Below are 288358 nucleotides of genomic sequence, written 5' to 3' on the forward strand. Positions count from 1 at the left end.
AAGATCTCAATAACATACCTGTAACGAACAAGTTAGTTATGGGTCATTTGAGATTTTTGTTTTTTGTTTTGTGTGTTAGATGGTTAAGGAGTTGTTTTTGTAGGGTGAGATATTTGAAATAATTTGAGGTAAATTTATTTGATTTAAAGATAGTTTGGTATATAAAATAGTGTAAAGTAAGAATTGGAAATTGTTTACCTTTGTTTTATAGAATAATGATTTATGGTAGGAGTGTGAGATAAAAAGGGAATGGGAATAGTTATTTTGTAGTTGAGTTTGTCAAGGTTTAATATAAGGAATAAGATTGTTGCTTGATAAGGAATTAGGGGAAAAAAACAATGTAAGAATCATGGTTTCTTATGAAAAATAATATTATTCTTTTCCAAAAATTATGGTTAGATAGCAAAATGATGTCTTAGAAAGGAGTGGGGGTTGGCAGAGGGAACGTAAATAATTTGTGTTGAGTTAGGAAAATTTTTTTTTAAAAAAAATAATTAAAGTTTTTTTTTGAAAATAGTTTGATTTTGAAGTAAGATTTCTTTCTTACATAATTTTGTTTTGAATTAAAAGAAAAAATTTTTTTGTTTTTAAAATCATTTTTGTAATAAAAATTCCTGTTTTAAATATTTGTCTTATTAGTATAAGTGCTTGTAAAAATATTATTTTCATTCCGGAGTTTATAATAGCAAATAGGTATACAGAGTTCTTGGAGGTTCTTAAATATGCTAATAACAAATAGGTAAGCTTTAAATTATTATAAGTGTTATATTAAAATGGGGCAGTAAATTCGGGATGGTTAAAAAAAAGGGGGGGGGGAAGGGGATTAGGAGGTAGGGGAATATTTGTAATAAGAGATATATAGTCTTTATGTCTGAAGGTATGTAGATTTGGGCACCCATATGTTGCGTACCACAGTAATTAGTAACGATATGGAACCCTTAGCCAGTGAATGGAGACTGATGTCCCGTGAGCAAGATGAACGTCATCCTAGAACTCGAAGCGTGGATACTCGTGTATTGCCGGCGCCCCGATGGGAGACAAAATTACAGTGGTTGTGGAGTGGAGGGACACGTCATAAGGGATTGCCCGCAAGTCAATGTGCCCCGGAGGAGGGACCCCATGGTGGGAGGTGAGGAATCAGCCACCGTGCAATCAACGACCATGCAGGGAACATTCATTCCTTCCCAGAGGAGGCCAGAGCCGACGGGGGTAATGGCCCAACAGAGATGACTCATGGTTTTGGAGGGGCCGGGACGGCAAGCGATCACACATGAGGAGTATTTGGACCTGGGAGTGAATACCCAGGAACTCAATGATTTATTTCAGACCTAGGGAAGATCTCTACTACCCTTGGCCCCAACTTTGGAGTAGGGAAGGGGGGAGATGTCATATTTAGTGCTTTATCGTTTTTTTTTATTGTATACTTTTTTTTATATAATCTTTATTATCTTTTGATTACGCGGAATAATATGGCTTTGTAACATCGGCGTGTTTTTTTTTGGCTTTGAATTGCAAGACTCAGGATGAGTCCTATTATTTTATTTTAGAAAATTCTTTTGTTATTTATTTAATTATTTAATTATAAGGTATAAAAAGGCCGAGTTTTAGGCAAAATATGTTAATTTCTTTTATTTTTCAAATTTTTAAAAAGTTTATTTTACCTTTGCGTCTTTTAAATAAACTTAGAAAAAAGAAAAAATCTTAATTTTTTTCTCTTGGGAAATCAAGTACTGTGAGAAACTTATAGGTCTATTTTAGTCAACGGATTTTATTCCCCGGTTCGGCACAACGTCAATAATAATTATTTTATTTATTATTGTTCAATCACATTATTATAATCAGTGCAGGAGAGTATATCCACATCCATTGCAAAACAAAAATATTATCCAAAAATAAGAAATAATACAGATGCAACTACGGTTGCAGCAATTGTAATCACTTATCTTGTAGTACAATATTCACAGAGCTACTTATCATTACAATGTAGGTAGAATCTTTCCCCATAATATTTAACGACTCCAAGATAAATGAAAACTTTACTTGTAAAACAAAAATGAGCAAGGATATCATCAATGTTTTAGAACCGGAATTCAGGAGGTCAATTCTTTACGATTTGAAAGATGGGCATACATGTGCATTTCTAACAGATGCATCTAATAAGGGAAATAATAAAATATTTCTTTTGATCCTTCGCTATTTTAACAAAATTAGTTTTCCCCTCAAATAGTGAAAAATCCAAAGACATAGCTAACCATATAATGGTAAATATAGCAGATTCGGGATTATCAATAAATTACATGTCAACTTTCTGATCTGATAATGCCTCAGTAAATTTGGAAAAAACTAGAGTGTATTTACAGAATTGAGTCAGCACAATGTTGGTTGCGATATGTTCCTAATACCCGCCATCTATAGAATTTTAAAATTTTATAAACTTTTAAATATTTCTTAAATAAAAATTATAAAAGCTGTCCTAACATTTTGAAAACTTTTTTCAGTAATGAATAGCAGAGGTATATTTAGGAATAATTTCACATGTAGGAAATCTACTACATAATGTTAATGTGCAGTTGCAATCAGAAGAATCTTAACAAAGATTCACAAAATTATGCTGCAGATGTGTTAATCTTTACAGTTAAAAATTGACAATAAATTTTATGGCGTCATTGCTAAAACTATTAAAATGTTCAAATATTTTAAAAATGCCGATAGACATTGATGTCTTGTTTGAAGATATTGTAATGCTCTCTTTTATTGATTTTCAATGTAAAAAATATATTTATTTTATGCGAATGTATAAATAAAAAAATATGGAAAATTAAATATTATGTTAAATATATTTTATTTGAGATTTAAATAATGGGACTAAACGTTTACCGTCATTATTGAGATATATATAAAATTCCTGGCATGATATATTATAAATTTATTTAACCATTAGATTGGCCTATAATGTTGTTAAAGCAATCCTTTTTCTAGACAGTCCTCATCAGGCTAAAAATGCGCTCGGATGAGGCATTAGAATGAGGTAAAGAAGACATACTCTCAATTTTTTTCCAAGCATGGGGAATTATTGTTATTACAAAAAAATTCTACCCGTTTCTCCTCTGCTTATAGGCAATCTAACTTTAAGTATTCTGGCGAATCATAAAAAATAGAGAAAATTACAATCTCCTCAAACAAGACATCAATGTCTTTAGGTATTTTTAATATATTTATTAAATTACAAAAACCATCAATTGACGGTTTCTGTTCCAAGGTCATAATATTTATACATTTGTAAATATAGTTATTAAAATCAAACTTTGATCGTAAATATTCTAAAATTGTCTTAATAAAAATATCTGCTTCATTTAAAAATGTATTAATTAGAGTATTATTTGAACATTTAATATTTTTAGCAATAGCGTCATAAAATTTATTATCAATTTTTAACTGTAGAGATGAACAGAGCTGTAGCATGATTTTGTGAATCTTAGAATATTCTGATTGCAACTGAATATTAACTGCATGAAGTAGATTTCCTACATGTGAAACTAATCTCAAATATGCTTCTGCCATTTCATACTTGAAAAAAATTTTCAAAATTTTAGGACAGCTTTTAAAATCTTTATTTAAAAAGTATTTTTTTTAATGGTTTGTAAAATTTTAAAATTCTATCGATGGCAGGTATTAACGATAAGCACCGGATAGGTACATATCGTAACAACTCACACCATTCCAAGTCAGACCACTCCACCAACTCTTTTAATTCAATAACTCTTTTAGTTGGTGAATTAAACTTCTTATCATAATAATTTCGACATCCACAGATAGTACATTCATTATTTTCTTGCAAGAATCATGTAGTAAATGGCATATACAGTCAATTGGTATTAATTCATTATTGTGCTGCCTCAATTCGGTAAATACACTTTGGTTTTTGCCAAAATTTACAGAGGCATTATCAGCGCAGAAAGCTGACATGCAATTCATCGTTAACCCTGAATCAGCTAAATTTACATTATGTGCTTAGCTACATCGTTGGAAAAAATTAACAGTTTTATTGAAATGTTCTTATTCTTGTTGAAATAGCGAAAGATCAAGGGAAATGTTTTAATATTTCCCTTATTAGATGCATCTGTCAGAATTGCATATGGATACCTATCTTTCAAATCGTGTAGAATTCATGTACTAAAACACTTGTGATAGCTTTGCTCATTTTTGTTCTACCACAAGTAAGGTTTGCACTTATATTGGAGTCGTTAAATATGATGGAAAAAAGATTCGACCCACATTGTGATGATATAGCTCTGTGAATGTTGAACTACACGATAGATGTATACGATTTCCGCAATTGTAGTTGCATCTGTATTATTTATTATTTTGGAGAATATTTTTGTATTGCAATCGATGTTGATATACTCCCCTGTACTGATGAATGAAATGATATTGATATATTATTGGATAAAAATAAAACAGGATAGAAAGAAATTTACAAACTAGACATGTTTTTCGAATAAATATTTAAAATCTATTTTAAAAATAAAAAAATAATCAATTACTGTCTCTCAAAATTATTATTTATATATTAAAAAACGTTAAAAACTTTTTAAAAAAATTGCCGGAGAAATTACAAAATTGCGGTAGATTTTTGCGGGAGATTTCCAATTGCGGTAGTTTTGCAGGAGAGATATCTGCGTGTAAACTACTCCCGCTGATGGGGTAGACATGGCAACCCTGATTCTTGAATTATTTACACAAGCAAGGATGCCATATTAGAAATAAAACATTTGTAACTATAAAATAAGGACCAGAGTGATATGATGAAAGCAATTGATATTTTATATGTTACTGTCGCACCACCTCTAGTTGGTATATTATATCTAAATTAATAGTAGTTCGTAATAATATCAAAAATATACTCGTATTAAAAATTTAACTCAAAATTGTTTTTCAAAGAGGAAAGAAAAAAGATAGCTTTCCTAAAAACACGTAAAAAAAAGAGAAGAAAAGATATCTAATAAGATTATATCCATTGTGGGATGAATAATATAATATTTTTAAAAATAGATGGCGTTAAAGAAATGTATGCAAATTGTTACTTATAATTATTATCAAAAGCATTTATTAGTAAAATTTATTAAAATATTAACTGTTATATTCTATAGCTGTCAAATACTTCTGTAAAATGTTTATAATCAATTTTATATAATAGAGGATTATCAACTATATGTCTACTTACTTTTTACAAAAAAATCTCTTATACTTATCTGGACCTTAAAATTATTTTTAGGAAGAGCCATCGTAGTTAAATTTAAAAATGAATAATATAATTGATTAATGATTTTGAACTCGGCTAATTACAATATTAAATTTGTTACTGATATAGTGAATTATGTATTAATCTATTCTAATTTAATAAATAAGCACTCATTTAATAAAAATTCAGATAGACTTATTAATTTTTAAATAATAATATATAATCTATATATAATACTTAATAGATTTATAAAAGAAATAGTTCAGGGGGCTATCAAAAATTTGTTTTTAGTAGGTATTGAGAAGATTTATTTTTCGCTTCAGGGGGCTATTCAAATTTTTAGGGGGCTACTGCCCCTATGTGCCCCCCCCCCACAAGTGATGCTACTGACACCATATCCATATCCATATCCATATTATATTTTTATTTAAATTCTGATATCTCATGATTTAGGATCCTTGTGCCATTTTTTATTAGCACTATTTGTGGAATTTTTGATTCCGCCACATTTGTAAATCCTCTGCTATACTCCCTCCGGTCGAAGGCCGGATTCAGGCATAGCCCTAGTACTAATAAATTGACAATGTATTAATTAAAAGTGTTCATACATTGGAGTCAGCTTTAGTGCCATTTCCTAGCTTGCACGTAGACTAATTCTTTATCGAAGGAGAAATGGAAAAGAAGGAAAAGATCAAGAAAAAAGGAAATTATAAGGAAAAGAGAAGGGGGGAAAGGAATAATCAAAGAAAAGGCGAAAGGAAAAGAAAGACAGGAAAAGTAAAACGTGAAAAAAATGGAATGGTAAAGAAAAAGAAAGAAATAAGAGGTAAGAAAAGGGGAAACAAGGAAAAAGAAGGGTAGAAAAAGAATAGGAAAAGAAAAAGAAGAAAAGAAAAGAAAAGAAAAGAAAAAGAAAAGGGGGGAAACGATAAAAAGTAGAAATAGAAAATAGGAAGGCATAGGAAAATAAAAAGATAAAAGAAAAGCGAAGGAAATAAAAAAAGCGTATAAAAGGAAATTGGGAAGAAAGAGAAAAGAAGGTAAATAAAAGGAAAAATTTTTTTAAATAAAATGATAGTAGAAGGAAAGGAAAAGAGAAAGGAATAGGGAAAGGAAAGTGGAAAAAAATGGGAAAGGAAATTGGAAAGAAAGGGTAAAGAAAAGAGAAAGGATAATAAAAGGGAAAGGAAAATAAATTATTTCATTTTTGTTAAACATGCCGCCCACTCACGCTCACAACAAAAAATAATCTTTCCTTATCACATCTGAGATTCAATTTTATTTGACCGACGCCCACTCATGTAAAACAAAATCTTTATCAGGCTCAAAGATTTCACCGATTTTTAAAAATAATGTAATTCTGCCTTAGTTATTTTCATAATTTTACATGAAATACAATCGTCTTGTGCATCTTTATAGCAATGAAGAAATTCTATTTTTTATTAATGCCCAATAGCTTTTAAGCAAGAAGTTAGTCCTTTGTGCGTACAAATATCTGCAGCCTGCCAAAAATTAGTGGATGATTCTTGTTATTTTAAATTAACCCTCACATATCTTTTTTTTACACAGTTTAGTGGGCTTGAGAAGAATCAAGCTTAGTTCTCTTGTTTTCGACAACACAAAAGGCGAAGTATTTAAAGAATGATGAATGACTAATCAAGTTATTTATAAATTAATAAATTTATTTAAAAGTTGAAAAATAATATATTTTTATTATTTTAGTATTCATTATTTCTCTATTAAACGATTATTGGCTGTTGAAAAAATCGTTCACTGAAAACTAAATTGGCTAGTAGTATTGTTAAAAAACTCGATTCGGGTCGATTTTAAAAAACGGCCCGATTAAGATTATGACCAAAATAACATTATGTGAAATTAAAGATTTTGCACATAGTTGGCAGAAATGCTTATATATCTATTTGCTGAATCTCGATGCTAACATAATATCCTTCTAGCTATAATCTTAATCTGGCCGTTTTGCAAAATCAACCCAAATCGGACTTTTTAACAACACTATTGGCTAGGGTTTAGAAAATTATAAATTTTTGGAAAAGCAAATAAAAGATTCAAAATTGACAAAATTCGATAACTTTAATAAAAATTATGAAATATTCTTTTTCTATAAAAAAAAATGTTTTAATTTGTGGAAATTTATAATATTTCTTCAATTTTTAGTTTAATGGGAAAAAATCATGTAATAATATCAAGGAAAGATGTGAGTTTAAAGATATTATTTTAATATTTCGTCATTTATGTAAATCACGCCTGGATTTTTGAGAACCCAGTCACCCCCAAATACCGCTCGAAATTCATAATATATTCACACTCACGGCTGACTGTCCTACTTCATGGGGATCTTAAAAGCTCCGGCCTACTTTAACACACAACATATATAAAGGCTATCATAAATAAAGATTACTTTTTAAATATTATATTTTTAATTAATAAATTAGAAATACTTATAAAATTATCATGCACTTAATATTAAAATGGTTTAGATAATAGATGTATAATTAAAAAATGTTAATTATTAATAAGGTAGCAACTTTTTAAATATTTTTACATAAAATAATTAATAACCGTGTTATAACAACGATAACAACAGCATCCAAAAAATTTTTAAAATTAATTTTTTAATATTTTTCTGTAATAAACGTTACTTATTAAATCGTGGGTTCGTGGTGATATTTTTATAATATTTTTGCAACTTTTCGTTTTCCGCCTCTTATATCTTTTAAATTTATTCCTACAAAGTAATTAGCAAATTAAACATATATATATATAAAGATTAAACAAATTTTATATAAATATTTATAAATTTATTATTTTATTATTTTAACATTTTTGTAATTTTTTTTAATTAATATTATTTACTTAGTTTCATAACATTTCTATTGAATTTTTCTAAATATATATTTTAGTTTTGTATTTTTAGAATATGTTAATTTTTATGATATAAAAATTTTTATCTTAATTTAATTCAATTAATTTTTAAAGATGTCTGAAAATGGTGGAGGCTCTCATAAGAAAGGAATCAAGCTAAATTTTGCAGAAAGCTTTATTCTTAGTGGTGCTGCAGCTATAATATCAAAAACTGCTGCTGCCCCAATTGAAAGAGTAAAATTGTTGATTCAAAATCAAGATGAGATGATTAAAGTATAATATAACTCTTTTTATGTTTTTAACAAATTAAATACATAAATATTTTTGCAATGAGTAATCTAGCAAAACTATTTTCCTAAATAATAAATTAGTTATTAGGCTTGTTTCATTTATATTTAAAAAAAGATGGTATAAGCCCTAGTAAAGAAACAAAGTAAATATACACTTATTACAATTCATTTTTACCCATTTTATTTGTTTTTTTCTCAAAAATGTATTTTTATTTTTTTGATAGGCTGGTAGATTATCAGAGCCATACAAGGGTGTTATTGATTGTAGTTTGAAAACTTTCAGAAATGAAGGAATTTTACCATTCTGGAGAGGAAATTTAGCAAATGTCATCAGATATTTTCCCACTCAAGCACTTAATTTTGCTTTTAAGGTAGTCATCTAATTTATTTATATAAACAAAATGTATTATTTAGTTATTTTATATAAATTCTATGCTAAACCTCAATCAACAATAATTATAATTTTTATAATTTGACTCATATTGGATTTTCACTATCAAATCAATTAAAAATCTCACCTCACCCCTTTCAATTTAAATAAAATTTATGATCATGATATAAATGTTGTAATTTTATCAAAAATTAAATTTTTGCTCATTTGCAATTTATATACAGAGGAGAACTAGCTATAAGACCAAGCATATGCACTTCACAGGGATAACAAGGCTTTTGTCCCCATTAAATATTTTACAAAATAGATAACATATAAGAGATGAGCAGGCCTAGCCTTAAACCCCAGACTGGGCTGTATATTAATTTTTTATAATTTACCCAGACTAGGTCTAAAAAATACCTGGTTGGATTATTATTTTATTAACCAAATATAATTACCATTATTAGCTATAAAAATAAATAAATTTAAAAAAATTTTGGGCTGGGCCTGAAAATTTTTTAAAAAAAAAATCTGACCTGGGTTACGTTTGAAAATAAAACCTGAACAATTTAGAATATATTAATATATATCTTCAGGATTATCATTTATATAGTGCTATTTTAATGGTTTTCATTTAGCTTTTATTGATTTACATTTTTATACATTAATATATAGTTTAAAAAAATAGAATTTGATTAGAAAAAATTGATAGATTTTAGATAATATCCATGTAATAAAATATATTTGAGTTAATAAAGTTTCAGATAAACAAAACTTATTCTACATAGGATCAGACCAAAATGAACACTTATCATTCATGAAAATTTAAATGGTGGAAATTTAATGACAAATCAATAAAGATTTGGTCAACTCTTCTCTTTTTAAATATTTGGATAAAATTTTAATCTCCAAACATTTATATTTTTGTATAGGGTTCAAAGTAGAAAAAATGATATTTATCATCATCTATCTTCATTCAATTAATCATGTCTTAAAAACTATATTGTGAAAAATTTAATAACAAAATATCTATAAAGATTATACCTTTTTTCTGACCATTTTAATGCCAATATTGGACTTAAGAAAATATATTGGATTGGCTGACATTTTTTAAAAATTTAACCAATATTGATACATATTTTATTTTTATATTGCGCACAAATTGAACGTTGCAATGCAGCGTTTCAAAACATAAAAAAACGTAAACACAGCCATGTTTAAATTGATGCGTTAAGTTTTATTATTTCAATAATAAGCATTTAAATTTAAAACAAATAATCACTACAAGAACTTTCTTACCTAGCAGGGAAAATAAATCTTATTCAATAGAATCAAAAATTCTTAGAGACAAATTTATAAATTATTAAATATTTATTATTGTATAAAATTTATTTTTGGAAATATTTTATATTAAATTATGTTTACATATTTAATTTTTATAGACATTATGATATTAAATGATATAAATAAATTGAATATTAAGAAAATTTTTGATATATCCATTAATCTCTAAAATGATATAAATTAATTGAATATTAAGAAAAATTTATTTGATATATCCCTTAATTTCTTGCATGTTAATTTGAACATGATTCTAGATGTAACCCATTGAGCTATTTTAAAGCTTGGGGAATGAACCTTAAACTTAAAATAATATTAATTGTATTCTCTTTGATACATTTAAAATTTTCATAGAATTTAAGAATAATTTAATTATTTTAGTGTAAAAACTATATCTAAATGAGATATCTGTTGCTTCTATAAATAGTTTTTCAATATCAACCATAGTAATTAAATGATATAACTAAATTAATTGAATTTTAAGTAAAATTTATTTGATAGATAATTTCTATTGCATGTTAATTTGGACACTATTCTAGATGTAGCCCATTGAGCTATTTTAAAGCTTGGGGAATGAACCACAAACTTAAAATTATATTAATTGTATTCTCTTTGATTAGAATTTAAGAATAATTTAATTATTTTATAGTGTAAAAATTATATATAAATGAGATCTATCTGTTGCTTCTATAAATAGTTTTTCAATATTAACCATAGTAATTAAGTGATATAACTAAATTAATTGAAAGTAAAATTTATTTGATATATCCCTTAATTTCTATTGCATGTTAATTTGGACACTATTCAAGATGTAGCCCATTGAGCTATTTTAAAGCTTGAGGAATGAACCTCAAACTTAAAATAATATTAATTCTATTCTTTTATGATACAATTGAAATTTTCATATAATTTAAGACATATAATTTAAATATTTTATAGTGTGAAAACTATACCTAAATAAGATTTATCTGTTGCTTCTATAAATAGATTCTCAATATCAACCATAGTAATTAAATGATATAACTAAATTAATTGAATATTAAGAAAAATTATATTGATATATCTCTAATTTCTATTAAATGTTAATTTGAACACTAATATAATTTGAATGATAAGAAAAATTAAATTGAAATATGAAAATAGAGACAAATATAATATATAAAAATTTTATTAAAAGAATCTAATGTCAATATAAAAATTATATATAATATATTTTTATAATAAATAAATAATTTATATAATGCTATTAAATATGTCAATGCAGATTCATTTGTAAGTGTTGGTAAGGTACCATTTGTCTTCAGATAGTGTAGAAATTTTAAAACCTCAGTTTTAAACAGCATTTAGTTGTCTAGACTCTACAAGACTATTCATAAAAAGTCTAAATAAAATATAAATATAAAAATTAGCTTTACTGCATCCCAGATGGCTTTTCTTCCAAAATTTATTAACCTATTAGCATTTAGTACTTTAGGTTTCATATGAAAATTAACATTTCAAATATTTTAAAATTACCTTTTTGAGAATAAAGAAACAAAATACACTTATAATTTTTTATGAATAGTAAAATATTTTGTGGGATTTATTCAAATATATATGGTAAATAAAATCAATATAAATTCTGGATCAGTATTGTATAGGCTTTGTAGTAATATCAGAACCTACTCTTTATTTTCTAAGTAGTTATTATCAACTTATCAATAATATAAATAATAAGTAGGATTTCCTATTTTCTCCTTATTCAGCTTATCCTTGAAGTTTGTCAATTCCAATGCTAATCTAATTATATTATTATATTTAACATTCTTTTATATTTATACCTGGAAACAATAACTGATAAATGTTCCATAACAATGAAACTTTTTTTATGGTAGTCCAGGATTTCTCCAAATCTTTTGCTTATTTCATCGTTCCATATCTTAAAAATATTACAGGGTTTCCCATCCAAAAAAGGAAAAGTCTCAATCAAAAAAGGAAAAGTCCCAATCAAAAAAGGAAAAGGTTCTATCAAAAAAGTAAAAGTGTCAAACAAAAAAGGAAAAAGTTCAATCAAAAAGGGAAAAGGTCTGATCAAAAAAGGAAAATTGTCAATCAAAAAAGGAAAAGTCCCAAAGGTTAAGGAAAAAGTCCAATCAAAAAAGGAAAAGTGTCAAACAAAAAAGGAAAAGGTTCAATCAAAAAAGGAAAAGGTTCAATCAAAAAAGGAAAAGTGTCAAATAAAAAAGGAAAAGGTCCAATCAAAAAAGGAAAAGTGTCAATCGAATAAGGAAAATTCCCAAAAAAAAAGGAAAAGGGTCAATCAAAAAAGGGAAATTCCCATTCAAAAAAGGAAAATCGTAATTTTTTTAAAAAAATATATAAACTTTTCAATTTTTCTTAATTTATTTATTTTTATCATTCCTTCTTATTTTATTTCTAACTTTTTGCGATTTCTTTATTTTATTTGTATCTTTTTTCACTATATCTTTTCTCAATTTTTTTTCTTCTCATTTTTGATAATTCTTTTAAGTATTTAATTTTCACTAAATTTTTGGCAGACAACTTTTTTATTATAATTTTTTGCATATGAAATTATTTAATTACAATTATGATATATATTTAATATAGTACGAAACAAAAATTTATATTAATCATTAATAATTTCTCCCCTTCTACATTTTAGGATATATGTCTCCATATTTCTAAAATAATTTTTTGCATTTTCTTCAGATATTCTTCTTTCTCCATGTTCTATATAACGAATTAATTTTTCCTCGTTACTAGGATTTTTATTTCTGACAAAATCCTTCCATTGAAAAAACGTATTCTCAATAGGATTAAGATACGGACTGTAGGGTGGTAAATATTTCAATGTATGCCCTTTTCTTTCAATCGATTCCCTAATTGAATGATTGTGATGAAATGGAACATTATCCATCACAAAAATCATATTAATCATGTTAGATTCTTCAAAATGATTTAATATTTCATTTATAAAGTTGCTAAAATATATAGCATTGCAAGGGCCATCAAGAACTTCGAATCGAAATATTCCTGCAATTGTGAGAGCCGCAATGATAGTGTAATTTATTGTCTTTATTACTTGAACATTTTTAATTGCGTTTTTATTTATTTGGGAATATCCATATAATCGCCTCATTGATATTGAAAACCCGCTCTCATCAATAAATATAAATTTTTCCTTCATATATGCTGCATCTACAAACCAATTCCCATATTCTTTGCGAATCTCTATATTTGCTCCCCCCTCCCCCCCCACCTTCAGACCAAGTCATACCCATCCAGACCAAGAATCAAGACTTTCAGTCAAACCACAAAAATGAGAAGAAAAAAAATTGAGAAATGATACAAATAAAATAAAGAGATCGCAAAAAGTTAGAAATAAAATAAGAAGGAATGACAAAAATAAATAAATTTAAGAAAAATTGAAAAGTTTATATATTTTTTTAAAAGAATTAGGATTTTCCTTTTTTGAATAGGAATTTTCCTTTTTTGATTGACCCTTTTCCTTTTCTTTTGGGAATTTTCCTTTTTCTAATGACACTTTACCTTTTTTGATTGGGCCTTTTCCTTTTTTGTTTGACACTTTTCCTTTTTTGATTGAACCTTTTCCTTTTTTGTTTGACACTTTTCCTTTTTTGATTGGACTTTTTCCTTAACCTTTGGGACTTTTCCTTTTTTGATTGACAATTTTCCTTTTTTGATTGAACTTTTTCCTTTTTTGTTTGACACTTTTTCTTTATTGATTGAACCTTTTCCTTTTTTGATAGGGACTTTTCCTTTTTTGATTGGGACTTTTCCTTTTTTGATTGGGACTTTTCCTTTTTTGATTGGGACTTTTCTTTTTTGATTGGGACTTTTCCTTTTTTGATTGGGACTTTTCCTTTTTTGATTGGAACTTTTCCTTTTTTGGATGGGAAACCCTGTATTACATCATTTAATAATTATTATTCTTACAATTTAGAAGAATTTTCACTTCAAAATTTAAAAAGTTTTGAAAAACGCAAGCAAGTTTGTCTTTTAAAAAATAATTTAAAATGAAAAATAGAAATGTTCTCAATTTGAACGAATGCATTTAAAATGCATTGTTTGAGTTTTGAAACGCTGTGTTAAAACGTTCAATTTGTGCGCATTAGACCTATTATATTTTTATTTTTATTCTTATTTTTTATTTATTCACTTTTTAATTTTCTAATTTTGCTTTCTCCTAATCTTCATGACTATAAAAAGTGTGAAGGAAGGTACACTTATAAAATAAAAATGTTTTTTTACATCTTTTAATGATAAAAGAAATAAAGTAAATTATTAAAATCATATAAGGAAAGATTTCTCAAAATTTTTGTGTATTTTTATTTGGTTTATTTCATTGTTTTTATTAAGGAAAAACTTAGTAAATAAAAATCGAATTTAACTTATTAGCCTTGAAAATATTGTTTTTTTTAAAAATCTTTTCAATATAATATAATATAATAACTGGTGCAATCTTTCTGCAAAATAGTTTGTTAATATTTTTTAGAGAATTAGAGTTGGCATAATTTTTTTTCCTATATTTCAAATAATTATTATGTTTTTTGTTCAAATTTAAACAAATTGTACCCTCATCTTGCTTATTTTATTTTTTATGTAAGTCTGGAGATTTTGTTCATAGATGGCAGAAAGGTTTTGACCTCTATTTGCCAAATCTCGAGGTTTATATAATAGCATTTTGGCTTAAGTAAAGTAAAAAATATAAGCTTTGATCATTTACAATGTTTTTCTAGTGAATGTGGCAATTTCTATCGCAAAATGGAATTTAATAAAGATAAGATATTTTTTTATAATAGTTTGTATATAAAATTTTAATCTTTATTTTACAATAGTCATAATATTAATCATATTTGTATGATATATCGCTCCATGACATCACATTAGTTATAATCACTCGATTTTTTAATTTTAATACCACAAACAATACAAAGATTTGTAAATTTATATTTTTATTTATAAAATAAAAATTTAAATAAAATTAAAAAAACAATGACTATCGATTTTTTTTTGATTTAACAGTTAAATATGAAGATAATATTCATTCTTTTAATATTTTATTTTTACCTGAAATAAAAAAGCGGGTCATTCCATATCAAATCAATCACTTTACAACCCGACCATCTCACATTTTGCTGAAATTTGGTATATAAGTTAATGAAGTGTTGTAATTGAAGAATCCAAAATATTAGCCCCTTAACTCTACTAGAACCGGAGATATAGGGTCTCAAAGTAGCTCTGCGAGATCATTTTTCGAAAAAAATGATTTTTTAAAATTGGGATAACTTTAATATTAAATGTAGTATGTTTATCTATCATGTCTCATTTTATTGCCCTAAGTAAACTCTTCCACATATTTTAAATGGAATTAATTTTTAATTTATAAATTTTTTTAAATTGCGGTCAAAAATTGTAATTAATTTTTTCAAATGTTAGTATAAATTTTTTTTTCCAATTTTCAGATATTTTGTAAAGAGTATCAAGAACTGTTCATATAAAATTTTTGTCGTAAAAAAAGAATTAAGTAGAAAAAATTCCAAAAATATAAAAACCGCTAGATGGCGTTAATAATTTTAAATAGCTTAAAATTTAATTTTTGAAAATATAAGTCAATCTACTTTTTATTAATATCCTATAAATAATATTTGTTGAATAAAATCGCATTTTAGCACAAAATAAAATTTCCGCTAGATAGCGCAAGTATTCTAAAATAGATAAATATGATTTAAATTATCGATTTTTCGATTTATTTCCCAAATAAATTTATGACAGTTGTCTATTTTTACAAGAATTTTATCCATTTTTAAAATTAATTAATACTATTTAAATTTGAATATCATGATTTGTAAAAATCCTTTTAATATAAAAAAGCATTTATCAAAGAAGGGACTCCGTAAGAAGGTATGTCCATGGATGTCTGAATTTTCTAATATCAACATTGGCGATTATATCTATGTTGCGTGCTGCTTAACTTTATATTAATATAAAAAGGAGGATATTCCAATTTATGAGGAATACAACATCCCTTCAACTTCAAATGAATTTTTAAATACCACTATAGAAACAGAAATAGATGATAACCCACAACTCTCTTCATCTCTCTTCAAATCCTTAAATTCAACATTATTAGATATTGGACAATTTCCAATTAAAAAAAAGAGATTAAAAGTAAAGAGATATCCTAAGCTAAATCTTGCAAGAATTTCAAAGGGAATAGGCGAAATTCTTCAACCAGCTATGGAAATAAATAATATTAACGATTTGATAATTCAAAATATGAAAAATAGTTACCCTTTCTTATCTAAAAATACTATAAGTAATTTTACTATGAATTAAATTAATAAATATATAATAAATAAAAATATCTACTGACATTTCACAAAAATGAGGTTTTATATATTTTAGAATACTTGCGCTATCTAGCGGAAATTTTATTTTATGCTGAAATGCGATTTTATTCAACAAATATTATAATATGATATAAATAAAAAGAAGATTGACTTATATTCTCAAAAATTAAATTTTAAACTAAAGTTATTAACGCCATCTAGCGGTTTTTTATTTTTTGAATTTTTTCTACTTAAATCTTTTTTTACCACTGAAAATTTTTATTTGAACGTTTTTGATACTCTTTACAAAATATCTAAAAACTGGAAAAAAAATTTATACTAACATTTAAAAAATTTATAAATTAAAAATTAATTCCATTTAAAATATGCCGAAGAGTTTACTTAGGGCTATAAAATGAGCCATGATAGATAAATATGCTACATTTAATATTAAAGTTATCCCAATTTTAAAAAATCATTTTTTTCGAAAAATGACATCGCCGAGCTACTTTGAGACCCTATATCTCCGGTTCTAGTAGAGTTAAGGGGCTTATATTTTGGATCCGTCAATTATAACACTTCATTAACTTATATACCAAATTTCAGCAAAATCTGAGATGGTCGGGTTGTAAAGTGATTGATTTGATATGGAATGACCCAGCACTTAAAATTTTTTTTTTAATATTTTCCAATGTAGAATTTTAAGAGCTATAAAATATGTACAATTTTTAACTCTTTAAAAAAAGATGAAATCGCGCATTAGGCGATTTCGACTTTGAAGACATATTTTTGGATCTGATAGAGCTAGCTTTCTAAAATTTTGATTTTACTAAATTATGCTTTTTGGTCATTGAAGAGATGGTCGTCCAAAAATCTCGATATTTTGTTCGATATGACATAGAATGAGCCAAATAAGCAATTTAAAGATTTTACAGCTTTGCAAAACTCGTAATTTTTTGCACTTTAGGTTGTATCTCAGGAACCATGTGTATATGAATATTAAATACACAATTGCTTAATATTTTCAAAGACTATTATAAACTTCATTTGCATATTCTATTAATATTCATTAAATATATAATAAACAAATATTTTATAATAAATTTTTAAATGATATAATAAATGAATTTATTTTATTGTTTGAAACCCTTGGTGATTGTTATTTTCACCTACATGATGTATAATCTTTTAAATGATATCAAATTCGTTTAGAAAGCTGTGTCCCAAATCGATTTTTTTATAAATATAAAAAAGGAGTTTAATAATGTCTACAAAATAGTTTATAAAAAAGAAGTTTAGTAATGTCTACAAAAAAGTTTATAAAAATTGAAGCAAGTATTATTTCCAAAAAAATCGTATTTAATTCTTAATTAAATAAAATGGCCGAAAATTGGAAAAATAAAGAGTAGGGGAGACCAGGGCTAGTCGGCGCAAGGGGCTTGTCGGTTCAAAGGATTTTATTTTAAAACCAGTAACGATTAAGAATAAAATTTTGTTATAAAGTAGAATTCTATAATATCCATATTTGGGGATGAAAATGATTTATAATATTTAGCTATTTAAATTTTTATCTTTTATGACATGTTTTTGACGTGAAAATTACAATATTTTCACTTAATATTATTAGGTTGTATTTAAAAATTAAAAGTTTAAACATGATAAGATGGACATTATATGAAAGTTAAATATATATTTTAATATTTAGGAAAGTTTCAGATTGATATCTAATTTTTAAATATATGTTAAGATCATATTAGTAATATTACCACCATTGAGGTTAGTTGAATCATTGCTTGTCGGGGCAATCAATCAATTAATTTTTATAATACAATGGTATGTAAATATATCCGCAAAATTCAAAACAGAAAATTTTTTACTAAAGAGGACTATGAAGAAGCCATAAAACTGTATGGAAATGGTATTTCATCAAGAAAAGTTTCATCTCAGGTTAAAATATAATATTTTGTAAATGTAATATATAAAATGATAATTAATATATAAATTTATTAATGTAATTTTTCATAATACATATCAATTTAATATTATATCAGACCTAAATAAATATCTTGCTAACTAAAATCTTCATTTATATATGAATTGTGATAATATAATATATATTATCATAGATATATTATATATATTGTATATATAAATTCCTGATAATATGATTGAGTATTTAAAATGAATTATATCTAGCAAACAAATATTTTTATATAACTATTATAATTAATATGATTCAAATTATCACATTTTATTAAATATGAACATTTCACTATACAAATTTTAGCCTGTTAATAAGGTCAATGATTTAAAATGAATTATATCTAGCAAACAAATATTTTTATATATCTATTATTATTAACATATAATATGATTCAAATTATCACATTTTATTAAATATGAACATTTTACTATACAAATTTTAGCCTGTTAATAAGGTCAATGATTTAAAATGAATTATATCTAGCAAACAAATATTTATATATATATATATCTATTATAAATGACAATATAATATGATTCAAATATATTTTATTCGATATGATAATTTTAGTTATCAGGATATGATTTTGGCCTCAAATGAAGTTATATTTAAATATATTTTGAATAAATTTATTATTTATTTTATTAGGTATACCTACAACAAATTTTTTGAGATATTATAAAAAATATAAAATGGCTGGCTGCCCAAGATAGGCCAAGATAATAAACAAAAAATTTTTGATGATGATGAAGAAAATAAAATTTTTGAATATCTTATTTCATGTAGTAAAACGTTTTATGGTTTATCTGTTAAAAAGGTATTTAAAAAAATTTAATATTATATTTATATATTATTAGATAAAGATTCAAGCATATTATCATGCTATTAAAAAATACCCAAATCATGGACAATTAATAAAATGGCCAGTGAAGAATGGTTTTCTTCATTTATGAGAAGAAATCCAAGATTATCTCTAAGGCCTGAGGCCACTAGTCTAGCTCGAGCTGCTGGTTTTAATCAAGAAACTGTTCAATATTTTTTTAATCTATATAAAGGAATACTGGATCAACATGAATTAAGACCTATGTCAATTTATAATATGGACGAAACTGGCCTGACAAATGTGCAAAACCCATCAAAAATTGTTGCGCAGAAGGGTCAGAAACAAGTTGGAGCCATCACTTCTGCAGAGCGAGGCACTTTATTAATAATGGCGCTGGCTGTTAACGCTTTAGGGAATTATATTCCCCCCCCCCCATGTTTATTTTTCCACGTAAAAAATTTTATAATCATATTATAAGAGACGGTCCTCAAGGATGTATTGGTGTATCCAACGGATCTGGATGGATGCAAGAAGATGAATTTCTTTTTTTATATCACATTGTTTATAATACCAGATGTAGCCAGAAATTTAAAATTTTGCTAATTTTGGATAATCACATATCCCATCAATCATATCAGCTATTCAATATTGTATAGATAATGGTATTATACTTTTATCTCTTCCTCCACATTGTACTCATAAATTACAACCCTTAGACAGAACAGTATATGGGCCTTTAAAAAAATTATATAATAATGGGATAGATTCGTGGATGCGAAATCACCGTGGGATCTCTTTTTCCCTTTATGATATTCCCTCTATTATAAAGGATATTTTACCTTTGGCAGCCTCCTCTAAAAATATTCAAAAAGATCCTTTATAATAGAGGGAATATCATAAAGGGAGAAAGAGATCCCACGGTGATTTCGCATCCACGAATCTATCACATTATTATATAATTTTTTTAAAGGCCCATATACTGTTCTGTCTAAGGGTTGTAATTTATGAGTACGATGTGGAGGAAGAGATAAAAGTATAATACCATTATCTATACAATATTGAATAGCTAGATATGATTGATGGGATATGTGATTATCCAAAATTAGCAAAATTTTAAATTTCTGACTACATCTCGTATTATAAACAATGTGATATAAAAAAGTAAGAAATTCATCTTCTTGCATCCATCCAGATCCGTTGGATGCACCAATCCCTGAGGACCGTCTCTTATAATATGATTATAAAATTTTTTACGTGGAAAAATAAACATGGGGGGAATATAATTCCCTAAAGCGTTAACAGCCAGCGCCATTGTTAATAAAGTGCCTCGCTCTGCAGAAGTGATGGCTCCAACTTGTTTCTGACCATTCTGTGCAACAATTTTTGATGGGTTTTGCACAGTTGTCAAGCCAGTTTCGTCCATAATATAAATTGACATAGGTCTTAATTCATGTTGATCCAGTATTCCTTTATATAGATTAAAAAAATATTGAACAGTTTCTTGATTAAAACCAACAGCTCGAGCTATACTAGTGGCCTCAGGCGATCTTAGAGATAATCTTGGATTTCTTCTCATAAATGATGAAAACCATTCTTCACTGGCCATTTTATTAATTGTCCATGATTTGGGTATTTTTTTGTTTAATTGAATAGCATGATAATATGCTTGAATCTTTATCTAATAATATATAAATATAATATTAAATTTTTTAAAATACCTTTTAACAGATAAACCATAAAACATTTTACTACATGAAATAAGATATTCAACAATTTTATTTTCTTCATCATCATCAAAAATTTTTTGTTTATTATCTTGGGCATAGTGCCAGCCATTTTATATTTTTTATAATATCTCAAAAAATTTGTTGTAGGTATACCTAATAAAATAAATAATAAATTTATTCAAAATATATTTAATTCTATATTTAAATATAACATCATTTGATCTTATTATCAGGCCAAAATCATATCCTGATAACTAAAATGTTCATATCCAATAAAATGTATTTGAATCATATTATATTGTCAATTATAATAGATATATATATAAATATTTGTTTGCTAGATATAATTCATTTTAAATCATTGACCTTATTAACAGGCTAAAATTTGTATAGTAAAATGTTCATATTTAATAAAATGTGATAATTAGAATTATATTATATGTTAATTATAATAGATATATAAAAATATTTGTTTGCTAGATATAATTCATTTTTTTTAAATCATTGACCTTATTAACAGGCTAAAATTTGTATAGTAAATTGTTCATATTTAATAAAATGTGATAATTTGAATCCTATTATATGTTAATTATAATAGATATATAAAAATATTTGTTTGCTAGATATAATTCATTTTAAATCATTGACCTTATTAACAGGCTAAAATTTGTATAGTGAAATGTTCATATTTAATAAAATGTGATAATTTGAATCATATTAATTATATCTCTTCTTTTCTCTTCTTAAAAATATTTGTTTGCTAGATATAATTCATTTTAAATACTCAATCATATTATCAGGAATTTATATATAGAATATATATAATATATCTATTATAATATATATTATATTATCACAATTCGTATATAAATGAAGATTTTAGTTAGCAAGATATTTATTTAGGTCTGATATAATATTAAATTGATTATGAAAAATTACATTAATAAATTTATATATTAATTATCATTTTATATATTACATTTACAAAATATTATATTTTAACCTGAGATGAAACTTTTCTTGATGAGATACCATTTCCATACAGTTTTATGGCTTCTTCATAGTCCTCTTTAGTAAAAATTTTTCTGTTTTGAATTTTGCGGATATATTTACGTACCATTGTATTATAAAAATTAATTGATTGATTGCCCCGACAAGCAACGATTTAACTAACCTCAATGGTAGTAATATTACTAATATGATCTTAACATATATTTAAGCATTAGATATCAATCTGAATCTTTCCCAAATATTAAAATAGATATTTAACTTACATATAATGTCTATTTTGTCATGTTTAAACCTTTAATTTTTAAATACAACCTAATAATATTAAGTGAAAATATTGTAATTTTCACGTCAAAAACATGTCATAAAAGATAAAAATTTAAATAGCTAAATATTATAAATCATTTTCATCCCCAAATATCGATATTATAGAATTCTACTTTATAATAAATTTCAATTCTTAATCGTTACTGGTTTTAAAATAAAATCCTTTGAACCGACAAGCCCCTTGCACCGACTAGCTTTTGTCTCTCCCCTATTATATGTAAACAGGATTATAAAAATTTTCATAATTCTGAAGATTGGTTTCAATGTAAAGTTTGTAAAGGTTGGGCGCATGGGTCATGTGCTGATTGTTATTTTATTTGTTATAATTGTAAATAAAACATTATATAAATAAAAGCATCATAGTTATATATTAAAATGTGAAAAAAATTTTTTTTTGCCTTATAAGAAGCCTAATAAACTACTTAATTCTACTAGCCCCATCGATCATCCGACTAGCCACGGGTTCGGGGCTACTATTTTTAGAGAAGAAATTATTAAATATTTAAAAAATATAACAGTATATATTTATAGTTAGATGTTTAAGGTATCGATTGGTATTTTGTAAGATCTTATACGATCATTATTTTCAGAGCTATGATGATTTTGACAAAAATTGCGCCGACTAGCCCTGGTCTCCCCTACATAGTTTTATCTAAAATCTAATCTTGTATTGATACGTTATTAACAATTATGTAGTTTTTAAGATATGTTTAGTTAAATGGAGACAGGTTTAGTTAAATAAAGACAGATAATAGTAATAAAATGCCATTTTTGACACTTTAAACCCTAATATCTACAAAAAAATAAATGTTAGAAGGCTAAATATTTGGGTATTTTTTAGTTGAATTCATTTTTCATTGCTTGCCAAATTTAAAAAAGTGGGTGAATCAAGGCTGATTTGTCATGGAGAATACCATTCACGAATATTCATCAAATAAAGATAATAAGCAATCTACTAATGACTAGTATTTTTTAAAATATGGATATTAGAATTGACATATTTCTAGCTGTTATCATGGATTTATTATAAATGAATGTATTTGTTATCTATTATACTAAACTAAGGATCAAGTTAAAAATATGTTCAAGAGCAGTCCTAATGAAGGTTATCCCATCAAATTTTCCAAGAACATCATGTCTGGAGGCGTTGCTGGCTCACTTTCTTTATTATTTGTCTACTCTTTGGATTATTGCAGAACAAGGTTTCATTATTTTTATTAATATTGAAAAACATAATGAAATTAAAAATTTATAATTTATCCTATTTATTTGTGAGATAATTTATTATCATTATTATATGAATTTAGTTTTAAATTTATCCTTACTCAGTTTCAAAAAACTATTATTTTTACTATCACGAATAAAATTCTTTTTTTTTAAACAGCAAACGGTGTTCCTTTTATTTTCAGAATATTTTCATGTGAATTTTTTAACACTAATTTTTTTGATGTTCATTCAGTTAAAGATAAATTTTTCATCTAAAATTATTCTAAAATTTTTTACTTAGCTGCTTCCTTCAGGTATCTTTGACACGCCATTTCTGACGAATGTTAACTCCCATTTAATTTTAAATAATTTAAATTAAAGCTTTGTGTCATTCCATATCAAATCAATCACTTTACAACCCGACCATCTCAGATTTTGCTGAAATTTGGTATATAAGTTAATGAAGTGTTGTAATAGACGAATATAAAATATTAGCCCCTTATACTAGAACCGGAGATATAGGATCCAAAGTAGCTTTGCGAAATCATTTTTCGAAAAAAATGATTTTTTAAAATCGGAATAACTTTATGTAATATATTTATCAATCATGGCTCATTTTATAGCCCTAAGTAAACTCTTCCACATATTTTAAATGGAATTAATTTTTAATTTATAAAATTTTTAATTAATTTTTTTAAATGTTAGTATAATTTTTTTTTTACAATTTTCAGATATTTTGTAAAGAGTATCAAGAACTGTTCCTATAAAAATTTTCAGAATAATAAAAAAGAATTAATTAGAAAAAATTCATAAAATAAAAAACCGCTAGATGGCGTTAATAATTAGCTTAAAATTTAATTTTTAAAAATATAAGTCAATCTATCTTTTATTTATATCCTATAATATAATATTTGTTGAATAAAATCGCATTTTGGCACAAAAATAAGATTTCCGCTAGATAGCGAAATTAGAGGTGGGCGCGGGCCTAATTTTTCATTCACGGCCCGCCCGCTCACGGTGGCAATAAAAAATATCACGCCCATTCAAGCTTATTACTAAAAAAATTTCGACCCGACCCGTCCGCTCACGACAAGCAATATTTTGATTCACGCCCGTCACGCCCGAAAACTTATGGTGTTTTTAAATTTTTTAAAACTATTGCTATAATTTTACACTTTTTTGAATTCATTCTATTTATTTCTCTAATTTCATAATCCATAATAATAACAAAAAATAAATATAATCTATAAATCGAAATTTATTTAGAAAAAGAAGAATGTCAATTTTTTTTATTTCAATTGTTACGCCTTTTCTCCAATAAGAGATTGGTTACAGAATATAACCTTTCACTAGAAGCTGAACTTGTCGGGGCTGACAAAATTACTCGCTAATTTTCTCAAAAAAGGAAATGAATATTCCTGCTTCCAAAACTTCAAAATATTGTCTTGATATTTATCTTATATGAATCTTTTAAGTTCATCCTCATAGCTTCCATCGTAATGTTGATACTTCATCAGAATCATCTATAAATTCTTTATAATATACGGTCTTTTATGAGTGTAGTTGAATTAGGAAAGTGATAGTTGGTATTGATCATTTAGAATATACGGTTTTTTATGAGTTTAAGATAAGTTAGGAAAGTTATAAATGATAGTTGGCATTGATTTATGCATATCATCTAATTTTATATCATTTAGCATTTTTAAGATTGTTTTATAGTTTTCTTCTTTTATTAAAAACTTATGTCTTTTGAAATTCTGATCTAGAATTAAGTCTACCTTGCTGCATAATAAACTTTTAAAAGAAATCTTGTTCTGTATTTTAAGGTTTTGATTATTATTGTATCATGCACAGAAGGTTTTAAGATTTTATTAATTTTTGTTTCCATAGACATGCTCTCAGATTATCTGAGCATTCTTATAAATATTGGTAAAAATTTATCTAACTCGCTTATGATGCTGATATCAATTTGGCTAATCTATTTAATTCTTACTTGCTAAACAAGTACACCTGTATTTCAGAATATGATTTTAAGAAACTCTGTATCATGATATATACAGAGTTCCATCTCTATTCTCGCTATTACATCTTGTTTAAGGGTGTGGCTTAGTTTGCTATTAGCTGTAGATTGTTCGAAATATTTTAATATTTTTTTACACCATTTATATTTAAGGCTATTTCAGTTAAACAATTGTCAAAAATATAATGCATAATATTATTTAGTATATGACATATACATGCTAGCATTTCGTCATCTTTGAATGCACTTATAAGATTTGCTCCGTTATCACACAACTATACATTTATTTAAGTAATTTTCTGCTTCTGTATATTCTCCTAAAATTGAATTGACTACACTTATAATTTTGACGTTCTTTTCATCCATTGCCTTTGTGGCCAAAACAAATGTTTTTAATTAAAATTCTTAATGATAATATATCCTATAATGGTTAAAAAACTTAGATTTTTATAGTCATCCGTCCAAATATCAGTGATTATCGACAAGTAATTATAGGGTAAATTATTTAAAAAAAATAAACAATTAAAATAAAATAACAATATGTTTTTTTATTTTTGCACAACCCTCAAAAAATAAATGACAATCAAATATATAATATATAACAAAACAGATTTAAAAAAAAATACATACGGTAATTTTTTTGCATTTACAATTTTTATATAATTTAATTTTTTTTATAAAATACATACGGTAATTTTTTTGCATTTACAATTTTTATATAACTTAATTTTTTTTATAAAATAGAGTTTAATATTTTTTTCAAATGTTTAATATATACGACAAATTTTATCTAGTAATACAAATTCATTTACATTAAATCCTGATCCTGTTTTATCTAATTCAAATTCAATATCTAATATTACAAATAATTTCCATATTATCAATTCTTCCTCTGTAAGTGGTGATTTTATTACTGATCCAACATCGGCTATTCCAAGAAGAAAATATACTAACTGGAAAAAGGAAAAAATTACTCGATAAATTTTTTTTGGAGTGTTAAAAAACAAATATAGGTCGATCAATCCCCGACCAAATACTCGAAACGAAATAATTAATAATGTAACATCAATTCTTAATGAATTTACTATTCCTTTTGATTTTTCAAATTATTATAATAAAATGCATCAATTTTTGGAGATTGGTTATCGAGGACAACCAATGAATTAAGGTAAATTTATAAAAATATAATTTATATTGAAATATATTTTAAAGGAATTTAGAAAAAGGTATATATATAAAGAAAAAACGAAAATTAAAATATCCAATTTTTAATGTATTTTTTAAATCTGTTTTGTTATATATTATATATTTGATTGTCATTTATTTTTTGAGTGTTGTGCAAAAATAAAAAAACATACTGTTATTTTATTTTAATTGTTTGTTTTTTTTAAAATAATTTACCCTATATTATTGATCATGCTTTTAATCTTAAATTTTATTTCATGGTATATTTTTGGACCTATAGTATTCATGAAAGTTTTCCGATTCACAACTTTTTTATTTTGTTATCCATATGTAACACCAACATTTATCTCTTGGCCTAGCTTGTAAAATTCTTCACTTTCTGTTGCATTTAAAGATTGAAGATCTTTACAAATAAAATATAACTGACTTTTCTGTAAAAAGTTTAAGCAAAATTTAGCATAAAATCTCGCGATAAAAAATACCTAAACATAAAAAGAAAATAGAACTAACGAAATACCGGATGTTGTTTATAAAATGCGGAAGATTTTTACTTTTCATAAATTATTCTTTTTTAAAAAAGAACTAAATTAAATAAGAAAATATATAATATAATTATAAAATTGCAAATTTATATTTATAAAACAATTTTAAAAATTAAAATTTCCGTGATTCACGGGAAATTTATGTTCACGCCCGAAGAAAATTTTGGGAAGGCCCGTCACGCCGAGTCACGCTTGGAATTTAAAATTTATTCACACTCACGCCGGTAATTTCACGGCCCGTGTCCACCTCTAAGCGCAAGTATTCTAAAATAGATAAATATGATTTAAATAATTATCGATTTTTCGATTTATTTTCCAAACAAATTTTTCGAATCCAGTTGTCTATTTTTACAAGAATTTTATCTATTTTTAAAATTAATTAATACTATTTAAATTTGAATATCATGATTTGTAAAAATCCTTTTAATATAAAAAAGCATTTATCAAAGAAGGGACTCTGTAAGGTATGTCCATGTATGTCTGAATTTTCTAATATCATCATTGGAGATTGCGTTTGCCGCATACATCAAAATGTTAAATTATTACTAATAGTGAACAATTTAGCAACCTTAACAAAAAATTAGATTTTGAGATAAAGACTTATAGGGTCATTCCATGTCAAATCAATCACTTTTCGGCCGACCCCTTTCGATTTCGATGAAAAATCGTAGGCTGGTTATATATGTTCCCATTAGATTATAAACAAAATTTTAGCGCATTAGCAACTATATTAGCGGAGATAATCGGGGTTAAAGGTCCAAAAAACGTCTTTTTTTGCTTTTTACTGATGTCAAATAATTAGTTTTTAATTTAAAACTAAATATGATCAAATATTGAATATAATATCAATAGCTAAGTTAATAATTGATGATTATGGCGAAAACATCAAAATTAATTTTTGATAAAATATGGGTCATCTTATGGTCAGTTGAAAACTTGAAATTAATATTTCGAAATGTATATGATCTCCGATTTTTAATTTTTTTAAGAAATATTATCCGTTTACTATTTTTTTAATAATTTCTTCAACAATTAGCATGGCTGGATATTTATTTTAAAAAATATTGCGATTTTTATACTTTAAAAAAAATAGATGGCGCTATATATAATAGTTTTAATATGTTAAAATTCATTTTTTTTATTGATTAAAAATAATTTAATGTATATATATCATACTAAATCGATTACAATGTCCATTATATATTTTTATTTGTAATTCAGATCATAAATTTTTAAAATCTTCACAAATTTAGCCTAATTAAGATAGTTTATAAATTAATTAAATCTTACTTCATCTAAAGGAATACAAAGCCTGGCTAGCTTGTGAGATTTCTTCGGGAGATAATATATATGTTTGACTGGTAGGAGTAGAAGGATTGACCAGCGAGAGTATATGAGATTTAGGCAACACTAAAATATCATCTTTCAGAGGAAATTTAAATGAGGCTGAAGGTCCACAAGGGTGTAAAAATTGGATTTTTACTTCTATATCATTTTTATCGATTATATATCCTAACCACCACTTATCATCATATACACATGTTATATATCCATTAATATTTTAAAAATTAATTTTCTCATTTAAATACGAAACTTGTTTTATATTATATTTTTTGGAATTAGAATATATTTTGGTTTTTAGTCTATTTTGATCAATGGGAATAATCCCGTGATTTTTTTGGGTCCCATGTATAAGCAGTGCATTAAATCTTTTACGAAGGGCTAATTCCTCTTCGATATATTCTTGATTGGATACATATACAAATTGAATTCCATTAATATTTTCTTTAGCATAATTATATAATTCTAATGGGGTTAGGATTTGATTTTTATTTGGCCTTTGAAGACTAGCTCTGGCAACTAATCTTTTGACAGTTCCTCCGATACCGTCACATGCATTTTTGTGGTGAGCAGTGGCAAAGAAATGCCATTCGGCAGGAATATTAAAATCGTATTTATGAAGACATATGTTCAGAAAAATTTTGCGATTCTTGTATTGAGACGCGGCTTCATCTGAAAAATATTTTTTTTTTTCTGGTTTAGAATTAAATTTGGATAAAATAACAAAATTTATATTTTTTAATTCTTCTCCAGATTTATAATATGCTACAAATGGATGTATAGTGGCCTGCACGTTGTTTCAATGAAATCCCTGAACTTCATCTTGTAAAATGAAGGAATAATTCTCAGAATAATCTAGAATTGTTAAAAATTCCCCATCTATTAAATTTTTCTACATTTGTCATCAATTTCACATTCTGATGAATGGCGCAGACACAAACAGTGTGTGTGCCACTAGCTCCAACTAAAATACAGTTTTTTGGTCTAAGTTCGGCAAATTTAGAGAATCCAATTGATATATTTGGGTATTCTTCCTTAAACATCTTGAATATTTATTTAAGCTTATTTAATATAAATCTTTGGACTGATTCTTTCTCGCCTTTAACAGATACACAATCTTTTATTCCAGGCATGAGTCGGCTTATTTCATCAGAACTATAATTTTGTTTATTTTTATTACTTAAAAAATTTTTCAAAATCTTTGAAATTTGCTTTATCTCTGGTTATTTTAATAATTTAAGATAATGACAATTTCATAACATTCTTGATCTTGATGGGTATGACTTAGTCAGGGGGGAAGTATGCCTGATAATTAATGTGATTTTCGATTTTTCCCTTAATAATTTTCCTGCACTCCTTTAATCCTGCTTTTTTGCTCGTATGCTAGTCGGATTTTTTTATTTTTAATTTACATTGAAATATTAAAAAAATTATTAAAATTTTTTTATCCTGCGAATATCTCAGGGGAATAAGGTTTACAAAGTTATATAATCCAATTTTATGATATATTATACATTAAAATATTTTTAATCAATAAAAAAATGAATTTTAACATATTAAAACTATTATAAATAGCGCCATCTATTTTTTTAAAAGTATAAAAATCGCAATATTTTTTTAAATAAATATCCAGCCATGCTAATTGTTGAAGAAATTATTAAAAAAATAGTAAACGGATAATATTTCTTAAAAAAATTAAAAATCGGAGATCATATACATTTCGAAATATTAATTTCAAGTTTTCAACTGACCATAAGATGACCCATATTTTATCAAAAATTAATTTTGATGTTTTCGCCATAATCATCAATTATTAACTTAGCTATTGATATTATATTCAATATTTGATCATATTTAGTTTTAAATTAAAAACTAATTATTTGACATCAGTAAAAAGCAAAAAAAGACGTTTTTTGGACCTTTAACCCCGATTATCTCCGCTAATATAGTTGCTAATGCGCTAAAATTTTGTTTATAATCTAATGGGAACATATATAACCAGTCTACAACTTTTTATCGAAATTGAAAGGGGTCGGCCGAAAATCTTGATTTTTTTGCTCATTTGACATGGAATAACCCTATAAGGACATAATTCCAAAAATGATTTACAATCCTCCACTGCCAGCCTCTTATTTTGGTGAATGTCATGAATATCCTAGGGACCAAGCATTAAGGGCTAAATTAGAAAATTTATTAATTGCACATGATATATACAGCATAACGTTCAAGCAATGGATAACTGTAGATAGAACCAGTCTACCCTAACACAAACTGCTGACGAATTTCTTAATTACTTATTTGAAAATATTTATTTTGATTCGCCATTTTTTTATTACTGAACAGCAAAATAGATTCCATCAGAATCTTTAAAAAGAGCTAGATCATTATTTGGTTATCTGCGATTTTTCTGAAAATTATTCTATCATACTTCAAGATGAAGTACAGAGTTACCATTGGGCCACTTTCCAGGTCACCTTACATCCCTTTGTAATATATTACAAAGTTAATAATTCATAGAATCATTTAAGTTATGTTGCCATATCCGAGTCGCTGGAACATACATGCTTATTTCATTTATTTCAAAAAAAATTAATAAACTTTCTAAAAAATTACTTTTTATCAGAGCCTAAATACATTTATTATTATTCCAATGGGTCCGCGGCCTAATATAAAAACAGGAAAAATTTCATAAACTGTTATCATCAGGTAGACTTCGCTATCTCAGCAGAATGGCATTTCTTTGCTACTGCGCATGGGAAAAGTGCCTGCGATGGAATAAGAGGAACTGTGAAACGCTTGGCTGCACGGGCCAGTTTACAACGACCTTATAAAAATCAAATAAAATCTTGCTATTTTTTCAAATTCGCTGAGGAAAATATAAAAAATATTAATTTTTCTTATACATCCCATGAAGAATACCAAGAGGAGAAAGAATTTTTAAAAGATCGGTTTTCAAAAGCTCTTTCCATTCCTGGAACTCAAAAAATTCATTCCGTTTATCCTGTTAGCTTATCACAAATAATTACGAAAAAATATTCCAGTGCTATTAAAACCACACCACAAAATATTCAAAATCGAATAGGCGAGGTATCAACCAATGATATAAAAGGGTATGTTACATGCTTTTATGATAATGAATGGTGGGTGGCTTATATACTAGCCAATTAATTCTTTCATGAGGAGGTAAAGGTTATATTTTTACACCCTAATGGATCATCTAATTCCTTTTATTATCCATCGATACCCGATATTCTTATTTCTCCGAAAAGTGATATTCTAACTGTTATCAATATTTTGACCACTACAGGAAGAACTTATAATCTAACTTGTGAAGAATTCGAAATGGCTGTAAAAAAATTAAATTTACGGAAATCAATATAACCAAGCTTCTATACTATAAGTAATTTTACTATGAATTAATTTAATAAATATTATAGAATAAATAAAAATATCTACTGACATATTTCACAAAAATGAGGTTTTCATGTATTTTAGAATACTTGCGTTATCTAGCGGAAATTTTATTTTTGTGCTAAAATGCGATTTTATTCAACAAATATTATATTATAGGATATAAATAAAAGGTAGATTGGCTTATATTTTCAAAAATAAAATTTTAAGCTATTTAAAATTATTAACGCCATCTAGCGGTTTTTGGATTTTTTTACTTATTTCTTTTTTTACCACTCTGAAAATTTTTATATGAACTGTTCTTGATACTCTTTACAAAATATCTGAAAATTGGAAAAAAAAAATTTATACTAACATTTAAAAAAATTAATTACAAATTTTTGACCGCAATTCAAAAAAAAAATTAATTTCATTTAAAATATGTGGAAGAGTTTACTTAGGGCTATAAAATGAGCCATGATAGATAAATATACTGCATTTAATATTACAGTTATCCCGATTTTAAAAAATCATATTTTTCGAAAAAAGACCTCGCAGAGCTACTTTGATATTTTGGATTCGTCAATTACAATACTTCATTAACTTATATACCAAATTTCAGCAAAGTCTGAGATGGTCAGGTTGTAAAGTGATTGATTTGATATGGAATGACCCCTTTGCATTGGACCCACTTTTTCAGGCGTGACCTAATCTATAAAATAGTTTAAATCTTATTTTTTTTACTAGACTGTTGAAAAATAGATATTGTAACAAATCGTAAAAATTACAGCCGTCGATGGATTATAAACAATTTTATGGTTATAATTTTCATAAAAACATTACTAAAACAAAATAATTTAACATTCTTAAGTCCAGTCCGATAGTAATTTTTAAATTAAGAATCGAATCCGAGATCAGTTTGCAAGGTTCTAGTTATTTTATTATGTTATGTACATCCGATATTTAAATTAGAATGGCCTTGGAACAAGACTTTTTTTAAACGAAAATATAGGAAATAAATTTATATTCATATCTAGAATTATAAAGACCTCAGGACAAACTTTTAATTCAGAAATTTCATTTTTTCACGATGGCAATTTGGGATAGGTAAAAAAATGAGAAAGCCATATTTCAGCTCATTAATTCACCTGGTTTTCGAAATATAGGACCTATATTCCTTTAACCGTGTTTTTAAGCAATAAAGAGAGTTTTTTTTTATATATTTGCCTTTTATAGACATCTTTTATAAATATTTATATAAGATGTGAAGACCTTGACGGCGCTTCCAAAATATGCATTTATCATAAATTGAAAATTTTATTTTCATAAAATAGATGGCTCTATTACGAAACATCAAATTATAGCTAAAATTTTGTTTTCAATTTACCAATAACAGGATATTTTTATAATAAAATATTTTGAATTTCTGGTTCATTCCATGTCAAATCCATTAAAAAGGTCCAATTTCGGTCGACCCATTAAAAATTTTTTAAAAATTGCTATAATTATATAGAGAAATCCGTTTATTTTAGTACGCTAGCACTCCTGGTACCTGATATACAGGACCACAAAGGTGCGATAAGTACCTGTAAAATTTTAAAATTGTTTATATCTCAAATATTTTTAAAGCATGAATTCTATTAAAATGAATTTAAATTAAGGAGGATATATCATCGTATAGATTTTGCTTAAAATTATTTTGTGGTTCAAGATGAAATGCCAAGATTTTACTGTAATAAAGTGCAAGTCATCATTCATCCTTTTGTGATTAATTACAAGGCACTTAATAATTTAAATCATTTAAGTTATGTAAAAATATCGGAATTTCGCATTCATGATAAAATTGCCATTCATATATTCCAAATAGTCCTCTACCTAAAAAATAAATATAACGTTGCCCAAAAAAATTCAATCTATTTTTCAGATAGAATAGCATCACAATATAATAATTGCAAAAATTTAATCAAAATTTTTCGGAATTAAAGCTGAGTGGCACTTCTTGGCTACATCTCATGACTATTGCGATGGAGTTGTAGACACAGTTAACTGTGTGACCAGGGCTAGTTTACAAAGACCTGTTTCTTAACAAATAACTTGTAATAGAGAGTTTTTGCCTATTCTAAGTAAAATATTGAAAGCATAAAATTTATTAATATATATTATAATTTTTTATTGAGGAATAATAGATTTCTCATTATGTAAGACGAATATGAGGAGTAAATAAAGCGCATTAATACCAGGAATCTAAAAATTTTATATTTTTATCCAATTTCTCAGAAAATTATCAAAATTTTATTTAAATTCAACAAAATCTAAAATATTAAATATAGCATTTCACTCGAATATTAAAAAATAAATGGATATATAACATGCATCTAGACAATCAATGGTTATCATTAATAAAAATAAATAATAAAAAATTGTACAAAAGATATTTATTATTGTAATGTCTAAGGGGCATTTGCCCCCACTGCCCAAAGTAATTGATACATTTAATAGAAATTCAAAAAGTTTAAATATCCTCATTGGCAAATAGCAACAAAACTAGCGCCCTCTATATATACAAATAAAAATTTCAATTTTTTGGAAATATTTGGGAAGAACTGATAACGTCGCCACGGTTTTCACAGTATAATAAAAGGTCGAAAACCAACTCCCTTTATTGCCTAAAAACAAGGGGAAAGCAATATAACTAAACCGTGAGTTAAAAACTAATTGGTGCCTAATTTTTTTTTCTCACGAAAGACCTTTATGGATTTTTTTAATCTACAATTAGATTAAATTTAACTATAAATAGTTTTTGAGATATAAGCTTAAAATACTATACATTTATATGGGGTCATTCCATATAAAATCATTCACTTTACTATGCCACCATCATAGATTTTGCTAAAATTGTTATTTAAATTAATGAAGTGTTGTAATTGACTAATCCAAAATATTAGCAGGGTCTTAAAGTGGCTCTGCTTGGCCATTTTTCGAAAAAGTGATTTTTTAAAATTTGGATAACTTTAATATTAGATGCACTATATATATCTATCATGGCTCATTTTAATAAGTAAACTCTTTCACATATTTTGAATAAAACTAATTTTTAATTTATAAATTAAATTGTGGTCAAAAATTTGTAATTAATTTTTTAAAATGTTAGCATAAATTTTTTCCCCAAATTTCAATATTTTGTAAAGAGTAATAAGAACTGTAAAAGTTAAGTATAAAAAATGCTTACAATAAGAATACCTCTAGATGGCGTTTATAATTTTAAATAACTTTAAACTTAATTTTTGAAAATATAAGTCAATCTACTTTTTTTTATATTCCATAATATAATATTTGTTGAATAAAATCGCATTTTGACTTAAAAATAAAATTTCCGCTAAACTTATTTCGAGTATTTCTGTCAAAAAATATTCAATGATTCCAAATGTCATCAAGTGGCAAAATGCAAGTTCATTTAAAAAAATATTTTATTTTATATGAAATGACAAATAACAATTTCGTTTATTATTTAAACATAAGTAAATATTACACTTTTGACACATAATTCTTGAATATGCATCTACGCAATACTTGCACCTTTGTTTAATTGTTACGGGCTTTGGGAAATGACCTACTTGGTCATATCTTATATCCGATATGGGGACAATATTTATGGCTTTTCTTCTCTTTACAACTATACTGGAAGGTCTTCCAGTCTTCTTGTTATTAACTTTTCCTGCTAGCATCAGCCCTTTTGCTATTTGAGATTTAAATACCAATAATGTCATAAATTTGATATTATTTGCTTTCATTTGGCGTCTATAAATGAGCCATGCATTTATTACACAAGAATCCAATAAATGGAAAACCATTCGCATATAATATCTTTTCCATTTAATATCTGTTCTATATAACTCCACCAGCATATCGTGAAGATCTACTCCATCCATTCCCTCATTATAGTTTTTAATTATAGCGGGAATTTCTACATTTATAAAGGCTTTGTCTGATACAGACCATTGTTTAATTTTGGTCGTAGGTAAAACACCTATAAAATTAAATTAGATATTGTAAACAGCTTTATTGTCCTGCCATTTGCAGATAATAATACCGTATTTTTCATTTTTATAATCTACAGCGCCTCTTCCTTCCCTTTTTAAACCCTTATCATTTTTAAGTGCGCATCCTCATAATCGATTAGACCTTACCGTTCCAGACACCAAATATCCCTTTTTTTAAGAATCATAAATAATTGGTATGAGGAGAAAAAATTATATATATATAATTTATGGTTTTTATTTGATGGTATTATTTCAGACAGGCGAAGTACGATATCACCACTGATACCTAAATATGATTTTAAAGTATTAGTAGACTTTGCCTGGTATATTTCAAAATCATACATAAATCCAGAAGAGCCACATAGGGCAAACACTCCTATCCCCCATTTATGGGGTTCGATTTAATGTATTGCCTTAATTTAGAGCTCCCCTTGAAAGGAATTATGAATTCGTCTACAGCTAACTTCTCTTCGAGTTTATTTTTTTTGAAATTTTTTCTTAGTTGGCATATGAAGGGTTGAATTTTGAATAATTTATTGTATCCTTCATCTTCCCTATTTACCATATCTTTGTTATTATTAATATGGAAAAATTTCCGGATCAAAAGGAAACGATTTCGGGACATAGTTTCCGCTACTTGTGGAATAGATGTTTCAACAGACCAATATTGTCTTATAGAAGACATCTTAACTAAGCTAGTATATGAATGTATCTTAATAAATCTTTCAATTTATCGCTATCTGTATTTATAGATTTACCACAACATTGGAATGAATAAATATTTGTTTCCGATACGAAATTAGTAATTATCTAGTGGTCCAAAAATTTACGAAAATATGTTAGAGGAGTTGAATCATGTTCAGGAATTTCCAAAATCGGGATAAATTCTGTATTAATTTGTCCGATGTCTTTCTTAGACCAAATCGGGTTATCTTTTATTTTAGTTATAGTTGTATATTTTACTATATCCTCCAATTGAAGACCTAGTTCATTCGTAATAGAAGATGATGTCGGCAAATCATCTCCCAGCAAAGGATAATAATTATCTTCGTTTGAGCTCTCTATATCAGCCTCAGATATATCACCCTCGTGGATAAGTGTAGTCATATCTAAATGCATATTGATATAAAAAGCATCTCATAATACATGTTATTTATAAAAAAATATTTATTAAAACCTCTTTATATCCAAGAAAACCCACTTATAGATATTAGATAATTAATACAGATAATAATTACGAAAATTTAATTACCCCCCCCCCCCCCCCCATCCAGTTTTCATAACCCTAAAACTAAATTTCCTAAATAATTTGCCTAAAATTTCCATTTATTGATAAATTAATATTTTGGTGCATAAGAAATGACCATTGATGCCAAATGGCATTATGCTCAATTTCCAGCACCTAAAATGATTAAAAAGATGATAATTTTTAAATAGAAATATTAATATACAAATATATATATTAATAATAAAATTATTACTTATATTTTTAGCAAGATTTGATAACCAGAAATATGAGTTAAAAATTTGGCACTAAAATGATACGAAAAAATTAATTTTTCTAACTATAATATGATATAATAACATATGATACAAAGCGAGTTAGTGATAAAATACGAAACAGCAAATATTAAAAATTAAAAATATGATTACAAAAGTTATCAGTGGCCATTTTTAATGCATAAAAAATATTGAAAAATTATGATTCCAAATGTTATCCATGGGCGCGAAAGGGTTAATTATGATTTAAATTTCATTAATTGGTAATATGTGATTTTTTTGAAAATTCCTCTTTCATATTTCAAAATGAAGTACAGAGTTACCACTAGACCAATTCCCAGATCACCCTACATCCCTTTATATTATATATTACAAAGTTAATAATATCATATAAGTTATGTAGCCAAATCCGAGTTGCTGAAACATAATACCTGTTGATTTCATTAAATCATATAAATTATGTAAACAAATCTGAGTTGCTGAAACATAATGCCTGCTTATTTCATTTAATTCAAATAAAAATTAATAACTTTCTAAAAATTACTTTTTATCAGAGCCTAAATATATTTAACCGATGGGTCTGTGACTCAATATAAAAACAGGAGAAATTTCATAAATTTCTGTTATCATCAGGTAGACTTCACTATCTCAACAGAATGACATTTCCTGCCCATTGGAAAAGTGCTTGTGATGGAATAAGGATAACTGTGAAACGCTTGGCTGCCCGGGCCAGTTTACAATGACTTTATGAAAATCAAATAAAATCTTGTTGCGATTTCTTCAAATTCGTGAGGGAAATATTAAAAATATTCATTTTTCTTATGTGTACATCCCACGAAGAGTACCAAGAGGAGAAAGAATTTTTAATGGATCGGTTTCAAATGCTCTTTCCATTCCTGGAACTCAAAAAATTATGCAGTTTATTCTGTTTGCTTATCACAAATAATACAAAAAAATATGCTGTTCAAACCACACCACAAAATATTCAAAGTCTAATAGACGTGATGTCACCCAATGATATAAAAGGGTATGTAACATGCTTTTATGATAATAAATGGTGGGTGGCCTATATTCTAGCGATTATTAGTGTTGATGAGGTAAGTGTAAAATTTTTATACACCGTAATGAACCTTCTATTTCCTTTTATTATCCTTCAATACCTGATATTCTTATTCTTACAAAAAATGATATTCTAACTAGGGATGTACCGATATTTTTTTATCGGATCGGGTCGATATTTCACCCATTTTAAAATAGCGGTTATCGGCCAATATTATAAAATTTTTTGATCCGATACGATAAAAAATGGCGTTTTTAACAAAAATAGAATGTTATAAAATTTGTAAAAAAAGTTATATCTGAAATCATTTATTTTTATAAATAAAATCGAAATTCATTTTTATGTTTATTTTTTTAATAATAATAATTAATTAATAGACATTCTGCCAAATTGTTATTTTTTTTGCATTCTGTTTATAAAAGTGTGCGATAATCTCTTCAAAATCTGTTTTTAAAGCTGGCGATATTTACAGTCACCATCGCCACAGGCTGACCTCTGATATTCGATATATTAATGTTAAATATTATATTTATTTCAAATTTCATAATATATTTGTTTATTACTTATTATGTATATAGATTAATGTTATTACTTATTATATAAAAGTAATTTAACAATAAAAATATTTTATAAACTTTTAGAATTGCAATTGAATTGAATATAAACTATAACTGAGTATTATAATATATTTAATGATATAAGTTATGGTTAGTATTGTTAAACGGCTCATTTTGAGCCGATTTTTTAAAACGGCTAACTCAATATTTTAGCCAGAAAAATATTGCCTAAGTCTCGAGATTTCGATAATATATGCCTAAACCTTTGTTCCTTCTATGAGCAAAATCTTGAGGCCTGCGTAATATTTTTCTGGACGAAATATTGAGTTAGCCGTTTTTAAAAATCGGCTCAAAACGAGCCATTTAACAACACTAGTTATGGTATAGTTAGATTATAGATGTTATACTAATAAAAAGTATATTAATAATTAAAACCATTGGTATCTTTGTAGAATACAAAATTAGATATGATATCGGATCTGTAATCGGCCGTTATCAATTTAATATCGGATCGGCCTCCAAAAAGTGGTATTGATACACCCCTAATTCTAACTGTCGTCAACCATTTGACCACTACAGAAAGAACTTATTATTTAACTCATGAAAAATCCGAAATGGCCATAAACAAATTAAGGAAATCAATATAATTAAGCTCTATACTATAAGTAATTTTACAATGAATTAATTCGGTATTATCTAATAAATAAAAACAGCTACTGACATATTTTAGCAAAATAAAAAAATCCATTAAGTGTATATAATGTCTAAATAGTGAGCCCGATTTGGGTTAATTTTTTAAACTACCTGATTAAGATTTAACGAAAATAATATTAATGTAAGCATCGAGATAAGGCAAATGGATGTCCAAGCATTTCTGCTACTTATGAGCAAAATTTTTTTACATAATGTTATTTTGGAAATAATTAAAATGGACCTGAATCTGACCTTAACGGCAGATATGATTATTATAGGACGCTATAATGGAAAATAAACATATTTTAAAATTTTATATACAAATTATTATAAAAGAATATCTTTATCGTATTCCATTTTGCACTTATTACTAGAATTTCCCGAGGCCATAATTTGTAGGTATATCTTGTCGCCGGATTGTGGGGTAAAATAAAAATGTGATGGTCCATGGGGATGCAAAAAAGAAATATATATCCTCAGTAATTTCATTTTTTAGTACTGGCTAACCACCAAAGATCGTCATAAATACATGTGATCAGTCTTTTATTTAGGACCACATTCTGGACCAACAATTTTTCTAAACATCTGATAATGACGATTTTATTGGTTACCCACAGTAAAAAGAGTGAAATTTAGAGATAAATATTTCTTTTTTACATCTATCCCGGTGACCATCACATCCTTCTTTTACCCCACATGTGACATTATAGGGTAACGATAATAGATCCACAACAGCCACAAGATATACCTACAAATTATGACCTCAGGAAACTTATTAATAATCGCAAAGTGGAATGCTATAAAGATAAGAGATTTTTTTATAATAGTTTGTATATATAAAATATTAAAATATGTTTATTTTTCAATATAACATTATAATAATCATATATGGGCTACCTGCTTACATATCGCCCCAGAACATTATATTGATTATACTCAATGAATTTTTTATTAGTGATTTTTAAATAACCCCATCTATATAACATTGTTATTTATAATGATAGAAATATAAATAAAATTAAAAACACAAAATAAACATTCCTAGCGAATATCAGCACCCAAAATAATCCCTCTTAACTAAATATTTTATCTTTACCGGAAATAAGATAACAGTTGGAAAATTTTAAGGGTTATGAAATGATATAATTTGTAACTATCATAATAATTTTTTTAAAAAACAACATTTAATGAAATCACTCTCCCATTTCGAAGACGTATATCTTTTGAAGTTGAGCTAGGGCTATAAAATTTTGATTTTATTAAAATTTACAACTAAATAACAAATATAACAAGTTTCATTCGTTTTTGTGATGGTCGTACGAGACACTGGTTAATTTATAATGGAATGACCTTTTACAAAATTATTTATATAAACTATAACATTGAACTGACCAAATTAAATATTTCACATGGGCCTAATTCAGTCAGTTTTTTAACTTACAAAAAATATTATATAATTGTGCCCCTGTATTGCAAAGCTCGGCCTGAGTTAAATTGTTAATATTTTTTGCATAAGTTGCCCACTCGTTATTGAAATGTTTGTCCGACTTATCCAGGCCCGATAAATTTTTTATTAATTTCCTGGCATAGTCAGTTAAAATTTTAAGAAAAATTATGCCCGGATTGGTATAATATCTTTAGATGTCAATATTGTATCATATCATAATTAACTTATTTCTTGTGAATTTTAAGGATGTACCGATATGGCTATCGGATCGGGCCGATATTTAACCCTTTTAAAATATCGGTTATCGGCCGATATTATAAAAATTTTCTTATCCGATCCGATAAAATGGTGTCTTAATTTTTAAGAAATGGTATATTATAAAATTGAGATGTTATAAAAATTTTTTTAAAAGTTACATCAAAAAAACTATTTATTTTTATAAATAAGATCCATTTGAAATATTAATTTAAATAATATATTTGTTACTTATTTTGTAAATAGATAAATTTTATTAGAAATAAGTGATTTATCAATAAATTACAATATATATTAATTCACGAATATAAACAAACTGTTCATTCAAATATAAATAAATGATTTATGTTGTTAAATTATAGATGTAATACTGTTAAAAAGTATATGAGATGAGTATATGAATTAAAAATTAAAACGATTAGTATGTTTACTGTATACAAACTCAGATCCGTAATCGGCCAATAGCAATTATCGGATCGGGCTCCAAAAAGTGGTATCGTATGAGTGAATTTACTATTATTTATTTTTAAATATTATGAACAAAAATTCAAAAAAAATAAATCAAATGCCCGAGTTGGCTCATTAAAATTTTACAAAAAATAAAAGATTTGCGAGACCTGACTCGATTTTTTTTATGTATAAATTATCCGGCCTTTTATTTTTTCTATAAAATTTTACTATCCGGCCCGATAGACTTTTACCCAGTAAGGTTCCAATTTTAAATTCAATTGATTACTATTGATCGGGAAACTGCTAAAATTAATATTTAATTAAATTTAAAATATAAAATCAACTTTAATTTTATTGTGGATAAATAGTTCAGTTTAAAGTTTATAATAAAACGTATTTTTTTACAATTATAAGAGATTAATATATTAACGAATAGTATTTTTTCCTCAACAAACGCCATTAATAACGGCGATATTTTTCAGCATTACTAATTATCATTATCCATACATTTTTGTAGGGCTGTGCCGGTCTATATATTTTTTCACCGATCCGATCCGTATTGTTTCAAAACCGATCGGATACCTATACAATATTTTTATTGATTTTTCACAACCCCCCCCTATGAACCAAAGTAATTAAGAAATCAATATTTTATATGCAAAAAATCGAATTATGCATTTAATTATTTTTTTTTCATTTCTACAATAATTAAAAAAAGTTTACGGATTTGGTAGTATTAAATGAATTTTTTTATTGTTCCTCCCTGTGAAATTAGAATTCCGCAGAAAACGTATTTTTCAAAATTATCTTTGTCTTTCATAATATATTTCCATAATTCAGATACCATATTTAAAAAAGTTCTTTTATTTAAAGTATAAATTCTTTATTTGAACGTGGGTTATAGACCTGCCCAAAGGTGAGCTTACGTGAATTAAGACCCATCCTTCATATAATTATGCCGATTTTTTTATCAAGGATACCAACAAACCTTGTAACCCAGATATGAGGTTATATAAAGGTGGAACTATATCCTAGCCATATATTTGTTTAGTAATGAGTATAGCAAAGAAAGAAGTACAATATATGAATAAAAAAGAAAGGCCCTTCTTCCAAAAAACTTATAATTTTGATAATTATTTTAATTTAATAAATTTAGTTAGAAATTTGTAATTATTAAATTATAAATAATAAAATTGGCGTTATTATTTAAAAAGATTTAAAATAAATAAAACTTTGGGTGTTTCTATTTTTATAAAAAAATAAATAAAATTTAAGGGGTGTTGTGCATTTGCATTGTTTAAAAAATTATTTAGAAAATATTAATATATATAAAATAACAAAAAAAGAAAAGTAAAAGGATCGGATCGGTTTTTTACAGGTATCGGCCCGTTCCGATATTATTGGGAAACGTTAATTATCGGTGCCGATCCGATATTTAATATCGGCACAGCTCTATTTTTTTGAAACCACACAATAGTCCTTTCACGACATACATTTTTATCGGAATTTTTATATTTGATACAGGTTGGCAAATGACGCCAAAGTTGCCGGCAAAGGTGGTGGTGACCGTCAATTCAACGGGATAATAGACGTGTACCGCAAAACAATAATGACAGATGGGGTGGCTGGTTTATACCGCGGTTTCGTGATATCTTGTGCAGGTATTGATCTTTTATATGTTATTTCTCCTTTTGTATTTCTCTATTGGTTTGGTTAACGCTATGAACTCAAGTTGGAGTTAGTGACCATTCAGATATGTACGGACTGGACAGCCACCCTTTAATAAAAAACCAATCCAACCAACTATTTTGTTATTTTAAATATAATTTCGTTTTTCCTTAATTTAATTTTTGTTTTGTGATTTTATTAAATAAATTAGTATGTTAAATATTAAATCAAATATGAATAATAGGGGTAATACCATGACAAATATAGGCCAGTGATTCGGATGACCATCTCAAAAATGAATAAAATGGCTTGTTAGTTATTTATGTTGTAATTGTTGATAAAAAATTTAAAGCGCTAGCTCAACAGATCCAAAGATATACGCCTTAAAATCGAAAATCAGGCATGCGTGATTTCATTATATCTTGTTTTTTTTAAATTATATATCATATTATAGCCCTTTAGATTTTACATTGGAAAATATTAAAAAAATTAAAAAATTTCATGTGTTTCTTTATTTCCGGAAAAATAAAATATTAGCATTTTTGAGAAGGGTTTTTGGGGTGCTAATATTAATGCTTATAACTTAATCAAAAAAATTCATAGCTAATTTTGATTTTTTTAAATCTAATTTTAATAAAATGTATTATAGATGTCATTATATTTAAAAATCATTATAATAAAGTATGTTTTATAAAAATATGTATTGTATTGGTATTAAAATAAAAAATCCATTGAGTATAAGGGTCATTCCAGATTTTGTTAAAATTTGGTATTTAAGTTAGTAAAGTATTGTTAGTGACGAATCCAAAATATTAGACTCTTAACTCTATTAGAACCTGAGATATAGGGCTTCAAAGTGGCTCAGCTTGGTCATTTTTTGAAAAAAATGAATTTTTAAAATTGGGATAACTTTTATACTAGATGCACTATGTATATCTATTATGGCTCATTTTATAGCCCTAAGTAAACTCTTGAACGTATGTTAAATAAAATTAATTTTTAGTTTATATATTTTTCTTAAATTGCGGTTAAAAATTTGTGATTAATTTTTTAAAATGTTAGACTAAAAATTTTTTTCCAAATTTCAGATATTTTGTAAAGATTACCAAGAACTGTTCATATAAAAAATTTCAGAGTGGGCCCAAAAATATTAATTAGAAAAAATCTCAGTTTTGAAAAATCCGCTAGATGGAGTCGGTAATTTAAAATATCAATTTTAACAATATAAGTCAAATTTTTTTTATTCCATAATAAAATATATATCGAATAATTAATAATAGTAAGCTTAAAATAATTTTAATTAAATTATCGATTTTTCGAAAAAATTTTTCCAATAATTTATCGTCTGTTATTTTTCCTAAAATTTATAATTTTTAAAATTAATTAATTTATTAATATTTTATTAAAATGTTTTGTACAAATCCATTAAATCTGCCAAATCATTATTCCAAAAAAGGACTTCGTAAAGTCAGTATTTGGATGACAATGTATTATAAAATTAACAAGGAGATTATATTTGTCCTAAATGTCGCAAATCTTTATATAAAAAGAAGAAAGATGTTTCAATTTTAGAGGATAGTAACATAGCTACAACCTCAAATAATTTCCTAAACTCCATCCATATAGAAAATAATTATCCAAATAATAACGATAATGCGCAAATCCCTACAATTTTTTTAGAATCTTTAAATTCTACTTTAGATCAAATGGGGCATTCACCAATAAAAAAAAGAGACTAAGAGAGAAAGGATATCCCAAGAATAAACTTGGCAGAATTTCAACCGCGATTGCCAAAATTCTTCAACCCAAAACGAATACAAATGGTAGCGAAGATTTAATAACTCATATGAAAAATAATTATCCATTATTGTCGAAAACACAAAAATATCTTTTATTAACGACATTACCCTAAAATTGGAGCATTCAAAAAATTAAAAAACAATTTAACGCTTCGTTTTATATGATCCGTAATTCAAAATTTATTCTTGGTCAAAAGGGGATTCTTTCAACTCCCAATCCGAGAGCAGGTAAAACCATAAATCAGGGCGCAGTTGACACTGTAAAAAGTTTCTATTTAAATGACGAATATAGTAGATTATTACCCGGAAAAAAAGATTGCGTTTCTATAATTGAAAATGATGAAAGGATTAACGTTCAAAAAAGGTTAATTCTTAATAATTTAAAAGAAATCTATATAAATTTCAAAACTATCTACCCTTCTCTTAAAATCGGATTTTCAAAATTCGCCTCATTGGGCCCTAAAAATTGCATAATGCCAGGTTCAAGTGTCACTCACTCGGTTTGTGTCTGCCTAATCCATCAGAATGTTAAGTTGCTAATAATAGGTAGCAATTTAGCAACTTTAAAAAAAATAGGGATTTTGAGATAAAGACTTACAAAGACATAATTCCAAAAATGATTTGTAATCCTCCCCTACCAGCCTGTTATTTTGGCGAATGTCATGAATGTCCGGGGTACCAAGAATTAAGGGCTAAATTAGAAAATTTATTAATTGCACATGATATATACAGGATAACGTTCAAGCAATGGATATCTGTAGATAGAACCAGCCGAGAAACCCTAACGCAAACAGCTGACGAATTTCTTAATTACTTATTTGGAAAAATATTTATTTTGATTCGCCATGCTTTTATTACTGAACAACAAAACAGATTCCATCAGAATCTTAAAAATAATTTAGAGCATAATCATTATTTGATTATCTGTGATTTTTCTGAAAATTACTCATTTATACTTCAAGATGAAGTCCAAAGTTATCACTGGGCCACTTCCCAGGTTACTCTACATCCATTTGGTATATATTATAAAGTAAATAATGTATTAAATCATATAAGTTATGTGGCCATATCTGAATCGCTGGAACATAACACTTGTTTATTTTATTTATTCCAAAAAAAATTGATAAATTTACTAAAAAATTACTTTTTATCCGATCCAAAATACATTTTTTATTATTCCGATGGGTCCGCGGCTCAATATAAAAATAGGAAAAATTTTATAAATTTGTGTTATCATCAAGTAGACTTCGCCATCCCAGCAGAATGGCATTTTTTTTCTACTGCCCATGGGAAAAATGTTTGCGATGGAATAGGGGGAACCGTTAAACGCTTGGCTGCGCGGGCCAGTTTACAACGTCCTTATGATAATCAAATAAAATCTCCCTATGAATTCTTTAAATTTGCTGAGGAAAATATAAAAAATATTTATTTTTCCTATACAACCCATAAAGAATACCAAGATGAGCAAGAATTTTTAGCGGAACGATTTGCAAGAGCTCTTTCAATTCCTGGTACTCAAAAAATTCATGCAGTCTATCCTGTTAATTTATCACAAATAAATACAAAAAAATATTCCAGTGCTATTGAAGCCAAATTAGAAAAAATACAAAATATAATAAGCGAAATATCAACTAAAGATATTAAAGGGTATGTTACATGTTTATATGATAATGAATGGTGGGTAGCAATTCAAGATATTATTAGCGATGCTGAAATAAAGGTAATTTTTTTACATCCAAAAGGACCTTCTCAATCCTTTTATTATCCATCAATACCAGATATTCTAATTATTCCGATATATGATATTCTCACAATTGTCAACCCCTTGACAGCCACCGGAAGAACATACACTTTAACTAATGATGAATCTAACTTGGCAATATATAAATTAAATTTAAAGAAATTTAATTAAATTATTTTAAGCTTACTATTATTAATTATTCGATATATATTTTATTAAGGAATAAAAAAATTTTGACTTATATTGTTAAAATTCATATTTTAAATTACCGACGCCATCTAGCGGATTTTTCAAAAATGTGATTTTCTCTAATTAATATTTTTGGGCCCACTCTGAAATTTTTTATATGAACAGTTCTTGGTAATCTTTACAAAATATCTGAAATTTGGAAAAAAAATTTTAGTCTAACATTTTAAAAAATTAATCACAAATTTTTAACCGCAATTTAAAAAAAATATATAAACTAAAAATTAATTTTATTTAACATACGTTCAAGAGTTTACTTAGGGCTATAAAATGAGCCATAATAGATATACATAGTGCATCTAGTATAAAAGTTATCCCAATTTTAAAAATTCATTTTTTTCAAAAAATGACTAAGCTGAGCCACTTTGAAGCCTTATATCTCCGGTTCTAATAGAGTTAAGAGTCTAATATTTTGGATTCGTCACTTACAATACTTTACTAACTTAAATACCAAATTTTAACAAAATCTGAGATGGTCGGGTTGTAAAGTGATTGATTTGACATGGAATGACCCATAACCAATATAATATCCTGGGGCACGGATATGATTTTAATAAGACGCTATATTATAAAAACAAACTTATAAATAACATAACTTTTGTTTTAATCTTATTCTATTTGCGTTTAATAGGATTTGAGGCAATAATTTGTAGGTGTGCTCTGTCACTGTTATGGGATATACTATTTTTATTATTGATGGGAAGCATATCTTTTCCTCGATTGTGGGGTAAAAGATGGATGACGATGGTCCATGGGGATGTAAAAAAGAAATATATATCCTCAATAATTTCATTCCTTTTTAGTACTGTGACTAACCATCAAAAATCGTCATAAACACATGTTACGAATCCTTCAATATCGACAATACGCAAATTATATACATTTGAGATAATATTAATTTTAAAGTCTTCTGAATATGAATATATATTTGATTTAAGTTTGCTTAAACTAAAAGGAAATACAGCGTGTATTTCCTGAGTTCCTGGAATAGGGGGCGAGCTAAATTAAATCTTTTTCAAGAACTTTAATCTCTTCTAAATTGCAGAGTTGTTAAAAGATACTTTTTAAATGGATCTAGATACAGATGCATCGTCAAAAAATTTATCTAGATACAGATACAGCTTATAAAAGGTTATCTTGATATAGATACAATTTAAAATGTATCTAGGTGATACATTTTTTATTATAGGGTCATTAAATGACAAATCAACCACGATTCGGCCGACCCCTTCGATTTTTTTAAAATTTGATAAGCAAAGAAAGGTCAATGTAACTAAGAAATAGCCAAAATTTTAGCCTCCTAACATTTATATTTTTGAAGATATTAGGGTTCAAAGTGGCAAAAATGACGTATTTTTACCATTATCTGCCTTCATTCAATTAAGCATATCTTAAAAACTACATAATTGTAAATAACAAATTTAATATCAAAATTACGTACAAAGATTCTACTTTTTGATAAAAAATTTTTTTATTTTTTTTTCCAATTTCCGGTCATTTTATTTAATATATAAGGACTAAAAACGATTTTTTGGAAATAATACGACCTTCAATTTTTTTAAAAAATTTAGTAGAAATTATTAAACTCTTCCTTTATATTTATAAAAAAAAATTGGTCTGGGACGCGGCCATCTTCATTCTCAAAATCGATAAAAATGTTTAGAAAAGTGTATAAATATTTTCCCGAAAGGGGGCGTCTTTGTATAAAATTAAATATTAATAAGTTTTTAATGTATAATTAAAAGGATTATTCATCTTGTAAGTGAAAATAACAATAAATGTGGCTTTCATTCAATTATAGAAATTGTCTATCGATAAAAGAAATTCAATTTATTACTTTATTATAAAATTTTTTGCCCACATATACTTAATGAATATTAATAAAATATATTTAACCAAGTTTATAGTTCTTGATATGAATCAGAATCTTGTTCATTTCATAGACGCCAAAAATAATATCAAAATTTTCTCTACTCAATTTTTTAAAATAATTTGATATTTTTAAAATATTACAAATATTAATTTATTATTTATGAAAATATATACAAAATAAAAGTATTATCATAAAATAACCCAAAACAGTATAAATAAATATTGGATCGGATTTTCTAAAATCGGCATAGCCTTACTAAATTAGAATAACAATAAATGTTTCAATCAATAAAATAAATAAAAATTTTAAAATTGATTAACCCTTTCGCGCCCAGCGAGATCATTTGTCATTAAAATTTTTAATCAATTAATTTTTATATTTAAAGAAACTAATGGTTGGTACTTAGAGATATTAATTTATAAAACATTATTTATTATTTCATATTTTATCATTAACCTATCAAAATCATTATTTTATTATATCTAAGTACAAGTATTTTTTGTTCATGGGAAATATTTCTGCACGAAAGGGTTTTAATCATTCAATAACACATGCTCACTATATTAATTCATTTTTTAATAAATTTCTTGGTATTTTGATTTCTATCAACACCTAACCCCAAGCCTGGAAAAACTATAGACGAATATACAGTTAAAATTGTACAAGAATTTTATTGCATGGACGAAATAAGCAGAATCATGCCAGGCAAGAAAGATTGCGTTTCGATTTTGACCAAAGACGGAAAAAAGAATACCATACCATACATAAGAGATTAATTTTAGATAATTTGAAAAAAATTTATATATTTTTTAAAGAAATGAGGCCTGATGTTAAAATTGGTTTTTCGAAATTCGCAAGCATTCGCCCAAAAATTGTATACTCGTTGAAGGTAGTGGTACACATGTATGTGATTGCAGCTACCACCAAAATTTAAATTAATGATCATTGGATCAAATTTAACCAATGATATGTTGCCCTTTAAAACATACAAACATATTTTACACTTAATAATTTGTAATTCACCTCAACCATCCAGTTATATGGGCAAATGTGCTAATTGTTTAGGGTTAACACATTTACGAGATCAAATAGAAATATTATTACGTTCTAAGGACATCGAATTTATAACATACAAACAATGGCTATCCTTAGATAGAACCACTCTTGAAACAATAACCAAACCAGTAGGTGAATTTATCAATGCTTTTTTAAAAAAAATGGAATCTTTATCATTTTTTTATTTCAACGCAACAATCGTTGTATCAAAACAATCTAAAATTGAACTTAGACGAAGACCAATATTTAATTTTGTGATTTTTAAGAAAACTATAGCTTTATACTTTAGGATGAAGTACAAAATTATCATTGGAATAGGGCTCAATCCACTGTTCACCCTTTTGTTATATATTATAAAGATAATTTTGCCAATATTTGTTGCCTAAATTATGTAATGATATCCGAATCTTTGCAACACAATACAATAGCAGTACATAATTTTAAAAAAATATTGCTAAATTTTATAATTAATAAATATTTTTATTTTCCGGTGGATCCGCTGCACAGTATAAAAATCGTAAAAATTTTATTAATATTAGCAATCATGAGAGGGATTTCGGGGTACAGGCGAAATGACATTTTTCTGCTACAGCACACGGGAAAAGTGTTTGTGATGGGATTGGTGGCACTGTTAAAAGATTAACCGCTAGAGCTAGTTTACAAGGCCTTACTCAAAGTACACATCATATGAATTGTACGAGTTAGCTAAAGAAAATATTAATGTCATATATTTTGAATAGATGACCAAAATAAATTATGATTACGAAGATCTATTACTCAGGGAAAGATTTTCAAAAACTAGATCTATACCTGGAACACACAAAATACACACCTTGATTCCAACAGATCTACATAATTTAATAAAATGTATTCCAATTCAATAGAAAGTACTAGAATAGTTATCATATAATGATGAAAGTATAATTATTGAAGAAATATCAGGATACCTAACGTATCCTTATGATTCTAATTGGTGGTTAGCTTTGTTTTAGTGAAAAATCAAAAGCAGGAAGAAATATATATAAAGTTTCTACACCCATCCGGACCTTCTAATTCCTTTACATTTCCAAGTATAGACGACACTCTTTGCTTGCCCAAATGTCATATCTTAACATTAGTTTCACTGTTAAATGCTACTGGCCGTAGTTATACTATATATTGTCGTCACAAGAAAGTAAATGCGCTACCGAAAAATTAGAATCTTTTGAAAGTGAGTTTAAATTTAAATTATATCAATTTTTTTAATATTTAAGGCACCATATATGAAATGCACAAGATTTTGATTCATATATTCAAGAGAAACTTAATTGAACATATTTTATTAATATTTATTAAATATATATTATATGGGCAAAAATATTTATAATAAATTATAAATAAAGTAATAAATTGAATTTCTTTTATCGATAATTTCTATAATTGAATGAAAGCCCCATTTATTGTTATTTTCACTTACAAGATGAATAATCCTTTTAATTATATCAAATAGTTCAAGAAAAACCATTAAAAACTTATTAATATATAATTTTATACAAAGACGCCTCCTTTCGGGAAAATATTTATACACTTTTCTAAACATTTTTATCGATTTTGAGAAGAAGATGGCCGCGTCCCAGACCAATTTTTTTTTATAAATATAAAGGAAGAGTTTAATAATGTCTACTAAATTTTTTAAAAAAATTGAAGGTCGTATTATTTCCAAAAAATCGTTTTTAGTCCTTATATATTAAATAAAATGACCGGAAATTGAAAAAATTTTTTTTTTTTATCTAAAAGTAGAATCTTTGTACGTAATTTTGATATTAAATATGTTATTTACAATTATGTAGTTTTTAAGATATGCTTAATTAAATGAAGGCAGATAATGATAAAAATACGTCATTTTTGCCACTTTGAACCCTAATATCTTCAAAAATATAAATGTTAGGAGGCTAAAATTTTGGCTATTTCTTAGTTACATTGGCCTTTCTTTGCTTACCAAATTTTAAAAAAATCGAAGGGGGTCGGCCGAAAATCTTATTTTTTTTGCTCATTTGACGTGGAATGACCCTATACTCTTATATAAGGTTTGAATAAACCTAAATTAGGATTCTATTGTGAAAATTCGTGAAATGATCTAAAAAATTTATTGACTCGATATAACATTTATCAAAATATAACTAAAATAATGATTTTTAGATATTAATATAATATATGATTAATATAAATAATTATTAGATTTCAGTAGCAAAATATTTTCAATGAAAAATTAGCAAATGAATATTAATTTGATAAATTTTAAATTATGATTATTGATATTTAATAGTTATTTCTCGTTTATCTGTAAAGACATTTTTAGCTATACTAAAAAGTCTTTCAACAGGGGCGCTGGAAGGAATTGTGATGTTATATTTAATGAATAACATTTTTATATCGTTTAAAAAAATACTAAAATCTCGGCATTCATTTTTGAAAAAACTATTTAAAATTTGTTGATTATCAAAATTTAAATCATTAACAAATTTCCTGCTGTGGGATACTGAAAAAAATCGGATATTAAATTATTGGTTTTTTTTCACAAGTTAATTTGTACTCATTTGAAGACTTTGATAATTCCTCAACTAATCTTTGTATTAATTGTTTTTTTAAATTAAATTTTTATCCATTTGTAACCATGTCTAATCTAGTTTAAAAAATGAAGCATAGTCAAAATATTTTCATCTTCAAAAATTGTGCCAATAAACCTAGAATTATTAAATATTGATTAATTTATTATTAATTTACCTATCTTCAAATCCCTTTAAGTAAGACATTTAAGAGTGGTAAACAAAATTTCAGGTTCATTTGTTTAAAATTTTTCAATTTAATGATGAGCTGGGAAATAGTTGCACACTTATAGGCTGTGAACATATATTTATCTCCCTGCAGGATATCAAGTGAGCTTGCTACTGGCTTCATTATGAACTAAAAATTAACATTTCTTAAAAACTGCTCAAATAATTTGTTTGTAATTAAATTATTATACAAATTTAAATGTTAGCTATACCGGCGATAGGCACTCCAACAATCTACTGTTGTGCATATTAACGAGGGTTCTATTAGACTTTTAATGATTTCTTTCTTTTCATTCTCCCATCTTTGGGAGATTCTAGCAACCACTGTCTGTCGGCAAATTATATTTTTTTGTGGAGCTAATGTTTTGATAATTTTTATATATGAAGGATTTTCAACAATTGAAAATGGCTGAATGCTATCTATAATAAAATCAGTTATTAAATCATCTAAAGTGGTTTGGGTTAAAGTCTGAGGTCTCTTGGAAAAAAAATCCAATGGACGATGAGCCTACTCCAATATTTTCTTTAATAGATTTTTTCTCCTTCACCTTTTTTATTTGGATTAAGAGTGTTTGATGTTTTCTCTTTAAATTTAAAATTGTAAACATTTATTTAGTATCTATACCCTTAAAACTTTTATAATGTTGTAAGTTGAGGTAATGCTAAGCGAAATTTGCATATTTTTTGGTAGACATGGCAAACATTTTACTAACAGAGATTTGTTTTCTTTATTTCGAGATATTATTTTAAAATATGGTCTATAAATTGGCCATGGAAGAATGTTGTAATTTTCGTCATCAATGTTAATCTTAAAAATTAATTTAATAGAATAAAATTAAATAAAATAAAATACCAATTCCATTGCAATTAAAAATGGCAAATTCCTTGAGATGGATTGTAATATCAGAATTTGCTTGTTATTGATAACTCGGACATAAATATTTAATTAATATTTATATATTCTTTTTTATATATTTTACATATATATATATATATTATAATTTTTTAATATATATATTTATATTAAGTTATATGCTCATATGAAATTTTTACATTTAAGTATTTTTATTTATAATATAAAAAAGCATTAAATAAAAGTATATCAAAATGTATCTTAAAAAGTATCTAGATACAGATACCTCTAAAATAATATCTAGATACAGATACTTTAATCAAAAATCTATCTAGATACAGATACGAAATTTTTATATCTAGACACTTGTATCCAGATACTTTAACAACTCTGATAAATTGTATTGATTGTTGGATGTAAAATTTACTGATGACATGTTTTGTTTTGCAAACTGATAAAACAACTGTTTTAAAAGGTGTCCAAAATTGGTGGGCTGAAGGTTTTAACTCTTTATTAATGTTCCTCCAAGGCAGTTGCATGGACCAGATGTAGCTGAAAAATGCCATTCAGCTGCTACACCAAAATCTGATTTATAAAAAATTCATGTTTTTATATTGCACAGCTGATCCCTCAGAGCAGTAATATATTTTCTTGACTTTTTGCTGAATAGATTGGTTAAAAATTTTAATATATTAGTCTGGTATACTTTTTGTAAATTTTTTGAAATAGACTTATAGCCCTCTCTAAAGAATGGATCACTGCATTGGGAAAAAATGATTAGATTTATTGATAAAAAATATTTTACAATTTTGCAGTGCTAATTTTAAAAAAAATTTAAAAGTTAATAAAGAAATATTTCATTGATTGATAATTAAATTTCATAGACAGAAAAGAATAAAATTATAACTAAGTTGATCAAATCTTTAATTTTTTAAATCAAATTGTTTGGTGAAATATATTTATTTTAAAAAATCTAGGATCAGAGCTAAATAAAATAGGTTTAATGCAGGGCTCAGATTCCAAAATAGTCTTTTGGCTGGATTAAACAAATAAATACCCATAATACATTAATATATTCCAAAATTCTTTTATTGATCGATCTTTCATATAGGATCACGTCTGAACCGGTCTTGTACTAAAAAAGAGAACCACCACATACTTCTTTTACCATAAGTAGTATCAAAATAACGATAGATAGCGACAGGATATATCTAGAAATTTTTGCCCAGAAATTTCTATTAATAACTGCAAAATGGAATAGATAAGAGATATTTTTTATATTAGTTTGTAGATAAAATTTTAATATGTTTGTCATATTTGCAAGGGCTGTCATTTTACATATCGCCCCAAATGGATTTTTTAATTTTAATACCAAAATTCATATTTTTGTTAAATATATTGTATTATATTGATTTTTAGATATAATGCCATCTATATTATATATTTTATTTATAAAAATAATATAAATAGGTGATAAACATTTTTAAAGAATATCACCCCCAAAAAATCCTTTCTCAATAATGCTGATTTTTTATTTTTACTAATAAGAAAACACTGGAATTTGTTAATTTTTTTCGATATTTTTCAATGTAAAATTTTAAGGGCTATAAAATGATATAATTTGTAACACTATCTTAAGTATTTTTAAAAAACAAGATTTAATGAAATCACGCATTGCGCGATTTTCTACCTTAAAGGCCGGCTCTAAAATTTTGATCTTAAGTATTTTTAAAAAACAAGATTTAGTGAAATCACGCATTGCGCGATTTTCTACCTTAAAGGCCGTCTCTAAAATTTTGATTTAATTAAAATATACAACATAGAAACTATCATGCCAAGTTTCGTTCATTTTAGAGATGGTCATCCATAAATCTCGTGTTTTGATCGATTTGATACAAATCAACCACGATTAGGTCAATCCCCTTTGATTTATTTAAAATTTGGTAAGCAATGAAAGATCATTGTAACTATGAAATATCTCCAAATTTAGTTTCCAAACATTTATATCTTTTGAGATATTATGGTTCTAAGTGTCAAAAACTATGTATTTTTGCAATTATACGCCTTCATTCAACTAAACATATCTTAAAAACTACAATTATAACAAAATTATCAAAATTGCCTACAAAGATTAGACTTTCATATAAAACAATTTTTTTCAATTTCTGGCCATTTTATTTAATATAAGAATTAAAAACCATTTTTTTAAATAATACCACCTTCAATTTATATAAAAAATTTAGTAGACATTATTTAACTCCTTTTTTATATATAGTGCTGTAAACATTTCCAAAAAATCGAACGCGTTCACTTTAAATAAAAAAGAACACGTTCACGTTCGTTCATTCTATGATAAATTTAATCTAATATAAATAAATGTCTTTTATTTTTAACACAATATATTAGACATGTAATATAGTTTTATTTTGATAATATAATTATAAATACAACTAGTAGATAGCCCGTCAAAAATGGCGGGAAATGAGAATTTTCACCTTACTTTTATGATAGTTGCTACCTTTTATTTGTAAATAATATCCAATTTTTATTCATTTTACTCTCTTCTTTTCAGGCCAGGTTCAATCCATTAAAACTAAGTGTAAATGCTATGGTTTGAGTCAATATATATTTAAAGCTCTTACTTGATAATATCAATATTATTTGTTAAATATTACTGACCTATGCCTAAATTTAATATTTAAAAAAAAATTCCTAAGCAAGGTAAGGCCACAATAATTTTGAAAAAATTCTTCCAAGCTTAATGAAAGATCATAATAATTTTAGTAGTTGAGAACTGAAATAAAATATTTATAAAATCCGATTTTCATGGGCCTGGTTTTTTGATCATGCCGGCTCAGGCCTGCAAAAAAATTTGTTTTAATCAACCTTATCCATATCTCTAACCTTTAATCCTACTTCTTATCCTTATTTTAGCTATTACATATTTTAACTTATAATATATTTCTGATTATTAAAAAATTTACATTACTTCAGTTGAATTATTGTAATTTTACCAAGAATCAACATATACATACAAAAACAAAACACAATTATGATTTATGAAGCACAAGGAAAAAATATCTTAGTATTATAAAAATCGTCATTTATTTGGAAAACGCATTCTCCATGTGTCACATTTATGTTACATTCATACCACTAGTTAGAGCCCTGCATATTTGATCTTTTCAGCCATGCCTGGTCCCAAATATTAATAAAATATAAATTAAAGGCACTTTTCAATAAATTCTAATTTTTGATACAGCAGACGAAAACATCATTTATACCCGAGCATAGTTTCAGGTCCAATTGCAGGGTACTTCCACTGTTATCAGTATGATAAATTATTGAATATAATTATTACCCCAACCTCATATTTTTTGTGAAATCAAGTTGATTAGAATCATCACCTTAAACTAATTTAAAAATTATTAAATTTAGCATTAAACATATAATTATTACTTTTTTACAAAAGGTATTTTTGTCTACCGGGGCCTCTATTTTGGTCTCTATGACTCACTCAAGCCCATCCTGCTAGGCCCTAACGCCAATCTGGCTTCCTCCTTCCTTTTGGGATATGGAGTAACTGTTGCCTCGGGTCTAGTTTCCTATCCTATTGATACCATCCGCCGACGCATGATGATGACCAGTGGGCAGGCTGTCAAATACCGTGGAAGCGTAGATGCGGCTTCCCAGATTATCAAGAAGGAAGGGGCCATGTCCCTCATGAAAGGTGCTGGAGCTAACATATTGAGAGGTATTGCTGGGGCAGGGGTGCTCTCTGGGTTCGATAGTATCAAAGAATACTACATAGACATTAGGTACCCAAGTCCAGAAGGGTCGAAAGTTATCAAAGCTGTCGAAAAGGCCGCTGAGAAGGTTGAAAAAGCTGCCGGGAAATTTGAAAAGGAAGTTGAAAAAATTGCCGTGAAGGTGGAAAAGAAATCGAAGTAAAATGCTAGCTTTAGCTATTTAGTCTTCATATTTTTGAATGTTTTTTCTTAATCATAATATAATTTATTATAACAGTTATCGCGTTTTCATATACTATATTTGTGACATTATATTTAATTTCTATGAAAAATAATTTAAAAAACCAACTTTTTTTAATCATAATATTATTTTACAATACAATAACTTTAACGGGTTGTTACGTTATATATAGTTAATTGTTAAAGAGCTTTTAAATTAATGTCTTATCTTTAAAAACTAACTCTAAATATTATATTAATTATTGTTTAATCTACAATTTTTTCTATATAACTATTTAGTTAGAAGTAACGTTTTGATAAAAATGATATAAAATATATTTCTGTACTCGCATGTCACGTTGTTGAATATGTTATACTACTTTTGTTTGATTTATAATAAAATTGCAAATATTTTTAATTGTTCTGATGATGCTTTACAGTTAATTATTTTAAATGTTATGTCTTTATTCAGTTAATTTTATTAAATATTATAGGAATTTGAAATCAGAACCTGGGGAACCTGGTAATCTAAGAATCAGAATATCCTATTATATTTAAAAAAAAATGGTACAAAAACCCCTTATAAATTTTTCAGGAATCGGAATTGGGTCTAATAAGAGTACAACTAATTTTTAGTTGTTTAAATTGTTTCGCCTTTATTATTAACTAATGATGTATAGATATTTTTATCGGATCTGACCAATATTTTACTTAAATTATCCGATCCTGTAAAATGGCGTTTTAATTTTAAAAAAATTTATTTCAAATTTCATAATATATTTGTTTTTCTCTTTTTAATTTGCTTAGCTAATGGCCCAGATTTGTTTTGTGTATTTAACAAACGTTGACATTTAGATATAGCAACCTTATACACTTTCCTATAATTCTCATTGTCTAAAAGTATTTTATTGGCATCTTGTGTTGCCACTAAGTTATGTGTGACAGGAACATCTTCGATGCCTGGGAAGGTAGTCGAAGTCATTTATATTATAATTGGTTAGCCCAGAGGATGACATTATATCTTCTTTTGAAATGTATTCAATATCTGAATCATTATCTTCCTTTATTTAGATTTATAAATACATATTTTTAAAAGTAACTAGTTACTTTTGGTAGTTACATTGTCAAAAATATAACAAGTTACAATTTTTAAAATATAACTAGTTACAGTTATTTTTTAGCAAAAATGTAACTAGTTATAGGTAATTTACCCTAACAACACTAATATATATATATATATATATAGTTTATTTATATTATAAAAAGGATATCACAAATTTAATACTACCAATTTTATTTCTTTGGGCTCTATTTTTTTAAAGATTTTATTCACCCTCAATGATTTCTTTTCCTTTTTGAAACATGGATCAAGGATCAAGGCATTGAGGTTCAGGATCCGGTGTGAACCGTAATGAACCGTTATAAATATCTGAACCGAACCGATATAATTATTTTTTGAAGGAGTAAAAAGAACCTTTATAAAAAAAGTTAAACCGGTTAAAGCCAGTTCAATATTTATATTTTAGACAGAGTTGTGGAGCGCCGCTACATTTTTCAAAAAACACCTTTTTTAAAATTGGGGAGGAAGAGCAGGAGCTAGCTCCCTTTAGGGCTGGAATGGAGGAGCGCCGCTCCACCGCTCCTTTAAATTTAATGTATAAATTTAATTATTTATTAAATATTAATAATATTTATTAATTAAAATTCAATAAAAATGAAATTTTATTTAATTTAAATTTATCCATTATTAAATGTTTGGCCAAGTTTTATATTGGTTTTTCATCTAATCATTTTAATAATAAACATCAAATTTTCCTTTTTATATTGAAAAATTTTTGGAAAATCTTGTAAGTCATATTATATTCATTTTTATAGGTATATAATAAAAAATAGTTTTAGATATTATGGATTTAGAGATCATAGATGATCGAATTTGCATTCCATCATACAAAAAATATTTTAAACTTCTAAAAGATGTTGATCCAAATCATCAAACAAATTTAAGGGCAAAATGTCTTTTGTGTTTAAATAAAACTATTTAATTTTCATAAGTGAGCAGCTTCAATCTAAAAAAGCTTCTAAAAGTAAAAAATCTTTCTTTTAAATACAAATTAATTTGGAAGATTTTTTTGGATTCCATGAAATTGATCATCAGGAAGATAATATATTGGACAAATATTTTTTAAAATTACTATTTTTGATAAATTCCCTGAATTAAAAAATATCTTTATAAAATACAATACCCTGCTTCCCTCTAGTGCTCCTGTGGAGTGCCTATTTAGTATTGCAAAACAGGTCTTAGGGGAGAGGCGTAGATGTTTGTTAGATTCTAATTTAGAAAATTTATTACTTTTAAAATAAATATTTTGATAGATCATTTAATATAAATAAAGCTTTTTGATAAAAAAATATGATTTTGTTTCCTTTACCTTCAAAATAAAAATCAAAGGAGCGGTTATGGAGTGGCACTCCATTACTTGGAGCGGGACCTAGCTCCTTTAAAAAATGTAGTAGCGGGAGCGGGAGTTAGCTACTTTTAAAAAGGAGCGTTAACAACTCTGATTTTAGAAATGGAAATAATTTGAATATCCAGAATTATATAACTTACTCTTATAGTACTGGCGGTTCCCACAACACAAGTTTCTGTAGAAAGGGCCTTTTCGGGGCTATGTGTTATCCTCACAACGAACAAAAAGGAATCCATTTATATTAGAAAATATATTATTTATACTTTCAAATAATATATTTAAAAATGAGTTATTTTCAATCTTATATAATTTTTTTATATATAATTCATAGATGCTTATAATAATAATAAATTAACGATGATGTTCCTTCAATAAAAAAAAATTTTCTAACCGTAATGAACCTTTATAATTAGCTGAACCGAACCTTTATATACTTTTTCTTAAGAACCGTAACCAAAACGTATCCATTATAATTTTTTACATACTGGTTCGGATCCCTGTTGAGGTTACATTAACATTTATGACCATTAAATTTGATAAATTATCTACTCTTTAATATGACTCGATTATCTACCATGATCGAAATTGGTAAGTAGAAAAATTCTCCTAGAAGATAATTGTCGGAAATTAATTCCTCGGAATAAAGTTTTAAGAAAATAATCTGGAAAAATTCTCTTAATACTCCAGAATAGTATAAAAAGATCCCTAGATATCTTTTTGATATCAAAAATAACCCCGCCGCCAAAAAATGGAAATATTTTTTCATTGAAAAGATTCTATTTAAGTTACAAATATTTTCTAATTTAAAAAATTGATGAATATTTTATAATATGATTACAGTGAAGATGAAATATTAAGATAGTTTATAAATTCTTTTATTTTTTAGTTGTGAATTATATTAAAAAATGGTTTCAATTTAGAAAATAATATACAAAACAATATCAAAAATTATATTTAAAAAAATTTATATTGAAAATAATAAAAATAACTAAAAAAGGTACTATGCTTAGAAAATTGGACCGGCGCTTACAAAGGTAGAATCATTTGGTCGCATGTAATCTGTCTCCTTTTTTTCCTATGGTTTTAATAAAATTAAGGTCCTAATTTCCGAACATGCCTAGGTGTTGACATGAACACATGTCAGCATATCTGTTTTTTAAAGTTCTGTCCTTTTATAAAAATATATAAATAGCATAATTTATTAAAAATATTAAAATAGTGTAAATTATGTTAATAATTTCAAGATTAATATAAAAAAAATATATAAGAGGGGGTGGCAAAAAAGTTTGTTATTGAAATTCGATAAAATTAAGAGTTGTCTGAACATGGCAATTTGAGTTGATTGTAACATTTTAAAAGTGGATTCATGATCTCCATTAATTTAAAATTTTTTTAAACTTAGAATCTTAAAAAATGTGAGCCTATGATCCCATTGTTAGAAATAATTATTGGAATAAAGTGAAATTCAGTAAAGTCGTGGTACTTTATTTTTGACCTTTCAACTATAATAATCGGATCGATATTTGGGTTGTAGGAAAATTATGAGACGCAAGTGAAATCCCAAATAAGGTCTTTTACTCGAAACCAACTGACAAGGATAAGTGTACGGGTTACAGGAGGTTTTGGTAATTGGTCATCCCTAATTTGTTTGAGATTATTAGCGACTTAACCATCCTTTAGAATATAAACAGGGTAGGACGGCTATTAGGATCGGAGTTTTTACGTACCCTTCACATATGTAGACATAAACCGCCTAGTTTATATTATTTGGTCGCCCTCCTTCTCATTGGATAGCAATAGACCAAGATTGGCATCATTTGAGGATAAGAGTGTCTTCAAAGAATGGATTAGTCTTCACCAATTTCATAATTAGCCAGAAGAGGGTTAAGAAAGTCTCTTTTTACCGAGGATTGTGGAAGAGATAAATAGATACATTTTTCTGGCATAATTTACAAGTAGTTTTAAATAGAATCACTACCACTTATAAGCTTACTTATAACTTCGCAATGAATAAAAAGAAAGGACGGCTGACAAAGAAAATAAATTAAGAGGGAAAAGCCCCAAACCACCTTGATTAATGTGAAAGGGGAAGGGGGGGGGGGTAAGAATGGTTTGTCTTTAATTTTTTGAAGGGGTGTAAAAGGTAGGCACCCATAGGGAGATATGGTAAAGCCAAAATGAACGATATCTGTAGATTAAAGATAGAAATAACCGATAAAAAAAATCAAATTTTTTAATATATATTTATTTTATTCATTCACACTTAACATTTTAGTACGATTTGAAGTTATACACTCGTGGCCAAAGTTAAGAATACGGTTAGTAACAACTAGTTGCTTATCACCACAAATATTTATAAATTTTTACAATATATGACATATAAGAAATAGAAAGAATAAGAGGAATTATTAACTTAAAAATTTTATGGTTTAAGCAGAATTAGGGGTGGTAAATATTATTTTTTCACATATTTTAATAAGACTCATTAATATCTACTTAAATATATCATTGACCTGCAGGCCCGGCGTGGCCACCGGGTCTAAAAATTTTTTTAAAAAATACCCACGGGCCTAATATTTTAAATAGCCATTAACAATTAAAATTAAAAATAGTACATATGGTATCTCTGCAGGTTTCTGAAATATATTAATAAATTTTATTAAAGTAAATAACAAATGGTTAAATTTTTATTTCAAAATAGATGTTTCACAAATGGTACGTGTAGTGACACCAAATTTTATTATAATTTTAACTATTTTTTATATTTTGTACCGCAGTATATATAGGCAATAGTCGAAAAATTGTTTATAAATTTTTGATAATAATTTATTATACCGATAAAAGCTTGTAATTCTTTAACGTTTCTAGGTAACGGTGTGTCTAAAATTGCATTGACATTCTTATTTGTTGTCGTAATTCCCTCTTCGCTAATCAAATTTTTCTTATGACTCTCAATTGATTCCCCCGTAATTATTATATCGTCCAAATATACCGCTACTCTAGGTAATCCCTTTAATAATGAATCCATTGCTTGTTAAAAAATCGCTGGCGCTGAGGCTACCCCAAACGGAAGTCGTGTGAAACGATACAATCCACTAGGCGTGTTGATTGCTAACAGTTTTTTTGCCTCCTCATCTAGCTCTATTTGAAAATACGCTTCGGATAAATCTTATACTGTATATTTACACCCATTACCTAGGTGGCTAATAATTCATTAATTCTGGGTAAAGGATATTTATCTATCAAAATATTTGTATTAACCGTTTATCTGAAATCACCGCAAATTCGTAAAGATCCATCTTTCTTCAATACGGGCACAATCGGAGAAGCGATATTCGAGTATTTTAGTCTTTCTAAAACTCCCATATATTACAGTCGTTGTAATTCCGTTTCGAGTTTTGCCTTCCACGCAAATGGTATCGGTCTACTTTTCATACATTGAAACTGAGGGTTGGATTTTACCGCTAAACTGGCCTTAAACCCTATTATTAAACCTAATTTTTTAGTAAATAATAAGGAAAATTTATGTACAATATTATTCTCCCAAACCTCATTAACTATATCACATTGATTTATTTTTATTAATTTTAATTTGTTTATTAGGTTTCTACCTATCAAATTAATCCCATTGTTTACAATAATAAATTCATGATATATAACTTTATTCATATAATTAACGGGTAATATACATTTACCTTTACTATTGATCATTACATTATTATAAGATTTTAAAATAATATCCGTTTTTGTTGCTGGTATTTTTAAATGGTAAACGTCTTCTATATTCAAAATGGAGACTGCCGATCCTGTGTCAATTAAAAATTTAATAAAAATTTTATCTATCAATAATTTCACCTCAAATTTTTCTCGAGACTCCTCTGGAAAGTCCCAATCCTCAAAACTTTCTCGCTCATTTTCTGGAACATCTATCGTTCGAATATATTCTTTCTTCCCACAATTCCTTCTGCATACTTTTTGTAAATGTCCTTTTATCCCACAATTATGGCAGATGGCATTCAAATTAGGGCACTTAGGTTTTATGTGATCTCCTAATTCACAACATTAGCAAATAATTTTTGATACTGGTTTGTACTTGTCATACTGCTCCCTTGTTACTGTTTTTGAGATTTTATTTATCTCCTTCCCTGCATATAATTTTTCATACGACATCATTTCTGTAGTCTCCATTGCGGTCGCGATTTGTATTGCACTATCCCATGTCAAGTCCTGCGTGTTAATTAATTTCATTAATATTTTTCCATTATTATTCCTGACACTAATTTGTCCCGCAATACTGTATTATACATATCTTCAAATTCACACGTCTTTGCCTTTATCTTTAATTTTTTAATATACTATACGATGGTTTCATCTTTTTCTTTTTCCATTTTAAAAAATAATTTCTTTCTAACATGAAATTCGTCTTCTTCATATAATAATTTTTTAAAAGTTTAATTATGTCATCATATGATATTTCCTCTAATGTCTTTGGCAAACACAAATTAAATAATTTAGAATAAACCTTTAATCCAATATTCGCTAATAAAAATGATTTTTTGTCTTCTATTTTTGCGATTTTAAATATGAATTCCATCTTTGATAAATAAACTTCCATATTGCACTCCTTTATATTATATTTCTCCATTTGAAACGACTGCACCATTGTAGTGATACCAAATTTTATTATAATTTTAACTATTTTTTATATTTTGTACCGCAGTATATATATATCTTTTACAAAACAAACAATTAATCGTCGTACACAATTAATAATATATATATTTAAAATTCATCATATATTTAATTGCCTTTGAGGCTAATTGTTTCTATTACAGTACGTATACCGTTAATGGCTTTAAAAATGTGACAACTAGGGTTTTATTCCAAACCTGGATTCGGATTGGTGATTACTTTTTTCCGAACAGTAACTTGACCTATAAATATTTAGGTTTATATACTCGCACTCAATTTCCATCACCACACCCCATTTTAACCAATAAAATTTTGAGGCCGTATTGAGCGTTTTATTATTTATTATAGTAATGCAAAAAGGACTTCCATAGGAAATACTGAATGCTAACGATTTAATATAGTAGCAAAAGGTTTGATGGAATTGAATGTAAAAATATTCGGATGGAGGATGGTTATGGAAGAGAAGGGCTTTAGAATAAATAGAAAAGACGAAGGTAATGTTTGGAGGTGAATGTTTAGAAAAGATCGAAGAGACAGGCACCTGGATATGTGGGAAAGGTGTTCCTAAAAACTTTAATAAGTTCCTGCTATCGTAAATAGGTTCACGATAGGTGAAAGGAAGCATGAAGAAGGTAAGTGCAGCATTTGTTTGTTTAAAGTGTAAGAAAGTGGTACAAGATGATGGTAATAACACTATTTTTATATTAGAAATGAAACAAAAAAAGTGAGGCAATTTTGCTAATTAGGTGAATACACCTAGGGCAGATGGAGGCGTTGACTTGCCATTGGTAGCAAGACATTGTTGAAAATGAGAGATGTTTTCAATTTTAGCGAATAAAAATAACTAAGTTTGAAGGGAAAGGTTTATGAAGCTGTGAGAAATTACATGATGTAAGAGTCAGCGATAAATGGGCAATTAAAACGACTCACAAAGCCAAATTAGAAAGAATGGTTAGATGGATATGTGGGATATCTTTGATAGAGAAACAAGCAAAGAATTGAGAGAAAGGAATAGGAAAGAAGTAATAGGCGATGTCGTGAGAAGAAATAGACCGAAATGGTTTGAATGTTGAGTGGAAGGTAAAAATCAATTGGTTAAATAAATGCCGTTGGTTATAAGTGCAGGGAACAAAACAAAGGCTATCAAAGATAAGTTAGATGAAAGTGGTAAATATCTAAGCCCAGAACAGCGAAAAATGGAGAAAGGGATTAGAGGGGAAAATACCTTACCCAGATAAAGCCACTAAATGATGAAGAAGATTGAATTTTTTAAAGTAAAAGTAAACAATATTAGGTATATCCTAACTTGATTTTTTGTTTTTACTTTTCCATTATGATATAACTATTATCGTTTTACAAATTTTTACCAGAAAAATGTTTAGATGTAATAAAAATAGTAGATATTGAAACTTTTTTTATTCTCATTTTTAGAAACGAAACTTCATTCCATTCAATTGATAGTTTTGGCAGTTGAATAGTAATTTCTATTTATACCAAACCTGGATTATGCGTGCCTGGACCGAACTCCATTTAAAAAATTCTGAATCTGGAAACTTACCGAACCCGTCAAAAATTTAGGGTCGAGAACTTGTGTTGTAGACAAGGCCACCGCCCCCCCCCCCCCCCCCCAAATTTTTTTAATTTAATTGAAATTTATTATGTATTATAGATATTTTTATATAATTTTATAATATATTTTTCAAAATTTAGAAACAAATATCGTCGGCTTGTGACTTTTTCACAATTTGAACGTTTGATGATTTTGATTCAAATAATCAAAAAAAACTAAAAAGATTTTGACCAACTAGATTTATTGGAAAACAACAGTCAGTGAGACTTTTCATCGAATTATGAAGTTATTTTTTTCAGTGCTAGAATCCTACATATCAAGCAAAGGAAAGAATTCTTCAGATGCTGAAAATCTTTTGCAGGCTATTACGAAGTCACATTAATCAATTCATTGCGTTTATTTTTTATTGATTTAGCAAAATGCTACAAAATATTAATTTGGATTTAAGGGAGGTTATGAATAGGGCAGAAGATATTGTTGAGATATTAACAAATATCAGATAATGTGGATGATAAATTTTATGAAATATACGAGAAAGTAAAGAAGATCGCTAATATGTTTGGGATGAAATTTTTAAACCTAAGTAGTTTTCTAAACAGTCCAATCGCTTATAGATGCATATATAATTGAGGATTTTTCAAAAATACATATTTTTATTCCACTTATTGATACATTTTTATTTCAATTGGAGGAAAGATTTATTAATCACAATTTTATTTTAAAAACTTTTATTTTCTTTTACCGGTTGAGTCTGAATTGCTGATTACACTTGAAATGCAGGATCGTATAAGCTACTTTGTGATGTCGAATTTTGGTATAAAAATCAGCACCGGTAAAAACGGTTTAAATGGATTAGCCCTATTAAATATTTATAAGATTATTCTTGATAAAAATTTGATTCTAGATGAATTAGCAAATCTCAGAGAAAGGTAGACCTCTCTTTATAAATTCAAATCATAAAATTGCAATATGATTATAATATGTTCTTAGTAATAAAATTTTTATATGTATAATGAATTAGTCATAATATTTATATATTTTTTATATTATACTATTTTTAATAAAAGTATTGCATTTGCAATAAGAATTATTTATATTTTGATAATATACTTAATTATAATTGTAAAATTATAATTTTTAAAATACCGTTTTAGAATTACTTATATTTTATTGTGATTACATTTTATTAAAATATAGTTATTTAGAATAAATTTTTAATATAATAATCTGTATAAAATTCGAAAATTTTGGTATTTTATTGTATATTATCATTAAAATAAATACAAATAAAGGGATGTTATTCATACCAAAGTATGAGTGATCATTAAAAATGAGAGGTTTGTGGGGGGGGGGGCGAATATTTGTTCTTTCTACACCGAATGGATTTAATTAATTTAAATTTGACTAAATATTGATAAAATTTTCAGAATAATGCTTTCAATCGCTTATTAATCATAGATTTGGAAAAAATTTTGTTATTAATTTTTTTTACATTTATACTGGCTATTATAGTAGAAACTAATAAAGCATAAAATATTGGCAAATTTTAAAAAGGGAGGTTTGGGGGCGGGATCCCCAAAATTTTTTAACCCCCCCCCCCCCCCCCCCCTACCATGGATAAATTCTGGCTACGCCACTGTCGAGAACCTTGATATAAATGCCTTCCACCAAAAATTTCATTCATGCCTTAACTAAAATCGCCTTAGTAATGAATAATGGAATTTTTATTATTATCATAGTGTCACTTATATATTCTCATTATAAAAGAAAAGGATAGTGCAAATGTTACCATTGCTAATTTGTTTTAACTTTTCTTGCTAAAAGGACGAGCGGAATGCAAAATGCTATATTTAGTAAAAATATAATTTATTGTATACATTTTTTTTTGCATAAAATATTATTGTAGTTTATAAATTCTGCAAAAAAGGTGTCTATAAATTTCAAGAAATAGGACATTTTTGAAATAAATTTTTATTACAAATACCGTCAATATCAATAATATGACAACGATTTTTATGATTGCTTACATAAATGATAAGGCTTTAAATATAATTTAACGTTGGTGGATTTTTAAATTATTAATATTCAACTGATAAAAATATATTCTTTAGTTTTGTTTTGAAATTTATATAATGAAGTGTATGGTATATAAGTTTACTATGCGATTTGATATCAATTTACAATGATGGATTAGATCAATTTTTAAAAACTATTATTACATTTAATATAAATAATTAAAAGATATAGGCAAAAAAATGAACATTGAAAATTCGAAAATAAAGCCATCGAACTTATAAATTTTTTTGGCCCCTTATGAGCTAGATGAGTGGTAAAGGAGGGTATTAAAAATTATTTACTAAAAACAGGAAATAATTTAATGTGGAGTAATGAAGTTAAACATTTATATGAACTCGCATCAAAATATCTGAGAATCGTAGTAGTATCAATCAAATCTTTTCGCGTCACTAATAAAAGATTAACATTTATCGAGAATGAGTATTTTTACATGCCATATCCCAATTCGGACAATTTTTGTCGCAATAATTGATTTTCTTTTCGCAATTTCGCCAAATCATCTCCCTCATTTTCGTGATCGATCATTTCAGTAATGTATCGGGAAAATATTTTATCTCGCAAATTTATAAAAAGTAATATAGATATATGAAAGTAAAATAATAATTTTTTTATCCACCTTATCTAATATATCACAAAATAAAATATAAATATGAAACTAATTTAAACCATTTTGCAATCAAGACATAAATATTATAAAGAATCCAATATATCTAAAGTCCGTCTTAAGCCTAAGGAAATTTAATAAAGTTCTTTAAAAATTTTTTCGTAAATTCTCATAATTTTTTATCCTAAATTAAATATCCGGCCACTGCCGGATGAAGTCAAATTGAGCTGGGTCAATGAGATTGAGTCCGGGTTAAATCGAAGCAAATGATATATTGCTTGGGTATAAATTATAAAAAACGTGATATTTGATATAAGCACAAAATCTAAGAAGCTTATGAGCCAATACATGACATTTCAAGAGTCGGCAGTAATTTATGTAGCTCATCGAGTTGGCTTAATTCCGAGTATTTCCACTAAAGACTCGAGTCGTGGCTAAGTTGGCAAGACTTAGGCGTTTAACACTACTTGAACTTTTAACTCTAACATTAAAAATTTTTAAACCTTTATCACATATGTAAATGTTACCTTTTTACATAAAAATCAAAGACCGCTGCCCAGGCCCGTAATCTAACCAAAGATGGTATAATTTTAAAATAATTTATCTGATACCTGCAGAATCGACCAAACTTCGGTACACGGGCAAAGTGTTTTTAATTTTCTTAAATATACATTTAAAAACCAAATATTTTAACTCGTTATTAGCTATTAAAATTACAAATAATATAATATATTTTAAAAAAATATGGCTAGGCCTAAAAATATAAAACCCGGGCCAGGCCGAACCAAAAATTTTTTTAAAAAAGAATTCAAGCTGAGCCGTGTATAGGTATCTCTGCAGGTCTCTAATATATATTAATCTAAAAAATCAAATACGTTAAATATTTATTTACACATTATATTTTCAATTTTCCATTATTACAATTTGTAAAATAAAGTCGAATTATTTAGAATAACAAAATTTTAAAAATTCTGGGCCGGGCCGAAAAATGATAAAAACAAAAATCCGGACATGGTCAAAAAATTTCTTAAAAAATAGCGGGCCGAATTCTTCTTCTCCGTTTTATGGCGATTTCCAGGTTTACCCAGGTAGGTCAGCTTTCTCTCTGATTTTTCTTTTCCATTTTTGACAGTCCTGAGCATCAATATTTGTAAGATAAATGCTTCTCATATCCGCCGCTATCGCATTTGTCCACTCATCTTGGGCCTTCCTCTAGGTCTTGATCCTCTTACTTCCATCAAGGTGGATTTTTTTACCCAGTCATCTTTTGTCATACGTTCTACATGACCAAACCATCTTAGTCTATTTGGTCGCATTACCACTCCAATCATTTCCAAGCCCAATCCTGCTCGCAATTCCTTGCTAGTTCATCTCTCTCTCAGATATACCCCACACATCCATCTAATCATCCCCATCTCTGTTCTATCTAATTTGGCTTCGTGAGCCGCTTTCATTCCCGATATTTCACTGCCATAAACTAAACAACTCCTCGTACAGCTTATGTAAACTTTCCCCTTTAACTTCAGAGATCCTTTTTTATTTGTTAGAATAGACGAACTCTCTGAACTTCTTCCATACTATGCTTGTCTGACCCTTGCAACAACGGTAGAATCCACACCACCATCTGCATTTAGCATATCACCCAAATAACAAAACTTATCCACTTTCCCTAGGGGTAACCTATTGCCAATATCCAGACCACCAATTTCTACGTTATCACTATTATGTACCCCTTTTATGCACGTTCTACAAATAAAGGTCATTCTTGCTAACATCAAATTTCTTTTTTTCCCGTTACATCTATTATATACCCATTTCTGGCATCTGGTGCATTGGATTGAATTTTTAGCAACTCCTCTCGCCGGATTTCTCCATTTAGATTTTCTCCACCAATCATCACCTTTGTCTTTGCTGCATTCATTTACAAGCTCTTTGCTTCCATAGCCATCTTCCATTTACAAATTTTACGCAATTCATTCTTACTGTTTGCCATTAATACAAGATCATCTGCATATAATAGCTCCCAGGGACTCTAGCCACCACATCCATTACTAAGATAAATAATAATGGACTCAGCACGGATCCTTGATGAAGTCCTACCTTTATTTCAAAGCTTTCACTATCTCCATCATCCGTTCGTACTACAGTTTGTGCTCCTACATACATTGCCATAACCAACCATTCCTCCATACCTGATTATCTCAAGGCCCATCTAGTAACCTCGTGCGGCACCCTGACAAATGCTTTCTCCAAATCAACAAACGCATAATATAGCTTCTTTACCTTCGCAAGATATTTCGCCTGTATTTGTCTCACCACAAAAATTGTATCTGTCGTGCCTTTCCCCGATGTAAAACCAAACTGCATTTCATCAATTTTAGTGTTTCCTTATCCGCTTCTCTAACACCCTCTCAAATACCTTCATTGCATATTTCAAGAGTTTAGTAGCTCTATGGAATATATGCCGAGATAATATTATATAGCTTTCTACCAAAAATCATCTTAATAACCATTATCTGGTTATTAGCCTCAATTTCTCCGCAACCAATACCCCAACTCCAGCCTTACCATCATTACTTCCTTGCCAGAAGAATTTATACTTTTCATTAGTCTTGCCAATCGTTCTTGCGCTATTACTTCTACCTGGTCTCCTGTATGCAGACACATCTATATGTCTTCTATGCAATACATCTGCCACTTCTCCCATGATACTCCCAATGTGACCCTTACTCTATCCCCCCATAAACTAGTTTCTCCACTTATTATCAAGTCGTTTATGGCAGTCATGTTTTATTTTCACAAATCGTGGTTCTATCAGATTTCCCACCCTTCTTTTTGTCGTAGGTGGATTATGAAGCCCACGGGGAACCATGGGCTCTACCCCACTAATGTTTTGTTGTATTAGGAGATTTCGTAGTAAGGTTTTTACAATCGGATAGCTTTCCTGACATCAACCCTATTAGTGACTTTTTCACCGTCGAGGAGAGGGCGATCCTATTCTAGACCCAAATCACCAGGCTTAAAAATTATTGAAAATCCGGGCCGGGTTTAAAATACTCATTTACAAGATGAGTTAATGATAGTCACTACCTTAAGGTTATTACATTTATTTTGTTTATTTCAAATTTATTTAAATAAATTTGAAAAATCGTGATTTTTGGAAAGCCTCTATGGCCTAGTTGGCAAGAGCGTCTCTTACCAATTCGATGGTTATGGGTTCGAATCCCAGCAATGATCATGTTTTTTCTTAATCTAACGGTGGTTCCGTCTTGGGGGGGGGGATGATATTCGGAGGCCGGGCTCGATCACGTGATTCCTTTATAATATATGTTAAATAATAAGGGACTTATTACATTTTAATAAATTTTGGTCGGTGTTTAGTAAATACGGTTGGTATTTAGAATATTGTTATACGTTGACTTGGTAGAAACCATTAACCTATAAGATGGACCTGCCATTTTATTTCATTTCTATTAAATTAATTATTTGGTAAAAAAAAACAAGGGGTTTTATTTTTTAAGGAACAATTTTATATTGAAAATTGTGTTTATTATTCACGTTTTAAATTGACTTTTTGATGTTAAAATAAAGATATACAATTTAATTAAATTAAACTTGGAATCATGATCGAACACTTTATGAGAAGGTTTTAGCCAAACTTAAGTAACTCCGAAGTCAACCTGAGGTTACTTTTTTGCATACCTTAAGTGGTCCTAGAACCGTCCTGAGGTGGATCGAGTTAATCAACTAAAAAGTAACAACTCCTCCTGATGTCAGAGTTAGTCTTTTTAAATATCTATAAATAGACTCGATTCGCATCTTTCACTCTCATTTAGAGGCGACAAGATATTTCCAGGGAAAAACAAATATTATTTTTTGCTCTATTTTAATTTTTTCTATTACTATATAATCCTTATGGAAAATAAAATTTACCATTCAATATTTCATTACAAATTTTTCAATATCACAATTATTTTAAATATAATCTCCCAATATTTTGCTGGAAATCTTCATTATTGCAAACATTTTATAATTCGTTTATTTTGTTAAAAATTGAGTTAAATTTTTTTAATACTATTTTAATATTTTTATAAGAAAATTAATTACTGCAATTTTAATTTCCTTCAAAATGATTCAGCATGTTTTCCCTCATTTTTACATCCCTAATTTATCATTCTTATAAAAATAAAAAAAGATTTTTATTTTTATAAAATATAATTTTTATAAAGCGAAATACTTTATTATTTTTAAAAAATCAAATTGGGAATGTTTTTATAAGATATCATCCGATCATATTTTTCTTGAAAATAATTAATATCGGTGCTGATCAGATTTTAATATACTGGACAGCTCTAATTTAAATCTATTCAATAATTATAAGATTCATCGAAAATAAAATATCAATAAATCAGCTTATGTTTGCAAGAGAGCGATAAAAAAGAATCCGTAAATTTAAAAAAAACTTTTGATATCGTGAACATTTGTTAAAACGGTAACATCGTCCTCAGCCAGTCTATAAAGCACAAAGGGTTCTAATTTTAACATGAATTCATTAGGATTTTCCTTGGTCGTAACATCATTGCTAGTATCTTTATCTGAAATATTGCATAAAATATAGAAGGATTTTTTATCGCAACTATTTTAATCCTTAAATTGTATAAGCAGCAGTTTAAAAAAAGTCATGTAAGAAATAAGTTGTAAATGAAACTAAATCATGTTATGTTACTATTGAATATGTACCGTGCAAACAATTCATATCCAAAATTTGGTTATATAGGACAAAAGATAATTTGAATATGAATCAAATCAGGGTTAGGAAATCAATTAAATGATTATAAATACCATCAGATAATTTTGTTCCTATCAACTTTAATTGAATAGGTTCTCTTTCGACATTGATAAAAAGAGAAAAGGGAGAAGGCGTCTTGTAAGAATTTTTTTTCTCATTGTTTAGGTTGCCGGTGGATAGAAGTTCTGCAATAAGAGTAAGTGTTTGACTAGAAATCAGTTGAAAATCTTGATTTAATTTGACGTGTGGATTGATTTGTAAGAGACTCGGTCCTATGAGTAATTGAAGGATTGGTCGAGACAACGATGGGTTATAACAAGCTCGGAGTTTCAAAAAGACTCTCTTATGCTTATCATTGGATTTAGAGTTATCGAAACTAGATTGCAGTTGTGTGTAATCGGGGTCTGTGTCTGTTTTGGTGGATACTTCACCATTCAATGAAACATAAACAGTTTAATTAATAATAATATATCGTTTTGCATAATTAACGATTTTATTTTATCGATTTCCAATTTTTTAAAAAAATGACAGAGTTTGGCTATATTTATAATATTATAAAGAATCTTTAATTTAATGTTCTTAGACGTGGTTATTATTGAATAGGCTAAAGAATATAACTAGACTTAAAACAAGTGATTTATAACATTGATAAATGGAACATATACGATTAAGAGTAAAATTAAACCAATCATACCATCAAAATTGTCAGAAATTTTATCGTGAAGCTTAGCTCGATGAGTCCACATTTTGAAATCAAAACAAGTTTCACCCGTCCCCGTTGAATTGTTCAAATTCTTCCAAATATCTATGTCGATTAGGCTTCTATTAAGGGTAAAAAACGCGAAGTGTTTTACGTTAGAATATGGGATGGGATTAGTTGAGGTTATCGATTCCTATTTATTTATAAATATGCTAATTAGAGCATTGCAAAATCGATGTTATTTGACTCAAGTCCGGTATGATTCTAGATGGTAGTTAGCTTCTCTCTCAGTGACACATTGTACATGATCATTATCTTTGTTCTTTTCTTTTTTGCTTCATTTAACACCTTAGTCAGCATACTTATATTATCTCTCGTACATTATAGAACCCGTTAAATAGCTTCAGGATACTATTTCATAAAACTTTTTCCACGCATATCTCACTCTTATCACTACTGCCAAGTTATTAACTCCATCTGTGTCCAACAAAGTTTGAAACCTGAACTAAAAAAGGTTCTGGTTACGGTACTGAATGTATTTTAAAAAGAGGCTCTGGTTCCTAAAATTTTGAAATGTAGCTTCTGAGTTCTGGTTTTTATTTGACATGGTTCCCAGGGTTCCATGTTAAGGTTCAAGTTCCGAATTCTGTTAAAGCAATTAAAAAAATTTAAAACTAAAATTAACCCTCTTGAATGAATGAAACAAAATTTTAAACAATATCCATATAAAATATTTGCACTATTGTTAGAATCGGATCGACTGAAGTAACCTGATTTTAGGATGACCATTTTTAAAATGGAGGAATCTTGGCAAGAAGGATAAATATCAAAAATTTTATGCTTTAGTTCAAATATATCCTTAGTTATGGATCTTCAAAGATAAGAGCCTTTTCCTCTTTTAACGAATCTTAAATTACTCAAAAAACTTTAGTCTAAAATAGCAAATTATATATCATTGAGTAGCCCTCAAAATTCTCCTTAAGAAAATTGAAAATTATTTTAATAATAACTTCAGTGTCGTTATATTTCCGATAAAACAAAAATATTATTTTGAAAAGGGTCTAATTTGAAACGATGAAACTCACCAAATATGTATGTTTATTACCAATATATTTAAATGTTAAAGTAAAAATTTTAATAGAGAAAATAAGAATTTAAATTATATTTAGATTTTTATAATTTAAGAATAAAAAAAATCAATTATAAAAGGCGTTTAAAACGATGAAACTCATCAAATATGTTCATTATTAATATATTTAAATATTTTAGTAAAAACATTAATGGAAAATGAGAATTAAAATTTTAGGAAAAAAAAAATTAATTATCGATGGTGTTATCGTTAATAATTATAATATTTTTTTTCTTAGGGTACATAAAATTGTTTTTTTTTAAAAACTTCTGGTATATATGTTAGCGTTAATGTGTTTTTTCCTTAACGTGTTATTTTTTTTTAACTTTGAATAATTTTTTGAGCGCGTTTATAAAAATTTAAAATCTAAATTTACTGGAAATGTATTCCAACATGTTTGGAATACCTACCCTATGAATTTCAGACAATTTTGCCATGATCTTTTAAACTTAATCTAATTTATATTAGTTTTTCCATAGATTTCTTATATAAATGATAAATGAGTAAGATTAACGGCAAAATTGTCTACAATTCGTAAGATAGATATTCAAAACATGATTGGAATACATTTTCGATTAAATCAGATTTTTAAATTTAAAAAAAACGCGCTCAAAAAATGATTTGAAGTTGAAAAATAACACATTGCCCCTAACACACATAATAATTTTAGAGAAATATCAATAGGTATTTATAAAATAAGATGCATATTTTTATTTAAAATATATATTATAATTATCTTTAAAGATAGGCCCTCTATAGTGATCATTTAATCCTAAAATTAAAAAAAAAAAATTAAATTTAAATACTTATTTTCTCCATTAATATTTTTACCAAAATAATTAAATATATTGGTAATAAACACATTTCATGAGTTTCATCGTTTAAAATGGGGCAATTAAAATATTTTTTTGTTTTATCGGAAATACAACGACACTGAAGATATTTTAAAATAATTTTTCATTTTCTTAAGGAGAATTTCAAGCGCCACAAAGTGATATATAATTTGTTACTTTAGACCAAAAATATTTTGAGATTCGCTAAAAGAAAATGCTCTCATCAAACTTTGAAGACACATAACTCGGGATATATTTGAGTTAGAGCATTAAAATTTTGATTTGTATAAAATATACAATCTAACCTTTATACTAAGTTTCATGCATTTTTTAAATAGTCGTTAGAATATGTGGGTGATTTGTCATGGAATTAAATATTGGTTCTGGTTTCTCTTAATCTCAAAAGAGTGTTACTGGTTCTGGTTCCTAGAATTGCACATGTTCCGAAGGTTTCAGTTCAGGTTCCAAACTCTGAACCCAAGTATTATGTAGTACATTCAAAAATGAACTAAAAATAGCATATAAATTTTTAAAACCATAAATAATTAATGAAAAATAATATTTAATTGAAAACTTAGAAAGTTTAGTTACGTTAGCATTCAAAATATATAATACTAACAGAATTTATAAACTTTTCAAGAAATATCTAAGGCAGTATTTCCAATATCCTACTACAATTGTGAACACTCACATCATAACAAATTTTCTACAGAATGTGAATTAAGTGAGTTTATTGCAACGCATTTCTTATTTTTTACTCCCCAATCATAGCCATGGATTTTCATGGATGTAACTTGAGGTTTTTCATTTCCATGTTCGTCTTCCAATATAAGAGTTCCCATGATAGTAGTCATTCCTCCCACCTCTCTGATAACGAGGCAGTGGCGGCCTGAATAAAGGCCCCATGGGACATTTCTAAAATAAACCTCCCTTTGTTGGACTACGGCCCGCTTTTACCCGGCCTGCGGCCGGGAATTATATGATTTTATTTGAAGTCTACTCCACTATGTTAATATTTAAATTATTTTCTTATCTTTTTAATATCTGTTATGATCCATTTAAAAGAATTCTTAACTTTTTAAAATCTATTATGATCCATTTAAAATAATTACTCGTTCTTTGTGAATACATTATTCTTCGAGTTAATTTATAAATTTTTGTGTTCGTAATTATTATTTCATTCATTTAATAGCCGTCAAGCGATGATTAGAAAAAAATAAGTTAACAAAATATTTATAAGAATTAAATAGAAGCTCTGGTATATTTTTATAATATTAAAATAAAAAACGAAATATAATATTATAAAAATATATTTAATTGTTAATGCTAGGTGTGCTGATAGTGTCCAATAATAGTTTATCGTTGAGCAGGACTTGAAACCGATAGCATTTAACTAAATCTTGCATTTGCCGCAAAAGGTTTGGCCTTAAAAAATTGGAGCATAGGGGTGATAAAATAGGAATACTTTTTCTTTTATATTTCTATACCTTAATATCGAAAAATATGAATATTGGTAATAGTATTAAAAATTTACTTCTGATTTGATTTTTAACATATTTGCATTTTGTAGTCCAATATATAAAAATCATATATTCCCAAATTAGGAAAAGTAGCAGATTTAAAAATATGGTTATCACTGTATGTATGTCCTACATATATCAGTCATAGATTTCAATATATTAAAATTTCTAAATGATATAAAATGAATTCTATAAGAAACTATTAAATGTTTAATTCTAAATCGGTTTTGAACACTTGGAAAGAAAGGAATTTGCTGATGTTGTGCCTAAGGTTAAATTTCCTTTAAAGTTGGCTTAACAATTTTCACATTAATGGTAAACATTAGCTCAAATAATCAAGAATCTCACTTAATTAATCACTTTCTACTGACATCATTAATAAGGATTCAAGTTCCGCCCAATATTTGTTTGCAGTCTATTTTTAATTTGCTGAAAGTTTGTGCACAACTCACTTGTGAAAAAGATAAATCGTATACTATATAAAAGTCAGTATATGCTGTATGATAATATCTCATATAGACATATCAAACATTGCTTATATTTGGTTAAAGGTTCTTCCATCATTGTAACTTTCTTTCATAGAATATTGAATATATTCTTCATTTTCACTTTCAGGTTCTGATGTGTAATCACTATATAAATCAAATCTTTGTACTCTTCTTCAAGTATAGGTAGATTGCTATAAATTCCAAAAAATGAAATTAGTTCCCCTCGCAGCTTATCACGATCCACCTTAGCTAACGAGGAGATTCTTTTCAAAGTTTCTTTAGTTATACCTTCCCTATTAATTTCATCAAAACTTCTAGGATGGAAATATTGAGCATCAGTTATTAGATGTTCATTTTTCGAAAATCATGTAAAACAAGTTACTATCTGATCAATGATCACGAAATACTTCAATTCATTAAATTAAAGGGAGTCATTTTAACGCTCATCTGAACATTCCTCAAAATATATATTATTTTTATGACTAATTACGGTATTTCAGTTCATGGATATGTCATCGGGTATAATCAAATCGGCCAATAGATAATAACATATTTGTATCTATATATAATGAGATTATAGAATTAAATTTTTTTTTAGAATCATACCATTTTCCAGGCAGTTAAAAAGTCTAAGTTTCTTGTTTATAAATAAATTGATAGAGGCTCAATTATTTGAAATTCAAGAATATTTGTGCCGTTAGCTATTAAGTATATATTTTTTTCTTCTTTATATTTAATGATCTATGTTAAATAAAATGTAGATGTTATGTTTGAATGAAACTATCATTAATAATATTTTATAAAAAGATTAATGGATAAATAATGCAATAGAGTTCTCAATCTCCCTACTCTAGCCCAGGAAAATCCTTAAACATTTAAATTGGGTTATGTATATGAATTTAACAAATACGGTTCATTTTAGTTAAGGGAGGGGGGTTATAAATTTTCTTAATACTTAGTCACATGCAAAAATAATCCAACCAACCTGTATTTTAAATCAGTAACAGAGAAAATAAGTTTGTTTTCCGGGATAGACTGGGTAATTTTTATTTTTAACTTATGATAAATGTTTTGCAAAATTAAAAATATTTTATTTCTTTGGCAAAATTAAAATAAATATAGAAACAACTTCACTTTTTATATTAAAAAATCTATTTATCTCGTAAATAGTAATAATGTGATTTGTTGTAACACATTTCTAAATGTGATTATATAGTTAAATAACTTTCCATAATTACTGTAAAAAATATTTTGATATATTTTTTATAAAATTTTTTTTAATAATAAAAGTTTTTAAACTTTAATAAAGACTAACGTCAAAGTTATGAATCGAATATAGTTTTTTTATGCTTAGGACACAAGTTTAAGTAGTAAAATGAGAATTTTAAAAAAAATTTCTTAAAAAGAATTCTAAGATATTAATTTTTTTTAAATTTAAAGTATTATTCCAATATTCCAAAGATTGAAAATCAGGATATGAAATTAAAATAATTTCTTAATAAACATGAATGAAAATTCATTTAGGGTTTTCACTTTATTCTTATTTGTTTAGATAGACACCAAAATAAAAATATTTATTATTTATTTATTCTATGTAAATAAAATATTATACTATACATGTCATTATAAATTCAATCATTTAAAGGAATGCATCGATTTACATCTTCAATGAATTTTGTGAAATTTATATGTAAAATAACTGCTCAAATACTCGTAACAATAGCAATAACCTCTATTTGGTTAATTGGTTAAGGAGAATTCGATCCGTATTGATTTTTAATAACTCCGAAAAAATTTTCGATCGAATTTAATTGTAGCGAATAGGTTGGTAAAAATATAATATTTGGATAATTTTCACTAATTATCTTCGCTCGATGAATAGGAGCATTATCCATTATAAGCAATGAATTCGATTGTAAAATTGTATATAATTTAACGAGGTATGTTTTGAATTTTATGGCAGTGAAAGCCCCATCTATAATTGTGAATTTTTTCAATCCACTTATTCCTATTGTGCATAGGACTGATATATATTTTTCCTTTGGAGGGAGGTAACTTAACAGATGGCCTTTTTGCCAAGAGTGCCTACCCATAGTGCGAAATTATATGGGTATTAAACCCTGTCTCGTCCAGAAAGAATACATTTTCAAAAGAAATATTTTTCATCTTGTCACAAAATTCTTTTCGAATTTGAATTACATCTGGAGTGTTCCTCCTATCGGGTTCTCTTCAAACCCTTTTCCGGCTCCAACTCAATAATTTAATACATTTAGTTATAGCTGACTCGCTCACTCTTATATGCGACGGTAAATGTTCTATTATGTTTTAATGGAATAGCATTTATTATTACCAAACAATTCAGCTATATTCGATTGAGTTCTGTGTTGTCTTTCTTCTTCCGACTTCGTTATTTTATTATATAAACAGATAAAAAGTCGTCGTAATATTCAGGGAAAGTTTCCCGCTTAAAACGATAAACTGAACCAATGGATAAATTTAGATCCTGGGCAATTGTCTTTGCATTAGACTAATCATCAATTGGTTTGCTCAGCCATATTTTAGCCAATTCCATTTTTTTCCCTCAAACAAATAGGATCAAAATTTGGTTGCTTTTAAATATTCAAATATTGACATCGGTTTGTAATGTCAGTTAGACATCTAAGGGATTGCTGGGATAGGTGAATAACTTTGGTAACTATTTGTTATTTCGGATCGCTTAGGTTTTTAGTTTATTTACTCGATAATCGGAAGAAGTGGTTAATATTGAACTCGCTTGATCGCTCAAAAATTGTGCAATATCGGAATTTTATTTGCACGCACTAATTATTGACATAAATTTCCGACCCCCGAGAGAATATGAAATTTCATTCGATGTATCTAAAATTATGTATATAAAGTTAGTAAATAATTGAATACTATATTAGTAAACCTAAAACTGGAGATAGATTCAAAATACTAGCGATAGTAAAATTTGACATTTAAAAAAAATAGATATATAGTTTTTAATCGGAAGAAAATATTATAATTTAAAAAAAAATTATTATTTATAATTAAAATTGTCGCAAATTTAAAAATTATTAAAAGTTTTTAAAACTAATAATGTTTTTTGTCCTGAATGGTGTTTTTTTATATATTATTTTGGTATATATTTGTTATAACGAAAAAAATATTTTTTTTTGTGGTTAAAATCTAAATATAGAGTTTGTAAATTCATTATATTTTATTTTTATCATGCGCAATAATCTGGTTGAACATCGGCACATTCGTTTGACTTTAGATTGTAAGAGTCAGGATGAGTCATATTATTTTTATTTTAGAGAATTGTTTTTTTTTATTTATTGAATTATAAGCTATAATAAGGCCGTTTTTAGGCAGAATTTGTTACTTTTTTTACTTTTGTTGTTTTATTTGAATTTATAAAATTATTATTGACTGTATGGGATATGCACAACGGCAATACTCAACAAGTTTTTACAATAATTACGGAAAGTTATTTTACTATATAAGAATGTTTTTTCACATTATGGAAATATGTTACAACAAATTATATAATTACTGATTACTATGTATAAATATACATTATTTAATATAAAAATAATTATTTTTACGGGGTTTGGTTTTGTTTGTGATTATTTTCATTTCGGTCCATTCCCATTAAATATTTATATATATATATATATATAATAAAATATATTTTCTATATATAAATAATAAATATTGCGTGTATATATTTATATTATTATTAATTGACGCTATTTATTTTAAGACAATGTCCAGAGTTGTTAAACACTATTTTTAAAAGTAGTGCGCTACCGCTACTGCTATTTGTCAAAAAAGTAGCGCGCTACCACCATCGCTACCCATCAAAAAAGGTAGCTATTAGCTACTATTTTTTAAAAAGCTACTTTTTATAAAAAAAATTTAGAAACAAATTTGTTTCATTTTTTGCTTATAATGTAATTGTATAGTAAATAATATATAAAAATCAACATTTATAAATATTTAAATATAGTTAGTTTTGATTATAAAATAAAATTATGTAATAAAAATAAATATTTAAGGCAATAATCATTTTTTTTATTTATTTTGTTGCATTTTAATAATAAAATCATTTCAATATTATCATCCCCAAGTCTAGAGCGACGATCAGAAAATATTAGTTTAGCCTTACTAAATAATCTCTCAACACTAGCACTTGAGGGCAAGGCAATATTTAATTTTATATACATATTTTTAATATAAGAAAGATTATCAAAAATACTCATTTGAGTTAAAAAACGCGTCGAGGAGATTTTCTATTATATTATCTTTAGTGGAAGTCATTTTTGTGGTTGTAACTAGGCCATTTTGTTTAGTATGAGACTATTCAACTTTACCATAAGCCTATTACGTTGATCTTTAGCATCATCGGAATTGATATATGGTTAGTTTAGTTTAAAATTGGGATGAATCATTACAACTAATACATTAATCATCATTGTATAAGTTGGGGAATCTAAAAGTTACAAAAATAGTGAATTTGAAAAATATCTTAATCATAAATTTTATAAATATTTTCAGATTTTAATTTTAAGTTAGAATAAATTAATTTTATTACCTTCTCACAATGCCTTTTAACAGAGTCTACTAGGGGCTGGCAGAAGATTAGATTATTCAATTTCTGTAATTTTGTAATTAGGATACTTAAAGTGGGAACATAATACCCCATCTCCATATTATCCTCACCTTCCAAAATTTCAAGGGAAAGAGCAACATATTGCATAACCTAAAAAATAAAAATGATATGAAATTGAATCATTGTTAATTAGAATTATCTATATACTTTTTTATAAAAGTATGCTATATATTCATCGTTAATATATTGAATTCCATCATGATCACAGAGAAAATTCATCTCTAATCTTAAAATGCTAGTTACATATAGTGGGGTTAGGAGTTATCATACCTGTCTAATTTTTTTTTAAAATATGTTTGAGCCTTTAGAAGATTTGTTCTACATATTTCATATAGTTTGACATTTATAAAAAAGTGGATCTTGATACCCTTTTGAAATCTCCATTTCTTAGGGCTCCTTCAGCATCCACAGTTGCTATCAAATTTAGATTAAGGCATGAGCATCTCTGATGGCTAGGCATTAGAGCATTTTTCATTACTTTAAAGTTATCTGCTATCTTATTCCTTAGTGTCTGGAGACATAAAATTGTTGTACCAAAGGATAGAGTTTTAATCATCATGGTAAATGTTGGATTATCAATCAAGGACATTGACTGCACTGTATCATTTATATTATTGGCATGAGCATTATTAATATTTGGTTTGAATTGAATTGGTCTTTGGATGTAGAGTAGCCTAGACGAAAATTATTTAGATGTTTTTCTATTTCCTTAAAACTGTTGGACGAACATTTTTATAAAATAAATACTATTAAATTTAAAAATGACAATTACCTTTAGGTGTTTTTTGAGGTTATAGCTACTGGATTGATTCGAGGATATATTTTTTTTTACATTTTAAACAAATAAATTTGAAGCCAGTTTTGGTTTTTATATTAATATAAAAATATTTGTCAAATTTTGGAAATTTGTATTTTTGTTATTAAAAACATTTTCTTCCCGGATATCTTCCATTTCATCAATATCATCGTCTGACTCACTTTCAACGATTTGGATATCCATTTGCGATAACATTTTAAATAATTTACACGTGATTTAGGTTTATAATACAAATTCAAAATTAGAAATTGAAAAAATATTTCAATTTCAAAATTAAATAATAAATCATAAAAATTATAATTAATTATGATATTATATTAAATTTTGTTTATAGTTATATTTTTAAAAATTCAAAAAAATGAGCGCGCTAAAAAAATTAATAATTTTAAAAAAAGTAGCGTGCTATTAGCTATATTTTAACAACTCTGACAATGTCTTCCTATTTAATTTCATTGGATCCACATTTTAAGAACTAATAAAAATAGCGAAATGGTTTTATTTTAAATAATTCAGGGCTAAGCATTTAAATTTAATTTTTTTAAAATTATTTATAGTGCGAATATTTAATAAAGGTTTAAATTTATAATATTTAAAAATTATTATATATAAAAATATAATTAGAATTTGTATCAATTTTTTTAAAAAAATATCTTTTTTCTTTTCTAAGGCCCCCAAATTTTTAAAATCTCGAGGCCCCGTAGGACTTTTTCCCACGAGGCACTTAATATTCTGAAGGTCTCAAGACAGATTCTTGATACAACTTCGCTCGCCTCAAAACCTTTAGCTCTCTGATCAGCGGCGGACTGGCCATAAAACCAAGTGAGCATTTTATCCATGATGCCATGTAGATTAAGGTTCATAGAAGAAAAAAGAGGACGATAAGAAAAATATATTAATTTTTTTTTTCCATTTCTAATTATATATATACATTTAATTTTTTAGAATTTAAAATATCCAGGCGCGTACGCAGCGGGGGGGGGGGTGCTCAAAAATAGATTAAAAAATAAACCAATCATAAAAACAACGAATCCCTTTATTAATATTTTAGAAAATTACCTAAAAAATGAAATAATATTGTTGAAGTGAAAAAAGAAATTATGAAAAACCAAAATATAAAAATTTATATAAATAATAATTTAAGTTCATCGAATTTAAAACAATATATAAATAACTTTTAATTAAATAAATCTTTCGCTTATTTAATTACAATGAATTTTCTTTCTAATTTTTAATATTAATATTTAGTAACATTTTTTAATATTTAAGTATCTTGTATTTAAGATACATTTTTTGACCAACTCTGTAAATCATTGGCGTACGCAGCGAGGAAATGCAGATGCTGGATATATTTTTCAAAAATATTATTGTTTATATTAATTTATATTTGTTAATATTTATTCGTATCTCATATTAAATATATATTTAATTACATTTATTATCACATTCATAAGTTATTTTATCAATTAATTTCGATTTCAAGTTTTCAAGTTTTCAGGCGTGATATTTACTTATTATTTTCAAATTTTTAACGGCCTAATATTTATCCTATTTTCAAATTTATAATCAAATAATAATTATTTCTGAAACTTCTTGTCCAACAGGGAAAAAGAAATTGCAACCTTGTCCAACGAGATAGAATTCTGCCATCAAGCAGTAACAGCTTTTAAGGAGTTAGAAGAGCCAATTATTTGCTATTACTGAAATATCACAATGGCCTGAAAAAAATATTTCCTCAGAAGCAAGAAAATTATTGGATTTAATGCTTATTCCAAATTTTATTTCTCATTAGAATGTATTAATTAATTATACAACTATTTTAAGTATTACTTTTCAAAAACATGACATTGACTTGATTAAGAAGATAAGAATAGCGGAGAGCATTTTATCAGAACTCAAGGAAATTAGGGCTAATGTTGATGAAGAATTTCCTATTTTATTGTTGAGTCAAAAGCAGAGCTATACGTGTTTAATACTTGTCTCCCTCGACTTGTAGCAAGGCAAGCTCATCGATAAAACATTAATATAGGATCAGTAGAAGAGTATATCTTAAATACAGATACATTTATAACCCAAATAAATGAATTTTTAATTCTTCATGCAGCACTTACTAATCTGCAAATATTACTTCCACAAAAGCCTTCCCAACCTTTTATAAATGGTGATAGAAAAAAAAATAGTTAGATTTTTATCATGAAGATGTTAAAGTATCTTATGATGCCTTACTAGCTGAACAATTATGTTTATAAGATTAACTATGGTTGATAAAGTCCCAAAAAATGCTTTGGATGCTCTGCATTATTTCAAACACATTTTAAACTATATTCCCAATGTATTAAAAGGGTTTATATATATATTAGCAACTCTTCCCATTAGTAAACTAATGAGAGAACATTCTCTTTTTTAAGAAAAATAACAGAGCCCTGCAGAAGTACCATTTGCAGGGCACTCAGGCCCGGCAGGCTTTTTTTTAAAAAAAATTTTCAGGCCCGGCCCGGACTTTTTAAAAATAAATTATTTATTTTTTATAAAGCCTGTCCTGAGTGTTTTTTTTAAATAATTCAGGCCAGGGTGTTTTTTTAAAAAAATTCAGGCCCAGGCCCTGGTATATTTAAAAAAGTTAAAATAGGGTCACGCCCCAAGGCCGGGCCTGCAGGTCTCTGAAAAACATATCAAGAAGTACAACTTCTGAAAGTAGATTGAAAGGTTTGGATCTTTTGAATATTCATAGGCATTTGACGACAAGCAAGGATGAGATAATTGAAAAATTAGCTCAATCCCAACGAAGATTGGATTTTCATTGTAAATATATAACATAGAAAATACAATTATTCCTAAGAAAATTTTTGTGTATTAATTTATATTTCCAACATTTAAATTTTTTATATTTTATATATAAATTTTAAAGGCTCAAAATTCAAATTTCTATTTTGGGTAATTTAAGTTTATAGTGGTTATATTCACTTTATATTTTATAATACCCATTTATTTTATAGTTTTTCATATACCGCCAGTTATAGCCGTTTAATATTTTTTAATTCACATTATTTTATAGTTTTTATATGCCAGTTTATACATATAATTTTTTTATAATTCACATTAATTTAAAATTGTGTATTAGAAATAGTTATTAGTCATAATAAATTTATGCTTGATATTTTTAAAAAACAATAATATTTCTTAAAAAATTTTATTACCCCCCCCCCCCCCCCCCCCCCCCCCAGACCAAATTCCTGCGTACGCGCCTGAAAATATCAATATATTTTTTGAGGATTATCATTTAGATATTGCTTAATTTGGATTTTGCATTTAAATAAAATTTGATTAATTTAAATTTTATAATTCATCATAGATAGAATTCAATTGGCGATAAAATAAAAAATGCAAAGAATCAACAGATTCCAACAATATCCATGCAATAATAAATATACGAGATAAATAAACGTAAAATTTGTAGAAGAAATGGGATGAAATAATTGAGACATTTCTCTTTGAGAATGGTTAAATACCCATTTTAAAAATACACTCTAATTAGAGGTCTGCATTGGGCTGGTTTTTCGTCAGCCCGCCTATACTTGGAATAGATATAGTTGGGTTTTTTAAAATATTTTTAACATTGAGCGGGTTGAAAAATTTTTTAAAGTAATGGGCGAATTTTTTCGGAGAAATGAGCAGAACAGATTTCAATTTATTAAATAAATAAAGAGCCAAAACAGCCATTAAAATAATTTTTAAACATTAGGCGGGCGGGTTAAACAAAATTTATAGATAAGTAAAAGGTTGGTGGGTTAAATAAGTTTCAAAACAATGAGTGAGGCGGATTTTTGGAAAACTCGCCCATTGAAGATCTCTAATTTCAATAATGATAAATCAAAATTTAATCACTAATATAATCATTTAAATTTAAGTCATTTAAATTTAATTTATATAATTTTTTTTATTAAAAAAAATATATATAAAATATTTAAAAGAGAACAAATATTTAATTTAAAAAATAAAAACGTAGAAAAAAAATTAAAAAGGAGAATGTTAAGTGAATGATTCGGACCAATAATTTTTAAAAATTAAATAATTGAACCGAATTATCGGTGTTCGCAAAGTTTTGTTTAAGTTTATAAAAAGAGATATATGTTTTGAAATGGCAATGGGGTCTATGCAAGTAAAATCTCAGATCAAGGGCCTGATACAAAGGTGACTAGTTTTGCCGTCAGGGCGCTTTTATCTATGTAGAATGTGGGTCCAAGAATGCATGGGAGATTTGCCTTATTGAGAAATCTAGCAATAAGGGTGTCTATTTTGTTAGGTGGATTAATTTTTGATATGAATTTACGATGGAGCTTATGGCGTAAAAACAGTCTTTGACCTGATTACATTTGATGCAAGTGTTTAAAAATGGTATTCCCAGGCGCAAACTAATTGCATATGAAAGGGTCATCATATATTAGTTGATAATTAAAGATACTGGGCAAGATTCAAGCTATTAATGACCGTAGTTGTTAAATTAAGCAAGGAGGGATTTGTATTGGTGAACATCGTTCAAGTTGAGGTAAGCGAAAGAACGGAGTACCAATCCTTGATCCCAGTCTTTTTGCTTTGATGAATATGGTTGAGGTGTATTTGGAAAAGCTTTGATGTTCCAATAATATGGGCTCGTCCATCAAACAATCATTATCAATTTAAATGATGTGTTTTACGGATTTTGTAGAAGATATGAAAGAAACAAGGACAATTAACAGGGATTTCAATTCTAAGCCTCCCTTTGCAAGGAAGAGTTGCTTGATACCAGGAGTTAGAATCGAATTTAATATTTAATAACTCTTGCATCATTCTTAAAATGTTATTCTTTTAAAAGAGTTTAAAACATCTGATGTTTTAAAACAATATTGAATTTTATAAAAGAGCATTTTTGAGGATAAAATAGGCCTGATGGATGGATAAATTATTTAAAATTATGAGAAAAAATAGACTAAGATGGTTTGGGCATAAGATGATGATTGGGACTGGGTGAAATGATCACCTTGATAGAAATAGGAGTATCAAGATCTCGAGGAAAGGCTAAGATGGGTGGATAAAGGTGATAGAGGCGGATATGAGAAAAATGAATCTTACAAATATTGATGCTCAAGATCATCAAAAATGGAAAAGAAACAGAGCTAGGGGTAAACTTCGAAATCACCATTAAATGGAGAAGAAGTTTGAGGAATAATGATAATTTAAAAATTTGAAAACTCCTTCTGAACCTCAATCGATGACTTTTTAATTTTGATAAAATTTAGCAGATTGAGCTGACATCATTAGAAAATATCGTATCCAAAATTTTAACCTCGAGGTACTAATAGTTTCCAAGATATCAATGGTCAAGGACCTTTTTCGAAAAATACAATTATTAAAAATTGAGGTAGGCTAAAAAATAATGATGCTAAAAATAAAAATTGTATGCCATTTTGTAAGTCTAATAAAGGCCTTTTATTAAATATTAAGGATTTTTATAAAATAATAAACTTATGGTTTTTATTTTAAGTTATAGATTTTGAACCTGAAACTCCAGGTGTTTCACTTTCCGAATTTCTTTGAATTTAATATTTTTTTATTCACTTATATTATATCTATAAGTAAAAAAATTTAAAGTTGGGACTTTTTCTGATGGGTAGCGATAGCGGTAGCGCTCTACTTTATTTGACTTTTAAAAGTAGGGTTTAACTATGATTTCGTCCTATAATTTGAAATTATATATAGTTTTACCTAGTGTTGTTAATTGCTTGATTGTGTAAAACCCAGACCAGGGGTTTGGGTCTAAAAAATCGACCAAACCAGCTCTGAGCACGAACCCCGAACACCGACCCGGATCGTGTTGTTGTGTTGTGAAGATTTAATAAACATATTGATAATTAAAATATTTTTATATTGTAATAATAATAATCACTCATAGAGAGCGGGTCTAGTTCTTGGGGGGTCAGGAATATTTTTATCAACACAAAATCTCGATATGGGTATTAAATAAAATCTAATTTAAATATCTTTAGATTGAAAGTATTCATTTTTTGTCTTGATGGGTATGACTTCGTCTGGGGATGGATGGAGTGGCGGGGGGGGGGGGTTGTAATTTTTTTTATTGTTATAATAATAATCACTCATAGAGGGCGGGTCTAGTCTTGGGGGGTCAGGAATATTTTTATCAACACAAAATATCGATATGGGTATCAAATAAAATCTAATTTAAATATATTTAGATTGTAGATATTCATTTTTTGTCTTGATGGGTATGACTTGGTCTGGAGGGTGGATGGAGAGAGGGGGTGGTGTAAAATATAATTGTTTTTGATATGGGTATCAAATAATAATCACTCATAGAGGGCGGGTCTAGGTCTTGGGGGGTCAGGAATATTTTCATCAACACAAAATATCGATATGGGTATCAAATAAATTTTAATTTAAATATCTTTAGATTGAAAGTATTCATTTTTTGTCTTGATGGGTATTCCTTGGTCTGGGGGGATGGATGGAAAGAGGGGGAGGTGTAAAATATAATTTTTTTGACATGGGTATCAAATAAAAGGTAATTAAAATATTTTTTTATTTAATAATAATAATCACTCATAGAGGGCGGGTCTAGGTCTAGTGGGGTCAGGAATATTTTTATCAACACAAAATATCGATATGGCTATCAAATAAAATCTAATTTAAATATCATTAGATTGAAAGTATTCATTTTTTGTCTTGATGGGTATGACTAGGTCTGGAGGTGAAATATATAATTTGAAGTAGTGTTCTTAATTTAGCGCGTTATTCCATATATATTTTTTTTAGTATCGATAGCTTTAGCGTGTTACTTTTTTTTATAAAAAGAGAGATAGCGGTAGCTCGTTACTAAATAAATATAAAAAATAATTGTAATAATTAATCCTAAAATCATAATCTTTTTATTTTATTCTATTTTAAATTTACATTTATAAATTAACATTGTAAATATATTTTTCAAAAAAATAAAATTTTTTAAATGTGGACAGTAGAGATTGATAATGAAAATAATTTTGGTAAAGATCATATCGATAGTAATATCCCTTGAAAATAATGATGATATGGAGTTTTCTTTTTCTAAATTCACAAAATATTTTAATCTCGATAAAAATAATTAACACAGGGTATAAATTTTTCTGTAAGATGTGACGGAGGTTTTATCATCAAATAAGACTAGTAGCTTCAACTTGAGAACCATCTATAATAGTTTTGAGTTAGATGAGTTTATGTGAAAGTAGATTTTCTGGCCCAGTCTAAACATGCTATATTTCAACTGGCCATAAGATAGTGCGCTACATTTTAAAAAAATAGCGGTAAAGCGCGCTATTTTTAAAAGTAGCTTTTAACAACACTATAAAATGATTCTTTTTTCTTATCTCTCTCTTTCTCCTTCCATTTTAAAATATTTCATTTTAAATTTTCAATAATGTTAATGTCATGAGTAATTTATTTATATTTTCTTTCATCTAATATAATGTTCATTATATTGGAAGATATCTGTTATTTTTTAAGGAAAGGATTAATGATAAAAATACTATAAACAAAAATTTTTTTCAATTTTCTCTTGGGAAAAATATATTTCGTAGACTTTTTTCCTATAAAAATTATTATAAAAGGAAATAAAAAAGTTAAGATTATACTTTCAATCTAAAGATATTTAAATTAGCTTTTATTTGATACCCATATTGATATTTTGTGTTGATAAAAATATGAGCCCCCAAGACCTAGACCTGCCTTCTATGAGTGATTATTATTATTACAATAAAAAAATATTTTAAATACCTTTTATTTGATACCCATATCAAAAAAAATTATTTCACCCCCTCCCCCATCCACCCCCCAGACAAAGTCATACCCATCAAGACCAAGAATAAAGATTTTCAGTCAAAAGATATTAAAATTAGCTATTATTTGATACCCATATCGATATTTTATTTTGATAAAAATATTCCTGACCCCCCAGACCTAGACTCGCCCATGGGGAAAGATTGACTTCTAGTTGAATAAATCTTTTGATTAGCTATCGATCGATACCCTATATTAGACATATCTTATTTCATAAGGCCAAAAAAAACAACATTGAAAATTAATAAATAACAATAAAATTATAATGAAATGAAACGATTCCTCTTTATTACGATTAAAACGTGATAATACCGTATTATCATTCCTTAACTTAAAACCCTAATTTTTTAGTCATACCTTTAAAACCCGTGATGATTAAAAATTACGACATATATATATATTGGGAATAACTAAGTTATTATCAACTTCTATTCTAACTCAAAAATTTTGAATGTTGAGTGGAGTGGAGCACTCCAATTCTAGACCGACAATATATAAAATCTTCAATTTACACTTTTTATAAAAAAATAATTATATAATAAACTTAACTTCAATATAAAAAAACTTTTTATATTTAAAATTATTATTTTCTTAAAAAAAATTATCTAAGTAAATAACTTAAAAATAATTATTAATAAACAACTTCAAAAATATTAAAAAAACGCATCATAAGACTTTGCCATTTTTCATCACAAATTATAAATTTACAAAATAATTTCTTTCTATTATTTATACATGCATGACGTTTAATCTTTATTTTTTGTCCTTTAATTACAATATGAATTAAAATAAAATTTTACTTTTTTATTTTACCCCTTATATTGTATATATTTAAAAAAAAAATACTATTACTCGTTTCACTTCACTGTAATCGGAAATTATGTGGGGGATTTGTTTATAAAAAAAAATATACATAGTTAAAAAAAAGTAAAAAATAGATTCTGGCCGTGCCGGTAAATTTTTTTTAAAAAAAATTAGGGTTCGGGCCGGATAATATTTTAATCAAAAGACCCCAAATTTAAACAATTTAAATGGTAAGAAAATGAGATTAAAAGCTTTATTAATTTAGAATGTGTAATGAGATTTATTTTTTCTTACTTTTCATTTATCCAAGCCCCAGGTGTACCCTGGGTCGGCCTGAGCACATAAAAGAGTCGTAAATTTTACGACCAAGCAAATTAACAACACTAGTTTTACTGAATGTTTTCAGTGAATAAAGAGCTTATAACAAATATGCAATATTTGAATTCGAGGCATTTTGATGAAATAAGTATGAAGATATTTCTGCAAAGCCCAAGAAATTTTCATAATTGATAAGTGTATCTAGTCTCAAAATATGAAATGAATTGCCTAACAAAAATGAAATAATACAAGATAACGTGAACTATAATTCCAATATGCCTGATTTTGTATGTGTAATAGGCAAAATCACTTAAGTATTGTAAATGACTAAAAAGTCTATGTTAATATAATTTCATCAAAATCAAATTTTTAAAATATAAAAAACCGTCCTTAACAAATGATAGGGCTATTATTATTTGCAAACTTTAAATATATATTTAGCATGTTTTTTATATCTTAATAATTTGTTTTGTCAGAAATACATTTCAGCGCGCGCGTAGAATACCTCCATATAAATTTTCAGACAATTATATAAAATATTAAGCATAATGACTAAATCAATTGATTATGCGAATTGATTGTAACATAAGGGCAATATATAATAATTTCATATGTGCAATTAACCCTTGGCTAATAAGGTGGAAAAAATTCCAAAAGTATCTTCGCGATCATGGGAGGTTTTTACAAAACCCCAAATAAAAAGTGTTATATCTTGATATAAGATTAATTTATATTTTCAAATTTTATCCAATAATATTATTTTCTCTTACAAATTAAAAGGTATTCTAAGACCAGTAAATCAAAATTTTTATTCTTATCACAAATAAAACAGTAAAATTAATCTTAGCCAAAAATATTGATTCGTATGGTTTGACCATAAATTATCAATAATCAGTGTGATATTTCATAAAAGTATTTATCATAAATATACCAAATTTTATAGGAAATATTTAGACAAAATTATTAAGCTATAAAAAAATAGGATTTAAAATAATAAATAATTATTGTTATTTTAGAATAGAAGAACATATAAAATCCTAACTAGTTAAAGATGGGTTGATATAGTTTTATATATGGAATATATATTCGTTTATATGTGCAATTCTTAAAATAATGATACACTTGTCATAGTAGACTTTTATTAGTATTAAAAATACACTAGTTTGGACATGTTTTAATACAAAAATAAAAAAATGTAAGAAGAACAAGTCATTAGTGTTGTAGTTGTGAATTTTTATTTTAAATATATATATATAATTTTATATATATTAAATGTCAATCCATTTGGATTTTTTAGATTATGATTTGTTTTGGGGAGTTTTGAAGAAGGAATTGGATTATGTAATTTTTACCAGATGATATTGATTTTTATTGTTTTATATAATTCTGATTGTAATATTAATACCATCAATGGGAAATAAAGTTTATTTTTGTTATATAGATTCGTTTGTGTATTTTATAATGCTGTGTATTTGATATGTAAAATAAAGAATTATGATAATAAAGCTCATCTTTTAACAATTAAAAGGGATCTGATCGAAGGCTGGATAAAAGGGGCCGAAGATAATTATAAATATGACAAAGGACAGCATATTTTGGATTTAGAAGAGCCTATTTATCAAATTCATCTGAAACAGTTATTTCATCTGAAGCGGATACATGATTAGATTTAATATGACTGCCAATTTTTTTTATTGGAATATATATATAAATTATTTATTATACAACAATTTATGCAATATTTTTCAAAAAAATGGATTTGGCTGAAGTTATGAGAATCGCGAATATTATTATATTACAACTTAGAAAACTCGAGATTTATGTGATTGTTGAGATGGAAGCAAAATCCTATAATTTTGAGATTCATAAGCCTAAACCTTCACTGTTAAACAAATCGTTCCAATATTAACGGGGACTCAATTAAGGATTACTATAAAATAACCGTTTTTCCACTTTTGGATTTAATTTTGAGTTAAATCAATGAACGATTTGTGATTTATCAAATGGCTCTATCCAATTTACAAATAAATCTTATAACTCCCTTTGATCTGAGGATATAACAAATGTTGATATTGAAAAATTAAATATTTAGCTAAATTTTAGTCATAGGAAATAAATGTATCTGAAGGCCAATTAATTTCAGAATTTAAAGAGTATAAATAAAAGATTCATTTTTGTAGATAATACTCCATTACTTTAAAATATATTTTATAAATTCTCTAAATTATTAAAATCATTGTATATTTTGACAATGATACCAATTAGTAACAAGCACAAATGAGAGGACCTTTTCTTCAATACAGAGAATAAAAACCTATATCAAAAGTATGACATCAAATTGATTGAATATACTAGTATTATTCATCGAGATCTAATCTCCAACACAGAATAAATTATTAAAAAATTGGCGAATCGCAAAGAAAATATAATTTTTATTTATGTATGATATTTTGACTAACTTTTTAAATCCTTATAAAATGATTAATTTTATATTTCATTGTGATTTATATACCGGTTTATATTGCAAATATTTTTTATCCGTATTATATATTTCGTTCTTAAAATTTAAAATTTTTTAATATATTTTATTATTTACTCGATCATAATTTTGAAATGATTAGTTCTAATTAATTTTATATGATGATTAATTTTAATAAATTTTATAGGTTATTAGCTCTAATTTTGAATGCTCCAAAATAAATCACTTAAATATAAAAAAATTATCCCCTCCCCCCTTCCCCGTAGAAAATTCCTGGCTACGCGTCTGTTTCAGAGATATCTCTCTCTATTATTATAGATGTTAAGGTCATCTAAAAAAATGTGCATAAAAATGGAAAAAATTTGCACTTTCTTAACTTTTTGCAAATATTATAGTAGCTTCCTAAATGGAAAATAACCTATATTGTCATAATATATCATATTATAAATATTTTATAACATTTTTATCATGGAAAAAATTGCATGAGGATATTAGAATGTTGCCAATTGGAATCTTCTTCTTAATAATTCACATAAATATTTATTGTTGATAAAAAAATTTTAAACAGTAAACACTAGTAATAATATATTATAACATCACATACCTTTGATTTATATGTAAAATATTGAAATTTGGCAAGTAAAATAACTAATTCTTAAACTTGCATTTTGATATAATAAGATAATAATCTTGACAGGTTAATGATAAAATATGAAATTATGATAAATATTTTTTGTAAATTAACGAGTCCAAAAACATCAATGTATTTTTAAATATAAAAATAAATTGATTTAAAAATTATATTGTCAAAAGTAATAGCTGGGCGCGAAAGGGTTAAAGGATATTAATTAAAATAAAATATATCCATCCTTTTTTCTAAATTCGTAATTTATCTTAAATTAAAAGGTGCAAAAATTAATGTAAATAAAAAAATAAACAAATTATTGAGACTTTAGTATTTTGCGATTGATCCAATGTGAGTTCGTTTAATGGGTCTGTTCCAGTCTCGATGTACTTACTTACGTTATCAATTAGACTACTATGTATGTCGAAGGTTTCAAAGATTTGGGATGATTGACGTTGATCTACTTCAGCATAATATTTTTTTTCAAGTATTATATTAAAATTCTTGAAAAAGAAAATATATAATATTTCGATACCTTTTTTGATTGTTACCCAAACTTCTTATTTTCTAACAACTTGTTATTCATTGCGTAACCATCTTTAACGATCGTTCATAACCTAATGACCGTATTAACTCTTATTAAATCAAGAACTTTTCATTTATCTTATCCTGGAACCATCTAATAAGATTTTTATAAATAAAAAAGGTTACATTATAATTTAAAAGGTATAGATGCGTAATCGGCTTAGCCTAGCCAATTTTTTGTGGCTAGGCTAGTATAAACCTGACAATTTATTTTGGCTGGGGCCAAGCCAGAGTCGATTTTTATTGTTACATTTTTTACGCTAGGTAAGGTAATAGTAAATGAGTGATAATTAATTAATAGAATTTCTTTCAATATTTATTTTTATAATAAAGGTAATTAATTAATATGAGAAAATATTTCCTTTGAAAGATAGGAATTATAATAATTGTCATTTTAAAACTTTTCCAGGTGAATAAAAAGATATTTTTATTTATAAAAAAAATTTTCTTATAAAATTTTATTGATAATTGTTTTTCAAAATTTTCATCTGATAGATAGAACATTTGGCAGTTAATACGGCATTAGCTATACTAAAAACGCGTTCTACAGAGGCAGATGAGGGGATTGCAACAACTATTTTAACGTGGGGAATTTATTAAAACATTTATTGTTTTGTCCTTGCTTCAAAAAATTGAGATATGTTATCCTCCTCCAATCCATCCTTAACTCAAACAAGTATATCTCGAAATTAACAGTTCTTGCATTATTATTTCTAGTTTCAATGCATTTTTCATCAATAACGCTCTAAATTTATTTTTTATAGGTTATTTCTGAGGAAGTTTTATCTATGGCCACTGAAACTTGAATATTGGATGTATAATTGCAGAAAGAACATATTGATCTTCATATACATGTTCAAATCTTTAAAAAAAATAAAATATATGTAATTAATTTGATAGTAATATGTTTAATATTTTTATTAATCCCTTTAATAATGCGTCTATCATTAGTTGACCATAATTTATGCCGCTAATTTTTTTTAATTTAAAATAACTATCGTTATTGTTAGGGTCAAATAACCTAAATACATTTTTTCTTCAAATTTAATGATTTTACATAGTTATATTATATAAAATAAAATAATTAATATATTAAAATAAAATGTAGTTTTAAATTGGAATTTGAAGATTTTGAAACTGATATAATACTTTTGGGCACATTTTACAATTGGTAAGTATTGAATAGGATGTTACTGTAAAATATTCATATTTGGGCCATGGTAATGTTAATTCATCTGATTTTGAAATGAAAAAATAATTTCATGCTTATGCAAATCTATTAAATTAAAATATAAACAATAATATTCAAATTAATTGACTATAATAATGGTGAGTTAAAAAAAATTGAAAGAAGGAAAAACAGTTGATTATAAAATATAAGACATTTTTCTTAAAAAATTTGGATTAATATTAAATTTTTCAAATAAATAAAAAGGTGTTTAAAAATTGAACGAATCTTAAATTCGAACGCGTTCGTCTTAAAAAAGGAACGCGTTCACCATTTTTTTCAAAAAAAACGAACTTCGTTCACAAACGCGTTCGTTTACAACACTATTGATTCTTATATAATATAACACTAAAATGACTATGAATTTAATATGCCAATATGATAATATAATAATACAATGCTGATATGATAAGATATATCCAAAAATGCAAAAATATGATAAATATAAGACAAAAAGTTAAAAAATTACAATAATGATAAAAATTTTAACCAAAATAAATTTTAGTAGAGAATAATTTCAAGTTCATAATTCAAAGATAAATAAATATTTATTATTTAATCACTTATGTCCTCCAATATGATCCATGACGAGGTAATGAAAAGCTAAATAGCAGAGGACTGATTAAGCGAAAGGATGATAATTTATAACATATATTCTCTATTAAACCTAAATCTTTCACCTCAAATTCATGCTAATTCTAAACATTGGAACAAGATTTTCAAAGAGGGGAAAGTTGTAGGCGAATAAATATAAATTATTTAAAGATTTAAATTGATTCATAAATTGAAATATGATATATAAAGTAAATAAAATGTAAAATTATAAATTGAAATATTCATAAAATGGAAAAATATGAACCCGATTATAATAACAATAAATATCAAATTGTTATGAAATATACTACACAAAACAAACAAAATAAAATGATATAGATATGACAGCCAGATGATGATAATATTAACAAGCGCTTATTAATATTCAAATATACGATAAAGATTTCAGTGAAACTAAGACAGGCACAACTAATAGGACTCAAAACTCGATCATTTCAAAAAGTAATATGACAAGGCAGGAGCGAACTGGCCATAAGACGGTGGGTATTTTGCCCACGAGGCCGAGAGAAAATGTCGATTTTTAAGAACGATCAGGGGAAAATATCAAAAATGATAAAATTATTTTTATTATGTTCACATTTCTCTTATCATTTATTTATTTTTAATGATATCTCTATTATTTGAATATCACATTCCTTGAGAATTATCATGTCGTTATGCTTAAAATATCACGCTTGGCGCTATACATCATTATCACGTGAGTTTCTTTGTTATTTTTTTCAAATAAAGTGAAAACAATTCCGCTTGAGTAGAGTGAAAGCTAAATTTTGATTAATTTGTTATATTATATTTTTATACATTGATTTATTGTAGAAATATAATATAGCAAACATTTGTGATTGTATTTCTTGTTCTTAATCAATTAAAATTAAATAAAACCCAGGTATAATAATTTTAATAAAATAAATTTTTGATCAATTTGATTTTCTAATGTTTCTTTTTAATATTAATTAATTGAGTGTTAATTTATGTTATTTTATTACTAACTAAGCTCAATGTATTAAAATATTAAATGAAAAAATCGACAAATTTATAAATGTCCACATAATAAAATAAATATTCTAGATAATAAAGTTTTAAGGCAAACAAAACTTACAGAGGATCAAATGCTACTAAAACACGTAGCCACTTTGAAAATAAAAATTTGAATCATGGGAATTTCCTGGAAATGATTTTTATTATATCAAAAAATGATCAAATACTCAGAGATCATTTAGAGAAAGCTATTTTAAAGAGCAAATGTAGAATAGAAAAACTTAAACTCTCTAACAAATCAAAATCGAAGGAAAGAGGCTCATAACCTTGTTGTCAAAAACAACTGTTAACAAAGTTATTGATGTTGTTTTTGATCAAATCAGGAATTTAATAAAAAAGGAGATTGGTAACAAATGGTTTAGTTTGCAAATACATGATATTCAAGACATTAGCGTTTATGATCAATCAACTTACGATATATATATATATATATATATAATATCAAAATAACAGAAAGGCTTTTAGCACTTACAAAAGTTACAAACTCTTCTGGAAAAAGATTTTTGATATCATGAGTGAATGCTTTTAAAAATATGGAATTCAAATGGGAAATATATCATTTGATGGTGCTGCAAATATGCGGGTGAATTTGTTGGGTTGCAAGCTCTTATTAGACAAGAGACTCCAGGTAGTTTGTAAATTTGGGGTTAGTCACATATTAAATCTCTGCACATGTGATTCATGCGATAATATCGAAGGCAGAAATTTATTTTGATTATTGAACAGACTAGCTACTTTCTTTGGTGAATCATATAAAAGAATAGATGCTTGGGTGAAACAGAATAATTCATCTGGCCAAAATAAGTTGAGAAGGCTGAAAAAATAGGTGAAACAAAATGGTGGACACGTGATAAAGCCCTTAGATGGATATATGGTAAAGAGAGTTCCTTATAACGATAAGTGTGCTTCAATTTATAATAGATAATAAATCATTTGAGGTAAAACCTTATCAGAAGCTTAGTCTTTGATCGCTAATTTATTTAAATTTAAAATCTAACAGCTAAAATATATTTGGAAATTTTTGAAATAATGGGCCGACCACTGTCATTATATCTTCAATCTAAAAATTTAGATAATTTGTCAGCATGGAAAATGATAGAAGATGCTAAGTCTTCTGTATCATTAACAACTATTACTACATCAATTCAAAATAAAGCAATTAAAAAGGGCTTCTAATTTAAATAAAACACTGTCATATTTAAAGCTCCAGGAGAGTATCTGAGTATAGTATGCTCTACCAAAAAATTGAATAGGATGGCGAAGAGAATATATAGTAACGAAGGCCAAGATAAACGTATTCAAGAATCGATTGGCCTTTATAGGGTCGAAGTATTTCGTCCTACAATTGATCAAATTATAAACAGCTTGTCGGAACTGTTTTCTGCGAATAGAGAGTTTATTTTAAATGTGCAATATTTGGATGAAATAAATAGTAAAGGTATTTCTGAAAAGTTGGAAAAACTGGCACAATTGGCAAATATATTGAGTGGTAAATTACGTAACTAATTGTGTTCATTTACCAGTGTATTCAAAGATTTAATAGTAGAATTAAATGAAACGGATGATGATATTGTATGTACAAGTGAGGAGTCGAATGAAGATGGAATATTACAATATGATAATAACTCAGAGTGTGATAATAAATGTAACATGTGTTTAATATGCGTGTATGAAATTCTTAAAAGATACAATATGCATACAAGTGACGCTAATTTATTTTTGGCATATGAATACATTTTAACTTTGTTATTTATGCAGGATTGCGAGAAAACATTTAGTAAATTAAAAATTATAAAAAATAGACTGAAAGCTAATATTGACCAAGAGTTTTTAATTATGTCAGTTGAACGAAAACTATTAGCGCAGATTGAATTAGAAGATATTCTTATTTATTTGCGCAAAAGTTCAAAGTTAATGAGAGATTTATTAAAGTAAAAAGTATATATTATCTCAATTCTTTTATTTAAATCTATTTACAATACCCCCCCCATAAAAATGAGGCCGATATAAAATATGTCCATGAGGTTGTAACGTCGCCAGTCCGCCTTTGCGACAACGATTCAAACTTGATAATCAAAAGAAGTTGCTTTGGATTTATAAAGGGTAGAATGTTGCATTATTCAAATATAGATTTAATATAAAACATTTTATAACATCTTTAATTCTTACTTTTATCTTTCATATTATATTATAAAATTCGTAATATCGAATGGCCTGTTATTTTCTTATCACACTTTATTATTATCTAATTTAAATTAACATATTAAAATAATATTAAATAAAGCTAAAATTTTATATACAAATTTTTATAATGTAATTTCAAATAATAAAATAAAAATGCATTTTAGAAATAAAATAATAAAATATTCCGTTTAAGACAAAAGGCTATATAACTTCCCCGCCACGCTTACCATTAATTATGATTTTATTTAATTTTTCACTGTTAGATCTTATTTATTTCAAAGCAAATGTTATTTCTAAGACAAATTTTTGATTATAAACTATATTTCTAATACCCTCAGAGGTTTTTGTATATAAGATATTTTTTAAAAATACTTTGAATTGAATCAAATAATTATAGGTAAATATAATCCCTCCCTTTCCAATATCACCTTGTGCCTCAACGCGACGGGTGAGTGGCAACGTCTTTAGACGACCAATGGAAGTTTAAATGATTCCCTGTTATAGAAGAGAATTAATCTCCTAGGCGGGTTATAGAAATTAATGAAAGAGGCTGATGTCAGGAAGGACAACCGAATGTAAAAATCTTGCTCCACAAACTTCTATGAGCAAAACGAAATAAGGACGGGATAAAGCTCGAAGAATCCTGTGAACGTACTCATTTGCCTACGATAAAAAAAATGTTGGAGAACTATAAATCACGAAAGCAAAACATATAACTTTTATAAACCCGAAACTATGTAGGAAAACCGGTTTGGTAGTGACAATGTAAGGGTTGCTATGTGGAATGCTGGAAGCACGAAAGGAAGAGCGGACGAAGTGGTTTAGGCATTATTCGGAAATGTAGATGTATGTGGCATACGAGTGACGAGAAGGAAAGAAAAAAAAGCAAGAACGATTGGTATGACGAATGTAAAAAATAAGTTCTTCTGGCAAGGTAGTGATGATGGTAACGCCGGGGAGTAGATCTGAAAAGTGAACAATCGTATATTGGCTAGCAAAGTGATCGTTGGTAAATATTCAACATGATCTCTGTATATGCCCCTCAAGTTGGTAGAGCTGAGGTGTTAATATATTAAAACTGATTTTATTATTTTTTTTATTTTACATTATATTAACTTAATTTTTACCTTTACGGACTGATTGTATTATTTCTTTCACTTTATATATTATTAATTTAATATTTTCATTGATTGTTATTACTAAAGTGAATTTTGTAAAGTATATATAGACATAAAATTTATTAGATTTAGTTATTTGTTTTTTTAAATTAATAAAATCAAAAGAAATTTCGTCTTGTTTTTGGTTATTTTATTTTATTCTTCACAACTTCATGGCAAACGGAGGGATTCTACACTACTTATAGTGATGAACCAAGAAATAAAATAAGAAGAAATATGTAAAACATTAAATCTAAATTAACTTCTTAAAAAACTATATAAAATCCAATACTATAAAATAAAAAAAATTCCCCAAAATAATGCCTATCTGACCTCTGCTGGGAAGGGGTTAGCTACCCATGGCACCATGTCAACAGTCTGCAGATCCTATCTAAAAAATATATAGAATAAAAATGCTAGTTTCTCAAAAAGAAGGTAAAACACCAAATAAAAAATAAAAATTTATTATTTTATCATTTATGATATTCTTATTATCATACTTTCAGTCAATTAATTATTTATTTTATTTATCAAGTAGTTAATATTTAAGAATGTCATGGCCATCAGGATATTTTTTATTAACCGTCATAGGTCATTTTAAAAAAAAATTAATATAATACAAAAAATAAATAAAATAAACATTTTTCTTAACCTTCAAAGGTCATTATAAAATAGTACAAATAACATGGATGAAATTGAATTTTTTTTTAAAAAAAATAAATAATATAATATATATATAAATAAGCAAAAAATAAACATTTTTTTTTTACCTTCAAAGGTCATCATTAAAAATAGTTCAAAGTACAAGGTCGATGAACTTGATTTTTAAAAATAAATAAATATAATATATAAATAAACAAATAATAAATAAAATAAACTATTTTTTTTACCTTCAAAGGCCATCATTAAAAATATATCAAAGTACAAGGTCGATGAACTTGATTTTTTTAAAAAAATATATAAATAATAAAAAGGACACTGTTAATTCAAGCAAAGAAAAATTCATACAGATAAAATAAAAATAAATAAACAATGCGTACTACGATGCAATTAATGATAAATTTAATATTAAAACAATTATAGAAATGTTGAAATTATTATCGAATTTCCCAAATAATTAAAACATTAACACAATCATAACATGCGTAGTCAAATAAATAATAAAAAAAAATATAATAATATAGATTGTTTTTGTTTAACGATGTCCAAGGTGAAGGACGATGGAATTGCTTTTCCAAAATTCTTAGGCAATATTGACCTTTACATCGATAGAATAATTAGATACATAAATAAAAATAATATAACCGACAAGGCGTATATTTTAACCCAAAATCTTCCCGATAATATTTACTTAAAATTACAATCTATAAGCTCAGAGGCTGAATTCAATAATTTTGATAATAAAGAAACTTAAAATATTATACCCTAAAAAAAATGTTAATAAAGTTATAAAATTCTATAAAGCAAGTCAATCTAAGGATGAAAAATTTATATAGGCAACAAAAATTTGTCAATTGAGTAAAGAATGTAATTTTTCAGATGATAGTCATAGAAAAAAATGAAAATTTGCACCCTATCTAAGGATATTAAGTTTAAAATAAAAGATTTAGATAAAATTGATGAGATAATAAAAAGAGGATGTGAGGCAGAAGACATCGACACTAATATTAATTTTGATAAAGTTTTCACTAAACTAGATAGTTTAGGTTTGGAGGATAAACTAAAAGATGGATTCGAGATAAACGTATCTCAGACATAAAAAAAACGTCAGACGATAATCAATTGATTCCGTATTATAACAACTAGGTTGAAGTGGGCTTTACGACCACATTTTGACACTCAAAGATTTTATAGCCAAAACTACAACTTTTTACCACGTTACCAAAACTACAACAGACACAACAATCAAAGCTTCGACACTTATTACAGACTGATCATTAAAGGCACAAAATAAATTATGGTAATTTCAATCAACATAGCTATGGAAAATTTAGTAATAATAATAGACAAACAACTTATGATGATCGAAACAATTATTATAGCAACGAGAATTTTAACAGCACAACAAACAAATTTATGACAACCAAAATAAGCATCACAGATATGGTAATTTTAACAATAATAATAGATAAACTTACGACAACAGACCAGCATACGACAATCGAGACAACTATCATAATAGGTCGAACCTAAGATTCAATAACAGAGACAACTATGCACATAAAAACAACTACAATATCCACAGAAATCAAAACAACAAAAATCATGCACTAGATGGCAGCAAGATAAACACTATGAACTTAGAAAAAATTGAAAAATAAAAATGACGATATAAATAAAGATTATAATTTACTGAACATAAGCGCAAATAATTTGAGTGAAGGTCTCGATGACAAAAAGAATAAAGTTCTTGGACTTGCACAAGTGGACGTAAACTATGAAGGTACATTAAAAAAATTGAAAGCCTTTATTGTAGAGAGTTTGAAAGGCCCGTTGCTTGGCAGGGTATAGATCAACGCGTTCAAAGGCATTTTAAAAAAATTTGGGGAATATTGATAATAATTATGACGATAAATTGGCAAAACTTTTAAAGGGTTTTGAGTTGAAAATAACTGTTAATAAACCTAATATAAAGAATGCTATAAATTTATTTAAAACATGATGTTCAAACCAAGATGATACCATCAAAGAGGGTTCCATACTCAAGGATATATATGTAAAGTAAAGAAATCAACAGTTGGATTAAAGACAAAATCATTGAGCCTGTTCAAGACGTTCGATGGGCAAGTCCTTTGACCCCAGTCTTTAAAGATGAAGGAAGTCTCAGGCCGTGTGCCGACTTCAAGGATGTCAACCCGGCTCTTGAAGACTTCAAATATCCCATTAGAGGATAAATGATTTGATAGCGAAGTTGTCAATAGGGAAGAAGTTTAGCAAGATTGATTTCAATCTGTTAATAGACAAGAAGTCTAAGGACATACTGACCATATCCGCACACAAGGATACTTCAGATTTACCAGACTGCCCTTCGGTCTCAAAACTGCTTCTGCAATATTTCAGCAGACTATGCAAATATTTAGAGACATGAAGGATGTGATATTTTATAATGATGATCTTTTAATAAGGAGTGAGAACGACGAAAAACACATAAAAAACATAAAAGAAGTTTTTGAAAGAATATTAAAATACAGGCGCGTACGCAGGAATTTGGTCTGGGGGGGGATAATAAAATTTTTTAAGAAATATTATTGTTTTTTAAAAATATCAAGCATAAATTTATTAGGACTAATAACTATTTCTAATACACAATTTAAATTAATGTGAATTATAAAAAAATTATATGTAAAGAATCACTTAAATGACCCAAAATAGAAATTTGAATTTTTTGAGCCTTTACACAAAAAGTTTCTTAGGAATAATTGCATTTTGTATGTTATAAATTTACAATGTAAAATCCAATCTTCGTTGTGATTGAGCTAATTTTTCAATTATCTCATCCTTGCTTGTCGTCAAATGCCTATGAATATTCAAAAGATCCAAATCTTTCAATCTACTTTCAGATGTTGTACTTCTTGGTATGTTTTTCAGAGATCTGCAGGCCCGGCCCCCAGGCCGGACATTATTTTAATTTTTTTAAATATACCCGGGCCGGGCTGGGCCCGAAAATTTTTTAAAAAAACACCAAATCCAGGCTGTATTTTTTAAAACAGCCTGTATTTGAAATCGTTTTTATTAGCTATAAAAATCAAAAATAAATATAATTTATTTTAAAAAATCCGGGCCGGGCCTAAAATTTTTTAAAAAAAAGCCGAGTCGGGCCTAAATTATTTTTTTTAAAAAGCCGGGCCGGGCCTGAAATTTTTTTAAAAAAACCTAGGCCAGGCCGTAAAAAATCTTTAAAAAAAATCCGGGCCGTGCCCTGCAAATGGTACTTCTCCAGGCCTCTGTTATTCTTCTTAAAAAAGAGAATGTTCTCTCATTAGTTTACTAATGGGAAGAGTTTATAAACCCTTTTAATACATTGAGAATTTAATCTAAAATGTGTTTGAAATAATGCAGAGCATCCACAACATTTTTTGGGACTATATTAACCATAGTTAATCTTATAAACATAGTTATTCAGCTAGTAAGGCATCATAAGATACTTTAAAACATATACATAATAAAAATCTAACAAATATTTTTTTTTCTATCACCTTCTGAAAAAGGTTGGGAAGGCTTTTGTGGAAGTTATTTGCAGATTAGTAAGTGCTGCATGATGAATTAAAAATTCATTTATTTGGGTTATAAATGTATCTGATTTAAGATATACTCTTATACTGATCCTATATTAATGTTTTAACGATGAGCTTGCCTTGCTACAAGTCGAGAGAGACAAATATTAAACACGTATAGCTCTGCTTTTGACTCAACAATAAAATATAAAATATGAAATTCTTCATCAACATTAACCCTAATTTCCTTGAGTTCTGATAAAATGCTTTCCGCTATTCTCATTTTCTTAATCAAGTCAATGTCATGTTTTTGAAAAGTAATACTTAAAATAATTGTATAATTATATAAAACATTCTAATGAGAAATAAAATTTGGAATAAGCATTGTATCCAATAATTTTCTTGCTTCTGAGGAAATATTTCTTTCAGGCCATTGTGATATTTCAGTAATAGCAAATAATTGGCTCTTCTAACTCCTTAAGCTGTTACTGCTTGATGACAGAGACTCTATCTCGTTGGACTTGCAATTTCTTTTTCCCTGTTGGACAAGAAGTTTCAGAAATAATTATTATTTGACTAGAAATTTGAAAATGGTAGATAAATATTACGCCACTAAAAATTTGAAAATAATAAGTAAATATTACGCCGGAAAACTTAAAATCGAATTTAATTGATAAAATAACTTAGTAGATAAATGCGATAAAAAATCTAATTAAATATATATTTAATATGACGAATAAATATTAACAAATATAAATTAATATAAACAATAATATTTTTGAAAAATATATCCGGCATCTGCATTTTTTGGCTTTGGGGGGGGGGGGATTTGTCCCCCTGTCCTTCCCCTCTGCGTACGCCAATGTTAAAATACGATCTCAAGCCAAATTTTGTAAAAAGCATGTTCATGCAAACCAACGTTAAGTTTCTCGGACATGATATTGATGCAGAGGGTATACACCCTAATCATGACAAAATTAAAGCTATAGTCAATATGCTGGAGCCGAGATCTCATGACGAACTCATGACATTTTTAGGCATGGCTAGTTATTACAGAAAATTTTTAAACAATATCGCGCATTTAGCCGATCTAGTATATAAGATGATAAACATAAGGAATGGTCATGGAATAATGAACACAAGAAAAGTTTCGATGAGTGAAAAATATTAATAAGTCAACCTCCGACATTAACTTATTTTAATCCTGAATTGCCTTTTGGAAACGCTGCCGATGCCTCTAAGAGGAAATTAGGAGCAGTTCTATTTCACTTTGAACATAGCATTTGCATCTAGAGAATTATTAAAAGCAGTGTTAAATTACACTAATATTGAAGGCGAGGCACTAGCTATAATCTTTGCCATAAAGATTCTCCAAAAATATTTAATTGGAATGTAATTTTAATAATAAAAGATCATAACGCTAATATACATCTTTTCAAAGGGTCTTAAAGAGGACATGTCAATTTCCATGAGGCTTCAAAAATGGAACATAGCCATCGGAGCTTATAATTTTGACATAAAACATAAGGCTGGTAAACACAACATAGTACATGCGAGCTAGAAGAATTGGATAAAAATAATTTATGGGATGTACCGTTGAACTTCGAAAAAAAACAGCGGGAACCATGCTTGACAAAGAACTATCGCAGGTTATAAATGATGTGAGGAAAGACGACTCAATAAACAACACAACTTATAAAAAAATAGAAAATGAACTGAGTATAGTAAAAAATTGTCTCTACAAGGCGGAAAAAATAGTAATTCCTAATAACAAGAGAAATCAGGAGGCAAAACTAAAGCGCTAGCAAGGAATTACATATGGTGGCCTGGCATAAATGCAGAAAGGTAAAAAACTGCGAATTATGCAATATGTGGTCAGATAACCCGAAAACCATACAACATTTATGGGCTCCAACATCGAAATAACTCGAAAGATTACATATAGATTACGCATGTCCGCTTTATCAAAAATTTTGGCTAGTAATAGTGGATGCATACAGTAAATATCCTATCATCAACTCGGTGAAATCTATAACCACCGAGAGAACGTTAAAAGAGCTCATTAAAACAAGTTAGTTTGGGATATCAATCAGAAACCATCGTCACGGACAACGACACTAATTTAACCAGCAAATTATTTAAAAAATTTTGTTATGATCACGGTATAAAACATGTATTAACGTCAGCATACCACCAACAATCCAATGGACAGGTGGAATGGATGGTTAGGACATTCAAACTGAGTATGAAACGCAATATGGAGGATAAGAATACAGATGCTGATATAGAGTTAGAAAAGTTTTTGTTCAATTACTGAAACACACGTAATACGACCACGGGTATTCCACCTACAAAATTAATGTTCAATTATGAGACTAGAACCAATTGGGATCTATTGAAGCCTACGTTTATTATTAATGGCGATATTAAAACTAAGACCAGTATTTCTCCGAATAGGATCATTGACTTAGGGGATAAAGTATGGTTCAAAGTATTTGGTGAAAACAAATGGGATAAAGGAACTTTCAAACGAAAGCAAAGCGACCTTTTATACGTAGTCGATACAGGTAACCGCATTATAAGACGTCATCTGGATCAAATAAAAAATAGATCACATGACATGACCAACATTGATGATTATGATGAGGAGGACTCATCCGCTAAGATCTTCTTCAAGAAGGGAAAGGATGATGTTAATATTTCGACACCGAGACCGGTTCGAACATTAAAAAAACCTGAGAGGTTTAGAGATTTTATTATGTCCATGGATGAGACGTGTAAAAGATCTCAGTATACAAAACACTAAATTATAAACAAAATAAAACAATTTTCCTGATTAATATTTAATAAACGCTAAAATAAATATAAACGCGAAATATAAAACGCTATAAAAAACATATATAAAACGCTAAATTAATACATATAAAACGCGAAATTTATCCTATTTCAATTATTCTTATTCTACTCAATTTTGACAAATTTATTCTATTATTCTTTATTCAATATTCGACAAATTCTTTCTATTACTCTTATTCTATTCAATATTCAATAAATTATTCTGATTGCTTAATTATAATTAACATGGAATGATTAACTATTATAACAATTGAGGAGTTCATTCAAAAATAAATGATAAAGATTCAAACAACGGGATAGAGAATAGAATCACAGGATGACGTACAAAAAAAACAACAAACGATGGAAGCAAGTTCTACGACTATTGCGAGGAACATAGAAAGGTTGAAGAAAGAAAACAGAGGATAGAATGTTAATATATTTGGACTGAATTTATTATTTTTTTTATTTTACATTATATTTTTACCTTACGGACTGATTGTATTATTTATTTCACTTTATATAACATTAATATAGCTTCATTGATTGTTATTACTAAATTTAATTTTGTAAAGTATATATAGACATACTAGTGGGTTATGATGTAGGCTTGGAAACAGACGGTCCCAGGTGGATTAAAAATTTTCCGGTTTTTCTTCGTTGACTGATGTGTAAAGACATATGGTAAGATGAATTTCGGAGCTAAGAGATGACACCCCGGTCACCGACAGGCTTCGACAGCCGGGTGCTAAGGATACTTGTAATGAAGGACACAAATGAAAATATGAATATGAAAGCTAGGGCATTCCTTCCAAGCGACGCGCAGGGTGTAGACCTCCATCCTGTGAAAAGTAAAATAAAGGTCAAAGCAAAGAAGACAAGGTTAGCAAGTTTGAATATTGGGACACTTAAAGGTAAGACGAGAGAATTGGCATCAATGTTGAACAAGAGAAAAGTTGATATAGCGTGCATACAAGAGACGAAATGGAAAGGTCATAAGACTTTAATAATTGGAGATGAGTATAAATTGTACTATAATGGAATTGTTAGCAATAGGAACGGTGTCGGCATCATCCTCAGTCAAACCTCATCAGTAGTAGAAGTCAACAGGATTTCTGATAAACTAATGAAGATAAACTCTACATTGGTCAATCAATACTACACATCCTTTCAGTATATGCTCCACAAACGGGTTGCAAAGAAGAGGAGAAAGATGACTTTAGAGCTATCCTTGATGAAGCTGTAATGGAAATCCCTAAAGATGACCTATCATAATAGGTGGTGACTTAAATGCGCATGTGGTAAAAGCAAGAGATAGCTACAAAAGGCATCATGGTGGTTTTGGATATGGAGAAAGAAATGATAAAGGAGAGCATGTACTGAAATTTGCGCAAGCCTTTGACCTTGCCTTAACCAACACATACTATAGGAAAAAGGACAGTAATTTAATAATATATGAAAGTGGTGCAAGGAAAACCCAGATAGATTACAAGCTTATCTCTCGCAGAAGATTAATAGATGTAATAAACTGCAAAGTCATCCCAGGAGAAGATATTGCCGCGCAACACAAGCTACTAGTCATGGATTTACACGTCGCAAATAAATCCACTCAAACTAAGATAAAACTTGAACCATACATTAAATGGGGTAAATTTAAATCAATGACAGATGTCTTTGCAATCAATCCTAACATTGGCAATAGATTCCTCACAAGTCAGTGAAAAAAATGTGGACAGACCTTTCATCCATATTAATAGACACTGCCAGATCGACACTAGGCTTGACAAGAGGAGGCAACAAATCATACAAAGAACTATGGTGGTGGAATGAAGAGGTACAAACCACTATACAGGAGAAAAAGCCCTATATAAAAGATGGTACAAATTCAAAAACCCAAATGACAAGACAAATTACAAAAAATCCAAGAGAATAGCTACAAAGGCGGTGGCTAGGGCTAAAGCTATGGCATACGATGACATGTATGAATACATACCAAAGAAAGGCAAAATAAAATATACAGATTAGCCAAACAGCGAGAAAAGAATTCTAGTGATATAAACGGAGCTCCGAAAGTAATCAAAAATAAAGATGGGAAATTGATAATAAAGGAAAAAGAAATAATGAAAGAATATTTTCAGGAGCTTCTCAACTTTTCCCCACATACTACATCTAAATGAACACTCCCCATGTCAAAACCTTGTACAACCAATAACAGAACAAGAAATAATCACATGTCTCAAGCATATGAAAAACAATAAAGCTAGGGGTCCAGATGATATTTCAATAGAAAACCTTAAAGCACTAGGAGATGATGGAATACATCTCCTCACAAATCTGTACAATAAAATACTGGGAAATGAAGAGATCCCTCAAAAATGGAGGCAGAGCTATCTAGTTCCTATCTTCAAAAATAAAGGAGATCCACACAATTGCCAAATTACAGGGGCGTAAACTAATGCCACACTGTCTAACTCTACGAAAAAATAATAGAAAAAAGGTTAAGAGACATAATCCAAATAGGAGACTCAGTTATGCCTGGAAGATCAACAACTGTGATGCTATCCATGAAATTGGGCAAATTGAAAAATACTAAGAAAAGAAGAAAAAGCTATACATGGTCTTTCTCGGTCTAGAAAAGGCCTTCAATAGAATCCCAAGACTTATCTGGTGGGCACTACGCCACAAAAAGGTTCCCGAAAAATATATAAGAATAATACAGGATATGTATATGCAGCGTCTACATGACAGGATTTTCACTGGATGCAACCCCCCTTCAAAAACCTTTTCCTACCCCCCTAAAAAATTTCCACTACCTTCGGCGGCGATATTTTTCCATTATTATTTTCATATTTTTAATTATAATGATACTCTTTTCAAAGAATTCTAAAGGATAACTTAAATTAATCTATCTCTACTACCAACTATCGATATTTTGTGAATATAAAGGATTAATTTTCTAGATAATAAATTCAATTAAATCCTCCATTATTTAAAATGAATTCATTATTATAACTTTATGAGCTTGCTGATATATCTAAACCTTTTAAATGAAATTTAAAAGGATAGCAGAAAGTTTTATTTGGTAAACAATATGTATGATTGTTTGCAATATATAGATTTGGTCGATGAATTGTATTATAATAGTTCTATAATAAAAGTATTAATTTTTACAGCAATAATTTTATCCTATTTCATCTCAAAATTCAATAGATAACCCCCCCCCCCCTCCAAAAAAAAATTTATAGGCGCCTACCCCTACCCCCTCAAAAAAATAGGATGCAAACTGTTCCTACTCCTCCCGCTCATGTAGACGTTGTGTATATGGTGTCGTATTTGTAAATACGTGAACGTTTTATATTTTTTTTTTACGCGAAATGCCAATCAACCAATTAAAATAAGGTTGATTGGATAGAAAGATTAGATGTAATATATTATATGTGGATTATTATTATATTATTAATGAATTTTTTTTTATAAAAAATTACGGACGGATTTTGATCATTGTTAAAAAAATTAATTTTTTTTATATATAAATTTATTTTTTTTGAGAAATGAAATTTTCTTTTGAATAAAATTTTTGGATTTATATTGTAGTTTTATTTGTTTTTGGATTTGATAATTTCATATAATTCTACGATTCGTTTTTTTAGAAAGTTTGATTAAGTTTCTAGGATTTGGTTGGGGTAGATTTTAGATAGGTTTTAGTTTGTGTTTGTAGTTTTTTTTTATATGGGCCATACAACAATGGTCCGTACACAACTGGTACTTCAATAGGCTTCACAATAGCCGAGGGAGTTCATCAAGGGTCGGCTCTCAGCCCACTTCTCTTCATAACAGTAATAGATGTATTAGCACAGTCTATACCACAAACAGTCCTGTGGAATATGATATTTGCAGATGATATTGTGATACTTGCCGAATCCAAGGATGAAATGAAAGAAAGATTAATGAGCTGGATATCCTAGAAAAGCATAGAATAAAAGTAAATAGAGAAAAGATGGAGTATATGGTGATAGGAGGAGATGAAACAGAGAGCATTGATATAAATGAATGGCAGATATCGGCAATTGAAAGCTGCAAATATCTGGGCTCCACTATACAAACAAACGGCCCAATAGAGAAAGAGATAAAGAGTAAAATTAATCAAGGGTGGTTTAAGTGGAGATCTTTATCTGGAGTGCTCTTTGACAAAAGAATCCCACACAAATTGAAGGGAAAAATTTACAGTTCCATAATACAACCAACTATTCTATATAGTTCGGAAACATGGCCAGCCAAAGAATCAGACGAGAGAAGTCTACAAACTATGGAGATGAGAATGCTGAGGATGATTGCTGGGGTAACAAAAAAGGATAAGGTGTGAAGTACAAGAATACTAGGAAGTTTAAAGGTGGTGCCCATTAAGACTAAGATAATGGTAAACAGACTTAGGTGGTATGGGCATACAATGAGAAGGCGAACTACATAGGAAATAAGGTTGGGAGTTTGGAAGTGATGGGTAAACGTAAAAGAGGAAGGCCAAAACTTCAATGAGGCCATAAAGTTAGAGCCAATATGAAGAAGTATAAATTAGAGAAAAGAGATAGTGTGAATAACATAAAGTGGAGAGAGATATTGAAGGAGTTTACCACCAGAATAGGTGAAAGCTAAAGAGGAAAAAACAAATATGGACATAAAATTTATTAGATTTAGTTAGTTGTATTTTTAAGTTAATAAAATCAAAATAAATTTAGTTTTGTTTATTGTTATCTTATTTTGGAGGAATAAAATATTTTGGGATATTTCAATGAAACTGATATCAGGACTACATATAGAGGAGGTCATTATGTTAAGCGGTGACCTAAACCGACATTTTGGAGAGAAAATTGAGGGATATGAAGGAGTCTATGGAGGATTTAGTTTTGGAATGAGGGTTAGGTAAAGAATACTAAATTTGGTATGGAAATGGTTGTGTAACATTTTCTTTCTGGTTGTGTAAAAAGTAGGTGGATTATTTGTTGGTGAGGAAAATAGATCGAGGCATAGTGAAAAATGTGAAGGTGATATCGGGAAAGAAGTAACTCTAGCAACATCGTTTAGTTATAGGGGACTTATAGTCAAAGATATAAGAAAAAGTAAGAGAAAGTATGTCCCAAAATTAAAATTTTAGAAGTTAAAAGAGATTTCAAGATAAGTAATAAGTGGGAATGATCAAAAACTTTGTTGAAGGCAACGGAAGAGATCTGTGGTTGAGAAAGGGCCCGGTGAGACATAAAGAGACGTGATGGAACCTTGATATAGCCAAGACAATTGATGAGGAAAAATAGATGTTGAAGGTAATACATAAAAACTGACATGACATGGAAAAATCTATGATAGCAAAAAAATATTTAAAAAATAGTTGCGAAAACGCAAACAAATAAAAGGTTGGAGAGTCTTATGGAAAGATTATTTAATGAAGAGAATGAATGGGAAAGGCATAGCTGTAGATTTAATAAAGATGAAATTAGCATTAAAGCGTATGTAGAAAAATAAAGCCGTGAGTCCTATGATAGTTGTGAAAAAAATTCAGGCATCTAAAGACCTGGGAATCAAGTCTCTCACCGATGCGTGCAACCTGATTATTATTGAAGGAACTACTCTGATGATGAGCGAAAAAGTGTGATAAACCTTCTAAATTTTGAATGATACAGAGCAATCAAACTTTTGGAACATGCAATGAAGGTTTTCGAGAGTGCTAGAAATAAGAATAAGGAACCAAATGAAATTGAATGATAAACAGTTAGGTTTTACATGTGGGAAGGGTACTACTGACACTATTTCTGTTAAGGGGCAAATTTAGGAAAGATACCAAGAGAAGGGAAAGTTTATTTATTGTTTACTCATAGTCATTTAACTGAGTGCTCCTTGAGGTTACAAAATGAGTTAAGAAATGAGGCGTTGACGAATGGCTAATAACCGTAAGGCGCGAATAATAGTTCAAATAAATAATGTATATAGTTTCGAGGTAACATCTTAGGTCTGTTACTTTTATAATAATGAATATAGTCACTGGAGGGACTGTAAGACTTCCATAGGAAATATTGTATGCCGACGACTTAGAAAAAGTAAGACTGATTTGAAGAATAAATAGCTAGATGAAGAAGGGTTATTGAAGAAAAGGGATTAAAAATGAATATTAAAAAAAGGTGATGTTTGGAGGTGAAGGTTTATAAAAGGATCAGGGAAATAGGCATGTGGGCATGCGATTTATTTAGGAAAGGCGTTGCTGGAAACTCCATTAATTGTGCCTGGAGTCGTCAATGGCTTTACAATAGGTGTAGTGGTGTAAGGGGAAACCTGCTGAAGGCAAGCGTGTTGTTTGTAAAAAATGTGTAAAAGAAGTGTAAGACCATTGCAATTGACTGGTTTTATTTTGGAAATGGAATAGTTTAGAAAAGGTTGGAGATGATACACTTAGCGTTGACTTGGCATTGTTGGCAAGGATATAATATGCTTGGAAGAAATTTTGATAGTTGTCTTCAGAAAAGTTTATGCCAGCTGTGTGAGAAGTTGTTTGATGTATGACAGCGAGACATGGGCAATAAAGGCGACTAACGAAGCCAAGTTAAAAAGAATAAAGATGAGAATGGTCAGATGAAATGCGGAGAATCTCTAATAGTGCGCACAAATTGAGCGTTGTTAATGCTTTTTTAATTTTGCGCTAAAATTTGAAAATGGATATAAAATTAAGTATAATTTATCTCATTTATTAATTGATATTATATCATTTATAATATATTAATCGATATTTATATAATTTTAGAATATATTAATTTATATTTTAGATCATTTTAAAATATATTTAAATAATTTTAGAATATATTTATATAATTTTAGAATATATTAATTGATATTATTATTAGAATAGGTTTTTGATGGTTTATCAACCATTAGTTTAAGGTAAATGTATATATGAACAGTGATAAATTATATTTTATATAGCATGGAGAGTTTCCACATCATGATACAACTGTATCATGCTTATAAAAGTAGTTGAATATGAATATATAAAATTCATGAAGCAATGATAAAGGACAGAAAAATTAGTGACAATTTTAGTCCTAAAGAAACTACACCAAAGGCTACTGGTTAAAAAATAAATGCACTCATGGGTAAAAGACTTTTGGCTCTTTTGGAAAGAGTGCCATCTGAAAGCCAGTAAAATTTATATTTTTATCTATAAATTTAATATTATTTTAGATTGTATCTACAATCAATGGCAGAAGGCTTGGAAAGTATGAGCCATTCAAATAAATACTTTTTCAAATGTGAAGTATTAAGATTGTATCATACTTTGAGCAATCAAAGGATCAAAATACTACATTATCACCAAAAAATTCAACAGAAACAACTTTAAATCAAACATCAAATTTTATCTTAGTGTGTTTATTTTTGTAAATATGTTTAATTATATATATAATAAAGTAATATTCCATATTATAGTGTCCATTTTTGAAAAATATATATAAATAAGCAAACTACTCAAAATTTATTTATCATTTTTATTAAAATATATAGATTATTATAAATATATTAAGGAAGGATAAACAAATAAATATTATAATAATCAAAATATGAAAGAAAGAGATTGAGTAAACATTTATGAAAATCCAATAAGTAAAAATACAAGAGGTAACATGATTGAGAGAAGTGTACAATTAAGATTTAATAGTGTATATATATTATAAAATTTGACACAATAATTAATTATTGAGATCAAAATTTGAAGCCTTTCTAGGATTTTAATTCATTGACATATAATTTAGCCAATATTATCTTTATAAATTAAATATTATGAAAAGAATAATAGTGTTTGCTTTTTTAAGATATTGACTATTAATATAGAAAATTTATGTTTTATTGAGCTAACAATATTTTATTTTGACATCACTTTATGTGATTGACCAATTAAATAAAATTGGGCAAAGCTTCTGGCTTCAAACTCAAATACAGATGGTATGATTATATTATTTTAATAAGATATTTAATTCTCTTACATGTTCTAGTGTACATTTTTATTATTAAAGAATTGAAAATGTAATTAAATTATTTTATTTGCATTATTTGTAAATTATAAGTATATGTTCTCCTCATCCTTGTATAATTAAAATAAGCAATTAGTTGTTAATCTATTAAACTAAAGAAATCCATATTGTTTAATAAAAATTAAATCATCAATTTTAAAACAAGGAAAAAACGTACTGCTCTCAATTTAAACAAAGATGCGTTGCGTTATAAAACGTACTGCAAACGCAAATTCTCAATTTGTGCGCACTATAAGAAAAAAAATAAGCTAGGAACTTAGAGAAAGGATTGGGATAGAAGCAATAGGTGATGTCTCGAGAATAAATAGACTGAGATGGTTTGGAGATGTTGAACGGAAGGCAAAGGATGATTGGTTGAAGAGATGCCGTTGGTTAGATGTGGAGAACGAGACCCAGAGTGCGACCGAGGATGAAAGTGTTAGATAATGACTTAAAAAGTTAAGTTTGACCCGGGGCGATGCCCAGGACAGTGTAAAATAGAGAAAGGCGATTAGAAAGGAAAATGGCCTAGAAAGATAAACCTGGAAAAGGGCCACTGAACAACGAAGAAGAATGTAAATATAATTATATCTATTATAGATCAAAAAATCCTGCGACAATCAGTACTATATAAGGGATTGCTAATTGGAATACCATTTCATTTCCGCCTATTTTAATTAATATACATTGGAAAAAATTAAAATGACGATTATAAGTATTGTCACCCTTTTGAATTACATTACTATTGAATTTCCACTAAACAGATATAAATATTCATTTTTACTTATTTTCATTAAAAAACAGTTGAAAAGTTTTAAAATGATGATTATGACATACATTTCTTATCTTTCAAAAGGAAAATTAGAATGAGAGAAATCTTTATTTTCTAATATTAATTAAATTACTTTTATTCCTAAATAGAATATAAACATTCAAAAAATCTCCAATATTCATTATCAATTATTTACAATATTTTAGCCAAATTGAGGTTTAATTGAGCCAATCAAAATCGCTTAATCAATAAAATTCAGCTTAAGCTTAACCAATCAAAATCGGCCTTGTCTATTAACCGACTTAACCAAAAATGATCAGCGAAGGCTAATCTAAAATAATCGGCTTAGGTTTAGCCTTAGCCAACAAAAATCGGCTATTACTCATCTATACTAAAATGATATTAAGCTTTTCTAAGGCAACCTAAAAAAAATCAAATTTTTTAAAATATAAACCTAGTCTATTTGATATGATGCTTTTGTATTTAAATTTTTTAGAAGAAATGGCTGCATCGGCGCTTTGAGGAATATTACTCTGATCCAAAAAATAGATGGGCGAAGAATTAAATTGTTTAGAATTCTTTGACTGGGGAACTTTGCCTTAACATTATGTTATATAAAACTTAAATATAAATTGGTCATTTATTTAAGTTAAATTCTTGTATATTAACCGGCTCTACATGAGCGGAGAGGGGGGGGGGGGTGTATAATTTGCTTCTAATTATTTAAGGGAATAGGGGGTCGGCATCTAAGAAGTGGGGGTAGGCTAGAGGTAAAATAAATTTATTAGGGGGTAATCTATTAAATATTTAGATGAAATAGAGCAAGAGTATTGCTAAAAATGATACTTTTATTATAGACCTATAATAATGCAATGATATTGCCAAACACAAATCATATATTGTATACAATCATAGACCTAAACAATAAACTATAACTAGTGTTGTTAAACAACCCAATTTGAGCCGATTTAATATTTTGTCCAGAAAAATATTACGCGAGCCTAAAGATTTTGATCATAGTTAGCACAAATGTTGGTACATCTATTCGCGAAATCTCGAGACTTAGGCAATTTTTTTTGAGGCTAAAATATCGAGTTAGCTATTTTTAAAAATCGGCTCAAATATAGCCATTTAACAACACTATAATAATGAATTCATTAAAAATAAGAAGTTTTTAATTGAATTCATTGTATAAAAATAACTCTTTACATTCACAATATTTAGTAGCATTAATAATGCAAGTCAGAGACCTGCAGAGATTTACACTGCCCGGCCTGTATTTTCTTTGAAAAAATCTTTTCGCCCAGGCACGGTTTTATATTTACAGCCCTGGCCCGGCCCAGATTTTTAAAATTTTTCAGGCCAAGCCTGGATTTTTTTAATTTATAATTTTATAGCTAATAATGGCGATTTAAAATCTTTGGTTTTAAAATATACGACCCAGCCCATGTATAAAAATTTTTCAGGCCCGACCCGAGTTATATAAAAAAAAATCAGGCCCGCTAGGTATATTTAAAAAATTAAAATACAGCTAGGTCCGTATATCCGGACCCGACTTAGGGGTGGGCCTGCAGGTCTCTGATACAAGTTATTATTTCTAAAACTTATGAAAGGAATTCAGATATTGGGATTGGCAATATAATGGCCATTGATAGAATTATATTATTCCATATAGAGGGTTTATTTATTAGTAAATGGACTCTACAATTGATAGGTCACTGTCAACATTATAAATTTTATCACATTCATATTAGATGAATTTCAATTTACCGTGCAATACAGACATTTAGCCATAAATATGATTGTGAATTTTAACAATAATATTCATCTTCACCCTAAATCTGATAAAAAAAAAATTCCCATTTGCAAGATGGGACAACCACCGTATCTATATTTTACCATTTCAGATGGAGGGATTAATGTTTTGCAAAATATTTATATATATAAACAATGTAATTTCTGTCATCAGTTCCATCCATTGCGCCCTCAAAAGAAGGAATATTTACAATACAATTCTAATTTCAATAACATATTTTCAAGCTATCTATTACTTGATAATGAAAAGGATTATTAACCATACAACTGTTAATTTTAATAACATATTTATTTTCAAAATGCCAATTCTAACAAATTTAAATAATAACTATACCGAAACCCTACAAATAAACAGCTCATTTGGTATACCACTAATACATTTTATTAGCCTACCAGACCTCAGCACAGCACATTATGTAACTCCCATTGTGTAGTAAACTTATTAAAGTAACCAAATTGGAGCTACTGATATCTCATCGAAAATTAAGTGGCCATAATCTTGGGTCCAATCTTATCACCAGCCATGTTCGAACCTTTAACGCCTTCTCTGCCCTGCCCTCAATGCAACTAAACAACCCATAGTCACCATTCTCACCTTATTAGCTGATGTGTTTACTAGCTCAACAGTCCCTATGTCCACTGTGGTGCAAATATTTCCACGTTTGATTCAGCCGACTCCTCAGATGTAAAAATATTTTTAGCGACACCAGAACCAATTGTCATTTCACGAATACTCAGGGGGGCAAAATTTCAAGTTGCGAGCCACCTGTCGAATAACTTGATTTCCTTGATAAGTAATTATTCTTCTGAAAAACACTGGCTAGACACCCTGTCATTTTACTACCCTACAAGATACCGATCTTGCCAGTAACAAATCCCTGACACAGCAAATTAAGGATGATACTCCTTACCCATTAAGCACATTTCCACATCCTTTAAGGGTGATGACATGGATAAAAATAATAATCACAAAAATGACCTGCTGACCAAGGCCAGGTTAATATCTAAAAACTAGATAACTTAAATGTAAAATCCTACCTGGCATCTTCTGACAGCAGGTAGGCTCCATACGACCAAGCAACTTATCAAGCTCTTCTCCTAAAACACCGCTATTACCTTGGAGCACTCTAATTGCAGCAATATACCTCAAACGACGTTTGAAAGGTTATTCACTCCTTCAAAAGCGCTTCCTCACCTGAGTTTAATGGGTTTCGCCCAATATTCCTACAGGATCTAATCGCGTGAATATCCTGTCATGTAGACGCGGATCTTAACGCTCATTTAATAAAATTTCTTCAATCCAATTATATCAAAACTTATCAATTTCTTGTTTGCGCTCATTTTTGAATTAGGGGTAAAATAGACTACACCTTTAAAGTTTAAGTGATTTTTTTAACGAAAAGTTAAATCGAAATATAGTATTAAAATTTATACATGAAATATAGTATTAAATAACGCAATTTTATTCATTAAATTGAAAAATATTATTGAAATTTCATACAGTCATTTATAAAATGAATAAAAATATCAAAACGATTTAACAATCGATATTTTCTAAAATATCTATATTCTAGTAGATATTCATGTTATCCCTATCCTTTTATAGTTAGCTTATAGATCCAGCCAAAGCCTTTCGATTACTTGGGTGCTGATTGATCTGTCATTTGGATCAATAAAATTTTGCGAATGATCGACCCGATAGTAGAAATAATTGGTTTGTTCTAACCCATTATATCTTAGATAAATAGATTTAAATTTATTACCACTTTTGGTCTACAGAAAAAATATATTTACATACCTTAACCACGAGTCAGTCATTATCGTCGAATCTGCATTACATTATCTTTAGCAACAAGCAGTGTGGTATCTTGATCCCTTGTTGTTGTAGCAGTTAGAAATAAATCATTTGTCTCTAGACATATGCCACCAATAAATTCTCTTAATCCACCCCCCCCCCCCCATATATAAACGCGGCGGAATTAAGAATTCCTATATTTTACCCCTAATACAAAATTTTGTAGAAAAAACTTTTTTAAAATATCTTAATAAAAATTTGTAAAAAAAACTATTTTAAAATATCTTAAATAAAAAATTAAATTTGTAGGCAAAATTCTCCTATCCCCCTCCATCAGAATTAAGAATTCCTATATTTTACCCCTAATACCATATTTTGTAGAAAAAACTTGCGGAATTAAGAATTCCTATATTTTATCATTAATACAAAATTTTATAGAAAAAGCTTTTTAAAAATAAAAATTTGTAGAAAAAACCTTTTTAAAATATCTAAAATAAAAATATGTAGTAAAAACTTTTTTTAAATATCTTAAATAAAAAATTGATATATTAATTTCAAATAAAATAACAAAAAAAATTATAAAAAAAAATATCATAAAAAAAATAAAATAAAAGTGGCGATAACCCATTTTATTCAAATATTGAATTTGTTTTTTTATTTGTTTAAATTATTACTTTATATTAATTATGGTGCTTATGACATGCTGTAAATGAAAAAAACAGACAAAGTTAGAAGGATCTTTTTTGAGGTAATGTTTCTCTCTCAATTTGCCTAATAAATCATATAAGTAATCAAGTTTCAACAAAGTATTTATTTATTTATACTTTTTCGCAATCCCCTCCTATATTGGTAAAGTTTGGCTTTAAATCTAGGAGAAAATTAATTCCTTATATCAAACATGTCAGCCACTTATTTTTCTTATCTTGAGGCAAATGATGTATGGGTTGCCAAGTTATAGCTCTGCTGTTTCGTATTATATACATAAATTTATGTATTTCAATTATTATATAAAAAATAAAGTAAAATAGTTGATGCGGCATAAAAATTAATTTTAGATGTTTTAGTGTATTTAATATTTTCTTAAAATGAATAAGTTATTTTAAAAACTAAAATATTATTCATAAAATTATTAGACTAGAGTGGAAAAGTTAAATATAATTTATACTTGTTTTAAAAATATACATGTGAGCTATCTAAGAGTTCTGGAGCCCACTCATGTGGCTCAGTGAGAGGAATTTCCAACAGGAGACAAAATGGATATATACATCACAAGGTAAAATAACTTAACTTTGTTGATATTGAAGATAGAAATAATAGTCAACTAAAGCAATTGAAAGATGGTAGTTAGACCTAAAACAATATTTAAAAAATCAGGGACCGGCCAGCCCTGAATATATAAAGTCCGAACCATGTAGAAAATATTTTATAAAAATACGAGCCAGGAGAAATTTTTTTTTAAAAAAAAAATCCGAATGTTAAAAATACCGCTGTAGGTCTCTGATTTAATAAGGTCATATATAAAAAATAAAAAAATAATTAATATTAATAAAACCATTAAAAATGCTAAAAAACCATAAACAATGCTTAATATTAATAAAATCACCTATAAAAATGTATATATAAAATTCATAAAAAAATATTTAAAATTAATAAAACCTAAAAATGTTTACATAAAATTAAAAATAATTTATTATTTACATCAATTCTATGAATTTATAAAGAAATAAAATGCCATAAAAAAATAATAAATCTAAAATAAAATAAAAAAAATCTTTGAGCAATCTTCCCAAAAAAAATCCAAAATGATTTCACAAGCAATTGAAAGATAGTGGTGGCATTAAAACAACATTTCATGAAAACGGGGAACATTGAGTTAATGAAGGATTATTTATCATAATATTTATGGATTAAAAGAAAAAAATGATTTGTATTTTAATATATGTAAAAAAAAATAATTTTTTAAATAAAAAATATAAAAACAAAAGAAATAAATATTAAAAAATATATATGAGGGAACATTTTCTGGTACAAGAATACTAGATTATTATTTTATTATATTCTTTCAAAATATTTAAATAATAAATGACGAGCCAACTCCTGAGTCGGCTTGATCCAACTCCTGAGCGAAGTCGGAGCCGTAAAAATTCGGGTTTTTACAAAACTACCATGAATTATTAACAGCCATATTAATCCAAAAAGTATAACGCCATCCATTTATTTTGTATCGATCCTTCTTTTGTGGATTATCTTTAAGTTTGAGAATGTAAGACATTTGGAAAAGCGTTTAACCGGACAAATATATTAAGCGAATGTATTTTATGTTTAAATAAATGAAGAAACTCCTTTGTTATTTTTTGGAATATTGGAAGTTTTTAACTAATTACGGAAGTGAACCATTTATCCATGGTCACGTGGAGATTGTAGCCATTCATTTAACAAGTGTGGCAAATGCATATTTACTATTATAAGAAAGGTTTCAAAATAAATATGGAGCAGCAAACCTGCGCTTTTGAAGAATCATCTTTCCCTTAACCAAAGAAAGAAAGAAAGAAAGAAAGAAAGAAAGAAAGAAAGAAAGAAAGAAAGAAAGAAAGAAAGAAAGAAACTTCTCTTCTCTTCTCTTGGTTAAAAAAATTTTGAAACTATGGGCGGACGGGTGGGTTAAAAAATTAAAACAATGGGCGGGCGGGTTAAGGAAATTTAAAATTTTGTTCAAAAACAAATTAAAGAAAAATCATAATTAATTAAATGATCAATAACAATATTTCTTTTTTTTATTGTACCAATCGTTTTTTTAAGTGAAGAACACTTTACTAGTTTTTCGACATCTTTATCTAATTTTTCCCACCTTATATAATGTCTCGTAATGGATTTCATTGTTGTAATACCCGGATGTCCCGTATGCAATATATGCAAAACTCTTTTTTGAAGTGAGTACAGAATGATTAATTTGCCATTTCAAAATAAAATGCCGTCATCATTTTCTATTTCATCTATTCTTGTTCTAAAAGCTTGTAATTCTGGTGCTTGATTTTGTATATTTGTACCATTTCTTTTCTTGATAGAGTAAATGTGTCATAAGTAAGATTTCTTATATATTTCACTTGTTATTCTACATTTTTCTCTATTGGGTTTCGCGATAAAGAATCTGCAATTATATTATTAGCGCCATTCTTGTACATTATATTATAATCATATGCAGATAATTTATAAGCCCAACGTAATAATCTTTGGTTTGTTAATGAGCTTAAATCTCTGTTATTGCTATATATCTTTATTAAAGGTTTGTGGTCTGTTCAAATTTTAAATTTTAGTCCATACAAATAGTTATGAGATTTTTCTACGCCGTTTATTATTGCTTTTGCTTCTTTGTCTTTTGTAGAATAATTCTTTTCAGCGTCTTGTAAAGTTTTTGAGGTGTAAGCTATTGGAATTCGTTACCATTATAATTTTTTTGCATGAATACAGCTCCAAATCCTTGGTTAGATGCATCTGTTTCTAATATTAACTCGAGGTCTGGTTAATAAAACTGTATAGTATTTTGTCCTGTTACTATTCCGAATAGCATGAAACGATTACGAAAACAGCACGGTATTTTATTTTGGAATGGCAGATTAACCTTCGTACTCACTTCAAAAAAGAGTTTTACATATATTGCATACGAGACATCCGGATCTCACTTGAGAAGAGGATATACTTCCGACGGATATCCTACTTTGTTGGATACGAAAAGAGATTTGCCAAAGCTATCAAGATTAACAAGAAAAATGCAATTCTGCAAGTAGTGCTTCTTCTGAACGAGGATTTAGCATTGCTGGAAGGTTTTTAGAATAAAGAAAAACGTGTTTGAATCCAAAAAATGTCGATTCATTATTATTTTTGTTTTATAATTATATATAATATCAATTTTATATTTATATATAATATCAATTTTATATTTATTTCATAAATATTCTATTTGATCAAATAACTTGTTCATAATTTATATGCTTAAATTAATTTCCTAAATTATAAACTTTATGTAAAAAGGTGTAATGCTCAAATATTTTTATTAGATGTTTAAAAAATTGAAAGAATGGCCAATATTAAATTTATAAGTGGACGTTAAAATTTTTTATAAATAATGGGCGGGCGGGTAAAAATTTTTAGACTAATGGGCTGGTGGGTAAGGAATTTTAGACAAATGGGCGGGGCGGGCGGGTATATATTTTTTAAAAAACTTTGGGCGGGTTGGGCGGGTAGGTTAAATTTTTTTAAACATTGGGTGGGCGGGCTTTTGGTCCAAAAACCCCACCAATGCAGACCTCTACATCCCACAATGTAGGGCGAAGATCTGATATCGTCTAGTATACTAATATATTAGGCAAACGCTTGATATAGGCTAGTGAATTTATTTTACTGGTAAATTTATTAAATAACAGATGCACTCTCATTGTAATATATTGCTGTTTTTATTATATGAATTTATAACGCATGTTCATTTAAATAGTATTTTATACATATACCTATATTTGTATCTTCTATATATTATCTCCGTGATCTATATACTATGCCTAATTTAAAACAGACACCTTAATTTTTTTTCGTGTATCAATATTTTTAAAATTTAAAAAAAATTTTAATGAGATTTTATGCCATTATAGTACAACTTTAAAAATTTATTACTCCATCCATTTCAGAATAATAACAAGATTAAAAAGTGGGGCGTGATTTAATAAAAAGCAATCAGAGGAAACATAATGGTTTAGTGATGTTTCTAGCAAATCCATATGTAATTATAATGTTACTTAAATAATACAAAAAATTTTGTTTAATTTGTTCATTCTACTGGTATCGAATGAGTTGCTGAAAGCGTTGAAAGACGGCATTCATGCATAAAACAAAAACATAATTACCATTTCATATTATTATGTCTCATGTTCATTTCTGCTTTGAATTTAAAAATTCTCCCCTCACTTGCCATGTTAGGATAATTTATTATTATTAAAATATAACATAATTGGAAATTTTTTAAAATATTTCTTCTTTGAATTTTAATTTTTTGGATATCAATATAATTAATTCCTTGTAGGTTTTAACCTGGTCTAACGGGAAGAACTTAAATTGCAGGATCGGGATTAAAATATCTACTTCTGCAACCTGCTATATGTAACGGTATTTAATATTCATCAAAAAATAATACTTTAAAAGAAAGCGCCCTCTATATTTGGTTTTTAATTCCTAAAATTATGAAAACAAAATATTTAATTCTATTTCTTTCATTATAATTTAAATATATTCATCGTTCTAAAGTGAAGCTAGTTCAAAAAACTAATTTTGTTTCACATGAAAACACCGAAACTGAAGAATAATTTTTAAATTTTTTTTCATATTTCTTTAAAAAAAGAATCGCAAGAGTTACAAAATGATATATAATTTATACGTTTGGACTAAATATTTATCGAGATTTGAGATTATTCAAACCGAAATTGCACGATTGAACTTTGAGAGCCCATAACTCCGGATAAGATAGAGCTTTAAAACTTTGATAATTTACCTCATATAATCATACGAGATTTCATTTTTTTTGTAAGATGGTCAATTTCGTTTGAACGATTTGTGATCGATAGAATAACCTAAAAATATGGTTTTCGGCAATACATTTGCAGTAATGAGTTAACGGAAAAATCAATTTGCGATAATTAATTCGGAGAAATATCTTTCGCGAAAAAGGTTTTACGCCTAGCAATATAGAAATCTTATTTCTTTCTAATTATTCGCTTCCAGGAAAAGAAATAATTGAAGCTATGCTAATGATACAAATGCAAGAAAGGCATCTGACAAAGAAGTGGTATTAAGGGGAGCCTTATGTCAAATTTGAGTGAGGGGGTTGGTTTGATGAATAGTTGGTGTATGTATTTTATTACCGCGAATACTTATAAAAATGACGCCTACTTGATTAAATTTTTAGACTTGTTTGATCTAGTTTTATAATTTTATTCGATTAAAATAATTCCTCTTAAATTCCTTTTATATAATTTTATAATAATAAAATCTCACATTAAAGGTTTATTATGATCATTATGCTCAAACTCAAAATTAAGAGCTGATAAATTTCAAAAATCAAATACATGATTATCACTGTTTTTCTCTTTATTTTAAATAAGGTATTTCAAGGGAGGGGGTCCCCATTAGTGATCTGCATCGGGCCTAATTTTTCAAGCCCGGCCCGGCCTAAAATTTATTTTTTAAAGTTTTGCCCGGCCCGAACCCGATTTTTTTAAAAATTTTGCCGGCCCGGCCGAATTTATTTAAATATAGAAATTAAATTTTATAATTACTTAAAATAAACGATATATGTTATTTGGCGTCTACTTTCTATAAATAAAATCACATATTTATTTTACATAAAAAATTCAACATAAAATTGATAAATTTAGATATATTTTAAAAAATTTATAAGGCACGACCCGACCCGAATTTTCTTAAAAAATATTAAGCCCAACTCAGGTTTGGGCCGGGTCGGGTTTACTTTGGCAAATCTCTAGTCCCCATTGTAAAAGTTTTCAAATTAACCAAAACCCTACATTTTTACATGCATGAACAACCTGATAAAAGATGCCCACATTCCCAAAAAATATGTCAAAATCCTTTAAACCCTTCTGATAAAATATCAATTCAACCTAATAACACCCACAAGCAGAGTACTGACAACTTTTCAGACAATTCATATATGGAAAAATGGTTCCCACCATGCCTTCCTAAAGGGAGCAGAAATTTACTCACCAATTTTATACTCAAATTTTTTTCTAATGTAAACAATGAATAAAATTATGGGACAATCTATTAACTTTCCCTACAAAAAATGCCTTACCCCTCCCAAATTCAATAACATTTTCCTATTTGATCACATTAAAAAAATTTGGAAAATTTTTATTTCTTTCTCGTGATTGATTACAAACCTAAAAGCCATAATGGTAATAATGATAACAATCTACCTCATCGATGCAATAAAATATTTTAAAAAAAATAAAGGTTACCTAAATGGGGCTCTCAAATTAACATCCATTGAAAATAAAAGTTCTACAAAATGAGGACACTTTATTGTTGATATGCAATCTCTTTTCTGCAAGGTATACATTACCCAATTTAACATCGACACACTCAATTACCATATTCAATGAGGAAATTATTCAGTCCATACCTTCAAGAAATTTTCTGCAGCAGAGCTTGATGGTTTTCGTCCTTCTCATTTACAATTTCTCATAAAATCTAACATACACCTCAAAGAATCTTTTTTAAATGTTTTTAAATAATCCTTTAAACAAAGACTTCCCTGTACAGATTCATCGAATCCTTTATGGAGCTAACCTTATTGCTTTATAAAAACTCAGTGGAGGTATTCAACCCATCGCAATCGGTTCTACATTTAAGAAATTACTAGCAAAAATTTTAATGACACGGGTCAAAACCAAGGCGTTATTTTACTAAACACATATCAATTAGGTTTCGGAGTCAAGAGAGGCTGCGAAATAGTCTCACATGCCATTCGTAATATGTATCCAAAATCATCCACTATAATTGTTTAAGCCAATTTTTAGCCGGCTAAAAAATCGGCTAAACCGAGTTGTTAGCCGAAACTATCACTTTGATCTCGTTATTTTTCTTAAAAATATGGTAGCTCAAATTTGAAAGAAACTAATATGAATTAAAACGCCTTAAGGTTAACAAATTTTATCCGCAATGCACCTGTAGATTGAGCCAAATAAGCTGACTTTAGGCATTACCCAATATACTCCTAACCCCTCATTCATAGTTAGCTGGTGGCGATTATCCAAAATGTGCTGTATTTTCGCATCCATCGCAGAGAATTCGCGCTAACTGTGAATGCCACATGCTGTATTTTTGTGTATTTTATATAATTCCCCAGGAATTCGAGCTAACTTTGAATGCAGGGTAACATTGCAATTGTCACGCTTGATTTTACAAATGCCTTTAATAGCATATTTCGCAAACATTTCTTAAATTTTTTTAATCACAAATTCCCAAATTATCCAAACATGTTATGGTATTAAAACTCCTCTTATATTAAGTCCATATATCACAGATCCGACGAAGTATCCAGCTGGGAGACTCACTCGGACCTCCTATTCTATTTTGGTATCCACGACCTTATCTATGACCTTAAATCACTAATCAAACGTTACATGATATACTCTAGTATGCCAGGAAAAACCAGTCCATTTGGATAAATTGGAGTGAATGAAAATGAGTGTTATGGTATATGAGTACTATTTTTCTTAAGGACAAGAATATGCAATGTTTTTATAAGAAAGAAAATAAATATGAAGGAAGTTCGATATGGTTTGATTATGTGGAACAAAAAAGCCTGTGATGTGGGTTAGACTACCGAAAAAGACACAGAAAAGAGCAACTTATGATGATTTCATTTATTTTCAAACTGGTAGACATTAATGAGCTGAATATTGGTTAAATCTCATGGCCAACCCAAGAATCTCGGAATACCGCCTAAGATTATAACATTGATGTGATTATTCAAATTGTGATAATAACTAAAGAAAATAAGCATAAGTTTAAATATATTCGTTAAAATTGAATTTTGAAAATCTTGTCTTTTCCAATACCCTTCGTGTCAATTATCCAATTATATAGAACTGAGCATTTATTAAGTTTAACAAAAATAATCAGGGAAAATATACATATAAGATATTCATATATAATTTTCAAGCCAATATTATATTAAAAAAAAAATAAAAATAAGTAAGCATACTTTGTTGAGTAATTTGGTTTGAATCAAGGTCCGGATACAGCTTGAAATTAATGTCTTCGAGAAAAAGGCTCATTTTAACAGTGATAACCTCATTGTCTATAGCATGTTTCAGTGATGGTTTATCTGGAGTTAGCGTAATAACTCGGTCATTAAGACTACATCATTGACACATAAAAAATATAGAAATTTAAGAATGTTGTGTGTTTAAAACCCAACGTTGACTTCGCTGCACTCTCTCCCTAAAACTTTATTTCAGAGATTATGATTCGACGGTTACACGTTTTAGCGCAGAGAAATAAATGTTGGGTATAATTATTTTTTGTTTATATGTCGTAACGGGATACTCCCATAGTATTCGCAATTCCAAAATGAGGATAGGTAATCTAAATCCCAAGTTTTTTTCGGAATTTTTTGAAAAATAATAAGATTTGGAATAATTATAAACAAGGCATTTTATAGTGATCACTCGTTAGTCGTTATTCATTCAATAAAAATCATAAAAATATATAGAGCCTTCAATTTTGAACGAACAAATTGAAAATTATTATAGCTTTATAAAACAAATTTTATAACGTGGGGATTCACGATTCATAATCCTTACGTTGGGATTCCAAATCCTAAAATATTCCTAACCCGTTAAAATATCGAACCGAAAACATAAACTCGTTTGGGCAACTGTTGCCAGCGAGTTAATAATAACTAACTAAGCATACCGTCGTTATTAAATTGTTGAATCCATTTTTTTGTTAATTTACAGGAACGATTTTAGAGAAAAATTTGAATTTTATAAAATAATTTTTTTGATATAATATATTAGAATGCTGGACTTTCGAATATATATCAGAGACCTGCAGGTCCAGCCCGGGTACATGGGTCAAGCCATATTTTAATTTTTTTTAATATACCCGGGCCGGGCTTGAAATTTATTCTAAAAAAAATACTCGGACCGTATATTTAAAAATTAAATATTTTAAATCGCCATTATTAGATATAAAAATTAAAAATAAATATATATCTTAAAAAATTCCGGGCTGGGCCTGAAAATATAAAACCTGGGCCGGGCCGAAAATATTTTCCGAAAATTTTTTAAAATAAAAAAAAAATCGGGCTGGGCCGTGCAAATAGTACCTCTGCAGGTCTCTGATAAAAATACTCCTGATATTAAATACACGGATAAAAACCCCTAACTCCTAACTTTTTTATTTGCTACATAAATTTTATTATCTTCAAATTTTTTATTTTTTATGAATCATGGTTTCTTACATCTTTATAGGCAGGGCAGTATCGTGGATATTTATATTTAAGTTACAAGATACTTTTTTATCTTGTCTCTTTATTAACTTTTCAAAAGATCTTGTATCTAGGATACAAATAATTTAAAAATATCTGTATTTTAATCAACTTAGCAAAATAAGATACAGATATTAAAAAAAATGATATTATTTAATTTAAATAGTAATAAAATTGAAATTAAAAAATTAATCCAAGTTTATATATTTTAAGATAGGGAAATAATATATGACGTTGGTCGTCATATAGTAATTTGCTAAACAACTACCATATTTTATATAAATCGCAATACATCCATCATTACTCAAAAAATTATGATATTGAAGATATAATTATAGAATCGGAATGTGAAAATAATGATACTACACAAGGAGAATACAATTTCAATAGAAGATTTTTTAAAATTACCCAACATGAACATACCAATAATAAAATTACTGCAGAGTATCAATGTTACAAACTTATATGTGTCTCTACAGTCAAGCATTTAAAAGCATATTGTATCATTTTATTAACACATATATAATGATATTCAGTTTATATTTTTAATGTTTTTATTTTTATATTAATGATTGATGTAAAAAATCATCTAGAATTAAAAAAAATATTAAAAATAAAAGATTAGTAAAAAAAATCGAATCTAAATTTCATTTTTTTTGTTAAGTTATTTTGAATAACTCTTCATCTTTGTTTTTGATAACTGTTTAGAGCATTTCATCACCATACTTCAAGACATGTATATCATTAAAAATACCTTCTCCCAATCTCATATGAAAATTATATGATTCTTTAAAAAGTATTTCAAAAAATATAAAGAAATTGTGAAAAGTGCAAAAACATTAACTGCATTATTCGCGTTTTGAAACGCTGCGTTGAAACGTTCAATTTGTGTGCAATATTAGAGTTTTAAAATAATAAAAAGAAAACAATATCTCAGGGAAAAATTAATAATGTATTATTACCTATAGTTGAACAAAAAAATTTGCAAAAATGTAATTTTTATAGTTCTCTCTTATCTTCTATTTGTCAATTTACATTAAAAAAAATTTCTCGAAGATTATTGCTAAGAAAAATTGGTGAACGATTTAAAAAAGATTGAAAGATCAGACATATATTTGCACTACTGCAGATATTTGTTATACTACTATTAAAGTTTTAAAAAAGGTACCTTTTATCTTAGATAATTTTTTTCAAATAATATGCAAGTAGTGTTGCCAAGCGGCTCATTTTGAGGCGATTTTAAAGGCTTATTCAATATTTGAGCCAGAAAGATATTGCCTAAACCTTAAGATTTCGTTAATAAATGTTCAAAACTTTGTGCCATTCCATCCATGAGCAAAATCTTAAGGCTTCTTGATAAAATATTGAATTAGCCGTTTTTAAAAATCAACTCAAAACGAGCCGCTTATCAACACTAGATACAAGTATCTTGTATCCTTTTGAAATTTTTGCTAAGTATCTAGTGCTTTTAAATACAAAATTTTATGTATCTATATCCAAATACAATTTTCTGAAAAACTGCCCAACCCTGATTATAGGGAACAAATTATATGCATCTAAATCGATGCAGTTCTTTTTAATATGATTTTAAAGTTTAATTATTTTCAGCTTTATAATTGTATTCAGTTTAATAATTATATTCACAGGTTAATAATTATATTCATAGTTTTTAAATTATTTTCATTTTTTTAAAAAATAAATGCTCAGTTTTATAATTATTTTTATAGATTTTTAATTATTTGTAATTTTATTAATTTTATTAGACATCAAATCCATTACATTCGACAATATTAACCGCAGCAATCTCTAAGTTTCTATTCATTTTTACCGAACTACGCTGTTAAGGTTAAGTCCTAATATCAAGCTCGTAAACCGCGTTAGCTGTTAGGCTAATAATCAAAGATAAGGGTTAGTGTTTATATCAGATTCTGGGAACGTGGATCTTATTAGCGCTATGCAAGAAAAATGAGGGTAATATTTATATTAAGGAGAAATATTAATTTTGTTAGATACCAAACCCACTATATTAGATAAAATCTAACAAAAACTGAAAAATATTTTTATTTGAAACTGTGAAAACATGAATTCAAATTCAACAAATTGATTTAAAAAGTGTAAAATTAATTATAATAAAAATGTGAAACTAATTATTTAAAACAATGAATTGAATTTCGATTATTTTCCTCTGCAATTAAATAGTATTCTATATTATATATCTTTATGTAATATTTTTTTTACTACGTATAATTTAAAAATTTTCCTTTAAAATTATTTTAAAAGATTAATATTAGATTTAGGGCATATTCTATGATTAGATTTATATTTTTTAATATAAAAAGATTATTTATAAATCATTTGATGTCATAAATTTTACAAAAATAATATTCTAAAAAAATACTTGGTACATTGAAAAAAAATCGAAAGTAAAGACCATTGTTTTAAATACAGAATAACCGAAGATATTAAAGGACTGAATTTATTAGGTTTGTAAAATAAAAAATTTAAATGAAATAAGATTGCTAAATAGAGTTTTAGGAGGTGGTGAGATGTATTGGCGATCGGAATCTATCCAAATAAATGTTTTATCCGTCAATAAAGAATATGATATAGTTAGCTCAGATTACATTAATTGCGAATCTTTGTCAAAAATAAACACCTTCGTTTGGATTTTCACCCTTAGATGTAATACGATACCCTAGATCCTTTTAGAAGCCTAGTGCAAGTGTAAAAAGTTAGCGTTATAACTAAGATAGGTAAAAATAGATGGGTGGAAAGCAATGCTGAAGAATATTTGGCAGATTTGCTCCGTTCTACGTCTAAATAACCATATTTTAATTAAATTTATTTTAATATTACAAACTAACAAATTGTGTAAAAAAAATTTCAGATTGGAATTTAGAAAATATTTTCCTAGATTACGAAAAGATAAGATTAAAAGAGAAGTCCAATCAAAAAATGAGAAACTTCCGATCAAAAAAGGGAAATAATAATTTATTATTTTCTAAAATTGAAATTTTTTATTTTCTAATTGTGATTTTAGAAACATATTGCAATGCCATTTTTTCTTTAATTTTTTGTTATATTTAATTTTTTTCCTCAGCTTGATCATTCTTTTTGTATTTTTTGCTTAGATTATTTGATTCTTTTAAAAACTATTACTTTTCTCGCTTTTTATCCTCCTTTTTGATTTTTATTATTACCCTTTTTTAATTCTTTTAGTAATTTTATTTTTAAAAATATCTCAAATTACAAATTCTCTCCATTATTTGTCATCTTTCTATTTTTCTCACATATTAAATTTTTTTAAAAACTTATTCTCATTTTTTTGCATATTTTTCTGTATATATTTTCATTATGAAATAAATAAAGTGAATAGTTTCTATTAAACCCTTATTGACAAATATTATGCTTTCACTACTAGGAATCATGCGTCTAGAGATCAGTGAAAATTTAATTAAGGATTTAAATTATTCAAAATAATATTGTTAACCGAAATCTACTTGTTGAATATGTTGATCGATGTTATTTTATAATTTATTTTGGCAATTGATTTATTTTATATTACATCAATTTGTATTTAAATTTAATCGGTGAAAATTTTGTATTAACATTTTTTTTATACATCAATTTGTATCAGTTATTTTTTTTATTATTGTTAAAAAAAAGATATATAAAGAGATAAAAAAATGTAATTGATCTTGTTAATATGACCGATTAATACTAACCTTTAAATTGTTTTTTTTATGTTGATATAAATTGATAGATTGATTTTTTTTATATAAATTTTGTTATTTAAGGCAGATTTTTTTTAGTTTAACAAAAATGTAAAATTTTAAAATATATTGTATAAAATTAAATTATTTATTTAAATAAACGATTTTTATATTTAGAAAACGCGTATCATCACTTCAAATATACTAAAATACTTTATGGTGGCAGCGGTGGGATATGGAGACCAGGAACGACAAAATTTACAATCCAATTACGATAACAGACAACGATGGAAAACAAGAGGCCATGACTTTCAATAAATATTTATCAAGGAAACAGTTATAACCCCAGATATCAAGGAAATAATTACAACCCTAGATATCAGAATTATAACGCGAATTATTACAACAACGTCAGAGCAAACTATCCAGGATCGTACAATAATTCTTCGAGATTTGATAATTGAGCTAGTTATAATAAAAATGACTATAATAATAATAGATTTAATAATCATTATAATTACAGATATAACAGACATTATAACGATTCAAGATGCATTCAAAGTTATAACGATAATCATAATATTGGAAATCGAGGTACAAATCAAGTATGCAATTGTAAATATCATAACAACGACAGTAATCAATCACGATATACAAATAAAGTAAACACTGTAAATATAGAAGAGATAAAAGAAGATGATAATGACAAACTAGAAAGAAAAGAATATAATTTATACAATTTAGACATAAACAATATGGATACCGATAATAATTACACAGCTAACGATGCTTATAAGGTCACGGTATATTTGAACGACATGCCTATTTTGATGCAGATTGATACCGGCTCGAGGTATAGTATTCTACCGATTCATATCGCGAAAAAGATTGGAGTAAAAATCTTAAATAAATCAGATATTAAATTAACTGGATATGATGGAAACACAATAAATGTATTAGGAACTACCAAAGTCAAGGCAAAATTCGAGGACAAAAGTCAAATCTTAACTGCTTATGTAGTCCAGAGTGATAAGATTGCATTGTTAGGAAGGACCTGGATAACAGTTTTTGGGAATATACTAGATAAATTTGTGAATATTGTCGAGGATGATTATGATAATACCATACAAGAATTAATCAAGCAATGTAATTTTGTAAATATAATCGAGGAAAATAGAATAGTAGATAGTAAAAATTATGAAGGTACATATTACAATAAAAAGCATGAAAATTATAATTATAAATATCATAATAAAAAAAACTTGAATAAAATTGAATTATGTAAATTAATACTAAATGTTAAAAAAGAAATAAATTCTTATAAATTAGAATAAATAAATCATTTGATAACAATTGGAGAAATAATAGTTATTAAAAACAATAATGAAATAAAAATTGAAGAAAATAATAAAATAAATATTTTTATAATTAATAAAAAATTTAAAAAAACTTTGGAAAAGAAAATTAAAACAAAGGTGATTAAATATCGTGATGTTGAAAGAGAGATTAGGAGTACGATATGGAGATCGTATGTTGAAAATGGAAGGAATTTTGTTATAAAGAACAAGTTAAAGAGAAATTATGATATAAAAAAAGTGTTTAAATTGAAAAATAAAGGAGTAAAATTTAAAAATAAAAATAATAAATAAAAAAAATTATTATTATATTTAACGAAACAATTCCAAATATTCTATTATGATTCTTATTCTTATGAATGATTCTGATAAATTATTTATTCCATTATCATTTCAATTATTCCAAAATTATTTTATTTAAGATATATTGATCATAATATATATTTACAAACATTGATAAAAATGATAATAAATAACGAGATGAACCAGCTAGTGTGAAGATGATGTTCAAGCGAATGATTAGGTGATAAGGATACAAGCAAAAATTAATGAAAAGATAGACTGAGGCTAAACAACAACAAAATATCAAATGAAAATTCTACAAAGGAGAAAAAATTTTTAGAGGTGGAAGAAGTGAACAAGTTCAAGATTCTAAAATTCAAAGTCAAGTTCAAAAGCGAGAATATGACATACGACATAGAAAATGATTGTTATGAATAAATTAAATTTTGTAAAAAAAATATATATATAAAATTTTGAAAGAGAAATGGGATGATCAATACAAACAGCAAATCAACAAGCAATGTTCAACTAACGACGTTTCAACAATGATGCTCAACCAACGATGTTTCATGATGTTCGATAATCGATTCAACAAACGATAATCAGATGGTCAAACAAACAATCTAAAGATATACGAACAAATGACTAATGGAGCAATTGAGAAACATGACTGAAGTGACGATAAGATTCACATGTAAGAAAAACCTGAGTGGAGATCATTTTTTTAAAGGGTTGAATGTTAATATGACCGATTATTACTAACCTTTAAATTGTTTTTTTTATGTTGATATAAATTGATTTTTTTATAAATTGATAGATTGATTTTTTTTATATAAATTTTGATATATTTTGTTATATAAGGCAGATTTTTTTTAGTTTAACAAAAATGTAAAATTTTAAAATATATTGTATAAAATTAAATTATTTATTTAAATAAACGATTTTTATATTTAGAAAACGCGTATCATCACTTCAAATATACTAAAATACTTTAGAAAAATAAAAATGTAATTTATCATATAATAAAATTAAAATTATGATTTAAAATAAAATGATAATCAATGAAAAATGTGTAATAATTATTTATGATAAAACATGGAAATAATCCAATTCCAACACTACTGAAAAATTCATATTCGATAATAATATTACAGTATGGAATAGTCTAAGTTCCAATAGAAAATATTTGGGGAATCACGAGATTAGAAGAAGAATCAACCTAACTAGCAAAGAAGGATAATAAAATAAAAGAATTGGATAAATTTCCCAAAAGAAATATGTAGAACTGATACTCACTAAAACAAGCAGTTATTCGTGTGAAGACAAATATTAATCGATTTTAGCATAAATTTGATATTATAGATAACTTTTTGATTTAAAAAATTAATATAAATTTTCATTTTTATATAGCTAATATTATATATATTATAAATAATAAATTAAAATAATCTTTCCAACATTTTTTGGAGAATTATTAGCGTTGGGTAGAGATACAAATAAATAAGTGTAACTTTTCCCCATCATCCAGCTTCTTATTCGTTAAGGAATTAATACAATCGGTTAGATCGGAAAGATTATCTATGATCATGTTGAGGCAGGTGTATGTGGCATGAGAGAGATGAATCTCCAAAGCGTCATCTTGCGGATTTAACTGAGAAGCTACTCGACACAAGGCCCGATAATCAAAATAAGCCAGATCGGGATCGCCGCAGAATTTCTGGCCAACTTCATTCTCGGTCCGAGTTAGAGGGTAGTGGTGGCGGTTATCCACTTTCGTGCCTCAAGTAGGGTTTAAATAAAGGAAAAGATATTGAAACGAATATCAGATAAAAATAATTGGTTATGACAGATAATTGTTTTAAAGAAGAAGAAACACTTTAAAAAAATATATGAAAAAATAAATATAAAAGGAGGGTTGATCACATAAATTTAAATTTCATCACTTGATTATTATAAGATTTTAACTTCATTTCGATTAATTATAAAAGAATGTGATTTAAAACTACTCCATGTAAGCGAATAAGCTTACATAATTCAATAATTAATAACTATGTTTTATTTTATTAATCTATATGGGTGATTCCACGAATCGATCAAAAAAACGAGATTTTCGGCCGACCTTCATAAAAATGAATGAAATGTTAGTTATTTATGTTGTAAATGTTAAGAGAATCAAAATTTTAAAGTGATAGCTCAACCAAATCCAAAGATATACGCCTTCAAAGTCGAAAATCGCGAAGTGCGTGATTTCTTTAAATTGTGTTTTTTAAAAAAATACTTAAGATAGAGTTACAAATTATATATCATTTTATAGCCCTTAAAATTTTACGTTGGAAAATATAAAAAAAAATTAAAAAATTTCTAGTGTTCTCTTATTTCTGGTAAAAATAAATAATTTACATTGTTAGGAAGAGATTTTTTTGGGTGTTAATATTCACTAAAAATGTTTATTACCCTTATATAAAACGATTTAATAAAAAATCTCGATAGCCATTTTTTTTTTAATTTTATTTGAATTTTTATTATTTTTATAAATATAAAAATGTAATATAGATGGTATATTAAAATATTTTTATAATATATAATTTTTAATAAAAATATGAATAGTATTATGATTAAAATTAAAAAATCAATTGAGTATAACCTAGAATGATGTCCTGGGGCGATATGTAAGCAGGCAGCCCATACAAATATTATTTTATTTGGACGCTATATTGTAAAATAAACATATTTTAAAATTTTATACACAAACAATTATAAAAAAAAATACCACTTGTTTTAATCTTATCCCATTTGGTTCTTATTAATAGAATTTCTTGAGACGATAATTTGTAGATACGTCCTATCACTGTAATAGGATCTACTATTGTTATTATTTGATTATATCTTTTCCTCAATTGTGGGGTAAAAGAAGGATGGTGATGGTCCATGGGGATGTAAAAAGGAAATATTCCTCAGTAATTTCATTCTTTTTTAGTACTGTGGCTAACCACCAAAAATCGTCATAAACACATGTTATGAATCCTTTAATATCGGCAAAAAACAAATTATCGGCAAAAGGCAAATTATCTGCATTTGAGATACTGTTAATTTGAAAGTCCTCTGCATATGAATATATTTTTGATTTAAGCTTACTTAAACTCAAAGGAAATACAGCATGTATTTCCCGAGTTCCTGGAATGGGACGTGCTAAACTGAATCTTTTTCGAAGTTTAATCTATTGTTATGTTCGTTTGTTATATACGTAAAATTTGCTGATGTCATGTTTTGTTTCGCAAATTGATATAAATCAATTGGCGTTAAAATGTGGCCAGAACTGATGCGCTGAAGGCTTGAACGTGCTGCTAATCTTTTTAATGTTCTGCCAAGGCAGTCACATGGACCTTTTCCATGGGATGTAGCTGAAAAATGCCATTCAGCTGCTGTAAAATCTGATTCATGATAACACAGATTTATAAAAAATATTCTGTTTTTATATTGGGCAGATAAATTTTGAGGAAAGTAGACCCCTCTCAAAATTTATAGACACTCATTATAGCTGAAATTTATGATCCGTCAGAGCAGTAATATATTTTGTTTGGCTTTTTGTTGAATTATTGGTCAAAAACTTTATCATTTTAGTCTGGTATAAATGTAATGCAATAACATCATGTTGAAGTGACTCTGATATTACCACATATAAGGTTTTCTATATTGCCATTATTATAATAATATGCTATCAAAAAAAAATAAAAATTCTTGAGAAGATTTTGTTATTGTTTCTAGATTACTTCTATCAACAGATACCCACTGTTTAAAGGATATATGATCTATGTCATTTTGGGTAAATACATCATTTAATTTTTCTTTAATTGAGAATAAGCCTGGACAATAGTTACAATCTCCTAAATAACAAATAGGGAGGGCTGGATTGCATATCGCTTGGGCTAAAATATTTTTATAGTTATGTAATGGATATTCTGGCCTAGCTAATAGTTTTGCCAAATTAGCATCTACAAACATAAGCTTAAAATTTTGATGAATTACACAAACACACATACTGTGTGTTCCACTTGATCCAGCCAGAATACAATTTTTTGGCCGTAAATCTGCAAATTTAGAAAATACAACTTTAATTATCGGGTGCATCTCTTTAAATCGTTCATATAATTCTTTTAAATGGTTTTAAATTAATCTTTTTTGAGACTGCTCCTTTTCCCTATGATTATTATGGATTTATAGTCCTTTTTCCCGGGCATCGCGCGGCTAACTTCATCAGAGGAGTAAAAATTTTCTATAATATTTACAGTTTCCTGATCAATTGTTCGCCCAGGTTTTATATTGGGGGATGACATAAATCGTTTTGATTCAATTAGTTTTTTAGATTTTCTCACCAAGTAATTCGTGGCTTTGAACTCCATCTGAATTTTTTGATAGGTCCAAGTTGGAGGCAGCATAGTAAAAAGTTGATATTTTTTTTCCTTAGAAATAATTGGATAGTTATCTTTTAAATTTAGAAGAAGTTCCTCATTTTTATTATTTTGTATATCAGACTCAGGAAGGTTGCTTCTAAATATGGTTTGACATTACTTTTGTTATTTCTTTAAGTTTTTCTTTCGGATATTTCTTTTCTTTTTTATTGGGGATTGGCCCAATTCTTCTAGCGATACATTTATTATATCCAACGTTGAACTGGATGGGGCTGGTTCGGGCTCTTCATTTTCAGATGTATCCTCAATTAATTCCTTATTTATAAGCGACATGAATGACATAATGATTGATCTATTGTTAATAGACCTTTAGATTTTTTAATCATGCTTAGGGTCACCTAGTTATATATTTAAAATAATCACGATATCCAAAAATAAAAAAATATATATTGTCAAATCCAGAATCTAAAATGAAAAATGTTTTAATCCATAATCTAAATAAACTTACCTTTTGTAGATTTTTTGAAAAAGATTTGTGGCCCTCTCTAAAAAAAAGATTGGTACAAAGCAACTTCATTATTACAATTTTTAATGCTAAATTTAAAAAAAAATTTTAAAGTTAAAAAGAAATATTATTTTAAACCTTATGTTCTTTTCAATCATTGATTGATAATTAAATTTTTCTATTTATCGATTAAAAAATGTAATAGAAAGAAAGGAAAAAAAAAAATAAACTGATAAAATCTTAAATTACAAATAATAACGATAGTAGATCCACAAAAATGAAAGGATATATCTACAAATTATGGCTTTATGTATTTCTATTAATAAGCGCAAAATTATAATAGTTTGAATATAAAATTTTAAAATATGTTTATTTACAATATAGCGTCAATAAAATAATATCTGTATGGGCTGCCTGCTTACATATCGCCCCAGGACATCATTCTTGGTTATACTCAATTGATTTTTTAATTTTAATCAGAATATTATTCATATTTTTATTAAAAATTATATATTAAAAAAATATTTTAATATAACGCCATCTATATTATATTTTTTTATTTATAAAAATAATAAAAATTCAAATAAAATTAAAAAAACAAAAATGGCTATCGAGATTTTTTATTAAATCGTTTAATATAAGGGTAATAAACATTTTTAGTGAATATTAACACCCAAAAAAATCTCTTCATAACAATGTTAATTTTTTATTTTTACCGGAAATAAGAAAACACTTGAAATTTTTTAATTTTTTTTTATATTTTCCAACGTAAAATTTTAAATATAATTTGTAACTTTATCTTAAGTATTTTTTTAAAAAAACACGATTTAAAGGAATCACACAAAATCACGAACCGCGATTTTCGACTTTGAAGGCGTATATCTTTGGATCTGGTTGAGCTAGCACTCTAAAATTTTGATTTTCTTAACATTTACAACATAAACAACTAGCATGCAAAGTTATATTCATTTTTGAGATGGTCGGCCGAATCATTGGTAGATTTGTCATGGAATTACCATTTTTGATATAACAAATGATCTAATTTGAATGCACATAAAATATTAGTAATATACAAAATCTAATATTCAAAGTTAATAATACCCCTCTCGTGCTTAAATTTGCTTGGCATGGTTTGCAAACTTTAAATAATATACCCTTAAAATATTTATTTTTTGCGTAATACGAAAATTGTAATTCTCAATAAAAAAAATACTTTCCTGCCCAGGCACTAGCAGAAAATAAAAAAAAAGTCAGTTTAGGCACCACCAAATTTTTGCCTTAGGGAACTTAGGCATGCACGGACCAAAAAATGCAAATATTATCATTTTAAAAAGGTCAACTTTAAAAAAAAATTGCAAATATTTTAAAAATGATGCAAATGTCATTCATTTACATGTATAAAAGTTGCCAAAACCAAAAATCAATCGCATTCTTTAGAAATGAAATATAATAATGGGAGCAAGACCTTTTCCAAAGGACTAATCCCATTCATTTTATATACACTATTATGCCTATAAATTCAATCTTGTGTCAGTGAATACTAGTGATATTAAACGGCTCGTTTTGAGCCGATTTTTTAAAACGTCTAAATCAATATTTTAGCCAGAAAAATATTGCCTAAGCCTTGAGATTTCGATAATATATGTCTAAACTTTTGTTCATTCTATGAGCAAAATCTTGAGGAAATAGGCTCGAAACGAGCCGTTTAATAACACTAGTGAATACATGTGTGGCTACCATCCCTCATGATGTTTCTTTTTTGAATTTACAAACGATTCATATTTTTTTTCTCGTCAGTGGCTTACCAGAAATAGTATTTACAAGTTCAAGAAAATTTTGGATTAAAAAAAAATAGAAGCTCCTTATGCCACTAGGTGAAGCTGTAAAATAAAAATCATATAGAGGCAAATATAATCTTGAAGATATTACATCAGGCTAGAGGACTTTTAGCTAATAAAATATCTTTTAAAAACAATTATTATTCTTTTTTTTTAAATAATAACACTATTTATTTAAAAATCAATTTTAAAATAATACATTGAACGTTAAAAGTAAAACATATATACATAATTTAAAAATATATATTAAAAATATCATGTAAACTATTTGTAAATTAAAATCTATATAAAAAAAACTGTATAATAAAAAAAGAATTTATTACATTACGTGAATGGAGTGCTAATAACTCTTAGTTACGACAATAAAATTCTTGAATCACCCATCATGAAATAAAAAGGGATTAAGATTTAAAAAATTATATGACCAAATTGTTATATTTTCATCTCGATTTAATATACAACGATATGTTCAAATAATCGTTAAAAAATCACCTTTGAAATATATATACTCGATTTTTTTTATACCATAGATATTAAAAATCAATATATAGATTACAAAAAGTCAACATTTATTGTTTATAAATATGGCCGGAATTAGATAAACGATTTTGTGATATAAACAAAGCATTGAAAGGGTTTAATCCTATACCAACCTAATTTTAAGTTTGACATTATTATATTCCCATTAACAAACCTTTATACATTGCCTTTCCTTAATTTTGAACAAAAAAAATTTTGTTTGATATTTAATATTTAGAGAAATTTTTTTCAAAAACAATGTATTTCTATGTAATCCTTTCTTGAAACTCAAAATTTATACTTTATCTATTCCTGTTAAATCTTGTCGTGAACGATATTTTCTTTGATAAAATGTATGTTCGAACGACAATGGGACAAATACGGTTAAGTTAACTTGTCATTATGAGCATCGAACATGTAATATTAAAAAATATTAAAATTGATTAAATAATTGAAAAATTTTCAAAATCCTAAAATCGCAGAAAGATATAATATATTGTCATTTTATAAAAAAATTTTTAGAAATGAATGCAATTATCACTAGCCATTCAATTATTTACATAATTATATATAATGGCTTATTCGTTTTTTTATTTTCTTAATTCCAGTTAGCTTCTAATAATAATATTATTATCCTGTTTAGTAATATGTGTGATTTTAAGAATTTAATTATAAAAAAAAATTTAAATCATATCTATTTTAACTGTTCTATTAAAAAATTAATATTGTAAAATAAAAATTTTAAACTTCAATGGATAATATTGTCACCATATTAGTGTTGAGAGGTGTTTTTTTTATAAAAAAATATCTTATTTATAATACATAATTTAATAATATATAATAAAGTAGAAATTAAATTAGATATTTCTTAGGAATGCGTTCCGTAACGTCCCGAAATATGTTATTTTAGCAGGAACTGGAATGGAACAGGAACGCAACATTTGTTACGAGTGCCTGATTTTTACATATGAAAATTTGGCACCACCAAAGGAAAATGTCTAGTTACACTACTTCTTTTTTGTGTTGTAAAAATACTCTTATTAATTTCACAATAAATTTAGTCAAAAGAATTTTATATTTATAAAATTTCATTTTTTAAAAATAAATACATTAATAGTTAATAAAGAACCGATTAAAACCCGCCTATCGGTTGTATCCAAGTTGGCAGGATCCAAAGGCAGCGTATTCCTACCTAAGCAATATTGGTTACAAAAATATATTAATTTGTTTTTTTGTTGGGGGTGGGGTAAATTTTTAAGCAAAATATTTTAACTCAAAATCAATTTCTACTAAAAGTGAAGTTAGAACTCTATAATTATAGTCATGTAATTTTTAAATATTTGATTAAGGCTGCATCGATAATAAAAATCGGTGCGGATCAGGACTATACTAGCTGTTTTTTAAATCGGGACCCATCTTTTTTCAAACTCGATCCTACACTCTGCTATTAATATTATTATTGGTTATTGCTTTTTTCGAGGGGCATATTATCATTTTTTTTTCATGTTTGTTCCATTCAAATATTAATAAGGGATTGGTCGCTTTTATTTTTTGTATACAATAAGTGATTTAACTACCAAGTACAAATCAATATTTGATAATTTTATTGTAAACAAAATTTAATTTAAAAAAAATTTTTAATTTATATATATATTGTAAATTGAATAATTTTCACAAAACGTATATAAATTTTCTTAGGAGACATAAAACTATGAAACTTTTGTTGAAACCTAGTTTTAAGAACATTTTTCATATTTATTTTTATCTGCGTAATGAATTCTAGTGATATTTACTTTATAAAAAATAAATAAATCCGAGGTGTTTTGATTTTCATGGACGAAATGACACCTTAAATCTTTAATAAGCTATCTAAAGAAATTTAAATGATACTTCTAACTCAATTATATCGTAATAAGATATCTAAAATTAAAAGGAGTGCATTTGCCCAAAATGCCCCATTTTTTCACATGCTCATAACTCACACGATGTTTGGAGTTGGAGGCTTAAATTTTACTTTTTCTTAGTAATAATATATGCGACATTTTAGAAAAATGTAAAAAGGTGATTATCCTCTCATAATAATCGGAAGTTTATATTAGATTAATACATATTTTTACAAATTTTTCCAAAAATAACCAATTTTTATAAAAATAAGTAAATTATATGTAAAAAAATAAACCAATCATAAAAATAACATCCCTTTTATTTATGTTAAAAAAATAAACATAAAAAAATCCCTAAGAAAACTAAGATAAATAATATACCCCTTGAAAGAAGCAATAACTAATTATATCTTATTCAAGCCAGATTCTAGGTTTATTTGAGGTGGGGGGGGCACTGCCCCAAATTTTTTTTTTGCCTACTAAATATTTTTTATATTATCTTGATAAATTTTTTAAAAATAGAAATGTAATGGAAAATAAATAACTGTTGTTCAAACGACTTTCGGTTTAAAAACTATTTATTCATGTCTGCTTAAATACCTAACAGAGCCAACGCACCTCATATTGTAATGAGAATATATAAATGTAGTTAGCCAAGATTCAGAATATGGAAAATGAGCATGAGCAAAATGTATAGGTTAGATTTTTAAGTTATCCTTATTGCAAATATTTTACAACTGATATCATGTATCACACATAACATCACTCACAAGTCTGTTAATGGAAGAAGATTTTCTTTAAAGTTTTATAAATATGTATAGGTTGAATAATTAATTAAAGCTGATGCAGTTTTTTGTCCTCCTTGTAAGATATATAACTTAAAGAATGGTGAATCAATATGCCAAAACTGGTTTTTCAATTGAAAGAAAGTTCTTGTGTAAAGAGGCATTGAGAAATATTATAATTGCAGAATATATAGAAGAGAATAAGACTAAAAGATCTTTCCAATTTTTTTGTATAAACTAATTAGCATATTTTTACAAGATAGCTAATTTAATTTTCTAACCCTTGTTGGCAACCAATATTACTGAAGAGAGATTAATATATGAAATTGAGATTATTTAAAAAATATTTGTTAAAAGTTTAGAAAATTTAAAAGATTGTGTTAAATCAGATTTTGCCAAATTTCTATACACATATAAAATTGCATTTCCAAATGCTCTTCAAATATTCTGTATCAGTTAAGATCATCCCCATAGAGTTGTGAATCAACATTTCATCATTAAAGAGAATTATTATATAAGAACGTTCTATTGTGTTTTATTAGGACATGGAAAAACAAAACCGATTAATTTTGGAAATGTTTTCAAGGCATTTAAAAATATATCTCAACCAAAATTATAGTTAATGCTTTATTTTTGTTAATTTTACACTGCTCAATTATTTACATAATTCCAATTGTAATATAGTTATAAATATTTTCTAAATTACATATTTTATAATTGAATCATATTGTTTAATTGTGCTTGTATATAAACAATATCAACGTTATAATATAATATTTGTAATATCATTAAATCAACTTATTTCTTTCCAGCCATAAGTCAATTCTTATCTTCCATCTATTAACATATTTGATCATTGTATATCTTTATATGGTTTTTTCAAGTAAAATAGTATATTTCAATTTTATGCTCAAATAACATAAATATTCGTTCTATGGTGTCGAAATTTTTTTTACTGCCCCAACCCCATTTTTGTCTACCCCCCCCCCCTTAAATGAGTGAAGCTCGAATTGGGTCTGATTTTACTAGTAGCTAACCCGTCAAGAGTGACGAGCCAGTCACTATTTCTCCTTCGTTTGACGTGACTTTTTACCTCTTTATTTGTAAAATATTGTCAGATGATGGTTTTGCATATCTTATTTTAGATTGTATAGCTTGTTGATGATTTATTATTGCCCTACACAATTATTTGTTCATATTGAAGGTATTAATATACTGTATTAACGTTTAAATAATGGAAAATTTGGGAACCACCTCTCATCAATAAAACTAAAATTTTGGCGAATACTTTATATATATCTAAAACGAATCATTACGAATAACAAAATAATAAGATTCGAATATGAATAAGGAAAATATATCATTTGTCTAATAATTTTTTTATCCAATATTAGAATATAATCGTATAGTTTAAAATTTTTCATATTATTCAAAATAAATATTCGAAACAAATCGTAAATATTAAAACTTATTTCTAAATATAAAATTATTTGTAAGTATTAAACTTTTTAAATTTTAATTTTATCTACAATCGTTAGCCCTTTTTAAGTATTTTCTCCTGCCTTTCTTTAATCTGTATCAATTTCTCTAAATCATCTTGTTCATAACTTCATCCGAATCCGAACTAGTATCAACAAATAAAATGGGCGTGAATATGGTTTTAATCTGACTATAAATTAACTAGATGCCTTTTTGCACAAATCTTATTATTTATCACTAAGTAATCTATAATATTTAAGGATTTATACCGTTTATATTTAAATAAATTGAAGATATTAAAAAAATTATCATTTAAATTATTAATATTTGTATTTTTAATTATACAAATATCTTAATATATGATTTAAAATATAAAATTAACTGAAACCGATTGAGACCGGGTTCAAAAAAATTTCCAAATTTTGGGTTTTTATAAAATTTAAAAAAAGGATTAGCAATACGGGTTCAAAATTTTTGGGTCCGGTTCGATCCCCTGGTTCAAGACCAAAAATTAAGATTTTTAAAATACATTATATATTAGATTTCATCCAAAATATCTCTGAGATGCTGAGTCCTTCAGTTGAACTACTATCCTCCTATCAAACCATTTACATATAAGCAAGTCATTCCCGTATTAATTATACAATCTCCTCCACCTATTTTTGTATAAGCAGTTGTATTTTTTTCGGGATGCATCGATACCACTCTTTGGAAGACCTGATTCAATATTAAATTGATATCGGTTGATTACCGATCCGATATCATATTTGATTTTGTATCCTGTAAACATACTAATCGTTTCGTTTAATGCATACATCTACTCATCTCATATACTTTTTAATAACATCTATAATTTAACTATATTCATGAATCAAAAAGTATATAAAATATTTTTAATGACAAATACTTATTTATAAAATAAAATTAATCTATTTACATAATAAATATAAACAAATATATTACAAATTTGAAATAAATATTTAAATTAATAATTAAAATGGATTTTGATCCTATTTATAAAAATAAATGGTTTTTTGATATAACTTTAAAAAATTTTTTAATAACATCTTATTTTTATAATATAAAATTTTTTCAATTTAAGATGCCATTTTATAAGATCGGATCGGAAAATCTTATAATATCGGACTATAGGTGAAATGTCGGCCCGGTCCGATAAAAAACATCGGTACATCTCTATATTTTTTTAATTAGTTATGGTAAAATATTCATCCCTTCATCTAATTCTCAAATTTAATTTTTAATAGAAAATTTTATTAACAAAAACCATAATTACCTTTATTATGAACAAATAATTGATAAACATCCATCATCGAATAAAGGAGAAACCCAATCCCCCGTCACAGGGGTCTGAATGTGATATCCATAATCAAGATGAATAAAAACTAAAAATAGTTTCATTTTAAAATAAAGTATTTATGGCAGCGAGAAATACTTTAAAAACAATGATTAAATAAATTAAACAGATGCAATTAAGCAAAATCACTGTTTAAAAAAAGGATCCAATAAATTGAAAAATAATTAACCCAATTTAAAACATTGTATCCGATAACAAAAGCGGATATATCAATGGGTAAAAAAATTTAATAATATTGGAAGAAAAGTAAACAAATAAAAATGTATTACATTAGTTTCATTTAAAATATAGTATATTGTTATTTTATAATATGAGTCAGGGATAATGTTGTTAAACGGCTTTGTTTTAGCCAGAAAAATATTGTCTAGGCCTCGAGATTTCGTTAATAGATGTCCAAACCTTTGTGTCATCTGTAAACAAAATCTTTAGGCTTCCATAATAATTTTCTGAATAAAATAACGAGTTAGCCATTTTTAAAAATCGGCTTTTCAACACTAGTTAAGGTGAAGAAGAGCCTTTGCCTTCGGGCATGGGGGGGGCGGGATTCAAATCTGGTGGTTGGCGAAAAAGTATCTTTTTTCTCAAATCAAATCTTAATCTAAAACTAATTCCGAACTTATATTGGTCGAACCGAATCGCGGCTCGGCGGATATATCGAAAATGTAAGAAATTTAACATTAGGTTATATAAGTCTCCCTCAATTTTATATTATTAAGATGATAGGAAGTTGTTAGATAAAAATTAAATTAACAGAAGATGAAAAACGATTATTTATAGATACGGAGATTATTTCAATTCTGAAATATTTAATTTAAAATGAATTATTCAAGTTTTTTTATAAAGAGAAAGATAATTTTGCAAAGTGTGATTTGAAACATGATTTTATGAGGGTAAAATAAAAAATGTATTTATATCGAATCTATGCAAACATTTAGATGTATTAGAAAAATGAAAAAATATAAATAAGTTTAAATAAATAACTCCGATTTCAAAAAAACACGGACAACTATCAATGTATAGATTTCTAAAAATCAGATTTCAAAAAATTCCGACAGTAATTTCCAAATATATAGATGATTGCTACTCATCGCCAACCTTTTTAGATTATCCAAGGTAAAGACTTTAGATTATTATAATGTCTAAGTCCAAATTATAAAATAAGTAAGATGCAAATTATTATGCAAGTATCGATTGAGTTTCAATATATTTCAGATGAGTGAAAAATTAGTCGAATGTGAAAATGTAGTGAATCGATGCAGTCTTATTAACAATAAAAAAATTCTCTTATTATAAGCCTAAAAGGAGTCAAATAATAATTTTACTTTCGGTGTAGGTCTTATTAGTGATTAAGTGTTCGAACCCAGGAACCGAGGAGTAATTCATTTGCAGTGCGTATTCGAATGAGTTGCTGTCAGGGACTTGATTATTTTTCAGGTTGAGTGGAGGTATCAATAATCGATTGCCTTTGATGGTAACGGCGAAAGGGACAAGCCATATTCGTAAACGTAAGGGTTGAAATAACGGGCAACAAGGTGATAGGGTTTTAGAAATACATTCCTGATGAATAAAGTGGTGGATATGATATAAAAAAAATAAGTATACAATTTATTAATTTAGCAAAGTTTATTCTTTTAGATTTAAGGCGCGTAGCCAGCAAGTGATGTGGACTCAATTGATGATTACTATAAAATAATTATTTTTATTCCAATTATGGATACATTTTAATTCAAATCAATGAACAATTTGTGATTCATTATATGGCTCAATCTAATTTACAATTACTATTACCGGAATCCTTATAAAAATATATTAAATCTTGATATTGAAAATTGAAATATTTAGCTCATTTTTATTTGAAGAATATAAATGTAGAAAGACAATTGATTTTTGAGTTTAGCAGGAGTTTATTTTAGTAAATATTGCTCAAAGAAACGTCATGGAGGCATTGCATATTTTTTAAAAAATGGAGCTTTTCCCATTATATATTTTGGCATACCAATTATATAAGTACATATGAGAGGACCTTTTCTTCATTATGGAGAATAAAAACCTATCTCAGAAGTACGAAATCAGAAAATCGATTGAATGGACTAGCTCTTCTTAATGTACATAGAAATTTAATACCCAATATAAAATAACCTATTGAAAAATTTGAGCAATCGCATAGGAGATTAAATTTCCATTTATGAACGATATTTGGTATTTAAATATATACTTATGTTTAACTTTATTCTACTGCGAGTATGAAAAGGGCCTTCATCTTATGATCTTTATTATGGCTGATTAATCTGTCAAATTTAATGTTCATAAATATTAATCGATCTGCGATATCGGAATGGATTCCTTATCCATGTATCAAAATATGAAAAAATCATATGGGCGAATAAAATCTTTTTAAACAAAAATATAGGCCAAAGAAAACAAAGAATATTTATATATTTAAATTTGTAGAGATATCGGTGGTATCATATTTGTTATATTGGTTTTAAAATCTATTAAAAATAGAGAATTTAATCATATTCGTAATAAAATAAATCGATTTTATATATAATTTTTTTGATAACATAAAAAATTGCAGACCCTCCACCCATCCCTGGCATGTTTCTTAGCAATATATAATTGGCTAGAACTTTTATCATTATTTAAATTTTTTTTAAAATTTACATATGATGTTGTGGTAACTAGACAACCAACTATTATGTTATTGTAAACATCTTTTAACGACCAAATGCTGTTTTATTTTGTTATTAAGAAAGATATTAACACATTGTTCTCAACATCGATATTTTTGTTGTGTGAGCCTGTTTATAACCTTCAGATTGGCTGTAGAGAATGTACATATTATTTTATTCCACCTTTTATATCGAATTTTACGCGATGTGAATGGCTGTAAAAAGATATACATACGTAATTTTATTAAATGACGCTTTTTCAGGTATTATTATTTTTTGAATAAAGAAGCGTATTTTCTTTTCATCTTATTATAATAATATTTAGGGATGTACCGATATTTTATTTCGGATCGGGCCGATATTTCGCCCATTTTAAAATATCGGTTATCGAATATTATAAAATTTTTCGATCTGATCCGATATAAAATGGCGCTTTTAACAAAATTTAAAAAAAAGTTAAAACCATTTATTTTTATTAATAAAATCGAAACATATTTTTATGTTTAATTTTTTTAATAGTAATAATTAGTTAATAAACATTCTGCAATATAGTTATTCTTTTCGCATTCTGTTTAAAAAGTGTTCATTAATCTCTTCAGAATCTGTTTTTAGTGATGCTAGTGATATTAACAGATAAATTGGAAATTTCGGTATTTCTAAAAAGAAATCTTCGATATATTAATTTCAAATTTCATAATATATTTGTTTATTAATTATGTAAATTAATGTTATTACTTATTATCAGAGTTGTTAAGGAGCGGCGCTACATTTTTTTAAAAACCCCTTCCTTTTAATATTGAAAATTTTTTGGAAAATCATGTAAGTCATATTAATATTCATTTTATAGATATATAATAAAAATTAGTTTTCGATATTATGGATTTAGAGATCATAGATGAACATTTTCATCATACAAATAATATATTAAACTTCTAAAAATGTTAATCCAAATTTAAGGGCAAGATGTCTTTTGTGTTTAAATAAAACTATTTAATTTTCAAAAGTGAGCAGCTTCAAATCTTTCATTTGAATACAAATAGATTTAAGATTTTTTTGAAGATAAATTCCCTGAATTAATATCTTTATAAAATACAATACCCCGCTTCCCTCTAGTGCTCCTATGGAATGCCTAATTAGTATTGCAAAACAGGTCTTAGGGGAGAAGTGTGGATGTTTGTTAGATTCTAATTTAAAAATTTATTACTTTTAAAAGCTAAAAGTTATAAATATTTTGATAGATTATTTAATAAAATAAAACTTTTTGATAAAAAAAAATATGATTTTGTTTTGTATACCTTCTAAAAAATGAAAATCAAAGGAGCGGTTATGGAGTGGCACTCCATTACTTGGAGCGGGAGCTAGCTCCTTTTGAGAAGGTAGGAGCGGGAGCTAGCTACTTTTAAAAAGGAGCGTTAACAACTCTGCTTATTATATAAATAGCAATTGAATTGAATATAAACTATAACTGATCATTATAATATATTTAAATTTAAAAATTTAAACCGGATCTTTACAGAATACAAAATTAGATATGATATCGGATCGGCCTCCAAAAAGTGGTATCGGTACACCCCTAATAATATTTTAAGGATTTAATACATTAAAATTAGGTTACCTGGATATATTAAATAAAGGAAAAATCTTATTATTAGAATGTTTCGATTCCTTGTATTACTATAACTAACTTTCTTAATGATAGTGTCACATCCCTCTAACTCTTCTCTATCCTCCCCACCTCTGAGCTTCTCACCTATTTCACCTGAGCTTTTTTTATCTTACATTCACAGGCTTATTAGACATGTTGGCCATAAATCAGAGATGATGATACTCGAGGTATCGACCAGTATCGGTCGATACTATTAATTTTAACCGACACTCATAAATGCTAGTTAACGATCATAATTATTTTTTCAAAAAACTTTTATCTACATTATGTTAAGAATTTATAAAAAATGCAAATAAATTTTTTAAATTGGTCAAAAAAAGGAAAGAATATGCAATAATAAAATAATGTTATATTTTTTTTTAGATTAACAAAACAATCGATTAGAGATCTGCAAAGCACAAACCACGAGCTGGGTAAATTAAAAAAAATATTTTAACAGGTCTGGCCGGATAAATCGCACATAAAAAGTTTTCAGGCCGGGCTAAACAATTTATACACATAAAATCAGGCAAAACCTTGATTTTTCGCAAAATTTTAATAGGTCATCTTGGGCATTAAAATTTTGATATATTTGGATTTCAAGCTAATATTTTGAATAATACTAAAAATAAATTACAATATGCTCATTTTTTTGTATTTTAAGAACTGTTTAACTTAAAAATACTAAATTTATGAATAATATACTGAATTCATAAAATAAACAAATTATTTATGACATGATTCTATTACAAATACAGATATCACACATAATTTATTTATAAAACGTTTGTTGTAGAAAGAAATAAATAGCCATAGAGTAGATATATAAGAGCTTAATTTACATTGGGAAAAAAATTAGATATAAGAATTAAAATGTGATAGTCGGAAAATTTGCACAAAAAAATTTAATGGGCTTATAGTGGACCTTTCGTAAAATTGTAATAAAAAATTATAACAAACCAGGTCGGGCTTTGCAGATCTCTATAATCGATACTGGGCCTATTCAAAAACGAATACGAATCAAACATTGCATTATTCATATTCAATTTGTTTATACGAATCTAATATTACCATTCGTATATATATATACGAATAAAAAAATAATCATATGCACTCAACTAGAATTATTCGTTTTTTTTTAATATTATATAATAATATTAAATAATATTGACACATTTTTTTACTGCCTGATTTATAACAAACAATCTGACAAAAAAGGTCAGGTTATTACAATAGAAATAACAAATAATTAAATTTTATTAAAAATGTATTAATAATTCCGAAAAATTTGACTTGAATATTCGAAAAAATGAATTATTCGTTGAATATAAATTAGAATCGAATATTCCTCAAATGTTGGATTCGAATTAATTCGTTTTATTCAAATCGAATTTGTTTTCGTATTAAATAAACGAATAATTTACTATTTATATTCGTTAATATTCGATTCATTTTTGAATAGGCCTAATCGATGGAAATATAAGCTGTGATTTATTAATTATGAATGCTTATTATTCTTCAATAGAATTTTATTTCATATTGTATAATATAAAAATTGCAAATCATAAAATGAGATGGTATGTATTTGCGAAATAAATTGCAACTTTTATATTTTACATTATTTTTTACTTTTGAATTTTATTGCTTGCTAGGATATAGAATTAACAATTCTTTTATAGCGAGAATTTTGTAATATATCTTTAGAAAACATGTCATAAAATATTTAATATTAATTGAATACATAAAAACTATAAAATTTACATATTTATATTACGTAAATTAACCCTTCAAAGCATATGTGGTACAATGCAGAAACCAGTTATTAAAAAATGTTATTACTTAAAAAATTTTCTAAATTTTTGTTTGCATCTTAGTAACTTAATATTTTTATAAAGTATGTAAGTATGGGCACACAATGAGAAGGCCTATGAACTACATAGGAAATAAGGTTGAGAGTTTGGAAGTGATGGGCAAACGTAAAAGAGGAAGGCCAAAACTTCAATGGGGCCATAAAGTTAGAGCCAATATAAAGAAGTATAAATTAGATAAAAGAGATTGTATGAATAACATAAAGTGGAGAGAGATGTTGAAGGAGCTTACCACCAAAAAAAGTGAAAGCTAACGAGAAAAAAAAATGTAAGTTGAAAATTAATTTTGATTTTGCTCGGTAATTTATTAGTTATAATGGTTTTCTGGAGCTTGGGATTCATAGACACCACCTGACCATCCATGTAACTTTTTTCCTTATCTGTTTTAGAATATTAAGCATAAATAAATATTTCTTATACATAATACTATTTGAATCTAAAATAAACATTCTACATTATTAATTTCGTTCATATATATTTTTTATATCATATTATTACATTTTAAAATAATTTGTCCCTTTTTTGACACTTGTGGCAAAAGCTGTCATAAAATTTTAAAATAACATTTAAAGTCACTTTATTAGAGTTTGTTTAATATATGTTCAAAATATATAAAATTAATGCGCATCTAAATTGGGATCCGAGAGAACCTCACCTAGATTTTCGTGTGTATTTTTTCACATGTGCTATGAAGGGCTAAGGTTAAATTACTTGAAACATTTTCCAAAGAATTAAAAAATTAATCTTTATTAATTTGAGCAAAAAATAGATACCAAGTTATTTTAAAAGTTGCATGTTGTCATATATTTTTTTAATATATTTATGCCCAATGGTAATAGTTTTAAAAAAAAATTATCTTTACATATAATAGTATTTTTTAACACGTGTTATGGATGTGCTTTTAAAAAATATTAACAATGAGTGGGCTGTGTAAGCGATTTTTTGGGCAAATGCCGGGCAGGTTTATATTTTATAATGGAATAGGCCATGTGAGCTTAATTTGATTAAAATCAATTTTTTAATATAACAACAGGCAAGAGAATTTAACCTTTTTAACCGAGGAGAAGTTTTTTGCCTTCAAAACCATGAGAGAGCGGGTAAAAATTTTTTAAGATTTATGGGTTAACATCTACCCTTTGTGAACCTTTAACGTAATGGGTCATTCCATGTCAAATCAATCACTTTTCGGTCGACCCCTTTCGATTTCGATAAAAAATCGTAGGCTGGTTATACATGTTCCCATTAGATTATAAACAAAATTTTAGCGCATTAGCAACTATATTAACCGAAATATTCGGGGTTAAAGGTCCAAAAAACGTCTTTTTTGCTTTTTATTGATGCTATCAAATATTGAATCTAATATCAATAGCTAAGTTAATAATTGATGATTATGGCGAAAACATCAAAATTAATTTTTGATAAAATATGTTATGGTCAGTTTAAAACTTGAAATGAATATTTCGAAATGTATATGATTTCTGATTTTTAATTTTTTTAAGAAATATTATCCGTTTACTATTTTTTAATAATTTATACAACAATTAGCATGGCTGGATATTTATTTATAAAAATATTGCGATTTTTATTCTTTAAAAAAATAGATGGCGCTATATAATAGTTTTAATATGTTAAAAATTTTTTTTATTGATTAAAAATATTTTAATGTATATATATATATATCATACTAAATCGATTACAATGTGCATTATAATATATTTATTTGTAATTCAGATCATGAAATTTTTAAAATCTTCACAAATTTTGCTTAATTAAGATAGTTTATAAATTAATTAAATCTTACTTCATCTAAAGGAATACGAAGCCTGGCTAGCTTGTGAGATTTCTTCAAGAGATAATATATATGTTCGACTGGTGGGAGTGGAAGGATTGACCAGCGAGAGAATATGAGATTTAGGCAACACTAAAATATCATCTTTCAGAGGAAATTTAAATGAGGCTGAAGGTCCACAAGGGTGTAAAAATCAAATCATTACTTCTTCATTGTATCATTTTCGATTGTATATCCTAACCACCATTTATTATCATATACACATGTTATATATCCATTAATGTTTTAAAATATAATTTTCTCATTTAAAAACGAAACTTGTTTTATATTATATTTTTTGGAATTAGAATATATTTTGGTTTTTAGTCTATTTTGATCAATGGGAATAACCCCGTGAATTTGTTGGGTCCCATGTATGGGCAGTGCAGAATTAAATCTTTTACGAAGGGCTAATTCCTCTTCGATATATTCTTGATTGGATATATATTCAAATTGAATTATATTAATATTTTCTTCAGCATAATTATATAATTCTAATGGAGTTAGGATTTGATTTTTATTTGGCATTTGAGGACTAACTCTGGCAACTAATCTTTTGACAGTTCCTCCAATACTATCACATGCATTTTTGCCGTGAGCAGTAGCAAAGAAATGCCATTCGGCAGAAATATTAAAATCGTATTTATGAAGGCATATGTTCAGAAAATTTTTGCGATTCTTGTATTGAGACGCGGCTTTATCTGAAAAATATATTATTTTTTTCTGGTTTAGATTTAAATTTGGCTGTTAAGAAATTAATAAAAATTTTTTGATAAAGGTGGGCTGCACTAGTATTATGGCTTAATGATTCGGATAAAATAACAAAATTTATATTTTTTAATTCTTCTCCAGATTTATAATATACTACAAATGGATGTATAGTGGCCTGCACGTTGTTCCAATGAAATTCCTGAACTTCATCTTGTAAAATGAAGGAATAATTCTCAGAATAATCTAGAATTGTTAAAAATTCCCCATCTTTTAAATTTTCTTTGGAATTCTTCAAAAATAAACTTTGTGTTAAGCTATAAACGAGTGATGCAGTAAAATTTGAACTTTTTCTAATAGATATTCGATGAAATCATCAATGGACTTTATAATAGTTTCAAGATTTGCTCTATCCACCGTCATTGTTTAAATGTGACATATTCTATATGATTTCTCTGAAACAAGTATAATTGGCCCCTAAGAGATTCTATACCAGGGCATTGATCACAATTTGTTAAATAACATTTTGGCTGAGATGGATTACAAATAATTTGCGCCAAAAGATAGTTATAAGAATTTATACAGTATTCTTCTCCTGCATTTCAACTATTACATTTGTCATTAATTTCACATTCTGATTGGCGCAGACACAAACAGTGTGTGTGCCACTAGCTCCAACTTAAAATACAATTTTTTGGTCTAAGTTCGGCAAATTTAGAGAATCCAATTGATATATTTGGGTATTCTTCCTTAAACATCTTGAATATTTCTTTAAGATTATATAATATAAGTCTTTGGACTGATTCTTTCTCGCCTTTAACAGATACACAATCTTTTATTCCAGGCATGAGTCGGTTTATTTCATCAGAACTATAATTTTGTTATTTTTATTGCTTAAAAATTTTTTCAAAATTATAGAAATTTTCTTTATCTCTGGCTATTTTAATAATCTAAGATAATGACAATTTCATAACATTTTTGGTCTTGATGGGTATGACTTAGTCTGGAGGGGGGGGTTTGGGTAGGCGTGGTAATTAATGTGATTTTCGATTTTTCCCTTAATAATTTTCCTGCACTCCTTTAATCCTGCTTTTTTGTTCGTGTGCTAGTCGGATTTTTTAATTATTTTTAATTTACATTGAATATTAAAAAAATTATTAAAATTTTTTATCCTGCGAATATCTCAGGGGAATAAGGTTTACAAAGTTATATAATCGAATTTTATGATATATTATACATTAAAATATTTTTAATCAATAAAAAAAAATGAAATTTAACATATTAAAACTATTATATATAGCGCCATCTATTTTTTAAAAGTTTTTTAAATAAATATCCAGCCATGCTAATTTTTGAAGAAATTATTAAAAAAAATAGTAAACGGGATAATATTTCTTAAAAAAATTAAAAATCGGAGATCATAGACATTTCGAAATATTAATTTCAAGTTTTCAACTGACCATAAGATGACCCATATTTTATCAAATAATTTTGATGGTCTCGCCATAATCATCAATTATTAACTTAGTTATTGATATTAGATTCAATATTTGATCAAAAAGCAAAAAAAGACGTTTTTTGGACCTTTAACCCCGATTATCTCTGCTAATATAGTTGCTAATGCGCTAAATTGTTGTTTATAAACTAATGGAAACATGTATAACCAGTCTACAACTTTTTATCGAAATTGAAAGGGGTCGGTCAAAAATCTCGATTTTTTTGCTCATTTGACATGGAATGACCCAAATATTTTATTTTATAATTAAAATTTTTTAATCTGTTTCAATATTTCAAAAGTATTTAAGAATTTCTTACATAATTGAAAAATTGATTATATGATATAATTTCATGATTTCTAACGTATTATTTTACCGATAAAAATAACATTAAGAATATTATAAAAAAAATACGTCGTCTATTATATCCACGAAGCGAAGCTCAAAATTATCGGCGTTGACTATCCATTTATCTATGTAAGATAATTCCCAAAATAATTTTTTCTTTTCTGTATTGTCCACGTTGATATCTTTCGATTTTTGCCTGGAGTTCATTGCTTCGTTTTGAACCACCTTAGTAGAAAAGTTTGGATAAAAAGTATCACAAAATTTCTCTAAATTTATTCTGGGTATGAGTTTTTTGTCGTAATCTTTCTCTCTTTCAGGAAATCTAAAAGGGTCGATGGGGAATGAATCTGGGTGGGGAAACAGGTTTATATTTTAATTAATTTTATTATTATAACGTCATCATAACGAAAAAGCATCTTTAGTAAATTTATCAGAAATAATCATTAATAAATTAACAAGAATCTTAATTTATAACTCCAATGCAAATAAAATTATATAAAGATATTTTCTACTTTCATTTTCCCCCCTAATTTTTTTAAATTAACATTCACTTCATAACCATTTTACCCAAATCTCTCCTTCCCAAACTAAATGTAAAAAAAATATATAAGGTGATACACGTATTTTTTAATTACCCATAGCTTCTTTAATCTTTTTAACGTAAGTTTTAAGACAAAATTTCTCCTCTATATTTTCGCGGTAACCAGAATTCCCGTATTTAGTTTCGGTTACGCAATTTGAGGATTTTATTTTAGCCTCATCATTCATATTGAAATTATGAATTATAATGATTTCGAAAAAAGCTTCAGCGTTGTAAGGACAATAGTCTTTACCGCATCGCAAAAAATTATCGTCATGGGATAGCATAATAATCTTTAAAAAAATAATGATTTTAAAATAAGTTTTTACTAATTTTTTTAAAAACAAAATAATTTAGAAAATGTAAAATTAATCATTTTATTTATGGGGAGTGTGCTGCCTCATGTCTCATGTGTGATAAATTACCTCTTGATAATTAAAGTTATTCAGGGATAGGAAAAAACAAAACGAAAAACGATTTTTTTATAAAAAAATATTTTAAAAACAACAGAAGAAAATAAGTAAAAAATGATACTAACATCGAGGTAACAATGGATATTTTTTAAAATATAGCTACCATTATTATATAGGAAAAATATTTCATTTTTTAAAACAAGCAAAAATATTATAAAATATTTTGGTAAGGGTTGGTCGATAATCAAAAGAAGGGCTCATTTCATTTACTGGATTTATAACATCATGAACTCAGAGTTATACTACTTGATGATGCTACCAATAGATTGTCTTTTTAAGATAAAATCGAATAGTTATTTAGATTTTTCTAACCCGTAGTGAAGGAATTATATTTTCAAAAAAAACGAACTGATACTTCCGTAGGCATATCTCCGGCTTTTATATTTAGGGAATCATTTTATAATTCTATTAACTTGAAGCTAAGTGAGACAGTAAAATTATTATTTGAAAAAATGGCTTTCATTTATGGTTAGCAATATTATGATCTTGGCATATCTTCTACCAAAAAAAATTGAAATCAGATTGACAGATATTCAAATAGCAGAATTAAGATCATTTCTTAAAGATAAAATTGGATCAGAGAATTTTCTATTGTTTAGGCTTAAATATTACCATATAGAACAACTGAAATAGTTGCCACCTCTATGGAAGGACGCGGAAATAATAAGTAAATAGTGTACCCCACTTTCAAAATTAAGTTCGTTTACTAAATTATCACATCTCCCGCGACCAGTGAGCGATGTTGATCTGTGATGTATATTCAGGGTGATTAATAGATGATCAAGTTAGACAAACTGATTTATATATATTTCAATGAAGGAATGTTCATGAATGTTTGATTGTCTATTATTTGCATTGTTAAATTGATTGTATTTTAAAATTTTACTTTTAAATGATTTTGAAAATAAAAAATTTACAATAAAATATTAATATTGTAGCAATTATTTCTTTTTTAAAAAACAAAAAATGAAAGGGGAAAAAAGTTTGTTTTTCTCCCTAAACGGGTTAATTACCAGAGTTGTTAAAGGATCTAGATCCAGTATCTAGATATAAAAATGTGGTATCTGTATTTGTATCTAGATAGATTTTTGATTAAAATAGCTGTATCTAGATATTATTTTAGACAATGTATCTGTATCATCCATTTAAAAAGTATCTTTTAACAACTCTGCTAATTACACTCAGTGAAAATTGATTATTTTTAACGAACTTTTCTCTAAACAAAAATAATTACAATATGTCACTTTAGATAATCGTAAAAAAATATCGGGGTAATTCCATGAACTATCAAAAAAGGGCTATTTTTGTGGATCTCCTTCAAATTGGATGAAACTTTGCATGATGATTATATGTGTTGTGAGGATCTATCCAATTTAATTTTTTAACGTCAATTCTATTACTTATGGAGATATTGCAGGTCATAACTAAAAAAATATAGCACCCTTCCTAATTATGAAAAACGGTAATAATAAAGATTACTCAAAAATATAAAAAGATCTATTTTCGGTATCATTAGATAGCCCTTGAATCCCTTACTTAACAATAATATATTTTCTTTTTTAAAAATCTCAGGTGTTTCTTCATTTCTGGAAAAGGTAAAGGTTAATTTTTTATGTAACTGAGTATAAAATTATCTAAAAATTGGTATGTGTTTATTAAATCAATACAAATTTATATTGAAAAAATTAGGTTGGAATAACCATTAATCTTTTAGTTATTTAATTTTTTCTAATTTTTTAACGATAAAAAAAGTCATGACAATGTTCCAAAATAATATAATTATTATTTTTTCTTAATGTGGCTGTAAGTGTGTAAGTATACGTTGCTGTTAGGAGACTTGTAATTCATACAATATTATTGACAGATGTACATAATTGATCTTCATTAAATAGAAAAATAAAGGATGGAGAGGTCCATGTGGATCAGGGACCCAAACCTTTATTTATAACGGTTCAATTTGGTTACGGTTAAGTAGATAAAAAATCATAATAGTTACGGTTCTTATAAAAATTTTATAAAGGTTCAGTTCAGCTAATTATAGAGGTTTATAAAGGTTCGTTGCGGTTATATATTTAAACTGATTTTTATTGAAGCAACACCATCATAAATAATTTTAATTAATAATAATGAATATAATTTATTAAAATTTTTCTATCATTTAAGTTAATATATTTTTATTTATAAAGATGTAATTAATTTATTTTTTATTATAATTATCTATGAATAATATGTAAAAAATATATAAGAATTTAACGTACAAGAATTTATTAATGTGTTTTTATACATTTTAACCCTGATCATAGATCTTAATGATAACAGAAATATTAGGGCTAGATTTCGATATTGATGGCAAAATAGATTTAGAAAGCTTTAATATCTTATAGTTAGGGATTCATGTTCTTTAAAATGGTGCCTTTGAATATATCCTTCAAAATGAGCTCCATGGTCACCTTTATGTATGATTTTGCACTAATTTATCTTTAAAATATATATACCCAAATGCCAAAATTGAATAAATAATATATAAAATCAAACCCTTATAAATTTGGTTATTTTGAAATTTATATACGGAAATAATGGCCTTTCTATCTAACTAATCAAGGGTAGGTGGTGATATTATACTCAGAACCCCCGAAATAAATTGCTAAACAGTTATAAATTATATAAATATCTGTACCGTAACTGAACAGATATAATAATTTTTTGGAGTAAAAAGAATCTTTATAAATGCGGTAACCAGGTTGAATGGGTTTCAACCATAATAAAATAAATAATTTTACATTTTTTTCGTTTACATTCTTTTCCTTATGGTATTAAATATTTCACTATATCCGCTTCGTTTTAAGGTATCAATCCATTTTCAATTATTAAATAATGAAAATATTTGTTTAATATCCATAAGTATGTATTAATTTTTTCACTGAATTAATTGATCCATAATCTATTAACTGATTTTTTCAATATTAAAGCCATATTGCTATTAACTCTATTTTTGTATACAAAATATAACTAATGAATTTGTAGATTTTTGATTTAGTTGCATTTCTTTAATTTCAAGTATAATATCATCATCTACCCTTGAGTAGTTAGACAGAAAGGCCATTATTCCTATATAAATCTGAAAATAACTAAATTTATAAGGTTTTAATTTTATATATTATTTATTGAATTTTGGCATTTGAGTATATTTTAATGCATTAGTATTGTTATAGCCTTTATTATGAAAAAATAGATTTTCTATTGTCTTGAAATGCAAGTATTTACAAAGTTGTTCTAATCTGTTTTTTATATCATTTCCTTGATGTGAGGAATTATAAATAATTAAATTTAATCCGTTTAATATTTTTTAATTCACATTTATTTTATAGTTTTTTATAGGACGGTTTATATATTTAATTTTTTATAATTCACATTAATTTAAAATTGTAATTAGAAATAGTTATTAGTCCTAATAAATTTATGCTTGATATTTTTAAATAACAATAATTTTATCTTAAAAAAATTTAATTATCCCCCACCCCCATAGAAAATATTTTTTTTAAAAAATTAAATAATTTTAAGGTATTAAAGGGCTATTTAATGGTACTAAATATAGGTCTTTATTATTTATATTTTTTGTGTAATCTTTATTTTTATCGGCTTTTCCGAATTAGGAAAGACGCTATTTTTCAGGTTTGGCCCGCCATATCTTCGGAACTAATTGAGTTAGCTCTAAAAATAGAATTGTATAGATCATCACAACATATAGAATAATTATGAAAGGTTTCCTTCGATTTGAAAGAGGTCCACAAAGCCTGATCGATTTCACGTGGAATAACCCTGACACATCCCAAACCTTGGGAATTACCTAACAAAAAAATCTTGAAATATAAATTTGGTCATTTCATTTCATAATAAATTTTGATACAAGAATATAATATTAAATTGAAGTTACTTTTGGATTTTTGACTTTTATATATGTATCGGTATGGTATCTAACTTCGAACGAATAAGAATTCTTATATAAGGGAGTTTTAAAAAAATAAAACAAATTTTTAAAATGGTTTATTAACTGCAAAAAAAGGAGTTTAGATAACTTATTCATTTACAGATCTTATGTATAAATATTTTTTGCATGATTTCTTTTCCTTCTTTCTTTTTTCCTATTATATCATCATTCCTAATTGAGATATTAAACTACATAAAGATTGGATAAGGTACCCATAGAGATGACGCAGATATTACTAATGGACAAATCCAAGCCAAACTGTCATAATGGCATATGAATCGCAAAGCTTGTGCCTCGCATATAACTGTCGAGTTGGGAACTAAAATTTTATTATATAATTTTATTTATTTTTTTTATGTATAATAATGAATAGAAATTAATTATAATATAATACTAATGAGGTATTTTAGAATACACAATAAAACTAAGAAGGTCTTGGAAAATTTATATTCTTTCCGGGTTCTAGGCTTCCCACTTCTAGCATTTTAGATCCCATATTGTTATTACAAAGAAGGTATATTGTAATTCAAAAAAAAGGATGCTAATAATAAGACTTACAATAAAATTAATTTAACAGACATTTCTTCTTTATTCTCTTACGATAAAAAATGATGTTAGGGGAAAAAAACGACCTGGCAAATTTTCGCAAAATACCAAATTATTGTTTCTCTTTGATACGGAGGTATTGTTAGTAACGCCATTTGGTGTTAGTTCAGTATAATGATAGAAATATTCGGAAAAATCGAGCAGAATGATCGGCAGCGGGGCATTTGTGACAGTGTTAATAAAAGGGGATTCGTCTAGAGGTTATATTTTTGAAAAAATGATATTTTGGTTAATGTATGTCAGAATTTAAAGAATTAATTTATTTGTGACTTGTTCAGAAATATTTAAAAAAAATTAAAATATTTAACATTTAATTTTACCATGATATAAAAGGACACCATTAAAGGGAGGAATGTCATAAAGAGATAAGTCTATTATCTTCAAACCTCCTAGAACCTTTATTACCAATCGTTTTTGAAATAGAGATCGTTTAGCCAATTGGATCTTTTCCCTTTATATAAATCGTAGATTTTATTCAGCGTATTGTAAATTTTAATCAGTTCATGTTTTTTCATTGAGGCTTGCCAATTATATTGGAGGTCAACGATTTCAAAGGTACTCGACTAACTTTTATTTAAATACTTGTTCCTAACAGTCTTATATAACTTAATAACTCTATCTAATAAATCTATCTATCTTTATTTTATCTATCTATTCATCTTTATCTATCTATCTATTATCTATCTATCTATCTATCTATCTATCTATCTATCTATCTATCTACCTATCCATCCATCTATCTATCTATTCATCCATCCCTATAATGTTATCATCATTTTTATCTCTTCCTTTTTTCTTAACTTATAATCAGGGTAGTAGGGAGCGCATCAGAGGCATGTCGTACCCCTGAAACATTCTCTAATTCAGGAGTCTATGTCTAAAACATACAAGTCAATTCACACTCAATTTATTTTGTTGATAGAATAAATGTTTCACTCTAGCATATTAAAAATTATGAATAATTCGTCAATATTTATATTACATTATCTTTAAATATGCTTAGACTTATTTCCTGTTCAATACATATTTATTAAGATGTGTTGCTTTTTAATGGTTAATAACATATGTATAGTTTGAAAGTAGCCTGAAAAAATATGAACTTCTGTAAAATCAATCATTACATTGAATTTTATATATATTTACTAGTGATAAGCAAGTTAAGCTATTTTTTTAACTATATAAATATCCTGCAGTTATTTTTAATCGTATCACGTCAATAACGCTTAACTTAACAAGAAATGTATTAAGGCGAATAGCGCAAAAAGATATTGTAGCAAATGCATTACAGCAAAAATAATGTCGCGAATCAATTACAGAGAAATGTTATCGCAAATACATTGTCGTGAATGCATTATCATGAATGCAATAGTGATTTATTTATATTTAACAAATGGTTAATATAATTAATATAAAGTATTAAAATTGCTTAGCTAACTTATAATAAGAAGTTATCAATTTATATATTTCTATTTTTTAAATATTTCGGAAACTATAATTATGTTACCTTTAAGGATGCCGGCCCCAATAATTTTTTTCCCCTGATCACTCTAAAGAAATTCTTTAAACTCTCTTCTGATATATTCTAACTAATTAAGCAAGTTCAAACCTTTTTCAATAACTAGAGACATTGCAAAGGCCTCATTTATAGTAAACGAGTATGTTTAAGCGGTGCATTATTTACAAAATTAAACCAAATAGATATAATATATATATGAAGCGTATAATGATAACGCTGATGCTAAAAATTTTTCTATAGGATTATGAAAATAATTATCTCTACTTTAGTCAGAGACCTGCAGAGGTACCATTTGCATGGCCCGGATTTTTTTTCAAAAATTTTTTTTGAGCCGGCTCTGCCTGGGTTTTATATTTTCAGGCCCGACCCGGATTCTTTTAAAATATACGGCCCGGTTCGTCCATTTTTTTTAAAAAAATTTTCAGACCTGGTCCGCCCCAAGTATATTTTAAAAAAATAAAATATAGCCAGGCCGGGTCGGGCTTAGGTCTGGACCTGCAAATCTTTGATTTTAGTATTATCTATCAAATTATCGCTGTGAAGAATCGGCGTGATTTGGATAGAGTAAATAATGCAACATTTGAACATAACGCAATCACTATAAATGGGGATTAATTGACGCTTTTATATTTACTTTGTGTATTAATATTTACTTAATATATATATGAATTCCATATTAAATCAACCCTGGTTTCAACCCAACCCCGAATTTTTTTAAATTTTGTATACTGGTAGTATAAAATAACTAAGAAGAAAATAAAATTTTACCTCCTTAAACCACTTACTCGCTAAGATATGGGCGTATAATGAGCATTTTTGACAAATGCACTTAATTAATTTTCAAATATCTCAAGATAAATTAAGTTAGAGAAATAATATAAATTTTTTATATAGCTTAATAATAGATCTTTAATATGATGTGATGGAAACTCAATTAATACCAAAAACCGGTAATAGAAAACCGTAAATGGCCATAGAAAAAAAGGTATTTTTCAAAATCTTATATTTGTACAAAATTCTAGACTGGGATGGATGTGTTTCTAGGAGACCCTATATATGGGTATAATTGATCAAATTTAAAATAAATATCATCATAATTAAATTTAATGGATAATTTTTATTTAAAAATAAAAATTTCTGAGTACCAATTATTTATTTGGCTCAATGTTTTAAATAAGAATTGCTTTTAGCGCCTTGAAAATTTAATTTCTTTCGACCGGAGCCAGACGCAAAATTTTTATTTATTTTTAGACCCGAGTCCAGCCAAATTTTATTTTAAGGCCTGAGCTTGTCCTGTCCCAAATTTAGTGAAAAAATATCATTAACAAATAAATAATATATAATTCATTTACCTTATTCCTAGAGAAAACATTCTATTTTATTGCTTAAAATCTTTTTTTATATATTTTGAGTCAAAAAAAATGAAACCAAATTTCCAAAAAATTGTTTTATAAGACCCAAGCCTAATTTAGGCTCATTTTCAGGTTTCACTCAGTAGGGCGATGATTATAAAAATGTAAATTTCATCAAACTGCATTCCCGATATTACAAATGATGTACTTGCGATGATGTATTCGCGCTGTTGCATTCACTCCACTATTTTCTTGATAATGCATTCGCGATAATGCTTTTGCGGTGATACCGCAATAACGCTTTCGAAGTAATACATTCGGATATTATTTTCGCTGTAATATATTCGCGCATTAAATATGTTATATTATATTATATTAGCGGTAGTGCATTAGCGGATATAACTCTTCGCAATAATACGTAACATAATATTTAATTTTATCCTCACCCCCTCCGCCATCTTATTTCCCAAAAAACTTCACCATACTTCTTTGCCCTGTCATCTTTATTCGCTATATAATTTCTCCCCTCCATCGATATTACATTTTATCTTATTACCTAGATCATCCTAACCCCCCCCCCCTCCAGAATTATCGTATATCACCTCATACTTTACCCTTTATCAATAATCCATAATGAATGATTCTAATAAGTTTGGTATTGCAGAAAGACAATATTTTGTAGCAACTAAGAATAAAGTTTGGCAGGCACCCCTGAGACAAAAAATACAAATTGAAATATTTAAATATAATTGCTGCGCGTTTTTAGGACTCAATTATGTTTTTCATAATTGTGCACCTCCCCTCACTTTATTTTGTATTTTAGATGGTTTTTTATATAGTATATATATGAATAATTTTTAATTGTTAATATCTATATTTGAAATATTTGAATAAAGATGCTAATTATTCTAAAAAAATCTAAAACAAATAACAAATTGTTCGATCATAAGAATAGCTAATTATTGGGTTGGATATATTTGGGGGCCTAAAACTTGTACATTAATTTTTAAGGTGCTGTTTCCTATAAAATCTGTCATCCATTTCAACCTTGTTCACTTTTCATAAGTCAGCAGCTTATAATAACTTATATTGGGAAATGGAGCATCATTTGCACGATAAAGATAAGAAATTTATTCAGAAAGTAACTAACTCATTGTGCTGCAAAAAATTGCCCATTTTGTCCCAGTAAGTTTGAAGGCAATGTTGATAGATACAGTTGGTATGGGATTTTTGTAAATAGATATCCGTTTGGTTCTCCATGCCTAGTTTTGTTATGTAAAAATAAATATTTATTTATAATCATTACTAAATAAATTTTATTAACGTGCGTTCTTTAATTTGTTTTCTGCAACTTTTTTTTCAATTATAATAAAATGAGGAAGGGGGGTCAAAAGTAGAAAAAAAATTATTACCGAAGGAATGTTTGGGGTAAAAGTCTAAGTGCAAACTTTCCACCACGACCTGAAGAGACTTCAATTCTTCATTCTTAACTTTTACCCTAGGGTTGGTAATTGATAAAATCTGTGGTTGGGTTTGGCAAAGGTGAAAATCAATTTTGTTGATAAAGAGCTGAGTGAATTCTTCAGTTACACAATGTTCCAAGAAAGACGCGTATTTTTCGGGAGTGATTTGGTTGTTAGCGAGCGATTTACTTAGCAAGGGAATCAAAAGAGGGTTCGGATTGGAAGGCTTATATTATGTTTTTTGTATTATTAATAACGTTTTCCAGAATTTATATTTTAATAATAATATTGGAAATCGTTGCTTTAACCATTATAAAAGATGGCCCCTATTTAAATTTAAAAAAAGAATGTAGATTACATGATTTTTATTTTATTTGATTTATAAATTTATTTCATAAAAATCTATATTAAATATTAATATTTATTAGAGCTGTCGACGTTACTCAAAAAAGTAATGTCGTTAAATTTCGCGTTACTTTGATTAAATTTTAAGTTACTCTGAAAAAATATTAGCGTCATTACATAAACTTTTTACGTCAGTATGTAGATATTTTAAAAGCAACGCCGTTACTTTACCATTGTAAGAATATTGAATAAATTGAATTCCTTTTATTTCATCAATAGATGTATATTTAATACACAAATCCCAAAATTCAAATAAAAAAATAATTGGACAGATTTTTTTACATGTTGATATTATTTTTTAAAAAATCGTTCTTCCATACTGTGTTTACTGTACTTAATTCCCGTTCAGTGGTGAGGCTAGGGTGTGTATATATATATATATACAGGTTTTAATGATTGGAAATTATTAAAGTTTTCTTCTCTAAATATGTAACTTTTACCTAGAAGAATTTTGAGATTTGATCTTTCGAATAGTAGAACATATCTTCACCATAAAAGGGGTCTTTCCTTATCTTGAGAATGTGTCTTGCATTAATACACCATACACTTTTTTCAAAAAAGAAACCGTATACAGTTTCTTTTACATATTCGGCCTGGATTTCTGTTTAAACACACTTTAGCCTTACTCTAGTCTTTCAAGTAGTGCGCTGAAGCCAAGTTGTTTAAAGTAACGCGCTACTTTTTAGTAAAGGTTGCTAATAGCACGTTGCATTTAAAAGGTAGCACGCCCCTTTTTAGAAAATAGATAAGTAGCGCGTTACTTCTCAACTTTAAATTTTTTATATAATAAATACTGTAAAAAAATTTTTAAACTTAATTTCGAAATTGATATTTCAAAATCTGCACCAGATGTATCATAAAAATTAACTGATAAGATCATAATTAATTTTATAATTAACATAGTTGGATAATTTGAAGAAATAAAAGGGTTTTTAATATTAGATCTATAAGTAGCATCTGTAGACAGGCGCGTAACCAATGGGGTGGAAAGGGGGAAATCCCCCCCCCATCACACATTTGACCGTTTTCATAAATATCATCTTAAAAAATTTAATCCCCCCCCCCCTCCCCAATCAAAATTTTACAAATATTTGAATATCAATTTTCCAACATAAAACTTATTTTTTATAAATAAATTTTATTAAAATTTCCTTTCCTTATGAGTATACATTAACATTATTCAAAAATATTAATAAAATGGGAAAAATTTTAGTCAAAGAGATTAAAATCAAACGGTAATTTTTTTATTATTATATATAATTATTTTATTAAATTCAAAATTATTTGTGAGATAGAATTAATAATATTTTAATTATTAATAAATATCTAAATATTTTTCAGTTTTACTTCCATTTTATAGAACAGAAGAAATACAAAAATTAAATAAGGCTGAGCATGAAAAAAAGTAATGTGTAGTCAGAAGCGATATCATTATTGAATTCAATTGATCAATCAGAGTTTATCATTGCTGCTAGTTGCATCAATAAATTTTTCCTATAACTCACTACTTTGTAAAAATTTACAAAAACCAAATTTAGATTTGGTTCAGGTTATTGATTTGGCGGAAAATATATATGAACAGGTAGATACACTAAGAATGAATGTAGATGAATATTTTTATAATATTTATCTAGATGTTAAATCGAAGGCTTATGATATAACACTAATTAAACCTCGTCTAGCATCTAGGCAATTATTGAGATGTAAAATAAATATTGGTTCAACTGAAGAATATTGTAAAATATCCATTTTCATCCCATTCCTTGATACTTTGTTATCGCAAATAAAAGCACGGTTTTTAGATAAAAAACAAGTCTTTATAGCATTCAAGTTTTATTACCCAAAGATCCTTCTTCGTTTTTTAATGCCACTATTGCTAAAATTAAATATTTAGCAAAATTTTATTCCTATGATATTGATACTGAAATAAATTTAATCAGTGAATTCGAATTGTGGTATAAATATTTACTACGTTTAACTATTTTACCTGAGCATGCTTTTGATGCGCTCAATCGGTGTAAAGAAACCTTGGCTCAATTTCCTCATATTTTGAAGTTGTTTTATATTCTTGCATGTTTGCCTATTACAACATGTACGAATGTAAGGACTTTATCAAAAGGTTGAAAACATATTTACCAAGTACAACTTCCGAATCTCAGCTAAATAATTTTGCTCTGTTAAATATCCACAGAGATTTGGTTCCAACAACAAACATCTTGATGAATTGGCAACATTCCCACGAAAATTAAAATCATATTATAATTATAGTATTTAATAAAAAAATTTGTATAATATTTGTATTTGATAAGAAGTTAAAACTTGTTTTTTAAATTATTTTCTAGTCAATATTTTGTACACACTAATATTAGTATTTTCAATAAAAAAATCATATTCTACTTATATTGTATGAAAACTTAAGCTGAGGCTAGTTTTCAAAGCAAATAAAAAAAATGACATTAAACTTTATTTCAACTTTACATTTAAAAAAACTTATTAAATATAATATACCTAACTTAAAATAATAAAAAATAAGCTTGTAATATCCATAAGCACGAATTAGTAAATAATAGTTAAAAATATAAATATAATTATGATTAAATTATGAATAATTCAATAGAATAGATAAAACATAAGACCGACCGAAGGCTGGGGGAAAGCTGGCCGATGGCCAGGTAAAGGGGGTTTGGGGGCAAAGGCCCCAAAAATTTTCCCCCTCCCCATAAGAAAATCCTGGATACATCACTGTCTGTATAATATTGTTAGGACTCATGAAGGTAAAATAAAGTATTTATGATTTGATCTTATATTAACTTTTGGATCCAAAAAGCAATTAAAAATACTCAAATTAAAATTTTTAATTTAAATACCGCAATCTCAAGTGCTACTGTTGAGCAATTTAGTAAGTCAAAACTTAGACTTTTTAATCGCCAAGCCACCCTAGACGGATCATAATATAAAGATGATTATATTATCAAAATGTAATAAAAATAAATATTGCATACATTCTATATTTTTAGTAATATTTTAAATATTTGAATTTAAAATATTAATAAAAAATGTATCAAAAAATTTTTTTATAAAAGAGAAAAAAAGTAGCAAAGTTACTTTTTTAGAAAGCTAGCTAATAGCGCACTACTTTTCTGCCAAGTAGCGTTGGAAGTAACATCTAACAACACTAGCTGGAAGGTAGTGTAGTTAGCATACTTTATGAATAACTTAACAGTAAGTAAAATTACGATACTCATTTTAATATTCAAAGTTTTATGTATTAATTTAACTCTTTATGCATATCCTCTTGGGGCTGTTAAAAAAAATATTATATCTTTTTATGTTTTCTGCCATTTTTATGATTTGTAAACTTTGAAAGTTCATTGGTTAATTGCTATGTCAATTTGTTTTTTTATTTAAATTTTCTAGCATTTGAAGCCAAGTTTAATCAAGTTTGAAAAATTTTCTGAATCTGTGTTGATTGCTTCTTCTTCATCCGTATCACTAATCAATTATTAAAATTTGTATAAGATATAAGGATTATTATTAATATCATATTTTGTCGTCTATTGTGCAAAATAAAACTTGACTTGAATGGAAGGAAATAAACTTGGACAGATATTTAAGAAATTTACAAAAAATAGAATTAAAAATATTTTAATATTAAAAAAAAGTAAAATAAATATTTAAAAATATATCTATAACTTGAACCTTGCCTATTTTTCTTATAGGAAATTCACGAAAATTTGAACAAGTTATTTATGATAAGATCCAATTACAAATAAAAATATCAAAATACAATTGGTTTATAAAACGATTGTTATAGAAATAGAAAGCCATATAGGGGGATTCCATTATAAGTCGACCAAAATATCGTGATTTTTGGACGGCCACTTTTAAATAGATGAAACTTGGCATGAAGGTTAAATAGATTGTATGTTTCATACAAATCAAAATTTTAATGCTCTAGCTCAGATATAGCTCGAGTTATGGACCTTCTAAGTTCGATGGGAGTCTTTTCCTCTTTTAGCGAATTTCAAATTACTTAAAATATTTTTGGTCTAAAGTAATAAATTATATATCACTAATATTAAATAAAATATTGAAATTGAAATAAAACAAAATCCTTAATTGACATTGGGAAAAATTAGATAGACATTAAAAATATGCTAGCCAAAAATCCATTTAAAAAAAAAGGTCCAGGCCCAACTTATAAAATTTTAAATGGCCGGGCCAGGAAAACAATAAAAAATATCGGGCCTGACCGGGCTGGACAAACATTTAAATAAAGAGCCAGCTGCAAAAAATTTTAATGAACTTTCTTAACAATTTAAATTTTTTTTCTTTTTACCGAAAATAAAAAAACCTTGGAGTTTATAATTTTTTTATATTTTCCAAAATGTGGAATTTTAAGGGCTATAAAATGATATAAAATTTGTGACTCTATCTTAAGTATTATTTTAAATGATTACGCGATTTCTACTTTGAAAACGTATATCTAGTGTTTGCAATGGTACGGTCCAGGTGGTCTCATCAGACTATTGGGTCCCACGGAACGATCCGACCCGACCGGGAAAGAAAATAAAAGTTTGCTATACTATGTATTTCTTTTTAGTTAATGTGCATGTGCATGTGCATGAACATATAAAACATGATTATTTAATGCCTAACACTATAATATCTCATTCATCTTTTACTTTTTATATTCTTCCGTTTCATTCAATTCAATTCATTCGTCGTCAAGTAATATAATTTAGTAGGGTAGGTAGTATTATATTTTTATTTTAAGAAATGGATATTGAAATCATAGAGGTTTATAAAACTATTGAACCACCACAATCCTCAGGGAGTGAAAGAATGACTGTTGATGTAAATAAAAAAATCCATCAAATTCTTTATATAATGTTAAAGAATTATAGAAATATTTTGAAAAAGATAATGCTGGGAAAACATGTAAAATATGTCTATAAATATTTCCCAATTCTTCAAGTACAAGTAAATTATGCATATATGTATATAAAGCTCAAAATTTTATATATATGAATAAAAACTTAATAAATAATATTTCCTATTACTTGTATTGATATTGGTTTAAATTCAAAGAAAGAATAGAAATAAGAGAATGGCCATGGACAGGCTCGTGGGAACTAGGACATAAGCAGAGAAAGATGATAAATGAAATCCAATGCTATTATCTGATATTTTATATCCGATTAATTCGAACATACTAGATTGGTGGGAAGAGAATCATCCAATTCTAGCCATAATAGCCATGGACTATCTCCCATAAGCAAGCTACATCTTTAGCATGTGAACGTATCTTTTCTAAAGCTAATAATAAAATAACATAAAAACGAAATAGAATGAATCCAAAGATGGTTCAATCTATAATGACACTTGATTCATAAAAAAAAATATAATAATTTTTGATGTTTTAGAAGATAAATATTATATATTTTATAACCAAATATTTATTGCATTATATATATAAAAAAAACTAGTTAAATAATCAAATTGATTTAAATTATATTAAATAAATTTGTATTTTAATATTCTTTTGAATTATTAGGCATTTGTATTGCATAATATAAAACATGATTTGATGATATAATTAAAATATTGGTAATTTAAGATTTTTCATTTTTAATAAATTTAATGCAGAATAAAACTTTTGTAGCTTAATAAAAAAATTTTTTAGATAGGACCGGACCTACCGGACTAAACCGATAATCCCACGGTCCGGTCTATCCATCGGACCGGTCTCATTTTAGAAAAAGGGACCGGAACGGACGGGACCTTTGCAAACACTACGTATATCTTTGGATCATGAGCTAGCACTCTAAAATTTTGATTTTACTAAAATATACAATCGTTCATTTTAGAGATTTTTGATCGATTTGAGGTGAAATTAGTTTCTTCAATATAGGATGTTACTGCAAAGTGAATTCGTCTGATTAAATTTTTAGAATCAGATGATGATGATAAAAAACAACATCCATGCAATTATGCCATAGAAATTAAAATATAAGTAATGATATTCAATTTATTGTAGAAACCCTGAAAATCCCCAAATACGGCTCTATCGATCCTTCTTACTCATTCAAGCCCATAGCCTTCTCCATTCTTACCACCTTCATCAGTAAAGCTCAATGCTTTTTTAAAGAATTAGTAAGACGTATTCGCGAAATGACTGGTCAGCCTGGAATATTTTTTTTATGACAAAGACTTGCTACAGCTATTATTCATTCTAACTACCTAAGTTTTCTTTCATCTAATAATTTATTTTCTTTTCTTTAAATCTTAATCCTTCTCTTCTCCTTAATTAAAATTTTATATTAATCGCCTTTATTAATTTTGTCCTAGAAAAATAGTTTGCATATCCTTTTTTTTTATAATATATTATATTATTTATATTTAAGGTTGTGTCCAAAATATCAAAAATATAAAATAAATTTATTAATTGAAAAAAAAAAATTAACATAAGCTATTTCTAGTGTGAAAATAAAATAGTGTTTTAAATCATTTATCGTCATTTTTTACTTATTTAAATTAATAGAAATAAATAAATTTTATTAAAATTTGGCTTATAAGACTGCGTCCAAAATCATAAAAATATAAATAAATAAAATAATAAATTTTGAAGAAAAAAAACATAAGCTTTTTAATGTAAAAATAAAATGGTGCCAAATTTCATTTTTCGGTATTTATTTGAATTTATTTTTAAAAAAAAATAATAAATTCGAAAAAATTTTTATTCAAAATTTATCTATTTTTGAAATTTTTATAAAAAATTAGTAAATACAATTTTTAATGCTGTTAATTTTTATAAATTTACTAACCCAAACGATTATAGCCTTTTATATTAATATATTTTTTAGTGTCAGAATATAATTTTATGTAAAGCATAGGAGTGCACAGGAACCTCTGGTGCAAAAATGACTTAAAATTCAGCGATTCTGTAGAAAGGAAAATTTAGGAGGAAATTGGAAAAACATATAACCTGAATTATGATTAAGTGAAGAAGAAATTTTTAGCTGTAAATGCTAAATTTAATAAATTATGTTCTCTCACCCAACAAAAAACTGGTAAAAATAAAAATTATATTATAATTAATATTAGGTACTGATAACCTGAATTATGATTAAGTGAAGAAGAAATTATTAGCTGTAAATGCTAAATTTAATAAATTATGTTCTCTCACCCAACAAAAAACTGGTAAAAATAAAAATTATATTATAATTAAATTTATTAGGTACTGGTGCAACCAACATAAAAAGTAAGGATTTACTATATGTTGAAGAATATATATATATATATATGGTTAAAAGAGAATGTGTTGATAATATTACCAAATATTCTGATTCAAGTTTTAAATTGACAAAGACAAATGTAAAATATTAAAAGGCATGAATATAAAATAGTTTTTTATTTTAGGAATCGGAAAATTGCCATGTGGGAACAGTATTATTTTATATTTTTATATAAAATTAATATATTTTAATAAGCTGCACAATACCTTAATGAAATTGATAACCCATTTGATGATTTAAATATTGGGCAAAATATTGAAATTGCTTCATTTGATGATACTATAATTTCTGTACAATATATTACTATTATTTGATATTTATTATTGAATAATAGCTAGATCAAGATAATGCCAACAAAGAAAATAAAAACCTTATAGTTATTAATAAAAATAATCCTATTCCTACTTTAAAAAGATTTTATATTATTTCTATTACAATTTTATTTATATATATCAAATATAATAATTTATGAATATTTTATGGAAAAATTATCTTTCAAAATAAAAGATATTAGGTCTTCTAACTATTTATTAAATATTGATACAATTATTTACAACATATATGTATTTATTAAGTATATAAATAAAATTTAAATATAACCATTATCAAATAATAGGTTCATACAAAGTTTAATAACTGAAAGGTAATATAAAATAATAAATAAAATTAAATATTTACATATCTTTTAATAAATAACTAATAATTGAATCATATCAAGCATTTTGATTTTTTTTAAAACTTAAATGTGTCCAAATGGTTTATTAATTTGAGAAAATTTTAAAATTTTAATAATTTTTTCAAAACACTTTAGACACAGCCTAAAATAAATTTGTGTAATTTTTGGAAAAACTAGTAAGTAATATTAAAGTATTTGGTGGCATTGTTATTTTTCGTATTTTATCGTTTTTATGTTCTTTTTTTGTTATTGATTTTTTTCGTTTTTCTTTTTTTTAAATATATTTTTTTGCTCCTTTGTGGAATGAGCCGATATTAAAATATTCTAATTTTTACAAAACTTTAAAAAAAAAATTAATGGAATATTTAGGAAATGTTTCATAATTTTATTAATTAGCAAAAATTTATAAATTTTAAGGTATTTTTTAATATATTTAGGGCACCGCCTAAATAGAAAAAACGGAAAAAAATAAACCTTGCTAAATAGTAGCCTGTTAAAAAAATTAAAATGAAGGAAACAACTTGATTAAAAAATAATCCCTTTTCTTAAAAAATTTTAATTATTAAATGAATAAAAAAAATAAGATTATTTTTAAAAATTGAACGAACATAAAACATGAACACGCATCCAAAAAAGGAACGCGTTCACGTTCAAAGTTCGTCAAAAATAAAGGGCTGTTAATCATTATTTCAAATTCGTAATTTCAAAAAAAAATTTGATCCCTAAAATGATTTTGCAGATAACCACCTGGCATGAGATGAGGCCATTGCAAAATCACCTCTCATTATTATTATGAGGTTGTTGTTTAAACATTAATTATAGTTCTATTATAAAAAGAGTTATGTTGAAGAATATATCTTGAGATAAAAACTTTTGTTTTTACGTATTCTATTTGGTATATAGATAGAATTTTCTTATGTTATATCTAGCCAAGCAGGACAGAGGGACTAAGGTAGTCTCAACATTTTGGGCGCCGGCTAGCTCGGGTGATATAAATGGCCCAGAAATAGGGAGGTACTTTTCATGAATAAATATGGCAGAGGCCTGTCGGCGACAGCAGGGGCCAATCTGCTGCAGATATTTAACGGAGAAACACACAAAAATAACTATAGCTAAAATCAATTTTAAATAGGTTTACAAATAAAATTAAATAAGTGAACCATATCTCCTAATAACTACAAAAAATATGAAACAAAAGAAATTGAAAAAGTTCAAAGAAAATAGGGACACTGTTTTTAAAAAATAATTAAAAAATCAATTAGCCAGAACTATTGTTAGTAGCTATAGCTTTCTAGAGTAACCTTGTATTTTTTTTGTAGATCCTAAACTGAAGTCTGTCCCTTGTATTTTTTTTGTAAATCCACATTCATTCTGGTTACATTGTTTAAGAAACTTGGTCCCAACTCTTCCGCTGTTAACAGGCCACTGTCATATTCGTCCGTTTAATCCTTCTCCATCCCTGGCCCAACCTGCATAGAAGATGAACTAGCTGCATTTCCCAAAATAGTGAAGCCAAGTTAGATTTTGTTTACCTGAAATTAGTGATCTATATCGAGCCTAATTTTTCAAACTCGGCCACGTCCCAAATTTTTTAATAAAATATTTGTCCTGTCCGACCAAATCCCAAACGATTTTTTTCATTTGTCCCAAAAAGCCTGATCCGAAATAAAAATATTTGTCAGCCCGGCCCAAATTTATTTAAATATAAAAAAATTTAATTTTTTTTATTGAAAAAAAATATCCAACAAATAAAAAATATAGCATTTGTTTATTACAAGAATTTAAAAATATATTAATTATTTGACAAACGTATGATATAATATTTAAAGTTTTAAGCCCAACCCAGCCCCGCCCGAAATTTTTAAAAATATTAGACCCGACCCAGCCCAAATCAAGATTATTTTTTAAAAATACTCGACCTGACCCAAAACCTGTTCGGACCGGACCGTGATATACAGATATACCTGAAATAACATTCCACTGAAGATTTTTTGATATTTTTTTAAGGACTACAAGCTAATGTAAAATTTGTGAGTATTGGAGATTTAATCAAGATATCACACTTTTGGAATTTTAAGGCCACTATAGATCTTTTCAAGCCAGCGCTTTAAGATTAAAATTTTAATGAAATTTATATCACATTTAACAATATCTCCAAATTTCATTCATTTAAAAATTAAGAGAAAATCTCGTTTTTTTAAATTATTTATTAGGAATGATCCATAACGCGTTACTTATTTGTGGGGAAGTGATGAGTAAGGCAAGGACGTTTCATTTTACGGATGGTAACGAAAAAATCGTTACATCTTTAGTAATACAGCACTGATAAAAATCTTTTTTTTTTAAAAAAAAATTAAGAACCTACCTTGATCATTAGTTTTAAGAGTTTGAATAGAAGTAATTTTGGCTTAGTATAAGGTAAATATTACCCTCCCATGTATCTTTACCGATGTAAAAATTTTTGGTTAAGATCTGTAAATAGCGATAAAATTTGAATAATCAAGTCGAAAAAAAATATTTTTTCTAAATTGTTAAAGACGCGTATTAAATGATTTACAATGTTTAAGGAATATTTAATTTGAATAGTAAAATTAAGATAATTTGTAAAATTAATTGAGAAATGTTGTATAAAAGGAGCGAAAATTTATCATTTTAATTTTTTAGTAATTTTTAGTTGTTTTGGTAATTGTATATCATATATTTTAAAGATTAATAAATTCATTCTTTTGGTGTAATTTTTATGTGCTATAATTGTTTTTAATTAATAAATAAATTAGTAAATGAGTAATTAGTTAATCCGGAATACAATTCACTTTTAAAACAAGATCCATAAAATATAATATGACATGTTTAGATCAAAATGTATCGAACTATATATTAATTACCTGATTAAATACGGCACTGTTTAGGAGTGTTTTATAATTGTTGGATACCCTAAGAACAGCCGATAGTATGAATATAATATCAGGGATCTGGGTTTCGTTGATGACCCATAACAAATCTTCAACCATAAAGCAACTCCGGACAAATATAAGGTTATTTTGGGGGAATGCTTGATTAGAATGATGATTAGGGAGTGGAGTATTTGAATCGGATGGGGTATTCGAAGGAGATATGTTGAGTATTTTGAGTGAACTGTTAGAGTCTAATATATATAAAGATTTACAAAATAAACCAAAATTCTTTGATTACCTAAACTTATTTTGAAATATTTTTACAATTCTCAATGGGTAAATAACATATTATTTAATTTTTATTAGGAAGATATAAAAGTAAATAAGTATGTTTAATTTACCATATCTATATATTAAAAAAATATTTTTCACTCTTGATATGTAAACTTGGCAAAATTTTTTGGGTCACAACGCGTAACTTGTTTTGATTAGTTATTATCTTAATTAGAGATTGAGGTGTGGTAGATTGAATATGAGCAGTTGGTTCAAGATTTTCGTTGAAAATTTGTATTTCTATTCTCGTATTATTCCATTGGATCTCTTATGTAATTAAAAAATTAATGTATAATATCAAAAATTAGGGCTGGGATGCATGAAAAAAAATTTGAATTTCAAAAACTAAATCAAATAAAAAAATTGAAATTTTTTTTGGATTTAAAAAAACAAAACGAAAAACTTAAATAGTATATCAAAGGCAATAAATTTTTAGTAGATTTAATTATAAAAAAATTACTCTTTTAAGCAGTATTTATATAATATGTTGAGCAGCAACAAAATTAAAAAAAGTTGAGATGTAGATGGCCAGTATTTTTTGGGTTAATGATGCTTACTACCAAGTCAACGTATAGCAATTTTCTAAATACCGACCAAAATTTATTAAAATGTAATAAGACCCTTATTATTTAATATATTATAACGGAATCACGTGATCGAGTCCGGCCTCCTATATATCATCCCCCCCCCCCCCAAGGACGGAACCGCCAAGTTAGATTAAGGAAAAAAACATGATCATTGCTGGAATTCGAACCCATGACCTCGTATTGGTAAGCGACGCTCTTGACGACAAGGCCACAGAGGCTTTCCAAAAACCACGATTTAAATATATATTATAAATAAATTTGGCAGTGCCTATCCAAATGAAAAATGAACAAAATGCAAATTTGATAGGTAATACCTTAAGGTAGTAAGTATCATAAACCTTTATTATAAGCTATCAGATATATTATATAAATCATCCATCTCAGCTAATCAACTAAAAGAGATCCTTATATTATATATTATAGAATCCTTATTCTTATTAACTAAATATACCTGATATTTAATATTATATGAAAATTAACATCAAATAATAAAAATTATTAAATTTACCACATAAAATATAACATAGAGATGTATTATTAAATTGAATTTTTTATTGCATTTATATCATTAGGCAAATCTAAATGAAAATAATCAATGATCACAAATATATAAGATGGGGCAATTGCATATTCCTTTGTCCTAATCATCTGTTTTAATTTAGTTTTATAAACCAGATTAAATTTTTAACAAATTTATATCCTATTGACTAATTGGATAATTAAATCTAATCACAATTAATAAAATATATTAGTTTAATTTATCCCAATTATCTGAGGTTTTTGTTTCTAAAGTAATTAATGAATTTGCAAATAAATTTTGTATATATCATTTTTCTACTATTTCCATAGCAATAGTTTTAATATGAGACAACTGTAAATATTCTTTCTAAAGTATTTTCATCATTACTAACTTCTAATGAAATATTGGACTTTAAATTTGGTATAAAGATGTATTTTCATACCAAATTTCTACTATGTTCATCTTTTAAAAAACTTTCTCGGTTCGACATATCTTTCCAAAAAACTGTATTTTTACCCCAAAATTAAAAATCACCCTCTAGTTATTTACTGCTTTTGGCAAAAAATATTAAGTCTCAAAATCTAAAAATTTGCATGCACCTTAAAGCCATAGCTATAAATAATAGCTTAATTAAAAGTCGCGCAATAATGACTTGCACAATATATCACTTTAGGGTAAGGTTGCTAAGGATAAAACGGTTAAAATGTTCCGTCTGATTTAAGTTGTAAAAAGATAATTTTTAAATATTAACATCTACACAATATAAAAATGAGGCTTTGGACCAAAGGAACATTAATAAATAGTTTGTGTGTTATTTGAAATAAAATTTTATGAATAGTCGCAAAAGGAAGGAGTAATTGAAATCTACGATGTACCTAAAATGTGCTATTTTTGATATAATTTATTATATTACGGTATTGTATTGATTGATGAATAGATGCCAAAATAGCAATATTTTGTTCAATTAAACAAGATAGTTATGTTTGATAATATTTATACCACTTTACCCAGTGTATGGGGTAAAATGGCACACTTCATATCATTAATCAGACCTCCTAAAGTATCATAGGTAGAGAGCTACAATTTTGCATTTTGTAGATTAAGGATTTTAATATATATAAATATATACTTTGTTATGTTTTTTGTTAATGTTTTAAAATGTTATGAAAAAGCAAAATACCAAGGATTTTTCCTAATGATTTTTATGTTTTATTAAAATTAGTGTTGTTAAAGAGCGTCACTACATTTTTAAAAACATCTGGAGCACCCTATTTTTCAATCGGAAGTGGAAATTAGCATCTTATTAGGGTGGAGCGGAGAAGATGTGCTAATCCGCTCCTTTAATTTTATAGTATAAAAAATGTTCTTAATTAATATATTTGTTAAATACATTAAAAATAATATATATTTATACTAAAATTTATGAAACTATTTATATATATTAAATATTGAGCCGAGTTCCTATTTACACTTTTATATTTTCGACATTTTTTAAACTCAAATTATAAATCATAAAAACCATGGAATGCGCTATCGTGTTATTATCGGAATAATATATTGAAATCGATGAGATAACATTTCTATTTCCATTGTACAATAAATATTTCTTCTTTTTAGAGTCGAATGTTTGAGAGTAAAAGTTCTGAAATGGATAAAGATTTTCAACTTGTGGAGATTTTGCAGATTTAGTTTATCAATCTCTTGTAATCTCTTATACACGGCATTGATAAAAGGTTTATAATTTTATTTTAAAAAAAACCTTTTTTTAAATAACTTTATTGCACATTTTCAACAGTTCTAAATCATGATAATATCATTTCTTATATTATTCATCCTATATTCAGATTGAATTGAGAATAGATAAGGATGGATCAAACTAGAGAATCAAAAAATTAATTTTATAAGAAAATAAATTCCTAACACAAAAATATTTAAAATTAGACCGAAATACCCTCCAATGATTTAGAAGATTTTTATGGATTTAATTAACTTGATTATCAGGAAGATAATATATGAGACAAATTTTTTACCAACACAAACAATACCACGATAAATATATTTGATCATAACTTTATAAAAAAAAATTCTAAAATACAATATCCCCCTTCCCTCTAGTTCTCCTGTTTAACGCTCGTTTAGAATCGCTTAACAGGATTAGGGGAGAGTTGTGTCTGTTTGTTAAGTTCAAATTTATAATAATGTACTTTTAAAAGCATATAAAATATTATAAATAATTTTGATGCAAATTTGTGCGTATATATCATTTTGTAAACTTTATATTATAAAAAATAGAAATCAAAGGAGCGACTAAAAAGCGGTGCTCCTTATTTTAAAAATTTGGATCAGGAGTGCGATCTTTTTAAAAACTAAATAGAGGAGATAGCTCCATTTGAAATAGTAGGAGGGGGAGCTAGCTGCTTTTAAAAAGAAACGTTAACAACTATGATTAAAATATTAGATAGAGTCCTAATTTTATTAAAAAATACAAAAAATTGTTGTTTATAAGTGCATCTGTGGCTGAGTTATTACAAACGCTGATTGAGGAATTACTAATATAAATCTAGACCTAGGTTCAAATCCAGCATGGATCAAGATTTTCCTGATAATAAGATAGTTCCGTGCTCTGGGGTATGATATATACAATAGCGGAAGCGAAAAAGTGAGTCTTCTTGCATTTTAATTTTTGGTATTTGTTTAGCTAATATTATATGACAATCAACATTGCTCGTTTTTTCGTTTCTCGTAGTTGAATTGGAACTTATATTCATAATTTTCTAATATTAATAACCACAATGATTATCAAGATGATTTTTGGTAAAAAGCTATGCAATATTATTCCAGCATATGTTCTTCAGGGAAGTGAAGAAGAGAAAGATAGATTTTGGGACAGTCGTTTATTGGAGGTGACATCGAGACTGGCAAATGAAGAGGGGATTATCTTCTGGTTATCTGAAGGGTCATATGGGAGCGAGTAGTGAGGGTTACAAGGGAGTACATGAAGGATTTAGTTATGGCAAGAGAAATCAGGAAGGGGAGAGAATTTTGGATTTTGATGATCGTTTCTAATACAATGTTTAAAAAAATCAGAGAAGTTGCTGGCATATACGGGTAATGTTAAAAGTGCGGTGGATTATTTGCTAGTGAGGAGATGTGATAGAAGCATTGTAAAAAATGTGAAAGGAATGTATTGATCAGCACTGATTAGTTAAAGAGGATCTCACTTATAAAGGCGATAGAATCACTAAAAGAAAGTTTGTGCTAAGGCTGAATGTTTGAAAATTGAAGGAGAGTTTAAATATAACTGGGGCGCCATGAAGTAAGCCTTGGTGAGGACAACTAAGGAGGTATGTGGATAGACAAAATAAGGAGACATGGTGGTGGAATCCGAAGATAGCGAAAGCTGTGGACAAGAAATGGAGGTGTTTTAAAAAATTGTATAATAGTAAAGAAAATAGTGAGAACGATATTTACAAGGTGGCGAAAAGAAATGCTAAGAAGTTAATAGTGAATCCTCAAGAAGGGGCATGAGTTTGCTAAAGAAATGGAATGCGCAGATGGAATGGGAAATGTAATCCAGGTGGCAAAGCAGATGGCAAAAAAGCGGCAGGATGTGGTAGGTGTTGAATGTGTGAAAAATATAAACGAAAAATGGTGATTGATAGTAGTGGTATTAAGAACACTGGAAGGACTTTTGCGAAGAGAATGAATGGGATAATGATGCTAGTTGTGCAAAGGTAAAATGTTTAGGGTGTAAATATGGCAAAGACGAAATTAAAAGAGCATTGAAAAAAATGGAAAAAGTTAAGGAAAAGGTTCAGATGACTTAGGAATTGAATGGTTAATGAATTGAGCCAATCTAATTGCCGAAGTAGGAACTATTCCTGAGGATTGGCAAAGAAGAATTACTCCTGTATACAAAGGGAAAGGTGATCTTTTAGATTGTGGGTCGTATAGCTATTAAATTCTTGGAATATGCCATGAAAGATTTGAGAGGGTGTTAGAGAAGCGGGTAAGGGGATGAAATACAGTTTGACAGATGCAGTTTCTGTGGTGAGGCAAATACAAGAGAAGTATCTTGCAAGGGAAAAGAAACTGTATTATGCGTTTGTTGATTTGGAAAAGACATATGGCAGAGTGCCGAGCGAGGTTACTAGATGGGCCGTGAGAAAATCTGGTGTGAAAAATTGACTATGACAGTGATGACAATGTATGTGGGAGTACAAACTGCTGTACGGACTGCTGATGGAGATAATGAAAGCTTTGAAGTGAAGGTAGGACTTCATTAGGAATCCATGCTGAGCTCATTATTATTTATCTTAGTAATGGATATTGTGGCTAGAGGGATGCGTGAAGGACTTTCATGGGAGTTATTGTATCTGATGACCTTGAATTAATGGCACACAGTGACGAAGAATTGAGGGATAAAATATGGAAGATAGCTATGAAAGCAAAGGGCCCGAAAATGCTTAATCGTGGTAATGTAGGTTAAGTAACAATGAGTGTTTTATGGAGGTACTATGGAAAGGTGGATTGCCATTAAATTTAATAATTTATTGCCAGCCTCATGCTCTATTTGACTAAAATTTCGTTCGGTTGCATTTATGTACAAGAAGCAAATTCACTGGGCTTATCATTGTTGTTAATCATATAGGACCAGCGTCTACATGAGCGAGGAGGGAGGGTAGGAACAGTTTGAATTTAATTTTTCTTGAGAAGGGGTAGGAGCCTTTAATGGGGGTTATCTATTAAATTTTGAGATGAAATAAGACAAAATATATTGCTGTAAAAATTAATATTTTATTATAGACCTATTATAATAGAATGATATTGCTGATCATCGACCAAATCTATATATTGCAAACAATCATTAACATTATTTTCCAAATAAAATTTTTCAAGCTCATAATGCTATAATAATGCATTCATTGTAAATGAGAAGGTTTTTAATTGAATTCATTATCTAAAAATTAACTCCTTTATATTCACAAAATTTTGATGGTTGGTAGTAGATAAAATAATTTAAGTTATTCTTTTTAAAATCTGAAAAGAGTATCATATTATAATTAAAAAGGTGGAATTAATAATGAGAAAACATCGGTGCCGAAGGTGTAGGAAATTTTTTAGGGGGGTATGTATAGGTTTTGAGGGATGTTTGCATCCAGTGAAAATCCTATGATGTAGACGCTTTATGGGACAGAACTGATTTTATTATGAGAGGCGCAAGCAGCAAGAATGATCGGCATTTTTGGATTATAAGGTGGTGCCTCTGATATTAATTTTTTAAAATTATTAATTATATTTGTTTTGCTTCATTATCTGTCTACCTCCATAATACATTTTTCCTTATATAAAGATATTTATAAATTTTGGGTAATAATTAGCTATACCTCGACCTGTGACCTGGCCGGCCAACCTTTTTCATCACGCCGAAAACGTGATGTTTCTAAAAATCATGCAGGGGTGTCGCCGATATTCATATCGATGGGGCCAGGTCGGGGCATAAACTTTTTTAAAAATATTTTATTCCAGTTTCATCAGTGAAAATACCTAAATAATCTATTATCGAATATGCTATATCTTGATAGCACTGATCCATAAACCCATTTTCAAATTGGCGATTCATATGATGATGACAATAATCCTCTCAAATGAGAACATTTAAATTAAATGTCCTAACTGACATGTTTTAAAGCGTTAATTTATTTGTCCATTTATCATCATAACATTTTAATATTATTTTAGAGCCTTTGTCCATTCATCATTATAATATTTATATTTTTTTAGAGCGTTAATATTTCCATTCATCATTACAAATTTTTGAAAAATCTTTTTTGTAGGTTTTGTCTAATTTTTTGCCGTTTAATAAATCATTTTTATGATTATAGAAGATTAATTTTCCTTCTCAAAAACTTTTTCTTTATCCCAAAAATCCAACACGCCTTCCGCTCTGCCCCACTTTTCTTATACCCGGAAATTCTCACCCAAATAGAATCAACAATCAAAGACTCTTTAGAAGGCATCCTTAATATAAAATTCAGTCCTAATTCTTGGATGCAGACCTCCTTACCCTCGAAATTTGGGGGTCTTGGCTTAAGATCACCCGCGTCACTCAGCCTTGCTGCCTTTTTAGCCTCAAAATCAAGCTCCCGCTTAATTATTCTATCACTTAACAATAACCCCACAGACCCCCACCTTCCCCACGCCCTAGCAATCTGGAAAGAGAATTCCTTCTCCGCTCCAATCCCCACATCACGAAAGCAACATGATTGGGATCTTTTCTTAATACGCCACTCCGTTGAATATCTAATATCGAGTGCTGCTTCTAAGGGATCCCCATCAATCCTTTCACATTTATTATCTCCCATTACAGTTGAAGAATCCTTAACAGTTGATCATCTCTCTCTCCCACAACTGCAAGTTCCACAACTTTTGCCTTCCCTATCAGGCTATGAATGGTTAGAAGCTTTGCCCAGCTCAAACTTAGGACTTCTCTTAACAAACGAAAAATTACGCATAGCAATAGGTCTCCGTCTTGGTTGTAATTACTGGCCAACTCCACATGTACATTATGTTCCCAACCCGTTGATTGTTTTGGACATCATCCTCTTCATTGTCGATTCTCTAAAAGTAGACATTCTCGACCCAGTGCAGTTAACGGCACCATTCTCCCTGCTCTACGCTCAGCTCAAATTCCAGCAACCCTCGAACCCTGTGGCCTCTCAACCGAGAATAATATACGGCCAGATGGGCTGACATTAATACCATGGAGTAATGGAATTCCATTAGCATGGGACTATACCTGCATCGACCGATATGCTCCCTCCTTTAATAACAAGTCATTCATGAGAGCTGAAAACTCTAAAATTAATAAATACACTTTTGCAATCTCATACCAATCGTATCCGACACATCCGGTTTTTTTGGCAATCATGCCCTAACCTTCTTCAAATCCCTTGGTAGAAAAATCCGCGCAATCACTGGTGACCCACAGGAAGGCTTCTATCTCAGACATCACATATCTATTGATATATGCAGATCTAACTGCATTGCCATCCACGGCTCTCTTTCTTGACCTCCTCTCACCCAACATACAATTTACTATACTAATTATATTTTTTTTTATTATACAGTTTTTTATATAGATTTTATACAAATAGTCATGACATTTTTAATATATATTTTTAAATTACGTACATATGTTTTACTTTTAACGTTTAATGTATTATTTTAAAATTGATTTTTAAATAAATAGTGTTACTATCAAAAAAAAAAATTTAATATTTTGAAATTGTTATAAAAGTTAATAAATTCATTATTTCCTTCTATTTTTTTAGATTGATTATTTTTCGTCCAAAATTATTATTATCTTTGTTAGGAAAAAATTATTTTGGTTATAAAAAAAATATGATAGTTAATTTAAAAAAAAGGAAAAGTGATATAGCTCAGGCTGCATTCAAGGTGGAGACTGATCCGTTTTTTACATTCGTTCCGTCAAAAGTCAATCTCATTAAAAATGATATATATATATATTGATTTTCATTTTTAAAAAATTATAAGTAACGTTATAATGCTCTATAAAATTTGACGGATCAAAAAGTTAAAATGTTTTGACTTCAAAATTTGCCGGATCCGTTTTAAGACGGAAGGTATCGGAACGGACGCACTTTGAATGCAGCGTCAATCGAAAAAAAAGATAAAGAAATAATAAACAACACAATAAAAATAAAGGTAAATAAAATATTTATATTTTCTAATAACGAACACCAATTAATAATTAGTAAGGATAATTTATAACCTGAACTTAGAATACTAACCAGGTGGCATAGTATCTTAATAAAGCTCAAAAGCATATATGGAGCTAATAAAAATTGAATTAATTATGTTTTGAAAAAAATTGGAAAGCATTCCAAATCAACGGATTTCGTAAAGGGAACTTTTTTTTACGAAATTTAAAAAAACAGTTGAATTTCTATCATCACAAAAATGGCGTATATTGAACTTGGTATTTCAGAAGTTAATAAAAGCATTTAGTAGTAGATAATGATAGCTAGGAAATATTTTACTAAGAAAAATATGTTAAAAAAACTTGCGTTATGATTTCCCGTTGCAACCTGCTAGTAATATTATCTAAGAATTTTAATTAATTAAATTTAATTTCAAAAATTATCTAAGTGTTGGCTTCTATTTTAAACCCAAGATTTCAAAAATTAAAGTGTCAAAATATATTATATGGCGTGTCCTAGTTTTGGTAAAAAAACATTATTTATTTATATATATATATATCAATCAATATAATGCTTATTGTTGATTGGTCGGGGAAGAAATAATAATTATTATATTATTTTTCTTAATTTTTGTTCACTTTTATTAATTATTGTATTTTTGTTATAAATTTTTGATATTCTACTATTTTGATGTGTGAATATTCATTCTTAGATTTTGTTAATTCTATTTTTTATGGATTTTAATTACTATAAGTAAAAATATGGAAAATAAAAGTTAAAGTTATACGAAACTAAAAAAAAGTGTAATTATATTCATTAATAGTTATATTAGATTAGTTAGAAATTTGAGTATAAGAATAGATATTAAGTTGAGATTAAGAGAGACGTAGAAAGTGGTGTTCGAGACCAGTAGATTCTTATTCTAATTAGTGAGGTTTTAAAAAGTAAAAAACAAAATTTTTTATAAAATTTTAACAATGCAATAAAATTTTTGTAATATGAAATGGGCTTGTATTTTGATTATTAAAATAAACCTCATATTTTGATAAAGTTTTCATTTATAAGGTTTTTTGTTATAAAGTTCTGTAAGAAGTACGAATTGGATATAATTGATCATTTATTTAGGATATTGTTATTTTTAATAATATTTTTTATTCATTACATTGAAAATTCTGATAAGGAAATGTACCGATGTAGTGACAAAGGTATAAAATAATTTAAAGAAAGACACTGTGGTGAATTATTTTAAAAAATATTGAACTTGGAAATTAATTTAAAAATAGTTTCAAATGAAATCAAGAATGATAAATCTGAAGTGGTTAATTTAAAGGATAATCAGGGAGATAGTCTGGAATGTGTGAAAAAATCGGTGGTTATCCTCCAAAAATTAAAAAAAATAAAAGAAGTAATCAATGGTATATATACCAGGATGTATGTAAATTGATGAATGTGAGTAATAATTCATTAAAGTGCCAGTTATGTGGCATAAAAAAAATGGTTTTTCAAAGGACAAAAAATTTGGTTAAAATATTGATGCTAAGAAGAATATTTTGAATAATATTATATGTAACCGTTGTAGTTATAAAGGACACAAGGTTGAAACTTGTATAGTCAAGGATTAAAATTTTCGTGGTGGATTTCCATTATGAAATCAATATTGGAAAATTCTAATGTGAGAAAAATTTCGACACAAATAGGTTTGATATATTACAATCAAATTTTCTCGTTTGTGCGCTACGTGTAAAAAACGGGACATTTAGCCATAAATTGTGATGAAATGTCAAGTAATTTAATTGATATGTTATTCGATACTGGTGCTAGCTTAATGTCTAGAGATAATTATTATAAATATTGGCCGAATGGCATTATTGAAAAGGAAAAATGTGTGTGATTTGATGGTTCTGAAATTAAAGTTTTGGGTAAAACACAATGGGATTCTATTTTCAATGATACTACTACAAGTTTGGAATTTGGGTAGTAGAAAAAAAATGTATGGGTGGGATTGGATTACCAAAATCGGACCTCGTAATAATTATTGGGATTTTTTATCATTGATAGCGAATTAGCTAATGATAATGCTGAAAGAAAAATAATTGCGGATAGCATCCGAAATAAACTTTAAGAAAAAAAATGTTTAATTTATTGAACAAAGAAAAAAAGCCTGTCGTTAATAATCATATTCATGAGTATCACAAAAAAATAATAATAGAGTCGAGTAACTCTAAAATTAATAGTGAAATTGATAAAGATAAAATGATAGATTTTGAAAATAATGAATTAAATAAAGTTAATAATGCTATACCTATTTTAGTTAAAAATATTGTTAATTTTTGAGGAAAAGTTAGGACGTCTAAATGATTATAAGTATAAGTTAACTGAAAGAAGGTTTTTCACCTATTTTCTTGGCATGTCGAAGAGTTCCTTTTGATTGGAAAAAGGAAATAGAAGATGAATTAGACCGATGGGTCAAGGATAGATTATTATTTCAATTGAATATAGTAAATGGGTCACACCATTGGTTTCCGTGTTACTTTAAATCCAGCGGTTGTGGAAGTAAAATATACATTGCTTAGGATTGAGGAAATTTTGGCCAATTTAAAAGGTGCAAAATATTTCTCCAAAGTTGATTTATCTTCGGTGTATTTACAGAAATTCAAAAATTAATACGATAACGACTCCCAAAGGATTATTTGCCTTTAGTAGGTTACCATTTGGACTAAGTGTGAGCGCCGATTTTTCAGCGTAATATGGCATCAGTTTTCCAGGGCCTAGAAGGAGTTTTTTATTATATGGATGATGTGTTAATTACTGGTGTAACACAGGAACAACATAATCAACGTTTGGATAAAGTTATCAAAAGAATTCGTGATAAAGGTCTCAGGGCCAGTAAAGAAAAACGTGTTCTTGTTTGGGACATCAAATTAATGGGATGGAGGTGAAACCCTTGATAAAATTTTGAAAAATATAGCAAATATGCTGCCAACCAATAAAGTTGAGGTTCAATTATTTTTGGGTATGATAAATTAGGTTAATAATGCTTACTACCAAGTGAATGTATGGAAATATTTTAAATACCAATCTAATTTGCTAAATACCGACCAAAATTTATTAAAATGTAATAAGACCCTTATTATTTAATATATTAAGACGGAATCATGTGGTCGAGTCCGGCCTTCTATATATCATCCCCCCAAGGATGGAACCACCAAGTTAGAATAAGAAAAAAAACATGATTATTCCCGGGATTCGAACCCGGGAGCATGGGATCAGTAAGCCAAGCTCTTGCCTACTAGGCCATAGAGGCTTTCGAAAAATCACGATTTTTCAAATATATATTATAAATATATTTGGTAGTGCCCATCCAAATGAAAAATGAACAAAATTCAAATTTGATAGGTAGTACCTTAAGGTAGTAAGCATCATTAACCGATAAATTATTATCATAGATGGATGATATTGCAAAGATTGCAGAATTATTACAAAAGGAGTTCATTTTGAAAGGTCCAGTGAACAACAGTCATTTGAATTGTTAAAACAGAAAATTGGGAAAGAACCTATTTTAGTGTGTTTTAACAATAATTTAGAAATAATATTTGCTGTTGATGCATCTAACAAGGGTGTTGGAAGGGCATTATTGTATTTAATTGATTAGAAAGACCAACTTTATTTTTTTTCAAGAGTTTTCCGAGAAGTAGAAACGCGATATCCTGTTATTTAACAGGAAGCCTTAGCCGTCATTTTAGGTTTAACTAAATGTCGGGAATATTTAATCGGGAAAAATTTGTACCGATCACAATTAATTCATTTATTCAAAAATGATAATTGAGAATTAATGTTATCCCCACGATTACAACATTGGTTGTTATTAGTGAGAGTTTCAGTGGGAAATTAGATATCACCGAAGCAAAAAATATTGTTTGCCTGATATATTATCCAGATTGGGATCGAGTGAAAAAGATCTCAAATTTAATAAAAATAAAGTAATGGATAAAAAGAAAACATTGGTTTATTTTCTTTCAAATATGGTGGTCCCACAAATTGGGAAGATCTAAAATTCAATACTTTGAAAGATAAAGAATTGAGTCAAATAAAATTATTCTTTACGGGAAAAAACCGTGGAAAAATAATTGTAAAATTTATTAAAAAATTGAAAAAAAATTATCCGTAGTGGATGATTGTCTAATGCGGAGAAATAGGGCAGTAATTCCTTTTAAATTACGTGGTAAAATTATTGATGTATTACATGCAGGACATCAGGGTTGGGATAAGATGAAATCTTGTGCTCGTGAATATGTGTGGTGGCCAGGTATGGATAGTGATATTGAAAAGATTACGAGAAAATGTGTTCCATGTAATACTGTGCCTCTATGCCCCGTAAAGAAATGGGAGTGTGTGGCCAAGGTCTAGTCAGCTGTGGAAAAGGGTCCACGTGGATTTCCTCATAAAAAAACCTATTTTTTAATGGATTCATATTCCAAGTGGATTAAATATGAAGAAGTTAATGGATTAACGACCAAGGTTGTTATTAAATTATTTACAAAATATGGACTAAATTTGGAATTCCAAAACAGTTGTATCTGATGGAGTTCCGGCGTTCATCAGTGAAAATTTTAGACATTTTTATACTTCTTTACAAATAAAGCATATGTTGGCTCCACCATATCATCCTAGCTCTAATGGCTGAGAGAATGGTAGCTATAATGAAAAATTGGATTAAAAAGGCCAAATATGAAAAAAATGAGATTTGGATAGCCCAGTTACATTACAATAATTCCAAAAATTGGAAGGGTGTTACTCCTGTGGAATTGTTTTTGGGTAGAAGAACCCGAGGGCCATTAGATTTAAAACCAAAGGGCAGTGCTATTATATTACCAGGTGAAAAAGTAAATATAAGGTTTCATGTGAGACAAAATATATGGGCTCATTTATCCAATAATAAAAATAAAAAATGGGAAAAAGGTAATATAGTAGAAAATATGGGATCAAAATTAAATCAAACCAATTTAAAAAATGGGGTACTTATGATCAGACATAATGATCATGTACGGTCCAGGTCCTAAACCTATATAATAATTTATAGTAAGTTGTGGATATAATTCCATTTAATTAACTTGACTCCTTATGATAAAGTGATCTATTTATTCATTGATTATTGAGCACGAACCCCGAGCACAGACCCGTGGTTTAAGGGGTCAAGATCTTCTTAAAAAGATAGAAACTCAAATTTGGAAGAAATTAATATAAATTTAAACGCCTTAATATTAATGGATTTTCCTCAGCAAGCGCGTGTTTTCATGTATTTAGCTATTACCCAATTTATAAAAAGTGTAAATTGAAGATTTTATATATTTTGACTTCGGGATAGGCAGGACAAACCGACGCTTGTTTATAAACCCCGCCCTCCCAAATAAAAATGATTATTTAAAATAATTCTAAATATCCCATTCAAGCTCAATCTTGCAGAATTTAGGAAATAGTGTTATCATTTTGAATGTCCAAAATACATTTCTAAAATTAGGAAAAAAAAAAATTGTTTAAAAATTAGCGATGAAATTAAACAAATCCGGCCAGAAAGTTCGTACCAAATTTTGAACTAGGATGGGGCACAGCATAGCGATATTAATTTATTAAGCCTGTGCACGCTGAAACACTATTTAAAAAAGTTACGATGGCCCGTCGACCGGTCTGTTATTTTGAATCCTTTTTTTAATAGTGGAAATTATTTTAAAACGCAAAAAAAGAAAAGATTTATATTTTGATTTAAAAATTTCAAATAAATGAATAATTTCTAATAGTGCGCACAAATTGAGCATTTGCGTTTTGCCGTACTTTTTTTATTGTTTAAATTGAGGCGGCGTTTTTAAATTATTTATAATTAAAAAATGGAATTTATTAGCATGGATCAGGAAAAGATGTTAGCATTATATTATTAACAAACCATAAAAGAAAGAGGAAAATTAGAGGAAAAACATCTCAAATATATATTAAAAGACAATTATTCTCTAAGTATGTTACACTTAATTATCCTATATAAAAGATATTTAATAACTGGTATGTCCTTTTCACAATTATCATACAGTTTAAGGATATCCAAATACTGTGTTGTATATACATAGTAAAATCAGTATGCAGGGCAATTTGAAATGCTGCAAAAGATATTTACATGCCAAAGTCTTCAAAGAAGGATTGAGAAAGAGTGCATTAAATTAATATATTTTGATAATTTAATATATAATATATAATTATTTAGATTTCTTGATATATTCAGGGTTCCCCAATATTGGTGCCTTGGATGGGAAACATATCTATATAAAATGTCCTTCCAATAGTGAATTTTACTTTTTTTGATACAAACATAGATTCACAATAGTTTTGTTAGCCTTAACAGACACAAATAGAAAATTTGTTACATAATATAATGATAAGCAATGAAGGAATAGGCGCTGATGTTGATATCACAGGTACAACAAATATTTTAGTACCTTATATTTTCTTTATATGTAAAAGATACAATGCCCAATCTGACCACTAGACCATTTTCTATTGGCAGAGACAGGCAAAACAATTCATCAACAATCGAACAAAAAATTTTAAGAGACAAATTTAAAAAAATTTTAAGAGACAAATTTAAAAAAATTTCTAAGTCTTAATTTTTGTTTTATATTATTGTTATAAATAATGTTAATTATATCAAATATATAATTGATTATTATTATTTAGAATATTACCTAATAAATAAATTTATATAATAAACTAGATTTGTGTTTAAATTTTTAAATCTTTATTCTGATCACCTTATAAATTAAAATCCCAGAATTTATTTTACAAAAAATATAATAAAAAACTGCCTAGTTAATGAGTTGTTTATTAATGATATTAAAATTTATATATTATTAGAGGCACTTAAATATTATATTTATTAGAATTAAGTATTTATATTTTAATAAATCTAATTTTAATATAATTTTTCAATCTTTATTAATAAATTTGGACACTATATAAATAAATAAAAACTTCATGAATATATTTAAAATACTAAAAAATATCTAATAACAAATTTGGACATTAGAATAAAATTTTATTTATGAATAAAAATAAAAATACAATAAAATCATATATATTTACAAATAATATATATATACAAATAATTAGGGCTGTGCCAATATTAAATATCGGATATCGGATCTGGCCGATACCTGTAAAAACCGATCCGATCTTTTTACTTTTCTTTTTTTGTTATTTTATTTTATGTTATGTATATTTATTTTACATTATTATAATATTTTCTAAGTAATATTTTTAAATTTTATTTCTTTTTAAAATAGATTTATAGTATTTTAAAAGTTATTTTTTATAAAAATAGAAAGGAACACCCAAAGTTTTATTTTTTTTAAATCTTTTTAAATAACGCCAATTTTTTTATTTACACTTTAAATAAAAGAATTTTTTTTTAATATGGTATCTGAATTATGGAAATATTTTACAAAAGGCAAAGATAATTTTTCAAAATGCGTTATCTGCGGAATCATCTGAGTCTGCCATCAGTACGGCAGGAGATATAGATAGTACATATCGTAGAAGCTTATTCCCAGAAAATCTGAAGGCTCTCATATTTATTAAAAAAATCTAATATATTATAATTTTATATATTAAATATTACAATTTTATAATTCATACCAACATAAAATGGATATATTATTAAATATATATTTTTTTTATTATAGTCTTAATTGTAGAAATAAAAAAATTAAATTAAATTCATAATTCGATTTTTTGCATAAAAAATATTGATTTCTTTATTACATTTGGTTCAAATGGGGGTGATTAAAAATCAGTATAAATATCGGATCGGTTTTGGAACAATATCAAAAAATATCGTATCGGAAAAATTATGTGGATCGGCACAGCCCTACAAATAATTTATTCAATAATGCTATTAAATATTTCAAGAGCAGTTTGACCATTTTCTATTGTGATTGTTCTAATGGTTGTATTTAATTATTCATTGTGATGGAATAGAAGATTTTCATTACTTCAGATTTAAAAAGGTATTGGTTAGGTATACTAAAACCATTTAGCCCTTCTTCCATTGAAATTAGAAATAATCTTGATAAAATATAAGCTTTCTATGATAATTATAAATTTTACCTGTTTGGAGATGGTTTCTTGTTTATAAGATTCAATAATTTTTCATCCAATTTTTGGCTTGGGGATGAAGTAACATTCTTACTACTCTCACTAGTATCAAAATTACAAGTGGTTGGCCTGTCAGCAATTGTAGGCTCCATATTTTATATACTCCAACCATTTGTATAATGTCTATTATTTTAAAAGATTTCCTACATTTTTGAAGTAGGATTCATTTATTTTTTATCATATCAAAATCTCTATTATTATAAAAAAAAGTTTAAAAAAAAGCTTAGCGCAATTGGAAAACGTAAATTTGCACAATTTAAAAGAATGCATTTCAAATGCATTATTTGCGTGTGCAACATAACGTTTAAAACGCTCAATTTGTGCACACTATAATATGAAATTAAAGAAAAATTTTAATTTTTTTTTATAAATTGCATGTTTTATTTTATTTATTTTTTAAGGAAAAATATTTTTTATACAATTCATTTTAAAAAAAATTCCATTTCTTTTTATATTTTTGAAGTAGGGTTTATTAAGTTATGAATAATTTCGATGTTTACAATGTTGTGATGATTTAATGAAACATATTGACGATTAAATTAAAACCCATCCATATAAAATTATAATCTTTGCAAAAATGATTAAAATATAGACAAAGTATTATTGAATTTTTTTTTATTATTCCTTTTGAAAGATATATCAGAGGAAATCCGATCTATATCTTTTAACGACTAATTTAATAGATATACAACACTTCACTAGATTATTATATTATGTTTTAAGTATGTGTTTGATTTGATTTTTATATTTTGTTTCAGTTTTAATATGACTATTATATTTATATAATACGAGTGAAGCGATGATGATGTTATTACGAATATTTTTTTGCGGGCCTAATTCTATTTAAAATAATAGGGTTCGGACCGGGTCGGGTCTTGGAAATTTTATTAAATATACCTAAATTTATCAATTTTATATTGAATTTTTTATGTAAAATAAAAAATTTTGATTTCATTTATTGAAACTAAACGCTATATAACATATGTCTTTTATTTTTAGTAATTATAAAAATTAATTTCTATATTTAAATAAATTCGGGCCTGTCCGTGCCGGTAAAACTTTTTAAAAAAATTTCGGTTTCGGGCAGGGTCGGCGAAACTTTTTTAAAAAAAATTTCGGGCCGGGCCGGGCTTGAAAAATTAGGCCCGATGCAGATCACTAATTATAATATGATTTTTAACACTATAATAAAATTTCTTCCGAAATTTAAAAAAAAAAGAAATAAAATAATTTTCATCAAATTTATAATTATAACTGTTTCCAACGTGAGTGTTGCATATTGTATAATTACATTTGAGATCTGTATAATTAGGCCCTGCCTGCGCGGGTTTCGGGCCGGACCTATTTTTAAAAAAAATCGGGTTCAGTCTGGGTCGGGCCGAATATTTTTTAAAAAAATCCGACCAGTTAGGGTCTTTTAATATAACTAAATTTATCAATTTTATATTGAATTTTTTATGTAAAATAAAAATATTTGATTTTATTTATAGAAACTAGATGCTACGCTATATAACATATATCTATTATTTTGAGTAATTATAAAATTTAATTTCTATATTTAAATAAATTCTGCCCATGCCGGTAAATTTTTTTTAAAAAAAATCCTGGTTCAAGCCGGAAAAAAGTGTCAAACAAAAAAGGAAAAGTGTCAATTGAAAAAAGAAAATTACCAAAAGGAAAGGAAAAGTGTCAATCAAAAAAGGAAAATTCTCATTCAAAAAAGAAAAATCGTAATTTTTTGTCAATTTTTCTTAAATTTTTATTTATTTTTGTTATTCCTTCTTAATTTATTTCTAAATTTTTGCGATTTCTTTACGATTTTTAATTACTGTTTCTCAATTTATTTCTAACTTTTAGCGATTTTCTTTACTTTTGTTTTTCTTACTATATTCAATTTATTTTTATTCTCATTTTTAATAATTCTTTTGTATTTTTAAAAATAATTTATAAATTTAGGTCCATTTTTTAACAATTCATTATGTTTTTTTTTCATCATACATACAATATTCTTTTTATGATTTTTTCATTGTTCTTTTACATACATTTCTAACCTTTTCAATCTCTTTAAGTCATTTTTAATCTATATTTTTTTTAGCATTTCTCAATTTTTTTCTTCTCATTTTTGATAATTATTTTTTAAAATTATATTTAATGTTTTTGGCAGACAATATAATTACAATTGCTAAATTAAATTAATCGTTTAGTTATAATGTCCCTTTTTAAAATTAAATAAGTTTGAACTGTAATACCAAACGATATGTAAATTAATAAATTATAATCATTTTTAAATTCTTATTTTTTAAATTATCAAAAATGAGAAGAACAAAATTGAGAAATGCTCAAAAAAATAAAGATTAAAAATGATGAGATTGAGGTTAAAAATATATGCAAAAGATTATAATGAAAAAATCATAAAAAAAATTTTGCATGTATGATAAAAAAAGTAAAGAATTGTTAAAAAAATGGACATAAATTTTTAAATTAATTTTAAAAATACAAAAGAATTATAAAAAATGAGATGAAAAAAAAATTGAGAGGTGATATAGTAAGAAAAAGTAAAGAAAATCGTAAAAAGTAGAAATACAGGGTTTCCCATTCAAAAAAGGAAAAGTTTCAATCATAAAAGGAAAATATCCGATCAAAAAAGGAAAAGGTCCAAACAAAAAAGGAAAAGGTTCAATCAAAAAAGGAAAAGGTCCAAACAAAAAAGGAAAAGTGTCAATCAAAAAAGGAAAATTCCCAAAAAGAAAGGAAAAAGTCCGATCAAAAAAGGAAAAGTGTCAAACAAAAAAGGAAAAGGTTCAATCAAAAAAGGAAAAGTGTCAAAGAATAAAGGAAAAGGTCCAATCAAAAAAGGAAAAGTGTCAATCGAAAAAGGAAAATTCCCAAAAGAAAAGGAAAAGTGTCAATCAAAAAAAGAAAATCGTAATTTTTCTTAAATTTTATTTATTTTTGTCATTCCTTCTTATTTTATTTCTAATTTTTTGCGATTTCTTTACTTTATTTGTATCTTTTCTCAATTTATTTTTCTTACTATATTTTTTCTCAATTTTTTTTCTTCTCATTTTTGATAATTCTTTTGTATTTTTAAAAATAATTTATAAATTTAGGTCCATTTTTTAAACAATTTTTTAAGTTTTTTTTTCATCATACATATGTTGTAATTTTTAAAGGGATTATAAATATAATATCCGGGATCTTCACGGGATTTAAAGTGATCCCTTTAAAATTTCAATTTTTTAAAGGATAAAGAACTATACGGCATTACCACGTTTGAACCATGATATAGAAGAATCTTATTTTAAAAAGCGTTTTTCGCGCGTTTCGTTTTTTAATTTTATTGTTATTCATTAATTTTCAATGTTGTTTTTTTTGGCCTTATGAAATAAGATATGTCTAACATAGGGTATCAATCGATAGCTAATCAAAAGATCTATTCAACTGGAAGTCAATCTCTCCCCCATAATGGGCTGGTCTAGGTCTTGGGGGTCAGAAACATTTTTATCACCACAAAATATCGATATGAGTATCAAATAAAAGCTAATTTTAATATCTTTAGATTAAAATTATTCATTTTTTGTCTTGATGGGTATGACTGTGGAACCGAAAAAAGATTTAAAAACTTGTTTTATCTTCATTCTCTTTTATTTCTGTAAATTCTATCCAACTAGACATTTTGTTAATATGTTGTACCCATCAAGAAAAAAATGAATAATTTCAATCTAAAAATATTTAAATTAGCTTTTATTTGATACTCATATCGATATTTTGTGGTGATAAAAATATTCCTGACCCCCCAAGACCTAGACCCGCTTTCTATGAGTGATTATTATTATTACAATAAAAAAATATTATTATTACCTTTTATTTGATACCCATATCAAAAAAAAATATTTTTACACCCGCCTCCCTCCATACACCTCCTCTCCACACCCAGACTAAGTCATACCCACCCAGACCAAGAATGAAGACTTAAACCATATTAAATTTAGCTTTTATTTAATACCCATATCGATATTTTGTTTTGATAAAAATATTTCTGACCCCCCGAGACCTAAACCAGCGCATTATGGGGGAGAGATTGAATTCCAGTTGAATAGATCTTTTGAATAGCTATCGATTGATACCCTATGTTAGACATATCTTATTTCATAAGGCCAAAAAAAACAACATTGACAATTAATGAATAACAATAAAATTAAAAAACGAAACGCGCGAAAAACGCTTTTTAAAATAAGATTCTTCTATATCATGGTTCAAACGTGATAATGCCGTATAGTTCTTTATCCTTTAAAAAATTGAAATTTTAAAAAGATCACTAAATCTAGTGAAGATCCAGGATATTATAGTTATAATCCCTTTAAAAATTACGACATATGTATGATGAAAAAAAACGTAAAGAATTGTTAAGAATTATCAAAAATGAGAAGAAAAAAAAATTGTGAAAAAATATAGTAAGAAAAATAAATTAGAAAAAATATAGTAAGAAAAATAAATTAAGAAAAGATACAAATAAAGTAAAGAAATCGCAAAAAGTTAGAAATAAAATAAGAAGGAATGAGAAAAATAAATAAAATTTAAGAAAAATTGAAATATTTATAATTTTTTTTAAAAAAATTTTAAAAAATTACGATTTTCCTTTTTTGAATGGGAATTTTCCTTTTTTGATTGATACTTTTCCTTTTCTTTTGGAAATTTACCTTTTTCGATTGACACTTTTCCTTTTTTGATTGGACCTTTTCCTTTTTTGTTTGACACTTTTCCTTTTTTGATATGACTTTTTCCTTTCTTTTTGGGAATTTTCCTTCTTTGATTGACACTTTTCCTTTTTTGTTTGGACTTTTTCCTTTTTTGATAGAACCTTTTCCTTTTTTGATCGGACCTTTTCCTTTTATGATTGAAACTTTTCCTTTTTTGATTGTGACTTTTCCTTTTACAAATGGGAAACCCTGTAAATTGAGAAAAGATACAGTAAGAAAAAAAACGTAAATAAATCAAAATTTAGAAAGGAATAACAAAAATAAATAAAAATTTAAGAAAAATTGACAAAAAATTCTAAAAAATTAATTTTCATTTTTTGAATGGGAATTTTCCTTTTTTGATTGAGACTTTTCCTTTTTCGATTGACACTTTTCCTTTTTTGATTGAACCTTTTCCTTTTTTGTTTGACATTTTTCCTTTTTTGATCGAACTTTTTCCTCTCTTTTTGGAATTTTCCTTTTTTGATTGACAATTTTCCTTTTTTGTATGGACCTTTTCCTTTTATGATTGACCCTTTTCCTTTTTTGATCAAACCTTTTCCTTTTATGATTGAAACTTTTCCTTTTTTGATTGGGACTTTTCCTTTTTTGAATGGGCCTTTTCCTTTTTTGAATGGGAACCCTGTAATATATTTATTATATTGCTAGGGAATGCCTCGTGCCCATAAAGAGATGGCATGCCCAAGTTTAATATAAAAAATATTTTATATATATATATACGTCAATCAACCATAAGGGTTGGGGAAAAAACAATTATTTTTATATTATTTTTCTTAATAATTTTTGTTCATTTTATTAATTATTTTATTTTTTAATATTCTTCGATTTTGATGTGCGAATTTATATTCTTAGATTTTGTTAATTCTATTTTTTATGGATTTTAATTATTATAAGTAACAATATGAATAAAAGTTATACAAAACTAAAAAGGTGTAATTAAATAATTAATAGTTATAAGAGATTAGTTAGAAATTTGAGTATAAGAAATTATAAATATTAAGTTGAGATTGAGAGACATGAGCGGAATTACAGATTGTGGGATTTAATATTAAATATCTTAAAATTAAAGAGTATTATGATGTTAGATTATTAAATATAGATATTGAAAACCAAGAAAAAATATAAAATACAAATTATTTGACAAGGTTAGCAAATAAACATTCTATAACAGGCATAAATTATGATTCCACTTTAATTGACTTAGAACAAGAATGCCATATTCTACTAGGAAAACGCCATTCTGAGGATAATTTTCTAAATTTTTGGAAAGAAGAGTTAAACTTTTAAATCTTTCCATTCTAACTGAAAAATAATTGTTTCGGTAACTAGCACATTTAGTGAAAATTTTTCTCTATAGCAGGGTTGACGTCGAATTCAGGGAGATCATCCTTATTGCCGGCAAATTTTAATAAAATTATTTTTATATATTAGATGAGAACTAAAAAATTACAAAATTGAGTTAAAATTTATAATTACTCTTTTTCAATAAAGATCTAAAAATAAGCCGATATATCTGTAGTGTATATTTTATTTTAATTTAATTAAGCTTTTCTTAAAAAATTTAATTAGTAATTGAACTATCGTGAAATAATTTCATTATATATTTATATTTTGTTAGTTTATATATCTTTTACAAATCAATATAAATACATCAATTAATCATAATACACAATTAACAAATATATTTGAATGACAATTAATCCTATTACCTATTGCTTTTATTTTCAAGGTTAATTAATTCTATTAAATCCATTATCCCCTTTTAGGGCTCTCGATTTAAAGCAGTATAAATTGTTTTCATAACCGTTTAGGATAACGGCTACTTGTACTTTCGTCCCTACTGCAGGTTGATCCGTACTATCGATTTCAATCTTCATTTATGATGGTACCTTTGGTTATCGAGTCTTATATAGGATCAATGTCTTTGTCTATCTGTTTTGTATAGCAATGTCTTTGGCTATCAAGTTTTGTAAAGGATCAATGTTTTTGGCTATCAAGTTTTGTATAGGATGAATTTCATACATTCGTGGTAGTTTACATAGTTTCTCCTTCTCTTCCTTCCTCTCTATTTTTAAAATTCTGTTCTTTTAACAATGATACCTGGTATCCAAATCGCTTTTTTTATTATCTTTGCATATATTTTCTCATTTATATTTAAAAAATATGGTAACTGGGGTATGTATGGATGAGGATAAATTGGTTTTATTATGTAAGGGCCCTATGGGTTGAAATTTAAACATAATTGAACTTGGTGATTGTTTTCTGGTTATTTGTGGAGTATTTCAATAATTAAAAAGAAAATCTTGTATTTTATAATAATCATTATTTTTTTTTAAAACTCTTAAAAGTTCGTATTAACCGCTAGGCCCGGCCCGTTGGTTCTTGAGTGGTAAAGGGCACTATATACATTTCCAATTGCTAATTGTTTGCAAAATATACTGAATTCTCTACTTTGAGGGGCCCATTATCCGTAACAATCGTATTGAGGTAAAAAATAGCAAAGTCTTAACAATATTTTTCTAACTTGTCGACAGTTTTTGTATTTCAGGCCATTTACTAAAACTATCTATTATTATTAGATATATATCTCCATTAATTGGTAAGGCAAAATATAAATGAATTCTTCCCCATGGTCTATTTGCGGAGGGGTAATGATCGTTTTACCGCCAGAATTATTTGTTTGACATAATTCACAATTCTTACCGTGTAATTCGATATCTTCGTTAATATTCGGCCACCAAACGTTCTCTTGTGCCAATAATTGTGTTTTAGTATAACCCTAATGCCCTATATGTAAAAACGAAAAAAAATTTTATTGTAATTATTTTGGAATTGTAGTTCTTAATCCCCATAATATACACCCTGCCTCCATAAGTTCATTTCGGCGCTGAAAAAACGGTTTTAAATTTTCCTCTATTATCTTCGGCCGCCCAGTTGCAATGTAATATGAAACCTTTTCAGTACGGATCGTTTCTTGTGTGTGATTTCTGAAGTAGAAATAAATTGTGAAGCATAACTCTTCCCAAGCAGATGGTTTAAAATCAATTAGAAAAAGGGAAAGCATATCCACATTACTATTTTATTTTCATCCCTCGAAGTTGCAATTCATAATCATAATTTGCTAGTAGTAATGACCATCTTATTAATCTTGATGACATATCTGTTATTCTTTTATGTGGAATAAATAATGATATAAGTGGATGATCAGTGATTATTTAATCCAAATATGATTGCTATAGCCTCAGGCTCTATCTGACTGTAATTTCGTCCGGCGGCATTTATTCAAGATGCGAATCCAATCGGCTTTTCCTCGTTGTCAATGATATGAGATAGAAATCCTATTCCATGTTGGGAGGCGTCAGCAGCTAGAATCATGGGTTTTTCCGGATTATAATGTGTTACAATTGGTGCTTCTGATATTAATTTTTAAAATTTATAAATTAATTTAGTATCATTATCTGTCCATTTCCATGGCACATTTTTACTTAAAAGCCTATATAACGTAACAGCAATACTCTAAAAATTGTTTATAAATTAAATTTTTGATAATAATTCATTATACCAATAAAAGCTTGCAATTCTTTAAAGTTTTCAAGCAAAGGTGCGTCTAAAATTGCATTGACGTTCTTATTTGTTGTTGTGATCCACCCATCGCTACTGGTATGACCTAAGAATTCAATCTTTTCTTTAAAAAAATTCCATTTTTTTAGATTTAATTTTACACCGTGTATTACTAGTCTTTAATATATTTATCAAATTTTTTCATGAATCTCAATTGGTTCTTTAGTAATTATTATATTGTCGAAATATACCGCTACCCCAGGTAGTCCTTTTACTAACGAATCTATTTGTTGAAAAATAGGTGGCGCTAAAGCTACCCTAAGTGGAAGTCGTGTGAAATGATATTTTAAGATCCATCTTTTTTCAGTGGCACGATCGGAGAAGGGATATTCGAATATTTCAGTTTTTCTAAAACTCCCATGGTCGTTGTAATTCCTTTTCTAATTTTGTCTTCCAAGCAAATGGTATCGGTCTGCTTTTAATACAATGAAAGTTAGGGTTGAGTTTTACCGATAAACTTGTTTTAAAATCTTTCAGTAAACCTATTTTCTTAATATATAATGATAAAAATCACCTCCCTCCTCCCCCAAATCTTATTAATTGTATTACATTGATTTATTATTATTAAATTTAATTTGTTTATTAAATTTCTACCTATCAAATTAATATCATTGTTTACAATTATAAATTCATGATATATAGTATTATATTTATAATAAACGGATAATATACAGTTACCTCTAATATCGATCATTAAATTATTATAAGATTTTAAAATAATATCCGTTCTTGTTACTGGTATTTTTACGATTAACGTCTGTTATATTCAAAATGGAGACTGCGGATCCTGTGTCAATTAAAAAATTAATACATATTTTATCTATCAATAATTTCACCTCGAATTTTTTCTGCGACTCCTCTGGATCCCAATCTTCAAAACTTTCTCGCCCCTTTTTGGGGCATCTATTGTTCGAATATATTCTTTCTTACCATGATTCCTTTTGCATACTTTCTGTAAATGTCCTTTTATATCACAATTATGACAAATTGCATTTAAATATGGGCACTTTGATTTTATGTTGTTTACTAATCCACAACAATAACAAAAAATTTTGATACTGGTTTATAATTATCATACTTCTCCTTGTCACTGTTTTTGAAATTTTATTTATCTCATTTCCTGCAGATAATTTTGTATACGTTCTCATTTCCGTCGTCTCCATTGATATAGCGATTAAAACAACCTTTCCCTATGACAAGTCTGGAGTGTTTATTAACTTCATTAATATTTTTCCATTCGTAATTCCTTATCTTTAAAATCACAAGAGTTTGCTTTTACCTTCAATTTATTTATATATTCTTTAATAGTTTCTCCTTTTTCTTATTCCGTTTTGAAAAAATAATATCTCTCCAGCATAAAATTAGTTTTCATTGTGTAATATTTTTTTAAAAGTTTATTTATATCATCGTATGATGTTTCAGCTAATGTCTTCGGTAAGCACAAAGTAAATAATTTTGAATAAACTTCTAGTTCAATATTTGCTAATGAAAACAATTTTTTGTCCTATTTTGGGGATGGTAAAAATGAATTCCATCTTTAATAAATAAACTTCTATCTCGCACTCGTTTATATTGAATTTTTCCATTTGAAACTGCGCCATTGAACTATCGTGAAAAATAATTTTATTATATCTTTGTAATTAATTTCCTCAGTTTATATATCCTTTACAAATCTACATCTATTAATCATAATACACAATTAACAAATATATTTGAATAACATCTAGCTGTATCTATGCCCATTTAACAAGTCGTCAACGAGGTTTCCTGGACGCGTTTTCAACAATTTTTTTAATTTTTAAAAATAATATAAAAATTTGTCGAATTAATATTTTTATTAAAGATTGAATAGTGGCAAATTTATATAATGCAAAAAAATTTATACTACTATCCGTTGTTATGAAATAAAAAAAAATGCTGGAAACATATTCAAGGAATTCGATTTAAAAAATCGACTATTTGGAAATGGCTAAAGGATTTAATCTTTCTTTTGTAACGGCCGTCTAAAATGACATTTGCATTCCTATAGTTTTATTGATGCCCTTTTCGCAGATTGTATGAGATAGAAATTCAATCTTTTCTTTGAAAAAATTGCATTTAAAATATAAACCGTTTACTTCTAATGTTTTTATAATGGTTATAAGATTCCTTATATGAATATCGAATGATTCCTTAGTAATTATCATATTATAAGTCCATCGCTCGTGAAATATAGCTGGGGCCGAAACTATCCCAAACGAAATCGTGATAGGGGTATTGATTACTAAAAGCCTTTTTGCATCCTCATTTAGAGCTATTTAAATATATGCCTTTGATAGATCTAATACCATGTACGTGAAGATAATAACGAGCTATTTGTGTATAGGATATCGATCAATAAAAATTTGCATTGACTGTCTGTCGGAAATCACCAAATTTGCAGATATTCATTTTTTTGGGTACAGGTAAAATTAGTCAGGTGATTTTCGAAAATTTTAAATTTTTTAAACTTTAATGAATTCTAATGGTGCAGTTCAGTTTCTAATTTGAATTCCCAAACGAAGTATATCAGTTTTAAAACATTGCAAGTTAAGGGTGGGTATTTAAACGTTTTAAAAGCCTTCAAAAAGTTTTTTTTTGTTTTATATTAACCCCCCCCCCCTTCAATCTTTAATAGCACAACATTGACCCTCAAACGTATTTACCTATATAAAAGAATTTTTAATAGATCTTTCAAATTAATTCCCTCTCTCACAATTATAAATTTCTTTTTATTATATGTGATATTTTTTATAAATTATTATATTGTTAAGATATTTACAATCGGTTGACGCCTGCTAATCCTAAATTCAGGATGGAAATGGCTGATCCTGTTTCAATTAGAAAAGTTATATACAATTTATTTATGGGTAACCTCACCTAAAAAACTGCTCGCGAGTCCTCGCATCTATTGTTTGAACAAACTATCTTTTAACACGTTTTCTATATTTACGCCTGCTAATGCTAAATTCAAGATAGAGATGGTTGATACTGTGTCAATTAGAAAAGTTATATGCAATTTATTACAGGTAACCTCATATTAAAAAAAAATTCTCGCGAGTCCTCGCATCTATTTTTGGAGCTAGCTATCTTTTAGCACGTTATCTATACTCTCTCAATATCACCTTTTTTGCAATTATAACAGATGGCATTTAAATTTGGATAAGCTCTTTATAATAACAAATGACTTTTGATATTGATTTTTATCATAATTATCCCTTGACAATGTTTAAGTGTTTTTGACCCCATATCCTACGGATAATTTTGTAGAGGCTATTATTTTAGTGGTTTCTGTTGAATTAGACAGCTTTCTCCCAGGTTAACTTTGCCGTGTTGATGAACTTCATTAAAAATTTTTCATTATTTATTTCAAAGTTAGTTATCGCGGAATGTCGTTATAGTTATCGTTATTTGCAGGTGTAGTGTTGCAAGCAGTTGTGGCAAAAATTGATGTTTTTTAAAAACTCTTAAAATGTTATATTTATATTTAATTAATCTATAACATTAAATCATTATTTTTTACAGCTTAATTAATTAATTTTTAATATTATTATATAGTGTAAAATTTACCTTGCTTAATCAATTTTAGCACTAGTATATTTGTTTTGTATTACAACAAATAAAACCTGATGTTTTTTAATTTCTTTCTTTAGAAATTTGAGCATGCCATTCTAAAATAATTCTGATATAAAATCTTTCATGGTGCATTGAAAAATAACGTATGGGAATAAGAGAAAATAATTTTTTTAGGATGCAAGCTAAACTTATCATATATCTAGCTTTAGGTGCGTCGTCTCTATAAATAACTTTTTATTCAGTGAAAAAAAAAGCAGCTAAATGTCCCACGAAATAGTTATTCTAAAATCCCGCATAACTATCATAAAATAGCAATTATTTTTAAGAATTTTCAAAATTTTTCAAAAATTATATAAACTTTTGAGCTAATTTCATGCGTCATTTAGTTTTATGCTAACTTGAAAAATTCTATATATTATGCATATATGGATTATCTAGCAAAGCCTGCATTTAAATTTTCACTTAAAAACTTAGTATCCTTCATTAGCCCATTACAGATAAAAGTTAAAATTACCAGACTAAAATTTAATTTTTTCCATCATTACTATTTATTTTCTTCTAAGATATCTTATTAATAAATCTTAAAAAATAATGTTTAGTAAAATTTTTTGAAATGATGAGAAAACGCTATAACATTCAAATACGAACTAAATTTTTAAGATTATTTATAAAATTCTAAGCATATATGGTAGAAGTGTAATGCAAAATAGGAATTACTGCAAGTATTACTCCTTACTTGGTTAATACTCCTTACTTGGTTAATACTCCTTACTTGGTTAATACTCCTTACTTGGTTAATATTTTAAGAAAAGGTTAGTCCATTTATTTATAGATTTTAATTTCTCATGTAGTAACACTCGAAATGTTTGTTTTAGTATCATAATTGGCAATGTCCCCTTTATCCTTTATTTCTGCCGGATAGGATTTTTCTATTTTTTTAAAGAGGAGATAGAGAATTTTTTAGCTTTATAAAGTTTTATCCATCACTTAATTTTTTTAGTTTATTTGTATTTAAATAAAACTTAATAAAAAGTATCATTGTGTTGTTTTTCTTGCATTTTCTCAACATCTCATATTGTAAATTTGTGAATTAAATATCATAATTTTATAATAATATACACCTGAATGGCAATAATAATTAAGTGAAATAAGAAAAATATTTTGCAAGTTATTGTCAATCAAACTTTTTTATTCCACTTATATTTTAGGTATTATTTGAGAGATAAAATTGGATTAGAAATATTTTATTTTATAATTTATTAAAAACGTAGTAGTTTTTTATGAATATAATTTATGTTATTGCAAATATTACAAAAAATTTTAATAAATGTTTCGTAAGCGCAATAAAAGCCAGTAATAAGGCATCTACTAATAATTTTATCATTCTTTGAAGATAGATGTATTATTTTAGCTTGATCTTAAATGTATATGCCCATTTGGATAATGTGATAGAAAGTGTGAATTAATTTTGCAATGATAATAAACTTACATTATGAAAAAACATTTTCTTCCATGTCACTCGGTTTACTAGTAACCGAATTAATTATATTAACATAATTTGACATGAAAGATATGGAGTTTTCGAGATTTTATAAATAAAAGGAACTGTTAAATAAGATGCTAAAATAGAAATTTTTATCTGATTTTTTAACTTGTATTAATATTGATTGATTCGGAATTATTCAAATAAAGATAAATTTGTAATTTAAAAATATTTTACACAAAACGCGCTATATAAAATGTGATAACGTATCCCGTGTACTCCTGCTTTTTAATAATTTTATCTTAAAATATCCCATAACTGACTTTAGAATATAGCAGGTCTAGCGAGGGCTAGTTTTAAGATGACTATGGATTAATTCGTTTTTGCTAAAAAAAACAAATACCTTTACAAATATAAATATAAGAAATTTGAAAAAATCTGAAGGAAGAATCTAGGTGGTGTGAAATTCAACCTATATTAATTTTCTATTTTAGAAATTTTTTAAATCCCTTCCAGTTTAAATACGGGTCACTAAAAATTAATATAATTTTAGGCTATGATTTACTTCTAATTTATTTTTTAATATAAGATACCTTTAAAATGTATATAAGTTCCATATTCTTTGAGGGATATTCTAGATGCTTTTAAACTACAGGGTTTCCAATTATACGATGTGCTTTGAACCACCACAGATGTTAACTAATTAACAATTGAGAATAATTATTAATAGTTTTAAAAGAATATAAAATTAGAATTACTATTAACTATTTCCAACCTTACAATTAATTAACTTTAAAATAACTATCGGTTTCAATAAATAACAAGTGATATGATTTGATGGCCAAAATATTTCATTCAATTTTGATTATTTAAATAATATTTTTAACTGATTTGATTTTATATCCTTTGATTTAAAGTATAAACACAATTTTCGTCAAATAAAAAATGAACTATTATTTAAAATAAAATTAAAGGTAAATAATTTAAATACTTCAATTATGGCTCGAAAATTTTCAGGACAATATATTGTGACTAACACTATGTTGATACTCATTTTGACTCCTTCAATAATTTTATCAACTAGTGAATTATAAGATGTGGATAATTGTAAATTATGAATCATTTTGTTGTAACTGCTATATCCACTAGTACTTGACATAAAATCAAGATTCAAGCTTTGTATTGTCTCACTGTGAAATTAAAATTATTAAAGATGTTAATAATTCTATATAAATAATTTTTTTTCCTATTAATATTTTGACATTCATTTTGCTAAATTATAAATTTCATCTTAAAGAAGAGCTCATGAATTATAACTAATAAACTCTTAAAATAATTTGTTGTCTGGATTTTTACTTATATTTAAGCCTGGTAGGATTTTTAATCATTTTACAACCTAATCCAACCAACATTAAAAATGAATTATTTTATTTGCATTTTGTAAAATGATTTAAAGGGAAAGAATATGAGCAAATGAATGTTAAATGTCCCATGTCAAATTAATAAAAAAAACATGATTTTAGTATTTTAGATTTTAATAAAGTACAAATTAAGGTTCAAGCAACCTATATTTGGGCAAAAATACAGCCTCCTAGTGCTCTATTTTTAGAGAAGACTAAACCAAAAAACACACATTTGATTATCTAGCAAAAATAATTTTTAAAATTTTTACCACATATTAGATACAAAATAAAGTGACCAAATGCATTACCGACAATGCTAGAAATTATATAAAAGTTTTCAAGTAAAAAAAATTATAATGTTAAAAATTTATTATAGTATATGAACAAGGAGAGGAATCGGATGATGGTTCCTTTGCCATTATTTGATCTATTTGAAAATCACTAACGAAGTATTGTATACCTACCTAAGCATCTTTCCTATTCAGCACAAGTTTAAATCTCATTGTAAGTGTTGACATTGAAAAGGCAGTTAACGATGTCCACTTTAAAACCATTTCAAAAAATTACATTTTCTAACTATAGCTATTGTGGAATATACATGGGCAATCTTCAAACTGTGAAGCCATTTTTAAGGAAAAAATGGAACGATATCTGATTAAACCGGTTATAAGATGGAGCTCTTTTTATAACTCCGTGAAATTAATAGTCTTATTAAGGAGAATTGCCAAAAATTTGACGAATCTTGTAATAAATCTTAATTATAGAGATTCAACTAACGACAAGTCGTTCATGGATGAATATTGTATAGTTAGTGTTAATTAAGAAATATGATATGTATATATATTATTTTATAGGTTATGGAACCGATTGCTACGGCTCTTGCAATTTTAGAGAGCAAAGAAAAAATGCATTTGGGATATCACACTCCCACGATAACTATTAAAATATTAAAACTTTAAAAAAATGGCTTTAAATAATTTCAAGTTTTGTAAGCCGCTTATTAATTCAATCCTGGAAATCATAGATAAAGGTATACAGTTCAAATATTGCTTACAATTTATATTTTGATTATCTTTTATTTTCAATAGATTCAAACACATCTATAAAGTTGAATACTATCAGCAATAATTCACCCACATTTAAATTGAATCAGCCCTGGATAAAATTAAAGGTCAACAAAAGAAGAATGCTAGAACTTATTTCCAGTTTGAGAAAAGATCTTGATAAAGAAAGAGCAGAAGTAATTCCTATTCCAACACACATACCAGAATATTTTCTGATAAAGATAAAAAAAAAATTTGATGAGGAAATGAATGAAGATCCTTGTGAAGATTTATAGCTTTTTTCAAAATAAAGATAATTCTTCAAATATTTTTAATAAATTCCCCGAATTAAAATTTTATTTATAAAATATAATACAACTCTCCCATCCTCTGCGCCAATTGAACGTGTGTTTAACACGGCGAAAGCTGTGTTGAGCACTAAGCGTTCTTGTTAGTCTGATTAAAATTTTGATTTTGCAAAAAAATAAATAAAAAATTGTTATAAAAAGATGTTATCTTATATTATATATTATTTTTGTATAATTTTATTTATATTATAATTATATATATAATTTTTTTATAAAATGATCATCTTATTATATGTTCTTTTTGTATAATTTTACTCATATTATATATTGTAGGAAAAAATAATATTTTTATATATAATATTTAATTTATTAAGTAACGAGTAACCCGTTACTTTTTTGAATAGTCAGTAACGCGGGTTCCTTTTTAAAAAAGGTAACGAGTAACGGTAACGCGTTTCTTTTTTCAGATGTAACGAGTAACGGTAAAGCGTCTTTTTTGAGTAACGTTTACAGCACTAGATATTAGGCATAATATTTAACATAGAATATTTATATGGGTCTCAGGTAAAAGCTAATTTAAATATATTTTTACTCAAAAAAATAGTATTCACTATTAGGTTTGAGAAAAAATTTTTAAAATTATTACGGGTCTGGCTGGGGTTGGAAAATAAATTTATAAATTATATTGGGCTGGGCTTGGGAAAATGTTTTCGAATTATTATTGTTATATATTTCGTTTTTTTTAGTAACAGAAGTTATTATAATAATAGTTGAGTCATTGTTAATAAATATTATTTTTTATAGGATTACTAATGAATTATATTTTTTTTTATCGATTCATTGTTATAAGGAGTAATATTATATTTTTCTAATTATTAATAAATATATATTTATTTTAACAATTTTAAAAATTATATAAACCCAAAAAGGGGAAAAAATTATCATTTTTATTATTTTTTTTTACAAATAATTTTTATTCTAAAATTATAATCGGTTTTTAACGTCTTATATTTTTATTTTAAACTATACGAAATATTCTAATAAAGGAAGTATAAAACCGCCTATATATATATAATAAAGCAATACATTAATATAGTTAAATAATAATGGTGCCGTGACCAGAGCGAACTGATCGCTAGAACCTGGTCGTTAGGGACACTAAAAAAAAGGGGGGGGGGGAACTGTAAAAAAAAAAATATAAAAAAAAAAATCTGTGTGGATTAGTGATATAAAAAAAAAGAAAAAGCTCAGTGGTATATAAAATCTTTGTGGCTTAGTGATCTTTGTGGCTTAATGATCTTTGTGGCTTAGTGATCTTTGTGGCTTAGTGATCTTTGTGGCTTAGTGATCTTTGTGGCTTAGTAATCTTTGTGGCATAATGATACTAAAAAGGTAGAGTACACGGAAATGCTGTCCAAATTTTTGCCTATATAAATCTATTAGAAGAAAATGCGAAAAAGTTTATTAGAAGGCAAGTTACACGGAAGTGCTGCCGATTTTTTTCAAAAGACGTGGATACACGGAAGAGTTAAAAAATTCGCGGAAAAGTTTTAAAATTACGAAGTATGTGGAGTTGCAATTTAATGTACTGGGAGCGATGGTAGTGTTGGTGATATGGTTGTGTAGTTTATATTACTGGGAGCGATGGTAGTGTTGGTGATATGGTTGTCTAGTTTATATTTTGGAAGGAGAATGCGAAGAGAGAGGAGTATTAGGATTCGTGGGCAATCGTTGTTGGTAAAAGGGCATAATGGAGAGGATGATAGATTGGGGAGAGTGACGTGGTTACCGGTTCAAGAAATAAAGTGCTGGTGATATGGTTGTGTAGTTTATATTTTGGAAGGAGAATGCGAAGAGAGAGGAGTATTAGGATTCGTGGGCAATCGTTGTTGGTAGAAGGGAATAATGAAGAGGATGATAGATTGGGGAGAGTGACGTGGTTACCGGTTCAAGAAATAATGAAGGGTTGGGTCAATAATGAAGAAATTGACCGGTTAGAGAACGAGAGGATAGATGACAGACATTTGGACGTTTACCGTGGACGTCAGGACATGCCGAGGCCGTTCAACAGTGGGGGACAGAGAGGTCGGAATGGTAGATGTTATAAATGTGGGGAGATGGGTCATATTGCGGTGAATTGTAGAGATGTCAAATGTTTTGCGTGTGGGAAGATGGGACATATTTCGACATATTGTCCAGGCAGAGCAGAGAGAATACGTTGCGCGGGTTGTGGAAGATTTGGACATGTGAAAGATTGCCGAGTGGGAAAGGTAGAAACAAGGGCAGGTTTTCCACAGAGAGGAGAGACTTCGGGGGCCGTGAATATGAGGAGTATGACGGAGATAGCTGGAAAAAAAGGAAAGGATATTGAAGAGGAGATGACGTGTTTCAAGTGCCGAGAAAGGGGACATTGGGCCAGAGATTGTGATAGAGATTGACTATATGATGGGAAGGAGAGTAAAATGATAACCGTGGCGTTAAGAGGAGGCAAAAAAAAGTTGAGAGTTAAAATGTTGCAGCAGGAGGTTCAAAGGGAGTTATCGTATCTGCCGAGTCCGAGGGTATGGTTCGATATCAACGGGAAGATGGTATCTATGTTATTTGATACCGGAGCAGCTATTTCGGTGATAGGATATGAGGATTTTAGAAGACTTTGGCCGGGTAGTAAAATAATTAGAGACGTTATGCAAGTGAGGCAGTTTGATGGATCGGAGATGATGGGAAGAGTGCATATTGGGGATGTAGGGAGAGAAGGATGTAAAATGTTGGACTTATGGATAATTAACCGAGACGTTGAGCCGTTGATGGGATGGGATTGGATTACAAGTGTGGGGCCGGAGTATGCATTTTGGGGAGTATTTGCGCGATGGGGAATATTTGTGGCGATCGAAGAAGATATTCGGGAAGATTTGATAAATATGGTCCGAGAGGAGGAGGAGAGAATGTACGGAGGAAATTTGGAATGGATGGAGGGCCGAGATAATATTGAAGTAGACGAGGGAAGATCCGTGTTTTGGTGGGAAAGCGAAGGAAATAGGAGGGAATATATGTTGGCGAGAGGTCCGATTTATGTAGATGGAGAAATAGCAAATATCCAAGACAGTAGATATGGAGTATTGAGGCCGCTGGTTAGTGAGAGGAGTGAGAATTTTGTAGAACAGGGAGTTGTGGAAAATTTGTGGGAGTAAAAGATGTCCAAAAGGAGGTGGAGAAGTTAGTGGAGAGGTATGGAGAAATCTTTGGGGAAGAGTTGGGTTGTCTAAAGGATTATGAAGTGGAGATTCGGAGGAAGGTGCGTACCAAAATTTTGTGCTGTTCGTAGAGTACCTTTTGTATGGAGGCAGGAGGTAGAGAAGGAGTTGGATCATTGGGTAAAGGAGGGTATCGTGAGTCAGGTTGAATACAGCGTATGGGCGACGCCTTTGGTATCCGTAAAGATGGCCAATGTTAGTGTGAGGTTGTATGCGGATTTCCGGGTAACGTTGAATCCATGTTTGGTGGAGGTGAAGTATACGTTACCCAGGATAGAGGAGATATTGGCCAGTTTAAAAGGAAGCAGATATTTTTCGAAAGTGTATTTTTCGAACGCGTATTTGCAATTACGGATAAAACAGGAGAGGCAGAGGTTGTTGACTATAACAACGCCAAAGGGGCTTAGTTGCTTTTAGAAGGTTGCCGTTTGGGGCGTATCGGCACCTATGTTTCAACGGACGAGGGAGGCAGTTTTTCAGGGATTGGAGGGAGTGTTTTATTATACCATGATGTAAAAATAACAGGGGTTACTCTAGAGCAGAACAATCAAAGGTTAGAGGTGGATGAGTATTTGCAGCGTGTTATTGGAGTGGTGGAGTCTTTTCAGCGTGTGTGCAAAAGTGGGAGTCCGAAATTTTTTTGTAGTAATGAAATAAATTAAAAGGATTTTAGGTTGTAGTTACTCTTAGAAGAAGACGATGGAGGAATAATAATTATGGACATATGTTCGAATAATCGATGGTCAAAGGTGTCCACTTACAACAATAACAGAAGAATTCCTTGGGGTGATCAAAGGGATTGGGGTCTCAAGGATTGGTTAAAGGGGGGAGGTGTCATAATTGGGAGACTGATTTGTAAAATTTGATTTTTGGTAAAGTCAGTAAGTATTGCGTTTGATGAGCCATTTTTATTTTTATAATTTTATGTTTTAGTTAAATTGGTGAGTCATTGTTATTTTTATAATTTTATGTTTTAGTTTAATCGCGTTAACATTTTATTTTTAGATTTATAAAAGTGAATTATTGTAAAGTCATTATGATGATGGGATTTAATTATTTATTAGGGAAGCGAAAATTGTAAATTATTAATTCATTTTTTTTGAATTCATTTTTTTTTAATTTAATTTTTTATAACTATTTTTTATTGTTTTCAATTATTATTATTATTTTTTTTTACAAATAATTTTTATTCTAAAATTATAATCGGTTTTTAACGCGTTATATTTTTATTTATAAACTATACGAAATATTCTAATAAAGGAAGTATAAAACCGCCTATATATATATAATAAAGCAATACATTAATATAGTTAAATAATAATTATCAGCGTGGAGCTTGGGATATTTTTTTATCATTAATTATGTATTAGACATTAACCTAAAACAAATTATTTTGCAAACCTGGGCTCGGACTGATCAAGAAACCAAGGCCCATGAAAATCTGATTTTTATTGTATTTTTAAATTCATTATAATTTTTTAAATATTTTATTCCAGTTCTCAACTAACAAAATTATAATGGGGAAATTTTTTCAAAATTATCATGGCCTTAAACCTTGCTTGGGAATTTTTTTAATATTAATAATTAGGCATAGATGATAAGTAATATTTTAAAAAATAATATTGATATGGGTATCAACTTTTGACTAAAGACATAGCATTTACAGTTTAATGGATTGGATCTAGCCTGAAAGGGGGAGGGTTATAAAGAATAAAAATTGGATATTATTTTCAAATAACAGGTAACAACTATCATAAAAGTAAGGAGAAAATTCTCATTTCCCTTCATTTTTGACAGGGTCAGCAATACTGACTAACGCTGGTACTCTTAGTTATTATATTTTTCATTTTGCCCATCAAGACATCATACTTTTCTCCCTTGATGATAGTTGAATCAGAAATTAAAAATATCGGTGTGCTATTCACAAATTTTCATCATTTTTCTCCTAAATTTTAATATTTTTAATATATTAATAAAGTATATTTATATAAACTAACTAATTACCCCTCAACCCCATCATTCTTGACGGGTTATTAGCTAGTATTTTTTCAATAATAAAGATGTTATTTTAATAATAAATATATTATTTAAAACATTGTCTCATTTGATCTAGCAAAATTTTTTTTAGTAATTATTATATTTCTACCATAATTTCCATATTTCACCTGCAAAATACCAAATTTCTCCTAAATTTTGACCTGACAACTCTGCCTGTATCTCGGGAACCAAGTATAACAGTGCGTTACCTACCATAATAATTCTAGAAATTAACAATTTTAAAAGGAGTAAGCTGAATGGGAAACTACTTTTGATAGAATAATGGTAATGATAGTGTGCTACTTTTTTTCAGGAATATGAACCCAGACCCTGAACCCTCATATTTTGGCTGTACCTGAACCTGAATCTATTTAAAAGTGGAGGGTTCAAGGGTTCTAGGTGTCATAAAAAATTTTTATTTAAATAATATAAAAAATCTTTTTATTTTATTAACTTTTATTTATGGAATCATTTTTTTATCTTCGCGTTTTTTTTTTCAATTTTCTTCTTGAACTTCTATTTTATTTAGAGATTGATATCATAAATTATTTTCTAGTGTAGGTTATAATATTATTATGTAAATTTATTACTATGCTATATACATTGATTATTTTCAAAGTGAAATATTTAGTAATGCAAGTAATAATGTTTTAATTTAAGATGATTGGTGCCAAATAAATTAGATTTAGAAAGATTTACTCTTCCTTTTCCATATGAAATATAAGAAAACATGACAATTCGAGAGCAACAATATTTGCAAAATAGTGTTGTATATGCTACTATATAATTAGACCCTTTAATTCAAATTTTATTGAGTATTGGACAAAAAGAGATGGCTAAAGACCATCTTAAAGATTTATGGCATACGCAAAACTCTATTATTTAGAATATATTGGAAACTATGACTATACCTATGGTTGTAGCAATAATAATGATAATGGTATCAACATTGATGATCTTGAAATTTACTTTTAGATAGAGAAAAAAAAATCAAGTAATCATCAGATAGAAAAAAGGATCAATAAATGCCTATTACATCTTTAATAGAAAATTTCTCAGAAGTTAAGAGTATAAATAAGGATACAAATATTTTAAAATTCTGGGAAGAAAATTCTTCAATATATCCAGAATTATATATCTTGTCTAAAATCGTCATGGCTGTACTGACAACACAATACAATAATTTATGTATTGTAAAGTAAAGATATCTATCTATTTTAGGTTAGTGTAGAACATGGGTTTTCATCTTTGAAATATATATTATCCAATTTATGTGGAAATCTCAAGGATGATATTTTAGAAGATATTATGATTATATGATAGTATAAAACATTTTAAATATAAATTATTTCATTTTTAAAGTATTTATTTGTAAATTATGTATGTGTATATATTGAAGTATAATAATAAATGAATGAAAAAAGCCTTATTTCGAGTCATTTTTTTTTATGTTCCCTGAACCCGGATTCTTTATTAAATTTTATTCCTGTACCTGAACCCAGACCCTTTTTTTTGTTGAAGGGTTACATTCCTGCCTTTTTTTGCCAGGTAGCATTAATGGTGGTGTGCTACTTTGAAAAGATGCATTAGTAGTAGCTGGCTACTTTGAAAGGAAGTTTTTAACAAAACTGGCTAAAGCATACATAAATTTAAAAACTTATTTTTTATAGTTTTATTTGTACCCAGCCTATTAGATAAAATTTAAGCCCAGTTTGTGGTCTATGCTGTGTAAGTCTCTAAAATACTTAAAATATAGCATAAATATATAGATTAATAATATAAATAAATCAATCAATGAAAGAACATATGCCATACTTTTATGTTAAGGATTTGCATAACAAACACAAAGCCTAATGTTCAGGCCAGGTATTCAAAATATTGGATAGGAACATTTTTGATCATAATTATTTATAAATATTAGTGTTTTTAAAATAACTAGTTCCCATGTATTTAAAAGAAAAAAGTATGAACAATTAATTATTTTATTTGCCTTCATTTTTGAGTAAGACTACTCTTTTTAATTAAATTGATTTTTATAATTATATTGTTTTTAAATAAATATTTAATATAAACATTAAACAATAAATTAAAAAGTTAAAATATAATAATAAAATATAAAGTAAAAATTAATATATTATAAACTAAGTTTCAAGCAGTGGCCTTACTGATGTTTGGAGTGGCTTATATATATTATGGGGAGCTCATAAAGAGGATAGACATTTATCCAATTTGCTATATTAAGTGGTAATAAAATTAATCTAAATTTATTTATTTTATTTTAATGGTGATCACAGTCGCATATTCCTTCCTTTTAATGCCAATTTCCAGGTTTACAAATCAGCCATGTGCATTTATAACTAATTTCAAATAAATTACTTAGCTGATTCAATAATGGAATCTAATAAATTTTTTGAAGAATCAATATTTTGTTCAAGATTTATTTTTACTTCAACACAATCAAATGCCTATAAGTCATTGGTAAAAATCATCATATTATATTGTATTTACCAAATAAATAGGGTCACTTTTTAATTTTGTCCAAGGTATCTATATCAAAAAAATTTTATTTATTATATATGCATGATCCAACCTTAATAAATACTGAATTACATATTGCACTGTTCAATACTATAAAATGAGGTAGTTTTAATATATCCATTAATGCTTTTTCATCTATTTTCACATCTGTTAGCATAGCCTCTCCCTTAACCAAACTAATGCTTAGCATATCCGAAGATAAGTTTTTAATAAACCTATTATATATTTTCATTTAAAAATTGCATTATTTATGTTACTTTTCTAATCTTTTAATAATTTGATTTTTAATAAATGACATTATAAATTGGTATATAAACTGAAAATTTCCTAAAAAAGTTACCTGACGAGATGTCCTTCATACTGACATGTTTATTTTCATTCCTCTAAGCTTATGTCCTTTATGCTGTTAAAAACAGCAGAGCTAAGCTTCATTCTCTCATACTCATCAAAAACTTGAAAATTACAGATAACTTTAAAAACATATTAAAAATTATCATATAGAATCTAATTTCAAATTTCTGATAATAATGGGCTACAAATATGATAATAATGATAACAGTAGCGTCACTAGGGGGGGTGGGGGGTGGCGCAGGGGCTCAAGCCTCCTAAAAAATTTGAATACCCCTCTGAAGCAAAAAATTTATTTTTTAATGGTTCCTTAATTTCCCCTTGAACTAAAAAAAAATTTTTTAATTGCCCCTCAACGATTTCTTTTATAATATAGATATATTTTTAAATTAACAAGACTATCTAAATTTTTATTTTTATTATTAGATTAGATTAAAACATATAAAATATATTTTTACTATGTCACCTTGTAATCAAATTCTGTGTTAAAAATGGAATATCAATACCATGCAAAATGTTTAAATAACAATTCAGCATTAAAAGTTAAAGTTTAATTGATATTTATTATTTAAATTATTTTAAAATCCTAATTAAATAAATATAATCATTGTCAAGAAAGCGAGATTTGACATTGGAAATTAAAACCTAAATATAAAATAAAATATATACTAAAATTATAGTTGAATCCTTTATTAAATAATAATAAATATAATTAAATACAAAGTGAAAAACATAATCAAAATAAAAGAAAAAATTAAAATTAATATAAGAAAAATAAAATTAATATTATAAAAAGTAATTTAAGTTAAAAATAATAATTTAATCATCTTCCTTTTCGCTCATAATTTCTCCATTATATATCCTTTTTCTTTAATCAACATTTGCATAGTCTGAATTTGTATCGAGATTTAATTCTTTTTTCTTGAGTAGATTTGAATATCTTTCGGCTTCGTAATTTTATTTAAAAGTAATTTGCCTGTCTGGCGTTTTTCTTAATCTAGTAAATTTGCATGTTACCACAATTACAACACCCTTCCACTTAGATTAGTCCCACCATTCTGCGAGTGATCTCCTTTCTTCCGCTTTTGACTTTACTGATCTTGTTTCTTCACCGAATCTATTCGTCTTAATCTTTAATGTCTTCTAGTTTCTAACGACGGCGGTCTATTGTCTAATATTCTTCACTTATAAGGACTGTTTGTATCCGATTACAATCTGAAATTCTTGATTCCTTCTGTTTCTTGACAACACCTTGTAAACGATTATCTCTTGATCTCTATCCTAGTCTTTGCTTGTTTCTAACGGTTTCTGGTAACTAATGACGGTAAACGACTGACGATAATTTGTCTGCGAGTAATGATTGTTTCCACGAATTCCTGTCTCTATGATCATCAACTTTCGTATCTTAGACTAAAGTTTCCGTCGACACTTGGCTATATTGGTCAGTGATTAACGATTGCAGCTCGAACGTCTTGGCCCTTTGTTCTATCTAGTACCTTGTCTTTGAAGTTCTAGGCATCTAATTCTTGTAACCGTATAGATCTTACGACAGTTCCTAGATATCGACTTTGTCTTTATTCTCACTTGATATTGGTCTCACCGTTTCAGATCGCATCTAATCTACTTCGACCTAAAATAATCTATTTAACCCTTTATAACTTCTGAAATAATTTATTCCTTTTTCTTACACATTTATTCTTAAATTTGAACTACCTAGAATATATCATCTGTTCACTCCTTCTTATGGTTATCACCTCTAATCTAATTCTTCCTTACATAATTAATTTCTTAACTTCGAAATATTTGCTCACTTTTTCCTCTAAATTAGATCTTAAAATAATAATATAGTCAAAATATGCTAAATAATTATTAATTTATATTAAATTCTACAACCCCCTTTACCCTCAATGAAGTTCAGACCCATATCTTCATTGAGTCATTTGCGGTAGTAGTCCTTTAAATCTAAATTTCTCTTGATAGTCTTGAATCTTAAAAAAAATTCTAAATATTTTTCCAAAATATAAATATATATTTTCTTTTTTTAAAAAAAAAAAATTGCAACTTTATTTCTTCCTACTTTATTTGGCGCTCAAGTCTTTTATTTATTTTCTTCTCTATATTGTCTATATCCTTTAATAAAAAACTGCTGAAATATATAATCTATTTTCGCACACACGTTGTTGAAAAACTAATGAAGTCTAATCATTATATTTTTCATATATATGTTTGTTGAACAACCACTGAACTCTATCATCATGGTTTTCACACCCAAGTTTTTGAACAATAAATGAAATCTAATCATTAAAATTTTCAACACATGTTGTTGAAAAACAAGGATATATATTTCTAAAGCAGATTTTTCTTTCTGCTAGTATTAGAATTATGTTGCATAATTGATCTCAAATCTTATTTATGATTCAAAAAAATAAAAATCCGATCTCTAATTGAGCTCGATTGCGGCATAAATTTTCTAATGACGAAAGCCGTTTCTCTTTATGAAGATTTTTGGTTAATCTACAACCTAATATACTACATTCACATTAATTCTTGAGGCTGTTTTATCTCTCGCAGCCCTTAAAATAAAAGTTAAACGTAAATCTTCAATAAGAATTTAATTACAACATCAACTATTTCCTATCAAAAAATTTATATTCTAATCTTATTCGCCTAATTTTTAAATTATTATATCTTAGCAAACTATTAGTTTAATATTAACTTTCGCAATTTATGTTTCTTTTTCTTTGTCATAGTTATTTCTAGTGATCAATTAATAATAATTCTAAAATCTAAAACATCATATTCTCTATTAATTTCAAAATTCCAATGGTTTTAGTTTACCAGTAACTCCTAAATATAAAATTCCTAATTATCACCTTTAAATAACTAAACACAAACTTCTTTATATATTATCTACTATGAATGCTACCTTTATAATTCTTTGTTTTTAATTTTAGATTTTATATTCTACATAAACATAATCTTATCAATAATTTTTCTTTTTCACTTTTATTTACATATTTTTCTTACGTTCTTCTGGAATTTTTTTTTTGTATTATAATACAGTTTGACACTTGTCCCACAGTATATAATGATTTGCATTAGACTGAAAAGTTCTAATTGCCCTGTCGCCTCCTCTCTCCAACACCACTGTCAAGAAAGCGCGATTTGACATTGGAAATCAAAACCTAAATATAGAATAAAATATATACTAAAATTATAGTTGAATCCTTTATTAAATAATAATAAATATAATTAAATACAAAGTAAAAACATAATCAAAATAAAAGAAAAAATTAAAATTAATATAAGAAAAATAAAATATATATAATAAAAAGTAAATTTAAATTAAAAATAATAATTTAATCATCTTCCTTTTCGCATCATAATTTCTCCATTATATATCCTTTTTCTTTAATCAACATTTGCATAGTCTCAATTTGTACCGAGATTTAATTCTTTTTTTCTTGAGTAGATTTGAATATCTTTCGGCTTCGTAATTTTATTTAAAAGTAATTTGCCTGTCTGGCGTTTTTCTTAATCTAGTAAATTTGCATGTTACCACAATTACAACATCATTAATTGATAATTAACAAATTTAATATTTTAATTAGCCGAGTTCAAAATCACTATTTACACTTTATTAGGCAACTTAAAAGCCTATATATAAAATATTTTTTAAAAAAACTGAAGAAAAAGTAGCAATGATTTTGAGATGACTACTCTAAATATTGGCAACAATGACAATTATGATATTTTAGACCAAAGAAGATCATTCAATAATAAAGATGATGGTAGAGTTGTTAAAAACAGTGTTGCCATCTCCCCCCCCCCCATCAGCGGGAGACTCCCGCAGTTTTTTAGTTTGCACGCAGACATCTCTCTCCCGTAAAACTACCGCAATTGGAAATCTCCCGCAAAAATATACCGCAATTTTTTTTAAATAATATTTTAATGTTTATAATATATAAATAATAATTTTGAGATACAGTAATTGATTATTTTTATATTTTTAAAATAAATTTTAAATATTTATTCGAAAACATGTCTAGTTTATAAATTTCTTTTTATCCTGTTTTATTTTTATCCAATAATAAATCAACATCATTTTATTTATACAAGTCAATACAAGGGAGTATATCGTATATCGACATCGATTGCAATGCAAAAATATTCTCCAAAATAATAAATAATACAGATGCAACTACAGCTGCGGAAATCGTATAAACCTATAATGTAGTTCAACAATCACAGAGCTATAGCATCACAATGTTGGTCGAATCTTTTTCTCGTATTTAATGTCTCCAATATAAGGGCAAACCTTAGTTGTGTTAGAACACAAATTAGCAAGACTATCACAAGTGTGTTAGTACCTGAATCCTAGAGGTCAATTCTAGACGATTTGAAAGATGGGCATCCATATGCAATTCTAACAGATGCATCTAATAAGGGAAATATTAAAACACTTCCCTTGAACTTTCACTATTTCAACAAGAATAAGAATATTTAATAAAATTGTTAAAAAATTTTTCCTCGGATAGTGAAAAATCTAACGATCTAGCTAACCACATAATGTAAATATAGCTGATTCAGGGTTAACAATGAATTGCATGTCAGCTATCTGCTCTGATAATGCTTATGTAAATTTTGGCAAAAACCGTGTATTTACCGAATTTAGGCAGCACAATAATGAATTAATACCAATTGGCTGTAAATGCCATATGCTACATAATTCTTGCAAAAAGCAATGAAAGTACTATCTGTGGATGTCGAAATAATTGTGATGAAATGTTTTAGTGAATTTAGTTCATCAACTAAAAGAGTTAATGAATTAAAAGAGTTTGGAGTGGTCTGACTTGGAATGGTGTGAGTTGTTGCGATATGTACCTATTAGGTAGTTATCATTAATACCTGTATCGATAAAATTTTAAAATTTACAAACCCTTAAAAAAATACTTTTTAAATAAAGATTTTAAAAGCTGTCCTAAAATTTTGAAAAATTTTTTGGATTATGAAATGGCAGAAGCATATTTGGGATTAGTTTCATATGTAGGTAATCTACTTAATGCAGTTAATATTCAGTTGTAATCAAAATATTTTTTATTAATAAAGATTCACAAAATCATGCTACAGCTCTGTTCATCTCTACAGTTAAATAATTCATAATAAATTTTATGGCGCTATTGCTAAAAATATTATATTAAAATGTTCAATAATACTCTAATTAATACATTTTTAAATGAAGCAGATATTTTTATTAAGACAATTTTAGAATATTTACAAAATTTGTTTTTAATAACTCTATTTACAATTGTATAATATTATGACCTTGGAACAGAAACCATCAATTGATGGTTTTTATAATTTAATAAATATATTAAAAATACCGAAAGACATTGATGCCTTGTTTGAGGAGATTATAATTCTATTTTTTTTATGATTCGCCAAAATACTTAAAGTTAGATAGTCTAAAAGCAGAGGAGAAATGGGTAGAATTTTTTCATGATAACGATAAATCCCCATGCTTGGAAAAAATATGCGAATATGTCTTCTCCTTACCTCATTCTTATGCCTCATCCGAGCGCATTTTTAGCCTGATGAGGACTACCTGGAAAAAGGAGAGAAATCGGATTGCTTTAACGACATTAGAGGCCGAGCTAATGGTTAAACAGATATATAATATGTCATGCCAGGAATTTTATAAATATCTCAGTAACGACGGTAAACATTTAGTTCTATTATTTAAATCTCAAATAAAATATAATTATGTTTTAGCAATGGCGCCATAAAATTTATTATCAATTTAACTTTAAAGATGACCACATCTGCAGAATAATTTTGTGAATCTTTGTTAAGATTCTTCTGATTGCAACTGCACATTAACAGCATGTAGTAGATTTCCTACATTTGAAATCATTCCTAAATATACCCCTGCCATTTATTATTTAAAAAAATTTTCAAAATGTTAGGAGAGCTTTTACAATTTTTATTTAAGAGATATTTTTTTAAAGGTTTATAAAATTTTAAAATTCTATCGATGGCGGCTATTAGGAACATATCGCAACCAACATTGTGCTGACTCAATTCTGTAAATACACTCTGTTTTTACCAAATTCACTGAGGCATTATCAGATCAGAAAGCTAACATGCAATTTATTGATAGTCTCGAATCCGCTATATTTACCATTAGTTAGCTATGTCTTTGGATTTTTCACTATTTGAGGGAAAAAATTTAAAAGTTTTATTGAAACGACCTTAATTTTTGAAATAGCGGAGGATCAAGAGAAATATTTTAATATTTCCTTATTAGATGAATCTGTTAGAATTGCATATATATGCCCATCTTTCAAAGCGTCAAAAATTGACCTACTGGATTTAGGTCCTAAAACATTGATGATAGCATAGCTCATTTGTTCTACAAGTATAATTTTCATTTATTATGAGTAAAAGATTCTACCAACATTGTGATGATAAGTATCTCTGTGAATGTTGAACTACGTTAAGTGATTACAATTGCCGCAACTGTAATTGCATCTGTATTATTTCTTATTTTTGGAGTCCTTCTCCTTATTATGTATTTAAACGTGATACGTGATAAATAAGTGCCTATCCCTATAATGTTATACACACACGTTAGATTTCCAATCGGTCGTTTTGCGGGACATTCGCATAAAATATATTTTTAATTGTAAAATTAAAATCATTTTTTTATAAAATTTTATCTTGTTTACATTCTTTTAATTTAAAAAAGATCGTTGGTGTTTTTATAAATTTATTTTAATAAATCAAGATGATTATTTTGAAAAATAGTTACCGACTTTGTATTTATATAAATTAACTATAAAAAATAATAGGCGGATAATTAAGTCAATTCAAAATCCCGGCCGAAGGCCGAGGCCTGCGAAAAAAATTTTCTTTAGCAATTTTTTTTTCTAGCAATTTTCATATTTCTCCCACATAATCCAAATTTCTCCCGCAATTTAAAAACTTTGACCTGGTAACCCTGGTTAAAAAGCCAGATTTTGATCGATTTTAAAAAAAGACCCGATTAAAATCATAACACATTATAATAGTCTAAAGATTTTTCTCATAGCTGGCAGAATGCTTGGCCATTTATTTTCTAAATCTCGATGCTTACATAATATTTTAGCTAAAATCTTAATCTGACTGTTTTAAAAATCCACGCAAATCGGGTATTTTAACAACACTAGCTGGTGGTGAACAAAGTATATTTAAAATACAGTTTTTCAATTTCAAACAATGCTTTAGATATTGAAAAACGATTAATTGTAGTTCTAATAGATATAAATATTGAAAACATAAAGTTAAAAGAAAGAAAATAGGTAAATTATTTATATATAAAGTATTTTATTTATAAAATAATAGAACCTATATAACTATCTCAATTTGAAGATATATGTGAGATCCAGTCCATAGTTATCTCGGAATGTATTTATTTTTCAAATATAAAAATAAAATTTGATATAGGCATGGAATCTGAAGAGGATGCTACAACAAGCCAGATTGTTGGTAGAAATAATCCATATGAAGGTATATTGGTTAAAGAAGTTGTATTAGAACAAATTACATATTTGATGAAATACATTTTAAAATTGATCTTATTTAGATTTTTTGGTTAATGAAGAAAGTAGGTTCATTGTGAATGAGAGGGTTGTAAATAATGTAGGGACAGAAGGAAAGAAAGTAGATAAATTAATTTATATATAAGATATTTTATTTATAAAATAATAGATGCTATACATGTGGCTCAATCTTAAAATATATGTTAGATTCAATGTATAGATATCTCAGAATGTATTAATTTTTTATAAATTAAATATAAAATTTGATATAGGTATAGAATCTGACTAGGCTGCAACAAGCCAAATTGTTGGTAGCAATAATCCATAAAGGAATAATGGATAAAAAAGTTGTATTAGAACAAATTACATTTGATGAAATACCAGGGGCAACGATAGCCTTTACAATCTCAGGTGGCTCAAGCCCTCCATACCTCTTAATTCGGCCGGGTTTTATATTAATATATTATACTTTTTTAAAATTTCCTAACTCTGTTCAATTATTCTGAATTTCATATTTTGTCATATATTATATTATGCATACAAAATAAACTAGCATATAAATAATTAAAACTATATTATAAAAATATTTTTTAATACAAAATCTATTTATTACAGTATATAATATTTTCGATTGTAGATATAAAAAAATTTTGCGTCTAAAGTATTACAAGTGATAAAAAAGGTTAATTATTATACATATGTATCAATAGATAATGGTTTTAAAAACCACATAAAGCACTATAATTCTTAGCAGCATACATTGACAAAAGGTCATGAAAATTTTATAGAATGGACTAATAAGGAATTATAGGCCTAATCAAATCAACAATTCTTGAAGAAGAGAATATAAACGACCAATCCAAATCATAAAACTATATTTTGGTAAAATGACATGATGGGAGCTAAATAAGTAAGCGAGAAAATTATTGTGAGATATTATATTTCGAAAAGATTATCTTCCATTTTTAATTATATATAAACGACTACATAGTTGCCCATTATTGCTTATCTAAAATATTAAATCATAGGCTCTCAGCAGCCAGCGTCTACATGGCTGGGGAGGGTAAGAGACAAATGCCTCCAAAATATATTGGCATTTTTGGGGGTAGGTATTGATTTTTGGGGGGTAATTTTTGATTTGAATTATTATCTTTTTAAATCTATTAATTGATACGATTATGATGTTTATCGTTGATTTTCTGACAAATGTCAGTTAAAGTAAAGATATTTTTCAATTAATAAATAATATAAACTTTCTTTATGAACCATTTTCATTTACCATTTTATCAAGTTAATATTTACACATTTCCTATTTAATACTTTTCTTAGAGGTTTATATATTTATATTATGTTTTTAAATAAATTTATAGTTTTTTTTAGCAGGATAAATTTTGGAGGTTATGCTTAAAAACATATACCAACAAGCAAAGAATAATAAAAAACATAATATGTAAAAAATAATTATTATAATTTCATTCTAGATGCCAAGTAACAGAACCTTATTTAAAGTGAAATGTGATTATATTAATTGTAAAACTTATAATAAGAAGTGACAAGTTACATGAACATTATAAACATAAACATCCTCATCTAAAGCCACGTGATATGTAATTTACAAAGGTAGCCATCAAAAGAGATAATAATAATTGGGTATCCTTAAATTGTGATATTCCATATAATATAACAAATGGACTTGAAACCCAATTGCAAAAAAAGACAATAACATCTTACTTCCGAAAAGTAATATTTTCAATTTATTATTGTAACTAAAGACAATAAATATTATTGAAAATATACCTTAAATTTGTGAATTAATATAAACTGATTTTTTATTTAAAATTTCAATATATTAAAATAAAATTAAAGTAGGCAGGGTATAGAGAAAATAAATTATATATTTTATTATTAAATATTTTTTTAAACTGTTTATCACACTATTTTTATATCTATATATACTTTATAAAGTTCAATTTAACAATATGTTTAATAGGTTAATTAATAATAATAATTTAAAACCAAAGTATTAAAAAAACTTATTAAGTTAATATAATGTAATAAAATAATAAAAGTAAGGTAATGTTTATTTCTAATAATTTTTAAATTTAAATCTTTTTATCTTTAATTGAATTAAGTTTTCAAAGTTCTTTTACTTTTTTTTATATAAATTTTATCCTTAAAATATGAATTGGATTCAACTATTTTCATAATGTTATATGTGTGAATTTCATCCCCTTTATTTACATTATGTGTTATATTAGGTATGTTTATATTATTATAATTGTTTATTTAGCTATTAGAATTTCTTTAGATAATATACTTTCATCATGAATTTCACAATTTTATTTATACTAATTTTTATTTATAAGATTACTATTGTTTTTACAGTCATTATAATATCTTTTAGGATTTCTTCATGTGATCGCAGTTTTATATTAATCTGCATCTATTATGCCTATGAATCTTTCAAGTATATTTTCAAAAGGTTTTAACATGATCTTCCTAACAAAGACATTTTATTAATGTTTATGATTAACGCGTTCAAAATTTGTGAATTCCCTTTTTATTCTACATTCACTTGTGCTGTACCTATCACTTGTATCGTCTTGCCATTGTAACCTGATAACTTTATGTTGGACTTGATTAATATTTTTAATGCCTGTTTCCTCAATCATGTATTCTTGTAGAATTAAAACATTTATTAAAAACTTAATTATAATGTAGTTAAGAAAAAAATTACCATTTGGCTAAAATTTTATTAAAAATATAGTTTTTCATAAGGAAGCAAATTATAACTCCTCTTTATTTATAGAAGATCTCAGTTATTGAAGATTCACAAATTGTATTATCTCCTCACCCAATCCCCAGTTCCAGTGAAGGGCCTACTTTGCATGATGAGGTATTTAATTTAAATACGTATTATATGATAACTTTTGAAGGAAATAAATTATGATTATTAGGATATTTAAATATTTCCAACATTTATTAAAAACTTAATTATAATGTAGCTAAGAATAAAATGAACATTTGGCTAAAATTTTATTAAAATATAGTTTTTCATAAGTAAACAAATTATACTCTTTATTTATAGCAAATCTCCATTATTGAAGATTCACAAATTACTCCTCATCCAATCCCCAGTTCCAGTGAGGCGCTTACTTTGCATGAGGTATTTAATTTAAATAAAATTTATATAATAACTTTTGAAGGAAATAAATTATGAGGATATTCAAAGTCCAAGTCTTATTCAGCTATACAAAAAGAAGGAACCAAATGACCCATTTCACTTCATATTATTTAGGATGACAAATATTTTGATTAATTTCATAATTGCTGTAGGCCCATGTCAGCCATGTACAAATAAATTTCAATATCCTGTTACTGACAAGAGGTTTTAAATAATATATAATTTTTATTAATTTTTACCCATCCATTATTTCTATACCAGTATTTTTTTTTTTTACTTTTTAAACAGGAGCATGAATATAACCTATTATAGAAAGATTAATATAGATGGCTCCCTCAACCCAATAAATTGGCTATCTTATAGCACTACTTTAGACAAAGTCATTTGTAATATTGTATTATGTTTGGTGGCCGTAAGTCCAATACTTTTTGGACTCAACTTAGAGTAAATAATTAAAAAAAAATTAAGCGTAAGAGATACACGAAGCATCTTCTCTTCATAAAGATTGTGAATATGCAAACACGACTTGGCTGGCAAATAAGCGCATTCAAGATCATTTGCTATCAAATAAGCTTGATATAATCATGGAAAATCGTAATATAGTTCATAATATTATCGATACCATTATGTACCTTATAAAATGTAATATAGCCTTTTGGGGTTCTAATTCGAATGAATTTTATGTGTCTCATAAAATTAATGGCAAAAACGGCTCCAACTTTACGTGCATACATGGATAACAACGAAAAATTGCGGAGAAAAAAATCAGATAAAATTTCGAGACCTTATATAAATTTATTGTCATATGGCCACGTGAAAAAAATAACTGAAATTATTAAGATAAAAATAACAAAAAGCATTATTCCAAAAATTAAAGAGAATCGTACCTATAGCATCATATTAGATGGAACATATGATGTGTCTAAAAAAGAATGCATAGCTTTGCTTGTACGGTATATAAAAGATGACCTGCATCTACAGCCTGAAGAAAGGATCATACATATTTTTACAACATCAAAAACCAGTGGGGAAAATATAAAGAAACATGTTTTTTCTAAGTTTAATGATCTTGGTCTTCCTCTTGATTATTTGGTTGAACAAAGTATGGATGGTGTAGGGAATATGAGAGGAGTATACAAAGGAATGCAGGCTTTAATATTGAAAGAGGCTCCAAAAGCCATCTATATTTGGTGCCATGCACATCGGCTAAATTTAGTAGTTGCTCATGTTTGTGGATGCAAAATTGAAATGAAAAAGACAATGGGGATATTAGATGAGTTATATAATTTTATGAATGGAGTTAGACGTCAAGGTGTGTTTGTTAAATATCAAATGAGAAAGTCCAAGAAATCTCTTAAAAGAATTAAAAACACAACAAGGTAAATAAAATATTTTTAATGAAACTTATATATTATCAGTAATTGGTCATCATCCTACAAATCTGTATAAATCTTTTTAGATGTTTATGAACATATTTTAGCATCATTAGTTGAATTAAAAGATTCTAATGACCCAAGCACCTCTTCCATTGCCGATAGATTATTATCCAGAATTAAGGATAAAAATTTTTTATCAAGTCTATTTATTTTGAAAGAAATATTGAAATATACATATGAGGCTTGTATTGAAATGCAGGCAGTTTGGTAATGATTTAGCTATGGTAACCAAATTAATACAACATACAAAAAATAAATTACAAAGACTAAAAGGTTAATATTAGTTACTATTTCTATAAATAATTTAAAAATATAGCTAATGGAGACAATATTTTTTTAAAATTACATTCCTTATCTACTAGTTTTTTGAAGAAGAATAATGTAATAACTGATTTGTATAATATGAAATCAATATTCAAATTGATCAAACAGAATTCAATAATTATGTTGAACAAAAAAAAACAAGTTGAATAAATTAAAAATTTTAAATTATTATTTATTGTTATAGATATAGAACGGAAATATTTTTCCCTGTGCTAAATGTAATAATTAACCACCTAAATGATCGATTTAATTATGATTGTTTAAATTTTTTATCACAAATATCCATTTTTACTCCCGCTGGAATTATGGATAATGAAAAAATAGAAGGATGGCAAATATCCGAAATTTGTCATACTTATCAATTGGATGTCCAAAACATTGTTGATTGATGAATATAATGATTTTCGCTCTTTATATTTGGAGTCTCAATCAATCATTTTTTGCGAAGATCTTTTGAAAGTTAAAAAGAATGACGCGTTATATATTGTTGAAAGTAATTTATTGATATTTTATTTTTAATTGTATATAATTAAAGGTATTGGAAAAGATCAAACTACCGAAGAAAATATCAATAGCGAAATCATGAACAAAATAAAAAAAATGGATAAAATATTTTTTTATATTTCCTTACCGACTTTTAAATCAATTAAATTCTTATTCTAATTTAAATTTATTATATAAATATTTATTAACTCTTCCTACAACTTCCTGTTAAGCTGAAAAGGCCATGAATAAGGTAAAAATAAACAAAACTCGAATGCGGACATTTTTAGAAATTATACTGTTAATATCCAGCGAAATTGATGTTTTTGAAAAATTTACAATTGATGATATTATAGGGTAAATTATTTAAAAAAAAACAAACAATTAAAATAAAATAACAATATGTTTTTTTATTTTTGCACAACCCTCAAAAAATAAATGACAATCAAATATATAATATATAACAAAGATTTAAAAAATACATACGGTAATTTTTTTGCATTTACAATTTTTATATAATTTAATTTTTTTTATAAAATACATACGGTAATTTTTTTGCATTTACAATTTTTATATAACTTAATTTTTTTTATAAAATAGAGTTTAATATTTTTTTCAAATGTTTAATATACGACAAATTTTATATAGTAATACAAATTCATTTACATTAAAGCCTGATCCTGTTTTATCTAATTCAAATTCAATACCTAATATTACAAATCTTTTATTTAGAGATTATATGAATGCACTAATTAATATTCTACCGAGTGATGCAGTTATTGTTATGGACAATGCATCCATCCATAAAAGCCACCTCATTGATTGTTTTAGAGCGCGAATAGAATATTTGCCACCCTATTCGCCGCAACTAAACCCGATAGAAATTTTTTTTGGAGTGTTAGAAAACAAATATAGGTCGATCAATCCCCGACCAAATACTCGAAACGAAATAATTAATAATGTAACATCAATTCTTAATGAATTTACTATTCCTTTTGATTTTTCAAATTATTATAATAAAATGCATCAATTTTTGGAGATTGGTTATCGAGGACAACCAATGAATTAAGGTAAATTTATAAAAATATAATTTATATTGAAATATATTTTAAAGGAATTTAGAAAAAGGAGAATATATATATAAAGAAAAAACGAAAATTAAATATCCAATTTTTAATGTATTTTTTAAATCTGTTTTGTTATATATTATATATTTGATTGTCATTTATTTTTTGAGGGTTGTGCAAAAATAAAAAAACATATTGTTATTTTATTTTAATTGTTTTTTTTTAAAATAATTTACCCTATATAACCCAATTTGCATTAACATCTATAAGGTAAAGGTTATCCAAATTATTAATAAAATAAGTAATGTATCTTTTTCACAGCGAATATATACGCTTTTAAAACATGTAAATTTAATTTAACATTTTTTAATTTCAATGCAAAATATACTATAATTCATTTTATTCTAATATTTTATATAATAACTCAATTTACAATACAGTTTTTAATTAATTAAAAGAATCAAGCTAAATATATCTCTTTAAAATTATTCGTCTTATATTTTTTACAATATTTTAGATCTTTTTTATAGAAATATTAATATGTTATCTCATTTAATTCACTTATATATATTTTATGAAAATAAAGTGGATATCAACCAAATTATGAAATGATTGCATTATTTAAATATAAGTTGATTATCACCTATAAATTTAAAAAAAATTTTTTCCCTAAATAGGCTTGAAAGATTGTAAATAGAATTATGTTGTAAGGTTATAAATGGTGGCTTATTATAAGATTTTTTAAATAAAATCACTATAACATCGTAGGTCTGTAAATTTCGCGGCCGAAGGCCGCGGGGTTTTTTTAGGTGAGTATGGGTAGATTTTGGAGGGGGTTTGCCTCCATAAAATTTTCTGCCATGTGGACGCTGTCAGCAGCTGTAGTAATAATCTTAAATTCTATAGGTACACAAATAATAGATGCTGGTTAATTTGCAGTCATAGCCATGACACTCATGATGTTAACCGATATCAAGTGGCATCGTTAGGGGGGGCGCAGGGCTCGAGGCCCCTAAAAAATTTGAATAGCCCTCTTATGCAAAAAAATTTAGATAAATGACTCCTTAATATCTCCTTGAACTAAAAATAAATTGTTTTAATTGCTCCCTGAACAATATATTTTATAATTTTATTAAGTAATATATAGATTTAATTTTATTATCTAAAAATTAACAAGACTATCTAAATTTTTATTAAATTAATACTATTTTAATTATTAGATTAGATTATAAATTATATTTTCACTATGTCAGCTTGCGATCAAATTCTGTGTTAAAAATATATCAATATCACTCACTAAATATTAATTTAACATTAATAGTTGAATCTTAATTGACTTTTATGATTTAAATAAATTATTATATAACCCCAATTAAATTAATATAATCATTTATTAATTGAAAATTAACAAAATTGTTATTAGCCGAGTTTAACATCACTAATCAACTATATTATTGATTTTTAAATTTAATTATCATGTCTCTTTCTAAAATCATTTTCAAGGTCCAAATCCAAATAATTATAAGAGATTTATTTATAAAAAAAAAAGTAAGTAGACATATAGTTTAACCTCTATTATATATAATTATTAATAAAATATTAGGTAAAATGCCACTTTTGCAGACGTATTTGACAGTTATATATTATTTTACAGTTAATATTTTTTAAATTTTACTAATCAATGCTTTTGATAATAAATATAAGTAACAATTTGCATTCAACTCTTTAACGCCATCTATTTTTTTAAAGTATTATTATAATTAAACATCTTATTATTCATCCCACAATGGATGTAATAAATTAAATATCCTTTCTTCTCTTTTTTTATGTGTTTTTAGGAAACAAACTACTATTATTTAAGATATAATATACCAACTAGAGATGGTGCGACAATAATATACAAAATTTAATTGCTTTCATGATATAACTCTGGTTCTTATTTTATAGTTACAAAATGTTTCATTTCTTATATGTCATCCTTGCCGTGTAAATAACTCAAGACTTCAATATATTTGCATAATTTATTCTAAAGATTTTTAGTGTTTTTGTTACATCAATTCTAACATAATAAATTCTGATATGGGTTACCATCGTGAGTGTCATGGCTATGACTGTGAATAACCAGCATCTATTATTTGTGTGGCTATGTAATTTAAGATTATTACTACAGTTGCGATAAAATCTTAGTCGGCAGTTTTTTTAAAAATCGCGGCCCAAATGAGAGCAAACGATTCTAACTACCATATAATTTTATGATTTGGATTGGTCATTTATATTCTCTTCAAGAATTGTTAATTTGGTAAGGCCTATAATTTTTTTCTTATTAGTCCATTCTATAAAACATTGCCTAAAATGGTAACAGAGTTATATTAGTTTCATGACCTTTTGTCAATGTAAGTTGCTAAGAATTAAATAGCCTTATGTGGTTTTGAAAAACCCTTTCAATTGAGGCATATGTAACTTTTTTATCACTTGTAATTCTTTAGACGCAAATTTTTTTATATCAACTATCGAAAATATTTTATACTGTAATAAATAGATTTTGTATTAAAAAATATTATTTTTGGATATGTCTTGTATTGTTTTAATTATTTATACTAGTAGAAAGTCGTCAAAAATGACGGGGAATGAGATTTTTATTCATTTTTTTACGATAGATGTCATGCCAGATCCCTCACAATATTAGGAAGCATATAATTATAAAAGTTTATCCAGCCCAGCTTAACCCTTAATAATTTGTTAAAGATATTCCCATGTCAGGTGCAAGCTAATATAAATAATTGTTTAGAGTTAGGAAATTTTAAAAAAGTATAATATAATATAGGTGGGGGACGGGACAGGTAACGCTGGCATCCCCTTAGGGGGAGAAGCCCCCCATAATTTTTTTTTAGTTGAGCCCCTTGAGATTGTAAATTCTAGCGACGCCCCTGCTCATATCAGAATTTATTATGCTAGAAAAATTGATAAAGCAAAATCACTAAAAATCTTTAGAAAAAATTATGCAAATATATTGAAGCCTTGAATTATTTACACGGTAGGGATTCCATATAAGAAATGAATTATATTAGCTAAAAATAAAAAATATAGTAGAATAGTGATTTTGAAATCGGCTAATTACAATATTAAATTTGTTAATTTTCAATTAATAAATGATTATTTTTACAATTGGGTTTCTGACATTTTATTCCTCCATTATGGATAATTGCATATATAACATATTAGGAAGTTTATCATACATAATTATTATACTCATCATACATTATAAAACATAATAAAATATCCATATATATAATCATTAGTAACTGACAATATAACACATAATATGTAAATAAAATATTACAATAAATTACTCCTTTACTACAATTATATTTATTTAATTAAGGTTATATAAATAATTTAAATAATAAAAGTCTATTAAGCTTCAACTGGTAATACTAAATTAATATTTAGTGAGTGATATTGATATTGATATTCTATAACAAATAATTTGATTGCAAGCTGACATAGTGAAAATATAATTTATATGAATTAATCTTATCTAATAATTAAAATAGTATTCATTTAATAAAAATTTAGATAGTCTTATTAATTTTAAATAATAAAATTAAGTCTATATATTACTTAATAGAATTATAAAAGAAATCGTTCAAAGGGCAGTCAAAAAAAATTCTTTTTAATTCAAGAGGATATTAAGGAAAAAATTTTTTGCTTCAGGGGGCTATTTAAGTTTTTTAGGGGGCTCGAGCAACTGCGTCTCCCTCCCTAGTGACGCTGTGAAATACATTTTAAAATTAATCTTATTTAGATTTATAATTAAAAAAGTAGGCTCATTGTGAATGAGAGGGTTGTAAAGGATGTAAGGACAGAAGGAAAGAAAATAGGTAAATTAATTTATATATAAGATATTTTATTTATAAAATAGAAGCTATACGTGTGGCTCAATCTGAAAATATATGCGAGATCCAAAAAATATATTAGATGTTTTAATTTTTTAAATATAATTTAATATAAAATTTGATATAGGCATGGAATCTGACAAGGATGCTGCAACAAGCCAGATAGTTGGTAGCAATAATCCATATAAAGGTATATTGGATAAAGAAGTTTTATTAGAGTAAATTACATTTGATGACATTTTAAAATTAATTAAAATTAATCTTATAAGATTTTTTGAATAATGAAGAAAGTAGGCTCATTGTGAATGAGAGGATTGTAAATAATTTAGGGACAAAAAGGAAGAAAATAGGTAAATTACTTTATATATATGATATTTTATTTATAAAATAATAGAAACTATACTTGTGGCTCAATCTAAAAATGACAACTATACAAGTATTTTTTTCATTTTAACAATATTTTTCTTTAAATATATAATATTTGTCATAATTTTCATAAAAGCAATAATATTTTAATTTATATATTAATATTTGTCACTTTTTAGAAGTGCTTATACAAGCATTATTTTTACAGAAACTTTATTTTTTGTTTTCCTTATCGTAATTTTCCCACATACCTTCAAAAAGGATACCTCTTTGATAAAGGTTATCAAAAATTTCGTAAGGTAAAAGATTAATTAACAACTCACGGAGCAACAAATTGTCATGCAATGAATGTAATTCTCTGGAACCATTTTAAATCTTTGATAGAAGGGACAATAAAAGAAAAATTTATAGCTTCAATTTTAAAATCAATTTATTATTGATATATTTTTTATATCAAGTTAAATCAACAATACTTGAAAAAAGAGAATATAAACGAACAATCCAAATCATAAAACATGGTGATTAGAGCGTCCTCTTAGATGACATGATGGAAGCTAGATAAGTAATGGAGAAAATTATTGTGAAATATTATATTTCTAAAAATTATCTTCCATTTTTAATTATATATAAACGACTACACAGTTGAACATTATTGCTTATCTAAAATAGGCAATCATATGCTTTCAGCAGCTGTAGTAATAATTTTAAATTAAATTGCCACACAAATAAGATGCTGGTTATTTTGCAGCCATAGCTATGACAGTCACGATGTTAACTCATTATGTTAGATAAATTGATAAAATAAAAACACTAATTATTCAAAATTATAATACTAAGTGGTAAGTTAGAACTTCCCCCTAGAAGACATCATGAAAGTAAGACAAGCAATAATCAAGGAAATTATTGTAAATATTAAACTGTTTGAAAGAGTCGACCATTTTTAATGGCATATAAACCACCATGCTTATTATTCTTCACTTCAATCACAAAATCAAATGCTATCTACAGCTGGAAACATTATTATATAGTACATAGCTTAAGAAATAAGTGAGGTAGGCTATTTTGTTGTCATGGCTGATGACAATCGTGATGTTATCTCATATGAGCAATTTAGTATATGTATTAGATATGTTGATAAAACAAAAACACCAAAAAAATCTTTTATATCTTTTGAAAATGTTGAAGACTATGATGCAGAGCCATTAACGAAGACACAAATAACAATCTTAAACAACAATTTCATAAATGCAATTTGCGTTGCTTAACATAGGCGTAGCTAAAAAGGGGAAGGGGTAACCAACCCCCTTCATTTTGTGAATATCATTTTAAGCTAATAAAAAAATATCCACCTAAGTCCTCCCCCCTACTTCCTGACCTCCAAAAATGTTTAAATAATTTGAAAGAAAGAATATAAAAGTTAATATTTTTTTAAACTAAACTATTCATCATAATTCATACTTTTTTGGAAAAAACATTTAAATATAAAAAAAGTGAAACCAAAAATATTTTCTAAGAAATGAAATATAAGTATTAAGACAAAGGTGAAATGTATTACAATTACTAATAATAGATCCATAAAATTCTAAATAATATATATCAAATATAATTTTTTATAAAGTGAGTAACTCAAGGGCGTCGCTAGCCTTTACAATCTCAGGGGGGCTCAAGTATATGGGAGGCATCGCCCCCTATACCCCTCCTCCTAATTTGCTGGCCTTCGGCCGGGTTTTATATTAATATATCATACATTTTAAAGATTTGCTAACTTGGAACAATTATTCTGAATTTCATATTTTGTCATTTATCATATTATGCATACAAAATAAACTAGCATATAAATAATTAAAACAATACATGACATTTTTAAATATAATATTTTTTAATACAAAATCTATTTATTACAGTATAAAATATTTTCGCTGATATAAAAAAATGCGTCTAAAGAATTACAAGTGATAAAAAAGATTAATTAATTCATACATATGCCTCAATTGATAATGGTTTTTAAAAACTACATAAGGCAATATATAGCAACTTACATTGACAAAAGGTCATGAAACTAATATAACTCTCTGTTACCATTTTACACAATGTTTTATAGAATGGATCAATAAGGAAAAAATTATAGGCCTAACCAAATTAACAATTCTTGAAGAAGAGAATATAAACGACCAATCCAAATAAACTTCCATTTAGATGACATGATGAAAGCTAGATAACTAATCGAGAAAATTATTGTTAGATATTATATTTCTAAAAGATTATCTTCCATTTTTAATATATAAACGACTACACAGTTGACCATCTAAAATATGCTCTAAGAAGCTATAGTAATAATATTTTACATAGCCACACAAATAATAGATGCTGGTTAATTTGCAGTCATAGACATGACACCCACGATGTTAACTCATATCATTTATTATGTTAGATAAATTGATAATACAAAAACACCAAAAATAATTAAAAGAAATTATGCAAATATATTGAAGCCTTAAGTTATTTACGTGGCAAGGATGCCATATTATTAATGAAACATTTTGTAACTACAAGAGTGATATGATGAAAGCAATTAAGATTTTATATATTATTATCGTACCACCTCTAGTTGGTATATTATATCTTAAAATAATAATAGTTGGTGATAATATCAAAAATACTCGTATTAAAAATTTAACTCAAAACTGTTTTTAAAAGAAGAAGAAAAATAACTTTCCTAAAAACACGTAAAAAAAAAGAAATCTAATTTATTACATCCATTGTGGAATGAATAATAAGATGTTTAATAATATTTTTAAATAAATAGATGGCGTTAAAGAATTGAATGCAAATTGTTACTTATATTTGTTATCAAAAGCATTTATTAGTAAGATTTATTAATATATTAACTATAATATATTATATAACTGTCAAATACGTCTGAAATGGCATTTTAATTAATATTTAATAAGCAATTATATATAATAGAGGATTATAAACTATATGTCTACTTACTTTTTATAAAGAAGTCTCTTAGGCTGCATTCAAAGTGGAGAGATCCGATTTCAAGTCAAAACATCTGAATTGACGGCGTCCAAGGCTTTCATAGTGATTTTTTTTAACGATTCGACTTAAAACAGATTAGACATTATTTTATTTTTTAAATGAACCAATATTCTTTCGGTATGACTAAATACTGTCTTGCTAAACTGTTTTGCTAAAAAGCAATTAATCAAAATTAATCATTTGATGATATAATATCTTTTAAAAAAATTTTTTCAAAAACATTTATTTTATTTTACATAAATCAATTTTTAATTAAGTAAATAATTGATATTAAATATCTAATAATTCAAAATTCTATTTTATCCTAATATTATTGACAAAAAAATATATTTACTAGCTTATTACAACTTAAATTTTATTTTTCAATTACAAAATTAAACAAATTTATTCCATAAGAGGGCGTTAAATACATAAATATGAAAATATATTCTTAGGAAACCAGAATAGATATTGGATAGCGCTTTTTTGTATTTGGGTGTAAATACATATGAAAAACCTAAAAAATTTTTAAAAAAGAAAGGTTTCTTTGAGATTTAATTAATGAGTAGATTTGGAATCGAAAAATAGTAGAAAGTTTTAAGGAACATATTGCTGGCGTTATTGATCAAAATATCTTCATTTTTGGTTTATACGTGTATATTTAGGTGTTAAACATTATCCTAAAATATATTTTGAAAATATTATGATTTAACCGAATGCCGAGCTTCAAACCGACCAATTACTAAATATTAAAATAATCATTTTTGGTTTATTTATATATATATATATATACGTGAAAATCATTATCGCAAAAAATATTTTAAAAATATCGTGATTTGACCCGATTTGAAACCGGCCCAATGACTAAATACGACCTTGCTGGCTTTATACATGGAAAATTCTTCATTTTTGGTTAATACGTGAACAATAACGGGTTAAGCATTATCCTAATTAATTTTTTAAAATAATAATTTGACCAAATGGCGAGCTCTAAACCGACCACTTACTAAATATTCGATCTATCAAATTTGGTAGTAATATTATTTGGAAAATGTTCTTTTTTTGTTAATTTATCTATAAATACGTGCAAATCATTATCCCAAAAAATATTTTAAAAATATCGTGATTTGACCGATAACCGATTTGAAACCGAAATACTGCCTTGCTGGCGTTATACATGGAAATTAATTCATTTTTGGTTTATACGTGAACAATAACGTGTTAAGCATTATCCTAATTAATTTTTTGAAAATATTATGATTTGACCAAATGGCGAGCTAAAAACCCACCACTTACTAAATATTCGATCTACCAAAATTGGTAGTAATATTATTTGGAAAATGTTCTTTTTTGGTTAATTTATCTATAAATACGTGCAAATCATTATCCCAAAAAATATTTTAAAAATATCGTGATTTGACCGATAACCGATTTGAAACCGAAATACTGCCTTGCAGGCGTTATACATGCAAAATTATTCATTTTTGGTTTATACGTGAACAATAACGTGTTAAGCATTATCCTAATTAGTTTTTTGAAAATATTATGATTTGACCAAATGGCGAGCTCTAAACCGACCACTTACTAAATATTCGATCTACCAAATTTGGTAGTAATATTATTTGGAAAATGTTCTTTTTTTGTTAATTTATCTATAAATACGTGTAAATCATTATCCCAAAATATATTTTAAAAATATCGTGATTTGACAGATAACCGATTTAAAACCTGCCTAATGACTAAATACTGCCTTGCTGGCGTTATACATGGAAAATTATTCATCTTTGGTTTATACGTGAACAATAACGTGTTCATTATCCTAATTAATTTTTTGAAAATATTATGATTTGACCAAATGGCTAGCTCAAAACCGACCACTTACTAAATATTCGATCTACCAAATTTGGTAGTAATATTATTTGGAAAATGTTCATTTTTTGTTTAAATATCTATATATACGTGTAAATCATTATCCCAAAAAATATTTTAAAAATATCGTGATTTGAAGAAAATCTATTTGAAACCGGCCCAATGACTAAATATTGCCTTGCTGGCGTTATACATGGAAAATTCTTCATTTTTGGTTTATACGTGAACAATAACGTGTTAAGCATTTTCCTAATTAATTTTTTGAAAATATTATTTGACCGAATGGCGAGCTCAAAACCGACCACTTACGAAATATTCGATCTACCAAATTTGGTAGTAATATTATTTAGAAAATGTTCATTTTTGGTTAATTTATCTATAAATACGTGCAAATCATTATCCTAAAAATATTTTTAAAATATCGTGATTTGACCGATAACCGATTTGAAACAGGAATACTGCCTTGCTAACGTTATACATGGAAAATTCTTCATTTTGGGTTTATACGTGAACAATAACGTGTTAAGCATTATTCTAATTAATTATTTGAAAATATTATGATTTGACCAAATGGCGAGCTTAAAACCGACCACTTACTAGATATTCGATCTACCAAATTGGGTAGTAATATTATTTGGAAAATGTTCATTTTTTGTTTAAATATCTATATATACGTGTAAATCATTATCCCAAAAAATATTTTAAAATATCGTGATTTGAAGAAAATCTATTTGAAACCGGCCCAATGACTAAATAGTGCCTTGCTGGCGTTATACATGGAAAATTCTTCATTTTGGGTTTATACGTGAACAATAACGTGTTAAGCATTTTCCTAATTAATTTTTTGAAAATATTATGATTTGACCAAATGGCGAGCTCAAAACCGACCACTTACTAAATATTCGATCTACCAAAATTGGTAGTAATATTATTTGGAAAATGTTCTTTTTTGGTTAATTTATCTATAAATACGAGCAAATCATTATCCCAAAAAATATTTTAAAAATATCGTGATTTGACCGATAACCGATTTGAAACCGAAATACTGCCTTGCTGGCGTTATACATGGAAAATTATTCATTTTTGGTTTATACGTGAACAATAACGTGTTAAGCATTATCCTAATTAGTTTTTTGAAAATATTATGATTTGACCAAATGGCTAGCTCAAAACCGACCACTTACTAAATATTCGATCTACCAAATTTGGTAGTAATATTATTTGGAAAATGTTCATTTTTTGTTTAAATATCTATATATACGTGTAAATCATTATCACAAAAAATATTTTAAAAATATCGTGATTTGAAGAAAATCTATTTGAAACCGGCCCAATGACTAAATATTGCCTTGCTGGCGTTATACATGGAAAATTCTTCATTTTTGGTTTATACGTGAACAATAACGTGTTAAGCATTTTCCTAATTAATTTTTTGAAAATATTATTTGACCGAATGGCGAGCTCAAAACCGACCACTTACGAAATATTCGATCTACCAAATTTGGTAGTAATATTATTTAAAAATGTTCATTTTTGGTTAATTTATCTATAAATACGTGCAAATCATTATCCTAAAAATATTTTAAAAATATCGTGATTTGACCGATAACCGATTTGAAACAGGAATACTGCCTTGCTAACGTTATTCATGGAAAATTCTTTATTTTGGGTTTATACGTGAACAATAACGTGTTAAGCATTATTCTAATTAATTTTTTGAAAATATTATGATTTGACCAAATGGCGAGCTCAAAACCGACCACTTACTAAATATTCGATCTACCAAATTTGGTAGTAATATTATTTGGAAAATGTTCATTTTTTGCTTAAATATCTATATATACGTGTAAATCATTATCCCAAAAAATATTTTAAAATATCGTGATTTGAAGAAAATCTATTTGAAACCGGCCCAATGACTAAATATTGCCTTGCTGGCGTTATACATGGAAAATTATTCATTTTTGGTTTATACGTGAACAATAACGTGTTAAGCATTATCCTAATTAGTTTTTTGAAAATATTATGATTTGACCAAATGGCTAGCTCAAAACCGACCACTTACTAAATATTCGATCTACCAAATTTGGTAGTAATATTATTTGGAAAATGTTCATTTTTACTTAATCTATCTGTAAATACGTGGAAATCATATCCCAAAAAATATTTTAAAAATATCGTGATTTGACAGATAACCGATTTAAAACCGGACTAATGACTAAATACTGCCTTGCTGGCGTTATACATGGAAAATTATTCATTTTTGGTTTATACGTGAACAATAACGTGTTCATTATCCTAATTAATTTTTTAAAAATATTATGATTTGACCAAATGGCTAGCTCAAAACCGACCATTTACTAAATATTCGATCTACCAAATTTGGTAGTAATATTATTTGGAAAATGTTCATTTTTTGTTTAAATATCTATATATACGTGTAAATCATTATCCCAAAAAATATTTTAAAAATATCGTGATTTGACAGATAACCGATTTAAAACCGGCCTAATGACTAAATACTGCCTTGCTGGCGTTATACATGGAAAATTATTCATTTTTGGTTTATACGTGAACAATAACGTGTTCATTATCCTAATTAATTTTTTGAAAATATTATGATTTGACCAAATGGCTAGCTCAAAACCGACCACTTACTAAATATTCGATCTACCAAATTTGGTAGTAATATTATTTGCAAAATGTTCATTTTTTGTTTAAATATCTATATATACGTGTAAATCATTATCCCAAAAAATATTTTAAAAATATCGTGATTTGACAGATAACCGATTTAAATCCGGCCTAATGACTAAATACTGCCTTGCTGGCGTTATACATGGAAAATTATTCATTTTTGGTTTATACGTGAACAATAACGTGTTCATTATCCTAATTAATTTTTTGAAGATATTATGATTTGACCAAATGGCTAGCTCAAAACCGACCATTTACTAAATATTCGATCTACCAAATTTGGTAGTAATATTATTTGGAAAATGTTCATTTTTTGTTTAAATATCTATATATACGTGTAAATCATTATCCCAAAAAATATTTTAAAAATATCGTGATTTGACAGATAACCGATTTAAAACCGACCTAATGACTAAATACTGCCTTGTTGGCGTTATACATGGAAAATTCTTCATTTTTGGTTTGTACGTGATAACATGTTAAGCATTATCCTAATTAATTTTTTGAAAATATTATTATTTGACCGAATGGCGAGCTCAAAACCGACCACTTACTAAATATCCGATCTACCAAATTTGGTAGTAATATTATTTGGAAAATGTTCATTTTTTTTTAATTTATCTGTAAATACGTGCAAATCAATATCCCAAAAAATATTTTAAAAATATCGTGATTTGACAGATAACTGATTTAAAACCGGCCTAATGACTAAATACTGCCTTGTTGGCGTTATACATGGAAAATTTTTCATTTTTGGTTTATACGTGAACAATAACGTGTTCATTATCCTAATTAATTTTTTGAAAATATTATGATTTGACCAAATGGCTAGCTCAAAACCGACCACTTACTAAATATTCGATCTACCAAATTTGGTAGTAATATTATTTGGAAAATGTTCATTTTTACTTAATCTATCTGTAAATACGTGGAAATCAATATCCCAAAAAATATTTTAAAAATATCGTGATTTGACAGATAACCGATTTAAAACCGGACTAATGACTAAATACTGCCTTGCTGGCGTTATACATGGAAAATTATTCATTTTTGGTTTATACGTGAACAATAACGTGTTCATTATCCTAATTAATTTTTTAAAAATATTATGATTTGACCAAATGGCTAGCTCAAAACCGACCATTTACTAAATATTCGATCTACCAAATTTGGTAGTAATATTATTTGGAAAATGTTCATTTTTTGTTTAAATATCTATATATACGTGTAAATCATTATCCCAAAAAATATTTTAAAAATATCGTGATTTGACAGATAACCGATTTAAAACCGGCCTAATGACTAAATACTGCCTTGCTGGCGTTATACATGGAAAATTATTCATTTTTGGTTTATACGTGAACAATAACGTGTTCATTATCCTAATTAATTTTTTGAAAATATTATGATTTGACCAAATGGCTAGCTCAAAACCGACCACTTACTAAATATTCGATCTACCAAATTTGGTAGTAATATTATTTGCAAAATGTTCATTTTTTGTTTAAATATCTATATATACGTGTAAATCATTATCCCAAAAAATATTTTAAAAATATCGTGATTTGACAGATAACCGATTTAAATCCGGCCTAATGACTAAATACTGCCTTGCTGGCGTTATACATGGAAAATTATTCATTTTTGGTTTATACGTGAACAATAACGTGTTCATTATCCTAATTAATTTTTTGAAAATATTATGATTTGACCAAATGGCTAGCTCAAAACCGACCATTTACTAAATATTCGATCTACCAAATTTGGTAGTAATATTATTTGGAAAATGTTCATTTTTTGTTTAAATATCTATATATACGTGTAAATCATTATCCCAAAAAATATTTTAAAAATATCGTGATTTGACAGATAACCGATTTAAAACCGACCTAATGACTAAATACTGCCTTGTTGGCGTTATACATGGAAAATTCTTCATTTTTGGTTTGTACGTGAACAATAACATGTTAAGCATTATCCTAATTAATTTTTTGAAAATATTATTATTTGACCGAATGGCGAGCTCAAAACCGACCACTTACTAAATATCCGATCTACCAAATTTGGTAGTAATATTATTTGGAAAATGTTCATTTTTTTTTAATTTATCTGTAAATACGTGCAAATCAATATCCCAAAAAATATTTTAAAAATATCGTGATTTGACAGATAACTGATTTAAAACCGGCCTAATGACTAAATACTGCCTTGTTGGCGTTATACATGGAAAATTTTTCATTTTTGGTTTATACGTGAACAATAACGTGTTCATTATCCTAATTAATTTTTTGAAAATATTATGATTTGACCAAATGGCTAGCTCAAAACCGACCATTTACTAAATATTCGATCTACCAAATTTGGTAGTAATATTATTTGGAAAATGTTCATTTTTTGTTTAAATATCTATATATACGTGTAAATCATTATCCCAAAAAATATTTTAAAAATATCGTGATTTGACAGATAACCGATTTAAAACCGGCCTAATGACTAAATACTGCCTTGCTGGCGTTATACATGGAAAATTATTCATTTTTGGTTTATACGTGAACAATAACGTGTTCATTATCCTAATTAATTTTTTGAAAATATTATGATTTGACCAAATGGCTAGCTCAAAACCGACCACTTACTAAATATTCGATCTACCAAATTTGGTAGTAATATTATTTGCAAAATGTTCATTTTTTGTTTAAATATCTATATATACGTGTAAATCATTATCCCAAAAAATATTTTAAAAATATCGTGATTTGACAGATAACCGATTTAAATCCGGCCTAATGACTAAATACTGCCTTGCTGGCGTTATACATGGAAAATTATTCATTTTTGGTTTATACGTGAACAATAACGTGTTCATTATCCTAATTAATTTTTTGAAAATATTATGATTTGACCAAATGGCTAGCTCAAAACCGACCATTTACTAAATATTCGATCTACCAAATTTGGTAGTAATATTATTTGGAAAATGTTCATTTTTTGTTTAAATATCTATATATACGTGTAAATCATTATCCCAAAAAATATTTTAAAAATATCGTGATTTGACAGATAACCGATTTAAAACCGACCTAATGACTAAATACTGCCTTGTTGGCGTTATACATGGAAAATTCTTCATTTTTGGTTTGTACGTGAACAATAACATGTTAAGCATTATCCTAATTAATTTTTTGAAAATATTATTATTTGACCGAATGGCGAGCTCAAAACCGACCACTTACTAAATATCCGATCTACCAAATTTGGTAGTAATATTATTTGGAAAATGTTCATTTTTTTTTAATTTATCTGTAAATACGTGCAAATCAATATCCCAAAAAATATTTTAAAAATATCGTGATTTGACAGATAACTGATTTAAAACCGGCCTAATGACTAAATACTGCCTTGTTGGCGTTATACATGGAAAATTTTTCATTTTTGGTTTATACGTGAACAATAACGTGTTCATTATCCTAATTAATTTTTTGAAAATATTATGATTTGACCAAATGGCTAGCTCAAAACCGACCATTTACTAAATATTCGATCTACCAAATTTGGTAGTAATATTATTTGGAAAATGTTCATTTTTTGTTTAAATATCTATATATACGTGTAAATCATTATCCCAAAAAATATTTTAAAAATATCGTGATTTGACAGATAACCGATTTAAAACCGACTTAATGACTAAATACTGCCTTGTTGGCGTTATACATGGAAAATTCTTCATTTTTGGTTTGTACGTGAACAATAACATGTTAAGCATTATCCTAATTAATTTTTTGAAAATATTATTATTTGACCGAATGGCGAGCTCAAAACCGACCACTTACTAAATATCCGATCTACCAAATTTGGTAGTAATATTATTTGGAAAATGTTCATTTTTTTTTAATTTATCTGTAAATACGTACAAATCAATATCCCAAAAAATATATTAAAAATATCGTGATTTGACAGATAACTGATTTAAAACCGGCCTAATCACTAAATACTGCCTTGTTGGCGTTATACATGGAAAATTCTTCATTTTTGGTTTATACGTGAAAAATAACATGTTAAGCATTATCCTAATTAATTTTTTGAAAATATTATGATTTGAATGAATGGCGAGCTCAAAACCGACAACTTACTAAATATTTGATCTACCAAATTTGGTAGTAATATTATTTAGAAAATGTTCATTTTTGGTTAATTTATCTGTAAATACGTGGAAATCAATATCCCAAAAAATCTTTTAAAAATATCGAGATTTGACAGATAACCGATTTAAAACCGGCCTAATGACTAAATACTGCCTTGCTTGCGTTATACATAGAAAATTCTTCATTTTTGGTTTATACGTGAACAATAACGTGTTAAGCATTATCCTAATTAGTTTTTTGAAAATATTATGATTTGAATGAATGGCGAGCTAAAAACCTACCACTTACTAAATATTCGATCTACCAAATTTAGTAGTAATATTTTTTGGAAAATGTTCATTTTTTGTTTAAATATCTATATATACGTGTAAATCATTATCCCAAAAAATATTTTAAAAATATCGTGATTTGACCGATGACCGATTTGAAACCGAAATACTGCCTTTCTAGCGTTATACGTGGAAAATTCTTCATTTTTGGTTTATACGTGAACAATAACGTGTTAAGCATTAACATAATTAGTTTTTTGAAAATATTATGATTTGAATGAATGGCAAGCTCAAAACCTACCACTTACTAAATATTCGATCTACCAAATATAGTAGTAATATTATTTGGAAAATGTTCTTTTTTGGTTAATTTATCTATAAATACGTGGAAATCAATATCCCAAAAAATATTTTAAAAATATCGTGATTTGACAGATAACCGATTTAAAACCGACCTAATGACTAAATACTGCCTTGCTGGCGTTATACATGGAAAATTCTTCATTTTTGGTTTATACGTGAACAATAACATGTTAAGCATTATCCTAATTAGTTTTTTGAAAATATTATGATTTGAATGAATGGCGAGCTCAAAACCTACCACTTACTAAATATTCGATCTACCAAATATAGTAGTAATATTATTTGGAAAATGTTCTTTTTTGGTTAATTTATCTATATATACGTGTAAATCATTATCCCAATAAATATTTTAAAAATATCGTGATTTGACCGATAACCGATTTGATACCGAAATACTGCCTTTCTAGCGTTATACGTGGAAAATTATTCATTTTTGGTTTATACGTGAACAATAACGTGTTAAGCATTATCCTAATTAGTTTTTTGAAAATATTATGATTTGACCAAATGGCGAGCTCAAAACCGACCACTTACTAAATATTCGATCTACCAAATTTGGTAGTAATATTATTTGGAAAATGTTCATTTTTGGTTAATCTATCTGTAAATACGTGGAAATCAATATCCCAAAAAATATTTTAAAAATATCGTGATTTGACAGATAACCGATTTAAAACCGGACTAATGACTAAATACTGCCTTGCTGGCGTTATACATGGAAAATTATTCATTTTTGGTTTATACGTGAACAATAACGTGTTCATTATCCTAATTAATTTTTTAAAAATATTATGATTTGACCAAATGGCTAGCTCAAAACCGACCATTTACTAAATATTCGATCTACCAAATTTGGTAGTAATATTATTTGGAAAATGTTCATTTTTTGTTTAAATATCTATATATACGTGTAAATCATTATCCCAAAAAATATTTTAAAAATATCGTGATTTGACAGATAACCGATTTAAAACCGGCCTAATGACTAAATACTGCCTTGCTGGCGTTATACATGGAAAATTATTCATTTTTGGTTTATACGTGAACAATAACGTGTTCATTATCCTAATTAATTTTTTGAAAATATTATGATTTGACCAAATGGCTAGCTCAAAACCGACCACTTACTAAATATTCGATCTACCAAATTTGGTAGTAATATTATTTGCAAAATGTTCATTTTTTGTTTAAATATCTATATATACGTGTAAATCATTATCCCAAAAAATATTTTAAAAATATCGTGATTTGACAGATAACCGATTTAAATCCGGCCTAATGACTAAATACTGCCTTGCTGGCGTTATACATGGAAAATTATTCATTTTTGGTTTATATGTGAACAATAACGTGTTCATTATCCTAATTAATTTTTTGAAAATATTATGATTTGACCAAATGGCTAGCTCAAAACCGACCATTTACTAAATATTCGATCTACCAAATTTGGTAGTAATATTATTTGGAAAATGTTCATTTTTTGTTTAAATATCTATATATACGTGTAAATCATTATCCCAAAAAATATTTTAAAAATATCGTGATTTGACAGATAACCGATTTAAAACCGACCTAATGACTAAATACTGCCTTGTTGGCGTTATACATGGAAAATTCTTCATTTTTGGTTTGTATGTGAACAATAACATGTTAAGCATTATCCTAATTAATTTTTTGAAAATATTATTATTTGACCGAATGGCGAGCTCAAAACCGACCACTTACTAAATATCCGATCTACCAAATTTGGTAGTAATATTATTTGGAAAATGTTCATTTTTTTTTAATTTATCTGTAAATACGTGCAAATCAATATCCCAAAAAATATTTTAAAAATATCGTGATTTGACAGATAACTGATTTAAAACCGGCCTAATGACTAAATACTGCCTTGTTGGCGTTATACATGGAAAATTTTTCATTTTTGGTTTATACGTGAACAATAACGTGTTCATTATCCTAATTAATTTTTTGAAAATATTATGATTTGACCAAATGGCTAGCTCAAAACCGACCATTTACTAAATATTCGATCTACCAAATTTGGTAGTAATATTATTTGGAAAATGTTCATTTTTTGTTTAAATATCTATATATACGTGTAAATCATTATCCCAAAAAATATTTTAAAAATATCGTGATTTGACAGATAACCGATTTAAAACCGACCTAATGACTAAATACTGCCTTGTTGGCGTTATACATGGAAAATTCTTCATTTTTGGTTTGTACGTGAACAATAACATGTTAAGCATTATCCTAATTAATTTTTTGAAAATATTATTATTTGACCGAATGGCGAGCTCAAAACCGACCACTTACTAAATATCCGATCTACCAAATTTGGTAGTAATATTATTTGGAAAATGTTCATTTTTTTTTAATTTATCTGTAAATACGTGCAAATCAATATCCCAAAAAATATATTAAAAATATCGTGATTTGACAGATAACTGATTTAAAACCGGCCTAATGACTAAATACTGCCTTGTTGGCGTTATACATGGAAAATTCTTCATTTTTGGTTTATACGTGAAATATAACATGTTAAGCATTATCCTAATTAATTTTTTGAAAATATTATGATTTGAATGAATGGCGAGCTCAAAACCGACAACTTACTAAATATTCGATCTACCAAATTTGGTAGTAATATTATTTAGAAAATGTTCATTTTTGGTTAATTTATCTGTAAATACGTGGAAATCAATATCCCAAAAAATCTTTTAAAAATATCGAGATTTGACAGATAACCGATTTAAAACCGGCCTAATGACTAAATACTGCCTTGCTTGCGTTATACATAGAAAATTCTTCATTTTTGGTTTATACGTGAACAATAACGTGTTAAGCATTATCCTAATTAGTTTTTTGAAAATATTATGATTTGAATGAATGGCGAGCTAAAAACCTACCACTTACTAAATATTCGATCTACCAAATTTAGTAGTAATATTTTTTGGAAAATGTTCATTTTTTGTTTAAATATCTATATATACGTGTAAATCATTATCCCAAAAAATATTTTAAAAATATCGTGATTTGACCGATAACCGATTTGAAACCGAAATACTGCCTTTCTAGCGTTATACGTGGAAAATTCTTCATTTTTGGTTTATACGTGAACAATAACGTGTTAAGCATTAACCTAATTAGTTTTTTGAAAATATTATGATTTGAATGAATGGCAAGCTCAAAACCTACCACTTACTAAATATTCGATCTACCAAATATAGTAGTAATATTATTTGGAAAATGTTCTTTTTTGGTTAATTTATCTATAAATACGTGGAAATCAATATCCCAAAAAATATTTTAAAAATATCGTGATTTGACAGATAACCGATTTAAAACCGACCTAATGACTAAATACTGCCTTGCTAGCGTTATACATGGAAAATTCTTCATTTTTGGTTTATACGTGAACAATAACATGTTAAGCATTATCCTAATTAGTTTTTTGAAAATATTATGATTTGAATGAATGGCGAGCTCAAAACCTACCACTTACTAAATATTCGATCTACCAAATATAGTAGTAATATTATTTGGAAAATGTTCTTTTTTGGTTAATTTATCTATATATACGTGTAAATCATTATCCCAATAAATATTTTAAAAATATCGTGATTTGACCGATAACCGATTTGATACCGAAATACTGCCTTTCTAGCGTTATACGTGGAAAATTATTCATTTTTGGTTTATACGTGAACAATAACGTGTTAAGCATTATCCTAATTAGTTTTTTGAAAATATTATGATTTGACCAAATGGCGAGCTCAAAACCGACCACTTACTAAATATTCGATCTACCAAATTTGGTAGTAATATTATTTGGAAAATGTTCATTTTTTGTTTAAATATCTATATATATGTGTAAATCATTATCCCAAAAAATATTTTAAAATATCGTGATTTGAAGAAAATCTATTTGAAACCGGCCCAATGACTAAATATTGCCTTGCTGGCGTTATACATGGAAAATTCTTCATTTTTGGTTTATACGTGAACAATAACGTGTTAAGCATTATCCTAATTAATTTTTTGAAAATATTATGATTTGACCAAATGGCGAGCTCAAAACCAACCACTTACTAAATATTCGATCTACCAAATTTGGTAGTAATATTATTTGGAAAATGTTCTTTTTTGGTTAATTTATCTATAAATACGTGCAAATCATTATCCCAAAAAATATTTTAAAAATATCGTGATTTGACAGATAACCGATTTAAAACCGACCTAATGACTAAATACTGCCTTGTTGGCGTTATACATGGAAAATTCTTCATTTTTGGTTTGTATGTGAACAATAACATGTTAAGCATTATCCTAATTAATTTTTTGAAAATATTATTATTTGACCGAATGGCGAGCTCAAAACCGACCACTTACTAAATATCCGATCTACCAAATTTGGTAGTAATATTATTTGGAAAATGTTCATTTTTTTTTAATTTATCTGTAAATACGTGCAAATCAATATCCCAAAAAATATTTTAAAAATATCGTGATTTGACAGATAACTGATTTAAAACCGGCCTAATGACTAAATACTGCCTTGTTGGCGTTATACATGGAAAATTTTTCATTTTTGGTTTATACGTGAACAATAACGTGTTCATTATCCTAATTAATTTTTTGAAAATATTATGATTTGACCAAATGGCTAGCTCAAAACCGACCATTTACTAAATATTCGATCTACCAAATTTGGTAGTAATATTATTTGGAAAATGTTCATTTTTTGTTTAAATATCTATATATACGTGTAAATCATTATCCCAAAAAATATTTTAAAAATATCGTGATTTGACAGATAACCGATTTAAAACCGACCTAATGACTAAATACTGCCTTGTTGGCGTTATACATGGAAAATTCTTCATTTTTGGTTTGTACGTGAACAATAACATGTTAAGCATTATCCTAATTAATTTTTTGAAAATATTATTATTTGACCGAATGGCGAGCTCAAAACCGACCACTTACTAAATATCCGATCTACCAAATTTGGTAGTAATATTATTTGGAAAATGTTCATTTTTTTTTAATTTATCTGTAAATACGTGCAAATCAATATCCCAAAAAATATATTAAAAATATCGTGATTTGACAGATAACTGATTTAAAACCGGCCTAATGACTAAATACTGCCTTGTTGGCGTTATACATGGAAAATTCTTCATTTTTGGTTTATACGTGAAATATAACATGTTAAGCATTATCCTAATTAATTTTTTGAAAATATTATGATTTGAATGAATGGCGAGCTCAAAACCGACCATTTACTAAATATTCGATCTACCAAATTTGGTAGTAATATTATTTGGAAAATGTTCATTTTTTGTTTAAATATCTATATATACGTGTAAATCATTATCCCAAAAAATATTTTAAAAATATCGTGATTTGACAGATAACCGATTTAAAACCGACCTAATGACTAAATACTGCCTTGTTGGCGTTATACATGGAAAATTCTTCATTTTTGGTTTGTACGTGAACAATAACATGTTAAGCATTATCCTAATTAATTTTTTGAAAATATTATTATTTGACCGAATGGCGAGCTCAAAACCGACCACTTACTAAATATCCGATCTACCAAATTTGGTAGTAATATTATTTGGAAAATGTTCATTTTTTTTTAATTTATCTGTAAATACGTGCAAATCAATATCCCAAAAAATATATTAAAAATATCGTGATTTGACAGATAACTGATTTAAAACCGGCCTAATGACTAAATACTGCCTTGTTGGCGTTATACATGGAAAATTCTTCATTTTTGGTTTATACGTGAAATATAACATGTTAAGCATTATCCTAATTAATTTTTTGAAAATATTATGATTTGAATGAATGGCGAGCTCAAAACCGACAACTTACTAAATATTCGATCTACCAAATTTGGTAGTAATATTATTTAGAAAATGTTCATTTTTGGTTAATTTATCTGTAAATACGTGGAAATCAATATCCCAAAAAATCTTTTAAAAATATCGAGATTTGACAGATAACCGATTTAAAACCGGCCTAATGACTAAATACTGCCTTGCTTGCGTTATACATAGAAAATTCTTCATTTTTGGTTTATACGTGAACAATAACGTGTTAAGCATTATCCTAATTAGTTTTTTGAAAATATTATGATTTGAATGAATGGCGAGCTAAAAACCTACCACTTACTAAATATTCGATCTACCAAATTTAGTAGTAATATTTTTTGGAAAATGTTCATTTTTTGTTTAAATATCTATATATACGTGTAAATCATTATCCCAAAAAATATTTTAAAAATATCGTGATTTGACCGATAACCGATTTGAAACCGAAATACTGCCTTTCTAGCGTTATACGTGGAAAATTCTTCATTTTTGGTTTATACGTGAACAATAACGTGTTAAGCATTAACCTAATTAGTTTTTTGAAAATATTATGATTTGAATGAATGGCAAGCTCAAAACCTACCACTTACTAAATATTCGATCTACCAAATATAGTAGTAATATTATTTGGAAAATGTTCTTTTTTGGTTAATTTATCTATAAATACGTGGAAATCAATATCCCAAAAAATATTTTAAAAATATCGTGATTTGACAGATAACCGATTTAAAACCGACCTAATGACTAAATACTGCCTTGCTAGCGTTATACATGGAAAATTCTTCATTTTTGGTTTATACGTGAACAATAACATGTTAAGCATTATCCTAATTAGTTTTTTGAAAATATTATGATTTGAATGAATGGCGAGCTCAAAACCTACCACTTACTAAATATTCGATCTACCAAATATAGTAGTAATATTATTTGGAAAATGTTCTTTTTTGGTTAATTTATCTATATATACGTGTAAATCATTATCCCAATAAATATTTTAAAAATATCGTGATTTGACCGATAACCGATTTGATACCGAAATACTGCCTTTCTAGCGTTATACGTGGAAAATTATTCATTTTTGGTTTATACGTGAACAATAACGTGTTAAGCATTATCCTAATTAGTTTTTTGAAAATATTATGATTTGACCAAATGGCGAGCTCAAAACCGACCACTTACTAAATATTCGATCTACCAAATTTGGTAGTAATATTATTTGGAAAATGTTCATTTTTTGTTTAAATATCTATATATATGTGTAAATCATTATCCCAAAAAATATTTTAAAATATCGTGATTTGAAGAAAATCTATTTGAAACCGGCCCAATGACTAAATATTGCCTTGCTGGCGTTATACATGGAAAATTCTTCATTTTTGGTTTATACGTGAACAATAACGTGTTAAGCATTATCCTAATTAATTTTTTGAAAATATTATGATTTGACCAAATGGCGAGCTCAAAACCAACCACTTACTAAATATTCGATCTACCAAATTTGGTAGTAATATTATTTGGAAAATGTTCTTTTTTGGTTAATTTATCTATAAATACGTGCAAATCATTATCCCAAAAAATATTTTAAAATATCCTGATTTGACCGATAACCGCTTTGATACCGAAATACTGCCTTTCTAGCGTTATACGTGGAAAATTATTCATTTTTGGTTTATACGTGAACAATAACGTGTTAAGCATTATCCTAATTAGTTTTTTGAAAATATTATGATTTGACCAAATGGCGAGCTCAAAACCAACCACTTACTAAATATTCGATTAACCAAATTTGGTAGTAATATTATTTGGAAAATGTTCATTTTTTGTTTAAATATCTATATATATGTGTAAATCATTATCCCAAAAAATATTTTAAAATATCGTGATTTGAAGAAAATCTATTTGAAACCGGCCCAATGACTAAATATTGCCTTGCTGGCGTTATACATGGAAAATTCTTCATTTTTGGTTTATACGTGAACAATAACGTGTTAAGCATTATCCTAATTAATTTTTTGAAAATATTATGATTTGACCAAATGGCGAGTTCAAAACCAACCACTTACTAAATATTCGATCTACCAAATTTGGTAGTAATATTATTTGGAAAATGTTCTTTTTTGGTTAATTTATCTATAAATACGTGCAAATCATTATCCCAAAAAATATTTTAAAATATCCTGATTTGACCGATAACCGATTTGAAACCGAAATACTGCCTTGCTGGCGTTATACATGGAAAATTATTCATTTTTGGTTTATACGTGAACAATAACGTGTTAAGCATTATCCTAATTAGTTTTTTGAAAATATTATGATTTGACCAAATGGCGAGCTCAAAACCGACCACTTACTAAATATTCGATCTACCAAATTTGGTAGTAATATTATTTGGAAAATGTTCTTTTTTTGTTAATTTATCTATAAATACGTGGAAATCATTATCCCAAAAAATATTTTAAAAATATCGTGATTTGACAGATAACCGATTTAAAACCGGCCTAATGACTAAATACTGTCTTGCTGGCGTTATACATGGAAAATTCTTCATTTTTGGTTTATACGTGAACAATAACGTGTTAAGCATTATCCTAATTAGTTTTTTGAAAATATTATGATTTGAATGAATGGCGAGCTCAAAACCTACCACTTACTAAATATTCGATCTACCAAATATAGTAGTAATATTATTTGAAAAATGTTCTTTTTTGGTTAATTTATCTATATATACGTGTAAATCATTATCCCAAAAAATATTTTAAAAATATCGTGATTTGACCGATAACCGATTTGATACCGAAATACTGCCTTTCTAGCGTTATACGTGGAAAATTCTTCATTTTTGGTTTATACGTGAACAATAACGTGTTCATTATCCTAATTAATTTTTTGAAAATATTATGATTTGACCAAATGGCTAGCTCAAAACCGACCATTTACTAAATATTCGATCTACCAAATTTGGTAGTAATATTATTTGGAAAATGTTCATTTTTTGTTTAAATATCTATATATACGTGTAAATCATTATCCCAAAAAATATTTTAAAAATATCGTGATTTGACAGATAACCGATTTAAAACCGACCTAATGACTAAATACTGCCTTGTTGGCGTTATACATGGAAAATTCTTCATTTTTGGTTTGTACGTGAACAATAACATGTTAAGCATTATCCTAATTAATTTTTTGAAAATATTATGATTTGACCGAATGGCGAGCTCAAAACCGACCACTTACTAAATATCCGATCTACCAAATTTGGTAGTAATATTATTTGGAAATGGTTCATTTTTTTTTAATTTATCTGTAAATACGTGCAAATCAATATCCCAAAAAATATTTTAAAAATATCGTGATTTGACAGATAACCGATTTAAAACCGACCTAATGACTAAATACTGCCTTGTTGGCGTTATACATGGAAAATTTTTCATTTTTGGTTTATACGTGAACAATAACATGTTAAGCATTATCCTAATTAATTTTTGAAAATATTATGATTTGACCGAATGGCGAGCTCAAAACCGACAACTTACTAAATATCCGATCTACCAAATTTGGTAGTAATATTATTTGGAAAATGTTCATTTTATTTAAATTTATCTGTAAATACGTGCAAATCAATATCCCAAAAAATATTTTAAAAATATCGTGATTTGACAGATAACTGATTTAAAACCGGCCTAATGACTAAATACTGCCCTTTTGGCGTTATACATGGAAAATTTTTCATTTTTGGTTTATACGTGAACAATAACGTGTTCATTATCCTAATTAATTTTTTGAAAATATTATGATTTGACCAAATGGCTAGCCAAAACCGACCACTTACTAAATATTCGATCTACCAAATTTGGTAGTAATATTATTTGGAAAATGTTCATTTTTTGTTTAAATATCTATATATACGTGTAAATCATTTACCAAAAAATATTTTAAAAATATCGTGATTTGACAGATAACCGATTTAAAACCGACCTAATGACTAAATACTGCCTTGTTGGCGTTATACATGGAAAATTCTTCATTTTTGGTTTATACGTGAACAATAACATGTTAAGCATTATCCTAATTAATTTTTGAAAATATTATGATTTGACCGAATGGCGAGCTCAAAACCGACCACTTACTAAATATCCGATCTACCAAATTTGGTAGTAATATTATTTGGAAAATGTTCATTTTTTTTTAATTTATCTGTTAATACGTGCAAATCAATATCCCAAAAAATATATTAAAAATATCGTGATTTGACAGATAACAGATTTAAAACCGGCCTAATGACTAAATACTGCCTTGTTGGCGGTATACATGGAAAATTCTTCATTTTTGGTTTATACGTGAAAAATAACATGTTAAGCATTATCCTAATTAATTTTTTGAAAATATTATGATTTGAATGAATGGCGAGCTCAAAACCGACAACTTACTAAATATTCGATCTACCAAATTTGGTAGTAATATTATTTAGAAAATGTTCATTTTTGGTTAATTTATCTGTAAATACGTGGAAATCAATATCCCAAAAAATCTTTTAAAAATATCGAGATTTGACAGATAACCGATTTAAAACCGGCCTAATGACTAAATACTGCCTTGCTTGCGTTATACATAGAAAATTCTTCATTTTTGGTTTATACGTGAACAATAACGTGTTAAGCATTATCCTAATTAGTTTTTTGAAAATATTATGATTTGAATGAATGGCGAGCTAAAAACCTACCACTTACTAAATATTCGATCTACCAAATTTAGTAGTAATATTTTTTGGAAAATGTTCATTTTTTGTTTAAATATCTATATATACGTGTAAATCATTATCCCAAAAAATATTTTAAAAATATCGTGATTTGACCGATAACCGATTTGAAACCGAAATACTGCCTTTCTAGCGTTATACGTGGAAAATTCTTCATTTTTGGTTTATACGTGAACAATAACGTGTTAAGCATTAACCTAATTAGTTTTTTGAAAATATTATGATTTGAATGAATGGCAAGCTCAAAACCTACCACTTACTAAATATTCGATCTACCAAATTTGGTAGTAATATTATTTGGAAAATGTTCATTTTTTGTTTAAATATCTATATATACGTGTAAATCATTATCCCAAAAAATATTTTAAAAATATCGTGATTTGACAGATAACCGATTTAAAACCGACCTAATGACTAAATACTGCCTTGTTGGCGTTATACATGGAAAATTCTTCATTTTTGGTTTGTACGTGAACAATAACATGTTAAGCATTATCCTAATTAATTTTTTGAAAATATTATTATTTGACCGAATGGCGAGCTCAAAACCGACCACTTACTAAATATCCGATCTACCAAATTTGGTAGTAATATTATTTGGAAAATGTTCATTTTTTTTTAATTTATCTGTAAATACGTGCAAATCAATATCCCAAAAAATATATTAAAAATATCGTGATTTGACAGATAACTGATTTAAAACCGGCCTAATGACTAAATACTGCCTTGTTGGCGTTATACATGGAAAATTCTTCATTTTTGGTTTATACGTGAAATATAACATGTTAAGCATTATCCTAATTAATTTTTTGAAAATATTATGATTTGAATGAATGGCGAGCTCAAAACCGACCATTTACTAAATATTCGATCTACCAAATTTGGTAGTAATATTATTTGGAAAATGTTCATTTTTTGTTTAAATATCTATATATACGTGTAAATCATTATCCCAAAAAATATTTTAAAAATATCGTGATTTGACAGATAACCGATTTAAAACCGACCTAATGACTAAATACTGCCTTGTTGGCGTTATACATGGAAAATTCTTCATTTTTGGTTTGTACGTGAACAATAACATGTTAAGCATTATCCTAATTAATTTTTTGAAAATATTATTATTTGACCGAATGGCGAGCTCAAAACCGACCACTTACTAAATATCCGATCTACCAAATTTGGTAGTAATATTATTTGGAAAATGTTCATTTTTTTTTAATTTATCTGTAAATACGTGCAAATCAATATCCCAAAAAATATATTAAAAATATCGTGATTTGACAGATAACTGATTTAAAACCGGCCTAATGACTAAATACTGCCTTGTTGGCGTTATACATGGAAAATTCTTCATTTTTGGTTTATACGTGAAATATAACATGTTAAGCATTATCCTAATTAATTTTTTGAAAATATTATGATTTGAATGAATGGCGAGCTCAAAACCGACAACTTACTAAATATTCGATCTACCAAATTTGGTAGTAATATTATTTAGAAAATGTTCATTTTTGGTTAATTTATCTGTAAATACGTGGAAATCAATATCCCAAAAAATCTTTTAAAAATATCGAGATTTGACAGATAACCGATTTAAAACCGGCCTAATGACTAAATACTGCCTTGCTTGCGTTATACATAGAAAATTCTTCATTTTTGGTTTATACGTGAACAATAACGTGTTAAGCATTATCCTAATTAGTTTTTTGAAAATATTATGATTTGAATGAATGGCGAGCTAAAAACCTACCACTTACTAAATATTCGATCTACCAAATTTAGTAGTAATATTTTTTGGAAAATGTTCATTTTTTGTTTAAATATCTATATATACGTGTAAATCATTATCCCAAAAAATATTTTAAAAATATCGTGATTTGACCGATAACCGATTTGAAACCGAAATACTGCCTTTCTAGCGTTATACGTGGAAAATTCTTCATTTTTGGTTTATACGTGAACAATAACGTGTTAAGCATTAACCTAATTAGTTTTTTGAAAATATTATGATTTGAATGAATGGCAAGCTCAAAACCTACCACTTACTAAATATTCGATCTACCAAATATAGTAGTAATATTATTTGGAAAATGTTCTTTTTTGGTTAATTTATCTATAAATACGTGGAAATCAATATCCCAAAAAATATTTTAAAAATATCGTGATTTGACAGATAACCGATTTAAAACCGACCTAATGACTAAATACTGCCTTGCTAGCGTTATACATGGAAAATTCTTCATTTTTGGTTTATACGTGAACAATAACATGTTAAGCATTATCCTAATTAGTTTTTTGAAAATATTATGATTTGAATGAATGGCGAGCTCAAAACCTACCACTTACTAAATATTCGATCTACCAAATATAGTAGTAATATTATTTGGAAAATGTTCTTTTTTGGTTAATTTATCTATATATACGTGTAAATCATTATCCCAATAAATATTTTAAAAATATCGTGATTTGACCGATAACCGATTTGATACCGAAATACTGCCTTTCTAGCGTTATACGTGGAAAATTATTCATTTTTGGTTTATACGTGAACAATAACGTGTTAAGCATTATCCTAATTAGTTTTTTGAAAATATTATGATTTGACCAAATGGCGAGCTCAAAACCGACCACTTACTAAATATTCGATCTACCAAATTTGGTAGTAATATTATTTGGAAAATGTTCATTTTTTGTTTAAATATCTATATATATGTGTAAATCATTATCCCAAAAAATATTTTAAAATATCGTGATTTGAAGAAAATCTATTTGAAACCGGCCCAATGACTAAATATTGCCTTGCTGGCGTTATACATGGAAAATTCTTCATTTTTGGTTTATACGTGAACAATAACGTGTTAAGCATTATCCTAATTAATTTTTTGAAAATATTATGATTTGACCAAATGGCGAGCTCAAAACCAACCACTTACTAAATATTCGATCTACCAAATTTGGTAGTAATATTATTTGGAAAATGTTCTTTTTTGGTTAATTTATCTATAAATACGTGCAAATCATTATCCCAAAAAATATTTTAAAATATCCTGATTTGACCGATAACCGCTTTGATACCGAAATACTGCCTTTCTAGCGTTATACGTGGAAAATTATTCATTTTTGGTTTATACGTGAACAATAACGTGTTAAGCATTATCCTAATTAGTTTTTTGAAAATATTATGATTTGACCAAATGGCGAGCTCAAAACCAACCACTTACTAAATATTCGATTAACCAAATTTGGTAGTAATATTATTTGGAAAATGTTCATTTTTTGTTTAAATATCTATATATATGTGTAAATCATTATCCCAAAAAATATTTTAAAATATCGTGATTTGAAGAAAATCTATTTGAAACCGGCCCAATGACTAAATATTGCCTTGCTGGCGTTATACATGGAAAATTCTTCATTTTTGGTTTATACGTGAACAATAACGTGTTAAGCATTATCCTAATTAATTTTTTGAAAATATTATGATTTGACCAAATGGCGAGTTCAAAACCAACCACTTACTAAATATTCGATCTACCAAATTTGGTAGTAATATTATTTGGAAAATGTTCTTTTTTGGTTAATTTATCTATAAATACGTGCAAATCATTATCCCAAAAAATATTTTAAAATATCCTGATTTGACCGATAACCGATTTGAAACCGAAATACTGCCTTGCTGGCGTTATACATGGAAAATTATTCATTTTTGGTTTATACGTGAACAATAACGTGTTAAGCATTATCCTAATTAGTTTTTTGAAAATATTATGATTTGACCAAATGGCGAGCTCAAAACCGACCACTTACTAAATATTCGATCTACCAAATTTGGTAGTAATATTATTTGGAAAATGTTCTTTTTTTGTTAATTTATCTATAAATACGTGGAAATCATTATCCCAAAAAATATTTTAAAAATATCGTGATTTGACAGATAACCGATTTAAAACCGGCCTAATGACTAAATACTGTCTTGCTGGCGTTATACATGGAAAATTCTTCATTTTTGGTTTATACGTGAACAATAACGTGTTAAGCATTATCCTAATTAGTTTTTTGAAAATATTATGATTTGAATGAATGGCGAGCTCAAAACCTACCACTTACTAAATATTCGATCTACCAAATATAGTAGTAATATTATTTGAAAAATGTTCTTTTTTGGTTAATTTATCTATATATACGTGTAAATCATTATCCCAAAAAATATTTTAAAAATATCGTGATTTGACCGATAACCGATTTGATACCGAAATACTGCCTTTCTAGCGTTATACGTGGAAAATTCTTCATTTTTGGTTTATACGTGAACAATAACGTGTTCATTATCCTAATTAATTTTTTGAAAATATTATGATTTGACCAAATGGCTAGCTCAAAACCGACCATTTACTAAATATTCGATCTACCAAATTTGGTAGTAATATTATTTGGAAAATGTTCATTTTTTGTTTAAATATCTATATATACGTGTAAATCATTATCCCAAAAAATATTTTAAAAATATCGTGATTTGACAGATAACCGATTTAAAACCGACCTAATGACTAAATACTGCCTTGTTGGCGTTATACATGGAAAATTCTTCATTTTTGGTTTGTACGTGAACAATAACATGTTAAGCATTATCCTAATTAATTTTTTGAAAATATTATGATTTGACCGAATGGCGAGCTCAAAACCGACCACTTACTAAATATCCGATCTACCAAATTTGGTAGTAATATTATTTGGAAATGGTTCATTTTTTTTTAATTTATCTGTAAATACGTGCAAATCAATATCCCAAAAAATATTTTAAAAATATCGTGATTTGACAGATAACCGATTTAAAACCGACCTAATGACTAAATACTGCCTTGTTGGCGTTATACATGGAAAATTTTTCATTTTTGGTTTATACGTGAACAATAACATGTTAAGCATTATCCTAATTAATTTTTGAAAATATTATGATTTGACCGAATGGCGAGCTCAAAACCGACAACTTACTAAATATCCGATCTACCAAATTTGGTAGTAATATTATTTGGAAAATGTTCATTTTATTTAAATTTATCTGTAAATACGTGCAAATCAATATCCCAAAAAATATTTTAAAAATATCGTGATTTGACAGATAACTGATTTAAAACCGGCCTAATGACTAAATACTGCCCTTTTGGCGTTATACATGGAAAATTTTTCATTTTTGGTTTATACGTGAACAATAACGTGTTCATTATCCTAATTAATTTTTTGAAAATATTATGATTTGACCAAATGGCTAGCCAAAACCGACCACTTACTAAATATTCGATCTACCAAATTTGGTAGTAATATTATTTGGAAAATGTTCATTTTTTGTTTAAATATCTATATATACGTGTAAATCATTTACCAAAAAATATTTTAAAAATATCGTGATTTGACAGATAACCGATTTAAAACCGACCTAATGACTAAATACTGCCTTGTTGGCGTTATACATGGAAAATTCTTCATTTTTGGTTTATACGTGAACAATAACATGTTAAGCATTATCCTAATTAATTTTTGAAAATATTATGATTTGACCGAATGGCGAGCTCAAAACCGACCACTTACTAAATATCCGATCTACCAAATTTGGTAGTAATATTATTTGGAAAATGTTCATTTTTTTTTAATTTATCTGTTAATACGTGCAAATCAATATCCCAAAAAATATATTAAAAATATCGTGATTTGACAGATAACAGATTTAAAACCGGCCTAATGACTAAATACTGCCTTGTTGGCGGTATACATGGAAAATTCTTCATTTTTGGTTTATACGTGAAAAATAACATGTTAAGCATTATCCTAATTAATTTTTTGAAAATATTATGATTTGAATGAATGGCGAGCTCAAAACCGACAACTTACTAAATATTCGATCTACCAAATTTGGTAGTAATATTATTTAGAAAATGTTCATTTTTGGTTAATTTATCTGTAAATACGTGGAAATCAATATCCCAAAAAATCTTTTAAAAATATCGAGATTTGACAGATAACCGATTTAAAACCGGCCTAATGACTAAATACTGCCTTGCTTGCGTTATACATAGAAAATTCTTCATTTTTGGTTTATACGTGAACAATAACGTGTTAAGCATTATCCTAATTAGTTTTTTGAAAATATTATGATTTGAATGAATGGCGAGCTAAAAACCTACCACTTACTAAATATTCGATCTACCAAATTTAGTAGTAATATTTTTTGGAAAATGTTCATTTTTTGTTTAAATATCTATATATACGTGTAAATCATTATCCCAAAAAATATTTTAAAAATATCGTGATTTGACCGATAACCGATTTGAAACCGAAATACTGCCTTTCTAGCGTTATACGTGGAAAATTCTTCATTTTTGGTTTATACGTGAACAATAACGTGTTAAGCATTAACCTAATTAGTTTTTTGAAAATATTATGATTTGAATGAATGGCAAGCTCAAAACCTACCACTTACTAAATATTCGATCTACCAAATTTGGTAGTAATATTATTTGGAAAATGTTCATTTTTTGTTTAAATATCTATATATACGTGTAAATCATTATCCCAAAAAATATTTTAAAAATATCGTGATTTGACAGATAACCGATTTAAAACCGACCTAATGACTAAATACTGCCTTGTTGGCGTTATACATGGAAAATTCTTCATTTTTGGTTTGTACGTGAACAATAACATGTTAAGCATTATCCTAATTAATTTTTTGAAAATATTATGATTTGACCGAATGGCGAGCTCAAAACCGACCACTTACTAAATATCCGATCTACCAAATTTGGTAGTAATATTATTTGGAAAATGTTCATTTTTTTTTAATTTATCTGTAAATACGTGCAAATCAATATCCCAAAAAATATTTTAAAAATATCGTGATTTGACAGATAACCGATTTAAAACCGACCTAATGACTAAATACTGCCTTGTTGGCGTTATACATGGAAAATTTTTCATTTTTGGTTTATACGTGAACAATAACATGTTAAGCATTATCCTAATTAATTTTTGAAAATATTATGATTTGACCGAATGGCGAGCTCAAAACCGACAACTTACTAAATATCCGATCTACCAAATTTGGTAGTAATATTATTTGGAAAATGTTCATTTTTTTTAAATTTATCTGTAAATACGTGCAAATCAATATCCCAAAAAATATTTTAAAAATATCGTGATTTGACAGATAACTGATTTAAAACCGGCCTAATGACTAAATACTGCCCTTTTGGCGTTATACATGGAAAATTTTTCATTTTTGGTTTATACGTGAACAATAACGTGTTCATTATCCTAATTAATTTTTTGAAAATATTATGATTTGACCAAATGGCTAGCCAAAACCGACCACTTACTAAATATTCGATCTACCAAATTTGGTAGTAATATTATTTGGAAAATGTTCATTTTTTGTTTAAATATCTATATATACGTGTAAATCATTTACCAAAAAATATTTTAAAAATATCGTGATTTGACAGATAACCGATTTAAAACCGACCTAATGACTAAATACTGCCTTGTTGGCGTTATACATGGAAAATTCTTCATTTTTGGTTTATACGTGAACAATAACATGTTAAGCATTATCCTAATTAATTTTTGAAAATATTATGATTTGACCGAATGGCGAGCTCAAAACCGACCACTTACTAAATATCCGATCTACCAAATTTGGTAGTAATATTATTTGGAAAATGTTCATTTTTTTTAAATTTATCTGTAAATACGTGCAAATCAATATCCCAAAAAATATATTAAAAATATCGTGATTTGACAGATAACTGATTTAAAACCGGCCTAATGACTAAATACTGCCTTGTTGGCGTTATACATGGAAAATTCTTCATTTTTGGTTTATACGTGAAAAATAACATGTTAAGCATTATCCTAATTAATTTTTTGAAAATATTATGATTTGAATGAATGGCGAGCTCAAAACCGACAACTTACTAAATATTCGATCTACCAAATTTGGTAGTAATATTATTTAGAAAATGTTCATTTTTGGTTAATTTATCTGTAAATACGTGGAAATCAATATCCCAAAAAATCTTTTAAAAATATCGAGATTTGACAGATAACCGATTTAAAACCGGCCTAATGACTAAATACTGCCTTGCTTGCGTTATACATAGAAAATTCTTCATTTTTGGTTTATACGTGAACAATAACGTGTTAAGCATTATCCTAATTAGTTTTTTGAAAATATTATGATTTGAATGAATGGCGAGCTCAAAACCTACCACTTACTAAATATTCGATCTACCAAATATAGTAGTAATATTATTTGGAAAATGTTCTTTTTTGGTTAATTTATCTATAAATACGTGGAAATCAATATCCCAAAAAATATTTTAAAAATATCGTGATTTGACAGATAACCGATTTAAAACCGACCTAATGACTAAATACTGCCTTGCTGGCGTTATACATGGAAAATTCTTCATTTTTGGTTTATACGTGAACAATAACATGTTAAGCATTATCCTAATTAGTTTTTTGAAAATATTATGATTTGAATGAATGGCGAGCTCAAAACCTACCACTTACTAAATATTCGATCTACCAAATATAGTAGTAATATTATTTGGAAAATGTTCTTTTTTGGTTAATTTATCTATATATACGTGTAAATCATTATCCCAAAAAATATTTTAAAATATCGTGATTTGAAGAAAATCTATTTGAAACCGGCCCAATGACTAAATATTGCCTTGCTGGCGTTATACATGGAAAATTCTTCATTTTTGGTTTATACGTGAACAATAACGTGTTAAGCATTATCCTAATTAATTTTTTGAAAATATTATGATTTGACCAAATGGCGAGCTCAAAACCAACCACTTACTAAATATTCGATCTACCAAATTTGGTAGTAATATTATTTGGAAAATGTTCTTTTTTTGTTAATTTATCTATAAATACGTGGATATCATTATCCCAAAAAATATTTTAAAAATATCGTGATTTGACAGATAACCGATTTAAAACCGGCCTAATGACTAAATACTGCCTTGCTGGCGTTATACATGGAAAATTCTTCATTTTTGGTTTATACGTGAACAATAACGTGTTAAGCATTATCCTAATTAGTTTTTTGAAAATATTATGATTTGAATGAATGGCGAGCTCAAAACCTACCACTTACTAAATATTCGATCTACCAAATTTAGTAGTAATATTTTTTGGAAAATGTTCATTTTTTGTTTAAATATCTTCTTATACGTGTAAATCATTATCCCAACAAATATTTTATAAATATCGTGATTTGACCGATAACCGATTTGATACCGAAATACTGCCTTGCTAGATACATGGAAAATTCTTCATTTTTGTTTATACGTGAACAATAACGTGTTAAGCATTATCCTAATTAATTTTTTGAAAATATTATGATTTGACCGAATGGCGAGCTCAATACCGACCACTTACTAAATATCCGATCTACCAAATTTGGTAGTTATATTATTTGGAAAATGTTCATTTTTTGTTAATTTATCTGTAAATACGTGCAAATCAATATCCCAAAAAATATTTTAAAAATATCGTGATTTGACAGATAACCGATTTAAAACCGACCTAATGACTAAATACTGCCTTGCTGGCGTTATACATGGAAAATTCTTCATTTTTGGTTTATACATGAACAATAACGTGTTAAGCATTATCCTAATTAATTTTGTGAAAATATTATGATTTGAATGAATGGCGAGCTCAAAACCGACAACTTACTAAATATTCGATCTACCAAATTTGATAGTAATATTATTTGGAAAATGTTCTTTTTTTGTTAATTTATCTATAAATACGTGGAAATCATTATCCCAAAAAATATTTTAAAAATATCTTGATTTGACAGATAACCGATTTAAAACCGGCCTAATGACTAAATACTGCCTTGCTGGCGTTATACATGGAAAATTCTTCATTTTTGGTTTATACGTGAACAATAACGTGTTAAGCATTATCCTAATTAGTTTTTTGAAAATATAATGATTTGACCGAATGACAAGCTCAAAACCAACCACTTACTAAATATTTGATCTACCAAATTTGGTAGTAATCTTATTTAGAAAATGTTCATTTTTGGTTAATTTATCTGTAAATACGTGGAAATCAATATCCCAAAAAATATTTTAAAAATATCGAGATTTGACAGATAACCGATTTGATACCGAAATACTGCCTTGCTAGCGTTATACATGGAAAATTCTTAATTTTTGGTTTATACGTGAACAATAACGTGTTAAACATTATCCTAATTAATTTTTTGAAAATATTATGATTTGACCGAATGGCGAGCTCAAAACCTACCACTTACTAAATATTCGATCTACCAAATATAGTAGTAATATTATTTGGAAAATGTTCTTTTTTGGTTAATTTATCTATATATACGTGTAAATCATTATCCCAAAAAATATTTTAAAATATCGTGATTTGAAGAAAATCTATTTGAAACCGGCCCAATGACTAAATATTGCCTTGCTGGCGTTATACATGGAAAATTCTTCATTTTTGGTTTATACGTGAACAATAACGTGTTAAGCATTATCCTAATTAATTTTTTGAAAATATTATGATTTGACCAAATGGCGAGCTCAAAACCAACCAATTACTAAATATTCGATCTACCAAATTTGGTAGTAATATTATTTGGAAAATGTTCATTTTTGGTTAATTTGAAACCGAAATACTGCGTTGCTGGCGCTCTCCATATAGAATTCTTCATTTTTGGTTTATAAGTTAACAATAAGGTGTTAAGCATTATCCTAAATTAATTTTTGCAAATATTAAGATATAACCGAATACCGAGCTCAGATAATCTTAATTATAATAAATTTTTAATCTCCAAAAAAATAATTTCTATAAAAAATCATCCCTCCCCTCACCTCCATCGAAAATTCTCGGGTTCCTGTTAATTTTTTATTTCATAAAAATTAAAAATTTATACAAAATTATAATTTTTAAAAAAAATAATTTTTTAAAAAATAATTTGGCATATTCCTAAAAAAAATAAAAATTAATGTGCATAAAAAAATAATAAACAAATATATAAATAATTTTAAATATTTTCCGTTAAAATTTATTATTATTATATAATTATAAATATTCTTTTTGTGATAAAATGCCTGATTTCTTGCCCTATATGAATCGGTAAGTTTAAAATTATAATTTTTTTTAATTAGATTAATAAAGAAGCCATCTCCTGAGGTGGCTCTCGAAATTCTTAAAGAGATAAAAAGTGAAGATATTAGGCCTATTATGTATCATTCTTCAAATGGATTAGTCGGGTATGTTGATGTAATTACTAAGCATATATTAGAGAGAATTCAACCAACAATATTATTGAAGTAAATATAAATATATATATATTACAAAAACAATCATAGACTTTTAACCTTGGCCCCGGGTATATGTAGCAGGCCATATTTTGATTTTTTAAAATATAAAAAAGACAATGGCCGTACCAAAAAATTTTGTAAAATAAAAATTCTACCCAGGTTGGTATTTTTTTTTTTAAATTCGGCCAGGCCGTTTAAAATGAAAATCTGCTTTTATATGAATATTGATACTATATTAAACTTTTATTTGTATCATTTTTAATTGTTTAAAAAATAATGAATATTTTTTTAAAAACAAACTATATTATTAAGATTTTCACCAAGGAAAACGATTGGTGATGGAAATTGCCTAAATCGTGCTGTGTCATTAGCAATTTTCGGTGAAGAAACGTACCAAATTTATTTTCGTATTATAGCCGCAATCGAGGTCATACTCAATAGAGACTTTTATGATTTACAAAATGTTAATTATATTGTACCAGTTTCCATGATAGAACGTATTTTATTTTATTCTTATAATCATACTTATAATAACATACTTAAAATAGAGGATTGGTCGGGCATGATTATTATTTTTGTTTTAAGTGGTGCTTTAAATACGCCTATTAAATATTTTTGTCCCCCTTTGTCATTTAATTTATTAAGCCCAAGTCCTTATACCCTTGATATATATGGTCGGGATGTTAGCAGATGTTCTGATATAAAAATTAACATAATGTGGACATCTTGTAGTATACCCGATGATATTTTAAATATTTCTATAAATCATTTTATTTATTTACAAAAGCTTAATTTCAACCCACATGATAAAATAGTTAATATTGATAGTTCATTTGATACTATATTAACGAATCGCCTAAATTTCCTATAAAATCAAATTTACATTATATAAACTCTTCCCCAATTAATGATATCAGCGTAATTATGATAATAAATCTATTAACGAATCGTATGAATTTACTCCTATAAAATCAAATTTAAATAATATAAAATTTTCCCCAATTAATGATAATTATGATACAAAATCTATTAACGAATAGCCATTTATCCTAAATTTATACCTATAAAATTAAATTTAAATAATATAAAATTTTCTCCAATTAATGATAATTATGATAATAAATCTATTAAAGAATCGCATGAATTTACACCTATAAAATCAAATTTAAATAATATAAAATTTTCCCCAATTAATGATAATTATGTTAAAAAATCTATTAACGAATCGCCTAAATTTATATAAAATCAAATTTAAATTATATATTCTCTTCCCCAATAAATGATATAAGCAGTAATTATGATAATAAATCTTTTAAGGAATCGCATGAATTTACACCTATAAAATCAAATTTGAATAATATAAAATTTTCCCCAATTAATGATAATAAATATAAAAATCAAAAATTGACTAATTTTTCATTAAAAAACATTTTATCATCAAACTCTTCACAAAATAAAATTTTTTTACCATGCGATAGTAGTGATATCATCTTAAAAAATTCATTTATCGAGACTACACAGGTAATACAGCTTTTACTAGATCCTAAAAATATTTTAAATTCTATACCAATAGGTATCAAAAATAATAAATATTATATAATTAATAATACTAATAATATATATTAGATATCGCAATGCATATGTTGATGATTGAGGTGCTTGGAGTAGTGTCAAATCCAGTTTAAAAAAATATATTTATTTCTTAGATAAAAATAATATATTAGGCCCATATGTTTTTAAAAATAATTGCCTTTGCAAGTTTACTAGGAGGAATAATAAACCTATATATGACATAATAATTAAATCACCAGATAAAAGTTACATGTTTATATATAATATATATTATACTTATTTAAAAAGGGATGAAAACTATGAAAAATTAGTATTTTAAATAAATTTGATAATACCTCTAAACTTAATTTAAAAAACGTGTATTTAGTTGAATATCTAGGTTTTTATCCAGTAAATGTTATAAATGAAGATAAATATGAAAAAGAGTATATACGTACCCATCCAACTATTTTAAGGGAAATTGAGAAAAGTATTAACACTGAAAAAAAATTATATAAAAATTTAATTATAAATAATGATTTTAAAACGAGTCCTCATAATATTAAGCAGCTCCGAAATGTAAAATATAATATCAATCGAAAAAATAAAATAGTTTGTTCAAATAATTTTTCTGATAATATATTAAATATAATTTCTAATATTGAAAAGCACCCTTTTGTACAAAGTATAATGCATAAAAATTACTTCTATTATTCTTTATACACCCTTAATGATAAAAAATATAAAATATATGTGTGCAGAAAATAATCCATCAATCCTTGGTTTCTATCGGTTCCACGTCTTTATAGAGAAACCATTATAGAGAATGTATTTTATAGAGAAACATTTATAGAGAAAACAATTATAGAGAATGCATTTATAGAGAATTGTTTTATAGAGAATGTAATTTATAGAGAATGATTTTAAAGAGAATTATTTTATAGAGAATGTCCTTTATAGAGAATGACTTCAAAGAGAATGATTTTATAGAGAATGACGTTTATAGAGAATGGTTTTATAGAGAATGTCGATTATAGAGAATGATTTTAAAGAGAATTATTTTATAGAGAAGGTCCTTAATAGAGAATGACTTCAAAGAGAATGATTTTATAGAGAATGTTGTTTATAGAGAATGATTTTAAAGAGAATTACTTTTATAGAGAATTACATTGTAGAGAATCATTTTCTAGAGAATTAAATTGTAGAGAATTATTTTATGGAAAATTATTTTCTAGATCTTGATTTTATAGAGAAATATTATATATGGGACAATTGGGTATCCCGTCTTTACAGAGAATCTTTTATAGAGAATGCAAATATAGAGAAACTTTTATAGAGAAAACAATTGTAGAGAATGTCGTTTATAAAGAATATCGTTTATAGAGAATGATTTTATAGAGAATTTATTTTATAGAGAAACTTTTAAAGAGAAAACAATTATAGAGAATGTCGTTTATAGAGAATCTCATTTATAGAGAATGATGATTTTGTAGAGAATATCGTTTATAGAGATTGATTTTATAGAGAATTTATTTTATAGAGAAACTTTTAAAGAGAAAACAATTATAGAGAATGTCGTTTATAGAGAATCTCATTTATAGAGAATGATTTTGTAGAGAATTTCGTTTATAGAGAATGATTTTATAGAGAATTTATTTTATAGAGAAACTTTTAAAGAGAAAACAATTATATAGAATGTCGTTTATAGAGAATGATTTTATAGAGAATATTTTACAGAGAATTGTTTTACAGAGAATTATTTTATAGAGAATATTTTACAGAGAATTGTTTTAGAGAGAATTATTTTATAGAGAAGGATTTTATAGAGAATAATTTTATAGAATTTTATAGAGAATGATTTTATAGAAAATGAATTAAGTATTATTTTAGAAATAAATTTTCTCAAAAAAGCCAGATGCCGTCATATAAATTCTCGGAACCCTTGAATAGAAAAAGGAAAAAAATAATCATAAAAAAAATTATTCACGTGCCTGATTTGTATTGCTTATGAATAATTATGATAATATTTTTGAGTTTCCTCTTGTTATTTTTTTTAAAATACGCTGAACAATTAGAAGTAGTAATACTAAAATTATGAAAATGTTTCCTTCTTTATCAGTTTCTATTAGTGCTTTGCTTTAACTAGTAGAGTAGCCATTTAAAAAATTAGCAACAAAGCCAGCCTTACGCCAATTGTTTTAGAAAATTTTGTCAATATTTAGTTGCTTTGTGCATTATTTTAATCTGCTTGGCCCGGCCCCGATTTTAAAAAAATATATTATCTATTTTTAATTTGCCTAGATAATAATGGTGACTTAAAATATTTGGTTTTAAAATATATGGCCCGGCTCGAGTTTTTAAAAAAAAGCTTTTTTTGACCCGCCCCGTGTATTTAAAAAAATTAAAATACGGCCCGGGTTTAAGATCGGGCCTGTAGGTCTCTGATTTATAGTGCGCTTTTATAATTTCCCTAATAAATCTGTTACCAATTCCGAAGAGAATCTACCATGGGAATTCATACGATTGCGCCAAAATATTTTTGTATTTAATAATTTTATTTTGTTCTATTTTTTAATTTTAAATCATAAATTGAGCGCGTTTTATTAAATTTTATATCTGATTTTGCCGAAAATGCATTATAATATGTGTAGAACACCCACCCTATAAATTTCAGAAGATCTTATATTGAACTTCTGAAGTTTTAATTTACATTAATCTGAAATTTATAAGTAGTGTTAGTAGCCTAAAAATCAGCTAAACATAATTTGGCAACCGAAAAATCGCCTAAAACTAATTAGACAAAATGTAGGGACTGGGAGCTAGGCTAATCGTCCGTCAGCGTTACGCAACACTAAGCCTAGCCTTTATTAAAATTATTTTATATATTTATTATGTAACGATATATGACGGGCGATTAATCTAGCTCCTTAGCCGATGCCTAATTTTTGAATAATTTGTTTTCGCTATTTTTATGCTAAGCCTAATTATGCTTAGCCGATTTTTTAATCTAAAAACTTGGCTAACCGTTTTGGAATTGCCTAAAATTAACCGATTGTGCAACATTAAGGGTGGGTATTCTACACTTATTCAGGTGCATTTCTGGCAAAATCAGATTTTTAAATTTAATAAAACGCACTCATTAATGATTTTAAATGCAAATAATAACAAAAAATAAAACATTACCCATTAAACTATCGCCTTACCAAAATTAAGTTTAGTTAAAAGATCATTAGAGTACTGTCTAATATTCACAGGGTAGGCAGGGAAAACCAGGGGGTGGTTGGATCAATTTCTGTCAAAATTGTCATAGGTCCGAAAATAATTGTATCTGAATTTACAAAATACAAAATGATAGTTCAAACCCTTACCTAAAAATTATACATCGACAAAATTTAAAATAATACACTTTTTCTCTAAATTGATTTTAGTAAAATAAAAATTTCTTATTACAAGCCTAAACTCCTTAGGAGTGTAGAGAAAGGTGAATCAAAAAGTTTAAAATGTTTTTTATAGGTTTTTTGAACTTGTTACCAAAACCGTAAATTGAAGGTTTCTATATAAAATATTATAGCGAATGCATTACCGCAAATGCATTATCGCGAATGTATTATAGCGAACGCATTATCGCGAATGCATTATAGCGAGTATAATACAGCGAAAATATTATAGCGAATGCATTATCACAAATGTATTATCGCTAATTCATTGTCGCGAATGCATTATCTCAAATGAATTACATCAGTTGCTCTATTGGGATAGTTTGATGAAAACTACAATTTTATATTTATCGGCCTTTAGACAGACATAGTTGAACCTGGAAATTAAGTTAAAGTAAGGTTTGGGTCTAAAAATATTTTTTTTTTAAACTAGGGTTAAGGCTTTTGATTTTTTTGACTCAAAAAATATAAAAAAGATTCTAAGCAATAAAATAGATTTCTCTAAAGATTAGGGTAAAGGAATTAAATTTTTATATTAATTGATTGTTTAATATGCGTTTAGGTATATTTTTCAATTAAATTTGGGACAGGACAAGCTCAGGCCTAAAATTTAAAATTATGGCTAGGCTCCTAAAAATAAAGATTTTGGATGGAGCTTTGGCCGAAATAAATAAAATTTGCAAGGCACTAAGAAAAAAAGTTTTATTTAAAACATTGAGCCAAGATAATTAGACCTCGGATTTATATTATTCTTTGACAAAGCATGGGTTAATTAGTGAGGGATTTAGTATGGACTTGATAAACATTTTTTGATAATAAATTTATATAAAGTTCTCTTATTGTTTAATCAAAAAGACAAGGTCAAAGCTTATCACAACAAGACATGAAACAATATTCAGCATCATAGGTAGATTTTCGAATTGAATTACTATCCATCTCAGTACTTAATTCGTGTAATCTCTGATGATGAAATTGCCAGTATTGTGACTTAGGAATTGGGAAAAAAATAGATTATTGATTTCCTTAATTGATTCTTGCTAAGTTCTTGCTTCCTGACGAGTCTATAAATATAATAAATATAAGTAGAGCTAAAATTGAATGAATTGAACATGCCTCATATATTATTAAAAATAACTTAGCTATTTTTAACACAAATTATAGTATATTTCCATTTCAGTTCAGTTGCTATATTTTATTAATCTGATGAATGTCATAAATTTTATTAGAAGGGCGATAATAGTGATTGAACGTTATCGTTGAAGATGAGAAAATTTAATGGAATAAAATATTTACTTTGTGAGTTGTACTTCAAGGAGTAGATACAACCCTAAAAAATCGAAAGGTGGAAAATATCTCTTTTTTACATTTTCTATGCCTTTATATATAACTGTCTCAGGAAGCTTAGATAATGAAAATCCTTATGCTATGCTGGAAAATAAAAATATTGCTTTAATCATGAAAATTTTTTTATTAAAAAACATCCACCCCTCCTCCCAACAGAAAAGTTTGAATAAATAATTAGCCCTAATGATACGAAGAAATTTAAATATTAATATTATACTTGCTTATAACCAGATCTATAGGCCGACTACCAATAATAAAAAGACGCTTAACCATTCAAACAATGTTAAACAGGACCTTTTACCACAGGGGAAGGGGTTATAACTCATGATTGGCATTGAAATTAAAATGGATAGTTTGTATTTGGAATTCCGTTGTTCTAATTTTGATGTGGTATAGGAAATGAGGAGAGTGGGGGAAGAAGGGGGTAGTATTATAATATATGATGAAAAATCTTTTGATAATTAGGTATTTGAAATAACTTCTAAGTGTAAAAGAGTTAGTAAAATATTGTGCAATCTGCTGCAAATATCAAGCTTCGATATTTTTTAAAGAAAGACATTACAATGTGATGGAAATCAGTGTATATCATGATACAAAGCTTCTTATAATCATATGATGACAAGCTTGTCTGTGAACCAACCATATTTAAACAAATTGGTATCAATAAATATAATCCCTATATGTAAATAAAAAATTTCTTATAAATATTAAAAGTCTGATCTTCGGAATGTTTAACAAGTTCAAAAAACCTATAAAAAACATTTTAAACTTTTTGATTCACCTTTCTCTACACTCCTAAGGAGTTTAGGCTTGTAATAAGAAATTTTTATTTTACTAAAATCAATTTAGATAAAAAAGTGTATTATTATAAATTTTGTCGATGTATAATTTTTAGGTAAGGGTTTGAACTATCATTTTGTATTTTGTAAATTCAGATACAATTATTTTCGGACCTATGACAATTTCGACAGAAATTGATCCAACCACCCCCTGGTCTTCCCTGTCTACCCTGTGAATATTAGACAGTACTCTAATGATCTTTTAACTAAACTTAATTTTGGTAAGGCGATAGTTTAATGGGTAATGTTTTATTTTTTGTTATTATTTGCATTTAAAATCATTAATGAGTGCGTTTTATTAAATTTAAAAATCTGATTTTGCCAGAAATGCACCTGAATAAGTGTAGAATACCCACCCTTAATGTTGCACAATCGGTTAATTTTAGGCAATTCCAAAACGGTTAGCCAAGTTTTTAGATTAAAAAATCGGCTAAGCATAATTAGGCTTAGCATAAAAATAGCGAAAACTAATTATTCAAAAATTAGGCATCGGCTAAGGAGCTCGATTAATCGCCCGTCATATATCGTTACATAATAAATATATAAAATAATTTTAATAAAGGCTAGGCTTAGTGTTGCGTAACGCTGACGGGCGATTAGCCTAGCTCCCAGTCCCTACATTTTGTCTAATTAGTTTTAGGCGATTTTTCGGTTGCCAAATTATGTTTAGCTGATTTTTAGGCTACTAACACTACTTATAAATTTCAGATTAATGTAAATTAAAATTTCTTCAGAAGTTCAATATAAGATCTTCTGAAATTTATAGGGTGGGTGTTCTACACATATTATAATGCATTTTCGGCAAAATCAGATATAAAATTTAATAAAACGCGCTCAATTTATGATTTAAAATGAAAAAATAGAACAAAATAAAATTATTAAATACAAAAATATTTTGGCGCAATCGTATGAATTCCCATGGTAGATTCTCTTCGGAATTGGTAAAATCAGATTTATTAGGGAAATTATAAAAGCGCACTATAAATCAGAGACCTACAGGCCCGATCTTAAACCCGGGCCGTATTTTAATTATTTTAAATACACGGGGCGGGTCAAAAAAAGCTTTTTTTTAAAAACTCGAGCCGGACCATATATTTTAAAACCAAATATTTTAAATCACCATTATTATCTAGGCAAATTAAAAATAGATAATATATTTTTTTTAAATCGGGGCCGGGCCAAGCAGATTAAAATAATGCACAAAGCAACTAAATATTGGCAAAATTTTCTAAAACAATTAGCGTAAGGCTGGCTTTGTTGCTAATAGTTTTTTTTTAAATGGCTACTCTACTAGTTAAAGCAAAGCACTAATAGAAACTGATAAAGAAGGAAACATTTTCATAATTTTAGTATTACTACTTCTAACTGTTCAGCGTATTATAAAAAAAATAACAAGAGGAAACTCAAAAATATTATCATAATTATTCATAAGCAATACAAATCAGGAACGTGAATAATTTTTTTTATGATTATTTTTTCCCTTTTTCTATTCAAGGGTTCCGAGAATTTATATGACGGCATCTGGCTTTTTTTGAGAAAATTTATTTCTAAAATAATACTTAATTCATTTTCTATAAAATCATTCTCTATAAAATCATTCTCTATAAAATTATTCTCTATAAAATCCTTCTCTATAAAATAATTCTCTCTAAAACAATTCTCTGTAAAATATTCTCTATAAAATATTTCTCTGTAAAACAATTCTCTGTTAAATATTCTCTATAAAATCATTCTCTATAAACGACATTCTATATAATTGTTTTCTCTTTAAAAGTTTCTCTATAAAATAAATTCTCTATAAAATCATTCTCTATAAACGAAATTCTCTACAAAATCATTCTCTATAAATGAGATTCTCTATAAACGACATTCTCTATAATTGTTTTCTCTTTAAAAGTTTCTCTATAAAATAAATTCTCTATAAAATCAATCTCTATAAACGATATTCTCTACAAAATCATTCTCTATAAATGAGATTCTCTATAAACGACATTCTCTATAATTGTTTTCTCTTTAAAAGTTTCTCTATAAAATAAATTCTCTATAAAATCATTCTCTATAAACGATATTCTTTATTAACGACATTCTCTACAATTGTTTTCTCTGTAAAAGTTTCTATATATTTGCATTCTCTATAAAAGATTCTCTGTAAAGACGGGATACCGTTTCTATCGTACATTTAATCTCAGTGATTTATATGTTACGGCTTCAGTTTTTAAGCATAAGTCTATCAAACTTGGGTCTACTAATGACTATCCAATTTTTCTCGGCCCAGTTTATTTGCATAGGAATGCAGATTATCAAACTTATAATAATTTATTTTCAGATTTAGAGGGAATTTTAAAAAAAATTAATAAAAACAATATAATTTTTTGGACAGATGATGAAAATGCTCTACATACCTCCATAAAACAAAATTTTCCGAATTCTGTGCAATTATTATGCACAAGACATATAAAAGAAAATATTAAAAATTATTTGAGAGATAAAGAGGGGGTTCCCGAAGTAAGAAATAAAATAATATTTTTAATTTTAAAATAATATTTTTGATTTTTGGTAACAATGGCTTGATATTTTCCAATTCTGATGGGATTTTTTTTGATAAACTTAATAATTTACGAAAATTTTGCGAAAATAATCACTACTATTTTTTTAGAATATATTAACATTTATTTAGAAAAGAATTTGTACAATCATGTGTTTATCCCAATAAAAAATAAAATTATAAGTGATTTATGGACTAACAACAATTGTGAGTCCATGAATCATGTATTTAAAAGTTATACAAATTGGCAATCAAGTAATTTAATTAATTTAATTGATATAATATATAATAAAGTACAAATACAAGAAAAAGATCTCGAAAGAGCTTTGATAGGAAAAGGAGAATATTATTTGGCTGAGGGGTATAAGTCATTTCAGATAGATTTATCAATTTGGGAGAAATTTAGTGAGGAAGATAAAAAAAAAGAGGGAGAAAATTTAATAAAAGGAAGTAAAAAACGGGAAAGAGAAAATGTCATGTCATCATGCGGGGAATTAATACTTTTAAAGCCTAAAAATTCCAAAAAACCATGTCAAAAAATTAGAATAAAAAAAATAGAACAGTATCAATAAAAAAAATTAAAATTGAAAAATAATAAGGCCCTAAACGTCTCGTACTCTTTTTCATATATATCAAATCAATTTTTTAATTTTACAATATATATCGAAACAATGCTTCATCCTAATCATAATTTTAAAAAAAAATTTATTCACATCGCATGCAAATATTAATTTTTTTTAAAATTTTTATTCATATCGTCACAAATACCAAATTTTTTAAATATTAATTTTTTGTAACTTTTATTCATTCATATCGTTACAAATACCAAATTTTTTTAAAATTTTTTTATTGATGGCATGCAAATATTAATTATTTTTAATTTTTATTCATATCATCACAAATACCAAATTTTTTATATATTTTTGTAACTTTTATTCATTCATATCGTCAAAAATAATTTTTTTAAATTTTTTTTATTGACATCGCATACAAATAGTAATTTTTTTTAATTTTTATTCATATCATCACAAATACCAAATCTTTTTAAAATATTTTTTTTTACATCGCATTATTTAATTGATTATTCATAATTTCTATTTTGTTAAATATATTTTAAAATATATGAGGAAATGATGATATATATAGATGAAAATACTAGGGATATCTGATCCTCGTTTAATTATATTTATTTTTCGCTTTTGTTTTTGGTATAATTATTGTATCAAATGTCTTTTATCGACATTAATTTAATAAAATTATATTTTATTTTTTTGGATTAATATGATATTATATAATAGATAAAAAATAAAATATTTATTAAGATAAAGAATTTTCTATGGATAACGCCAACAAAGCAGTATTTCGGTTTGAAATCGG

The 288358-nt window shown here is 27.1% G+C and overlaps 4 protein-coding genes across 8 annotated transcripts; 3 read left to right on the forward strand and 1 right to left on the reverse strand.

Annotated features, from left to right (window-relative positions):
- The first annotated feature begins 7867 nt into the window (after nt 1–7867).
- On the forward strand, nt 7868–58338 carry LOC135931403 (uncharacterized). Its single transcript, XM_065468480.1, has 6 exons — nt 7868–7995; nt 8240–8398; nt 8640–8786; nt 23417–23553; nt 43562–43698; nt 57559–58338. The coding sequence occupies exons 2-6, from the start codon at nt 8240–8242 to the stop codon at nt 58035–58037; spliced, it is 1059 nt and encodes a 352-aa protein (XP_065324552.1). The 5' UTR covers nt 7868–7995; the 3' UTR covers nt 58038–58338.
- A 10478-nt stretch (nt 58339–68816) lies between these two features.
- On the reverse strand, nt 68817–224533 carry LOC135923035 (uncharacterized). Of its 5 annotated transcripts, none has more exons than XM_065457634.1 (27): nt 224456–224533; nt 224251–224413; nt 224169–224207; nt 224108–224125; nt 223826–224058; nt 214610–214808; nt 214212–214317; nt 183248–183400; nt 182792–183051; nt 171477–171753; nt 171215–171326; nt 167517–167647; nt 167223–167390; nt 166803–166909; nt 166537–166599; nt 162185–162422; nt 161616–161896; nt 152307–152541; nt 139703–139970; nt 131552–131706; nt 119626–119769; nt 96828–96961; nt 74948–75146; nt 74307–74678; nt 73928–74059; nt 69291–69414; nt 68817–69249 (listed from the first exon to the last, which is right to left on the reverse strand). In XM_065457634.1, exons 6-27 carry the CDS (start codon nt 214775–214777, stop codon nt 69228–69230), a joined length of 3849 nt encoding a protein of 1282 aa, XP_065313706.1. In that variant the 5' UTR covers nt 214778–214808; nt 223826–224058; nt 224108–224125; nt 224169–224207; nt 224251–224413; nt 224456–224533; the 3' UTR covers nt 68817–69227. The 5 variants fall into 5 exon arrangements, with proteins under 5 accessions (XP_065313706.1, XP_065313705.1, XP_065313708.1 ...); XM_065457633.1 differs by having other exon boundaries at nt 183233–183400; XM_065457636.1 differs by lacking the exon at nt 119626–119769 and having other exon boundaries at nt 183233–183400.
- On the forward strand, nt 218220–218810 carry LOC135928011 (DNA-binding protein HEXBP-like). The gene has a single exon (XM_065464328.1). It carries the CDS (start codon nt 218220–218222, stop codon nt 218808–218810), a length of 591 nt encoding a protein of 196 aa, XP_065320400.1.
- Nucleotides 219642–220040, forward strand: LOC135928018 (uncharacterized). The gene has a single exon (XM_065464341.1). It carries the CDS (start codon nt 219642–219644, stop codon nt 220038–220040), a length of 399 nt encoding a protein of 132 aa, XP_065320413.1.
- Nucleotides 224534–288358: the final 63825 nt, after the last annotated feature.

Source organism: Gordionus sp. m RMFG-2023, chromosome 1 (assembly GCF_954871325.1).
Source record: "Gordionus sp. m RMFG-2023 chromosome 1, tfGorSpeb1-WG-v2, whole genome shotgun sequence".
Lineage (NCBI taxonomy): Eukaryota > Metazoa > Nematomorpha > Gordioida > Chordodea > Parachordodidae > Gordionus > Gordionus sp. m RMFG-2023.

Coding starts and splice junctions, on each gene's coding strand:
- LOC135931403 (XM_065468480.1), top strand. CDS start 8,240: ATGTCTGAAAATGGTGGAGGCTCTCATAAGAAAGGAATCAAGCTAAAT. Junction 8,399..8,639: donor ATCAAGATGAGATGATTAAA/GTATAATATAAC, acceptor TTTTTTTGATAG/GCTGGTAGATTATCAGAGCC. Junction 43,699..57,558: donor TTTCGTGATATCTTGTGCAG/GTATTGATCTTT, acceptor TTTTTACAAAAG/GTATTTTTGTCTACCGGGGC.
- LOC135923035 (XM_065457633.1), bottom strand. CDS start 214,777: ATGTCAAGTACTAGTGGATATAGCAGTTACAACAAAATGATTCATAAT. Junction 183,401..214,211: donor AACTTATATACATTTTAAAG/GTATCTTATATT, acceptor TAATTACATAAG/AGATCCAATGGAATAATACG. Junction 171,754..182,791: donor ACAGTGCCGTATTTAATCAG/GTAATTAATATA, acceptor ACATAATATAAG/CCTTCCAATCCGAACCCTCT.
- LOC135928011 (XM_065464328.1), top strand. CDS start 218,220: ATGCGAAGAGAGAGGAGTATTAGGATTCGTGGGCAATCGTTGTTGGTA.
- LOC135928018 (XM_065464341.1), top strand. CDS start 219,642: ATGAAGTGGAGATTCGGAGGAAGGTGCGTACCAAAATTTTGTGCTGTT.